This window comes from Mustela erminea, chromosome 19 (genome assembly GCF_009829155.1).
Source record: "Mustela erminea isolate mMusErm1 chromosome 19, mMusErm1.Pri, whole genome shotgun sequence".
NCBI lineage: Eukaryota > Metazoa > Chordata > Mammalia > Carnivora > Mustelidae > Mustela > Mustela erminea.
Window position 1 is genome coordinate 4,173,010 of NC_045632.1, and position 261,760 is coordinate 4,434,769.

Sequence of the window (261,760 nt, forward strand, 5' to 3'; positions counted from 1 at the left end):
GCTTGAGTGACGTGGAGGGGGCGCCAGTCTCAGCCTCTGACCTTTTATCCCCAGAATAGAACTGGATGGTCTCGAAACTGGGGATTAGAGCGGAGGGCACCTATTGATTCGCTTTCCAGCGGGCCTGCAGGGTGCTCGCTCCAAGCCGGGCCTCCGCCGGCCTCCAGGCCTGTGAAGATGTAGCGGACATGGCCCACGGCCTCAGGGAGCGGCTGTCACTAAGCCCAGTGACAGTCCGACTTCAGGAAGTGGCCACCCACAGCAATTAAGGGCAAGCGAGCGAGGGGGTTGGGGAAGGGAAGCCCAAGGAGGTGCTGAGGGTCTCTACCGGTGGGGTTGGGAGGGAATCAGGACAGGGAGCCAGAGTTCAGATCGGGTGTGGGAGTGAGGGGGTGCCCACAGTGAGGAGTTCTAGGGACAGCGGGGCACAGTGTTGGGGCATGGGGAGAGGAGCCTGGCGGGCCCTGCGGGAGCAGCAACAGCTAAGAAGGTATCGAAGGCAGGTCCCTAGGATGTCCACTCACGGGGGCAGCACGGTGTAGGGCCTGGATGCGGGGTCAGGGCCAGAAGGGCAGTCCCGCTGCACGGGGTAGGGGCGCGGAAGGGAGAGGAGTGGCACGCGGGATTCTACAACAGAGAAAGGGAAATCAGGTTCCTCATGGGTACAGAAAGGGGGGAAAAGGAGGAGTCTGCAGTATCGGGATGAGAATCAGAGGCACGGGTTTGTACTGGTGGGTTTCGGTACAGAGAGAGGGACATAATAGTAAACACAGACGTCACGGGGTGCACGGGGGTGTCATCGAGCTAAGAGGACACCTCCAGCATCCGGGGCTTGACTTCTAAATACCATTCCCCAAGAAAAGGGCCCGAGTCCTGGGAGACTGGGATGCTCCCACGTCTGGAGCAGGAAGAGCAAGTCTAAGATGACCCTAAAACCTCTTGGGCAGTAAAGCAAGGACAGAGTTGTGGGGTCCCGGCAAAGGGACAGAGGTCAGCCGGAAGAAGCTCCCCGGCCATATCAGGGGCAATTTGAAAATCCAAATAAACAACAACAGGGCATACAGGGTAACACAGGAAACCAGGAATCCATACGGTCAGCAGTAAGAGTGCCAGGTGTGGTAATATTTATTTACATCGCACAAGGTACCCCTTACAATATGCTAATTGCAAAGGAGGGTCGCTTTATAGGGGGGGACACCGAGCAGACCGTATCTTCATCAAGTGATTCAAATGAACATCATCAGTAATGTGACAATTCGAAATTATATATTCAATTCATGCGCAATAATGAATGAGTGCTCCTGTCCCCTCCCCCGCTCTGCACACACTTCCCAGGACTCAGCTCTGAGCACCTTCTGCCCTTGATGGGTCTCGACAAGTTCTAGAAGCATTGCACCAAGGAAAGATGTTCTAGCTGCTGCCCCCAGCCCCTGGACCTCTCACCCCAGGGTCATCCCTTCACCATCTGCATTTCCAGCCATCGGCAGGATCTTGTCACTTCCAGACCTTCACTGCTTGTGGGATTAGGTTCCACACCCTCGAGGGGCCACATGAGGCTCCCCCCGAGAGGCACTCTGGGCACAAGGCCTCCTGCAGACCACCTGGACCGAATCCTGGCCCTCTGTCTCCTAGATAGAGGATGTAGGGAAACTAACTTCCATCCCTTTGCTTCAGTGCCCCCACCTGTCAAATGGGGGTATAAAAATTGTTGCAAGGGTCTTTGGTGAGTGAGGACGTCCCCGCCCAGCCCTGGCAGAGGGCCACCAGGCGGCCACGGCTGCTCGGGTGCGTGTGTTCATGGGGGTCTGCAGAGGTGTTGGGGGAGAAAGAGCATGCCCCCTGCCCTGCTTTCCTCAGGAAGACTGGGTTCTGTGCCTAAGGAACCACGGGGCTGGGGATCTATGGGTGACCAAAGCTCACGGCTCAGGCCCCAGAATCAGCAGTCCCCAGTCGGTGGGCCGCCGAGCTGGGGAGGGGGGTCTCACAGTCACTGCACTGACTGTCTCCCACAAGGATGGGGCCTGGAGCTGGACTGCTGGGTCAGAACCCCAGTGTGGGCCTGGATGCCCAATCCCTGCTCTGTGCCCCCCACCCCCCACTGCCTGCCTGGCAGGACCACTGCGGGTTACCGGAGTTAACATTCATGGTCAAGGCCACCGCTGTCTCCTAATAGCATGTAGCATGTCTCTGCTGTCTCCTAATAGCGTGTGGCTGCTTACAGGAAAATTCATGAAAATGAAATAAAACACACCATGGCTCAGTGGTCGGGTGCGGCTGGTGGCCGTCCTGCTTGGCCGTGTGGACATGGGATGTTTCCAGCGCCATGGAAACGTATGGGAAGGTGCTGGCACGGGGCCTGTCACACGCCACCCACGTGGGAGCTCCTGGGGCTGCACCCCAGAGCCCAGCACACACCCTGACACGGTGCTGGGTGTTCAATAATTATTTATTGAAGAAAATGATCGAATAAATCCCAGACCCCATTTAACCCATCTCCCTCACACACACACAACACACACACACACACACACACAGACGCGCACACGCACGCACACCTGTGACACTCCAGACCCCCCCGACCGCAACAGCAGGTCTGCCGAGCAAGAGGACATCTGCGTGTCTGCCCCTCTGCGCCCTCGGCCCCCAGCCCCTGGGCGGGCAGGAGCCTAGTAGAAATCTTCCGGGTCGGAGTCCAGGTCCGTGCCCTGCTGATTCTGAATCTGACTCTGCTTCCTGTACAGCGAGGCCACCTGCAGAGAGCGGGCGGTGGCGGAGGGGCTCAGAAGCCCCAGGGTTGCCCCCCAACCTCAGTTCCAGAACCCTCCACCGAGCAGCTGGTGTGGCTAGGTAAGCCCACCCCGGCTGAGGCCTCACCTGGGCGCTGGTGGTGGCCTCCTCTGGCTTCTTGTCTTCACGGACGCGGATAAACCGAGGGAAGCGAAGGGAGATGCCCTTCTCACCATCCACCTGGGGGAGGGCGCGAGGGTGGAGACGCTCCTGGGGTCCAGGCCACAGGCCGCTCCCGGCAGCAGGTCCCCAGCCCGGGTCTCCTACCCACGCCTGCCCTCTGGCCTCGGTTTCCTGATCCATACAACGGGGCCAAGCAACGGGTTGTCAAGACCGAATAAGGGAATAAAGCACTTGGAGCACAATGACAGCTTAAGAGCCAGCAGCTGGGACCTCGGCTGCCGTCCTATTGTCACCCAGGGGCAGGGCAGCAGAGACCCGGGGTAGGTTTGAGAACCAGACAGCACAGTTCGAATCCCAGCTCCCAGCTCAGGGGCTGTGTGACCCTGGCCCAGCGCCCTCGGCTCCGGGGCTCTTCGTGAGCATGGGAGGGTGTGAGGCAGGGTCCGGCCTGCGAGCAGGGCGCCTGCTTCGCTCGGAAGCTCCGTCTATGCTGCTCCTGCCACTTGTCACCGAGGGACCCTGACTGCCTAACAGGGAGCCTGAGCGAGAAATGTTAAGACAGAAATTTGATGTAAAAAGGCGAGTTCTGGGGCACCCTGGGGGGCTCAGTCGGCTGAGCGTCCAATGCTTGGTTTGGGCTCAGGTCACGATCTCAGCGTTGTGAGGTCGAGCCCTGCGCCAGCTCTGCGCTCGGCTGAGTCTGCTTGGGATTCTCGCCCTCTGCACCCCCTACCCCTGCACTCTCTCTCTAAAATAACTATATCTTGGGTGAAAAAACAAACCCGAGTTCTGCCTTTAAATTTTAAGTCCACTCCCAATCAGAGAAGTACACGCTAGCTAGATCCTGAAGTCTGAGGGGATTGAAAAGGAAACACATTTTGAACTCAAGCCTCCCCTAGCGCCGGGCCCACCGTGGAGCTGGCCTGGGGGGCGGAGCCACTGGTCAGGGAGATCAGCGTGGGGATTTAAAAACCTGGCAGCGTGAAAATGAATTACGGTCGGGAAAGATGGGCCCCAGCCAACGTCACTGCCCAGCAGGAAGTGTCCCAAGCTTTACATTCGGAAGAACTGTGTTTTCAAAAATGCTGAGGAGCCGAATGTGAGCTTATTGGTATTAAAGAAAATAACTTCAGTGTCTACTTTCTGCACCTGTGGAATTTCTTTCTTTCTCTTTCTTTTTTTTTTTTTTTACATTGAGACGTGGAGCCCGTTGTTGGGTGCCCCAAAAAATGTGAGCTCAAGCTCTCCTAGTTACTACAGCCCGGGCACAGGCGTGGGCTCCATCTCCCGTCTTGCTCCCCATCTCCCATCCAGAAGCTCGACCTCAGGTCCCTCCTGCTGCCTTCGGCCCGCGGGGCCCCGGCTACTTACCAGGCCCCGGGCAGCGGGGTAGATGGGGGACAGGGACAGGTCAGCACATTTCACCTCCCACACGGCGCTGGGGTCCAGCCAGTGGTCAGGGGCCACGGCGCCGTCCACCCGGACATAGGGGCGTGGGCTGGGCAGCACCAGGGCCTGCGGGCAACGGCAGTGGGTGTGAGGAGGACAGGGTCTCGGGTCTCCAAGTCAAGGCTGGGGGTTGGGGGTCGGGGAGACGGGTAAGGGGACAAAATGGGGCACGAGTACAGACGGTGACACAGGCATGTCTTAAGGGAAAAGCCTGGGCAGGGATGGGGGTAATGAACAAAAGAGCCAGAGAGACAGAGAGAAAACTGAAGACTGTCACAGAGACAGAGAGAGCACAGGAAAGGGAGTTGTACCCGCAAAATACCTGTGACCATGCCACCAACAGTCCCAATTACTAGGGGCTTCTCCAGTCCTGTTGGGGTTCACTCAGGGCAGACTCAGGGACCCCCGCGAGAGTGCTCCCCATGACTTATCCCCTCCCCTCAGGGCAGCAGAGGTTCCCTCACCCACACCCTGGGCTAGCAGTTGGCAGAGCTGGGACTTGAACCTGGACAAGTGGGGCTCCTGAGCCTGTTTCAGCACCTGCAGCCCCTATGAGGGTGAAGGGCCAGAGCCTTGCGCACACACAAGGCGACAGGGGGCGAGGCTGTGCCCCTCACCTGGAGCCTGTGGTGGTGCTCCTCCAGCTCCTCGTCACTGAAGCCGGTTCCGAGCTGCGGGGAGGACAGTGGCTCAGCCGTGCAGCCCGGGGCTCCTGCCGCCAAGGACCCAGCTCTGCACAGGGGAGGCCCCCACCCTACCCCGGCCAAGCCAGAACCCACAGAAACCACAGAGGAAGTGCCGGGGGTGGGGGTGCCTGGATGGGGATCCCCTCTCCCAGTGGCGGTCCCCTGCCCACCCGCAACCCATCACTTGGCACTTGCTGGAGAAGCCCTGGCTCCTTCCATTCGGTCCCGGGCTCGCCCGTAGCCCACCGGCCCCGGAGCAGGCTGTCTTCTCCGATCTCCACACTGCCGAAGATTTTCCCTCACCTACCCACGTTGTCCAACCTAACAAAAACTCGGCTGCCGGCAGACATGGCAAGATGCACGTCTCCAAACCACAGATAGGAAATGCCAACCGGAAAGCCCTCTGTGTGTCGAGAGCCTTCGGTGGTTTCTCTGGCACAGAGCTCTTCCAGAACACTGTCGTGGGTCGAGAGTGTGAGCCAGAGCCAGGCTTGTGCCCCGCGATACATCCGAACGGGTAAGGCCACCTCTGCCATGGCTCCCTGGGGCTAAGCACCTTGTGCGGTGCGGAGTCACTCGTGAGAGCCACGCTGGCCATGAGGGAACCGGCCAGCTGCGCGGAGCGAACCCATCTCTCGGAACACTCTTCTACAAGTGTTTGTGAAAAATCCTGGATCACCTCACTAACGCAGGGTCAGGGGCTGGTCGAGGGAGGCCCCTGATCGTCAGTTACAGGAAGGACTGGCCATGACAGAGGCCAGCCCAAGCCTCTATGATGGGCTCCCAGGGTGGAGGCCCCCGCGGGGAAAGACAGACTTCGCTCTCTGAGGAGAAAGCAACCACCCCAGCCACTTAGCCCTCTGAGATGTAGTCCCCACCCCACCCCAGGCTGGTCCTTTATTCTTTTTCCTCCCCAGTGAACTTTTGTTCAAAACAACCCCTTCCCCTGCCTCTTTCTGTTCCATAAAATAACATTCCTCTCCTTCATGGGACGAGCCCATGGTTTCACCACAGCTTGCACGTCCCCAACTGCAATTCTCTGCTATTTCTGAATAAACCCATTTTTGCTGGTAAAATAAAGGACCGTTTTATTTTTAAGTTTAACACATTCGAGTTGTGCTTCTAGAAGTCCTAAAGACAAGGGCAAACGGTCTAACATCTTTTATCACTATGTTACTTAAATGTATCTGATGACATTTAAAACACGGTATTTCTAGGACAAAAAGCAGGGGAAAATATTACTGTTATACAAAGATCATAGCTTTGTAAAGGTGTTAATAAGACAGTCCCTCAAATTTTATTAGTGGTTGGAGTGCCTGGGTGGCTCAGTTGGTTAAGCGTCAGCCTTTGGCTCAGGTCATGATTCCAGGGTCCTGGGATTGAGCCCCACATTGGGCTCTCTGCTCTGTGGGAAGCCTGCTTCTCCCTCTCTCACTCCCTGTGCTTGGGTTCTCTCTCTCTGTCAAATAAATAAAATCTTTAAAAACATCGGGGTGCCTGGGTGGCTCAGTCAGTTAAGCCTCTGCCTTCATTCAACTCGGGTCGTGATCTCGGGGTCCTGGGATCGAGCCCCGCATCGGGCTCTCAGCTCAGCGGGGAGCCTGCCTCCCCCCCCCCCCTCTGCCTGCCTCTCTGCCTAGTTGTGATCTCTGTCTGTCAAATAAATAAATAAAATTTAAAAAAAAAAAAAATCTTTAAAAACATTTTTTCTTACTAGTGGTTATTTCTAAGCATTGGAGTTGTGGGTAACAGTTTATGCTGTTTCCGTGGCAAAAGCCTCACGTTTGTTGGGTCAACAATGTGCGTAGCTTTAAACAAAAACCCAGACCACCGCATTTTCCAAGCTGCCCTGTGCGTGGGGGAGGGCCAAGGTGCAGAGTTCTGGCCCAAGCCACAAAAGCTGCTCACTGGCTGAGGCTGATACAGGGGACATATCCCTCTGCTCAGGGCCTTCCTCCTTCCTGCTGCCTAGAGCGTGCACGGCCATGACGGCTGGAGCTCCTGCAGCCACATTATGAAGATGAGGTTGGAAGCCCATGATCAAACCCCTGTGCAGGGGGAGAAGCCTGGGTCCCCAGTGACATCGGAGAGCCACCTGCCCCCCCCTTCAGACTTCTCCTTATGTGAGAGAAATGTAAGACCCTCGTCAGCTATCCTCACCCGCAGCTGAACTCGATTCTTGACGTAGCTTCCTTAAAACTTTCTCTATGACAGTGCATTTCTCTACGTGAAGCAAGTGTTACTTACAGGATCAGAAAAAGCACACAAAACCTAGAAAAAAAATAATCCTACACACGGCATGAGAGCCTCTTTGCCGCCCCCCCCCCCATCACTCCCCAGGCTGAGTGGACTCTACTTCCCTCCTGCCCCCCCGCACCTTGCATATTGCCTGGAGCTCCTCACTCTCCTCGTCGTAGGCAGCCAGCAGGAAGCCCCCATAGCGGCCGGCCCGCTTGCCTCGGCCCAGGTAGGCGCCGATCACCACGAGGTCCAGGGTGTCGCCCACGCCATCGAGGTAGTCCTTCTTCAGCTGGGAAGGTAAGGCAGGAGGTGAGGGGACGCTGCCAAGGGGTGGACCTCGCTGCTGGAGGCTCCGTGGTCGGTGGAGCCAGGGCTGGGGTGAGTCTAGGGAGAGCTCCCGCAGAGGCCGAGGACGGCCGCCGGGCTGAAACTGGCCGTGGGAGGAGCTTCTGGACTTCCAGAGCGGATGCAAAAGCGCCTGCCCAGACACCTGCTCTGCCCAGCACCCGCCCCCACCATCCGCCATTCACGGCCAGCCAGATATCTTGTGCAAAATGATAATCAGACCATGGGACTTCCTGCTTAAAACCTCACTGGTTTCTCAAAACCATTAAAGGGAAACCCAGAGTATTTTACAACAACCCCAAAGTGCTGTCTGATCTGAGAGCTGCTCTCCACCCCGAACTCACCTCACGCCTCAAAGGCCTCGTTCCCTGCTTGTTTTGACCTCAGGGCCTTTGCACTTTTTCCCTCCACCCTTCTCCTAGATACTCTGTCCCAGATTTCCAGGCAGCTGACCCTTTCCTGTCATCCGTGTCCTGACCCAAGCATCAGCTCTGGAGAGGATCAGACCAGACCCCATGACCAGAGCACTGCAAGATCCTCGCTGGCCCCTGACCTCGACTTGCTTTCTTCACGATGCTCATCGACCCCGATGTCATCTCGTCTACGGCCTGGCTGACTCCCTTCTTGCTGGCCCCACTCGACCCAGATGGCCCACGCAGAGAACAGAAACGTCACGTAGCTCCATGGAGCTCAGGTGGGGGCAGTGCTTAGAGGGGCGGCCTCAGGCTGGCTGGACTGAGAGGCAGGCAGGACCGAGACCCATGGGGTGAGGTGGGGGCTGGAACCCCATGTGGAAAGATCGCCAGATGTGGGAAGGGCAGCCGGGCCAGCTCACCTTGAGCCAGTTGTGTGACCTCTTGGCGATCTCGTAGGTGGCGTCGACATCCAGGGTTTTCACCATCAGCCCCTCGCAGGAGTCTGAGGGAGATAGGGACAAGGGGCCTTTGTGAAGCCGCGGCTCAGGACAGCCAGGCTGCAGAAGGCACGGGGGCTGGGGCGGGCGGGAGTGCGGGACGCACACGGCGGCCGGCCCCAGGCCCCCTCACCTTTCACAGACTGCTCCAAGAACTCGGCGATCTGCTCCGTGTCCTTGGTGTCCAGGGAAGTGGCGAAGACAAACTCGCCCTCCGCCTGCACAAAGTTCTCCCGGAGCAGCTGCCGGCGTCGGGAAAGTGGCTCGCGCACCAGGGACTGGGTTGGGGGCGGGGCGGGAAGAGAGAGACAAAGGGACATCACTGTGGATGAGAAGAAGCTGGGGCCTGGGAGAGACAGGACACCCGAGAGTCACCAGCCACTGCGCAGCTCCCGAGGGACCGGCCGGACAGGGAGGAACCATGCCGGCACCAGGATTTTGAGAAGGGAAAGGACCAATTTCAAGGGCAGGTCAAGAGCGGCGCGGGGACTGGAGACGGGAACAGACTCCTGTTATTAGGGCTACGGTTCCTCGTTCAACACCAGCTGAACAGAGCCAGAAGGAAGCCAACGACCACAGGGATGTAACCTCAATGTGTTTCTGAGAACGTGTTGCATTTTCATCCAGGGGTTGGCAGCCCTGTCCTACAAAGAACCAGACAGTAAATATTCTCGGGTTTGTGGGCTACTTGGCCTCTGTTGCAACCGCTCAACTGTGGGCTGTTGGGCAGAAGTCAGAGGACAGGAGCATCAAACCTTTACAGACAAAAAAGGCTGAGACAGATCGGGCCCGCGGGCCTTCATCTGCTGAGCTCTGAGACCAGATTCACTCGTGGCAGAACACTGTTTGCTTTATATGGTGAAACAGACTTGCCAACCTTCTGGAAGTTAATCTACTCTCTGTGACCTTATTAACTGCCCCCTTTCATGTTCTGTGCACTCCCCTGATTTCAGAACAGCCCTGCTGGAAACCAAGCAAACCGATTCCAAGCTGAATCTGGCAGGAAGCCTTGTTCTTACAAACCATCGGGCAGGCTGCGGGAAGAAGTCACCTAGCTCTCGCCCATCCAGCCCCAGGGGAGGCATGGCCCTCCTCCACCAGGCTGAGGTAGGATGCTTCCTGAGATGGGGAGCTCACTCCTTCTGTTCTCTTCCATTCCTGCAAGGGCATGGAACTTATCTCAACAGCCCAGACTCATCCGTTCTGCGTCCAGATTCACTCTGAGACTCTCCTAAGGGGAGACTCTGGTGATTGATCCCAGTAGTGATAAGGAAACGGAGGCCCCGAGAGGCTAGGTCACTGGCCTGTGGCTGCACACCCAGGAAGGGAGAGCTGGGATGTAAAAAGAGGTGGTCTGGCTTCTGATTCTTACCCCAGCCCCAGAGCAGTAGTTGGCAAACTTTCCAGTCTCGTGACACCCCCAACTCCAGACAGCTTGGGTATATGTGGGTTACATCTCTGGATATGTACCAGAGCAGCGACGGAGTACCCATGACGAAATCGCGTGTTTATACTGGCTACATGAAAAGTGAGAAATCTGGGCGTTTGTTAATTCATTTAAAATCAACGCCTCCCATATGTTAACCCAACAACAAATTTTTATGAAATGTGCCCGCGTTAGGGAAAATTAGTGGGAACAGGTGGCATTAGTTTATGTTTTTGCAAACTCTTCCATGTCTGGCTGTTAATGGAGCTGGGCTCTCATGTGTGCATGTGCACTCAGATGGTGGCCGCGCAGGGAAACTTGGCCTCGCCCAGCTGCAGAGCTGGGGAAGGTGGGTGGGGCCTCACAGACTCCCCTGAGAGGGTCCTGGAGATACCCTCAGGGGTCCTGGGGCCACACTTTGAGAACTGCTGCCTGAGTGTGGCCCCACAGACCTCTGGCTCCCAAGCTCACACACAGCCCCCACCTGCCCCCAGACCCACAGCCGGAACTCACCTGTCCATTGAGGTAGATGAGGTCGAAGGCATATAGACACACCTGCACTTGGATTTCTGCTGCGTCCACCTCCTGGGTTGGCACAGAGGGGAAAGCAGGGATGGGGGATGGAGACAGGGGCATGGTCGGTGTGCCTCCCACCATGCCCCAGGCGACAGCTGTCACCTACCACTCTCCCCTTCTCTCCAGCCAACAGGCCACACACCCATGAGGGTGACAATGCTCCCGGCTCCGGGCTCTGCATCGTGATGGCTCTCAGCTAATCCCAACAACTGCACTCCCCTTTGTCAAATATTTGCTCTCCCAGCCTCCCTTGTACATTAGCTACAAGCTAATGGTGTTGATGGGACAGAGTTCGGGCCATTGAGGGAAAAGAAGTTTGCGGGGCACAGACTATGGGGAGGCCTCCTGGAACTGATCTTTCACGATGAAACAGAGACATAGGAAGAGGGCTCTTCCCCCTTTGTACTTGGCATGCTGGGATGAGAACACAATGGCTGGAGCTGTGGCAGCCACCCTGTAAAAGGCAGCAAGAACCACATCCCAGTGGACACTCTGTTCTTCTGGGGTCGGGGCAGGGCTGGGAGGAAGAGGAGAAAGTGTGTGACTATGGCAGGCAGCAGAGGGGAATGGAGGCTACCTTGCGTTTGCGGGTGGTAAGCACTTGGAATGGCTGGATCTGCTTCTTTTCCCGGTCCCAAGCCACGGCTTCTGTGTCCAGGATGAAGGATGTGACTGATGGGAGTTTAATCTGAAAGGTGAAAAGAGAGAGCTGGGGCTACTAAGAGGTAGGGGATGAGGGCAAAAGACAGGCCCAGAAAAACAAATGTTCTTTTCCTTCCACAGCTCTCGAGATCCACCAATGAACTGATGCCAACTTAGAGACGCATGTATGGATACACACCCTCAATGCCCACAAGGAAGGGAAAAACAAACTTTTCTGAGACTTACTACGTGGTCCCATAAGCTGGAAACCCAGTGGCCTTTGTCAGTTCTCCGGGAACTTGTCCACTCCCCTCTGAAATCTCTAAGCCACCACCAGTCCCCCATCTTACTGAGCCCGGTCCAGCCAAGGCCACATCATGCTACCAGTCTCCCTGCTCCTGCATGGACCCTGTGTGTAACCCACTCTCCTCACAGCAGTCAGGGTGCTCTGAGCAAACCCCAAGTCTGATCGCAGTGCATCCCTGCTAAAAACCATCTCCAGCTCCCCAAAGCTGTGGGGGCTCTCCTGGGTCAGCCTCTGGCCCTCCCAGACTCTGCACCCCAGCAGGCCATCCTCTCTTGTTTTATGGACTGGCTAGGCCCCTCCAACCACAGGGCCTTTGCAAATGCTAATCATGCTAGAATGCCTGTCCTTACTCTTCATCTCCACTGGGAGGACTTCTTTTCCCTCAAAGGAACACTACTGCACAACTCCGGCAAACGCCCACCTTGGGGATGCGGCTGATGATGTCCGGGTACTTGCTGGTATTGTCTTCCTGATTCCTGCTGAAGATCTTCACCTCCCCGCCTTCCAGGACATGGATCTGAGGCAGTGGGAGAGGGGAGGGGGACTCAGAGCCTGGCCTATCCCAACTGGCCCTAGCCCTACCTTCACCGGCAGAAGGTTCCAGAAGCTCTGGAGGAGGAATCAGTGCAGAGACTGGAGGAAGTCATCTCCTCCATCCACATGGCGCCTCCCACCCGTTCATGGAAGCCCCTGCCATATCCTTCCGCATCCTCATTACCCACAGACCCCCCGCCCCCGACCCTGGAGGTTCCGGTGGTCTTGCTGTGTCTATGCGGATTTGCCTGAGTGTTAAACCATAAATATCTGAATGCACTGTGTTTTTATACAGAGCCTGGTCACAGTCCTTAAGCAGAACTACGAATATGTTGTTTTACTCGTACGACAGCTGCATGTGTGCTGGATACAGCATATGTGACTTAAAACACATATGTATTTTCAAGATCTCTGCTGCTACTATAAATCCTTTTGTTTCTTATTTTTTCAGTATCACAGTTTGAAGATCCATCTGTCTCGTTTGCTGCTTCTAAGGGCCTCAGAGCACCAAGTATCACCTGCCACATGCGCTCATCTGCCTCCATGATGAACACGGCAGCCCCAGCTCCCCGCCCGGACAGAAGAGCCACGAGAAGCATCCTTACAGACCCAAGCAAGGATGTCCCTGACTGCGGGGTGGGGACACCCTCGTACATAGCCAGCACACTGTGGGTTAAGGAGGGGCCTCCCACCACGGCTGGTACAGTGAACAACCCCACCCACAGGGCACGGGTGGGCAAAGCCAACATTGCTTCTATTCCCACTGCTGTGGCTTAGAGATCTGGACGATTTTGTCCAATCAAACTGACTTCCAGTAAGCCCTGGCAGTGGTTACTGACACAGCCACTATGTGAAGGTGGAAACCAAGGCCTGAGAAGTGTGAGGTCGCACGGGCAGTTTGTGGCAGGACACAGTCTGAGTTCAGGTCTGAGTCGCCCACAGGCCCCACTCCTGGGCACCTTCCCTCCTGCCACAGAGGTGCATCCGCCCCCCTACCTGTGCCCTCTGCCCATCATATTTGTACTCGCAGGTGAAAGCTGCCTCCTCGAAGCGTTTCAGGACCTCGCTGACTCCGCGGGTGGGGTGTGCCAGCATCGGTTTCAGGGGAACCCCTGGAAGGGCGGAGTGAGAGAGTAAGCTGGGGGAGGCGCCAGCAACGTGTGGGATGGGGGTGTGTGGGATGGGGGTGTGTGTGGCAGAGACAGCTGGCTGTGTCCCAGGGAGAACACGCCCTCACCTGGCCTCCCTGCAGGAAGGGAAGTCCTTGTGATTAGGATGCCGGTTAGGATGCATGGGGAGTGGTGAGTGCAAGGTCTGGGATATGCCCTCACCCCTCTTCTCTCTCTCCCTCTTCTATGATCTAGAAACCTGAGCCACCTCTGGTCACACACCTTAAGGTGAAAACCTTGAGACAATAAAGTGACGGAACAGAGGAAACTCAGTCCCCAGTGAGGGGAGAGGGGATCCCTGGAGCCCAGCCACGGTGTCCTCCCTGATCACCTGCCTTCCTCTGGACTCCTACGTGTGAGAAAAAGATTCTGTCTGGCCCAATCTACTGCCTTTTAGCGTAATAACTCTGTTCCAGCATTTAACCCCCACCCCGCCTCATCCGACTGGGACTCCAAACAGAAGACGGGTGGGTTTCAGCACAGGAAACAGGATTCAGTTTTGGAGGCAAGAGGAGGAATCTGCAGGTTCTTGGCGGGACAGAGGAAGCTATGCCAGGAGGAGGGTGCGGAGCGTGCAGGAGGGCAGGTCCTCCAACCCTGCCCCATGCCCTTTGCCCCCCACCCAGTGGCTTGGTACCTGGGCTCAGCTTGCAATGCTCTGGGAGGCGCTCCAGGCCATGCTCCAGCAGCACAGGGATGATCCGGTCCAGGTCGGGCACCTCACTGGGGCAGAGGCAAACATGAGCCGGCAGCTGTCTTTCCAGAACTCTGGCAGCCTGGAAACCCTGTGCTCTGGCTGCAAACTGTGCTTCTGCCAGTCTTTCCCCTCGTCCGGGGGTCTGCTCGCACCCGTCCCCAACTCCTCCACATCCCCGACTCTGGCTGTCTGTCACACTGCCCCACTCAGCACCACTGCACGTCGCTCCGTCTCCCCTGCTCTGGGCCTGCTGTCACCCCTCCCTGTCACCAGGAGACCAGGGGCCCTCTACCTGAGCTACACGTTAGAACCCCTCAAGGATGGATTCAGAAATTTCTCCAAGACCAGGCCCTGCCTCCCAAGAGTCTGACGGAGCTGGCTGGGGGCAGGCCAGGGAGCCCCAGTTTATAGATCCTCCCCGTAGGCAGAGTGGAGACCGCTGCCCTGGCCCTGGCCGGGATGGTGGGGGGTTGGCAGGTGCCCCAAGGGCATCTGCAGAAATGCTCCTGGGCCCTCCTGCCGCTGACATTCTCTCTGGGCACTCACCGCCTCGCTGTGGCCAAGCTCCCCACCCCCGCCCGGAGCTATCACTGTCACCCCATGGATGTCCTAACCCCTCATTCCGCGTTGGTCACTAACCCTGCTCTGGTTCTCTCAGCCTCTGGGCATGTGCGGTCTCACTGGGAGCTCTCAGATGTCTGCTGCACGTACCTGCGGCCAGCACCCCTCCATGCTCCCTGTTCCCATGTCCCTGGTCCTAATCACGGTCCCCTGCCTCATTCCCAGCACCAGTCTTGTCTGGATCACTACCCCTACTCTGTCACCTGCCCCACGATAGTCACTGTCACCTGCCACGTCACACGTGGCCCTCAGGGCTGAGCCTGCCGCCCCTCTGGCTCCCGCCACCCTCCCACTCTGCCCACAGCCCGGGATCTCACCAGAACGTCTGCTTCAGGATCATGCCCTGCTCCTCCAGCCACGTCTTTCGGGCCTCTGCTGTCCTGCCCTTCCCAGCATCCACAATGCCCGGGGGGAATTCTGAGAACAGACCACCAGCAGAGGCTTGGGGACCTGCTGACCCTCCGGCTACCCCGGGGGTTTTAGCAGGCAATGTCAGTGAAACAAGGAACAGAAACAAGGCTGCCAGGGAAGGAGCCTGGAGAGGAGCGGGGCCGCGTGGATTTCGGGGAAAGGAGGGTTACCCGGTTGACTCCGGTGCTGGGTGTGGAGAAAGACCACAGGGCCTCACCTTGGCCAGGGGGCGTGAGGCTCACGGCCTGGGCGAGGGCGGCCAGCACCGACTGCTCTGCTAGCCCGAGACGCAGCCGTCCGCTCAGGGCTCTGGGGAGACAGCAAAAGAGGGGGAGTGGGCTTGTGGCCACCCTCAATGTCTTGCTCTCCACTCCCTGTCCCTGCCTCCTCCCGTCTCCCCCACCTCAACTCTGTAACCCTCTCCTCGAAACCTGAACCACCTTCAGGGCCAGAAGGGACCCGAGAGATCATGCAGTCCCACTGAGCAGACGAGGAAACGGAGGCCAGCCCCTAACAGCCATGGCCGCCGGCATTCCCTAGGCAGAACCAGAGATCCCGTGGTGTCTTTGCCTTTCAGTGGGCCTCTGGGGAATTTCAGTGAGGCTCGGGGCAAGTGAGCCAGGACACAGTGGGCTGGGAAGCAGGACAGGGCCTCCCCGGAGGGGCCCAGAGCGTGCTACTCAACAGCCTGCACCCCCAACCCCCACAGGCCTGGCTCTGAGGCACTGCCCTTTAGCACGAGGCATACTGTCCCTGGGCCTTCGTCTCCCCGTCTGTAGACCCGGCTGAGGGTGACGAGGCCTGCCTGGCGGCACCTCGGGGAGGAACCACACCCGACTTGGGCCCCCGAGAAACGCTCTGTGATGGGGGCGACCCATGGTTTCATTTCCATCTGCATGGCCACCACCAGGCCCCCAATCCTGTACTGCTTCTGCTGAGGCCAGGCAGGCAACGCTCATCAACCCTGGCACTGCTTGGCCACGAGCCCCGGGCCTTGAGGAGGGGAGCTGCCCAGGGAAAGGGTCCCTGTGTTTCCAGTCCAGCCCCTCAGGGCCCAGTGTGAGGGCGGACGGGGTCGCAGTGGGATTACCACAGCTGGTCTTTCCCTCCCGCCGTGGCTCCCAGCCTCCCAGGACCACACCTACCTGGCGATGTATCGGGCTTCTGAGTGGCGGCAGGCGACAAATAGGCCTTTGATGACGTCCATCTTCTTGGCTGTGGACTGAAGGCCGGTGGAGCAGTCAGTGGCTGGGGCGAAGGGAGGGACCCACACCTCCTCCTGGCTGGCCCCCCAAAATAGGCCCTGGCTGTTTCCCCACTCCCACTTCCCATCATCCTGGGAGGTGCGAAGAAAGCCAGCTCCAGCCCGCCTCCCTCCGTCCCTCGAGCAAGCACAGACTATCTGGTGTGGGGTCACATGGCAGCTGCGGAGCAGGTGCCGGGATTGTGGCAGGAGTCCCCCGGCCCCACAAGCAGGCCCGAAGCGACCCAGCCCCAGAGAGCGTGACTGGAGGCCCCCTGGCCACATGTGTGCCTCCGGGTCGCCCAGGGAAAGGGCAGAGGGTCTGGGCGCGGAGGTCCAGCCTGCCCCACTCACAGCGCTGCCAGCCAGCCGGGCAATGTCTCGGAACTTGGTGAAGACTCCGGCGGCGGTGAGAGCGGGCGGGGGCAGCACGAGTCTCTGGGTGCTGCGGCTGCTCTCCGCCACCAGCCCCACGTCGCCCTTCTCGGCTGCCTCGGCCTTGACAGACTCCAGCTGCCGCCCTGGGGGTGGAGGGAACCCCCGGTAAGGGCGACGCATAGGGCCGCATGTGTGTCTCCGGTCCTCTCTGCTCACACCGGGCCTGGCCCCCGCTCGTGGTCTCCCCACATCTCCCCTTGGCCCTCCAGGCTCAGCCGTGTCCCTGGGCCCCGGCCTCGGTCCTAGTGCCCTCACCCCGCTCCCTCTGCAGCCCATCTTCCCAGCCACCCCCCGCCCCCCGGCCTGCCCCATGCCGCCCAGCCTCCCACACCTGGACCAGCGCCCCACGCTCCTCCCACTAGACCTGTCTGTCCCATCGGCCCTTCTCCCCACCTTCAGAGCTCCTGCCGTGTCTCTCACCTCCTCCTCACCTCTGCACCCTCCTCCTCGGAGCCCCCCTCCCCAATGCTGGAACTGCCACCACACCCCCTTTACCTGTGGCCTGGGCCACTGCCTTGAGGAGGACACCATCACCAACGCCAAGCTCCAGGCCCTGCTGGGGCGGCCCGAGGCGGTTGAGGCTGAGGTAGAGGATGGGGAGGAGGTCTGGAGGGGACAGGGCCACCACAGAACGCAGCAAGTTGCTCAGCGTCTCTACCATCCGGAGCCTGGGTGGGGGGAGGGGAGCAGAGGTGTGACCTCCTGGCATTCTGGTGTCAAAGCAGGGAGCAGGTAGAAAGGACCCCGGGAAAGAAGAAGAGGAGGAGCTCCAGTCCAGGTCCAGGTGGTACCACAGGTGCTGGGGACAAGGTGAGCCCATTCCATGCTTACGACCAAGATGGGGACAGCCATCCAGAGGAGCAGCAGCTGCTGGCGGTGGGGGGGGGGGCTTTTGAGATGTCAGACAGGGTGGGGGGACGGGGGTGCTTACTGAACACTCATGGCCCCGCCACAAGGGAGATACTGATATTACCCCCACTTTACAGAAGAAGCAGCTGAGGCCCAAAGAGATCATGTAACTCGGCCAAGGTCACAGAGCCAGTGAGAACCAGGCTGAGACGTGAGCTGAGGCCATCTACCCGAGGACCCGCGCTTCCCACCCCTGCGCTGGCTGCCGGCTCAAAGAGTAAAACCTTGTTTCTGCATGGCTGCGTTTGTGGCTGAGAAGGCCTCACTGGAAAGGGAAGCCAAGTCTCCCTTACAGAAGCAGCCCAGTGAACACACGGGGGAGGCACGAGAAAGAGAAACGCAAAGCAGTGCGGGGCAGACACCACACACATGACTTACGGGCAGACCAACGGCATGACCCAGACGGAGGGCCGCTGGAGCCTCAGGACAGGACCTTACTTGGAAAGAGGGGCTTAGCAGGTGTAACTGAGGTCAGGGTTAATAGGAGATCATCACAGATGGGTGGGCCCTCAATCCAGCAAAAGTGCCCGTATAAAACCCACAAGAAGACACACAGAGAAAAAGAGCCTGTGGAATCAGAGGCAGGGACTGGAGTGACGTTGGCCACAGGCACGGATGCCCGCAGCCACCATCAGCTGGGGGAGGCACGAGTCAGGTTTCCCCCGAGAGCCTCCAGCAAGAACCAGCCCTGCCCACCCCTTGATCTTGGCCTTCTGGCCTCCTGAAACTTGAGAGGACACGTATCTGTTGTTTCCGGTCCCCAAGCAACGGCGATCTGTTTCGCCAGCCCAGGGACACTCCTATGGATGCTAAAACCAGCGGTGCAGGTCTGAGAAGAAATGGGGTCGTTGCACAGGTGCAAAGGGAAGCCCCCAGGAAGCCTGCTCACTGCAAAGGGGAAGGCGGCAAGTGTGGAGCAGAGGTGCTGGCAGATGGCCCTGGAGCCGCGTAACCAGGAATCAGACTGGTGGCTGCAGGAGGACCTGCCGTGGGTAGGGGTCAGGGTCTGGGCAGGTCCTGGCCGGGCAAGGACAATGCAAAAGGGGAAAGTGGCAAAACCCAAGTGAAGTCTGGATGTCACCTCACAGTACGTGCTGACGCTAACGTCCTGGTCTTGGCCACGGCCCCATGCTGGCGGAAGGGGCTGGCGTCAGGGGCTGCTGGCGCAGGGTACAGGGGAACTGATGATTCTGTGTCTGCAGGTTTTCTCTAAGTTTCAAACTATTTCGAGAAGATTTAAAAAAAATTATAAAACCCTCCAACTGGGGCACATCTGGGGTTTGGACAGTCGCCCGCGGTTCTGAACGCAAGGAAACTGGACAGTGTCTCTGACCGCCGAACAGCCAGCTGTGCTACTCTTTGCTCCATGGATCTCGGTGAAACCTCGACACGGACGAGTTGCACGTGTCTCGTGAAGAGATCGAAGCTCAGAGAGGTCAGGCCACCGGCCCACGGTCACACGGCCAGGAGGCAGAGGAACGGGGCCCCCTCCCAGATCCATGTGCCCACCCCGGGCAGGGCTTGGGCTAACCAGGCCCTCCCGCTGCTGCAGTCCACAGCACTTGAGGCCCTTCCTGCACCCTCCATGCCCTGCAATTCCACTGTGGGGCTTCTGTCCCGGAGGACATTCCTCCCGTGTTCGCAGAGACACACGTGCACGAGAACAAAGTGCTGGGAACAGCCTAAATGCTCCGCTCATGTCTGAAAAGTGAAAGAGGAAGGAATCCCACAGAGCCAGATTAAAAGGGCTGAGACCTACTTAGACCAACATGGAAGGATCTTTTGGAAACAAGGCTGATGCGCAGGTAGGAACCAGAATGGCGGGGGAGGGACCTGATGACACTGACTAGACACCTGGGACTGAGAACCAGGGGGCCAGGGACTAGGGGCCTGGAGAAGGGGGAGGGCCGCAGCCGGGCAGCCCAGTGTGCCAGAGGCCCGACTAACACTCGCCGGGACTGGGGTTCCCCCTAGAATCCAGACCCGGACCTCCTCACACTGATGGCAAGACGGTCAGCGAGCCGAGGAGGCGGCTTCCCCACCCCGGAACCTGAGCTCACGTTAACGCCTCCTTCTGACCCACAGAAAGAGACAGAAGTGTGGCCCTCTGGGCCAGTGGCCCACGAGGCCCTGCAGCCACTCCAGGGGAGAGGGGGAGAGGGTGGGAGGGTGAAGCGGAAAGCGCAGAGGCAGAAGGGACCGAGCAGCGAGAGCCACTGCCCCACCTGCCCCACCGCCCCACCTGCCCCTGCCTGCCCAGGTGGGCCTGATGAGTTACCGAGCAGAAACTTCCTCAATCTTCTCAAAGGTCCGGGCCACAGCCAGGTAAGGAACCCTGGGGAAGGAAGAGAGACACAGGGTAGCGTGTATAACCCGTGCCATCCATCTGTCTGTCCACCTGCCTCCCTCCACCGTTGGGGCGGCTGTCTTTGTCCCCAGAATGGGAACTTGAGAGGTCTGACGGCTTCCTCCAATGGAGGCCTCTGGAGAGATGCACCAGGTGACAGGGAGAGGCAGAGGGACCGCTGGGGGTGGGGGGAGCCTCACTTCTGGCCTGGCTTCCAACACGCATCGTCGATGGGATGGTAGTTGTTCTTGGCAGGATTGTAGCTGGGGGGGTCCGGGGGTCTGTGGAGGCAACAGGGAGATTAGACACCTGGGTCAAAGAGAAGCCATTCCTCCAGCTAGTGTTTTCTGAGCACCTACTATGTGCCAGACACTGCTCAAGGCATGAGGGCACAGAAGGGAATGAAAACAAAGTCCGCGAATCTAGAGCTCACATTCTAGCCAGGGAGTCGGGGGATAAAACCCCAAAACATAGAAACAAATAATTTTAATATCAAAAAAATTTCCAAAACCACAATAAAACCACGCTGGGGGAAGGCAAGATGGCAGGTGCTGCTTCTGAGGAAAAGGCTGGAGGAGACATTTGGGCAGAATGACATGAGAAGTGAGCAGAGTGGGTATCAGGTTGAAGAGCACTCCCAGCAGGGGAAACCGCAAGTGCAAAGGCTCTGAGGCAGAGACGCACATGATGTATTTGAGAAACGGGAAAGGGGTTGGTGTGGATGAAATGGAGCAACACGATCTGCCTGGTTTCTGGGGGCCATTCTAAGAGGCCAGAAACCTCTTCGGGCCTCCCACCCAAGCCCTGCCTCACTCTCTCCCGATGGAACGGCAAGAAGAGCAGAAGGGTGCAGTCCCGAGATGTCTCCAAGTGCCAGGCACTATGCTCAGGGCACCTGCCTGTTAGCTCCCAGCTACACCAGGGACTCTTCTAACCCTGTTTCCCAGGCAAGTGCTTGAGGAGCTCACACACAGCTAGTAAGCAGCACGGCCCTGGAGACAGCATGCTGAACCTCTCGTTACCACGATCGCCCCTGGAAATGCCACATGCTGGCCCTGCCGGGGGCCCTGTGCTGCAGCCCCTGCAGTCTGACGCCTCTGGGCTCACATCCTTGTGCTGTCACTAAGCAGCCGTGTCACCCCAAGGGAGCAACCTCCTATCTCCGAGCCACACTGTCGCCCTCTGTCCAGCGCGGCTCCTGGGAGTCCCTACCACCATGTGCCATCAGGAGGGTGACAGAAGACACGATGGCGGGCGTTCCTCCTCCTTGGAGCACTCTGTGGGGAGCCTTTTTAAAACAACATGGACTCCCCAGCCTCAGGCCTGTAGCTATGCAGGGGAGGCCCAGGAGGATTGGAGAAGCCTCCGGAGGTTTTCAGGCTCTTGCGGCTGATCCCGACGCACAGACTGTGGGTGGCCGCGCTGGACCGGAAGTGTGCACGGCTGTGCACGGGGAGCTGGACACATTCAGCCTTTCCTAAGTGGTAGCCGTCCTGGTGAGCCTGCTGTTATTATGAGATACCAGAGTACTGTGGTTAAGGAATTCCACAGCGAGGGGGCGCCTGGGTGGCTCAATGGGTTGGGCATCTGCCTTCAGCTCAGGTCATGATCTCAGCATCCTAGGATAGAGTCCTGCGTCGGGCTCCCTGCTCAGTGGGGAGTCTGCTTCCTCCCCCTCTCTCCCCACTGCTTGTGCGTGCTCTCTCTTACCCAAATAAAATAATTAATTAATTAATTAATTAATTCCACAACCAGGAATCTCAAGGCGGGGGTGCACTCCTCCTTTGGGACATATGTGAGGCACTAATAGTAAATTCATAACAACAGTAGCAGCTTCAACTTGCTGAACTTGACCATGGCCAGACCCTAGTCAAATGTTTCGAACCCTCAGGAGCAAACTGGCCCAGAAAGGCTATGTCACTTCCCCGAGGTCACATGGCCGGTGAGGGCGGAGCTGGGCTTTCTAGCCACCCAGAGTACCATCCTGCTCCAACACCTCCCTCTTCCCATCTGTGAAGTGGGGAGACCGGCAGACTCTACACACAGTGGTGCCTGGGGGATTCCAAGTGTCAGGATACAGAAGGCACGCCGCCCGGTGGCCGGCCCACAGTTAAGAGCGGATCAAATGTGTGCTTTCTGTCACCAGTATGTCCCCATTTCTGAGGTGAGGAGCCTAGAGGTCCTGAAGGTGTGTCGGTCTCCTTTAGGCAGTCATCAGAGATGGACAAGTGATTGGGCTGGGAATGGGATAAGAGAAATCACCAAATCCCATGAAATAAAAAGCAAGACAGAAAGCTTTGCGCATAGCAGGATGCTGATTTTGTCAGAGAAACTTAGTCGTAGACATGTAAGCACAGGCACATACCCTGGAGGCAAGATGAGGCAGAAGCCAGGGAAAGCCCAGACCCAGGATTCAGGGGGACCCGAGTCCCAGGCCCACCCCTGCTCCACTGCCTCCCTGTGTGACCCGGGGAAGCCAACCTAACCCCTCGGGGTCAATTGTTCCAATGCCCATAAAATGGCTAAAATACCCTCTCCTCTACCTTCACAGGAGCAGGGCAGAATTGGAAGTAACATAGCCTAAAAGAAACCATCCCGTATGCAACGCACAATCAGTGTGTGAGAAAAGGAGCCGACCATTCGTAGAGTGACGTCACATGCTGACACAGCGCCTTTCAATCTCCCCAGTAAAGTCTCAACTGGGGCACAAAAATGACATTAAGAATGCCCAAAACACTGTCATTGTTATAATCAACCGTAATCACTAACAGTTCGAGCTGCAAGAATTTCAGATGCTCATTGGTCTCTTTGGTAAAAGAATCAAATCAGCATTATCTGGACCCACCACAGGCCTCCCCTTAGCGCCCCATCCTCCCCACTCGACAGCCGACACAGACTCACCCCTTGGCCTCCTCCTGTCTTGGAGTGCCAGGTCCCTCTTCTTTCCCTTCTTTCTTGGTTGCTGGTTTCCGGGGGGCTGGGAATGAAGTCAGGCAACTGTGGGTCCCCCTCCTGAGAGCCCCCACCAGCCAGTGAAGCCAGGAGTCGGGGGTCAGAACTTCCACGGGGCGGGGTGCGCTCTGGGGAAAGGCCCGCCTGCCTCCTCCCTGCGCGGCCGGGAGCCGAGGGGCGGCAGACACTCACCGAAGAAGCTGCTGACCGTCTTGGGAGCTCTGGGGGGCGGCTTGACTGGGTCCTCCTCCTGAGCCTCCTGCTTCCTGGCCACCTCAGGCTCCGAGGTGCTGTCCGGTGGGGAATCTGCCGCTAAAGCGAGAGACGTCGGTTGGGGATGCCAACTTTCACCCCGGGACTTCGCTGGTCACCCACAGCGTTCTGACTCCACAGACAGAAAACACCCGTGGTTCCGCCCTTTTCCTTTCTGTGCATAAGCGCTGAGCCCCTGGAGTCTGATGCCTTTCTGTCAGTAGTAAAAGAGTTCTCCCTAGCGTCCGGCCTGAGACCGGAGACTTTACGGACAATGGTTTAAAAAGAAATCCCAGCATGATCTCAGTGGGAAGAAAATGTTCCCACTTCTGCTGCAGTTGGCAGGAAATCGAGTACGGTCCGCATCCACAACCCCATGTGGCTGTGTTGCACACCGGAGGTTCCCAGGCACCCGGCTGGAGCTGGAACCTCAAAAACCCGCAGCTCCGCTGGGCTAACTTCATCAACTATCCCTCGGTTAGTAACGCTTAGTACCCGTGATTTCTCAAAGATACAAGTATTTTGTTGAGGGATGACTGGCTCTTCTTTCCCATGTGCATGGGGGGGGAGGCGTGGATTTTAGCCGTAAAAACAACGAATAAACAACGAATGCAGTAAAACCTCTGATTCCCTTAGAATTTGCATTTTAACAACACTTTTGAGTCTTACTTAAAATTAACTGGCCTCAGGGAGGCACCTGCGTGGCTTAGTCGGTTAAGTGTCTGCCTTCGGCTCAGGTCATGATCCCAGTGTCCTGGTCCTGGGATCGAGTCCCGCATAGGGCTCCCTGCTCAATGGAGAATCTGCTTCTTCCTCTGCCCCTCATCCAGATTGTGCTCTCTCTCTCTCTCAAATAAATAAAAATCTTTTAAAAAAGAAAATAAACTGGCCTTGTAAGATATCCAACCCAAAACCAGAGAGCCGGGGCCACCGGGGGACTGGAAACTCACAGGTCTCTGGGTGCTCAGGGGACGTCACGGGCTGCTCCCCTCCCTCTGCTTCTTTCTTTTGGGTCACTTCAGGCTCTGTGAGGCTTTCTGGTGGGGTCTCAGCTTTGGATAACAGAAAAGTCACATGGCAAAAAAAAGAATTATTCTGATCCCCAGGGACATTTCAGCTCCCGAGATGTCCCGCCCCCATTTGCTCCTGTGCCCATCAAGCATGTCTGTAAAGCGACGGGAGGGGTGAGCCCGCTCCTGCCCCGCCCCAGGCACGGCCGGGCGTCCACGGAATCCACACCCCGTGCATGAGCGCCCAGGCAGCCAGAGACGGACACAACCAGCCAGTGTCTTCTTACCAACGTCTAAAATTATTCACCGCAAGATACGACTGGGAAGAGTTCTAAATGTACATGATAACTTGATGTAGGTAAAAATGAAGTATGTTTTAAACTGGAAAAACCCCCAGACTTCTAGGACAATACACACTGTGTAAGCGAACTTGTGAAAAACCAAGCAGCTTCCTTGCCCTCCCATGGCCCCAGACACTGACGCTGGCTAAAAATGCACAATTCACAGTAATGGTGGATACGGACTAAAAGACGGGGGAGCCTAGCGAGGGGCTTTTAGTAAACAAACACTGGCATAAGTCAAGGCTGCACACGGGCCCCACGGGACCAGTGGTTGTTTCCTGTTCCAGGGGACACTGGGGACACCTGCTGGTGACGGCGGGAACTACTAGCTCGAGGTCTTCCAGATTTCAGCGTCCTTAGCCCCCATGGCCTTGCAGCTCCTGCCCTCACCTGTCCACAAGGCTGGGCTTCCTTCCCGTGGCTGCACAAAAACCAGTGTGAACGGGGAACGGGGGATTCCAAAGTTTGGGCAATTGTGCGGAGAGCAGGACACATCCTCAGTTAGAAACTCACTGTGATTCTTTTAAGGATGAAACAAAGAAGAGTACTTTCCTTTCACTGGACAAGTGCCTTTTTATCAAATGCCCAAGTTTCTAGAACATCAACAGTTGTCCGGACATAGCTACTTAATAAATGGCACCGTTGAGGTGCTGGCCCGAAGGGGCCATCATCAATTTACTTAGACACTAAGGGTGCTGTTGCAAGACTGGGGATCTCTGCCTCCTGGTCACGTTTCTAAGAACAAAGAAGTCGTGGAGAGGAAAACATTCTCCATCAACACAAACAGAAAAACAGGGTAAAAATGGGAAACCGCCTATGAATGAATCCTAAATTAAAGTGGCCCAAATGATTGCATTTCAAAACGCTCTCATAACCCAAATGCCTGTGTCGGTGTGTGGGCTTCTGATGGACACATCCGGATTCAGGGACACAGACATCAGACCGGGGATCCTCACAGCCTGGCCTCTGGGAGAGGCCCCCACCCTTCCAGATTCCCCACCAAGCACCTTCCAACTCTCTCTCTCTCTCTCTCGCTCCCCCTCCTCCTGGTGCCTCACCTTCTTCCTCCTTCTTCCTCTTGGCCTCTCTGTCCTCGTCCTTGGCCTGCTCCTCCAGGACATCCTGGATTGTCCGCTTAGGAAGCTGCTTCCGAGCTGGGAAGACAAAGGGCTCAGCATGATTGACCTTGTGGGCCCATCTACTCCCCAACCCCGTCCCAATGAGCTCAGGCCACTATGATGGGGCTCCCTGAGAAGGCTGCAGCACCCTCTCCCCTTCTGCCCCAGGCACACTTCATCCTTCAAGCTCTGCTGCTTCCTGGCTGTGTGACCCTGAGCAGGTTACTTAATCTCTGTGCCTCCATCTCCCGAGTGCACAGAATGGAAACAATCCCCAAGTGTAAGTGATGCTAGGACATATTCGGCCCAGCACGGAGCCGACTCTAGCAGCTGCCCTTAGGGCCTCATCAGCACCCCTGGGATCTGCCATCAGCGTGTGTCTCTGATGGCTCTTCCAGGGCCTCAGAAGTCCACATGCAGTAGGGAAGCAACAGGCCCTGACAGGGGCCCTTGCTTGTGATGGATGGGACCTGCACATAAACGCAGTAGCTGCCCTGAACATCCGTCTTCTGCTGTCCGTGTCCCCTTCCCCGAATCACTCACCATCGTGCTCTCTGCACCCCCCAAAGACACGCCGTGTGTCTGAAGGCTTGTTTTGGAGCTCCAGAGGGTGCTTCTAGAGGCCTCTAAGCAAGGTGCTCACGCATGGTGAGGAACTCACTGAGGCTACGGCTTTTTTATTGTCACCGGTCCCCTTGCCCCTGGCCTCCTGGACCTGGTAGCTCCCTTGCATGGTCACAGAAAGGTCTACTATCAGCTGCTGCTGGCACTGTCCACCCTTACTCAGAAAGCTGGCCACATTTCCCCACCGCCCCATTCCAGAAGCAAATCTTTTGCTGCTGTGCGACCTCACCTCTCTCCTGCTGACTTTCTAACTTCCCACACCTGACAATCCTGCATTCCCAGCATGGCTGAAGTCCTGCTGTTCCCAAACACAACTCTGGGCCCTGGCACTTGCTGTTTGGGGGCCCTCCACACCAGAGTGCAGAAGTCCTTTCCTCTTAAAAGAATTCCCTGACACCCCCTGCCCCCAGGAGCAACCTCAGGGTCAGCCCTGAGCTTCTGGCACGCCCTGAGCCACTTAGCTATTTCATGATGAGCCCCTCCCCCTGTTCTGCAGCCCTCCTGTGGCACCCCAGTAGCCCCAGGACGAAACCTAGGCTCCTGGCCTAGTGCGCGAGGCCCTCTGGGGGCCAGCCCCACCACACACTGTCCTCAAACTCACCCTGCTCCCCAAACTGTACTCGATCCCCCAGAAAGAGGCCAGCGTGTGCCACCCCGAGTGCCACGTGGCTCAGCTCTGCGGGCTGCCCATGGCTGCCCGGCTCCCCCACCAGCCCTGCCTCAGCCCGGTCAACACTACCCCACCTTCCATGGCTCAGCTCAGGTGTTATCCACTCTGTGCTCCTACAGTGCCAAGCCCCATTACCCCTTGAGACTCCTTTTCTTCTTTTTTGTAATCCCAAAAAACTTATTTTAAGTTTTTTATGCAAGTGTAATTCACGTACCATCTCTTAGTTTCAGCTGTGTTATGTATATATATTTTTTTAAATTTTAAGTAATCTCTCTACCCAACGTGGGGCTCGAACTCACAACCCCGAGATCAAAAGCTGTGAGCTCTTCTGACAGAGCCTTCCGGGCGCCCCCAGGTGTGTTGTTTCTCATACTAGCACCACCCCATGGAAATAGACGGTGAGCCACAGACCTGATCTTAAACTTGCCAGGAGCTATACTGAGAAAAGAAAAAAATCCAGATACGCTTTGTTTTAATAACACAGTTTATATAACCCAATGTATCCAAAAACACTATTAACTCCAACGTGTTGTGTTTTCAATGTTAAAATAACGAACGCTCTCTTTTCCGTGCTGTCTTCGAAGCCCAAGGTGCCGTCAGCACATCTCAACTGGGCGCTAAGTTTTTCTCAAAGACAGCGGATCTGTGTTTGGATTTCACAGAATTTAAAGCCGAAGAAGATTTATACACCCAAGTCCTTCTAAACGTGCCTGAGAGTCCTCGCTGACTCAATCCGGCATCCGCTTGCACACTTAAACTTAACGAAAATGCTGCAGCACTGAACATTGGGTCCCTCGGCCGCACCTGCCACACCTGTCACCGAGCATCACGTGAGGGTCTCTCACCGGTGCCTCCCCACCCTGTTCAAAACACTCCCGATCCCTCGGGGGGATCCCCCGGGGGACAGAGGTGCCATTCCTCAGGCTGGTTTTCCATGGACCTTCTCCAGTGTCCCCACTGGGGGTCCCCAACCTGCTGCGCTAAGCACCAACACATCAAGCCATCAGTGCCCTGAAGGGCCTTCTCAATGTCTACTTCCTTCTGCCGTTAACCCTCTTCCTTGTCCTTCAGGGCTCGGCTGGGCGAATCTCTCTTCTGCAAGTTTCCCTCTTCACTGTGCTCCCAGAGCGAGCCGTGCTGCCTCCCTCACGGCCGTACCTGTGGTCACAATAACCAACACATCCTGAGCACTCGCTATGGGCCGGGCCCAGGTCCAAGTAGTTTCCGCATATTTCCTCTTAATCTCTGCATGAGAAATGCTGTCATTGTTATCATCTTGTTTTACAGATAAAGTAATGAAGCTTTGCTTTGATTTCTAAGAAGGTAAGTCATTTACCCAGGGTCACACAGCCAGTGGATGACGAAGCCACGCTCTCAACCACAGCGCTAAGATCGGAGCTGTCACGAGGCTGGCTGCCTGGTGAAAAAATCCTTGCAGAAACAAAGACAGGCAAGGGAAGGGGGCAGGGGCCTGTGTGTCCTCACCAGTCCGCCGCTTCGGGATCCCTGCTGGGGAGATGTTCACAGGAGAGGTGCTGGAGAGGGGAGGGCTGCTCTCGGGCAATGTGACAGGGCTGGGAGGGGAGACTTGTGGAGAGCCCGGGGCAGGCTTCTGGAAAGCAAGAAAAAGCAATTCTTGAGTGAGGAGGGGAAAGAGTAGCTACCTCCTTGTCCTTTTCCAGTTGGGGGTAGAGAGTTCCCTGTCCTCGTTCAGGGCTCCTCTTAACCCGGGCCTTAGCCTCCTTACTCTCCTGTGAAATTTCAGGGCGCCAGATGTCCCCATCAAGGACAACAATAACAACTCTCTTTTTTTCTAAAGTAACAGAACTTTTGATTTTTAGCTAAACATATAATGGCCCAACTAAAAACCACATTTCACTGCCTCCCCTGCAGCTAGGTGCAGCCCAGAGTCTAAGAGCCACACTTCCCAGCCTCCCTTGCAGCTAGGCATGGCTGGAAGCCCGAGAACCACACTTCCCAGCCTCCCTTGCAGGTAGGCGTGGCCAGGAGCCTTCTACACAGTGCAATACAAGGGATAAGGGTGTACACTTCCCATGGAATGCCTTGCTCTTCTCACTAGCCGAAAATGGACACTTGCTTGGACAAGGTATTCTAGGATAAAAATAATGGTACAGAAGCAGCCTGCGTCTCTGACGCTGAGAGACTGCCATGCTAATCCTGGACTTTTTGTGCTCATTAGAAGGAGAAATAAATTCCTACCTTGTTTAAGCCCGTTATTTGTATGTTAGTTTCAATCCCTAACTCATCTTACAGGGCCCTCTGCCCGTTATTAAGTGACAGTCTCGCAGCTTCATGCCTACCCCGTCCACTCCCCCTCATGAGGCTGGGACTCTGCAAACCCCTTTCCTGTTCTGGCAGAAAGCTCCAGGGCAGGCAGCACCACAACAAGGCATGAGAGAGGCCTGCAACAGGCAGATCCGATTTACAGCATTTCCAACACTCACAGGGCCCAAGACGTGATGCCCCATGGATGCTGTCGCTTGCCGCCCAGCGCCTGTCACAAAGATCTAACCAGGCCCTCAGGCACCACCTGTAAACTCAGAGAGCCCAGCGGGCGCCAGCTGGCATCTGAAGGTCTCACTGCCAGGTCCACAGCTCCCAGGGTGGCAGCTGCCCCCAACAGCTGCCACCTCCATGACGCCTTCCAGTTCTCTTTCGCTCCTGCAGTGACCCGCTTGAGAACTGCATACCTAGTTGGTAATTCTTTGTCTTAAACTCTCTCTGCTCAAATCACTCATGTGGTTTCTCTCTATTTGCACCCTGATGGGTGGAGGCCCCAAAAGGATGTTGGGAAGGCTCAGGACCCAAAGCCACCTCTGTCCCTCTCCTGCTCAAAACTATTCCACACATCCCTAGAGGCCACGGGGAAAAGTCCAACCTCCTAAAGATGGCCCCTTCTTGTCCCTGGAACCCGTGAATATATTTGGTTACATGGCAAAGGGCAATTAAGGCTGCAGAGAGAATTAAGGTCACCAATCGGTTGCCCACTGGGCAACTTTGGAGCAAAAGAAGGAAGCAAGCCAAGGTCTCTGGAAAAGGTGAAAAACCCTCTGACAATAGGAGAGATGGGATGGGTCTCTGAGCCCTAATTCTGGCTCATGCATTGTTCTCAGATCCATAGGTGGACTCTTCCTGCTCAGAGTCACCCCGAACGGTAGGTGCTTCCGGGGGGCATATGGTACAGGTGAGGCGGCTGAAGACCGAGGGCCGGAGCCTGCCCCAGGCCACGGGGCGCAGGTGGAGCCGAACTGTGCAGACCAGGCCGTCCATCTGCTCCAGGGCACGGCCGCTCAACTCGTCCACCACCTGGGGCATGAGCAACTGAGCAGCTGGCCTACACTCCGCGTCAGAGGCTGCTGGGAACGATGGCTTCTTCCAGTCACGGTGGGCAGGCTTGTGGGGACCTACCTGGCCTTTGGAGGGCGTGAGGGCCTCGTCCTCCTCCTCCCCTTCACTGCCCAGGACCCGGGCCACCTTCCGCCCCGGCCTCTTCACTGGAGAATCGCTCTCAGGCACCTCTCCATTCCGCTCCTTCAGTGCCATCCTGGAAGGTGGGAAAATGGGGGTGCTCTGGCAGGCAAAGAGGGGGTCCTTCCCGAATGTTCCAGCCCTTCCACTAGGTCCCATTCCTCTCCTTCTCATTCAAGCATCCCATGAGCTTTTTCTAGGTGCTCCTTAGCATACATTCTTAATCGTCCATCCACAGCTTGAGACTATCCTTCCCAGCCTCCCCTGGAGGTGGGAACAGCCTTGTGATGGGTCCTGACCGAGACAATGGAAGGGATAGGACTGATGCATGCACCTTGCTCCTGAATGCCTGCCCACAGTTGTCTTACTCCCGGAACTTGGACTTGCCAACTCGCTTTGACAAGGCGGAGGCCCTGGATACAGCTGTGCCTGAAGCTGGATCTATGCCTTTCGATGTCCCAATTACTGAAGTCAAAAAATTCCCTTTAGGACTCCCAGACATTCTGAGCTGGGTTTGACACGCTTAGAGCCAAGGGAGTCCTGACTTACAAAGGAACAAATTCACCATGTCCTCATCCCATTACGTACTTTGGAGGCGGCTCCGTCTCTCTGACGCTGTTGGAGGTCTCCTTCTCTGGCTTTTTCACTTTGCCCTCATTCTTGGGGTAGAAAAATGACCTGGAGGAGCACAGAAGGAGGGGAAAATGGGAACGATAACTGCACGAAGAATCAGGTAAGTGCTTCCGATGTGCCAAAGCCTCTCTGCACTGGGGAGTCAGTGGAGACAAAGACAACAAGTCCCCACCCTCAAGGGGTTGACTCCGTAGAAGAGGTAGCTGTTAAATAACTAAACAGAAAAGGTCAGGAGGTGTGAAGTGTGCTGGAAAAAATCATTAAGGCAAGGTATTGTCCCTCCACTTGAGACTGGCCAGCCCGAGTGCTGGCTTCCAGAGAACTGAGCACTGACAAGGGACCACAGAAGGGTAAGGTGGAGAGGCCTCACCCACACTCTCCTGACCCGGGGATGTTCTGCATCCCTACTATGAGGGGATGAGAGGCTACCTTGCTTCACTGCCTTGAGCCCCCTCTAGTTATGAGAACAACATCAGACACATTGGGGGACCGTCTGCAGGTATCCTGACAAACAGAGTCCGAGAAACTGTCACCCGGAACCACCAGAGGGAACCGAGGGGGCACGATAACTAAACGTAACACAGTACTCCGAGCTGGGTCCTGGGAACAGAGAACAGCATTAGAAGGTACACTGGGGAGGTCGGAATAAAGTGTGGAGTGTGGTTAACAGGAACGCAACAATGCTGGTCCCTCACTGTGACCAATAGGCCACGAGACGTCAACGGTGGAAGCCGGGTGCCAGGTTCCAAGAATGGGCCCTATTATTGCTACAACTTTTCTGTACGTTTAAAACGGGTCCAAAATTAACACATAACTAGTGGTCAGTCAGTCAATCAACTGATCAAGCCCAGCCCAGCCCAGCCAGGGGCAAAAAAGCCATGGAAGGGCACCATGAGCCCAGGACAGACTATGCCCAGACTCGTCATCACATGAGAAAAACGCAGCCTGTGATCTGTGACCTCCCAGGTCTCAGCTGGGGCAAAGAGGGGGTGTCGGTGTCTGGTCTAGAATCCATCCCCTCCTTCTAGGAGCAGCCCCTCCACCATCCTATCTGGACACCCTCTCGAATTCCGAACCCCGAGGTCATTAATTCTGGAAGGTTTCAACTACACAAGCCATGTAACTCCCTGTCTGGTTTTCCTGAAGCCGGCTTGTAAGACAGGCTTTCCCACTCTGGACACCACTGATGTTTCAGGCCAGATCATTCTTCGTTGTGGGGGGTGTCAGCAGCAACTATGCCCAGCCCCTACGCTCATCACAAGGCCCCTTCTCCCCCTAGTTGTGACAACTAAGAACATCTCCAGACACAGCTGGCTGTCCCCTGGGCGGAGGGGGTCAAACACTGACTGTGAACCACTAGGTCAGTGTTTCTGAACCTTCAGCTAAAAAACTCTGGTTGCACCACCCATCCTCCCGATTCCATGCCCATGTTCTGCACTGCTCAGCTTCTGGAAATTCTGATTTGCAGACTAACTTGTGTTCTTCCAAGAAAAGGCGCAGAAACAGAGAAACAGAGATCTCAGCGCTTGTGAGACGGTGGGGCGGGGGCGTGGGTGGGTTCTCACCTGATACTTCGCTGCATGATGGGCCAGAATTCTCCCTTCCCCTCTCCTCCTCCTCTTCTCCAGCTGCTGCTCCTGAAACAGAAATCCAGATCCTTGGTGAGACTACTGGTTGAGCACAGATCAAAACACGTAACCCTCCTTCTTTCAGAGAGAAAAAGAAAGAAAAAAAAATCCATAAAATCAGAAACATGAGTTTCCTCACTGACAAGAAACTCCCATTTTGGGGGCGCCTGGGTGGCTCAGTGGGTTAAGCCTCTGCCTTCGGCTCAGGTCATGATCCCAGGGTCCTGGGATCGAGCCTCGCATCGGGCTCTCTGCTTAACGGGGAGCCTGCTTCCCCTCTCTCTCTGCCTGCCTCTCTGCCTACCTATGATCTCCGTCAAATAAATAAAATCTTAAAAAAAAAGAAAAGAAAAAAACCTCCCATTTTCATGACCAAACTGATTTGCTGCCGAGATTTATGAGTGAAGAGAAAGTCCTAAGTCAGAGCAAGATAAGAAGCCTCCCTGATCATATGAAGCCTGCTTCTCATCTAATAGGAAGGCACAATGAAGGCCTACAGGTATTTTTCTTTTCCAGTTTTGTTTGGGGTTTTTTGGGGGAGAAGTTAAGTTTTAAGATCAGCAAAAAACTGGGGCACCTGGGTGGCTCAGTTGGTTAAGCGTCTGCCTTTGGCTCAGGTCAAGATTCCAGGGTCCCGGAATGGAGCCCCGCTCAGTGGGGAACCTGCTTCTCCTTCTCTCTCTGCCACTGCTCCCCCGCTTGTGCGCGCACGCACACACACTCTCTCTCTGTAAAAATAAATAAATAAATCTTGTAAAAAAAAAAAAAAGATCAATAAAAAACTGTTTTTAGGTGATTACATAATATCCTCAAATAACTCTGAAACATGGCAGTCCATTAAATTATACCCACTGGTGTATACAGACCAGCTGCTGAGCAGTTTCTAAGGGATGTTCTTACCAGAAACGAGGAGCAAAAACATCACGGAGATCTCAGAGAGTTACGTACTGTACGATTCCATTTATGGAACGCTTTCCAAATGACAAAACTTAGGATGAAGAAGAGATCGGGGGTGATCAGAGCTTAGGGACAAAAGATGGGGGGGGTCAGCTATAATGGGGCAGCACAGCTAGAGCCTTTGTGGGGACAGAACTGTTCCGTATCCCGACTGCGGTGATGGTTACACAGATCTATACATGGGTTCAACTGTGCATGCGTGTGTGCACACACACACACAGCTTAACCAGCTCTGTGGTCTAGCTTAGGGCCCAGCTTCCTGGTTTTGATACTGGACTACGGTTATGTAAGATGTCACCACTGGGGAAAATAGGTGTGTACTATTTTTATAACTTCCGGTAAGTCTATGTAATCCTTTCAAAATAAAAAGTAAAAAAAAAAAAAAAAAAAAAGGTAGAATGAAGACATTCTCTATGTATGTCCTGCTACAGAAAGACGTTCTAGGTATTTTAAGTCACATTTTAAACAGTAATAATAAATAAAAAAAGGAGGCAGAACAGCGGACATAATAAGCTACTGATTTCATAAGACAGGAGAAAATAGAGACCAATCTATTCTTTGGTCCTGCTTTTGTTTGCCAAACAAAAACTCTGGAAGGATAATCAGGAAGCCAACAGAAGTGGTCAGGGGGGGCACATTAGGTGGCTGGGAGTAGGGGTGTGAACGAGACCAGTCACCGCATAGCTCTATCCCGATTTTATTTTAAACCCTGCATATTTCCTATCCATTCAATTAAAACAAACAGTAAATCCAGACCCACAGAACTGTTCAAATTTTATGATCCAACCTCCTACCCCCTTCCTCCAGGCTCCCTCTGGGGAGTGCCCTCCCTGACCCCCAGGAGCCAGTCCCTCCTGTCTAGATCTGAGCACTGGATTGATGTCTAGAAGCCTCCCCTGGGCACCTGCTAGAATAAACTCCATTTCCTGACCTCCTGGGGCAGTTAACTAGTACTTCTCACACATATTGTGCCGACGCTGTGACCTCCTGATGACGTCACAGTTCATCTTTTCAATCAGACTGGGAGCTCCAGAGCTAGGGGGCCAGGCTTATTTCCTCCCATCTCCTCCCAAAGTTATTTCCCAGACTTCAGACACCCTCCATAACTGCCTTTGAAATTTCAACAGAATCTATGTAAAACCTGGATATTTTTTTTTTCACTTAATATTTTTTCTGTAAAAAAAAAAAAAAACAACTTTATTAACTGGGGTGCTTCCTAGGAACCAGGTTTTATACGAATTAATTCCCACAAAATCTACAATTCGTTATTATCCTGATTTTATGAAGGAGGCAAAGGAAGCAGAGATCAAGTGATTTGCTCAAGGCCACACAGCCTAATGGGTTGTGAAGCCAGGATCTGAAGACAGGTGTCCAGCTCCCAAGTCCATGTCCTTAACCACTACCAATTCTTTTTTTTTTTTAAAGATTTTTATTTATTTATTTGACACAGAGAGAGAGATCACAAGTAGGCAGAGAGGCAGACAGAGAGAGAGGGGGAAGCAGGCTCCCTGCTGAGCAGAGAGCCTGATGTGGGGATCGATCCCAGGACCCTGAGATCGTGACCTGAGCAGAAGTGGAGGCTTAACTCACTTAACCCACTTAACCAACTAAGCCACCCAGGCACTCCAAACACTACCAATTCTTGAGGGTGATGAGGGCAGGGGTCCCCCTGTATTGGGACTGAAGGGGTGGTGGGTGGCCCTTAGATCTTGAGGCTACTGAGACACCCAGTGTAAAACGATCACGTTAACCAATACCTCCCAACAATCCAAGCAAACATCTTTCATTTTTCTCCCCATGTCGCCATCGAGAAGACAGGCACAGAAAGATACTTGGAATCACAGAGCTTGTAAGGGGCAAAGCGGGGGAGCTGGTACAGTAGCGACAGAGAGCTAAGATGGCAGCTAACATTCTTTTTTATTATTATTTTAAAGACTTTTTTTTATGATTTTATTTATTAGAGAGAGAGAGCATGAGCCGGGTGAGGAGCGGAGGGAGAAGCAGACTCCCTGCTGAGCAGAAGTCCAATGTGGGGCTCGATCCCAGGACTCTGGGATCATGACCTCACCTGAAGGCAGAAGCTTAACCCACTGAGCCGGCAGGCACCCCTTTCTAACTGTTGCTATGCCCCCAGGCCCAATCTTTAGCCCCCTCTCTGTCCCGTTTATATCTGCCCCCTTTAAGATCTTATCCAATCCGATGGCTTCAATGTACTCTGTCAGGGCCCCCAACCGTGTCACTCTGGCTGTCGCTAGCCCTTAAACTCAAGGGCACATCCTGCTGGCTTTCTGGCCAGCATCCTGCTGGCTTTCAGACATCTAGATGTCTGACCAACATTTCCAGCTCATTGGGACCAAAACCAAAGTCCAGTTTTCTGTCTCTCTCTCTCTCTCTCTCTCTCACACACACACACACACACACACACACACACATACACTATTACTTCTCCCATCTCTGCATTGGTAGCTTCTGTCATCCAATTGCTCTGGTCAAAAACCCTGGACTCTACTTCATGCCTATTTAACCATTAAAAATAAAACAAAAGAAAATACGACAATATTGGGAGCTGGTGAGGATGGGAACAATGGGAAGTCTCACACTTTTCTGGTGGGAATTCAACATGGTATGGGCACTTCTGGAGAAGCCTGGCAGTTTCTCAGACGGTGAAGCGTACGCTTACCATATGACCCAGCAACCCCACTCCGAGGGAGTTCCCCAGAGAACTCTTATGTGCACACAAACCCCTGTAAGCCAATGTTTATAGCCGTGGACCCGTTTATCGTCACCAAAAATGATCCAAATGTCCTCCCATGGAGAATGGACGAACCAACTATGGTACAGCATACAATGCTTTTACTTGCCGAACAGTATCCCACTATAGGATGAACTAAACTAAGCTAATTTACACTCCCATGGCAATAAAAAGGAGTGGTCGGGTGCACTGCAGGGAGGCAGAGGGACGGATGGCTGCAGGTGTACCTAGGGAAGGGAAACCCGAGAATCACTTTTTGGAGTGATGAAACTGCAGTATCTTGATGGTGATGGTGTTCACACAATTCTACACATTTCAAAATGGACAGAACTGTACAGTGAAAAGAGTAAGTTCACTTAATTTTTTTTACATTTAATTTTTTTTATTTAAAAAAACAAAAAACTGAGTGCGGCTTAGTTGGTTAAGCATCTACCTTCAGCTCAGGTCATGATCTCAGGGTCCTGGGATCGACTCTTGCGTTGGGCTCCCTGCTCAGTGGGGTGTCTGATTCTCCCTTTACCTCCCCCTACTTGTATGCTCTCTCTCAAATAAATAAATAAAATCTTTTAAAACACAAAACCAAAAACCCTTGGATTGTTGATTGACCTGATTCACCTCTTTTCTCAAACCCCAAATTCACTGACCCATGAATCCCAAGGACGCTGCCTCCCACTACTCAGCATCCCACTGCTCAGAGCGCAGGCTGGGCCGCCCCCACGCCCAGCCGGCTGAGCTAACCCTCACTCTCTTCCTTCCCTGCAGTTAGCACAAATTAGAATTGGTGTCACTCTCTAGAGTAGTGCTTCTAACACAATTTTCTGTGTGATCGAGACCTTCTGTACCTGTGGAGTCCAAGGAGGTCACTCTATCCATATGTGGCTTCAAGCATTTGAAATGCAGCTAGTGCCACAGGGGAGCCGAGATTTTCATCTGTTTCTAATGAGCTTAAATTTAAGTGGGGCTAGCTTCGACTCTGTTTAGCAGTGCGCGGCTAAAATGAGCAGTTCCATAAATATAAGGATTTTGTTCATTTTGTTCAGTGATATGGCCACAGGACTTAAAACAGTGCCTGGTATTGAATGCATTGGCCCACATGTATGCCTTTATTTAAAAATCAGGGTAACAGGGGTGCCTGGGGGGCAAAGTTGGTCAAGCTTCCAACTCTTGGTTTTGGCTCAGGTCATGATCTCAGGGTCGTGAGATCGAGCCCCGTGTCGGGCTCCCCACTGGGTGTGGAGCCTGCTTGGGACTCTTTCTCCCCTTCCCCCTCTGCTCCTCCCCTGTTCCAAATAAATAAGTAAATCTTTTTTTAAAAAATCAGGATAACAAAAACATCATTGCTAACAAGTTTAAGGTTCATAAGCAGGATCTTTCAAAACCTGCAGGCCATGTGACAAGGAGCATGATATCAAAGGGTTTTCACTTTTTTTTTCTCAAGAGAGAGAGAGAAAGCGCACAAGCAGGGGGAAAGGCAGCGGGAGAGGGAGGAGCAGACTCCCCAGTGAGCTGAGAGCCTGACATGGGGCTCGACCCCAGGACCCGGAGATCAAGACCTGAGCCAAAGGCAGATGTCCAACCATTTGAGCCACCCAGACACCCCCAAAGGGTCTTTAAACAGCTTGAGGATCAAAAGGCTTGTCTTTTTCTTCTTGTTAATAAAAGCTCACGTTTCCTAACCTGTCTGTTCCCCTGACCAACGTCCACCCATGGGAAGTATTTTACACCATTCCCCTAAGTATGCTACTCTCATCCCCCGAAGCTCAGAACAGCTCAGCATCCCCCAAAAGGCAATGAGGAAGTTGGGACAGGGGAAGGAAAGCGACAGGGCCACACAGCCAGCCTATGGTGGATACCAGAAACACAGAGAGCCAGTTCTAAGAACCACCTGGGATTACATGTAAAATATTCTAGCACACTCCCAGGCCTAGTGAATCAGAAGCGCTGGGAATAGAAGGGGGATCTGCAAGCTTAACAAGCTCCTAGGGATCCTAAGATAAGATGAAATTAGGAGGTTTTACTTAGACTCCACTGGCCTTTCCGTCATGCTTCCCTGAGGCTAACAGGTCAGAGATTCAAACAGGATGAAATGGGTTTGGAGAACTAGAAGCGATGTGTTCTTAATCCCATGTCCCGCTGTCTCTCAATGATTCCCTTCGGCTTTCAGAGGCCAGCCTTCCTTTCTACTTGCTCATCTCTTCTCCCAGCCAAGTGCACCCCGCCCCACCCCTTGCCTTACCTTACCTTTCAAGACTCCCCCTCACCTAAGAACATCAATATCCTTCTCTCTCCGCTCCCCAAGCTCCTCTGGCCCTCCCTCCACCCTTTAGGAGAACAATAAACCCAGACCTTTGAGTTACTCTCTCCAAGGCCCCCTCCCTTCCCAGGCCTTGGCCTTCCAACTGTGCGGTCCAACACTACCTCTGCTCCGCCCCCCTCATCAGGCATCCAAAAGCCAAACATCTCCCTATACAAAAGGGTCCCCACATTTCCAAAAGCATAAACCTGGACCAGACCTCTGACCTCTCTCTGCCCGACCTCTGTCCAGCTGGATCCTCCCCCGACACGGTCTAAAACCCACCCCACTTCTCCCCCATCCGTGAACCCTTTGCCGGCCACACCTCCTAGCGTCTGGCCCCGCCCACTAACAAACTTGGCCCCCACCCCTTTTCAGGAGGGCCAGTCTCCCCGACCACCCAATTTCCAATGGCCCCGCCCACGGGGTCTCCCCCCGGGGCCCCGCCCCTCGAGCTACGGTGACCACGCCCCCCGCAGTAGCCCCGCCTCCCAGGCCTCTATTCAAACCCCTCCGAGTCCTACAGACTCCGGCCCTCTCTACCCTCTACCTGGCCCTCTACCTCCGGCCGACCCCCCCCCCCCCAATGCCCTGCAGCGACCTGCTGCCGGCGCTCTCCCTTCCTCGCCGCGCTCTCGGCCGCCTGAGCGTACCCCACGCCGGCTCCTCGGCAGCCGACCGACCCGGCGGAGCCGCCGGTCCGGAGCGTACGACAGGCGCGCACCCCCCCAAGTTTCCCAGCCCCGCGTCGGCGGCCTCACCTGCCTCTCGCCGGCCCCGCGCTTCGCTGTCCTGCGCGTCACACCCGGAACCACTAGTCGCCCGACTGCAGCCCTCAATTCGCGCCACGGAATTCGCGCGCAGACTTTGGCGGGCGGGGGCGGTATAGGGGGCGGGGCCCGGGAGTCGTCAGCGCCGCCGCTGCCTCTCGGAGGACGCTGGGAGTTGTAGTCTCCCCGGCCGGAGGCTGCTAGGAAAGAGGTGAAGCAGGGTGAGCCCTCCCGCAGAGCACGATGGGAAACGGTCCGCGCCTTCCCTCCGTCTGGGTGGGCGGGCGTAGCTGTGGGGCCGAGAAGTGACTGGCGGGAAAAGACGGAGATTCAATGGAAGCCGCTGCGCGAGGCACGGCGGGAAGAGAGGCGGGAGGCCGCGCGGGGCATCCCGGGAGCAAGGGCCGGGCCTGGCCTCGGCGCGGAGCATTGTGGGAGGTGGACGCCGCTCCGGGGCGGGTAGGTGAGTGGGGAGGGGCGGGAAGGGTGCACATCTGGGGGAGGGGAGAGGCACAGCTGGGTGGGACAGCGGAGATGGGAGGGCCCGCAGCCAGAGGGGCTGGGAGGACTTGGGGAGGGGGAAGCGGGTTGGGAGGGGCTGCGCGAGGGGGGGGGGAGGCGCAGCTGGACATGGGGGAGCATCTGGGGTAATGAAGCCCATCTGAGGACGAGGGGCCGTGTCTAGGACCAGAATGCACACCTGGAGAGTACAAAAGCTGCAAATGGGAGGAGGGAGCTACAGCTGGACTGGGGGGCGCGTCTGAGCAGGAGGTGGGCACAAATATTGGTGACACTTCTGAAAATTGGCCACAAGTGAATGGGGCACACACCTGTGGGCGAAAAGTACATACTGGATGTGAGGAGGACATCTGGATATGGGAGCATCTCGGAGGCAGGGGCTACAGTTGAATGTGACGACCCATGGCGTCACATCTGGGATAACAGCCATATATCGGAGACACGTGCAGGGAGGAGGAAGCCACAGGTGCGTGAAGAATGTGACTGGGAATGAGGGTCCCTGAATGGATGTGGGAGCACATCTGGACATGGGATATCTTTAGAGGAGGGCAAAGAGGGATGTGAGTTACAGCCAAGTGTAGACACATCGAAGGGGGTGGTTTCCTATGAATGGGGCACGAGAGGTTATGGTCAAGTATAGGAGATCTATCCGGAGGGGGAAGGAGGTCTTGGCTGGAAGTTGAGAACACATTGGAGGTGTCCACCACTGCACTTAAGGGTTATGTTTTGGGAGAGGGACCCCAAATGTACCTAGGGGCACATCTACAGAGGAGGGTGCCAGAGCTGAAATTGGGGATCAGGATGATAAGCTCCAGCTGTCCCGGGAATAATGCGGAAATGGGAGAAAGCCGAAGATGGAGTATAGATTCATATCTAGATATTAATGCGGGTGCATCCCACCCTGGGCCCTGCCTGGAAAGAGGCACCAGCACCAAAGAGGCAGGCAGAAAATGGAGAAAGTGGGGTACGCCTGGTGGGGATGGGTCTGATATCCACATTCCCCCTCTCTTCCACTCAGGTGCCCCAGGATGGAGTCCCCACCCAGCACGGCTGGGCAGGAGGAGCAGGAGCTACGGGAGCGTGCCTTCTTCTCATGGGCCGAGTTCAGCCGCTTCTTCGACGCGTGGTGCCAGCAGCGGCTGGCGCTCTTCTTCGTCAAGAGTTCCATGCACCTGGCACGCTGCCGCTGGGCCAGCGCGCCCCCGCTCTACACGCTCATCGACGTGCTCAAGTACAGCTACGTGCGGCTCGTGTGCAAGGACGTGCGCGCGCCCAGCCGGCCCACCGTGGGGTGCGTGAGAGGAGCCGTGCCCTACTGGGTGCTGGGGGTGGGGATGGGAATCGAGGGGGAGGAGTAGGCAGAGAGCAACCCCCCCAGAGTTGGGGAGGGAGAGATGCCATCTAAAACAGCTAAGTACACCTTGCAGAGAAGGTAAGACAGGCCCAGAGAAAGGCAGACAGCCCGTAAGTTGGAAGGACAGAGGCACGTAGAGTGAGTGACAGGGTGGGCTCCAATTGCAGACTTACAGAAAGGCAGAGTGAGATGGACACAGTGAAGAAAACCAAAGGGGGGGGAGCAGAAAATTCCAGAAACACAGAGACATGGAGCCAGACACTCTAGCCAGAACCAGAAAAATGGGTGAGAGCCAGGTTTGGGACATATACAAAGAGGTCAGAGACAGAGCTGCAGAGTAACCCATGGGACAAAGAGAGGATGACCATCCGGTGATTCAGTGAATACAGGGCCGGTTCCCCGCGGGAGCCAGGGGTAATTCACTGGGGTGAGAAGGGGTTGAGCAGGATAGACAGATCCCCTGCCCTCCTAGCACTTTCAGACTGGACAGGAAGGCTGGTGTTAAAGGAACAAGCTGACAGATAACTTCCCTACAACTGTAATGCTACAGGGGCAAATGAAAAACCTGCGAGACAGCTAGGAGATACACCCAGCTGGCCAAGGATGTTTTAATCGTTCTCCCCAGTTTTAAAACCAGAGCACTCCCCATAAAAGTTTCAGTTTCTGGCTTTTCTTGAAACACGGGAAAAGGCTGAACCCACATTCTTGTGTGGCAGATGGCCACTGCAGTTAGAGGGGTAGGGGCCTTGGGTTTGCCCCAGACCCCACTGCTCCCTATTACCTCACACTTAGCCCTGCCACTTTCATGTTTCACCTTCCTGGTCCCGGTAGGTGCATGTGAGTTTCAGACCCTTGGTTGGAGAGCTATGGCCAAGAACGGAGCACTTAAAAGCAGGCTCTGCCTTCAGGCTGCTTGAGACCGGCCCCATTGCTCCCAAAGTGGGTGTCTTTGGGCAACAGATATCACATGTCTAAGTCGGGTTTCTCCTCTCTGGAACATCAGGCAGCTGGGTAGATGACAGCTGTTCTAGAAGTCAAGAGCACAGCCAGCCAGCAGCCTAACCTCAAACCCCAGGTCTGCTATGATTAGCCGATGACATCACCTGAGCAAGTGACATCACCTCTCTGGGTCTCAGTTTCCTGCCTTGGAAAACGGAGGAAGTGCCGGTACTGATCGATTCCAGGTTTGTGAGGATTAAATGAGCTGATAGATGCAGATCGCTCAGAAAAGTGAGCACCTTCGAGCAGCGATTTTCACCATAGTTACTGAAACACTTACTGAGAGGTTACCCTTCTTAGTACTTGGTACTCTTCTTGGTACCTTGCTCATCTAGAAACAGAGACTCAGAGGTCAGGAAGCAGAATGGGATCAAACACACATCATCATCACAGAGAAATCTAGAACATTAGAGCCTGTAAGCAGCTCAGGCCCCATCTGGAATCTCTCCTTGTTAACAGAACCCAATTCAAAGTAACAAACACTTATTGAGTGCCTACTGTGTTCATGCTCTTTGCTGGGCATTTGGAACCCAGAGCTTGGCCTCTGCCTTTGAGCAGCTGAGAACCTAATGGAAGGGAAAAAGACCAAAAGAAAAAAGAAAAAAAAATTGGAAATGAGGGCTCACAATTGTGGGAGAAAAGAAGTTAGAGAGTGGGAGGGAAGAGGACAAAAGAGGGGTGGTCAACCCAGCTCCACCTGAGAGCTTACGAGGTATTTCTGGAAGGCTTCCTGGAAGAGGTGATTAGGAAATGAAAACTTGAGGGATCCTCCTTGTTTATACATTTATGTATGTATGTATTTGACCTAGACATATGGCGCTTGCTATGTGCCAGCACTGTCCCCAGTGTTCTGCCAGGGAGGAAGCCAGGAGACAGGAGGGGCTGAAAGCAACAGGAGCTCTACGCATAGGATAGGTTCCTCCCAGGGCCCTGTCAGGGACAGACTGATGGAGAGAGACAGGAGGCCAGCGAGGAGGCAGGGGCTGCGATGTGAGAACCACACATCAGAGCTTTCTCCCTGGCCACTCCAGCCCCGTTGCCTAAACGTTGCCTGGCAACTTTCCCCAAATCGCCACCCCGTCTCTTCCCCCTCCAGCTCCAGCCCTCTGCTCTGCACACCACCACCACCCCCTCCCCAGCCTCCCTAAGCACTTCCCTCTCTAGAATACACACACCAGCCTTTGAGAACACAGAAAGCTTGACGACCTGAAAGATCAAGAAGAAACAGGTGCATGGAGGGCAAACGAGCTCATAGTGATGGTACTTTTAGAAGGAAAAAAAAAATGGGGGAAATAGCAGGTTCATTTTTATTAAGTACTTACACCGGCCCCTTGTCTAACTACTTTGCATAATGTAATCCTCTTCTGGACTCCTCTCAATGAGGAGGTACTATTCTTGTTAGCCCCAATTTCCGTATGAGCAAACAAGCACAGAGAGGTTAAAGTGATTTCCCAAGATAGCCCAGCTGCCGAGAGAGGGAAACCTGGATCAGGACCCACACGGTTTGACCACAAAGCCTGTGCTTTTAGTCCCCTCTCTCTTCCTTCCCCTACCCCTCATCTTTATTTCAATCATGGATCACGAGAGTCAAATGTGATCCTAGGTGCCATGCTGTTTGTCCATCTGAAGGCTTTGTTTCGAGCGCCTGCTGGGTGCATGGTGAATGTGTTTTAGATGGTGGGGGTTACAGGGGAAGGGCACCCCATTCAATGCACCCCATGCATTACAAATGGGCCTCCATCAGATCCTCATCCCAATGTGCCGTGAAATCTGCCCAAGCCTGGGGATGGTCAGAGAGGGCTTCCTGGAGGAGGTGACACTGGTTCAGAGTTGTGAAGGAGGAATAGGAGCTAACTAGGGGAAAAGAAGGGACAAGGATGTTTTATGAAGAAGGAGAGAACTGAGTAGGGTTGCTGGCAGTGGGAATAGGGAAATGTGGATGGTCTGATGAGTTTATAAGGCATGACAGGCAGAACTGGGTGCTGGGTGGCTTGACGTAATGAGCAGAGTGCCTGGGTGTCTGGGGTTCATACAGTGGGATTCTGTCATTCCTCATCATCTGTTTACTGAGCACTTCCCAGGGGCCAGGGGCTGCTCTCAGTGCTGGGACTATTGCAGTAGGCAAATCAAAGATTCCTGCCCACATGGAGTTCACACGTAGGGGTGGGTGGCATTCTTCATCCCGGCTGCATGTAGAGAAATTGCAAAAATAGCATTCTGAGGCCACAGTAGACGATTATGTGAGGTACAGGGACCTTGTGGGGACGTGCTATTCTCTGGCAAGATACACAGCTCCCTGGTGTTGTGACCTTCACTGAGTGGGGGCTTGTTCTAAGGGCTGAACTAAAAGAGGCCAGACCAGAGAGTTTCACAGGAGCCCGAGAGTTAAGCAGGGGAGGTGGGTCAGGTAGAGTCCCATGAATGGGCCACAGTTTGGGTAGCTCAAAAAGGGCTGCACGTCGGGAATGTCTTTTGGTTCTACCAATACCACGGGGGTGGCTCCACATTTGTATTTTATTTATAACGATTTGGTGGCTTAGACTTTTTTCTAATTTTACATTATTTTTGTTGCTTAAAATAAGGCAAGAAGTCCCAAGCTTTTTATGTAGATTTAAAAAGTCTAGCAGGCTCCCAGTTTTACTTTCCCTCACGCATGGAGCAGAAAAGGGGCGTGTCAGGTATCCCCTTCTGGTTTAACAAAGACAGTTCTTCAGTATTTATACTGGAGAGACCTGGGGTGGGTTCTGGGGAGGCTCAGCCTTCTCAGGGGCCACTTGGAAACAATTTCGGAGCACTTTAGGGTGTGCTACTGGCATTCACTGCCTGTGAGTCAGGCTTCTTCATTTCTTGCCAAGCCCTAGACAGTCTATGTTACAAGAGCTGACAAGCTGTGAGGACCTTGGGCCAAATCCATCCTGCAGCTGTGTTTTGTAAATAAAGTTTTATTGGAACACAGCCAGGCACATGCACTGACAGGCAATCTATGGCTGTTTTCACAGTATAGCAACAGTGTCTATTTACTGTCTGCCCTTTCGCAGAAAAAGTGTGCCAATCCCTGCTCTGTAAACATAAACCTCCTACCTAAAATGCCAGTATCATCCCTCATGGAGAAACACAAAACATCCTTTCAGAAAGCAGATGTCAATAATATGTGTTATTTACCAGGGAAATGCACCCTGATTTTCCTCCCTGTTCCTTTCATTTTTTAGAAGGCTGTTTGTAGCTCCCTGATTGATTTCAGCTAATGGGTAGGCCGTGCTCAGCAGCTTGACGGCCTCTGTCTTAGACAGACTCTTGCCCACACACAGATGGATAAGAGAGTTGGGGGTCATCGAAGCATTGTTTTTAAGAAGGGAGAACAGGAGACAGCATGCAGTTAGCAGAGGGGCACCTGGCTGTCTCCATCCGTGGAGCATGTGACTCAATTTTGGGGCTGTGAGTTCAAGCCCCATCTTGGCTATAGAGATGACTTAAATAAAATCTCTAAAAAAACACAACACAACAAAACAACAACAACAAAAACCCAACATACAGTTGGTGGAGTTGCCAGTGGCCTATCAGGCAGCAAAAGGAATGAAACAATGTTGAAAAGCTAATGAGTGAGAAAGCCCTGTTTCAAAAGTATATAGAGAGTGGGGTCGGTTTCCTATTGCTGTTGTAACAAAGTATCACAGACCTGGTGGCTTAAGGCAATGCGAATGTGTGATCTTAGAGCTCCGAGGGTCACCAGTCCAGCAGGGGTCTCACAGGGCTAAAATCGAGCTGTCTGCAAGGCTGGTTCATTCTGGAGACTCTACAGGAGAATCTTCTAGAAGTGCCCGCATTCCTTGGCTTCCTGCTGTTCTAGCAGAGAAACATCTCTCTTTCTCTCTCTCTCTCTCTCTCTGTCTCTTTGACTTGCCTCTCTGGCTTCTTGCTTCTGTCTTCCCTTTATAAGGACCCTTGGGGGTACACTGAGCCCAGCTGGATAATCCAAGATCATCTCCCCATCTCAGGACCCTTAATTTATTATTATTTTTATTTTTTCTATTTTTTAAAGATTTTATTTATTTATTTGACAGAGATCACAAGTAGGCAGAGATGCAGGAAGAGAGAGAGGGGAGGCAGGCTCCATGCTGAGCAGAGAGCCCAATGCGGGGCTTGATCCCAGGATCCGGAGATCATGACCCAAGCCAAAGACAGAGGCTTAACCCACTGGACCACCCAGGTGCTCTAGCACCCTTAATTTAATCCTACCTGCAAAGTCCCTTTTGCAGTGCACGGTAACATTCACACAGCTCCAGCAGCTAGGGCGTGAACATCTTTGAGGGGCTGTTTTGCCTACCGTACACCAGAAGAAGAAAGGATTCCTAGTAAACTTTTTAACAGCATTAACACACGTGAAGGAAAGCACATCCATCATATGTATGCAACTTGGTGCATTTCCCCCAAATAAAAATGTACATGTAACCAATACCCAGAGCAAGGGGATACACATAGCCAGTGCCAGGAAGCTCCCACATTAGCACTTAACCACTCAAGGGTGACCACTCTCCGGTCTCCCAACAGCAGAGGCTACCTTTGCCTCCTGTGGAACTTTCGATAAGCCTGACATGTGGTGGCTTATCACCTTTCATGTCCGGCATCTTTCACACAGTGGATCTGTGAGATCCGACCACGTTGCTGGGGACAGCAATGGCCTGTCCATTCTTACTGTAGGTTAGGGTTGTGTTTGAGGATGTATCCCTACTTATTTTCCCATCCTCCTCGTGGATATCGGTTTGTTTCCAATACTTGGCAGATACGAGCAGGGCTGCTGTGAATATTCTAGCACAATCTTTGGGCGCCCATCTTCAGGCATTGGTCTTGAGTGGAAGCACTAGGTCAGGGGGAGGCACGTGATCTGAGTTAGCAGAGACCGGCCCGTGGTGACAAGCGACTTATGTTGAAACTCCCATCGCCAAGAAGCTAAGTGCTAGGCTCTCTCCACATCCTGGTCTGTGCTCCCTGTTTATTTGGTTATTCCAGTGGTGGGTGGTGGCCTTTCCTGGGGCTTTTCTTTTCTTTACTTTTTTTTCCCTGGGCCTTTTCATTGGGATTTGCTCGATGGCTGATGAGTTTGAGCTCCTTTCCATGTATACGAACTTTTAAAACATGGGAACCCACCTTCCACTGTTTATGGGTCTCTAAAAACATACCCAGGAAAGGCTAGATAGCCCATTTGGGAAGTGGCTACTTTGGGGGACCAAGGAAGACTTTTGGGGGGCAGGGTTCTCGGAGACCCTCAACTGGCCATGCTGCTCTTGCTAAACGAGAAGTGGATACAGGAGTCTCTGAAGGGTTTTGTTTCTTACAGTTTTTCGAGGTAAATAAAATATTCCTTGGCTTTTGATAGAGATGGGGAGGTAGATGCAGAGCCACGGCCAATGTGGGTGCTGACAGTTAAGTGCTTTCCATACATCAACTCTTTCAATCCTCACAACTCCAGGACAAAGGTCTGGTGATGATGAGCTCCCTCACAACATAGGAGGAAACTGAGGCACAGAGGCTTGAAGGGACTTGCCCGAGGTCACGCAGCTGGCAGATTCAGAAGGCCCTCTCCTGGATGCTTGCCACAGTCCTTAATTTTAAGAAAATAAATAATTAAAGAGGATTGGGAGAGGAGGAGGAGGGCAGACGGTGATGTGATGGCGGCGGTGGTCGTTCCTCCCGCAGGCCTCCCCAGCCCGGCTGCCCGGCCTTCATCATCGTCAAGCTGAGCCCCCTGCGGGACCGCCTCGTGGTGACGGAGTGCCAGCTGACCCACTCGCACCCGGCCTGCCCGCTCGAGTTCGCCTACTACTTCCGCCCGGGCCACCTGCTGGCCAACGCCTGCCTTCCGGTGCGCACCACGAACAAGATCTCCAAGCAGTTCGTGGCGCCGGCCGACGTGCGCCGCCTGCTGTCCTACTGCAAGGGCCGCGACCATGGCGTCCTGGACGCCCTGCACGTGCTCGAGGGGCTCTTCCGCACCGACCCCGAGGCCAAGGTGGGGTCTCGGGAGAGGCAGGCGGGGGCGGGGGAAGAGCCACGTTGGTGCCTCGCGGGTCGGTTGGTCATTCATTCATTCATCCGCCCACTCATCCGTTCACTCCTTTTATCCATCCACCCCCGTCGCCCCCACATCCCTGTCATCATTTGCTAAGTGCTCACTGCGGCCTTGGGGAGACAGCAGCCTGCCAGACACCCATGGTCCCTGCCCACAGGGACCACCAGAGCTTCTGCCCCAGGGGAGGAGGGAAATGCTCTGGGATAGTCCCCCACGGTAGGGTAGCCCCTGGCCACATGGGGCCGTTGAACGCTTGCAAGGTGGCCAGTTAGACCTACGAGCTGAATTTTAAATTTTATTCTATTTTAACTCATTGAAATTTAAAAGAGCCTCTTCTGGCTATTGACTACCTTGCAGAGGAAGCTACTAGAATCACCTTGCTGTGGTAGTGGGGGAACCAACAAGAGACAAACACACCCAACCGTGATAAAATGTCAGGAAGGTTGGGCGAGGAAGAGGAGGTGACAGAAAGTGCCACTTTAAAAAAAAAAAAGAAAAAAACCGAACCACACGCATAGAAGGTGCACAGGTGAGAAGTGCATAGTTAGAGGAATGACCCCAACGTAGAAACAGCCTTTCCCCACCACCCCGATCAAGACTCAGAAGGGAGGGTCACCTTTGTCGCCTAAGGTGATGGAGTGAGGAGTAGTGTCAAAGAGAATAGGGTGAGGACATGGAGAGGGACAGTTAGTTGTAAGGGTGCTATTTTAATTTATTTTTTTTTAAAAGATTTTACTTATTTATTTGAGAGAGAGTGAGAGAGAGCACAAGTGGCGGGGAGAGGCCGGGAGAGAGGCAGAGGGAGAATAAGAAGCAAACTCTGCTGGGTGGGGAACCCAAAGCGGAGCTCGGTCCCAGGACCCCGGGATCATCACCTGAGCCGGAGGCAGATGCTCAACCAACTGAGCCACCCAGTCGCCCCTGTAAGGGTGCCATTGTGATTTGAGTGGTCAGGGAAGATATCTCTAAGGAAATGCTCATGAAGCAGAAGAGGCAGAATGGAGGCAGGGGACCCCCATTCTATTATCTTCAGAGGGATTGGAGTTCCAGGCAGAAGGAACAGCCAGTGCAAAGGTCCGGAGGCTGGGGCATTCCCGTGGTACCTCTATGAGGAATCTTTCTGATGCTTTCATCCAACTTCAAAGCCGGGGGCGGGGGAGGTGGGTGGGCATGTAGGAAGGGAGGGAGGGAGGGAGGGAGAAAGGGGGGGAAGCTAGGTTTTCCACCCTGGCTGTGCTTTTCTCTCATGTAAGGAAGAGGTCCCCACCTAGGGTCGTGAGGCAGTGACCCACTCTCCTGAATTGGGTCTAGAGCCCTCCCCCAACCACCATCTCATGCTCAGGACCCAGTCGTGATTCAAACCACCAACCCAAACCTAGCCCTCTGTCCACATCATCATATCACTGATAATTTTAGTTCATGTTTAGCAAGCACTGACTGTGTGCCAACACTATCTCAAGTGCTTTGCTTGTTATAATTCATTTAAATCATACCAAAGCATGTTGAGGAAGGAGTCCCCCATTCGATAGACAAGGAAACTGAAGCACAGAGAGGTCAAGGAATTGGCCCAGGGCCACACAGCTGCTTAATGATGGAGCTGAACTTCAGACCCACACAGTCTGGATCCAGGGCCATGTTCTTATCCGCTTGGCTATTCCCCAGTTTAGAAATGAGGTTTGGGCCCTTTCCCAGCAGGTCTAGCCTCCGGAGAGCTGAGGGTCCCACCGAAGTCAGTTTACTGCTCTGTAAATTGGGGAGTACATGTGTGTGATCCCCACACTGCTGGTCTTTGCTGAAGACCAGTTATCTGTTATCAGTTATCTCCTGTCCACCGTCAAATAAATAAGCCTTGGCTGTCCCTGCACACACCTATGTAGGGCTGCCCCTCCCCACTATGAGAAGCCGCTCACCAACAAACGAAAGCCTTTAAGGTCAAGGCATTGTCTTCTAAACTTCCAGTTAGGAGGCTGCCACAGAGTCCCAGCTAAACCAAGGTTGGCTCCTGGGTCCATCTTTCAGTCCACCTTAATCCTTTTAAAGGAAATGAGGAAGGAGTTCTGGAATACCAAGAGACAGAAAAGCCAGAGGATTATTCTTTTTTTTTAACACTTAAATATTGACTTCTTGAATATGTAACACATTCACATGCTTTTAAATTCAAAAGGTACAAAGGTTCAAAAAGTGAAAAGTCCCCTTGTCACCTCCTGTCCCCCAGGTCCCCTCCTCAGTGGCCACCAGAGCGTCCATTCTTCATGTATCTTCTGTCTCTATTCTGTGGCTCAGGGCTATCCAGGGGAACTTGCTATGATGATAGAAATGATCTGTGTCCCCTGGACTCATGGCTATCAGGCACTCAGAATGTGGCCAGTATGGTGGAGGAACTGGATATTTAATTTAATTTAATTTAATTGCATTTTAAATAGCCCTGTATGGCTAATGGCTTCACACTCAACAGCCCCACCGTATCAGTATACAGAGAAATTTGTGTCTGTCATTTTCATTTTATTTCCACTTGCTCCCCACCCCTGCAAGGTAGCATATTAGACTTTTTTTTTTTATCTTGTTTTAGGTGTTGGGGCTGGCCACATGTCAGCTGCTTTCATTTCTTCCTCTGGGGCTGGTCATCTTAAACTATCTTGCCTGGCGTGGTACAGGCCAGGCTGCCAGCTTCCAGGAGCCATGTGGGGGAAGAGGGCTGGGGAGCTGGCTCTGGGGCAGCAAGATGTAAGGACACCCTGTCCCTCATCACATGGACTTGTTGTTCCCAAGGCCAGCGGCCCCTTCTTTCTTTCTTTCTTTTTTTTTTTTTTAAGAAATATTTGTCTTTTTTCACAATTAAAAAAAAATATTATTATTATTATTTTTAAAGATTTTATTTATTTATTTGACAAACAGAGATCACAAGTAGGCAGAGAGGCAGGCAGAGAGAGAGAGAGGGAAGCAGGCTCCCCGCTGAGAAGAGGGCCCGATGTGGGGCTTGATCCCAGGACCCTGAGATCATGACCTGAGCTTTAACCCACTGAGCCACCTAGGCGTCCCTCTTTTTTTTTTTTTTAAGATTTTATTTATTTATTTGAGAGGGAGAGAGAGAGAGAGAGAGAGAGTGCACAGGAGCAGTGGTGAGGGGCAGAGGGAGAGAGAGAAACAGACCCTCTGCTTAGCAGGGAGCCTGATGAAGGACTCGATTCCAGAACCCTGAGATCATAACCTGAGCCCAAGGCAGAAGCTTTACCCACTGAGCCACCCCAGCGTCCCAGTCAGGGGTCCTTTCTGTTTTACCCTTTACACAGAATCAACTCCAGCCACCTTGGAGTGAGAGGGAACTTGACCTTGAGAGGTCTACTTTGAAAAGCTGAATGCCTGGGACCCCCTGAGTGGTGGTGACCCACTTGGTCCTGGGAGGGGTCCCACAAAACTAGCGTACCCAAAAGTCACCGCCACAGTTTATGGGCAAGACTGAGCAGCTGCCTCAATGAGGGAGGTGTTAAGACCTTTTATAATCTGCCCTGAGGCAGCGATGATAGGCTGCGGTGTTCAGTCATGTCTCCATTGTCTCGTTTGTGGCAGGCTCCAGGGTAATCAACAAGCCAACTGGATTTCTGGACAGAGATGGTTCTTGGCACAGAAATGTTGTACCTTCTGTCGTGGGTGCACTATGCCTCCTGAGAAAGAGGAATGTTGATCTGAGTGTGCCACCTTTATGAATAGTAAATGGTAAACTGGTAGAGTCACGGTGGGCGACAACTGGGCAATGTCTATTGAAATGAGCACGTTGGTCCCTCCCCCACTGCTGGGAATTCATGCTGCACAGGGTCCGGGTGACTTACAAGATAATCAGCTCTTTTCTGGGTCCTGGAGTACCAGCTAGAACCTGGTTTGATTTATTTTGTGAGGTGCTAAGAGCTTTCTGTACCTTCCAGCTGTGCCGTTCACTGGCCATGGGATATACAATGAGGTGCAACAGGTTACTTCTCCAAGCCTTAGTTTGTTTGTCCGCAGAATGGGGATAAGAATAGGTGCTACCTCGTAGAGTTGTCAAGGTGGTTGTGCGAGGATTAAGTGTGTGCGTGTGCATGTCTGTGTAAAAACAGACAAGTAGGAAGCCCTGTATGCGTCGCTTTTTAGGTATTACTTTTATTCCCTCAAGTTTTTCTTTGGGACAGTCTGAAGAATAGTACCGTTCCGATCACGTGAACACAGGGGTGTGGATGGAGTGCGTTCTGTGGCATGGTCCCCGAGATTCACATCTGTGGAATCCTCCATCTGTGCTGTGGCTGACGCATCCCAGTGCCACCGATCCGGGTGTCTGAGGCGAACCCTGCCCTCATGGGAGCCCTCACATCTGCCAGCCACACGCCCTTGAATCAGACCTGTGGGATCACCTTCGTGAATGCCAAAGGGGTATTGCGATCAGGAGTGCAGACTCTAGGCCCAAGCAGCCTCAGGTTCAAATCCCAGCCCTGCTGCTTATTACCTGCAGGTGTTCACCTCTCGGTTCAAGGTACTTCTGGTTGTGCGACTTCTTGGAGCTTCTGCCAGTCCAACAGGGCAGGACTCTGGCCTGCCTCCGTCCCTCCTCTCTCTTCAAGGCCAGGCGCAGCATCTGGGCCCACAAGAGGCTCTCAGTCAGTGCTGCTTAACGAACAAGTGGCTGGGCAAGAAAAGCTTCTGTGCCCTCTTTAGAATGAAAACCTGAGGTGAAATCGAAGTTTTCCCTTAAAGAACGGAGGTTGTCTTCTAACTCATCAAGGGCTTGCTGGCTCTGGAAAATCTCAAGGCACCTACGTTTTGCTGTATTTCCTTTCCCCACTTCTGATTCCCCAGAAGAAACAGACATGAACTCAACACTACAGAAAGGTGTCATTCTTTTTGTTATACTTAGGACAACTTTTATCTTGGCACTGATTTCTACACTAGGGCTGTCTGAAGGAACTTTCTGTGAGGTTCAAATGTCCTGTAGCTGTGGCATTCAGGAGAGCAGCTACTAGCCCCCTGTGGCTGGTAAGCCCTTGAAATAGGACTAGCACGGCCGGTGAAGGGTTGTCAAACATTAATTAATTTAAATGTAAACAGCTACATGGGGCTAAGGCAACCAGCTTGGACAGTGCAGTTCTAGATGGAGACCTTCACGAAGATATATTGCAAAGTAGTCATAGTATAAAAATTCATGATGGTTGAAAACAATCACAATGGGCCTGTAACTAATCCAGCGGTAGGTTTTCTAGGACTTTTCATACAATTTCATAAAAATTTGATAAAATTTAGAATTAGTGAATTCTAATATGAGTTAAGATACTGAATATAGGATTTTGGGGTTGGGAAAGCAATTTCCTTGTTCTTTTGGGACTCTACTAGATCTTGTTTTTTTTTTTAATTAGAGGATTTTTTTCCCTTTCCCTTGAAAGCTGAGAATGATGCAGTGCTTTTTCCCCCTTAAGATGTATTTATTTATTTTAGAAAGAGTGCAAAAGAGTGCAAGCAGGAGAGGGGGCAGAGAGAGGGGGAGAATCTCCAGCAGGCTCCCCACCGAGCAGAAAGACCTATGTGGGGCTTGAGCTGACAACCCCAAGATCATGACCCGAGGCAACAGAGCCATGTTCCTACCCAGGCAGTTCAGCAGATGGATCTAGAGTCTGGAGATACGGAACTGGGAGTTATCAGCTAAAAGATGAGGAAGGCAGTGTGACCTGATAAGATCACCTTGGCAGAGCCTGGAGACAGGAAAGAGGAGAAGAGAAGCCAGGATGGGCTCTTTGGCTCTGCAACTTTTAGAAGCAGATCAGGGATGGGAGAGGGCAAGCAAAGGAGACCACATGGGAGATGCCTGGGAAGAAGGAGGACAGCCAGGAGTCTCCAGGGTGACAGAAGCCCAGAGAGATCTGTGTTCCAGAAAGGGGGCAGGCTCCCGGTCCTCAGTGCTGCTGAGAGACAAGTAACATGGAAATCATAGTGGGATTAGATATGCACCAAGCCTGGACACAAATGATCTCGTTTTAGCCTCTCCATGACCATGGTGGACAGACATTACCTCAATTTTGCAGAAAAGAAAAGTGAGATTCAGCCCAGGATACCCACAGCTAGCAAGAGACAAAGTGGGGGGGGGAAAAAAGGAAAAGAAAAAGAAAAAAGGAAAAAAAAGAGAGAGAGAGACAAAGCAAAGATTTAAAAGCAGACTCTTTCCTGGGCTGTGGAGACGCGGCCAGTGATAGCGCTGCGCACTGACCCAAGCTCATTCAGGATGTATGGAGCTGCGGCCGTGAGCACCCCTGCAAGCACCAGGAATGCAAAACACAACATCCCTAACCTTGTGGCGCTTCCGTCTTAGGAAGGGCAAACCGATGATCAGCAAATCAGCAAATAAAGGCGTGACATGCGTCAGGGTGGTTAAATGCCATTGGCCAACAGTGGCTAGACAGAGCCACTTCCATTGCTTAGAAGTGATGGTTAGAGCAGACCTAGCTGAGGACATGATCTCTGAGCCGGGGTGACAATGGCAGTGACGACAAACGCTTGGAGAACGCTCGCTCTTGGTTGAACATTAACATATTTGTGCCAGGCAGTGTTCTCAATGATTTAATGCATTCCATCCTTCCAGTCACAGAAATACTCCTCTTCATTTTACAGATTGGGTGGAGGGGTGGGTCAGGGAAGTTACCCAAGGCCACACCGCCAGGGTCTCAGCCCCTGCAGTCTGGCTCTAGACCCTAAACGGGACCTGAACCTCTAGGCATGAAGGAATGAGTTTTCCATTCCCAGAAGGGAAAATTGGGGGAAGGAAGGGGGAAAGGAGGAAACTGAGGCTCAGAGAGGTTAAGCCACAAGGTTGGGACCGGGACTCAAACCTAAACGATCTGGCTTCAGAGTCTACCACCTGAGTGCTAGGCCAGTGGCTCTCCAACTAGAGAGCGCATGGTGATCCCCTGGAGGGCTTGTCAGAGCGCCGACTGTGGGGCCTTCAAGAGTTTTTGACAGGGCATGTCTGGGAAGGCCTGAGAATATGCATTTCTGTCAAGATCCCAGCAAGCGATGCTGCTGCTCCAAGGCCTCCACTTCGAATTTTACTTTAGTCGGCCTCTGAGTGCACGAAGGAATGAATACCCAGGTCCTAGTAGGTACACTGAGGCTCAGAGAGGCTGTCTTGTGTGCAGAAATCACAGAGCTCTTAGACGGCGGGGCCAGATCTCACACCGGGGCAATGGGCCTCCAGAGGTCGCATTTTTAACCATTCCCCGGCACTGCCTCCTACCGGTCGGAAGAATAAATGGCTGCACGCAGGGATGCAGGAATTCCCACTGCCCCTGAGGATGGTGCTGGGTGGGTGCCCGAGATCTGGGAACCGCCAGGCGAGCCTGGCATCCCCTGACCTCATTCCCTGCCTCCCCCGCCCCCGCCCGCAGGTGAAGCTGGTGTTCGTGGAGGACCAGGCGGTGGTGGAGACAGTGTTCTTCCTGACGTCACGCACGCGGGCGCTGCTGCGGCGCTTCCCCCGCATGCTCCTGGTGGACCGGCTGCCCGGTCTGCAGGGCGCGCTGGACCTGCTGGCCGTGCTCTGTGTGGACGCGGCGGGCCGCGCGCGCCAGGCCGCCTGCTGCGTGGCGCGTCCAGGCACGCCAAGCCTGCTGCGCTTCGCGCTGGCCTCGCTGCTGCAGAGCGCGCCCGACGTCAAGGGCCGCGTGCGCTGCCTAACCGCTGGGCCCGAGGTGGCGGCGCAGCTGCCTGCTGTGCGCCAGCTGCTGCCGGGCGCGCGCGTGCAGATTTGCCGCGCACAGGGCCTGGAGACGCTCTTCAGCAAGGCGCAAGAACTGGGCGGTGCCGGCTGCGAGGACCCGGGCTTGTGGCCGCGCCTGTGTCGCCTGGCCGGCGCGTCGTCGCCCGCCGCCTACGCCGAGGCGTTGGCCGAGCTGCGCGCACATGGCCCGGCCGCCTTCGTGGACTACTTCGAGCGCAACTGGGCCCCGCGGCGTGACATGTGGGTGCGCTTCCGAGCCTTCGAGGCTGCCCGGGACCTGGACGCGTGCGCTCTCGTGCGCGGCCACCGCCGGCGCCTGCTGCGCCGCCTGAGCCCCTCGCGCAGCGTGGCACAGTGCCTCCGCGACCTGGTGGCCATGCAGTGGGCCGACGCGGTTGGGGAGGCGCCTGATGGCCTGGACGGTGGGGGGCTGGGGCCAGAGGTCGAGCCGGGGAGGGGAGCCCAAGGGGCGGAGAGGAGAAAGGGCCTGGAGAGCGGGGACTGGGGAGGGGCCCCGAAAGAAGGAAGTATTTGGAGAGGTGGCCAGTTGGAGGAGGAGTGGCCCCGAGGTTTGGAGGCCAGAGAGCGGGGAGGGGATCAGTTAGAAAGCGAGATGGGGGGAGGGTTGCAGGTCCAAGACTGGAGAGAGGTCCAGTTGGAGACCCAGAAAGTGAGAGGCCTAGAAGGGAGTGTTTGGAGAGGGTCCCAGTGGGAGAATGAGCAGTGGAGAGGACCAGAGATCAGAGACTGGAGGGGGTTCTTGTTGGAAGAGGAGAAAGATAAGGGACCGGAAGGTTATGTCTGGAGAGGATCCCGGTTGGAGGACCATGGGCTGAGGGGATTGGAAGGCTACACCTGGAGGACGGCCCAGCTGGAGGATCGAAGGGTTAGGGTGTTGGAGACCACAGACCGGAGGGGGACCCAGTTGGATACCGAGAGGGCCAGGAGTCTTGAAGGGAGCACCTGGAGGGGGGCCCAGATGCACGATGAGAGGGCACATGGGCTAAAATCCAGAGATCGGAAGGGATCTCAGTTGGAACCCGAGAAGGGAAGGGGGTGGGAGGTCAGGAACTGGAGGGGGCGCCATTTGGAGAAGCCCAGGGAGTTGGTCCCTGAGAATGGAGACCAAAGGGGGCCCCAGTGGGGAGAGGAGAGGCAGAGAGGGCCGGATATTGGAGAAGAGAGAGGAGTGAGTTTGGGGGTCAAAAGAAGAAGGGACCTGGAGGATGTTGTTCTGGTCCAGCTGGGGGACACAAGGATGACAGGCCTGGAGAATGGGGAGGGAGCCCCATCTATGGGCCCCAAGAGCAGAGGAGGACAAGCGATGGAGTGTGGGGGCACAGGAGGGAGGTGTCGAGGGCTGGGGAACGGAGTGTGCGGCACCCCGTTGGGGACTGTGTTTGAGGGTGATCCAGAATGGGCAGGAACAAGGAGAGTCTACCTGGCCGCTGGGGAGAGCCTGCAGGAAGGCGGTGAAGAAGGCAGCCCGAGGGAACCGAAGAGGCCTTGCTGCCCCTCAGCAGAGGAAGAGGTGGACTGGGAGCCCCTGGCCAAGTTCCGAGCGGCGTGTGGGCCGGAGCTGGCAGAACTGGTGGCCGAAGAGCTGGCCTTTGCCAGGCAGCATGGTACCCGCGGTTTCCACTGGACTGGAGCTGGGTTTGCCCTTAAGGATGGCACCTCGGACTTCTTCCTAGACAGGGCTCTGACCCGCTGTAGCTGTTCCATCCATGCCGCGCGGCGTCTGCCTTGCCGCCACCTGTTCGCAGCACGCCTCCTCACAGGGGCAGCCTTATTCCACATGGACCTGCTCAGGGATTGCTGGGGGAGAGCTCCAGAACCCTGACCCACCAGGGTCCTGCCTGCCACCTTCCACTGCAAAGGTAGGAGGGCATTCTTCGATCCCAAAGATAATAGGGCTGAGGCCAAGGAGGCCAACCCAGTCCCTCTGGCCACCTCCTGTGTCATCCAGGGACCTCACCTTGGCCGTTTGTCTCTCTGGGTACAAGGGGAGGCTGACTGGTCTCTGAGGCCCTGGAGCCACAGTGTGGAAGACGGTGGTAGCCAAGATGGCTTCTGAGGGCTTCCCTCAGGAGAGGAAATGTGTGATGAGACAGGGGCAGGTTGGGGCAGAAGGAAGTAAGGGGACAAAGCTTGGGGAGGGGAAGACACCAGGACATGGGGAGAGCCCATGCAGGAGCAAATGTTCACTCCATAGAGTGCAGGGGTGAAGGAGAGAAGCAAGGGGGACTGTAGGAGGACAGATTGGGGGTCGGGGGGAGAGAAGCTAGCAGGGAGACAAGCAGGACAAGAGGAGAGGCAGAAATGGGGAAAAGCAGAGGGAGGCAAGGGAGAAGGAGGCCAGGGTGGAGGACAGAGGGGAAAAAAAAATCAAAAAGGACACACAGAAAGAAAAGGTATGGGAGATGGGGAGAGAAGGAATAAGAGGGGAGTGATTTGAGAGTCTCCAAAGCCCAGAGGCTTGGATCCCCTTGACCTTCTGGTTGGTCATTCCCAGAAGAGACTGAATGAGAGGGGTGTCTGGTGGGATGGGCTGGAGGTTCTCCAGTGGGAGAGGGGACAGTCTGGACTATTGTGCTTCAAGATTGGAATAAAACGTATTATTTTGATTTCTGCACTGAGTTCCTGGCTTCTCAGGGAAAGAGGGGAGAGAACTTGAGGTATTCTAACATTCCTTCTTCCATTCTATCAACAAGACCTCCTGGGGCCAGATGGAATGGAGGGGCCAAAAATGAATCCAACCTCCAGCTCCCGCCAACAGCTCAGCGCTCTTCCTGCCTCATTTGGACCAGTACACCAGGGTGACAACCTGCCAGCATATGTGAATTTTGACAAATGGCTAGTCTGGGCCAGTCTCAGCCACTGTGCCAAGGAATGGTCTAAGAATGGGCATGTGACCCAATCCCGGCCAATGGGTCTGCTCAGGGTGCTTCTAAACATTCTCTCAATCCTAAGAAGCCCCAGAATGTGAATGGTCAGACCTAGACCTGCTTGGGAGCATCTTGATGGAGCGTGAGAATGAAGCCAGTGCTGAAGGTGGCAGAGCTAAGAGGTGCCCTCTATGATCACACAAACACCCCTGAAGGTGGGCATGGTGGCCATTTTCCAGTTGTGGAAATTAAGTCCAAGAAATTCAGTGACTTGCCAGAGGACGCATAACAGAGAGTCCTCCCCAACCCAAACCTCCGCCCCTGCATTTGCTTTTCCTCCTCCCTCTCATCCCTCCTCCCTCCCTCTCTCTTTCAAGAGAGATTGAGAGTGTGCATTGCAGGGGGGTGCAGAGGGAGAGGGAGAGCATCTTAAGCAGGCTCCACGCCTAGTGTGGAGCCCTGCATAGGACTTGATCTCACTACCCTGAGATCATACCCTGAGCTAAAATTAAAGAGTTGGGTGCTTAACCACCTGAGCCACCCATGCATCCCATGAATGTCCCTACACTTCCAGTGGCTCTCAGTTAGCGAGTAGGGATGGGGTCATGCAGGACTGGCTCCCATTCCGCTCTCTCAGGACACCTGCTGAGCACCCCCTCCCACCCCCGCCAACCTTAGTGTCTTCATGTGGAAAATGGCAATAATACTAACTCAGCAAGGCTGGTCGGAGAATTTAAAATAATGTACTTATACTGTGTAGTGCATGCTAAGCCCATCAGTAATTTGCCGTTATTATATATCAGGCCTCCCGTTTTCTTTTTGAGAAACTAAAGATGTGGGCTGTCCGTTAGTGAGGTTGCATGGGGAGGGTCTCCCACTATTTGTCAGCCCGGATCAACATCTCTACAGACACCAGCCGGGCTTCCGGAAATGCGCCACGCATGCGTACTGGGGCAATCGGAAGCGCTTCTGCCCCGAGTTTCCCCCGTCAGTGGAGGTTCCTGTGAACCGCCCTGTACTTGGCGGGAAAGGGGGAAGACCGCAGCACTAAGTGAGGTGGAGGCAGCGATTGGGGGGTGGCGAAGTCTGGGGAGACACCGGTTGAATCTGAAAGGTACCAGGGGAGCCAGCGGTCGCGTCCGTCCCTTGTTGAACTGGGACTCCCTTTCTGCGTCACCCCTTCCGCGGGTAATGGTCTCACCCGGTCCCCGTTCCTGTATGCCATCCCGGGACACACCAAATTTCCAGCACAGGGGGGAAGGAGTGGGCCTGGATAGGGCAGGGACGTTTCGCCGGGACCATCGATCCGTGGGTAAATGCTGGGGTGGAGGGAGTGCGGGATAAAGGGGAGAGGCTTTCAGGAGACACTAGTTTGAAGGGTGGGGCGGGGCTTGGAAGACCTCTGTCGAGAAAAGCGGGGCCTCTGGATGGATGAGCGAGTTCACCGGGTGTGGACGCGGGAGGTGGCGGTGGGCGGGTTCATTGTGTGTCCCGTGAGGGGGATAGAATTGGTTGGGAGAGACCATTGTTTGTGTGGGGAGATTCGGGCAGTGTTTGGAGGTGACCTCGCCTGTACGAGCAGGGAGGGTCCGGAAGAGTGTGTGCGTCAGGAACTGGTTTGGACCATGCCTTGAAGCAGGAGCTGAATTCTGACCGAGGCTCTGAGGGCATATCCCATACGGAGAGAAGACGGGTGGTAGTGCTCCTTGGCGGAAAAGTTAAGGACCTGCTTAGAGAAGGAGAGGCTGCCATTGGAATGTAAAGCCCACAGGCAAATACATCAAGAATGATGTGGAGAGGGTGCACAGGCCCAGGGTGCTGGGGAGCCCCGGGGTGGCCGTCATTAGGAGAGGGGGCAAGATCAGCCCTGGGTGAAGAAAGCCTTCTGGGGCCGTGGCGGGGATGGACTAGAGTGGGGAAGACTGGAGGCGGGGAGGCCGGAGAGGAGATCCAGAGGGAGAGGAGAGCTGAACTGGGGCAGGGGTTGTGGGGACACAGGGGAGGATACAAGGCAGAAAGAAAAGGCAAGAGGGCTGGGGTATAGGGATGACAGGTAGGGGAGGGGTAGTGAGGAGGAGGAAGAGGAGGAAGACCTCCCTGGGGATCTGGTCTGGTACTGGTGAACCATGAGACTGTCCATGGATGAGGACCCCCGGAAGAGGAATGGGTTTGCAGGAGAACTCCGAGATCAGCGTATATGTCATGCGTGTGAGGGACCAGTGGGTCCTCCAGGAGGCTCTGGAGGGAGGTCCTGGTGCTGTCAGATGTGATTTGTCCTTGGTACTTGCTGATGGTTGAGCTAGCTGGCGAGAGGGAACTCAAATGAGGAAGAAACCATGCAGTTCCAGAGGCCATTCTGTGAAGGGCTTTGAAGGCCAGAATAAGGAGCTGGGCTTTCTCCTGTGGGAGCTGGGGAGCCATGGGAGGAATGTGAGCAGGAAAGGGGGAGGGACGGCACTGGAGGTTGGAGAGAGAGACTCCTCTAGAGCCACATGGGGGATGGGATGCACTGGAGGCAGGACACTGAGGTGGGGGCGGGGGGGGGGGTGGGAGGCGGCTGGGCAAGCACATGCATGAGGTGGGTTTAGCACTGTGGGGATGGAGAGAACAGTGCATATTTGGTGGTGGAGGCTGTGGGAATGTCTGTCACCACTCCCCCACCTGGAAAGTTCTTGGAAAGAGATGACCTGTCCCAACGGCTAGGGCAGGGATGACCTGGGAGAACCTCCAACCCCAGCTCTCAAGGCAGACCATCCAGGTTCAGATCCCAGATCTGCCACTCCTTCCTCGTGACGCTGGCCAAATTACTTAACCATTCTGTACCTCCTATTTGTCCTCTATCGAATGGGGGTAATAATCCCACTTCCTGAAGTAGGCTGCACTGAGCAGGGAAACCCCAGAACAGAGTAGTACCTTAAATACAAGAGAAATACCTTTTTCTCTCACTGAACAGTCTTACATAAGCTGTCCAGAGCAGATAAGTACCCAGGCTTCTTCTGTCTCGTCGTTCTGCCATGCTTGAGGCCCTTTTTCACATCTGCAGGAAGGTGGCCGCCATCTTGCCTTCCAGGTTTAAATGCCGTCACTATTGCTCACATCCTGTTGGCCAGAGCTTGGTCATACTACCCCAGTGGGATGAAGGAGGGTCTAGGACACACCGTCTTTATTCTAGGTAGAGTCTTGTGTCCCGTGAAAATATCAGGGTCACATGTTTTCCCTGTGCTGGGAGCACAAAGGTAAGTCACTGAGTTCAGTGGCCAAGGAGGTGTTAATCTCGTCTCCTTTGCAGGAACCCCCCAAATTCTTGTTCTTTCTCCTCATAAAGATATTAAGGGAGGGGAAAGCTGATGGTCATGAATTTCTCTCTGAAAAGGCAACGTCTTTCTTCCAGTCAGTTCTCCTGAAATTGGGAGGTGGAAAGGGTGTAGCAGAGATTCTGCTGAACTTGGGCTCTCGGGCCGGCCCCACCAGGACCAGGAGACCTGCCCTGACTGCTGGTGATTCTCTGACCTTACACTGGAGGTTGATGTTGGTTTTTTTTTTCTTCTCAACTCTGAGTCTTGATAGTTCTGAGAAAACAGCGCCCAGGTACATCCCGTTTTGCAGATGAGCTAAGCGTGGCTTGTGGAGGTTGGAACCATGTAAGGTGTTTTGAAATACATGTAGTTGAGCCAGAAGTGAATTCAGATCTTCAGAGACCAGGCCCATAATGCCATATTGGTAACATGAATCCTTATCGAGCCTCCAGAGGGTCTTTGAAGAGGTGGAATCCATCCATCCTAGAGACATCCTAAGGGACTGAGGTCCAAAGTGAGGACAGAGGTTATGGGGACTGCGGATGGGCACAGTGGGCTCTTGCATTCAGGGACAGAGGGAGGGAGGGAAGAGAGTGATAGATACAATAAGATATTCAATCAGTTTCATCCAGTGAATAAGACAGCTTTGCAATCAAGTTGACTTAGTATTAACCCAAGCTCTACTATGTACAGCTGTAACCTTAGACAAGTTACTTAGCCTCTTTGTATCTCAGTTTGGGAATTTGTTGAAGGGATATAACATGAGCACTAATGACATCAGCTCATTCAACCCTGGCAAGGTTGGTTTTCTTACCCCCATTGTATTGTACTGGGTTCAGAGAAGGGAACTAATATGTCCAAAGCCCACAGAGTTAGTGAGTAGAGTGTCATGCTTCTCACACAGGCATTGGGTAAACATTAAAAACTGTGGGGCACTGCTATGGGTGTTCTCCATGTTGTTGAGCTTGCTCTAGCATAATTAGGTAATGATGGATGCTTTAATAGAGGTACAGACACCAGAAGGAAGGGAGTACAGTCCTCTTCTGCTTGGACTACCTGTGATTTCTGACTTCTATTCTACATTCACTGTTGGTTGTTGTTTTTTTTTTTTTTTTTTGATTTGTTGGTTGGTTGGTTGCTTTTTTTTTTTTTTTTAAAGCCATATAGAGTGAAATGCACAGATCCTCAATGTCTAGTATGAGTTTTGACAAATATAATCACTTGTGTGACCAATACCCCAATCAGATACTGAACATGTACATCACCCTCTGTCATTTCCTCAGGACATAAGTTGAGAATGTAAGCGAGAGACTGCCTGAGAGAAGAGGGAGGAGTGGGAGAGAAAGAACCAATTCTGGCAAATTTCAGGGAGGCAGGTTTGGTGACAAAGTAAAGAATGAGTTTGTCATGTCCTTTGGGTTCCTCATTGTTCATTCAGGGAAGGCGGGATGCTGTTTTTCTATCTAGAACTCCCCTCCTCCCGCTGCGTTCCTGGACACACCCACATCCTTCAGCATCAGCATCATTGCTAGGGAAATTCAGGGGTCTTCGCTCTGCTCCTTTAGTCCATCATGTGTTAAGTATCCATTACAGGGTGCGACTACCTGGCATTATGATTGTGTGTGTGTCTGTTGCACCCACCAGGCTGTGCACTCCTGGAGGGACCATGCCTTACTTCTGCGCCCAGCGCGGGCCAGCCCATAGCAGGGGCCATGAAAGTTGTTGGCTGAAAAATCCCATCTCCACACTCATCACTGGTGCCGTTGTTTATTGCACACGACACATGTCCAGTGTTCTGCTAATGCCCTTCACGCATGCCGCATTTATTCCTCACAACAGCTACGTAAAACGACTGTGCTTGTCACCCATGTTCCCTGGAAACAGAAGCTTCAAGAGGCAGTGTCAGCCCAAATGAGGCAGCACCCCCCTGCCGTCAAATACAAGGCTGGAAGGGAGAATGAGAGAAAGAGGAATGGGGGCTGAGCTTTGTTTTTCCCCAGGGAGCAGTCAGTAGGATTCATTCTCTCTTTTATTATGCTAGCATTTATTGAGTGCCTATGATGTTCTGCAGGTTGAGATTCCAGTAACGAGTAAGACAAGGTATCACCTGTTATGAAATGTACATCTGGTGGGTGGAGACAGACAGATGCTTCCCACCTGGACTTCGTTAATGGATTATGTCCTGGTTGTCCACACAGCACACCTCCCCGGATTTCATTTCTGATGTCCACTCATGCCTCACCCTTGCCATACACGTCGTATACATCGGGAGAACCTGCTGTAGACTCCCCGCTGAGCAAGGAGCCCAATATAGGACACGATCCCAGGACCCTGAGATCCTGACCTGAGCCAAAGGCCGAGGCTTAACTGACTGAGCCACCTGGGGGCCCCTGGCAGGGTGTTTCTTGAGATAACTGTGTTTGTCTTGGACATGGATGCCTTGGCAAGCAAAGTTTAAGTCAGGCACTTGCACTATCCAAAGAAAAGCCACCTGTGAAGGGTGTACATGAAATCAAAGAAATGCAAATAAAAACCACAATAAAATATCACCTTACAACTGTTAGAATGGCTCTTATCAGAAAGAAAAGCAGGGGCTTCTGGGCGGCTCAGTCATTAAGCCTCTGCCTGCCTTCAGCTCAGGTCATGATCTCAGGGTCCTGAGATTGAGCCCCACATTGGGCTCTCTGGTCAGTGGGGAGCCTGCTTCCCCACCCCCACCCCGCTGCCTGCCTCTCTGTCTACTTGTGATCTCTGTTTGTCAAATAAATAAATAAATAAAATCTTATAAAAAAGAAAAGCAATAACAAGTGTTGAGGATGTGGGGAAAAAGAAACCCTCGTGCCCAGTTGGAGGGGTATAGTTGATAGTGAGTTGATAGTATGGAGCTCCCTCAAAATATCAAAAATAGGATGACCAGATTGTCCCCACTTCTGTGTATCTATCTGGAGGAAATGAAATCAGCCTCTCAAAGAGCTACCGGAGCCCCACATTCATTGACACATTATTCATAGTAATGAAGACATGGAAATAACCTCCTTTGAGAACAAAAATTCAACTAATTAGCTTTATTCAATGATCCATGCATCAGGCAGCATCCCTTCTAGTAGAGAGATGGGCTCAGAGGAGTGGTACAAAAATGGAAGATTTTTTAGACAGAAGGAGGCCAGGGCAAGAAATTTGCTAGCAAAAGAAAAGAAAGGGGCACCTAGGGGGCTCAGATGGTTACGTGTCTGACTCTTGATTTCAATTCAGGTCATGATCTCAGGGTCCTGGGATCCAGCCCCGGGTCAGGCTCTGCCCTCAGTGTGGAGTCTGCTTGAGATTCTCTCTCTCCCTCTCCTCTACACCCTACTTGTGCCTGCTCTCTTACTCCCTCTAAATAAATAAGTGAATACATGAAATCTTTAAAAAATATATAAATAAATAAATCAGTGTTATGCAATCAGAACGAGAGGAAATAATAGGAAAACAATTAAGTCTCAGAGAACTTAGGGACAACAACAAAAACCTAACATTCATACCATCAGAGTCCCTCAAGGAGAGGAGAAAGAAATGCAGGATTGAAAAAAATATACTTAGGGGTGCTGGGTAGCTCAGTCGATTAAGCATATGACTCTTGATTTCGGCTCAGGTCTTAATCTTAGAGTCATGAGTTCAAGCCAAACCCCATGATGAGTTCCACACAGGTTATGGAGCCTAGTTAAAAAAAAAAATTTTTTTTAATAGATATATCTATCTAACTATCTATATATATCTCCAAGACATGGAAGCAAATACACACGTGAGCACACACACACACACACACACACACACACACACATTTAGCATATATGTATATTTAACACATATCTTTAAAAATAATATTGGTAAATTTTCAAGTTTGCTGAAAAAACATAAACTTAAATTTCAGGAATTAAGTGAATTCCAAGTAGGACAGACCCAAAGAAATCCATACCCAGATGTGTCATAATCTAATTATTGAAAACTAAAGACAAAGAAAATGAATCTTGAAAACAGCCAGAGAAAAATGATACATTCCATATAGGGAAGCAATCTAAATGATGGCAGATTTCTCATTAGGAGCCATCAAAACCAGAAATAAATGGCTGAAGAGAAGAACTGCCATTATGTTCAGCAAAAATATCTTTCAGGAATGAAAGTAATATAAAGACATCTCTAGATGAAGGGAAATTAAGTGAATCCAAAGTCACGAGATCTGCTTTAAAAGAATTGTGGGTGTGCCTGGTTGGTTCAGTCAGTAGAGCCTGCAACTCTTGACTTCAGGGTCATGAGTTTGAGCCCCTTGTTGGGTGTAGAGATCACTGAAAAAATAAGCTTAAAAAAAGAATTGCCAAAAGAAGTTCAGTGAAATGTAGAGTATCAGGATTATAAGAAACACAATATAAATGGTAAATATCAGGGCACATATCATAGATGACACTCCTCATAGGTTTTTAAAACATGCTCAGCAATTGAAAGTTAGAAAACGTGGGACACCTAGGTGTGTGGGTTAAGCCTCTGCCTTCGGCTCGGGTCATGACCCCAGAGTCCTGGGATCGAGCCCCGCGTCAGGCTGTTTGCTTAGTGGGGAGTCTACTTCCTCCTCTCTCTCTGCCTGTCTCTCTGCCTACTTGTGATCTCTGTCAAATAAACAAATTTAAAAATCTTAAAAAAAAAGTTGGAAAACATGGGTACCATTTGGCTTAGTCCGTTAAGTGTCTGACTCTTGATTTCGGCTCAGGTCATGAATTCAGAATCAAGAGAGGGAGCCCTGCCTCAGGTTCTGTGCTCAGCATTGAGTCTGCCTGAGATTATCTCTCTCTGTCCCCTACTCCTCCTTCTACTCATGGTCTTTCTGTATCTCTCTCTAAAATAAATAAATAAAATCTTTTTTAAAAAGTAAAGTAAAAAAACATAGAGGCCATTCTTCTGATTGGGACCTTTATATATAGAGAGTAATATTGAAAACAACTGGGTCATAAAAGGTACCATGGCCAAAATGGTGCTAAGGTTTCTAGATTGCACTTTAATTCGCACACTATGGATATGAGGACCAACACATTCAGGAGGTATCTCTTCATCTCTAACACAATCACCAAGAAATACAAAACCACGTACCATAAAAAACACAATAGATAAATTAAGGTAGAATACTAAACACTCTTCAAGTAAGCCCTAAAAAAGCCTAGAAAGGAAAGATAGCCATGCGGCACGAAGGGAGTAGACAGAAAACAAATACGAAAGGGGCTGCCCTCAGCTAAATCCTAACCACACAAGAATTATGTTAAATGCAAATGGCCGAACATGTCGCTTTAAGAGCAGACGTTGTCAAAATGGGTTTTAAAAAAAAAAACCCAAAAGCCAACTGACCCAACTCTAGGCTGTCTTCCACAAACTCACTTCAAATACAAGGAAATAACTGGGCTCAAAGTCAGAGGATAGCAATACTTATGTCACTCAAACACTGGTCCAAAGGCAGCTGGGATGCATACAAAATGGCAGGGTCCAATGGCAGAACCCCAGTGGCAGGCTCTGCCTATTTCTGTGACATACCTGCCAGGAGGGCCTCCCTCACAACCACCGGACGCTCCTCCTTTTCCCCCACGCTGCTTCTGTGGACACCATTCATCCATACTCCGCCTCTGCGATCCACAGAGCTGTTCCATGAAGTTGTGTGACCCAGAATGTGCCCATTCCTGGTACCATCCTATATACCAGAGACCAAAGGTTTTCTGCCAATGTTGGCATTTGCTTCCACTCCTGAGCTCTATTTCCTCAAGGGACTTCATCATTCTAGTAGAAATAGCAACAGATAAAATGTTAAAGACACAGCATATTAAAAAAAAATGAAAGCTCATCAATGTCATGAACGTCCTCAACAGGGAGTGTTTCGTAAGCCTTCCTGGCTTCTGTTCTGAGCAGGTAACAGCTCAGATGTAATGTTCACTGGAGTTGCTTCTCTTGTGACTGAGGAGACTTGGTCTCCCTGGGCCCTGTCAATCATAACCACACCTGGCCTTGCCTTCCTCTGCCCAGATTTCCAAGAAATAGGTCAATGGGTGAAATAGGAATTTTTAAAATCTGACTTAAAAAATATTTAGTATGATTATTCCTACTCTCTTGAGATATTGTTAAGGGGAAGATATGAGGATACAGAAATAGGTATCTGCCTAGTTACACATCAGTCCTCAGTAAAACCTGTGTGGTGGCTGGGTGTCACCTGGACCTCTTTAGTCTTGGACACTGAACTCCACGATACATGTCTCTTTAACCATTTTCCTTCTTTTAAGATTGATTTAATTTACTTGAGAGAGAGTGAGAGTGGGAGGAGAGGCAGAGGGAGAGGATCTCAAGCAAACTCCAAGTGAGTGCAGTTGAAATCAAGAGTCAGATGCTTAAACAACTGAGCCACCCAAGCACCCGTTTATCCATTTTCAGTGCAGAACACGGGATTGTCTCTTCCTGAGTATTGGCCTGAGTCACTGTTGTAAACTCTGCTGGCTGAGGTAGGACATCAGGTAAGGATCTCTTTGCTGAAGGCTTCTGAAGAATATCTCCAGGGCCTGGGGCCCTTTCTTTTCCACCATCCTCAGCAGGGTCTCATTCTTCCTCTGCTGTGTCGGCAACTGCTGCACCAGCTCCTTTTCTTCCTCCGTGAAGACCTCACTGTCCTGAAGATCATCTAGTACTCCGCTCAGGTCCCCCAGCCTGGCCTGCAAGTGCCGCCGGTTCTCCTTCATAAAGATCTCAGCTGGACACAAGAAAGAGTTGCAGACTCAGTAAAGGACAGATCACTTAAGGCGTTCAGGACTTTTGCCCAACTTAATGTCATGTTTCTCTCTCTCTCTCTCTCTCTCTCACCCTCTCTCTCTCTTTCTCTTCCTTCCTTCCTTCCTTCCTTCCTTCCTTCCTTCCTTCCTTCCTTCCAGCTCCAGGGGTAAGAGAGATCCCAACATGGGACTTGAACCCATGACCCTGAGTCAAGAGCTGAACTGAGATCAAGAGTCAGACACTTAACTGACTGAGCCACCCGGGCACTCCTTAAAGACATATTCTGTATGGAGATGTTGCTCATTGTGTTCCGCATGTTGCCCAGATCTTACACACACACAGCCTATGCAGTCCTGTCCCAAAGGACTCAGGATATGCTGTCCATTCTCAGGGGTCTTTGAATTTAGGGAAACTCAAAGATCCCTCTTCTTCAATCCCCCTCCCCTCCAAGCTTTGAGCACCTCTTTGTTACTTTCTGGTTTTCACTGGAACCCTAGAGACAGCTCTATCTTGCTCTACATTAATCTATTCACCCTTCTAACAATCTTGAAGTTCATACATTGGTACGCATGATACCAGAGGTCCAGTTGCAGTAGACTAGCTCCCTACCCTTAAGAGTCTTCTGATAAACTGTGCAGAAAGGGATTTCGCTGGCTAAGTACAACACAGAAGGCACCAGAAGCACTGGAGAGAACATACTTCATGCTGACTCAGGGTGCAGTTTGGTGCCTGCATATAAAACCCCTGTGACCTTGGCCAAATAACATTGCTTTATTGTTCCTCAGCTCCTTCATTAAAGACATGATTGGGGTTTTGGGATTTTTTTTTTTTTTTTTGAGAGAGAGACTCCGACAGAAAGAGCACAAGCTGGGGGAGATGGGCAGAAGGAGAGAGAGAGAGAGAGTGAGTGAGAGAAATTTAAGCAGGATCCATGCCCAGCATGGAGCCTGATAGGGGACACAATATCTCAACCCTGAGATCATGACCTGAGCCAAAACCAAGAGCTGGATGCCTAAACTGAGCCACCCAGGCACCCCAAAGCATGACTTCTTTCTGTGTACAACTCATGCCTCTAGAACTTTTGTTCTAAACAACAGTGGCTCAGATCATTAATGTCATATGTGGCCAAGCCAAACAGCTTAATGTAATGATATGGTTTCTATGCAGTTTTGGTGTTTCTATTGAAAAGTCATTGGAAGTGTACATTCTGTGACTCCTTGATTTGAATGACTTCAGTTGCTCTTACAGAAATGTTCTTAGCTTAACCTGTTCTTTCTTCCTTGATTGTTTTTACCTCACCCATTTGTTTAGCAATTCTATTCAATCTTCCTAAATGGACATAAATTTCACTTTTTTTTTGTCTGTCCAGGATGTACTCTGAAACTTTTTCAACTCCCTCAAGGTAAGAGTCCTCTGTCTTATCCTCTCCTAAATCCCTCTAATTTTCCTTTGGAACACATCCATCACTGTATTTTGAAATCAGATTTGCTGTTTTCACCTGCTGGAATAGAAACCCCATGAGTGCGGGGTGTGTGTCTGTCTCAGGCTACGTTCCATACAGGACTGCTACTTCAAGGCCATTGCCATGTTTGCTCTGATGCTCCTTCATGATTCTCTGGGGAAGCCAGCCAAAGTGCACTGATAAGATTAGACAGAGCTGGTGAGTATAATGCACACATATAGGTACCCTGACTATTTAGCACGCTACAGGCATTCAGCAAAATGCATTTATCATCATGATTATTTTTATCACCATAATTCCAGCTCTTGCAAAATGCAATCATAGACTTTGAGGGGGATAACTAGACTTCCAAGCGAAGTCTTCACAGAAGAGTTAGTATCAGAGGAGGATTTCGAGGAGCAGGATTCTGGTATTGTAACAAGATGCCACCAGGCCAAAGGGAAAAGAGGGGGAGAGAGATGTCAGGCTTCACAGTGCATGCTGGCCAGAATGAAGATCTGACTCAAGACGTGGGCTGGCAGCAGCTTCTGAAGGGTGTTCTAGAGAGAGCACATGAGGGTGGGTTTCATCCTTCTGACACCAGGTAGCTCTCGCTCTAGAGCTTGTAGAAGAGGAAGGGTAGAGACGTCTTCTTGGTGCTACACACTCACCACCTACATAAATCCTTTCAATTTCCTTTGTGAAATCATCTTTACCTCATTCTTTTTTTTTTTCAGTCTGCTTACTTTTTTTTTATTTTAAAAGAAGATTTTATTTATTTGTCAGAGAGAGAGAGCACACAAGCAGAGGGAGAAGCAAGAGGAGAAGCAGGCTCCCCAGTGAGCAAGGAGCCTGATGTGGGACTCAATCCCAGGACTTTAGGAGCTTGACCTGAGGCAAAGGCAGGCACTTAACTGACTGAGCCACCCACCTATCCCATCTTTATCTCATTCTTAACCAAGATCTGTGGTTGGGTTTGAACTCAATTACAACTCTAGGTGTGGGGTCTGATTTTCTGTAGCTCATCTGCCTCTCTGGGCCCCCTGACAATAATACCAACGGCCAGGAAGTGGGTTTGTGCCATTTCAAGCCAGTGTGACACCTGAGGAGTAAGAGGGATCAGGGGATGTTCCCTTTCTCCTCCTGGATGATCTGTTTTGGGACAGGAGTCCTGTCACTTTTACTGTGTGGAGACTGACAAAGCCAACAACACAGAAGGCAGAATGCCGTCCTCTGAATCTTGACTCCTTTTATTTTATTTATTTTTAAAAGTTTCTTCTTATTATTTAATAATCTCTACTCCCAAGGTGGGGCTTGAACTCGCAACTACCCAAGATCAAGAGTCACATGTTCTTCTGACTGAGCCAGCCAGGCACCCCTTGACTCCTTACTTTGAATAATTTCTTTCTCTGCTACCTATCAACTCCAGTAACCTTAACCAATTCCCAGCTAATCCCTGTTCTCAACTTTCACAACAGCCTCCTAACCCGGCTCCCATTTCCTGTCCATTCCACACTGTTCAGAACAGTGAGTGCATTGCTACCCACCTTTCCTAAGTCCCCCTTTGCCTTCAGCCTAAGGACCGAAAGAGTTCAGCCATCACCCTTCTGCTTCCAACTTCTGTTTCTTGCCTGCCTCTGGTCTCATGTGTCCTCCGTCCATCTAAAGTTTCGTCTCCAGCCATATCAAACTACTTTCACGGAGACTTCCTCAGATGCAAGATATTTTCCCCAATAAGACGTGGTTGCATGCTCAGAGTCTGCTTATTAAACCCTCCCATGAATTCGCTCAGGTGGCTCAGACTCCTTCTTTGTGTCCGACAGCACTCAGTCTCTGTAACTGAAGAGAAGGTAGGATCCCTCACTGAGCCACCTCACACCCCTCAAAACCTCCTGAAATCAGACCCATCCCTCTGATGTTGGGTGTGGACACTGCACTCACCTGAGGGGGGAGAAGGGGAGGAAGCAGCATAAAAGTGGAGGTCCACTAGGAAAGAAGGGAAAGTTGGAGAATGAAATAAACCATTTACCTTTATTTAGCTTTTCTTCTCTTTTTTTTTAAGTTTTTTTTTTTTTAATCTCTACACCCAACATAGAAATCAAACTCACAATGTGTAGGTCAAGAGGCCCAGGTTTTTATGAATGAGCCAGCAAGGCACTTCTGTAGTTTCTCTAGTTTTTGATATGATACACGAAAATAATTTAATTCCATTTCCTACGTTAAGGATCCCATTGGAACATGGATATACTAATGGAACCCAAATAAGTAGAAGGTCACTCACTGCCTGGAAATGCATCAGAGGGAGGAGCTCTTTTTCCCCAATATTCTTTCTATTTCTATTTCTAAGCAAATATGTGAGGAAATGTGAAAGCTACAGTAAAATTATCATACTTCCCCACATATATTATCTAGGCAAATGTATTTTAGACACGAAATACCACCATTAAATGAGTACATTTGAACAATAATTGAGGAAATACTTTAAATGCTATAATACTGGGATTGTGATAGTGCAGAATTTATATGTTGAACACACATATAAGTTGGGGGAGATTTGCAGATTGGAGCCACCATTTGGGAAATAAGTAAACCGTGTTTACCATGACGCCTTCCACATGCTCTAACATTTTCTTTCTAGAAGCCCTGACGTGTTTAAAGTTTTGATAAATTTTGTGTCCCTTTTTCCTCAGCAGCTGCTTAGACTCTGTGTATGACAACAATTATGCACTTGGCCAGAAGATAGAGTTAAATCAACCTTCTGCTCCTTCTGATTCTTATACTTAGCATCTCCCATTTACTACCTGCTAGGTATGAGAGGGTCCAGTTCTCAACATGAAAGGCATCCCTACTATCCTAGGCACACATGATCACTGCCAACACTTGTTTCAACTCAGCATTGACTATCAACCAGCAGTAGATTTTTCTTCTTCTCTTGGTTGGGACCATAAACAGACCTTCTCCTCTGACATACTTCACTACAACCAAGGGGAGAGGTGCATGATTTTTTCCTCCCCCTCCCCGAATTTCAGCCTCATATTTTTACCTACCTGGCTTCACCAAAGTACGCCAGACCAAAGTCTTGTGTCTTTTCTCAGTTACTTCAAGTTCAATTGTTTCCTCTATCTTCCCAGCATAGACTTTAGAGAACACCTGGATTTCTCCAGGACTCCTGTAGGATAATTTCAATTCCTAGAGGAAAGACACCATTTGACTTAAAGCTTCAGGGGATAGGCCTGTGTGCCTGCAGTGAACTGGCCACTGAAATATTACCCATTTACTATACAGTCTCATGGCTGGTTGAGAAAAAAACAGATGGTCAATGGTCTTTGATCTTTTAAGTTTACAATTCTAGGAAATAGTATTATTCCATGGAAGGAAAGGTGGTCCTCAGCTTACCTTCCCTCTTATCAGAATATGGTTCAGGGAATAATCACCTGAACTACTGACCCTCTACTGGTCTTCTATGTTTTTTTCCAAAAGTACAAAATATTTTGAAACCCAAATTAAATTTGAGTTAGATTTGAATTCTACTGACCTCAGGTATTATTTCCAGGTGAGCTGAACCGGACACAATGTAACGGGAAGCAAAATTCAGGGGGTCCACGGGGGGTGAGGTCTGCAGACGCACCCCGTGAAACTTAGTTTCTTCTTCATCTATTGCCTGAGGAAGAAGCAAATCAGGGAGCAAAGCTTAAAGTAAATAAGTAAAAGTAATGGCACACAAGCTCTTGGTATATTGTATTAAGTAGCATGTATGATATGATTCAACCGATGTTAAGAGTTGTATATATATATTCATATGTTATATATATGGATATGCCCCTGTACATGAGGGGATTTATTTTTAGTTTTACTTATTATTATTATTATTAGTTTCAGAGGTAGAAGTCAGTGATTCATTAGTCGTATATAATTCCCAGTGCTCATCACAACACATGCCCTCCCCAATGGCCATCACCCTGTTACCCCAATCCCCCTATATTCAATGGGGAAAAGACAGTCTATTCAACCAGTTATGTTGGGAAAATTGGAGAGCCACATGCAGAAGAATGAAACTGGACCATTTCCTTACACCGGACACAAAAATACACTCAAAATATTTGAATGACCTAAATGTGAGACAGGAATCCACCAAAATCCTGGAGGAGGACACAGGCAGCAACCTCTGTGACCTCAGCAGCAGCAACATCTTGCTAGACATATGTCTCCAAATGTAAGGGAAGCAAGGGCAAAAATGAACTGTTGGGTCCGTGGCTCTGGGAGTGCAGGAGGAACAATAGAAATGACTGCTGGGGCTGCCGTCTTCCAGCCTCCTCCTCACCCCCCTTTCCTTAACCCTTGACTCTCCTGCCTAAAGGATGTATGCCCAGGTCACGTCTCCATAGGTAACCCGATACCTATGCAGGAAACAGAAGTATCAGGACCCCCCACCCCATACCCTCTGATCACCAAATACCCTACCATATATAGATGTGAGCCCATGCCCTACCTTGGCCCAATAAAAGACCCCTGCCAACTCTCTCCCAGTGCAACTTCCCCTACTGGGCTTCCCAGAGTCACAGAACCTCACGCGAGGGTTCCCACCTCTTCCGGGCGTGACTTTCCTGGCTCCCCTTCTCCTGAGCCCTGAAACTTCACCGGAGAGCGCCTTTAATAAATCTTGCCTTGTGCCCACCTTGCCTGGTGTTGTGTTTACCTTGCCTGCGAAACTTTACATGAACTATTGGGATTTCATCAAGATAAAAAGCTTTTGCACAGCAAGGGAAACAGTTGGCAAAACCAAAGACAACCTACAGAATGGGAGAAGCTATTTACAAATGTCTAATCAGATAAAGGGCTATTATCCAAAATCTATAAAGAACTTATCCAACTCAACACCCAAAGAAAAAATAATCCAATCAAGAAATGGGCAGAAGACCTGGAACAAACATTTCTGCCAAGAAAACATCCAAATGGCCAACAGACACATGAAAAAGTGCTCGTCATCCCTCGACATCAGGGAAATACAAATCAAAACCACAGTGAGATCCCACCTCACACCAGTCAGAATGGCTAAAATTAACAAGTCAGGAAACGACAGATGCTGGTGAGGATGTGGAGAAAGGGAAACCTCTTACACTGCTGCTTAAAATACAAGCTGGTGCAGCCACTCTGGCAAACAGTATGGAGGTTCCTCAAAAAGTTGAAAATAGAGCTACCCTACGACTCAGCAATTGCACTACTGGGTATTTACCCCAAGATACAGATGTAGTGATCCGAAGTGATCCTGCCCCTTTGGATCACTACATTTGTATCTTGGGGTAAATGCACCCCAATGTTTATAGCAGCAATGGCCACAATAGTTAAACTAAGGAAAGAGCCCAGATGTCCATTGACAGATGAAGGACATATATATCCAAATATATATTTATACACACACACACACACACGAATGCTACTTAGCCATCAAAAAATGAAATCTTGTCATTTGCAAAAACATGGATGGAATTAGAGGGTATTATGCTAAGGGAAATAAGTCAATCAGAGAAAGATGACTATCATATTATCTCACTGATAGGTAGAAATTAAGAAACCATATAAGATCATGGGGGAAGAGAGGAAAAGATGAAACAAGATGAAACCAGAGAGGGAGACAAACCCTTAGAGACTTTTAAAAAATATATTGTATTTATTTATTTGACAGAGATCACAAACAGGCAGAGAGGCAGACAGAGAGAGCAGGGGTGGTGGGTGTGGGAGGTTGCAGACTCCCCACTGAGCAGAAGCCCAATATGGGTCTCGATCCCAGAACACTGAGATTATGACCTGAGCCAAAGGCAGAGGCTTAACCCACTGAGTCACCCAGGAGCCCCCCTAAGGGACTCAAACAAACTGAGGGTTGCTGGAGGGGAGGAAAAGGTAGGAGATTGGGGTATTGGGTGATGGTCATTGGGGAAAGTAAGTGTTGTAATGGGTACTGGGTATTATATATATAAGACTGATAAATCACAGACCTGTACCCTTGAAAGAAATAATAAATTGTATGTTAATATAAAAAATAAAATAAAATAAATGAAAAGGTTTTTAAAAAGAAGAAGAGAAAAATGAAAACTGTAGGAGAAGGAAAGCATCTCTGTAATACGGTAGCTAGCCTTCATCTGGGGTGGCTGAAGGAAATGGGACGCCACGGTAAGAGAGACTGACAAAGAACATGAGAGAAGATCCGTCCAGGTGTGGTGTCCTCCTGGGAAAGGCAAGAGAGAAAGGGATCCTGGACATGTCTCAAACCCTGGCTTCATGCAAATAGAAGGTAGCCTTGTCCTCACAGGAGGGAGCCAAGGGGAGTAAGTCCAGCAGAGAATTAGATATACAAGTTGGTGACAGGAAAGTGAGGTCATTTCCACCTCATTGATTCTACTGAATCAATAAAGTAGGAGCAAGTGATTGTGTGAGATTCGGGGTCCAGGAAAGAAGGAGCAGCATGGGCCAGGCTGGGAACCAGGGAGTTTCCAGAACAAAAGGAAGAGCCACATATGACTTTCTTTGTTTTTTGTTTTTTGGTTTTTTTCTGCTGTTTTCTTTTCCTGTGTACCCCAGGAACAGTCATCTTTGGCATCCAGACTAAAATATTTTCTCTTGTATTTTAAATACCTGCAGTTACTCGCAAAGCTAATGACCAGCAGGCATGCACCTGTCTCTTCTTGAGCTCTAGGAGAATTCACCAATTTTAAGAAAGTCAAATAAATCTTCCCCAACAACCTCTCCACCAAGGCTGAAGGGAGAGAAGAGGTACTTAATCGAAGAAATCATGAGCTCTGTGGCGACAATGACCAGCGCCTCTGCTTCAGCAGTAACAGAGGAAAGGGTGAGGGGCTCCGAGTCTTTCACGAATGTGCTGGAGGGAATGTCCCTGCACAGGAGGAGGATGACTCTGGAGGGGTGTATGTGTACTGGGTGGGGGGGCAGGTGGGTAGCATATAAATTGGGCACTATTAACTTCAAAATCTACAATGAAATCTCTGCATGACTCCCTCTGCCAGTCTGTGTAAGTCTTGTCTCCCTTTATCCTTCTCCATAAAAGCCAGAAAAGGCAGCTCCATTTTTAGTAGAACTGAATTCCCATTGCAGATTCTTGCCTATGACTCAAGAGTCAGCACCTGCCGATCGACCACATGGAGGGGGAGTCATGCTTCTATCAATGAAAGCCATTGTCTTACATTTTCTATTTAATACAGAGACAGAAGGTCTAAGGTGATAAGCTGAAAATGTAACTCTCACTTCTCCAAAACCTGCCAGCCTTACCTTCGTTAGCAAGGCGTCACTGGGGATAAGGTACAGGTGAAATTTAGTATCTTTGGGGTGAAAGTGATAATAGAGCAGTGCCGTGGAAGTGATGGGGACCGAAACACCAGTCCCACTGGCGCATCTCAACAGGATCCCCATCAGAGAGAAGCTGGGGTTTTCCAGGACGGCATAGAAAGGCTCCACTCGGGCTGGCGCCTCTAGGATCATCCCTTCATCCTTAAAATGGGCAACGTGGAACCAAGACATATCGACCTCATTTGCTGAAAGACAACCGCAAAGGCCATCAGACAATGATCCCACCAGCCCCACGGCCCTCTCTCCCCTCCTTACCTGGCAGGGAGATGATGTGAGGGAGGTGGATTTCAGCGATGGCCCCCTGGGGCTCCACGGAGATATCAAACAGTGGGCCTGCCACCATCCACTGCTCCTCCTGCTGTAACTTCATGTGTACACTCCAAGAATCAAACGCTATCCTCACGGTCACCGCGGCTGTTACCAAGAATCCGAGGCGTGTCGCTGGCCACAGATAGAAGCCAGCCATGGGGAAGTGGATGCTGAAAGGAGCCAGAGTAATAGTCATGCTGGGAGAAGACCAGGACTTTGATTTAGAGAATAAAAGTACAGAGGAATGTGAAGTTTGGGGTGGATAGGGGTTCAAGACCCATCTGTGACTTTCACCACATTTGAAAACTCTGGGGAGTTAATGAAGCTCTCTGGCCACCAATTTCTCTGTATTCTACATAGGTAGAAAACACTGACTCAGTGCCTAGAATACAGAGAATATTGACAAAATTTCCGATGTCATAAGAGATAGATCACGTACCCTATCACGTAGGTGCATACGTGTAAATATCACACAGCATGTATTTCCTTTATATGAGAATTCTCTCGAAACAATCAACATCTTCAATTCTTACCTGTATTTGCTTGCACTCTTATCAATCAACTCCATATCCACCTTCCCTTCAGGTCCGAGAAACCGATAATTATGACAAGCTGGTTCAACCCCAGAACAAAGTTTAGGAGCCTGGAGGGGCACTAGTGTCTCCTCTTCCAAGAAAGTATCTTCTGAAAAATATACATTGCATGTGTCAGATGTGGATTGCTAGAAAAGGCATGATCTGAAGGTGTCCTGTGAATTGCACATGTCCTGTTGGGAACCCAGACATCAGGTATGAGGGGGAAGAAAAGGGGCGTTGTTCTTTGAATCCAGACAAAGGCACAAGAATGTTCTTGGTTACTACTGAAACTGCACCCCCCAATTTAAAAAGGTAACCAGGCTGCATGGCTTTGGTGGGGGGACAATATTCGCCTCAGGCAGGAACCACAGCAACTAAATTTCTACATGGTCCCAAGGCACAGCTAATACCTAATGTTGTCAGGGGAAATGCAAGTCCATAAAAGGAACAAGCACAAAAGCTGAAGGGGCAAAGGCACATCCCTTCACCCTGGTGTTACCCACAATCCAACCTGAGACACCCAGACCATACCCTGGCTCCCTGAGTGTTTCTGTCATCCAGCTGGGAGAGCCTTTCCCCTCACAACCTGGAGACCACAGGACATTTCCATCAGCCCACTACACAGCTCTGGCTTCACCCTATATTAGACAATTACCTGGTTCTAGTAACTGTGCAGATTCCTGGTTTTCTGATCCACTGCTGCCTGGGGCCCTTGAGTGTCAAAAATAAGGAAATGATTAGAAATCAGTTCACAAGGGGTGCCTGACCGGCTCAGTCAGTGGAGCACGTGACTCTTGATCTTAAGGACATGAGTTTGTGTCCCATGTTGGGTGTTGGAAGATTATTTAAAAATAAAATCTTTAAAAATAACAAATAAATCAATTCACTGAATGAGATGAAGGGGATGTGATTAATAACTAAGCTCTTTTTCCCAAACAATGGCCACTAGCCAGGAGGGGCCATTGAGACTTTCAATTAAATTAAATTCAACTAAATTAAGTTAAAATCCAGCTCCTCAGCTGTACTATCCACTTTTCAAGTGTTTAATACCTGCCTGTGGCAAATGGCTACCATATTGGCTGATGCAGAAGAGAACATTTCCATCATCACAGAAAGTTCTACTGGACAGTCCATTAGACTCTCAAAAACAAATGACTTGGACAAAGTGGTTTCTTAACCAGATATATGAAGAGTAGAACCAAGGGGATCTCTCAGATCAAATGTGGCTTGGCCATTCTATGTCTTCTCCTGTTAAACCAGCATCCAAAGTGGTCACACCTAACTTTTCTTGTTTAAGTTGCCCTGACTCGATGTGTGTCACTTCAGCTGGTGGTAGTGCAAAAAGCAGAAGCATCAGGGAACTGGGCTCCCATCTGGGTTTGGGAGATGACTGCTGGAATTTCTGAATCTGGTGGGCATCATGGCCAAGGAGATCTGAGGGACTATACCTGAGAGCAAGTTAGATGCACGCTACCCACCCCGAATCCTTTACCATGCAGTCTGTTCACTACCAACAGCGTGAACTGAGTGTATTTGCCCGAAGTTGCTAAATGCAGACAGCACTTAGAGAAGAATGTTCCAAAAGAGTTTGCAAAACTTACTGCAGAAAATTCACAGAAACAAGAAGCTGCACTTAGTGAGGGGCAAGGCAGAGGAGGGGAAGAGGAAGAGAAGAAAAGGCAGAAGAGATATGGAAGGAGTCAAACAAAACAAACAAAGAAGAAGGTATCACAAAAGTTTAGGATCGCCCAAATTCCTAGAGCGAGGAAGAAGCTGTAACAGGAGTCACAATGGCCTTGTGACTTTCAAAACTCATCTTAAAGAAGCAAAGAGAGTGGTGCTTGGGTGGCTCAGTCTGTTGAGCATCTGACTCAATGTTGGTTCAGGTCACGATCTCAGGGTTGTGAGCTGGAGCCCCGAGCTGGGTTCCACTCTCAGCTTGGAGTCTGTTTGAGATTCTCTCCCTCCGTCCCTCACCCTGGTCCTGCTCTCTCTCTCTCTCTCTCAAATAAATAAATGAGGGCACCTGGTTGGCTCAGTGGGTTAAGCCATTGCCTTCTGCTCGGGTCATGATCTCAGGGTCCTGGGATCGAGTCCCACATTGGACTCTCTGCTCAGCAGGGAGCCTGCTTCCCTCTCTTTCTCTCTCTCTCTGCCTGCCTCTCTGCCTACTTGTGATCTCTCTCTGTCAAATAAATAAATAAAATCTTTTAAAAAAAAAAGATAAATAAATAAATAAATAAATAAATAAATAAATGAAATAGGGGCATCTGGGTCAGTTACACATCTGCTTTTGGCTCAGATTATGATTTCTGGGTCCTGGGATCAAGCCCTCATCAAGCTCCCTGCTCTGTGGGAAGCCTGCTTCTCCATCTCATTCTCCCTCTGTGCTCTCTCTCTCTCTCAACTAAACAAAAATCTCTTTTTTTCAGCTAAATAAAAATCTTTAAAAAGAAGAAAAAGATGAGAAGAGGAAGAGGAGGAGGAGAAGGAAAAAGTGGCCAGATATAGTGTGGAGATTCCTCAAGAAATTAAAAATAGAGCTCCCCTATGACCCTGCAATTGCAGATATAGATAATGACAACATTGAAGACCTTGGAGAAGCAAAGAAGTGATTTTTGGAAAATTTGTCTATATTTAGTGATCAGAACTGAGAGTTGATAAGGCCAGAGAGACACAGGCCTTTTAAAAAAATATGTATTTATCTTACATTAAAACTAAACTACCCTCACCCTTGGCATTTGAACTGTTCTGGATGAGGATGCCCGTTTTTAAATTTATTTTGTTTGTTTGTGTTTTTTAACTGCCGGAGTCTAATAAACAGGGAAGGTCATTGTGCTCATGCATGAAATAGAATTTAGTCAAATAAACATTTGGGGCCATTTGGTAAAAAGAAATAAATCTAAAATTAAATACATACATACATACATACATACATAAATGGCTCTGACAGATATCCTATCGCTGTTGGAACAAAAACACTGAATTAGCAATTGACTCATGGGTAGAGTATTGCCCCTATAGCAATGGTTCCCAAACTCAACTGTACCTGGGAAGCTTTAACCATGCCCCAATACATGGGTCGCTGCCCAGACCAATGAAATCAGGGGACTAGAGATGGGACCTCAGCATCATTACTTTTAAAACTTCCCAAATAATTCTAATGTGTAGCCAAAGTTGATAATCATGATCCATAGGGAGAGCTAGCGGTTCATGAAGCTGGCACCTGGTTGGGACAAATCTGCCGTAAGGCAGGTGGTATTTTCTAGATGAGGACAACCAACTCTATCCAATCTCTGTCTTGGGGAGTTGTAAAGGTGAAACAAATCAAGACCAGGGGAATCACAGGGCAAGAGTCCTAGCTCCTAAGAAGGGGTGTGATGAAAGAGGACATTGAAGGGCATCTTGGTTCTTTCCACAGTTTGGCGACCATGACCATTGCTGCTATAAACATTGGGGTACAGATGGCCCTTCTTTTCACTACATCTGTATCTTTGGGGTAAATACCCAGTAGTGCAATTGCAGGGTCATAGGGAAGCTCTATTTTTAATTTCTTGAGGAATCTCCACACTGTGTTGCATTCCCACCAACACTGCAACTTGCATTCCCACCAACAGTGTAAGAGGGCTCCCCTTTCTCCACATCCTCTCCAATACATGTTGTTTCCTGTCTTGATAATTTTGGCCATTCTAACTGGTGTGAGGTGGTATCTCAACGTGGTTTTAATTTGAATCTCCCTGATGGCTAGTGATGATGAACATTTTTTCATGTGTCTGATAGCCATTTGTATGTCTTCATTGGAGAAGTGTCTGTTCATATCTTCTGCCCATTTTTTTTATATGATTGTCTGTTTTGTGTGTGTTGAGTTTCAGGAGTTCTTTATAGATCCTGGATATCAACCTTTTGTCTGTACTGTCATTTGCAAATATCTTCTCCCATTCTGTGGGTTGTCTCTTTGTTTTGTTGACTGTTTCCTTTGCTGTGCAGAAGGTTTTGATCCTGATGAAGTCCCAAAAGTTCAACTTCGCTTTTGTTTCCTTTGCCTTTGGAGACATATCTTGAAAGAAGTTGCTGTGGCTGATATCGAAGAGTGAAAAGAAGGGCCATCTGTACCCCAATGTTTATAGCAGCTATGGCCACGGTCACCAAACTGTGGAAGAACCAAGATGCCCTTCAACGGACGAATGGATAAGGAAGATGTGGTCCATATACACTATGGAGTATTATGCCTCCATCAGAAAGGATGAATACCCAACTTTTGTAGCAACATGGACAGGACTGGAAGAGATTATGCTGAGTGAAATCAGTCAAGCAGAGAGAGTCAATTATCATATGGTTTCACTTATTTGTGAAGCACAACAAATAGTATGGAGGACAAGGGAAGATGGAGAGGAGAAGGGGGTTGAGGGAAATTGGAAGGGGAGGTGAACCATGAGAGACTATGGACTCTGAAAAACAATCTGAGGGGTTTGAAGGGGCGGGGGGTGGGAGGTTGGGGGAACCAGGTGGTGGGTATTGGAGAGGGCACGGATTACATGGAGCACTGGGTGTGGTGCAAAAACAATGAATACTGTTATGTTGAAAAAATAAAAATTAAAAAAATAGAGGACAGAAGCACTGATTTCTGGGGGTACAGTAGTTATTGCATGATCAATGCCATGGGATCATGAAATGTCATCTATTTTCACTGATGTTTTCTTAGATTCTCTTGATTTCTTGCTCTATACGTATAATCCTTGATCCATGAATTCCTCATAAATTCCTTGATGTATCTGTTCATTTCAGCATGAAGGGGATTCACAGAGAAACTATACATAGACTAAGGCTAATAAAAATGCATATTCAGAGAAATGGAGTAAAAAGAAAGAATTTGTAGCTCTTTTCTCAAAAGGGTTTGGGCAAGTCATGGGAGAGAACCTTGACCTGCCCTCTTAAGTCTTGTGGTTTGTCTGAGGCTACAAAATCAGCCATGGTTTATGTCAGCCCCATGGAAAACACTGAGAGGAAATACACTGCTTTCTGTTCTCTCTCTCTCTCTCTTTTTTAAAGACTTTATTTATTTGACAGGCAGAGATCGCAAGTTGGCAGTGAGGCAGGCAGAGGGGGGTGGGGGGAAGCAGACTCCCTGCTGAGTAGAGAGCCCGATGTGGGGCTCGATCCCAAGACCCTGGAATCATGACCTGAGCCAAAGGCAGAGGCTTTAACCCACTGAGCCACCCAGGTGCCCTGCCTTCTGCTCTCTTACAGTGCTTTTGCACCCTTGGTTCCAGTGGGTGGCTGAGGCTGGGATTTAGGAGGTAGGAGGGAGCCACTGGTGAGCGGGAGCCAGCCCATCCCATGTCATGGGATCTGACTGTTACATTTACCAGGAACTCTGTGAGTAGATTGTTAAACATGGTTATTAAAAATTATATAAAATTTTCATTTAAATAGACCTATATTACAAGCAAAGGTAATAAATGCTGAAAACTTAGGACTTTCTAACTATTTTACTATCTCTTACTATACTCTGTGCTCTTTTGTTTTTAAGTCTAGTTATTCATTTTTTTGTAATCTCCACACCCAAGTCGGGCTTGAACTCAGGGTCCCAAGATCACAAGTTGCGTGCTCCACTGACTGAGTCAGCAAGACATTACCATACTCTGCTCTCTTGAAGTTATTTCCATCTATTTCACTCAGTGGTGCAAATACTCTGTAATGTTGGGCTACTGCACAACTATTTCCAATGTCCTGTTCAGGGACAGCATGTTGGTAGTTAGAAATCCACCATGATGTAAGTAGTCACCCACAGCAATTGGCAAATGCTACGAATAAAGGCTCCCCCCTCCCCCTGAACATTTTCCAGCACACCACTTCATGACCCCCTCCCCCGCCCCGTCCTTCCTCCTCATCAGCAGTTTCCCAGGCACTGAGCTGGTTCCTTGACTTCATTCTCAGCTCAGCCAACAACACAGTGATCTTTGCAATAGTTGCTGCCTTTCTGTGTGCAGCTTCTCAAGACGCCCTCCTGAAGGAAGAGGGGGTTGTCCTCCTTCAGAAATTTCTGGGTTTGTTGGTAAGACTGGATAAGCTCTTTCATTCTTCCCCTGATTCCTGTATCAATGGCCCAAATCCCCTGATTCTCTGTGCCCCTGTGATATCGAGGAAGGGAATCCAATACCACCATCATTCCCTTTACTTCGAAATCATTCCCCTTACTTGGAAACAGCTCCCTCCCAAGACAGAGACTCAGTAACAGCCCCGCGTGGTGTTGGCTCTCCTGCTATCACTTCTTCAGAATCTGAGGAAAGAGAAAGCCGGACGTCCTTGTCCCATGTCTCAAAACCAGTGTATGTTGATTCATCATAACATTCACTGGAAAACAGAAGGAACTTACGTTATGAATACAGCATGGCAGTCTGGTGACAGGACAATCTCTGCAGCATGACTTTATGTCATTAAAAGCCCTAGACCCCATGTTTTATCTTTAGGAAAACCTTCTCTCAAGCCCCCATGACTCCATCTCACCCTCTTTATAACTGATTCAGCTGTGTCTCTGTGTCCCGCTCCACATCGCTCTCTCCATCCCGGGGAAGCAGAACCCAGTCAATTCTCAAATTCTAGTACTTGTAAGGTTTTGTTTCATGATAGGCCACTTATCTAAGTGACCTTGTTGAGAATTGTAAGGAGAAGATTTCTAGTTTATATTCTGCCTTCATCCATCACTGTGTCCAAGAGAATGGGACTCTATTGTGATTAAAATTCCAGGACATCAGTGAGATTATGTATGTGTTGTAAGGACCCACGTAGTACTAATGCTCCTCTTCTACCTCCAGTCTCCATGTGGTGAGAGACACATGAGGATGCTAACAGGGAAGGAAACGATGGATATCAGGCTTGTTTTCTTCTTCCACTGGGGATCCTCATCCAGATATGGAACTGGAAAGCCCTAAGCTAGGTGATTTCTTCTTCATGCTTGAGAGCTGTTCTCTGGTCTCCTTTGGCTGCTGAGATCAAGACTGGGGTTAGGAGCCAGAGAGTGCCCTTTGGGCCAGCACCTGCACTGGCTAACATGATAGCCAGTAGTCACATGTGCCAATTTAAACTTAAATTTTGGGACACCTGGGGGATTCAGTTGGCTAAGCATCTACATTTGGCTCTGGTCATGATCTCAGTGCCTGGGATTGAGGCCCCCATCCGCCTCCTTGCTCAGTGCGAAGCCTGCTTCTCCCTCTGCCTGCCACATCCCCTGTTTGTGTGTGCGTTTCTCTCACAAATAAATAAAATATTTTTTAAAAACTAACTTAAATTTTAATTAAAATTGAAAATCAGATAGTCACTCGTTCAAGCGCCCAAACACCACAAATGACCAAATACTGTTTGTGGTACCACAAGTACCCAAACACCACAAATAGTTATGAAATATGCCTCTCATGGCAGGAATTCTATTGATGGCCTTGACCTTAATCATCTGCTCCAGCCAGCTGACTAGAGACTGGCACTGCAGTATCTGGCATTGGTTCAACCAAATAAAGGGGATCTTTGAGAAGGGGTGGATGGATGAAGTGACTGAGGAATTCTTGTGTTCAGCAGCAGCGTTTTCCAGCCTCTCAAATATCACCTTGAGACAGAGCCTGTATCTGAGTGAATAGTACTGGATCATGTACATTTCCTGATTTTGACAATGACTATTGTGATAAAAGATATTATCATTTGGGAAGCTGAGTGTACTTTTTGTTCCTATTATACTGTTCTTACTGTTTTTTACTGTTTTTGCTATTTCCCATGAGTCTTAAACTATCTCAAAAAAAAAGTTATAATGATGAAAAGGAAGAAATACACTGATTTTTCCACAAATAATCTAAATGTCTTTGCTTTTCATGAATCTCTATGAGACAGAGGGACAAGATCCGAAGTTTTTCACTTTTCCCCACTGAATATGGTGTCCCTTACCTATAACCTGAATGAAAATATTGGGCCCGAGAACGGTGCCTGAACATCCTCACATTTCCTGACATGTCCTTAGGCACTGGGGACGGCTCCTCTGTGCTTCCAAAGCAGCAGCACCTGCACAGCCTGGGAAGACACAAGGGAGTTTTAATTTGGTTGTGCGCAAGGAACTTGGTGATGGGACGGTCTCTTTGCTGTGGTGGAAAGGAAGTAGCTCAAATTGGATGTTCCATCTTCAGAGAGGCATTCTCTGATGTTCGCCCCGGGATCCACTTACATCACACTGTTAACCCTTCCTCTGTCCTGGCACAGCAGACAGTGATGGCATCTCGGGGGGCATGCCTCACCGGACTCTCAGCCCTTTAAGTCCATCACATCTATATGTAATACCTGCGAAGACTGGCTACAGACCCGTACATAACTTGTATAACGATACCACATACTAGTAATGTAGGTGGTGTGAGAAGTCCCTGACTCTCATGCCATCCTTCACTGGTCCTAAACAGGAAGGAACTTTTACAAAATTGCACAACACTGGATGAATATTAACAGCTCTATATTTAGTGTGAGTTGGTCGTGACTACAGAGACCAAAGAGACAAGAATCCACAGGCTGGGGGGCCTGGGTGGCTCAGTGGGTTAAAGCCTCTGCCTTTGACTCAGGTCATGATCTCAGGGTCCAGGAATAGAGCCCCTGCTCTATCTAGAGCCTGCTTCCCCCTCTCTCTCTGCCTGCCTCTCTGCCTATTTGTGATCTCTCTCTGTCAAATAAATAAATAAAATCTTAAAAAAAATCCACAGGCTGGCAAAGCCATTTCTTAGAACTTACACTCGGGACAAAATTGTGGCTTCACTCTCTGGATTAAGTATCCGTTTTCCAACTTTTAAATAAGGATATAACCCAAATCCTCGTGATGAGTAATCATAGAAGGGTAATATTACTTAGTACCCAAGCTAGAAAACATTGTGTTCCCAGAGAAAGTAACTCACTCCAGTGATCCTCCTTATTCCCTGGCCTGTGGGAATAGTAGCTGAATCTTTGGTCCGATTCATTTACTGCAAGTTCTAAGACAATGCAAAAATGTGCATGAATTGGTCACAGATGAGACATGAGACTCTGAAAGCATGTTGTTGGGGAGGAGCAGAAGGACTCATGGATGGAGCTTAGTGGGCTTGCCTGGTCGCCATGGGGTGGTCAAAAGCATGGCCATGGTGTCAGGGAAAGAGCTGAAGGAATATCCATAAACTTGCTTGTGCTCAGATATGAAGTTGTGTGGTCAGAGTCAAGGTCATATTACCCCATGATGGAGAGAAGAAGTCTAAGTAATACATCTGGGTGCCCAGGCAGGTTTTTCCCTTCTGGTTTGATGAGATGCATGAATAAGTAAAAAACAAGTAAGTGAAAACGTAAGCAGAGGGATGCCTGGGTGGCTCAGTAGGTTAAGCATCTACCTTTGGCACAGATCATGATCCCACGGTCCTGGAATTGAGCCCCACATCAGGCTCCCTGCTTGATGGGGAGTCTGCGTCTCCGTCTCCCTCTACCCGTCTGCCTGTCTTGTACTCTCTCTCTCTGTCATAAATAAAATCTTATTAAAAAATACAAGCAGAGCCTTTTCTTAAAAAAAAAAAAAAGGCCACAGTACTCCGTATTTCATGGAACAACAATGAGATACGGAGGAATCAAAGCCATCAAGAGCCCTCAAAGGATAGATACATACCTTCTCCATATCAGACAGCATCTCCAGGATCTGTCAGAGGACATCTGGATCTCTTCCTTAAATGTATCTTTTCCTGTTGATCAGCCGGTGGGTCTCTCTCTGCTATGTCTCTATTAATCCTAAGAAAATAAAAGACTATTGTATTCAGATAAGTTGGAAGAACTTGCAGATAAATATTAGCTGTTCTATCTCCACACCATAGCCCAAATTGCCTATTGTCCATTTAATAGAAATACATCAGTTGATTTGTTTCCATAATGCTAGGCGCTTGCAAGAGAGACCCACAGAAGATTATGAACTTTAAAAAGTTATTTTATTTTATTTTCTATGTAACCTTCTATGTGCACATACAAGAGATACAGAAATAACTCCCAGATCAGAGACGTGGTATCACCGAGAGGGCGGCAGAAGAGACCCAGCCTCCGTCCCCCTGGTGAAAATCAACAAATACCCAGGTATCCACAAACAAAAGCATCTCTGGAAGACATCTGGAATCCATAGAAGAATTTTGCAACAACACAGTGGGACCAAAAAACTGGAGAAAAAAAACACAAAAAAGAAGAACAGTTTCATTTTGCACACACCACCTTGCAACTTCTAACTTCTCTATGGAGATGACCTTGTTCCTTAAACCTCATGAACCAACCTCTGCTAGCTTCAGACTTGTCCTCTGCAGCCCCCACACCTCTCTCAGCCATCAGAGAATGGAGGAGAGTCAGGGCCTTGCTCTGGATGAGGCTTTGGCTCAAGGGAATGTTGGGGCTGCTTTGATCTTCCATCCAGACCATTAAACTTTCTCCACATCAGCCATAAGGGTGTTTCCCTTTCTTATTGTCCATGTGTTCCCCAGATTAGCACTTTTCATTTGCTTCAAGAACTTTCCCTGGCATTCACAACTTCGCCAACTGGCGCCAAGAGGCCCATCTTTTGGCCTGTCTCCACTCTCAACATTCTTTTCTCAGTAAGTATCATCATCTCCGGCTTTTGATTTAAAGTGAGAGACGTGTAACTCTAACTTCCTTTTTTTTTTTTTAAACACTTTATAGGTTATTCAGATATCCTTAATTTTGAACCTAACATCCCATTCCTGTCCCCAGATCCCATCCAGGAGACCGCATTACACGTGGTCATCCTGTCTTCTTGGGCTCCTCTTGACTGTGACAGTATTGTTTTTTCATTGTTTCAAGATTCATTGATATGCACCACACCCAGTGCTCCAAGCAATACGTGCCCCCCTTCATACCCACCACCAGGCTCACCCACCCTCCCACCCTCCTCCCCTCTAAAACCCTCAGTTGGGGGGCGCCTGGGTGGCTCAGTGGGTTAAAGCCTCTGCCTTCGGCTCAGGTCATGATCCCAGGGTCCTGGAATCGAGCCCCTGCATCTGGCTCTCTGCTCAGCAGGGAGCCTGCTTCCTCCCCTCTCTCTCTGCCTGCCTCTCTGCCTACTTGTAATCTCTGTCTGTCAAATAAAATAAATAAAATCTTTAAAAATAAATAAATTAATTAATTAAAAAATAAAAATAAAACCCTCAGTTGGTTTCTCAGACTCCCTTTCACTTGAACACTGAGAGGCCGTTGTCGGGATATTAATGAGCCCAATTTCAATATTGTTGTGTCTCGGGGGCTAGGGAGGCTCAAGGGGAGGGAGAGAGATGGGGAGAGGCAGGACAGTGGAGCAGTCAGAACACACACAACATGCGTTAAGTCCATGGTCATCTAAGGGCAAGGTTCATTACAATAGTAATGTAGGATTGCAGGGATGTTGTCTCCCGGAGTTGAAGAATAAATCTTGCAGATATAAAAGGGTGAACGGAGTGAAAGTTTTTTAAGTGAAGGTGAGACCAGAAAGGACAGGAAAAGCTCTCTAGAGTGAGGGGGTCCCAAATGGGTTTCCACTGAGGAACAACATAGTGGGACCACTTGACCACTGTCAAGACTGGTCTTTTATTGAAAACTTGACAAGGCAGCTCATGACCTTGAGATACTTGTGTTCGTTTGGTTTGATCAAGGACTATTGGCAACACCTTTAATGACTTCCTTTTTTTTTTTGAGGTTGAGTCATTTTTCGTGATCACACTGTAGCAACCAAAGAATATTACTTCCCTAACACCCCGGGGGCCAGGTGTTCTGGTCTATTCTGTTCTCTCTTGTTCACTCTGTCTTAGCACCTCTGCCTGCCAAGAATAGTTTCAGAGCCCAGCCAGGGATCGCCTACCTTCCCTGTCTATACCTTAACCCTTTCCTTTTCACTCATTCCTTTGGAATAGAATAGAATAGAATAGAATCCTTAACTGCCCTTAGGGGATAGGATGATGAGGGCTCTGGCTGCTTCCTGCCAAAATGGGGCAGTGGGCTGTATGCAGTTGGAATCTATCCAGGGTTTGGTCTAGGGGCCCACAGAATGGCTCTGGGGTTCTGGGAGTCATAACAGACAGCAGATGATCCACATATCACACATGCAAAAGAATAAGCATAAAAGAAATGTCAAGCTCAAGAGATCACATCTCCTAGGTAGGAGCCTCAGTTACCAATTCCATTGAACAGAACAGTGATATCTTGATGTTATTTAACTGATCACAAATGTCCCCTATTAAGAGTTATGTCCCCTGCAAGAGTTAAGCGCCATGCTGAAGCAACACATGCAAAGAAACGCCTCACATCCTAAATGGTGGAGTAATAGGAGATAATCAACAGTGGTCTGGCTTTCGAGAAGTCCCTCTCTGACCTCACGTAACTTTCAGTTAAGTGCATTTAGCACCTGGGAAGAATCATTTCGAGTCCTTCTGGGTAAACATGCCGTTTTGTTTATTTTATGTGGTAGTCCTACCAGAAGTCCTGGAGACCCACCAAAGAGGCAGCCAAAGCTATCGTGTCCATTACTCTGAAGTTTACATCAAGTTGCCTAGCTTAGGCACACACTACTTTTATTAAGATTTTATTTATTTATTTGACAGAGATCACAAGTAGGCAGAGCAGCAGGCAGAGAGGCGGAAGCAGGCTCCCCACTGAGCAGAGAGCCCTATGCGGGGCTCGATCCTAGGACCTGAGATCATGACGCGAGCTGAAGGCAGAGGCTCAACCCACGGAGCCACCCAGGCTCCCCACACGCAACTTTTAAAGACAATCAGAACTAGAATGAACATCCGCAAAGGTGGATTATTGAAATATAACTTCTCTCTATAATAACCCTCATTTGTAGAGATCGCCTAATCAAGAATAATTTGTTTGCGAAACAAGTCCAATTATAACAAAGGTTTTTTTTTTTTTTAAGATTTTATTTATTTATTTGACAGAGAGAGAGAGAAACAGAGAGAGAAGGAACACAAGCAGATGGAGTGGGAGAGGGAAAAGCTCCTTCTCACCGAGGAGCCCAGTGCAGGGCTCAATCCCAGGACCCTGGGATCATGACCTGGGCTGAAGGCAAACGCTTAATGACTGAGCCACCCAAGAGCCCAGGAGACCAGAATCTTATTGAACTTTCGCAAATGACTATAATTACCATGGAAGAAAGAATATTGAGAGACCTTTTGAATTTCAGAGGGTTCTGATAGAAAAGTAAACTCTTTCAATTTGTTTACAAACGTATATTTTATTACATTTCTGGAGTCATAGTTTTCTTAAGAGAAAGTATTTTTAATCTACAAGACCAAACATTAGAGAACCGGCAATGTTTTAAACAAGAGTCACAAAACTATAATCCTTTTCTTAGTTCATTTAGTCCCATGTTACTAATCCTTGTTCAGGTTACTTTTTTTTAAAGATTTTGTTTATGTATTTGGGATAGAGAGAGCAATGATGGGGGAGGGGCAGAGAGGGAGGAAGAGGCAGGCTCCCAGCTGAGCAAGGAGCCCATGAAGGACTCCATCCTATAAGCCTGGGATCATGACCTGAGCCAGAGGCAGACAATTAACCAACTGAGCCACCCAGGCACTCTGGACATAAAACATTTTAGTAATTACAGTGTTAAGTGATGACATAATTACCAAAACCTATTACAACTTTAGGAATTGTATATCATCTCCAGAATAGCTAGATTTATCCAGACAACATAACCCGAGGCTTATTACTTGTTTGCTGGTGTTTTCCAGGTAACTTCGGATACCAAATAAACAAGCCTAATTGGTCAAAAAGACTTTGTTTATGATTTAAACCTTGGGGAAGTTTGTTAAAAAAAAAAAACAAAAACTCAGCTATAAAGCACATACCTGAGTAGAATTACAGATCATTATAAAGCCCAAAACTTAATTACATATTTGACCAAAATGACCTAAGTTTCCAAAGGCAAATATGTAGGGTCATATAGCTGTGAGCAAAGTTAGCTCCTTTAATACTGAGAAGTTTTAAGTAATCAAAGACCGGAAAAGACAAAATAGAGAAACTGGTTTTCCTGGGCAGATAAAGAAAAAAACAAATTCATTTCCATTTTCAAGAGTAGACCAACAATTTACGAAAACTTAGTCTTCTGAACTGAGAGAAAGCAGAATTTCAATCTTCTACTAGTGTACCTTTAAAATCCATTCATTTTAGGATGCCTGGTGGCTCAGTCGGTTAAGGGACCACCTTTGGCTCAGGTCGTGATGCTGAGGTCCTGGGATTGAGTCCCTCATGGGATTCCCTGCTCAGTGGGTAGTCTGTCTTTTCCTCTGCCTCCTGCTCCCCCTGCTCATGCTCTCTGTCTCTGTCAAACAAATAAACCTTAGAAAATAAACAAACAAACAAAAAACTGCAACAGATATCATGAGCTCATCTGACCTTCAGTAAATCTTGGTAGAATAAAAATTTCACATATAATGCCGATAAGTTTCAAGACATGTTTAATTAAACCAGCACACTTAAATTAGTTTAAACACCAAATTATGTTCATCCTGAGTTCTCTTTTAGAAGCCGATCAGTTTGTTTCTCTTTGTCGATTTTTACCTGAGACACTGGTGGGGAAATCTGAAGTGAACGGTGTCCCGAAGGCCAGCGGCACACAGGATGGTGCAGAAACAGGAAGAGGAGGGGGGAGGAGGCAGAAGGCACAGAGTGCTGCCAGAAGGCAGAAAAAGAAAGTTCCCAGTCCTAAAACCTGTCAGCCCAGACAGATGAGCAGACGCAGAATGGTGTACATTTGTTTTTCCTCCAAAGTGGAATCAGGAGTCTATGTCAGGCAAGAGAAGACAGGGAATTTCCCTGAAAGAAAGGGAGTTTGGGCAGCTGTTGGGGAATAATCCCGAAAGTCCCCATCCTGGGGGAGAAAAACTAGAGACACTTGGTTCCAATTATAGCCATTAACCCGGAAACGAGGGAGAAGTTCCTACATATATTAGGAGGAACAGAGAGAGAGAGAGTCAGCACCCCACCCTGTGTTTCCTCCAGCAACCTAGGTTTATTCTGAGGAGGTCTACTTAGTTAATTACCATCCAGTATGTCAGGAGGGAGTTTATTAGCTGGAGACGTTGGGGCAAACACATTCTGCAAGAGGCCCTTAGGTCCGGGTCCTCTGGTAGAGCTAGGACCCTTTGCCTGTGTTCTCCCAAGGAGACCTAACTGATCGATCGCACTGGGACCATGCAGTGTTACAGTTCTGCTTCTCCCTCTCCCACTGCCCCCCCACTCATGCTCTCTCTCACTCACTCTGTCTCTCAAATGAATAAAATCTTTGAAAAGAAAAGTCATAAATTACCCTTGCCCCTGCTAGAACAATAATGAAAAGAGAGAAGCTCTGGAATGAAGACTCATAGTCATATGAACTCCTCTGCTTGAGCTCAACCTGGGTATACATAGATCTGGCCCTATTTAGGATCCTGAGAGCTTTGAAAACTGAGGAGCTGGGAGACTTCTGTCCAATCCATAGACACATACATATGGTAGATCTTAAGAGAACTGCAAAGTCTTTGAAAACTGTAAGATTAAAAAAAAAAATCCAGGGGCACCTGGCTGGCTCAGTCAGTGGAACATTTGAACCTTCCTTAAAAATGAAATATTTAGAAAAAAATCCACATTCTTCATTGCACATAAACAAGACCCAGTGTCTTGTAACCTCACATTCAAATGTCCAGAGCATAAACCAAATTTATTCAAAATATGAGGATGAGCCAAAAAAGTCTCCGCTTATACAGAAACTAAGAATCAATGGACATCAGATAATGAGATGACACAGATGTTGGCATTACCTAACAAAGACGTTACAGGAAATGCTCTAAAACTGTTCTAACAAGCAACTGCTAACACACTTGCATAATAGAAAGATATGTGCAAAAGAGAATATATGACATAGAAAACGTGAAAATAGAATGTAAGTGAAGAAATGGAAAATAGAGCAACCAAAGTCTAGAACTGAAAAATACAAAAACCAAAAATTAAAATTCAGAGAATGGACTCACTAGAAGAACACAGATAACAAAGAAAATGAACTTGAAAAATAAATCAGTAAGAGGTGGGGCTTCTGGATGTCTCAGTTGGGCATCTGACTCCTGATTCAGCTTAAGACATGACGTCAGGGTTGTGGAATCAAGCCCCACGTCAGGCTCTGCACTCAGCACAGAGTCTTCTTGAGATTCTCTCTCTCCCTCACCTCTACACCTCCTGCACTTGTGCTTGTTCTCTCTCTCTAAATAAATAAATAAATAAATAATTGAATAAATGAAATCTTTAAAAAATTTTAAAATATAAATAAATAAGTGTTATGCAATCAGAACAACAGGGAGAGGAAGTGATAGGAAAACAATTAAATCTGACAGAACTATGGGACAACAAAAATCTAACATTCATACCATCAGAGTCCCAGAGGAGAAGAGAAAGAAATGCAGGATTGAAAAAAAGGTAATTAGAGGCACCTGGGAACTCAGTATGTCTGTCTGTCTATCTATCTAAAGAAATAATATTTGTAAACTTTCAAGTTTTGTGAAAGAACATAAGGCTACAAATTTAAGAAATCTAATGAATTCCAAATAGGGCAAACCCAAAGTAATCCATACCCAGATATATCATAATCCAATTGTTGAAAACTGAAAACAGAGACAAATGATACCTTATGTCCAGGAAACAAGTTGAATGACTAGCTATTTCTCATTAGGAACAATGGAAACCAGATATAAATGGCTGAAAAAAAGAACTGCCACTATAGCCAGCAAAAATGTACTTCAGGAGTGAAAACAATACAAAGACACCTTCAGATGAACAAAAATTAAGTAAACCCATAGTCAGGAGATCTGCTTTAAAAGAATTGTTGGGGTGTCTGTTTTGTTCAGTCAGTAGAGTGTGCAAGTCTTGACTTCAGGGTCATGAGTTTGAGACCCAAGTTAGGTGTAGAAATCACTAAAAAAGGTAAACAAGCTTAAGGGGTGCCTGGGTGGCTCAGTGGGTTAAGCCTCTGCCTTCAGTTCAGGTCATGAACCCCGCATGGGTTCTCTGCTCTGCAGGGAGCCTGCTGCCCCCTCTCTCTCTGCCTGCCTCTCTCTTTACTTGTGATCTCTCTCTCTCTCTCTCTGTCAAATAAATAAATAAAATCTTGAAAAAGAAAAAGATAAATAAGTTTAAAAAAAAAAAAAAGAATCACCAGAGGAAGTTCAATGACATTTGGAATATCAGGATTACAGAACAAAATTACTCAACAAAAATGGTAAATATCTGGGCACATATCATAGATTATACTCTTCATGTGTTCTTAAAACATACGCATCAATTACAAGCAAAACAGGGGTACCTGTGTGGCTTAGTCTGTGAAGTGTCCAACTCTTGATTTAGGGTCAGGTCTTGATCTCAGAATCATGAGACGGAGCCCTGCCTCAGGCTCCATGCTCAGCACAGAGTCTGTCTGAATTCTCTCTCTCTCTCTCCCTCCCTCTGCCTTTCCCCCCTACTCATGCTCTGTTCATCTCTCTCTAAATAAATAAATAAAATCCTTAAAAAAAGAAAGTAAAAAAACATACATAACATTTTTATAATTGGAATCTTATTATACACAGAGGTAATATTGAAAACAACTGGGTCATAAAAGTTACCATGGCCAAAATGGTGCTAAGGTTTCTAGATTCAACTTTAATTCGCACACTATGGATATGAGGACCAACGCATTCAGGAGGTATCTCTTCATTTTTAACACAATCACTAAGAAATGCAAAACCACATACCATAAAAAACACAATAGATAAATTAAGGTAGAATACTAAACACTTTTCAAGTAAGCCCTAAAAAAGCCTAGAAAGGAAAGATAGCCATGCAGCTCGAAGGGAATAGACAGAAAACAAATACTAAAAGGGCTGCCCTAGGCTAAATCCTAACCACACAAGAATTATGTTAAATGCAAACGGCTTTAAGAGCAGACGTTGTCAAAATGGGTTTTAAAAAAAACAACCCAAAAGCCAACTGACCCAACTCTAGGCTGTCTTCCACAAACTCACTTCAAATACAAGGAAATAACTAGGCTCAAAGTCAGAGGATAGCATTACTTATGTCACGCAAACACTGGTCCAAAGGCAGCTGGGACGCATACAAAATGGCAGGGTCCAATGGCAGAACCCCAGTGGCAGGCTCTGCCTATTTCTGTGACATACCTGCCAGGAGGGCCTCCCTCACAACCACCGGATGCTCCTCCTTTTCCCCCACGCTGCTTCTGTGGACACCATTCATCCATACTCCGCCTCTGCGATCCACAGAGCTGTTCCATGAAGTTGTGTGACCCAGAATGTGCCCATTCCTGGTACCATCCTATATACCAGAGACCAAAGTTTTTCTGCCAATGTTGGCATTTGCTTCCACTCCTGAGCTCTATTTCCTCAAGGGACTTCATCATTCTAGTAGAAATAGCAACAGATAAAATGTTAAAGACACAGCATATTAAAAAAAAATGAAAGCTCATCAATGTCATGAACGTCCTCAACAGGGAGTGTTTCGTAAGCCTTCCTGGCTTCTGTTCTGAGCAGGTAACAGCTCAGATGTAATGTTCACTGGAATTGCTTCTCACGTGACTCAGGAGACTTGGTCTCCCTGGGCCCTGTCAATCATAACCACACCTGGTCTTGCCTTCCTCTGCCCATATTTCCAAGAAATGTGTCAATGAATGAAATGGGATTTTTTAAAAACTTGACTTTAAAAATATTTAGTATGAAATAAAAGGCTCAATCTCACGAAACAAACTGACAGTTGCTGGGGGTGGGGGTAGGGATAGGCTGGGTTATGGACACTGGGAAGGGAATGTGCTATGGTGAGTGCTGTGAAATGTGTAAGCCTGACGATTCACAGACCTGTACCCCTGGGGCAAATAATACATTAAATGTTAATTAAAAATAGTTTTAAAAATATTTAGTGTGAATATTCCTACTCTCTTGAGATATTGTTGAGGGGAAGATATGAGGATACAGAAATAGGTATCTGTCTAGTTACACATCAGTCCTCAGTAAAACCTGTGTGATGGCTGGGTGTCACCTGGACCTCTTTTGTCTTAGACACTGAACTCAATGATCACACGTCTGTTTATCCACTTTCCTTCTTGTTTTAAAAAGATTTATTTAATTTATTTATTTGAGAGAGAGAGAGAGTGGGAAGAGGGGCAGAGGAAGACAATTTCATACAGACTCTCCCTTAGTGTGGAGCTGAGAGCTGAGCTCACTCTCACGATCCCGAGATCACGAACTGAGCTGAAATCAAGAGTCAGACACTTAAATGATTGAGCCACCCAAGCACCCCTCTTTATCCATTATCCGTGGAGGACACAGGATTCTCTCTTCCTGAGTATTGACCTGAGTCAATGTTATAAACTCTGCTGGCTGAGGTAGGACATCAGGTAAGGATCTCTTTGCTGAAGGCTTCTGAAGAGTATCTCCAGGGCCTGGGGCCCTTTCTTCTCCACCATCCTCAGCAGGGTCTCATTTTTCCTCTGCTGTGTTGGCAACTGCTGCACCAGCTCCTTCTCTTCCTCGGTGAAGACTTCACTGTCCTGAAGATCATCTAGTACTCCGCTCAGGTCCCCCAGCCTGGCTCGCAGGTGCCGGTGGTTCTCCTTCATAAACATCTCAACTGGACACAAGAAAGAGTTGCAGATTCAGAAAGGGATAGCTCACTTATGGGGTTCAAGATGTATGCTCAATGTAAACACACACACACACACACACACATATTTTAATTTAAGTAGGCTCCAGGCCCAGCGTGGAGCCCCAAATGGGGCCTGAACTCGTGACCCTGAGTCAAGACCCAAACTGAGATCAAGAGTCACACACTTAACCAGCTGAGTCACCCAGCCACTGCTTAAAGGCATAATTCTGTGTGGAGATATTGCTCATTCTCTTTTGCATGTTGCCCAGATCTTACACACACATCCTCAGGATTTCCAGTCCATTCCCAGGGGTGTATGAATCTAGGGAAACTTGGTGATCCCTCTTCTGCAATTCCATTCCCTCTTCTCCAAGCTTTGAGCACCTCTCCTTCTTTATTTCTCATTTTCACTGGAATCCCACAGAAGGCCTATCTTTTTCCACATTCATCTATTCATCCTTCTAACATATTTCAAGTTCACACATAGGTACACATGATACCAGATGTCAAGGTGTAGTAGACTAGCTCTCCACCCTCAACGGTCTTCTGATAAACTGTGTAGAAAGAGATTTAACGGGTGAAGTACAACACAGAGGGGACAGAGAGCACTGGAGAGAAGAAGGTATTTCGCATCATGCCAACTCAGGGTTCATGCTGGTGACCACACATCATACCTGTGTGACCTTGGCTAAAACATATCGCTTTCGAATTCCTCAGTTTCTTCATTAAAGGCATGACTGTCTTTTTTTCTTTTTTCTTTTTGAGAGAGAGAGAGAGCACCAGTAAGGAGGAAAAGGCAGAGAGAGAGAGAGAGAGAGAAAGTCTAAAGCAGGCTCCACACCCAGTGTGGATCTGGACACAGGGATCAATCTCACAAACCTGAGATCATGATCTGAGCTGAGATCAAGAGTCAGACATTTAATCAATTCAGCCACCCAAAAGGGTGACCCAAAAGGGGGGTTGGTTTCTATATACAACTCATGCCTCTAGAACTTCTGTTCTTTAACACAGTGGTGAAGATCATTCATGTCTAGTCATCACAATTATAACCAAACACCTTCATTGAACGATGTGATTTCTGTGAAGTCTTGGTGCTTCTCCTGAAAAATTACTGGAAGTGTCCGTTCAGTGACTCCTCAATTTGAATGAATAAAGTTCCTCTCAAAAAGATTCTCAACTTAACCTATTCTTGCTGCCTCATTTGTTTAGCAATTTCTATTCCATCTTCTTCATTGGACATAAATTTCACTTTTGCCTCTCTCCAGAATACACTCTGAAACTTTTTCAACTCCCTCAAGGTTAGATCTGAGCCTCCCATTTCAACCTCCCTTATATCCCTCTAATTTTCCTTTGGAATGTGTATCACAACTGTATTTTGATAAGCCCTGCGAAATCAGCTTCACTGTTTTCACCTGCTGGAGTAGAAACCCCATGAGTGTGGGGGGTGTGTCTGTCTCAGGCTACGTTCCATACAGGACCACTACCATTGCCATGTTCACTCTGATGCTCCTCCATGCTTTTCTGTGGAAGCCAGCCAAAGTTCATTGACAGGACTAGACAGAAGCAGTGAGTATAATGCACACCTATATGTACCCAGAACATTTGCCACGCAACAGGCATTCCATAAGCTGCATTTGTCACCATGATCATTTTTATCACCATAATTCCATAGGAGAAAAATGCAACCGTAGCCCTTGGCTCAGAAAGGAGGGGATGACTAGACTTTCAAGCAAAGTCTTCACAGAAGAGTTAGTATCAGAGGAGGCTTTCGAGGAATAGGATTCTGGTATTAAATACAAGATGCCACCAGGCCAAAAGGCAAAGACGGGGAGAGAGATGTCAGGCTTCACAGTGCATGCTGGCCAGAATGATCTGACGCAGGACGTGGGCTGGCAGCCGCTTCTGAGGGTGTTCTAGAGAGAGCACACGAGGGTGGGTTTCATCCTTCTGACACCAGGTGGCAGGTAGCTCTCGCTCTAGAGCTTGTAGAAAAGGAAGGGTAGAGACGTCTTCTTGGTGCTACACACTCACCACCTACATAAACCCTTTCAATTTCCTTTGTGAAATCTTCTTTACGTCATTCTTAACTGTATCCGTGGTTGGGTTTGAACCCAACTGCAACTCCAGGCATGGGGTCTAATTTTCTGTAGCTCATCTGCCTCTCTGGGCCCCCTGACCATAACACCAGCTGGCCAGGAAGTGGGTTTGTGCCATATGAAGCCAGTGTGACACCTGAGGAGTAAGAGGGATCAGGGGATGTTCCCTTTCTCCTCTGGATGATCTGTTTTGGGACAGGAGTCCTGTCACTTTTACTGTGTGGAGACTGACAAAGCTGACAATGTGGAGGTCATAATGTAGTCCTCTGAATTCAGACTCTTATTATATCTTATTTATTTATTTTTAAAAGTTGTTGTTGTTGTTGTTGTTGTTATTACAGGATCTCTACTCCCAAGGTGGGGCTTGAACTCACAACTACCCAAGATCAAGAATCACATGTTCTTCCTACTGAGCCAGCCAGGTGCCCCTTGACTCCTTACTTTGCATAATTTCTTTCTCTGCTACATATCCTCTCCAGTAACTAACCATTTCCCAGCTAATCCCTGTTCTCAATTTTCACAACCTCCTAACCTGGCTCCCACTTCCTGTCCATTCCCCATCCACAGTCATCCACACTGTTCAGAACAGTGAGTGCGTTGCTACCCACCTTTCCTGAGTCCCCCTTTGCCCTCAGCCTAAGGACCAAAAGAGTTCAGCCATCACCCTTCTGCTTCCAACTTCTGTTTCTTGCCTGCCTCTGGTCTCAGGTGTACTAGTCCCTCTAGAGTTTCATCTCCAGCCATATCGAACTTCTTTCACTGAGACTTCCTCAGATGCAAGATATTTTCCCCAATAAGACGTGGTTGCATGCTCAGAGTCTGCTTATTAAACCCTCCCATAAATTCACTCAAGTGGCTCAGACTCCTTCTTTGTGTCTGACAGCACTCAGTCTCTGTAACTGAAGAGAAGGTAGGATCCCTCACTGAGCCACCTCACACCCCTCAAAACCTCCTGATGTTTGGTGTGGACGCTGCACTCACCTGAGAAGGGAGAAGGCGGTGATGCAGCACGACACTGGAGCTCCACTAGGAAAGAAGGAAAAGTTGGAAAATGAACCATTTACCTTATTTAGTTTTTCTTTTTTTAAAATTGTTGTTGTTGTTTCTTGTAATCTCTACACCCAACATGGTGCTCAGACTCCCAACTCTGAGATCAAGAGGCGCAGGCTCTTCTGACTGAGCCAGCCAGGTGCCCCTGCAGTTTCTCTAGTCTTCAGTGCAATGCAATAAAATAATTTGATTCCATTTCCTGGGTTAAGGATCCCACTGGAACATTGATATACCTAATGGAACCCAATTAAGTAGAAGGTCACCCACTGCCCACCAGGGAAATGCATCAGAGGAAGAAACAGTTTTTCCAATATTTTATTTCTATTTCTAAGCCAATATGTGAGGAAATGAGAAAGCTATGGTAACATTATCACACTATTCTACATAAATCATCCTCCAGGCAAATGTATTTTAGACACGAAATACCATCATAAAGTGAGTACATTTCAAAAATAAGTAATTATATTCTTTTAACCCTATAATACTGGGATTGTGATAGTGCAAAATTTATATGTTGAACACACATATAAGTTGGTGGGAGATTTGCCAATTGGAGCCTTATTTGGGAAAGTCACTAGAGTCTGTTTACCATGAAGCCTTCCACATGGTGTTACATGTTCTTCCTAAAAGCCCTGTTGTTCTTTCAACTTCTGATCAATTCTGTGCCCTTCCTTCAGCAGCTGATTAGTCTCTATGTATGAAAACTATAAAATTGCCCAGGACATAGAATTAAATTGACTTCTGCTCCATTGGTTCTTATGATTAGTATCTCTGTTCACTGCCTCCTACGTATGAGAGGGTCCAATTCTTGATAGCAACAGCCATCCCTATCCCAGGCAAACTTGACCAGTGTCTACACTTTTGTTTCAACTCAACATGGACTCTAAGCTGGCAGTAGATTTATTTTCTACTCTGCAGTGGGACCATAAACAGACCTTCTCCTCTGGCACACATCACTACAACCCAGAAAAGAGGTGCATAATTTTTTTTTATCCCCCCAAATTTAAACATCATATTTTTACCTACCTGGCTTCACCAAAGTGTGCCAGACCGAAGTCTTGCATGTTTGTTCGGTAACTTCAAATGTGATTGGTTCCTCCATCTTCCCAGCAAAGACTTTAGAGAATGACTGGGGTTCTCCAGGACTCCTGTAGGATAATTTCAACTCCTAGAAGAAGCACAACACTTGACTTAAAGTGTCAGGGGGTTGACGGTGGGGGTAGAAAGGCCTGTTTGCCTGCAGTGAACTGGTCACTGAAATATTAGCCATTTCCTATACAGTCTTGTGGCTGGATGAGGGAAAAACAAAAGGAGAATGGTCAACAATCTTTTCAAATTTACAATTTTAGGAATTAGTATTATTCCATGGAAGGAAAGGTAGCTGAGCTCCTATCAGGATATGGTTTGGAGAATAATCATCTGAGCTACTAACCCTCTCCTTTAAAAAAAAAAAAAAGTACAAAATTTTGAAACCTGAGTGAAATTTGAGTTACATCCAAATTCTACTGACCTTGGGCGTTATTTCCAGGTGGGCCAAACCAGACACAATATAAGAGGAACCAAAATGCAGAGGTTCCACAGGGGGGGAGGTCTGCAGACGCACACCGTGAAACTTAGTTTCTTCTTCATCTATTGCCTGAGGAAGAAGCAGCAGAGGCAAATCAGGAAGAAAAGCTAAAAGTAAACATGTGCTTCTGGACATGAGGGATTTTACTTTTTTAAGATTTTATTTTTAAGTAATCTCTGTACACAATGTGGGGAGCAAACTCACAACTCTGAGATCCACAGCTGCATGTTCCACCAACTGCCCCAGCTTGGTGCACGAGAGACGTGTATTAATAAAATTTTCCTGCTGGTTATCTCAGAGCTAGGGATTTCTTTCATTTTTGTTTGTTTGTTTGTTTGTTTGTTTGTTTTTTCCTTGGCGGGGCAGAATGGGCAGAGGAAGATGGAGAGAGTGTCTTCAGCAGGCTCCAAACTCAGCACAGAGCCCAACTCTGGGCTCCATCTCAAGACCCTGAGATCATGACCTGAGCCAAAATCAAAGGTCACACACTTAACCAACTGAGCTACCAATCGCTCCCCCCACAAAGGGTTTCTTTTTATTACAAATCTCTGTAGAGTTTGGTTTTTCTTTGTATAATGTGGCAGGGATAGCCTGAGTGTTCCTCAAATCCGGGGACAAAGAGGTTTCCTCCTTGTGCCTCGGCAGAGGACCATTGCTGTCTGCAGCTGCATCTATGAGGGACGAGGCTCCTGCTCCATGAGGTGACAGCCACCTGCCCACCAGCAAGCAATACAGCAGTGACGTCACCCCAGAGAGACCCAGAGGCAGAACAGAAAAGACCTCAGAGCTCTCTGAGGATCCACCCACGATACAGAATAGAACTCAAATAACAAAATAATAATAACATTCGACAAGTCTTAGCTACAGCTCAATACACACTTTCTGGAATTAACAAGCAAGAACTGCTGTCAAAAAACAATTACAGTAGATGCTTTCATCAGTCTAATTAGTAAATACTCTTGGTGGGTAGCGATCAGGTCGGGGCAGGAAGGGGAAAGAAGCTGGTGATGTCCACTCCTCCATCTGGGTGCAAAAATTAGGGAGCGATCCACTTATCTGCGTATTTGATTCACGTTAAAAGAAATCCATAGATCCATTTAAAGGAAGGGTGTCCAATGCTGAAACATGAGTTTCATGTGAGCATAAACGATGCTCAGTGGGTTAAGCGTCTGCCTTCAGCTCAGGTCATGATCCCAGCGTCCCGGATGGAGTCCTCCGTCCACCTCCTTGCTCAGCGGGGAGCCGGCTTCTCCTTCTGCCTGACACTCCCCCTTCTTGTGCTCTCTCTATCTCTCTCAGTCTCTCTTTCTCTCTCACTTTCTCTCTCTGGAAAATAAATAAAGACAGTCTTAAGAGAAAAAAAGAAAGAAAGAAAAAGAGAAAGAAAGAAAGCAAACAAACAGAAATAGAGTTCAAGTTCCAAGGCTATAAGTGGACGTATAGTTCTTGCTTCTCCAAATCTGCCAACCTTACCTTCATCACCAAGGAGTCACTGGGGATAAGGTACAGGTGAAATTTAATCTCTTTAGGGTAGAAGTGATAATAGAGCAGTGCCGTGGAAGTGATGGGGACCGAAATACCAATCGCACTGGCCAATCTCAGCAGGATTCCCATCAGAGAGAAGCTGGGGTTTTCCAGGACGGCATAGAAAGGCTCCACTCGGGCTGGCGCCTCTAGGATCATCCGTTCGTGCTTAAAATGGGCAACGTGGAACCAAGACATATCGACCTCATTTGCTGTAGGCCAATGAGAAAGGGCATCAGACAGTGTTCCCCACCATCCTCACAGCCCCCTCTCCTCTCCTTACCTGGCAGGGAGATGATGTGAGGGAGGTGGATTTCAGCGATGACCCCCTCGGGCTCCACAGAGATATCAAACAGTGGGCCTGCCACCATCCACTGCTCCTCAGGCTGTAACTTCAGTTCTGGATGCTGACTCCAAGAATCGAACGCTATCCTCACGGTCACTGCGGCTGTTACCAAGAATCCGAGGCGTGTCGCTGGCCACAGATAGAAGCCAGCCATGGGGAAGTGGACGCTGAAAGGAGACAGAGTGATAGTCATGCTGGGAGAAGACCAGGACTTTGATTTTTCTTTTTTAGATTTTATTTATGTATTTCAGAGTGAGTGAGTGAGAGAGCACGAGCTGGGGGAACAGCAGAGGGAGAGGGAGAAGCTGAGCAGGGAACCTAACCTGGGGCTCGATCCCAGGACCTCGGGTTCATGACCTTAGCCAAAGACGGACCGTAATCGACTGAGCCACCCAGGCTCCCCGGGTCTTTGATTAAAGAACAAAAGTGCAGAGGGATATGGTGTTTGTGGAGCAAAGTTCAAGACCCTTCTGTGGCTTTCACCATATTAGAAAACTCTGGCGATTTAATGACACTCTGAGGCCCCACTTTCTCTATATTCTACATGTGGTGAAATTAAAACACCAGCTCAGCGCATAGGATCAGAGAATCCTGACAAAATTTCCAATGTTGAAGGGGTGAATCGCATACCTTATCATGTAGGTGTGTACATGTAAGTATCACACAGCACATACTTCCTTTATGGGAGAATTGTATTGAAACAACCAACATCTTCAACTCTTACCTGTATCTGTTTGCACTCTCATCAATCAACTCAATATCCACATTTCCTTCAGGTCCCAGAAACTGATAACTATGACAAGCTGGTCCAACCCCAGAAAAGAGTTTAGGAGCCTCGAGGGGCACTAGGGTCTCCTCTTCCAAGCAAGTCTCTTCTGAAAAATACACATTGTACGTGTCAGATTGGATTTGTTGGAAAAGGCATGGCCTAAAGGCGTTCTGGATTTTGAATTACACATGTGCTGTTGGGAATCCAGATATCAGAGAGAAGAGTATGGAGGGAGAACAAGGGGCTTTGGTCTTGGAATCCAGACAAAGAAAGGCACAAGAATGTTCTTGGTCACTACTGAAACTGAACCCCCAAATTTAAGAAGGAAGAGAGGCTGGATGGCTTTGTTGGGGGGCAGTATTCACCTAGGGCAGGAACCACGGCAACTAAATTTCTACATGGTCCCAAGCAGCAGCTAACACCTGATGCTGGCAGGGGAACGCAAGTCCATAAAAGGAGCAAGCATGAAAGCTTAAGAAGGAAAGTCACATCTGTTCACGCTACTGTTCACCACCATCCAACCCAAGGCACTTCAGACCATCCTCTGGTTCCCCCAGCGTTTCCACCACCCAACTGGGAGAGTCTTCCAGCAGCACTTAGAGACCCTCTACGGATGTGCTCCCGGATACCATTCTTTCTGCTCAGACTCTGGGTGAGGATGATTTGCATAGAACAAATATCTGTACCCTGGATGATAGAAGTCTCTGAAATACTGTGCTCGCAGAAAACTGATTTATCAAGAATTAAAAATGATGGAATCTCATTTGCAGAGAGTAGGGATTTTGGATAGGAAAAAGGAAAAGTCTCAGACGGTTACCTAACCACTCTGAGACTTTTTTTCTCCCATGTCAGATAGACTAATGCTACCCGCACCTTATAGAACTGCTCTGAATCTTGGTACTAGCTGTGTGGCACCTCCAGAAAATAGCACACGGTGTCGGCCGTTCATGTGAACACAGATGAGCTTCCCCCAACCTCGTGGCAGGTAAGCACAGGAGCTGAGCTGAGCACCAGGACACAGCCAACACCAGTGCCCTGCTCTCCAGAATCTCAGGTGGCTTTCAAACTACTTCACACCAAGTGGGACACTTTCCAACCATGAGCACTTAGAAGTGGAGTGTGCAATGACAGGATCTAGGACAGTCGAGTCGGGTAAATTTTTCCAACCCAGTGAACATCGGCTGGTATAGTGCTGAATTTGAAGATGGAGCATGTAAGAAAGTCCTAATGCTGAAATGAGGTCATAAGAAAGAACTCTTAATCCAATAGGACTGGTGTCCTTGTGTCCTTATATGAAAAGGAAGAGACTCTAGATCTCTCTCTCTTTCTCTCTCTCTCTTTCTCTCTCTCTCTGGATACACAGAGGAAAGGCCATGTGGGGACCCAAGGGGAAGGTAACCATCTACAAGCCAGGACAAGAGCCTTCACCAGAGACTAAAAATGCTAGTACCTTGATCTGAGAATTCTAGCCCCCAGAACAATGAGAAAATTAACTTCTATTTTTTTTTTATTTCTTTTCAGCGTAACAGTATTCATTGTTTTTTGCACCACACCCAGTGCTCCATGCAATCCGTGCCCTCTCTAATACCCACCACTGAACCACTTCGTCTGGGGTATTTTGCTATGGCAGTCCTAGGACTCTCATACAGTAGGAATGTGTTCTATCCCAAAGCCAATCAGAGTACTAATGTCACAAAGGATCAAGATCATTAAGCACACATTGCTTATGTTTCGAAGTCTTGGCATGGATTAAGGTAAATGAAAACAAGCCCCTTTTAATTAACTCAAACACAATCCAATGCTGTCACACCTCACTTGGAAGATTTCTCTCCTCTAAGTTTGCTTTTTTTGTCTTGACATAGAGTCTAGATGATACACTCATAGAGTTCCCTTGGATAACAAAAAGAGAATGTGTTAATGTCCTTAATAGAGTGTTTGGAATATGGAATCCACTCCAGTCATGATATCCAAGATTATACCTGCTTCTTGTTCCCATTTATATTGTAAGGAGGATGGTGTTAGAGCTAAGAAAAATTTCTTTTGATTGTCACCACCCCAAAGACTTCAAAACTGTCTTCTACCAATAAAACCATAGGACATTTCCATCAGCCCACTACACACCCCTGGCTTCACCTCTATATTAGACAATTACCTGATTCTAGTATCTGTGCAGATTCCTGGTCTTCTGATCCACTGATGCCTGGGGCCCTTGAATGTCAAAAATAAGGAAATTATTAGAAATCAGCTCACAAGGGGTGACCAACTGGCTCAGTCAGTAGAGCATGTGGCTCTTGATCTTGGGGCATGAGTTTGAGCCCTATGTTGGGTGTGGAGATTACTTAAAAATAAAAAATCTTTTAAAAAATAACAAAAAATAAAATACAAAATAAAAATCTTTTTAAAAAAACTTTAAAAAAATAAATAATAAATCAATTCACCAAAGGAAATGAAGGGGATGTGATTAAAAACTAGAGCTCTTTTGCACAAACAATGGCCACTACCCAGGAGGGGCCATTTAAAATCTCAATTCAATTAAATTAAATTCAACTAAATTAAGTTAAAATCCAGCTCCTCAGCTGTACTATCCACTTTTCAAGTGCTTCATACCTACCTGTGGCAAATGGCTACCATATTGGCTGATGCAGAAGGGAACATTTCCATCATCCCAGAAAGTTCTACTGGACAGTCCATTAGACTTTCAAAAAGGAGATGACTTGGACAACGTGAGGTTTCTTAACCAGATTTCTGAAGAGTAGAACAGACCAAATGTGGCTTGACCATTCTATGTCTTCTCCTATTAGGTGGTGTCCAAAGTGGTCACACTTCACTTTTTTGTTTAAGTTGCCCTGACTGGGCGTGTGTCGCTTCAGCTGGTGGTGGTGCAAGGAGTAGAGGCAGCAGGGAACTGGGCTCCCATCTGGGTTTGGGAGATGACTGCTGGGATTTCTGAATCTGGTGGGCATCATGGCCAAGGAGATCAGGCAATACCTGAGGGCAAGTTAGATGCTCGCTACCCACCTTGAGTCCTTTACAGTGCAGTCTGTTCACTACCAACAGCATGCACTGAGTATATCTGCCCGAAGTTGTTAAATGCAGACAGTGCTTAGAAAAAATGTTCCAAATGAGTTTGCAAAGCTTACTGCAGAAGGTACAGAAACAAGAAGCGGGACTTAGTGAGGGTCAACGCACAGCAGGGAAAAGGGAGAGAAGAGCAGAAGAGAGGTGGAACGGGTCAAATAAAGTAAAAAAGGAAGACAATACCACAAAACGTTAGGATTGCCAATATCCCAGAGCAAAAAAGAAATATGTAAGAGGAATGCGTGGCATTGTGGATTTCAAAAGTGGCCTTAAAGAAGCTCAGAGAGGGTCGCCTGGATGATTCAGTTGGTTGTGCATCCAACTCCTGATCTCGGCTCAGGTCATGATCTCAGAATTGTGAGATCAAGCCCTGAGTTGGGCTCCTCTCTTGGCTGGACTCTGCTTGAGATTCTCTCTCTCCCTCTCCCTCCACCCTTCACCCTACTTGCTTCCACTCTCTCTGTCTTTCAAATATTAAATAAAAAATTTAAAAAAGAAACAGAGTTGGGGCACCTGGGTGGCTCGGTGGATTAAGGCCTCTGCCTTTGGCTCAGGTCATGATCCCAGGGTCCTGGGATTGAGACCCACATCAGGTTCTCAGCTGAGCAGAGAGCCTGCTTCCCCTCCCCCTCTGCCTCCCTCTCTGCCTATTTGTGATCTCTGTCTGTCATATAAATAAATAAAATCTAAGGAAAAAAGAAACAGAGTTTTTATTTTTTATTTTTTCTCAAAGAGTCTGTGGTGCCTCAGTAACAGGAGAGGATGAAATGATCATTCGGGGAGGCCATTACAGATGACATACTTGATGTCATTCAGGAAAAATGATCAGAGGTGGATGATGACAGCATTGAAGACCTTGGAAGAAGCAAAGAAATGACTTTTGAAAAATGTGTCTATATTTAAAGGTCGAAACCAAGAGGTGATGTGGCCAGAGGGAGAGAGGCTTTTTAAAAAAGATATACTTCTCCTACATTAAAACTGTAGATTACCCTCACCCTTGGCATATGCACTGTTCTGGATATGCCACTGCTTGGTTGTTTTTTGGTTTTTGTTTATTGTTTTTTAACTGCCAAAGTCTAATAAACAGGGGAGGCCACCAGGCTTATTCATGAAATAGAATTTAGTCAAATAAAGATTTAGGAACACTGGGTATAAATAAGTAAATAAATGGTTATGATAGATATCTATGACAATTGGAATAAAAACATTGAATTATCAATTGACTCATGGGTAGAATACTGCCCCATAGGAGCGGTCTCCAAATTCGACTGCACCTGGGAAGCTTTAAAGAAAAAAAAAAACCAATAAATGGGTCACAGCACAGACCAATCAAATCAGGAGGCAGAGGCGGGACCTCAGCATAATTACTTTTTTTTTTTTCTTAATCAGAGAAAGAGAGAGCCCACATGTGAGCACAAGTAGGGGGAGCAGCAGGCAGAGGGAGAAGGAGGCTTCCCACTGAAAAAGAAACCCAACACAGGACTCCAATCCAGGACTCCAAGATCTTGACCTGAGCCGAAGGCAGATGCTCAGCCAACTGAGCCACCCAGGCGCCCCAGCATAATTACTTTTAAAGCTTCCCAAATGATTGCAATACTCAGCCAATGTTGAAAATCATCAGATATAGGGTGAGCTAGTGATTCATGAAGGAAATGCCTGACTGCGAGAAATGTGCCTGAACATATTTTCTGCAGTCAAATGCTCTACCACTGAGCTATACTCCCTTTAGGTGATATTTTCTGGATGAGGACCACCAACTCTATCCGATCTCTGCCCTGGGGAGTTGGAAATGTGGAATGAATCAAGACCAGGGGGATCATGGGGCAACAGTCCCAGCTCCTAAGAAGGGGTGTGATGAAAGAGGACCGAAAGCATTGGTTTCTGGGGGTACAGTAGTTATTGCATGATTGATGCCATGGGATCATGAAATGTCTGATTTCACTGACATTTTCTTAGAGTCTCCTGATTTCTTGCTCTATACATGTAATCCTTGATCTACAGATTCTTTATATATTCCTTGATATCTCTATTCACTTCAACATGAAAAGGATTCACAGAGGAACTATACATAGACCAAGGCTAATAAAGACGCATATTTGGAGAAATGGAGTTAAAAAAAAGGATTTGTAGCTCTTTTCTCAAAAGGGTTTTGGGCAAGCCAGGGGAGAGAAACTTGGCCTGCCCTCCTAAGTCTTGGTGCTTTGTCTGAGGCTACAAAATCAGCCATGGGTTATGTCAGCTCCATGCAAAGCACTGAGAGGAAATACACTGCCTTCTGTTCTCTGCTTGTGCATGCTGGGTTCCAGTGGGTGGCTGAGGTCAGGTTTAGGAGCTGGGAGGAAGCCACCGGTGAGTGCGAGCCGGCTCATCCCAGATCATGGGATCTGACTGTTACTTTTCCAAGAATTTAGTGGGTAGAGTGTTAAACATGTTAACATAAAATTAAATTATATAAAATTTTCATTTAAATAGATCTATATTACAGAGATAATAAATGCTGAAAACTTGGGACTTTCTAATTATTTTACTACATCTTATGATACTCTGTGCTCTTTTGTTTTTAAGTCTAGTTATTTATTTTTTTGTAATCTCCACACCCAAGTTGGGTTTGAACTCAGGGTCGCAAGATCACAAGTTGCATGCACCACTGACTGAGTCAACAAGACACCACCATACTCTGCTCAACTGAAGTTATTTCCATCTATGGTAACTGAGTGCTGAAAATACTCTGTAGTTGGGCTACTGCACACCCATTTCCAACATCCTGTTCAGGGACAGCATGTTGGTAGTTTGAAATCCGCCTGATGGAAGTAGTCACCCCACAGAAATTGGCAAACACTACCACCAAAGGCTCTCCCCTTTCCCTGAACATTTTCCAGTGCCCCTTCCCAACCCCAGCCCATCCTTTCTCCTCATCAGCAGTCAGTTTCCCAGGCACTGAGTTGGTTACTTTCATTCTTTCCCAGCTCAGCCAATGACACAGTGATCTTTGCAATTGTTGCTGCCTTTCTGTGTACAGCTTCTCAAGATGCCTTTCTGAAGGAAGAGGTAGTTGGCCTCATTCAGAAATTCCTGGGTTTGTTGGTAAGAGTGGATAAGCTCATTCATCCTCCCCCTGATTCCTGTATCAATGACCCAAATCCCTGGATTCTCTTGTGCCCCTGTGATATTGAGGAATGGAATCCAAGACTACCATCAGCTTTCCCCGGGAAATCATTCTCCTTACTTGGAAACAGCTCCCTCCCAAGACAGAGGTTCAGCAGCAAGGATGCATGGTTTTGGCCCTGTTGTTATCATGTCTTCATAATCTGAGGAAGGACAAAGCTGGAGACGCTCATCCCATGTCACATAACAACTGTATAGTGATTCATCATAACATTCACTGGAAAACAGAGGGAACTCATGTTATGAATACAGCATGGCAGTCTGGTGACAGGACAATCTCTGCAGCATGACTTTATGTCATTAAAAGCCCTAGACCCCATGCTTCGTCTTCAGGGAAACCTTCTCTCAAGCCCCCATGACTCCATCTCACCCTCATTATAAAGGATTCAGCTGTGTCTCTGTGTCCCGCTCCACATTGCTCTCTCCAACCCAGGGAAGCAGAACTCACTCAATTCTCAAATCCTAGTACTTGTTGTAAGGTTTTGTTTCATGATAGGCCATTGACCTAAGTGACCTTGTTGAGAATTGTAAGGAGAAGATTCCTGGCCTACATTCTGCCTTCATCCATCGCTGTGTCCAAGAGAATGGGACTCTATTGTGATTAAAATTCCAGGACATCAGTGAGATTATGTATGTGTTGTAAGGACCCACGTAGCACTAATGCTCCTCTTCTACCTCCAGTCTCCATGTGGTGAGAGACACATGAGGATGCTAAGAGGGAGGGAAACGATGGATATCATGCTTGTTTTCTTCTTCCACTGGGGATCCTCATCCAGATATGGAACTGGAAAGCCCTAAGCTAGGTGCTTTCTTCTTCTCACTTGAGAGCTGGTCTCTGGTCTCCCTTGCCTGACTGAGACCAAGATTGGGGTTCGGAGACAGGGAGTATCTTTTGGGCCAACACCTGTACTGCGTAACATGATAGCCAGCAGTCACATGTGCCAATTTAAACTTAAATTTTGGGACACCTGGGAGGATCAGTTGGCTAAGCATCTACATCTGGCTCTGGTCATGATCCCAGTGCCCTGGGATTGAGTCCCCCATCCGCCTCCTTGCTCAGTGGGGAGTCTGCTTCTCCCTCTGCCTGCCATTTCCCCTGCTTGTGTGTGTATGTGTGTGTCTCTCTCTCGCAAATAAATAAAACATTTTTTAAAATAAAAAATGAACTTAAATTTTAAGTAGTTAAATTTGAAAATCAGATCTTTGCATGAGATCTGCTGCCTTTTTGTGTATAGCTCCTCGAGACGCCTTCCTGAAGGAAGAGGTAGTTGGCCTCATTCAGAAATTTCTGGGTTGGTTGTTAAGACTGGATAAGCTCATTCATTCTCCTGCTGATTCCTGTATCAATGACCCAGGTCCCCTGATTCTCTTGTGCCCCTGTGATATCAATGAACGGAATCTAATGCTATTATCAGCTTTCCCTGGGGAATTATTCCCCTTACTTGGAAAGAGCTCCCTCATAAGATCGAAGTCCAGCAGCCGGGACATATGGTGTTGGCTCTTCTGTTATCACCTCATATCCTAAGGAAGTAGAAGGCCTGAGGTCTGTCAGCTTTACCACAGTACGTAGAGTACTAGCACAACATTCACTGGAAAACAGAAGGGAACTTATGTTATGAATACAGCATGGCAGTCTGGTGACAGGACAGTCTCTGCAGCATGACTTTATGTTCATTAAAAGCCCTAGACCCCATGCTTCGTCTTCAGGGAAACCTTCTCTCAAGCCCCCATGACTCCATCTCACCCTCATTATAAAGGATTCAGCTGTGTCTCTGTGTCCCGCTCCACATTGCTCTCTCCAACCCAGGGAAGCAGAACTCACTCAATTATCAAATCCTAGTACTTGTTGTAAGGTTTTGTTTCATGATAGGCCATTGACCTAAGTGACCTTGTTGAGAATTGTAAGGAGAAGATTCCTGGCCTACATTCTGCCTTCATCCATCGCTGTGTCCAAGAGAATGGGACTCTATTGTGATTAAAATTCCAGGACATCAGTGAGATTATGTATGTGTTGTAAGGACCCACGTAGCACTAATGCTCCTCTTCTACCTCCAGTCTCCATGTGGTGAGAGACACATGAGGATGCTAAGAGGGAAGGAAACGATGGATATCATGCTTGTTTTCTTCTTTCACTGGGGATCCTCATCCAAATATGGACCAGGAAAGCCCTATGCTAGATCTTTTCCTCTTCACACTTGACAACTGGGTTCTTGTCTCCTTTTGCTGGCTGGGATCAAGGCTGGGGTTAGGAACAAGGGAATGTCCTTTGGGCCAAGACCTTCAGCATCTAATATGAGAGCCACTAGCCACTTGTGCCTATTTAAACTTAAATTTAAATAATTAAATTTGGAAATCAATTCCCCACTTGAATTAGTCCTATTTCAAGTGCTCAAACACCACAAATGGCCAACGGTTTCCATAGTAGACACGAATATAATATGAATATGAATACGGATATGAAGTATGTCTTCCATGGCAGGAATTCTATTGATGGCCTTGACCTTAATCATCTGCTCCAGCCAGCTGACTAGAGACTGGCACTGCCGTATCTGGCATTGGTTCTACCAAATAAAGGGGATCTTTGAGAAGGGGTGGATGGATGAAGCAACTGAGGAATTCTTGTGTTCAGCAGCAACATTTTCCAGCCTGTCAAATATTACCTTGAGACAGAGCCTGTATCTGAGTTAATAGTACTGAGTCAGTGTCAGTTTCCTAGTTTTGACAATGACCATTGTTATAAAAGTTATTATCATTAGAGGAAGCTTGGTTGAGTGTACATTTTTGCTCCTTCTGTACTATTTTCGTTACTTCCATCAGTCTTAAACTATCTCACAATAAAAAGTTATAATGACAAAAAAGAAAGGACAAACACACTGATTTTTATGCAAATCTCTGTGAGAAGATCCAAAATCTTCCCTTTTCCCCCACTGAATATAGTGTCCCTTACCTACTGTACCGTATAGAGGGTGAGTCCCAAAGAGTTTGGGAGACCATCTGACTTTGACTTGATGGGTGTGTGCTTCCAAACCAGCAGCACCCACACAGCCTGGGAAGACACAAGGGGAGTTGTGATTTCATTGTGTGCAATGAACTTGGTGGTGGGACGGTCTCTTCGCTGTGATGGAAAGGAAGTAGCACAAATTTTATGTTCCATCTTCAGAAAGGCATTCCCTGATGTCCACTCTGAGATCCACTTATTTCACAGTGTTAACCCTTCCTCTGTCCCTGCTCAGCAGACAGTGATGACATCTCAGGGGGCATGCGTCATTGGACTCTCAACCCTTTAAGTCCATCACATCTCTATGTAATACCTGCTAAGACTGACTACAGACTTGTATATAACTTGTTTAATGATACTACTTCTTCTAAAGTAAGCGGTAAGAAATTCCTTCTTCTTGTGCCATCCTTCACTGGTCCTAAAAAGGAGGGAACTTTTATAAAGTTGCACAACACTGGATGAATTATCCTTCTGCCAAAGGAATATCTGTTTAGTGTGAGTTTGTCGTGACTACGGAGACCAAAGAGACAAGAATCCACAGGCCGGCATCACCATTTCCTAGAACTTATACTCATATCAAAATTGTGGCTTCACTCTCTGGGCTAAGTATTGATTTTCTGACTTTTAAATAAGGATATAACACAGGGGCTTCTGGGTGGCTCAGTGGGTTAAGCCTCTGCCTTTGGCTCAGGCTATGATCCCAGGATCCTGGGATCGAGCCCCCCATTGGTCTGTCTGCTCAGTGGTGAGCCTGCTTCCTCCTCTCTGCCTACTGCTCTGCCTACTTGTGATCTCTGTCTGTCAAATAAATAAATAAAATCTTTAAAAATAAATAAATAAAATTTTAAAAATAAGGATATAACACAAATCCTTGTGATGAGTAATCATAGAAGGACAATATTACTTAGTACCCAAATTAGAAAACATTGTGATCCCAGAGAAAATAACCCACTTCAGTGATCCTCCTTATTCCCTGGCCTGTGGGGATTCTACACATGCCATAGTAGCTGAATCTTTGTCCAATTCATTTATTGCAAGTTCTAGGACAATGGAAAAATGTGTGAATTGGTCACAGATCAGACATGAAACTCTGAAAGCATGCTTCTGGGGAGGAGCAGGACTCATGGATGGAGCTTAGTGGGCTTGCCTGGTGCTATGGCGTGGTCAAAAGCATGGCCATGGCATCAGGGAAAGAGCTGGAGGAACATCCATAGACTTGTTTGTGGTCAAGTATGAAATTGTGTGGTCAGACCAAGGTAATATTACCCCACGAGGGAGAGAAGAAGTCTAAGTAGTACATCTGGGTGCCCAGGCAGGTTTTCCCCTTCTGGTTTGATGAGACAAGTGAATAAGTAAAACTGTAAGCAGAGGGGTGTCTGGGGGGCTCAGTCGTTAAGTCTCTGCCTTCAGCTCAGGTCATGATCCCAGGGTCCTGGGATTGAGCTCCACATCGGGCTCCTTGCTCAATGGGGAATCTTCTTTTCCTTCTCCCTCTACCCATCCACCCTGCTTATATTCTCTCTCTCTCTCTGTCATAAATAAAATCTTTTAAAGAAATGCAAGCAGAGCCTTTTCTTGGAAAAAAAAAAAAAAGCCAAGTACTCTATTATGTGGAACATCAATGAGATACGGAGGAATCAATTCATCAAGAGCCCTCAAAGGGTAGATACATACCTTCTCCATGTCAGAGAGCATCTTCTGGATCTCTCAGAGGACATCTCCTGGATCTCTTCCTTAAGGGTATCTTTTCTCATTGATCAGCTGGTGTGTTTATCTCTCAGCTACGTCTCTATTAATCCTGAGAAAAGAAAAGACTATTGTATTCAGAGAAGTTGGAAAAACTTGCAGATAAATATTAGCTGTTCTATCTCCATACCATAGCCCAAATTGCTTATTGTCCATTCAATAGAAATACATCAGTTGATTTGTTTCCAGTAATGCTAGGAGCATGCAAGAGAGACCCAGAAAAGATTATGAACTTTATTTACTTATTTATTAAAGATTTCATTTATTTATTTGACAGACAGAGATCACAAGTAGGCAGAGAGGCAGGCAGAGAAAGAGGAGGAAGCAGACTCCCCATGGAGCAGAGAGCCCGATGTGGGGCTTGATCCCAGGACCCTGGGATCATGACCTGAGCCGAAGGCAGAGGCTTTAACCCAGGTGCCCCAGATTATGAACTTTAAAAGTTATTTTATTTTATTTTCTGTGTTAACCCTCTACGTGCAAATATAAGAGATATAGAAGTAACTCCCAGATCAGAGAAGTAATATCACTAAGATGGCAGCAGCCTCCCATTCCCTTGATGAAGATCAGTAATTACACAGCTATCCATAAACAAAAACAACTCCGGAAGACATCTGGCATCTGCATAAGAATTTGCAGCAACACGGTGGGATAAAAAACTGGAGGAAAAAAAACACAGAGAATGGGAAGAAGGAACAGCTTCATTTTGCACACACCACCTTGCAACGTCTAGATTATGGAATCGGCTTTGTTCCTTAAACCTCACGAACCAACCTCTGCTAGCTTCAGACTTGTCCTCTGCAGCCCCCACACCTCTCTCAGCCATCAGAGAATGGAGGAGAGTCAGGGCCTTGCTCTGGATGAGGCTTTGGCTCAAGGGAATGTTGGGGCTGCTTTGATCTTCCATCCAGACCATTAAACTTTGTCTGCATCAGCAATAGGCTGTTTCTCTTCCTTATCGTCCATGTGTTGGATAACACTGAGGCCACTGACAAGGTATTAATTAGCCCAATTTCAACAGTGATGTGTCTCAGGGGCTAGGGAGGCCTGATGAGAGGGAGAGAGATGGGGAGAGGCAGGCCAGTGGGGCAGTGAGAACACACACAACATGTGATGATCAAGTTCACCATCCTATGAAAGCATGGTTCATTACGACAGTAGCGTCAAAGATGGCTCACTGCACGTCACCAGAACACACATCATGATAATGAAAGTTGGAAACATTGTGAGATGTACCAAAACGTGACACAGAGACACAGTGAGAAAATGCTAGTGCAAAAGTAGCAGTGGTAGCCCTGCTCCATGCTGGTGGCCCCAAACCTTCAGTCTATAAAAAAGGTAGTGTCTGCAAAGTCCTAGTGTTGCAGGATTTCTCTTGCCTGTGTGCCCCTGGTTCTTGGTCTCACCTCTCTGTGGTATGAGAAGGTGCGAATGAAAGGGTAGAACAGGTGAAGAGTGCCAGGCAATAAAGCAAAGTTTATGGAGCAAACAGGAAGGTTTTCTCGAGCAACAGTACAAAGCTCACAAGGATGGCGGGTATTTATGGGCTTGTTGACAGGCTGTTTTAACCTGACTAACCGTCCAAGCCTGTGTCACCCAGTCAGGTTTTTGCCCCGGAAGCATCTATCTATCAGGCAGTTAGTTGAGAAGGTGGGAAAGGATGAAGGGTTCCTTCCAGGGTGGTGTAAAATGCTTTTAAGAGAGATTTTCTCTTAGGGTGGGGCTTCTTGTCCCTGCCTACCTTTTTTTCAATAATCTTTCATTACAACAGCAAGAGATGTACCTGAATTAAAATTCTTGCGTATTAAATGATCCATTTTCTACAACATTGGAAATTTTTCTAAACATTACTTAAAAGTCCTTAAGTGGAATAAAATTCATCATTCCCTGACATATTAAAGCAAAAAACAACAGCACAATGGGCAGATGACATGGCTGAACAAGTCTGAAGGGGAAAACACAAAGTTCTGAAAAGATTTTAAGTTACTTTATTTAAGTTGTCTCTACACCCAACACGGGGCTCAAACTCACAATCCCAAGACCAAGTCATGTGCTCCTCCCACTGAGCCAGTCTGGTGCCCAAGAAAGGATTTTTGATTCATTATCAATTATGGAATTCCCCATGGAAGCCACCATGAGATAGCATTCTTGCCCACAAAAGTGATGAAAATAAGAAAATAGGACAAAACCAAGCATCAATGAAGATGTAAAGCAATAGAGACTCAAACTGGTAGTGGGTGGATTTTGGAGAAAACACAACCACTTTGGAGGATAATTTGGCTATATCTAGGGGAAAAAAAAGATTCAAACATTGAAATGCTTTGAATCAGCAACCCTGTTCTATGAGTCTCCTATGTACACCCAGAAATGCACAGAAAATGTTGACCGTGTTATTGCTTGCTGTGACAAAGAAAGTAGAAACTAGCTAAGTGTGAATTCTGCCTCTAGCCCAGGACATACATGATCCCAGGGTCCTTGATGGAGTCCTGTATTGGGTTCCTTGCTCCGTGGGGAGCCTGCTTCTCCCTCTGCCTGCCACTCCCCCCTGCTTGTGTGCTCTCTCTTTCTGACAAGTAAATAAATGAAATCTAAAAAAAAGAATGGATACAAGGACCATAATGCCATCACTACATTAACCTGATGGAGTAATTAACAGGCACTCATTAGGGCATCTGGTTGGCTCATTCATTAAAACACTCGACTCTTAATCTCAGGCAATGGGTCAAACCCTATGTTGGGCATGGGGTCTACTTAAAACAAAACAAAAAACTGAGGAATTAATTAGAACCACACGCCAAACATGGGTTGATACAAAAATAAAAACTTAAAAAGCAAACAAAGGGCACCTGGGTGGCTCAGTGGGTTGAAGCCTCTGCCTTCGGCTCAGGTCATGATCTCAGGGTCCTGGGATCGAGCCCCACGTCGGGCTCTCTGCTCTGCAGGGAGCCTGCTTCCTCCTCACTCTCTCTCTGCCTGCCTCTCTGCCTACTTGTGATCTCTGTCTGTCAAATAAATAAATAAAATCTTTAAAATTAAACAAACAAACAAAAATAATGCCAATTAAAAGCCAAATCACTAAAGAGATGTATTACAGCTTGATACTAAGCAAATAAAAATGTTCATATACATTTAGAAAACTATGAATAATGCAGGAAGATTAACGCCAGTTGCTGGACAGCAGTTAGAGCTGAGGGGCTAGACACCTTCCAGAGGGAGCTCCATGCCCAGCCTCAGTTTTATCTAAAGTGTCTTATCGTGCCTGTAATCTACTCTATTGAAAAGAAAGGTTTATCTTTTTTTTTTTAATTAATTTTTTATTTTTTATAAACATATATTTTTATCCCCAGGGGTACAGGTCTGTGAATCACCAGGTTTACACACTTCACAGCACTCACCAAAGCACATACCCTCCCCAATGTCCATAATCCCACCCCCTTCTCCCAAACCCCCTCCCCCCAGCAACCCTCAGTTTGTTTTGTGAGATTAAGAGTCACTTATGGTTTGTCTCATCCTATGAGGCTTATCTTTTAAAAGGAAGAAAGTCTATTACAAATTCTGCAAAAGTGAGTTTAATTTGGCTTTCTTCTGGCTCAGGTGCCAGCTGGCTGACTCAGATCCACCACAACCCACATGGCTGCTGGAGGTCATGAAAACCCACTTCCCCAGGGTTGCTGATTCCAAAAGGAGTTTGGAAATTGGCAGTCTGTAGCTAAGAGCTACTATCATTTGTCCCTCCCACCGCTAAGGTCACACCATCCGCTCTTTACCTGTAGTGCTTACCAGCTAAATCTCAGTTTCCCTGAAGTACAGAAAGGAGAAGGCAGGGCTGGTGGCTTGGAGATCTCCAGGCTGCTCTAGGTTCTATCTATCTGGGGAAGGAGTACCCCAAAGGGAAAAGTCCAAAGCCGAATCAGATGAGAAGTAGGGACCTCCCCTTAATAGAAGAAGCCCTGCCTCCTGTTACTTATACCCTAATGGCTTCCCTGAGAAGGGGGAGTATAATGAAGGATAGTTCCAAGAAAAGCAAGCAGAGACAAAGGGCCCCCACCCTAAGAGGAAATCACCATTAAAAGGACTTTACACACACACACACACACCCCAAAAGGAGCCTTCCACCCTTTCTCCAAGTGATCAACTACCTGATAGGTAAATGAGTGCATAGACAAAAATCTAACTGGGCGGTGAGAGGCTTGGAGGGTTAATCAGATTAAAACAGCCTGTCAACAAGTCCATAAAAAAACCGTAAACTCAGGAACTGCAGTGGCAATCCTCTCAGGTTCCTCGTTCTCTGGGAGTTTCGTACTACGCTCGATAAACTTTACTACCGCTCCATAAATTTTGCTTGGCTGCCCATCACTCTTCATCTGGTCTATCTTTTCATTCTTCCAAGCAGAGTGACCAAGCACTGCAGGCATTAAAGGAATGGAAATCCTGCAACAGTTACTGATACTCATTTTAATCTTATTTTTTTTAACATTTCAGTTTTGAGTGATCGCTACACTCAATGTAGGGCTCGAACTCACAACTCCGAGATCAAGAGTCGCACATTCTACTGACTGAGCCAGACAGATGCCCCACTAATGGCAATTTAAAATGTTTTTATAATAATAAATTTACATTAATGTTTATGTTGTTGATATTAATATTCTTGAATTGTGCATGGAATACTATAATTATGACAGGGAAACTTTATTTAAATTGAAATATATACAGGAGCCTGGCTGGCTCCGTCTGTAGAGCTTGTGGCTCTTTTTTTTTTAAGATTTTATTTATTTATTTGACAGACAGAGATCACAAATAGGCAGAGAGGCAGGCAGAGAGAGAGAAAGGAAAGCAGGCTCCCTGCTGAGCAGAGAGCCCGATGTGGGGCTCAATCATGACCTGAGCCAAAGGCAGAGGCTTTAACCCACTGAACCACTCAGGCGCCCCAAGCTTGTGACTCTTGATCTCTGGGTCATGAGTTAAAGCCCCATGCTGGGTGCAGATATTAATTAATTAAATAAATCAGTCTCTTTTTAAAAATTAAAATATATATAATATTTTGATATCATGGCTTGACTGACTTCGTCAAGCAGCCTGTTTTCTTATATGTAAAATGGCAATAAAAGCAATCCAAATTTCAGCATGGCTAGGATCTTGATGTCATTGTCCTAAGTAATGCTTCTCTCTCTCTCTTTTTTTGGTACATTTAGGTAATCGCTGTACCCAACATGGGGCTCAAACTCACAACCCTGAGATCAAGAGTCAGGGGCTCCATCAACTAAGCCAGCCAAGGACCCCAATGCCCATCTTTCTTTTCTCTCAAACTATGCACAGCTTCAGCAGCTTTAGTTTTGATTCCTTTTATGTGCTAGTAATGATAATACATTGATTATAACCATGTTTTCTTTGCAGATGAAAACTTTCTAACACACAAGTTATTTAAGTAGAATGCATTTATTGTAAAGTATATCTAGATCATCACCATATTTTTCTCAAGTGCCTACTTGCTTTATGACAACTTATTTTATGTTATTTATTTGTTTACTTAATTGAGAGAGAGAGAAGGAGAGAAAGAGAGAAAGGACATGAACAGGGAGAATGGCAGAGGGAAAGGGAGAGAAACAAGAAGACTCCTCGCTGAGCTCGGGGCCCAATTCAGGTCATGACTGCAGGACCCTGAGATCATGACCTGAGCAGAAGTCAGATGCTCAACCGACTGAGCCACCCAGGTTATTGCTTTATGGAAACTTTAAAGTTTATTTGAAAGTCATGTAATGGGTGCAATTCCACCTGGGGAAAGAACCTGAGAATCAGTGCAACAGCCCCTCTTCCAGAAGACCAGCAGGGACTTGTAGCTAATATCAAATTTACCAATCATAGAGAAATGTAAAACTCCAGCTCTTGGGGAAAGAAGTATATCTCGTTCATGTTTTTTTTCTATTATTCTTTAGTCCTTCAGTTTTATATTTTACTTTCCTTTTCAGCTATTTTCTTATTGTATCAGTTTTTTTTTATTTATTTATTTTCAGCATGACAGTATCATTATTTTTTCACCACACCCAGTGCTCCATGCAACCCATGCCCTCTATAATACCCACCACCTGTATCAGTTATTTTTTAAAGTTTCTTTAATTTTCATTTTTACACTTATGTTTTATATATTTTTTCCCTTTTTGCTTCCTTTCATTGTATTCAACTTCATATAACTATATATGTATATATACATATATATGTATATATACACATATATTAGTTTTTTTTTCTTTCCTATGTTCAGATTGAGTTTTTCCTAACAAACAGACCAAAATACACCCAGGATCTAGTTTATTTTTCTTCTCTGTTCAACTTCTTCTTTGATTTTATTCTCATTTTTTTTGTTGTTTCTTTCTTCTTCTGATTTGTGTAGTGTATATTTTTCTGGTGTCATTGTTGCTATTTTTGTATTTTCCCTCTCTTTCATCTGTTCTTCTGGACATAAGAGCAAGACAGAAGAATTCACCCCAAAAAAGAGAACAAGGGGCAGTACTCACTGCCAGGGATTTAAGAATATGGATATAAGTAGAATGTCTGAACTAGAATCCAAGACAATGATTATAAAGATACTAGCTGGGCTTAGAAAAAGCATAGAAGACACTAGAGAATCTCTCCCTTTCTGGAGAAATAAAAGAACTAGAATCTAATCAGGTAAAAATCAAAAAGGCTTCTACTGAGATTCAATAAAAAAGTGTGGGCATTAACTGCTAGGATAAATGAAGCAGAAGATAGAGTCAGTGATATAGAAGACAAAATGGTAGAGAATAAGGAGGCTGAGAAAAAGAGAGATAAACAACAGCTGGATCACAAGAGAGGATCTGAGAGATCAGTGAAACCATAAAGAAAAAATAAAATCAGAATAATTGGGGTCCCAGAGGAAGAGGAAAGGGTGGCAGAAAGTTTATTTGGAAAAATTATAACTGAGAACTTCCATAATCTGTGGAAGGAGACAGGCATTCAAGTCTAAGAGACACAGAGTACACCCCTCAAAAGCAATACAAATAGATCAACAGCTCGACGTACAATAGTGAAGCTTGCAAGATTCAGAGACTAAAAGAAAATCCTAAAAGCAGCTCAGGACAAGAGGTCCATAACCTACAAGGGTAGAAAGAAGGCTGGCAGAGGACCTGTCCACAGAGATCTGGCAGGCCAGAAAGAACTAGCATGATACATTCAAGGTGCTAAATGAGAAAAATATGCAGCCAAGATACTATATCCTGCAAGGCTATCTTTCAGAATAGAAGAAAGAAAGAGCTTCCAAGACAAAAAGAAACTAAAATAATTTGTGATCACTAACCAGCCCTGCAAGAAATATTAAAGGGGGTCCTTTCAGTGAAGAGAGAGCCCAAAAGTACCAAAGACCAGAAAGGAACACAGACAATATACGGGTATAGTGACTTGGCAGGAAGTAAAATGGCACTAAATTCACATCTTTCCATAGTTACACTGAATGTAAATGAGCTAAATCCTCCAATCAAAAGACACAGGGTATCAGATTGGATTAGAAAATAACCTTCAATACACTGTCTACAAGAGACTCATTTTAGACTCAAAGGCACCACCAGATTAAAAGCGAGGGGGTGGAGAACCATTTATCATGCTAATGGACATCAAAACAAAGCTGGAGTAACAACTCTTATATCCAAAAAATTATATATGTTTTTTAAGATTTTATTTATTTATTTGACAGAGAGAGATCACAAGTAGGCTGACAGAGAGAGAGGAGGAAGCAGGCTCCCTGCCAAGCAAAGAGTCTGATCCACAAACCAATCCCAGGACCCTAAGATCATGACCTGAGCCGAAGGGAGAGGTTTAACCCCCAAGTCACCCAGGTGTCCTATCCAATAAATTATATTTTAAACCAAAGACTGTAATAAGAGATGAAGATGGACACTAAATCATGATTTAAGGGTTTTAAAAGATCTAACAATTGTAGATATTTATGCCCCTAACTTGGGAACAGCCAATTATATCAACCAATCAATAACAAAATTTAAGAAACACATTGATACTCTTAAAATAATAGTAGGAGACTTTAACATGCAACTCACAACAATGGACAGATCATCTAAGCAGAAGATCAACAGGAAAAAAGGGCTTTGAATGACACACTAGACCAGATGGATTTCACAGATATATTCAGAGCATTTTATCCTAAAGCAACAGAATACACATTCTCTAGTGCACAGGAAATATTCTCCAGAATAGATCACATACTGGATTACAAATCAGGTCTCAACTAGTACCAAAAGATTGGGATTATTCCTCATATATTCTCAGACCACAGTGCTTTAAAACTTGAACTCAATCACAGGAGAAAAATTGGAAGAAACACAAATACATGGGGGTTAAAGAGCATCTCACCAAAGAATGAATGGGTCAACCAGGAAATTAAAGAAGAATTTTTAAAATTCATGGAAGCATATGAAAATGAAAACACAACTCTTCAAAATCTTTGGGATGCAGCACAGGCAGTCCTAACAGGGAAGCATATAGCAATACCAGCCTTTCTCAAGAAACAAGAAAAGTCTCAAACGCACAACCTCACCTTACACCTAAAGGGGCTGGAGAAAGAACAGAAAATAAAGCCTAAATCCAGCAGGGGAAGAGAATTAATAAAGATTAGAGCAGAAATCAATGAAATAGACACCAAAAGAACAGTAGAACCAATCAATGAAACTAGGAACTGATTCTCTGAAAGAATTAATGAGATGAAAAACCCCTGGCCAGACTTATCAAAAAGAAAGTGGAAATGACCCAAATAAATAAAATCATACATGAAAGAGGAGAGATCACAACAAACACTGAAGAAATACAAACCAGTGTAAGAACATATGAGCAACTATATGCCAACAAATTAGGCACTCTGGAAGAAAGGGATGCCTTCCTAGAAACTTATAAACTACCAAAACTGAAGCCAGAAGAAATTTTTTAAAAACTGAACAGAAGCTGTTTCAAAAAATAGAAATGAAAGGGAAACTTCTAAACTCTTTCTATGAGGCCAACATTACCTTGATACCAAAACCAGGTAAAGACCCCACCAAAAAGGAGAATTACAAACCAAGATCCCTGGCAAACATGGGCACAAAAACATCTCACCAAGATACTACCCAATAGGATCCAACAGTACATTAAAAGGATTCTTTACCAAGATCAAGTAAAACTTATCCCTGGGCTGCAAGGGGAGTTCGACATCCACAAATCAATCAGTGTGATACACTGCATTAATAAAAGAAGGACAAGAAGCATATGATCCTCTCAATTGATGCAGAAAAAGTATTTGGCAAAATACAGTATCCTTTCTTTTTTTTTTAAGATTTTATTTATTTATTTGACAGACAGAGATCACAAGTAGACAGAGAGGCAGGCAGAGAGAGAGAGAGGGAAGCAGGCTCCCCGCGGAGCAGAGAGCCCGATCCGGGGCTCGATCCCAGGACCCCGAGATCATGACCTGAGCCAAAGGCAGCGGCTTAACACACTGAGCCACCCAGGCGCCCCCAGTATCCTTTCTTGATTAAAACAATGCAGGGATAGAGGGAACATACCTCAATGTGATAAAAAGCCATATACAACAAGGCCATAGTGAATACCATTCTCAATGGGGAAAAACTGAGAACTTTTCCCCTAAGGTCTGGAACATGGCAGGGATGTTCACTATCATCATTGATGTTCAACATACTATTAGAATTCCTAGGCTCAGCAATCAGAAAACAAAAAGAAATAAAATGCATCCAAATCAGCAAAGAAGAAGTCAAACTTTCACTCTTTGCAGATGACATGATATTCTATGTGGAAAGCCCAAAAGACTCCACCAAAAAATGCTAGAACTGATTCAGGAATTCAGCAAAGTGGCAGGAAATAAAACTGATACATAGAAATCAGTTGCATTTCTATACACAAACAACGAGAAATTAAATTAAAGAGAAAGAGAAATTAAAGAGTAGATCCCATTTACAATTGCACCAAAAACTCTGAGATACCTAGGAACAAACCTAACCAAAGAGGTAAAGGATCTGTACTCTGAAAGCATTGAATACTTATGAAAGAAATTGAGGAAGACACAAAGAAATGGAAAAACATTCCATGCTCACAGATTGGTAGAAATGTCTATTCTATCCAGAGCAATCTACACATTCAAAACAATCCCTATCAAAATACCATCAACATTTTCCACAGAGCTGGAACAAATAATCTTCAAATTTGTATGGAACTAGAAAGACCCTGAATAGCCAAAGGAATATTGACAAAGAAAACCAAAGCTGGTGGCATCACAATTCTGTACTTCAAGCTCTATTACAAAGCTGTAATCATCCAGATGGGGTGGGACTGGCCCAAAAACAGACATATAGATCAATGGAACAGAATAGAGAACCCAGAAATGGACCCTCAACTCTACGGCCAACTAATCTTCAACAAACCAGGAAAGAAGGTCCAATGGAGAAAAGACAGTGTCTTCAACAAATGGTGTTGGGAAAATTGGACAGCTTCATGCAGAAGAATGAAACTGGACCACTTTCTTGCACAATGCACAAAAATAAACTCAAAATGGATGAGAGACCAAAATGTGAGACAAGAATCCATGAAAATCTTAGAGAACACAGGCAGCAATCTCTGTGACCTCATCCACATGAACTTCTTGCTAGGCATATCTTCGAAGCCAAGGGAAACAAAGGCAAAAATGAATGATTGGGACTCTATCAGGATCAAAAGCTTTTGCACAGCAAAGGAAACAGTCAACAAAACCAAAAGACAACCAACAGAATAGGAGAAGATATTTGCAAATGTCTTATCAGATAAAGGTCTAGTATCCAAAGTCTATAGAGAACTTATCAAACTCGACCCCCAAACAAGTAACCCAGTCAAAAAATGGGCAGAAGACATGAACATACATTTCTTCAAAGAAGACATAGAAATGAGCAACAGACACATGAAAAAATGCTCAACATCACTCTGCATCAGGGAAATACAAATCAAAACCACAATGAGATACCTCCTCAGACCTGTCAGAATGGCAAAAATGAATAGGTCAGGAAACAACAAGTGTTGGTGAGGAGGCAGAGAAAGGGGAATCCTCTTATACTCCTGGTGGGAATGCAAGCTGGTGTAGCCACTCTGAAAACAGTATGGAGGTTCCTCAAAAAGTTAAAAATAGAGCTACCCTATGATTGAGCAATTGCACTACTAGGTATCTATCTAAAAGATACAAATATAGTGATCCAAAGGGGTACCACACCCCCCAATATTTATAGCATCCATGTCCACAATAGCCAGACTGTAGAAGGAGCCTACATGTCCTTTGACAGATGAATGGACAAAGAAAAGGTGGTATATATATACAATGGAATATAACTCAGCCATCAAAAAAAATGAAATCTTGGGGCGCCTGGGGGGCTCAGTGGGTTAAGCCTCTGCTTTGGGCTCAGGTCATGATCTCCGGGTCCTGGGATTGAGCCCGGCACCCACCGGGTTCTCTGCTCAGTGGGGAGCCTGCTTCCCCCTCCCCCTCTGGCTGCCTCTCTGCCTACTTGTGATCTCTTGCTCTCTGTGTCAAATAGATAAATAAAATCTTTAAAAAAAAAAAAAGAAATCTTGCCATTTGCAATGATGTGGCTAGAACTAGAGGTATTATGCAAAGTGAAATAAGCCAATCAGAGAAAGACAATTATCATATGATTTCACTCATATGTGGAATTTAGGAAACCAAACAGAGGATCGTTGTGGGAGGAAGGGAAAAATAAAATAAGACAAAACCAGAAAGGCAGAGAATCATAAGAGACTCTTGACTCCAGGAAACAAACTGAAGACTGCTGGAGGGGAGTTGCGGGGAGGATGGAGTAACTGGGTGTTGGACAATAACGAGGGCATGTGATGTTATGAGCACTGGGTGTTTTATAAGACTAAAGAATCACTGAACTCTACCTCTGAAACTAATAATATACTATATGTTAATTAATTGCACTTAAATTAAATTTTTAAAAAGAAAGAGTGTCGAATATAGAGTACCATCGTTAGGTTGGCCAGTGACAAGGGTGATGAAGGACGGACTGAGAATAGAGCAACATAGAGAGTAGAGCAACATTTCCTTTTATTCCAAGAAAATATTACATGTGTTTGTTGCTTTGTGCTTCCTGTTATTATTAGGAGTAAATAAAATGAAGCCTTTATTTTTCCCAATCTGACTTTCATTGTGCGTTAGTTAGACAGTATCATGTGTGTGCCACTACTGATATATTTTGATATGTTTCTACCATATATTTTCTGACTTCTATTTTGCTTTCTTATTTTAGGATTCTTTCTTAACTTTTCATGGTTTAAGTGTGGTATATATACACAATGGAATACTATGCAGCCATCAAAAGAAATGAAATCTTGCCATTTGCGACAACATGGATGGAACTAGAGCGTATCATGCTTAGCGAAATAAGTCAAGCAGAGAAAGACAACTATCATATGATCTCCCTGATATGAGGAAGTGGTGATGCAACATGGGGGCTTAAGTGGGTAGGAGAAGAATCAATGAAACAAGATGGGATGGGAGGGAGACAAACCATAAGTGACTCTTAATCTCACAAAACAAACTGAGGGTTGCTGGGGGGAGGGGGTTTGGGAGAAGGGGGTGGGATTATGGACATTGGGGAGGGTGTGTGCTTTGGTGAGTGCTGTGAAGTGTGTAAACCTGGTGATTCACAGACCTGTACCCCTGGGGATAAAAATATATGTTTATAAAAAATTAAAAATTAAAAAGTCTTTAAAAAAATGTTTTCTTGTTCCATTTTTTTCCTCTCTCTCTTTCCTGGTTTTGAAATAATCATTTTCTCTATTTTTTTATGATGACTTGAAAATTTTAGTGCACATTTTTTTAAAAAAAAAAGTTTCATTTTTTAAAAGTAAGCTCAACACCCAGTGTGTGGCTTGAACTCATGGCCCTGATATCCAGCATCACAGGCTGTACTGACTGAGCCAGCCACCAGTCCCAATACCCAATTTATATTATTTTATTTTATATATATTTTTAGATTATCTTTATTTTATTGGGGGGGATGAGGAGAGAGAGAGAGAATCTCAAGCAGACTCTGCACCTAGCGGGGAGCTCAGCCCAGGTCTCCATCCCACAACCCTGAGATCATGACCTAAGCTGAAATCCAGAGTCAGTAGCTTAACTGACTAAGGCACCTAGGTATGACTGTCATGTTTTAAGAAGAGAGACCTCCAGACCCTAGACCCCCACCTTCAACCCCAACAAAAAGCAGGACCCCAGGCCCATGGTGTCTCTCTTATAATGAGTATGTCTTGCTTTCACCCCCTAACTGAGCATGCCACAAGGCTGATACCTACTGTCCTTCAGACCTTTGCCTTCTCTACAGCCCACGTGCCCAGATTCCTCAGGACAACTCCCTCCGCCAATCAGTAGCTGCTCACCTGCGGTAAACAAGGACTTCAGAAAACCCTGGTTAATACAAGGTTCTGGTTCTTTGGGCAACAGCCCCAGCCCCGTGACTCTTAGGTATTCATTCTATTGTTTTATTTTTATTTTTTTGTTTTGTCAGAGGCATCACAAGTGGCTCTCAATCTTGTTGATGGAAGCTGACTCTGAGGAGACTTCACCTTGCTCAAGATTATCGATCCTGTCAGGTTACAAAATTTTCCGTTATGTATCTCTTGTTCACTCTCAACTGTTTTTATTCAGTGAACACGCTGTGTTTCCTTCGTGTCTATATCACCAAGGACTGTGGAAGTTCCTGCGAGGATGTATCCAGGCATGTATTGTGTAAGTTAAATTTCAAACTTAAAAATGTGCTTCTACTTCAAATTAGGATATAAAAAGTCACAAATTACCATTTCTCCCACTAGGACAATAATGCAGAGAGAGAAGCTCTGGAATGAGGACTCAGTCATATGAACTCCTCTGTGCAAGCTCAGCCTGGGTATACATGGATCTGGCCCTATTTAGGATCCTGAGAACTTTGAGAACTGAGGAGCTGGGGAGACTTCGGCCCAATCCATAGACAAATATATACAATAGACCTGAATAACACTCTAAAAGCTTTGAAATTATAAAATAGAAAAAAAGATGCAGGGACACCTGGCTGGCTCAGTTGGTGCACAATGTGACCTGTACCTAAAAAAATCTTTAGAAAAAAATCCACATTCTTCATTGCACATAAACAAGACCCAGTGTCTCATAACGTAACATTCAAATGCCCGGGATACAAACTAAATTTACTCAAAATATGAGGACGAGCCACAAAAGTCTCCACTCGCATGGAAAATAACAATCAATAGACATCAGATAATGAGATGACTCAGATTTTGGGATTACCTGACAAAGACGTTACAGGAAATGCTCTAAAACTGTTCTAACAAGCAACCACAAACACACTTGCACAATAGAAAAATATGTGCAAAATAGAACATATGATATGGAAAATGTAGAAATAGAATAGTGATGGAAAATGGAAAGTAGAGAGGGAAAAGAGATAGAAAATAGAGCAACCAAATTCTAGAACTGAAAAATACAAAAACTAAAAATTAAAATTCAGAGAATGGACTCACTAGAAGAACACAGATGACAGATGACAGAAAAAATGAACTTGAAATCAGTAAGTTTGGGGTTCCTGGATGGCTAGGTCAACTGGGCATCTGACTCTTGATTTCTACTCAGGTCATGATCTCAGGGTCGTGGGATCCCAAGTCAGGCTCAGCACTCAACATGGAATCTGTTTGAGATTTTCTCTCTCTCTCTCTCCCTCAATATCTCCCCAACTCATGCTCACTCTCTCTCTAAATAAATAAGTGAATAAAATAAATCTTTTTTTAATCAAATAAATCTTTAAAGAATTTTTTAAAAAGGAATCAAAATTTGTTATGCAATCAGAACAATGGGAAGAGGAAACAATAGGAAAATAATGAAATCTCAGAGAACTATGAGGCAACAACAAAAATCTAACATTCATACTATCAGAATCCCAGAAGGAGAAAAGAAAAAAAAATGCAGATTGAAAAAAATATACTTAGGGACACCTAGTTAACTCAGTCAGCTAAGTGTCTAACTCTTGATTTCAGCTGAGGTCTGTGTCTCAGTATCATGAGTTGAAGCCAAGCCCCATGTTGGGTTCCACATTGGGGAGGCGCATACTTCACACACAAAAAAATGTGTCCCTGCGTGTATGTATGTATGTATGTGTGTGTGTGTATATATATGTATATATACACATATATGTATATATATGTATATTTATATATGTTCAATATACATATTTAAAGAAATATTTGTGACCTTTCAAGTTTGGTGAAAAAATATAAGCCAACAAATTTAAGAAACTGAATGAATCTCAAAGAGCACAAATCTAAATAAATCCATACCCAGATCTACCATAATCCAATTGCTGAATACTAAACACAAAGAAAACAAATCTTGAAAACAGACAGAAAAATGATACATTACATGTAGGGAAACAATTTGAATGACTGCAGAGTCCACATGACGAACCACAGGAACAAGAAATAAATGGCTGAAAAAAAGAACTGTCTCTATAACCAGCAAAAATTTCTTTCAGGAATGAAAGTAACATAAAGACATCTTCAGATGAGGGAAAGTTAAGTGAATCCATAGTCAGGAGATCTGCATTAAAAAAAATTGTGGGCGTGCCTGATTGGTTCAGTCAGTAGAGCCTGCAAGTCTTGACTTCAGGGTTGAACGTTGCACCCCACTTTGGGTGTAGAAATTGCTAACAAAAATAAAGAAGTTTAAAAAAAAAGAATCACCAAAGGAAGTTCAATGAAATTAAGAATACGAGGATTTGTGAGATTAAAAGTCACTTATGGTTTGTCTCCCTCCCAATCCCATCTTGTTTCATTTATTCTTCTCCTACTCACTTAAGCCCCCATGTTGCATCACCACTTCCTCATATCAGGGATTGCTGGGGGGAGGGGGTTTGGGAGAAGGGGGTGGGATTATGGACATTGGGGAGGGTATGTGCTTTGGTGAGTGCTGTGAAGTGTGTAAACCTGGTGATTCACAGACCTGTACCCCTGGGGATAGAGTATTATGCCTCCATCAGAAAGGATGAATACCCAACTTTTGTAGCAACATGGACGGGACTGGAAGAGATTATGCTGAGTGAAATAAGTCAAGCAGAGAGAGTCAATTATCATATGGTTTCACTTATTTGTGGAGCATAACAAATAGCATGGAGGACATGGGGACTTAGAGTGGAGAAGGGAGTTGGGGGAAATTGGAAGGGGAGGTGAACCATGAGAGACTATGGACTCTGAAAAACAATCTGAGGGTTTTGAAGGGACGGGGGGTGGGAGGTTGGGGTACCAGGTGGTGGGTATTATAGAGGGCACGGATTGCATGGAGCACGGGGTGTGGTGCAAAAATAATGAATACTGTTATGCTGGAAATAAAAAAAAAGAATACGAGGATTACAGGAGGATCCACAAAAATGGTATATATCAGGGCACGTATCATCGATGATACTGCTTATGGGTCCTTAAAACATACTCAGCGATTGAAAGTGAAAATCAGGGACATCTGGAGGTCTCAGCTGATTAATCATCTGACTCTTGATTGCAGTTCAGGTCATGATCTCAGAGTGAAGAGACGGAGCCCTGCCTTGGACTCCATGCTCAGCACAGAGTCCGGCTGACATTCTCGCTCCCTCGTGCTCTCTCTCTGCTCTCCACACCCCCATGCTCTCTCTGTATCTCTCTTCAAAATAAACAAATAAAATCTTTCTTTAAAAGAGAGGGGAAAAACATTAAAACATTGTTCTGATTAAGACCTTATCATATACAGAGATAATATTGAAAACAACTGGGTCATAGAGTGTACCACGGTCAAAATGGTGCTAAGGTTTCTAGATTCCACTTTAATTCGCACACTATGGATATGAGGACCAATGCATTCTGGATGTATCTTTCCATCTCTAACACAATCACTAAAAAACACACAACCACATAGCCAAAGAAAACAAAATAGATAAATTAAGGTGGAATACTAAAAACTCTTTAAATAAGCCCTTAAAAAGCCAAAAAGGAAAGATGGGTATGCAAACCAAGAGAGAATAAACAGAAAACAAATACTAAAATGGCTGACTTGGGCTAACTCCTAACCTTTCAAGAATTCTGTTAAACGTAAATAGCTGAACATACCACTTACCAGATTTTCAAAATGAGTTAAAAAAACAAAAGCCGGGGCACCTGGGTGGCTCAGTGGGTTAAGCTTCTGCCTTCGGCTCAGGTCATGATCTCAGGGTCCTGGGATTGAGCCCCGCACCGGGTTCTCTGCTCAGTGGGGAGCCTGCTTCCTCTTCTCTCTCTCCCTCTGTCTGCCTCTCTGCTTACTTGTGATCTCTGTCTGTCAAATAAATAAATAAATAAATAAATAAATAAATAAATAAATAACAAAAGCCAACTGACCCAACTCTAGGCTGTCTTCCACAAACTCACTTCAAATACAAGGAAATAACTGGGCTCAAAGTCAGAGGATAGCAACACTTATGTCACGCAAACACTGGTCCAAAGGCAGCTGGGACGCATATAAAATGGCAGGGTCCAATGGCAGAACCCCAGTGGCAGGCTCTGCCTATTTCTGTGACATACCTGCCAGGAGGGCCTCCCTCACAACCACCGGACGCTCCTCCTTTTCCCCCACGCTGCTTCTGTGGACACCATTCATCCATACTCCGCCTCTGCGATCCACAGAGCTGTTCCATGAAGTTGTGTGACCCAGAATGTGCCCATTCCTGGTACCATCCTATATACCAGAGACCAAAGGTTTTCTGCCAACTTTGGCATTTGCTTCCACTCCTGAGCTCTATTCCCTCAAGGGACTTCATCATCCTAGTAGAAATAGCAACGGATAAAATGTTAAAGACACAGTGTATTTTTTTAAAAAATCAAAATTTGTGAATGTCATGAATGCCCTCAACAGGGAGTTTTGTAAGCCTTTCTAGATTTCACTGTGAGCAGGTAACAGCTCAGATGTAATGTTCACTGGAATTGTTTCTCATGTGACTCAGGAGACTTGGTCTCCCTGGGCCCTGTCAATCATAACCATACCTGGCCTTGCCTTCCTCTGCCCAGATTTCCAAGAAATAGGTCAATGGGTGAACTGGGAATTTTTTTAAAATCCGGCTTAAAAAAAATATTTAGTATGATTATTCCTACTCTCTTGAGATTTTGTAGAGGGGAAGATATGAGGATACAGAAATAGATATCTGTGTAGTTACACATCAGTCCTCAATAAAACCTGTGTGATGGCTGGGTTTTACTAACCACTTTTGTCTTGAACACTGAACTCAATGATCACATATCCATTTATCCATTTTCGTTCTTTTTTTCTTTAAGATTGATTTAATTTATTTGAGAGAGAGAGTGGGAGGAGAAGCAGAGGGAAAGGATCTCAAGCAAACTCCGAGCTGAGTGCAGAGCCCAACATAAGGCTCAATCTCATGACCCTAAGTTGAAATCAAGAATCAGACGTTTAAACAACTGAACCACCCAAGCACGCCTGTTTATCCATTTTCAGTGCAGAACACCGGATTGTCTCTTCCTGAGTATTGGCCTGAGTCACTGTTGTAAACTCTGCTGGCTGAGGTAGGACATCAGGTAAGGATCTCTTTGCTGAAGGCTTCTGAAGAATATCTCCAGGGCCTGGGGCCCTTTCTTCTCCACCATCCTCAGCAGGGTCTCATTCTTCCTCTGCCGTGTTGGCAACTGCTGCACCAGCTCCTTCTCTTCCTCGGTGAAGACCCCACTGTCCTGAAGATCATCTAGTACTCCACTCAGGTCCCCCAGCCTGGCCTGCAAGTGCCGGTGGTTCTTCTTCATAAAGGCCTCAGCTGGACACAAGAAAGAGTTGCAGACTCAGAAAAGGACAGATCATTTAAGGCGTTCAGGACCTATGTCCAGCTTAATATCATCTATCTATTTCTCTTTATTTCTTTCTTAGGCTCCAGAGCCAATATAGATCTCAACATGGGGCTTGAACCCATGACCCTGAGTCAAGAGCTGAACTGAGATCAAGAGTCAGACACTGAACTGACTGAGCCACCCAGGCACTCCTTAAAGACATATTCTGTGTGGAGATGTTGCTCATTGTGTTTTGCATGTTGCCCAGATCTTACACACACACAGCCTATGCAGTCCTGTCCCAAGGGACCCAAGATATGCAGTCTGTTCTCAGGGTCTATGAATTTAGGGAAACTCAATGATCCCTCTTCTTCAATCCAATCCCCTCCTTCCTAAACTTTGAGCACCTCCTCTTCTTTACTTTCTGGTTTTCACTGGAACCCTAAAGACAGCTCTATCTTGTTCTACATTCATCTATTCATCCTTCTAACAATCTTGAAGTTCATACATTGGTACGCATGATACCAGGGGTCTAGGTGCAGTAGACTAGCTCCCTACTCTCAAGAGCCTTCCGATAAACTAGTAGAAAGAGATTTAGCTGGCTAAGTACAACACAGAAGGACCAGAAGCACTGGAGAGAAGGTATTTCTTGCTGACTCAGGGTACTGTTTGGTGCCTGCATATAATTCCTGTGTGACCTTGGCAGATTGGCTTTTGGATTTTTTTTTTTTTTTTTTTTTGAGAGAGGGACAGAATGAGCATGAGCTGCGGGAAAAAGGCAGAGGGAGAGAGAGAGAGATTTAAGCAGGATCCATGCCCAGTGCAGAGTCTGATGTGGGGCTCACAACCCTGAGATCATGACCTGAGCCAAAATCAAGAGCTGGATGCTTGGTGGGGAGGAGCAAGATGGTTGAGGAGTAGGAGACTAAATATCATCAGGTCCCAGGAGTTCAGCTAGATAGTTACCAAAACACCTACAAACTCAAAAGGAGATCAAAGAGGAGAGAAGCAGCAATTCTAGGAACAGAAAATCGACCACTTTCTAGAAGGTAGGACATGTGGAGAAGTGAATCTGAAGCGATGAGAAGAGACCGGGGGTGGGGTTGGGGGTGCTGATTCCCTGCAAGCAGTAGAGCAGCAGAGCATGAAATTGGAACTTTTAGAAGTCTGCTCCACTGAGGGTCATCACCCCAGAGGCTAAATGGGGGGTGGAGCCCTCAAAGGGATGGTGTGGTCTAGGACCCACAGAGTCACAGAAAGACCAGGGTTATCTGAATGTGACAGAGTCCACAGTATCAGAGCAGGGAAGTTGCAACAGAGATGGAGCTGAGGAGGGACTTTCAGCTTGGGGTTACCTTAAACCATGATCCACAGCACAGTTGGACCACTGCTCTTCAAGCAGGGACCCCATAAGTGGCAGATCTGGGGACACCCCTCCTTCTTCCTCTGGGAGGAGTAACATGGGGCATGGCAGGAATCTGCTGGTTTTGGAGACTCCAAACGGGGCCAGGCGCCCAAGATAGAAATGCTCGGTCACAAGACAGGTGAGCTCAGAGTGCAGCCAGAGGCCAGGGAGACGGGAGTGATTGACTGCTTTTCTCCGAGGGTGCACTGAGTGGGACCCGAGCTCTCGGCTCCTCTGGCGGGAGACTGGGAGGCTGCCATTTTCATTCCCGTCCTCCAAAGCAGTATAGAAAGCATTCAGGGAACAAAACTCCAAGCGCGAACCTTAGCAGATTGCTTAGCCTGGCCACTGCCACAGGCGGTGCAATGCCACCTCTGGCAAAGACATTTGAGAATCATGGCAACAGGCCCCTCCCTTAGAAGATCAGCAAGAACATCCAGCCAAAACCAAATTCACTGATGACTGAGAACTGAGAAATGACACATGGAGATCACTGAGCTAGGGGAAAACAACACATAGAATTCATGACTTTTTTTCCCGTGATTCTTTAGTCTTTCAAGGTTACATTTTTTAAATTACAATTTTTTAAATTTTTCCTCTTTCCTATTTTAATGCTTTTTAACTATTTTATCTTATCAATACCTTTTCAAAAATCTTTTTAAATTTTCATTGTTATAGTCATGTTCTATTCCTTCATTGTATTTACCCTTATTTTTAGTATACATATAGGTTTTTCTTTCTTTAAAATTTTGGGATACAGTTTCTTCTAATAGATCAAAATATAACCTACATATAGTAAATGGCTTTTTTTTTATAGCAGCAAAGTCCACAATAGCCAAATTATGGAAAGAACCCAGATGTCCATCAACGGATGAATGGATAAAGAAGATGTGGTTCATACATACAATGGAATACTATGTAGTCATCAAAAAGCCCCAAATCTTGCCATTTGCAACGATGTGGATAGAACTAGAGGGTATTGTGTTAAGCGAAATAAGTCAGTCAGAGAAAGACAATTATCATATGATCTCTCTGATATGAGGAATTTTAGAGGCAAGATGGAGGGTTATGGGGGCCAGAGAGCGGAAAAAAATGTAACAAGATGGGACTGGGAGGAAGACAAACCATAAGAGACTCTTAATCTCAGGAAACAAACTGAGGGTTTCTGGGAGGTCGGGGGAGAGATAGAGTGGCTGGGTCATGGCTGTTGGGGAGGGTATGTGCTATGATGAATGTTGCGAATTGTGTAAGACTGATGATTCACAGACCTGTACCCAAAAGCAAATAACATACTACATGTTAATTTTTTTAAAAAATCGTATGCTTAACCCCACTGAGTCACCCAGGTGCCCAAAAACATGATTGCTTTCTATGTACAACTCATGCATCTAGAACTTTTGTTCTAAACACAGTAGCTCAGATCATCAATGCCATATGCCGCCATAAACAAATAGCTTAATTTAATGATGTAATTTCTGTGAAGTCTTGGTGTTTCTATTGAAAAGTCATTGGAAGGGCGTCTGGATGGCTCAGTCATTGGGTGTCTGCCTTCAGTTCAGGTCATGATCCCAGCCTCCTGGGATCGGGCCTGGCATTGGGCTCCCTGCTCAGCAGGAAGCCTGCTTCCCCTCTCCCACTCCCCCTGCTTGTGTTCCTTCTCTCTCTGTCTCTCTGTCTCTCTCTTTCTCTGTGTCAAATAAATAAAATCTTAAAAAAAAAAAAGTCAAGTTATTGGAGGTGCTCATTCCGTGACTCCTCAATTTGAATGAATAAAGTTCCTCTCACAGAAAGATGCTCAACTTAACCTATTCTTGCTGCCTCAACTGTTCTCACCCCGCCCATTTCTTTAGCAGTTTCTATTAAATCTTCTTCAACGGACATAAACTTCACTTTTGTCCTCTCTCCATGGTGTACACAGAAACTTTTCAACTCCCTCAAGTTTAGATCTGAACTACCCATCTTATCCTCTCATAATTCCCTCTAATTTTCCTTTGGAAAATTAGTTGTATCACAACTGTATTTTGATAAGCACTGGGAAATCAGCTTCACTGTTTTCACCTGCTGGAATAGAAACCCCATGAGTGTGGGGGGTGTGTCTGTCTCAGGCTACGTTCCATACAGGACCGCTACCACTGCCATGTTCACTCTGATGCTCCTCCATGCTTTTCTGCGGAAGCCAGCCAGAGTGCATTGACAGGACTAGACAGAAGTGATGAGTATAAGCACACATATACGTACCCTGAATATTTGCCACGCAACAGACATTTAATAAGCTGCATTTGTCTCCATGATCATTTTTATCACCATAATTCCATAGGAGAAAAATGCAACCGTAGCCCTTGGCTCAGAAAGGAGGGGATGACCAGACTTTCAAGCAAAGTCTTCACAGAAGAGTTAGTATCAGAGGAGGCTTTCGAGGAATAGGATTCTGGTATTAAATACAAGATGCCACCAGGCCAAAGGGCAAAGAGGGGGAGAGAGATGTCAGGCTTCACAGTGCATACTGGCCAGAATGAAGATCTGACTCAAGACGTGGGCTGGAAGCAGCTTCTGAAGGGTGTTCTAGAGAGAGCACATGAGGGTGGGTTTCATCCTTCTGACACCAGGTAGCTCTCGCTCTAGAGCTTGTAGAAGAAGAAGGGTAGAGACGTGTTCTTGGTGCTACACACTCACCACCCCTACAAAAACCCTTTCAATTTCCTTTGTGAAATCATCTTTACGTCATTCTTAACTGTATCTGTGGTTGGGTTTGAACCCAACTGCAACTCCAGGCGTGGGGTCTAATTTTCTGTAGCTCATCTGCCTCTCTGGGCCCCCTGACCATAACACCAGCTGGCCAAGAAGTGGATTTGTGCCATTTCAAGCCAGTGTGACACCTGAGGAGTAAGAGGAATCAGGGGATGTTCCCTTTCTCCTCCTGGATGATCTGTTTTGGGACAGGAGGCCTGTCACTTTTACTGTGTGGAGACTAATAATCAAAGCCAACAGCACAGAAGGCAGAATTCAGTCCTCTGAATCTTGACTGTTGTTTTATTTTTCTTTTATTTTCAAAAGGCTTTATTTCTTTATTTATTTTTAGTAATCTCTACTCCAAGTCATGGCTTGAACGCACAACTACACAATATTAGGAGTCACATGTTCTTCTGACTGAGCCAGCCAGGTACCCCTTGGCTCCTTACTTTGAATAATTTCTTTCTCTGCTACCTATCAACTCCAGTAACCTTAACCAATTCCCAGCTAATCCCTGTTCTCAATTTTCACAACAGCCTCCTAACCCGGCTCCCACTTCCTGTCCATTCCACACCCACAGCCATCCACACTGTTCAGAACAGTGAGTGCATTGCTACCCACCTTTCCTAAGTCCCCCTTTGCCTTCAGCCTAAGGACCAAAAGAGTTCAGCCATCACCCTTCTGCTTCCAACTTCTGTTTCTTGCCTGCCTCTGGTCTCATGTGTCCTCCGTCCATCTAAAGTTTCGTCTCCAGCCATATCAAACTACTTTCACGGAGACTTCCTCAGATGCAAGATATTTTCCCCAATAAGAAGTGGTTGCATGCTCAGAGTCTGCTTATTAAACCCTCCCATAAATTCGCTCAGGTGGCTCAGACTCCTTCTTTATGTCTGACAGCACTCAGTCTCTGTAACTGAAGAGAAGGTAGGATCCCTCACTGAGCCACTTCACACCCCTCAAAACCTCCTGATGTTTGGTGTGGACACTGCACTCACCTGAGAGGGGAGAAGGCGGTGATGCAGCACAAAACTGGAGCTCCACTAGGAAAGAAGGAAAAGTTGGAAAATGAACCATTTACCTTATTTAGTTTTTCTTTTTCTTTTTTTTAGGTATTGTTGTTTCTTGTAATCTCTACACCCAACATGGTGCTCAGACTCCCAACTCTGAGATCAAGAGGCACAGGCTTTTCTGACTGAGCCAGCCAGATGCCCCTCTGGTCTTTGATGCAATGCTTTAAAATAGTTTGATTCCATTTCCTGGGTTAAGGATCCCATTGGAACATTGATATACCTAATGGAACCCAATTAAGTAGAAGGTCACTCACTGCCCACCCAGGAAATAAATCAGAGGAAGTAACAGTTTTTCAAATATTCTATTTCTATTTCTAAGCCAATATGTGAGGAAACGTGAAAGCTTTGATAACATTATCACACTGTTCTACATAAATCATCCTCCAGGCAAATGTATTTTAGACACGAAATACCATCATGAAGCGAGTAGGTTTTGACAATAAGTGATGATGTTCTTTATTTTTTTTAATATTTTATTTATTTATTTGACAGAGAGAGAGAGATCGCAAGTAGGCAGAGAGGCAAGCAGAGAGAGAGGAGGAAGCAGGAGGAGAGAGGAGGAAGTAGGCTCTCTGCTCAGCAGAGAGCCTGATGTGGGACTCGATCCCAGGACCCTGAGATCATGACCTGAGCCGAAGGCAGAGGCTTAACCCACTGAGCCACCCAGGCGCCCCAGTAATGATGTTCTTTAAACCCTATAATACTGGGATTGTGATGGTGCAAAATTTATACGTTGAACACACATATAAGTTGGTGGGAGATTTGCCGATTGGAGCCACCATTTGGGAAAGTCACTAGAGTCTGTTTACCATGAAGCCTTCCACATGGTCTTTCTAAAAGCCCTGCTGTTCTTTGAAGTTCTGATCAATTCTGCATCCTTCCTTCAGCAGCTGATTATCTCTATGTATGAAAACAACTATAAAATTGCCCAAGACATAGAATTAAATTGACTTTCTGTTCCTTCTGATTCTTATAATTAGCATTTCCTGTTCACTGCCTCCTACGTATGAGAGCATCCAGTTGTTGATAGCAACAACCATCCCTATCCCAGGCAAACTTGACGAGTGTCTACACTTTTGTTTCAACTCAACATGGACTCTAAGCTGGCAGTAGATTTATTTTCTTCTCTGGGATGGGACCATAAAAAGACCTCTCCTCTGACACACTTCACTACAACACAGAAAAGAGGTGCATAATTTGTTTTTCCCCCCAAATTTAAACTTCATATTTTTACCTACCTGGCTTCACCAAAGTGCGCCAGACCAAAGTCTTGTGTCTTTTGTCCGTAACTTCAAGTATGATTGGTTCCTCCATCTTCCCAGCAAAGACTTTAGAGAACACCTGGATTTCCCCAGGACTCCTGTAGGATAATTTCAACTCCTAGAAGAAGCACAGCACTTGAATTAAACTATCATGGCATTGAGGGCGGGAGTAGAAAGGCTTGTTTGCCTGCAGTGAACTGGTCACTGAAATATTAGCCATTTCCTATACAGTATTGTGGCTGGTTGAGGGGAGACCAAAGGAGAATGGTCAACAATCTTTTAAATTTACAATTTTAGAAATTAGTATTATTCCATGGAAAGAAAGGTAGCCGAGCTCCTATCAGGATATGGTTCAGAGAATAATCACGTGAGCTACTAACCCTCCCCTGGTCTTCCTTTAAAAAAAAAAAAAAAATACAAAATATTTTGAAACCCTGGTGAAATTTGAGTTACATTCAAATTCTACTGACCTCAGGCATTATTTCCAGGTGAGCTGAACCGGACACAATATAACGGGAACCAAAATTCAGGGGTTCCACGGGGGGTGAGGTCTGTAGACGCACACCGTGAAACTTAGTTTCTTCTTCATCTATTGCCTGAGGAAGAAGCAGCAGAAGCAAATCAGGGAGCAAAGCTAAAAGTAAACATATGCTTCTAGACATGAGGGATTTTATTTTTTTTAAGATTGACGAATACCCAACTTTTGTAGCAACATGGACGGGACTGGAAGAGATTATGCTGAGTGAAATAAGTCAAGCAGAGAGAGTCAATTATCATGTGGTTTCACTTATTTGTGGAGCATAACAAATAGCATGGAGGACATGGGGAGTTAGAGACAAGAAGGGAGTTGGGGTAAATTGGAACGGGAGGTGAACCATGAGAGACTATGGACTCTGAAAAACAATCTGATGGTTTTGAAGGGGCCGGGGGTGGGAGGTCGGGGTACCAGGTGGTGGGTTTTATAGAGGGCATGGATTGCATGGAGCACTGGGTGTGGTGCAAAAATAATGAATACTGTTATGCTGAAAATAAAAAATAAATTTAAAAAAAGATTTTATTTTTAAGTAATCTCTGTACACAATGTGGGGAGCAAACTCACAACTCTGAGATCCACAGCTGCATGTTCCTCCAACTGCCCCAGCTTGGTGCACGAGAGACGTGTATTAATAAAATTTTCCTGCTGGTTATCTCAGAGCTAGGGATTTCTTTCATTTTTGTTTGTTTGTTTGTTTGTTTGTTTGTTTTTTCCTTGGCGGGGCAGAATGGGCAGAGGAAGATGGAGAGAGTGTCTTCAGCAGGCTCCAAACTCAGCACAGAGCCCAACTCTGGGCTCCATCTCAAGACCCTGAGATCATGACCTGAGCCAAAATCAAAGGTCACACACTTAACCAACTGAGCTACCAATCGCTCCCCCCACAAAGGGTTTCTTTTTATTACAAATCTCTGTAGAGTTTGATTTTTCTTTGTATAATGTGGCAGGGATCGCCTGAGTGTTCCTCAAATCCGGGGACAAAGAGGTTTCCTCCTTGTGCCTCGACAGAGGACCATTGCTGTCTGCAGCTGCATCTATGAGGGACGAGGCTCCTGCTCCATGAGGTGACAGCCACCTGCCCACCAGCAAGCAATACAGCAGTGACGTCACCCCAGAGAGACCCAGAGGCAGAACAGAAAAGACCTCAGAGCTCTCTGAGGATCCACCCACGATACAGAATAGAACTCAAATAACAAAATAATAATAACATTCGACAAGTCTTAGCTACAGCTCAATACACACTTTCTGGAATTAACAAGCAAGAATTGCTGTCAAAAAACAATTACAGTAGATGCTTTCATCAGTCTAATTAGTAAATACTCTTGGTGGGTAGCGATCAGGTCGGGGCAGGAAGGGGAAAGAAGCTGGTGATGTCCACTCCTCCATCTGGGTGCAAAAATTAGGGAGCGATCCACTTATCTGCGTATTTGATTCACGTTAAAAGAAATCCATAGATCCATTTAAAGGAAGGGTGTCCAATGCTGAAACATGAGTTTCATGTGAGCATAAACGATGCTCAGTGGGTTAAGCGTCTGCCTTCAGCTCAGGTCATGATCCCAGGGTCCCGGATGGAGTCCTCCTTCTGCCTGACACTCCCCCTTCTTGTGCTCTCTCTATCTCTCTCAGTCTCTCTTTCTCTCTCACTTTCTCTCTCCTGCAAATAAACAAAATCTTAAAAGAGAAAGAAAGAAAGAAAGAAAATAAAAGGAACAGAAGCACAAGGTCCAAGGTTGTAAGCGGATGGGTAATTCTCACTTCTCCAAATCTGCCAACCTTACCTTCGTTAGCAAGGAGTCACTGGGGATAAGGTACAGGTGAAATTTAGTATCTTCAGGGTAGAAGTGATAATAGAGCAGTGCCGTGGAAGTGATGGGGACTGAAACACGAGCCCCACTAGCCAATCTCAGCAGGATTCCCATCAGAGAGAAGCTGGGGTTTTCCAGGACAGCATAGAAAGACTCCACTCGGGCTGGTGGCTCTAGGACCATACCTTCATCCTTAAAATGGGCAACGTGGAACCAAGACATATCGACCTCATTTGCTGTAGGACAATGAAAAAGGGCATCAGACAAGTTCCCCACCAGCCCCACAGTCCCCTCTCCCTTCCTTACCTGGCAGGGAGATGATGTGAGGGAGGTGGATTTCAGCGATGACCCCCTCGGGCTCCACAGAGATATCAAACAGTGGGCCTGCCACCATCCACTGCTCCTCCTGCTGTAACTTCATGTGTACACTCCAAGAATCCAACGCTATCCTCACGGTCACCGCGGCTGTTACCAAGAATCCGAGGCGTGTCGCTGGCCACAGATAGAAGCCAGCCATGGGGAAGTGGACGCTGAAAGGAGCCAGAGTAATAGTCATGCTGGGAGAAGACCAGGACTTTGATTTTTCTTTTTTAGATTTTATTTATGCATTTCAGAGAGAGTGAGTGAGAGAGCATGAGCTGGGGGAGAAGCAGAGGGAGAGGGAGAAGCTGAGCAGGGAGCCTGAATTGGAGCTCGACCCAGGACCTCTGGATCATGACCTTAGCCAAAGACGGACCGTAATCGACTGAGCCACCCAGGCTCCCTGGGTCTCTAATTAAAAAACGAAGGTGCAGAGGGATGTGATGTTGTGGTGGAGCAAAGTCCAAGACCCCTCTGTGGCTTTCACCACATTAGAACACTCTGGCAAGTTAAAGACGCTCTGAGGCCCCACTTTCTCTATATTCTACATGCGGTGAAATTAAAACACCAGCTCAGCGCATAGGATCAGAGAATCCTGACAAAATTTCCAATGTTGAAGGGGTGAATCGCATACCTTATCATGTAGGTGTGTACATGTAAGTATCACACAGCACATACTTCCTTTATGGGAGAATTGTATTGAAACAACCAACATCTTCAACTCTTACCTGTATCTGTTTGCACTCTCATCAATCAACTCAATATCCACATTTCCTTCAGGTCCCAGAAACTGATAACTATGACAAGCTGGTCCAACCCCAGAAAAGAGTTTAGGAGCCTCGAGGGGCACTAGGGTCTCCTCTTCCAAGCAAGTCTCTTCTGAAAAATACACATTGTACATGTCAGATTGGATTTGCTGGAAAAGGCATGGCCTAAAGGCGTTCTGGATTTTTAATTACACATGTGCTGTTGGGAATCCAGATATCAGAGAGAAGAGTATGGAGGGAGAACAAGGGGCTTTGGTCTTGGAATCCAGACAAAGAAAGGCACAAGAATGTTCTTGGTCACTACTGAAACTGAACCCCCAAATTTAAGAAGGAAGTGAGGCTGGATGGCTTTGTTGGGGGGCAGTATTCACCTAGGGCAGGAACCACGGCAACTAAATTTCTACATGGTCCCAAGCAGCAGCTAACACCTGATGCTGGCAGGGGAACGCAAGTCCATAAAAGGAGCAAGCATGAAAGCTTAAGAAGGAAAGTCACATCTGTTCACGCTACTGTTCACCACCATCCAACCCAAGGCACTTCAGACCATCCTCTGGTTCCCCCAGCGTTTCCACCACCCAACTGGGAGAGTCTTCCAGCAGCACTTAGAGACCCTCTACGGATGTGCTCCCGGATACCATTCTTTCTGCTCAGACTCTGGGTGAGGATGATTTGCATAGAACAAATATCTGTACCCTGGATGATAGAAGTCTCTGAAATACTGTGCTCGGAGAAAATTGGTTTATCAAGAATTAAAAATGATGGAATCTCATTTGCAGAGAGTAGGGATTTTGGATAGGAAAAAGGAAAAGTCTCAGACGGTTACCTAACCACTCTGAGACTTTTTTTCTCCCATGTCAGATAGACTAATGCTACCCGCACCTTATAGAACTGCTCTGAATCTTGGTACTAGCTGTGTGGCACCTCCAGAAAATAGCACACGGTGTCGGCCGTTCATGTGAACACAGATGAGCTTCCCCCAACCTCGTGGCAGGTAAGCACAGGAGCTGAGCTGAGCACCAGGACACAGCCAACACCAGTGCCCTGCTCTCCAGAATCTCAGGTGGCTTTCAAACTACTTCACACCAAGTGGGACACTTTCCAACCATGAGCACTTAGAAGTGAAGTGTGCAATGACAGGATCTAGGACAGTCGAGTCGGGTAAATTTTTCCAACCCAGTGAACATCGGCTGGGATAGTGCTGAATTTGAAGATGGAGCATGTAAGAAAGTCCTAATGATGAAATGAGGTCATAAGAAAGAACTCTTAATCCAATAGGACTGGTGTCCTTGTGTCCTTATATGAAAAGGAAGAGACACTAGTTCTTTCTCTCTCTCTCTCTGGATACACAGAGGAAAGGCCATGTGGGGACCCAGGGAGAACGTGACCACCTACAAGCCAGGAGAAGAGCCTGGAGAAGAGTCTCATCAGAGACCAAATCTCCCAGCACCTTGATCTGAGACTTCTGGCCTCTAGAATGATGACAAAATTAACTTCTTTTATTTAAGTCCCTTCATCTGGGGTATCTTGTTATGGCAGCCCTAGGACACTCATAGAGTAGGAATGTCTCCCAGCCCAAAGCCTGTCAAAGTACAAATGTCACAAAGGATCAAGATCCTTAAGCACACATTGCTTATGTTTTGAAGTCTTAGCATGGATTAGGGTAAAAGAAAACAAGCCCCTTTTAATTAACCCAAACACAATCCTATGCTGTCACACCTCACCTGGAAGATTTCTCTCCTCTAAGTTTGCTTTATTTGTCTTGACACAGAGTCTAGACGATGCATTCACAGAGTTCCTTAGATAACAAAAAGGGAATATGTAAAATGTCCCTAATAGAGTGTTTAGAATATGGAATCTATTCCAGACATTTTATCCACGATGACAAGTGCTTCGTATTCCCATTTAAGTTGTAGGGAGGATGGTGTTAGAGCTAAGGAAAAATTGCTTTTGATTGTTACTACCCCCAAAGACTTCAAACTGTCTTCTCCCCATAAAAACACAGGACATTTCCATCAGCTCACTACACACCCCTGGCTTCATCTCTATATTAGACAATTACCTGATTCTTGTGTCTGTGAAGATTCCTGGTCTGCTGATTTGCTACTCCCTGGGACCCTTGCATTTCAAAAATAAAGAAAATATTAGAAATCAGTTCAGAAGGGAGACTGACTGGCTCAGTCATTAAAATATGTGGCTCTTGATCTTGGGGTCATGGGTTTGAGCCCCATTTTGGGTGTGGAAATTACTTAAAAATAAAATCTCAAAAAAGTAATCAGTTCACCAAAGTAAATAAATAAATAAGTAAAGGGGATGTAATTACAAGCTAGAGGCCACTAGCCAGGAAGGGCCATTTAAACATTCAATTACCTTCTTCTCAATGAGGTTACCACCAGAGCACGGGTTTCATGAAAACCACCACTCCACCTAAACCAAAACGGGAAAGGAAAGGATTCACATCAACATCATCATCATTGGACACATAGATTCAGGCAAGTCTATCACTACTGGTCATCTGATCTATAAATGTGATGGAATCGACAAAAGAACTATCGAAAAATTTGAGAAGGAGGCTGCTGAAATGGGAAAGGGCTCCTTCAAGTATGCCTGGTTCTGAAAACTGAAAGCTGAACTTGAATGTGGTATCACCATTGATATCTCCCTGTGGAAATTCAAGACCAGCAAGTATTATGTGACCACCGCTGATGCTCCAGGACACAGAGACTTTATCAAAAACGTGACTACAGGCACATCTCAGGCTGACTGTGCTGTCTTGATTGTTTCTGGTGGTGTTGGTGAATTTGAAGCAGGTATTTCCAGGAATGGGCAGACCCGTGAGCATGGCTTAAACATCCTTAAACAAACACCTTCTGGCTTAAACACTGGGTGTAAAACAACTAATTGTTGGTGTTAACAAAATGGATTCCACTGAGCTACTCTACAGCCAGAAGAGATACGAGGAAATCCATAAGGAAGTCAGCAACTACACATTAAGAAAATTGGCTACAACCCCAACACAGTAGCATTTGCACCAGTTTCTGGTTGGAATGGTGACAACATGCTGGAGTCAAGTGCTAACACGCCATGGTTCAAGGGTTGGAAAGTCACCCATAAATATGGGAACGCCAGTGGAAACATGTTGCCTGAAGCTCTAGATTGCATTCTGCCACCAACTTGTCCAACTGACAAGCCCTTGCATCTGCCTCTCCAGGACGTCTATAAAATTGATGGTGTTGGTACTGTGCCTGTAGGCCAAGTGGTGACTGGTGTTCTTAAACCTGGCATGGTGGCCACCTTTGCTCCAGTCAATGTTACAACTAAAGTCAAGTTTGTTGAAATGCATCATGAAGCTTTGAGTGAGGCTCTTCCTGAGGACAATGTGAGCTTCAATGTCAAGAATGTATCTGTCAAAGATGTTCGTCGTGGCAGTGTGGCTGGAGACAGCAAAAATGACCCACTCATGGAATCAGCTGGCTTCCTGGCCAGGTGATTATCCTGAACCATCCAGGCCCATCAGTGCTGGATTTGCACCTGTGCTGGACTGTCACACAGCTCACACTGCTTGCAAGCTTGCTGAGCTGAAGGAGAAGATAGATCATCATTCTGGAAAAAAGCTGGAAGATGGTCCCAAGTTCTTGAAATCTGGTGATACTGCCATTGTTGATATGTTCTTGGCAAACCTGTGCATGTTGAGAGCTTCTCTGATTATCCTCCTCTGGGCTGTTTTGCTGTTCATGCATGAGACCAATGGTTGTTGTGAGTGTCATCAAAGCAGTGGACAAGAAGGCAGCCGGAGCGGGCAAGGTCACCCAGTCTGCCCAGAAAGCTCAGAAAGCTAAATGAAGGGGCACCTGGGTGACCCAGGTGTTAAGCATCTGCCCTTGGCTCAGGTCATGATCCCAGAGTCCTGGGATCAAGCCCCGCATCAAGCTCCCTGCTCTGCAGAAAGCCTGCTTCTCCCTCGTTGACTCCCCCTGCTTGTGTTCCCTCTCTTGATGTGTCTCTCTTTGTCAAATAAACAAATAAAGATCTTTTTTAAAAAAAAGAAAGGTAGGGGCATCTGGGTGGCTCAGTGGGTTAAAGCCTCTGCGTTCAGCTCAGGTCATCCCAGGGTCCTGGGATCGAGTCCCACATCGGGCTCTCTGCTCAGCAGGGAGCCTGCCTCCTCCTCTCTCTCTGCCTGCCTCTCTGCTTATTTGTGATCATTGTCTGTCAAATAAATAAATAAATAAAACATTATAAATAAATAAATAAATAACAGAAAGAAAGCTAAATGAATATTATCTCCAATACCAGCCTCCCCCGTCTTAATCAGTGGTGGAAGAAATGTCTCAGAACTGTTTGTGTCAGTTGGCCATTTAAGTTTAATGGTAGAAGACTGGTTAATGATAGCAATGCACTGTCAAATCTTCAGAAGGAAAGGAGAATGTTTTTTGGACCATTTGTTTTTTTGTCTGTGTGGCAGCTGTAAGTTACTAGTGGTTTTTTAAAGATTTTATTCATTTATTTGACAGACAGAGATCACAAGTAGGCAGAGGCAGGCAGAGAGAAAGGGGGAAGCAGGCTCCCTGCTGAGCAGGGAGCCCAATGCAGGGCTCGATCCCAGGACCCTGAGATCATGACCTGAGCCAAAGGTGGCAGCATAACCCACTGAGCCACCCACATGCCCTAAATATGTTTTTTTTTTTTTTTAACCGTCTTTCCTTTTGGCCATACCAAGACAGAAGTCCAGGAGGGATATGCAGTGTTGGCTCTCCTGTTAACAGTTCTTCAGATTCTGAAGAAGGACAAACCTGGGAGCTGTTGTTTGACGTCTTAAAGGTACTGCTTAGAGATTCTTCACAATATCCACTGGAAAACAGAAGGGAAGTTGTGTTAGAAATACAGCGTGGTGGCAGTCTGGTGACAGGACAGTCTCTGTAGCATGACTTTATGTCATTAAAAGGCCTAGACCCCATGTTTCATCTTAGGAAAACCTTCTCTCAAGCCCCCATGACTCCATCTCACCCTCATTATAGTGGATTCAGCTGTGTCTCTATGTCCCACTCCACATCGCTCTCTCCATCCCGGGGAAGCAGAACTCAGTCGATTCTCAACACCTAGAACCTGCTGTAAGGTATTGTTTCCTAATAGATTATTGACCTAGAAGACCTTGTTGAGAATTTTGGGGAAAAGAGAAGATTCCTAGCTTATATTCTGCCCTCACCCTTCATTGGTTCCCAAGAAAATGGGACCCTATTGTGATTGAAATTCCAGGACATCAGTGAGATTATGTATGTGCTGTAAGGACCCACGTAGTACTAAGGCTCTTCTCTGCCTCCCGCCTCCACGTGGTAAGGGACCCATGAGGATGCTAAGAGGGAAGGAAATTATAGATATCAGTCTTGTTTTCTTCTTCCACTGGGGATCCTCATCCAGATATGGAACTGGAAAGCCCTAAGCTAGGTAATTTCTTCTTCACGCTTGAGAGCTGGTCTCTGGTCTCCCTGGGCTGGCTGGGATCAAGATTGAGGTTAGGAGCCAGAGAGTGTCCTTTGGGCCAACACCTGCACTGTGTAACATGATAGCTACTAGCCCCACGAACCTATTTAAATTTACTTTTTAAGTAATTAAATTCAGAAATCAGCTCCTCACTTGAACTAGCCCTATCGCAAGCACCCAAACATGACAAATGGCCAGTTTCCATATTAAACGCCCTGGACATGAAATATATCTATCATGGCAAGAATGTTATTGATAGCTCTGACCTTGATCACCTACTATAGTCCAGCTGACTAGACACCGCATTGAGTATCTCCCACCGGCTCAAACAAATGAAGTGGGTCTTTGAGAAAGGGTGGGTAGACAAAGCAAGACTGAGGAATTCTTGTGTTCAGCAGCAGCATTTTCCAGCCCGACAAATACCTTGATCAAAATCTGTATCAGAGGGCGCCTGGGTGGCTCAGTGGGTTAAGCCGCTGCCTTCGGCTCAGGTCATGATCTCAGGGTCCTGGGATCGAGTCCCGCATGGGGTTCTCTGCTCCGCGGGGAGCCTGCTTCCTCCTCTCTCTCTCTCTGCCTGCCTCTCTGCCTACTTGTGATCTCTCTGTGTCAAATGAATAAATAAAATCTTTAAAAAAAAAAAATCTGTATCAGAGTGAATAGTACTGAGTCAAATCAATTTCCTGACCCTGACAACGACTACTAATGTAAAAGTTGTTACCAACAGGGGACGCTGGGTTGAATGTACATTTTTGTCACTTCTGTATTTTTTTGCTACTTCCCATGAGTCTTAAACTATCTCAAAATAAAAAGTTATAATGATAAAAAAGAAAAAAGAAATATGCTGGTTTTATGCAAATAATCTAAACGTCTTTGCTTTTCATGAGTCTCTTTGAGACAGAGGGACAAGAGAGAGAAGAACAAGATCCAAAATCTTCCATTTTTCCCTACTGATTATCTGTCCCTTACCTGTCAGAGCGTGGAAAGGGCAGGCTAAGAAGAGACAAAGGGAGCACGGCCTTCCGTCCCCGACCTGACTTGTAGTTGAGCTCTCGGGCTGGTTCCTCTTTGCTTCCAAAGCAGCACCACCCGCACAGCCTGGGAAGACACAAGGGATTTGTAATTTGATTGTGCACAAAGAACTTGGTTGTGGGACAGTCTCTTTGCTGTGATGGAGAGGACGTAGCACAAATTGGATGTTCCATCTTCAGAGAGGCATTCTCTGATGTTCGCCCCGGGATCCACTTACATCACAATGTTAACCCTTCCTCTGTCCCTGCGCAGCAGACAGTGATGTCATCTCGGGAGGCATGCCTCACCGGACTCTCAGCCCTTTAAGTCCATCACATCTATATGTAATACCTGCGAAGACTGGCTACAGACCCGTACATAACTTGTATAACAATATCACGTACTAGTAACGTAGGGGGTGTGAGAAGTCCCTGACTCTCGTGCTAACCTTCACTCGTCCTAAACAGGAGGGAACTTTTATAAAGTTACATGACACTGGATGAACTATACTTCCCCCAAAGCAACAGCTCTTTAGTGTGAGTTGGTCGTGACTACAGAGACCAAAGAGATAAGAATCCACAATCTGGCAAAGCCATTTCCTCAAACTTACACTCGGGGCAAAATTGTGGCTTCATTCTCTGTGTTAAGTATTAGTTTTCCAACTTTTGAATAAGGATATAACACAAATCCTTGTAGTGATTAATCATAGAAAGGTAATATTACTTAGTACCCAAACTGGAAAACATTGTGTTCCTGGAGAAAGTAACTCACTCCAGTGATCCTCCTTATTCCCTGGCCTGTGGGAATACTACACACGCCATAGTAGCTGAATCTTTGGTCCACTTCATTTATTGCAAGTTCTAAGACAACACAACGTGCATGAATTGGTCACAGATGAGACATGAGCCTCTGAAAGCATGTTGATGGGGAGGAGCAGAAGGACTCATGGATGGAGCTTAGTGGGCTTGCCTGGTGCCATGGGGTAGTCAAAAGCATGGCCATGGTGTCAGAGAAAGAGCTGGAGGAACATCCATAGACTTGCATGTGCTCAGGTATGAAGTTGTGTGGTCAGAGTCAAGGTCATATTACCCCACAATGGAGAGAAGAAGTCTAAGTAATACATCTAGGTGCCCAGGAAGGTGTTTCCCTTCTGGAATGATGAGATTGTATGAATAAGTAAAACTGTAAGCAGAGCCTTTATTTAAAGGAAAAATAAATAATAAAGGCCACAGAACTCAGAATTTTCTGCAGCAATAATGAGATATAGAGGAATCAAAGCCATCAGGAGCCCTCAAAGGGTAGATACATACCTTCTCCATGTCAGACAGCATCTCCGGGATCTGTCAGAAGACATCTTCTGGATCTCTTCCTTAAATGTATCTTTTCCCATTTTTCAGCTGGCGTGTTTATCTCCCTGCTACATTAACCCTGAGAAAAGAAAAGAAAATTGTATCCAAGTAAGTTGGAAGAACTTGCAGATAAATGTTAGCCATTATATCTCCACACGATAACCAAAATTGTTTATTGTCCATTCAATAGGAATACATCAGTTAAAGTGTTTCCAGTAATGGTAGGCACTTGGGAGAGAGACCCAGAAAAGATTATGAAGTTGAAAACACGTTTTATTTTATATAAAACTCTGTATGTGCAAATATAAGAGATACAGAAACAACTCCCAGATCAGAGACATGGTATCACCAAGATGGTGCTGGAGAAGACCCAGCCTCCGTCCCCCTGATGGAAATCACAAATACGCAGCTATCCAAAAACAAAGCCAGCTCTGGGAGACATCTGGAATCCACAGAAGAATTTGCAGCAACACAATGGGACAAAAAACTGGAGGAAAAAAACACATAAAATGAGAAGGAAGAAGAGTTTCATTTTGCACACACCACCTTGCATCGTTGTTATGGAGAGGGCTTTGTTTCGTAAACCTCACGAACCAACCTCTGCTAGCTTCAGACTTGTCCTATGCAGCCCCCACACCTCTCTCAGCCAACAGAAAATGGAGGAGAGTCAGGGCCTTGCTCTGGATGAGGCTTTGGCTCAAGGGAATGTTGGGGCTGCTTTGATCTTCCATCCAGGCCATTAAACTTTCTCCACATAGCAATAAGGGTGTTTCTCTTTCTTATTGTCCATATGTTCCCCAGAATAGCACTTTTCATTTCCTTCAAGAACTTTCCATTGAATGCACAACTTAGATAACCAGAGCAGGAGGCCTGGCTTTGGGCTATGCCAGCTTTCTTCATGCCTTCCCCAGTATCCTCACTTCTAGCTTTCAATTTAAAGTAAAAGACGTAAGTGACTCTTCCTTTCACTTGAACAGAGAGGCCATTGTTGGAGTATTAATGAGCCCAATTTCGACATTGTTGTGCCTCAAACACTAGGGTTATCCAAAAAGAGGGAGAGAGATGGGGAGAGGCAGGCCAGTGGAGCAGTCAGGACACACACAACATGGTCACAACATGACCATTAAGTTCATGGTCTTTTAAGGGCAAGGTTCATTACAACAGCAATGTTGCAGGATTGCAGGGTTCTTGTCTCCCAGAGTCAAAGAATGATGCTCATGCACCCAAAAGGGTTAAGTGAAGGAAAAGTTCATTAAGTGAGAAGGTGAGAACAGAAAGGGAAGGAAAAGCTCTCTAGAGTGAGAGACCCAAAGGGTTGCCACTCAGGATTTTTAGGGCAGGTTTTTTGTTGGAAACTTGACTAGGAGGTTTGTGGCCTTTTTGGTTAAGTTCATTTGGCATCTGGGAAGAATAATTTAGAGTCCTGCTGGGTAAACATTCTGTTTTGCTTATTTTCTGTGGTAGTCCTACTGGAAGTCCTGGGAATCCCACCAAAGAAGCAGCCAAAACTATTGTGTCAATTTTTCTGAAGTTTACCTCAAGTTGTCTAGCTTAGGCAAACAACTTTTAAAGACAATCAGAACTAGATTTAGCATGTGTAAAAGTGGGATATTGAAACATAATTTCCTCTATAATAACCCTCGTTTTTTTTTTAGAGATAGCCAAATCAAGACCAATTTGTTGACAAAACAAGTCCAATTTTAACAAGCTTGTTTTAATTATTTACATAAGTTCAGCAAGAAGAGAAATTGGCCATACAGAGCTTTTTTTTTTTATAATTTTTTTTTAAGATTTTATTTATTTATCAGAGAGAGAAGGGGAGAGAGCGGGCACAGGCAGACAGATTGGCAGGCAGAGGCAGAGGGAGAAGCAGGATCCCCGCTGAGGAAGGAGCCCGATGTGGGACTCGATCCCAGGACGCTGGGATCATGACCTGAGCCGAAGGCAGCTGCTTAACCAACTGAGCCACCCAGGCGTCCCGGCCATACAGAGCTTTTAAAATTTGCATTGCTGGAAGTTTTTCCAAGGAATCTCTAGTTTGAAGTCTTAGTAGCCTCTCGAGGCCAGAAGCCAAGCCAAGCGCTTACCACCAGGCATTTCAGCAATACCTGCAGATTTGGGTGGATTCCTCTTCATGAGGTCCCCAAAGTATCCTGAGGTTCCTGCACCTGCCAGGAAGTAACATTCTTTACTCACCTGGGGAGGCTGCTGGGAACCTGTAAGCAAGGTATCAGGCCAACATTTCCAAGGGGCTTTATGGCTCCACATTTCATAAAGTCAACCTCAGTTCCTTAAAGCTCTCTAGTCCAATCTGAGTCTGTCTGTGTCTTTCTCAAATACAACATTCCAGTCAAAGCCTTGGCAAAATAACCCATGTTTCCAATGATGTCCTATTCCTAGGAGACCAGATTCTTACCGAACTTATGCAAATAACTATGATTGCCATGGAAGAAAGAATACTTATTGAGACCTTTTGAATTTTAGAGGGTTCAAGTAGAGAGAAAAGTTAACTCCTTCAGTTTGTTGACAAACGCATACATTTCTGGAGTCATGGTTTTCTTAAGAGAAAGTTTTTTTTTAATCTGGAAGACTAAACATTAGAGAACCTGCAATGTTTTAAACAAGAGTCACAAAACTATAATCATTTTCTTAGTTCATTTAGTCCCATGTTACTAATTCCTGTTCAGTTTTTTTTTAAGATTTTAGTTATTTGTTTGACACACACACAGAGAGAGAGAGAGAGAGAGAGCACAAGCAGAGGGAGCATCGGGCAGAGGGGGAGAGAGAAACAGACTCCCCGCTGAGCAGGGAGCCCTGACCCAGGGCTCCATCCCAGGATTCTGGGATCATGACCCAAGATGAAAGCAGATTCTTAACAGACTGAGCCACCCAGGCACCCCCAGTTTATTTTTTTTTAAGATTTTATTATTTATTTGAGATGGAGAGAGCAATGATGGGGGAGGGGCAGAGGTGGAGGAAGAGGCAGGCTCCCCATGAGCAAGGAGCCCATGAAGGTCTCCATCTCATAACCCTGGGATCATGGCCTGAGCCAGAGATAGACACTTAACCAACAGAGCCACCCAGGCGCCCTGGACATATAACATTTTTTTTACTAAAGATTTTATTTACTTATTTGACAGACAGAGATCACAAGTAGCAGAGAGGCAGGCAGAGAGAGGAGGAAACAGGCTCCCTGCTGAGCAGAGACCCCCCCCCAAATGCAGGGCTCGATCCCAGGACCCTGGGACCATGACCTGAGCCAAAGGCAGAGGCTTAACCCACTGAGCCACCCAGGCTCCGAAAGTTAGCTTGTTTAATATAGAAGTTTTAACTAAGTAATCAAAAACATGAAAAGAAAAAATAGAGAAACTGATTTTCCTGGGCAGATAAAGAAAAAACAACTTTGTTTACATTTTCTCATCAAGAGTAGACCAACAATTTAGGAAAACTTCATCTTTTGAAGAGAGAGAAAGCAGAATTTCAATCTTCTCCCAATGCACCTTTAAAATCCACTTATTTCAGGACATCTGGGTGGCTCAGCCTGCTTCTCCCTCTACCTGCTGCTCCCCCTGCTCGTGCTCTCTTTCCCTCTGACAAATAAATAAAATCTAAAAAAATAAAATAAAATAAAATCCATTCATTTCAATCTAACTACATCCTACTACATACGAATTTTTTCTTCCAGGACGCCTGGGTGGCTCAGTAAGTTAAGTGTCTGCCTTCAGCTCAGACCATGACCCCCGATTCGATCCCATTGAGTCCCGCATTGAATCCCACATCAGGCTCCCTGCTGGGCAAAGAGCTTGCTTCTCCCTCTGCCTGCTGCTCCCCCTGCTTATGCTCTCTCTGGGTCAAATAAATAAATAAAATCTTTAAAAACAAAACAAAACCGTGAGCCCATTTGACCTTCGGTAAATCTTGGTAGAATAAAAGTTTCACATTTAACGTTGAAAACTTTCAAGCCGTATTTATTTTAGTTAAACCAACACACTTACATTACTTAAAACACCAAATTATATTCCACCTGAATTCTTTTTTAGAAGCCCATCAGTTTATTTTGTCGATTTTTTTAAACAACATTTCCCTCAAAGTTACATTTTTCTAAGCTCTTCAAATATTCCCCCTAATTTTTTAAAGACTTTATTTATTTATTTGGCAGAGAGAGAGATCACAAGTAGGCAGAGAGATAAGGGGAAGCAGGCTCCCCGCTGAGCAGAGAGCCCGATGCAGGGCTCGATCCCAGGACCCTGAGATCATGACCAGAGCTGAAGGCAGAGGCTTAACCTACTGAGCCACCCAGGCGTCCCTATTTTGTTGATTTTTACCTGAGATGCTGGTGGGGAAATCTGAAGTGAACGGTGCCCCGAAGGCCAGTTGCACGCATGACGGTACAGAAACAGGAAGAGGAGGGGAGAGGAGGCAGAAGACACAGATTCTGCCAGAAGGCAGAAAAAGAAGGTTTCCGGTCCTAAAACCTGTCAGCCCAGACAGATGAGCAGACGCAGAATTGTGGACATTCGTTTCTCCTCCAAAGTGGAATCAGGAGTCCGTGTCAGGCCAGAGAAGACAGGGAATGGCCCAAAACAGAGGGAGTTTCAGCAGCTGCTTAGGAGTGTTCCGTAAAGCCCTAAGCTAGACTAACCAGAGGCAGCGGGTTCCAGTGGGAGTCACTGCGCTGGAAACGAGGGTGAAGCCAGTGTAGATATTAAGAGAGAGAGAGAGAGTCGGCGTCCCCTTTGCTTGGGCGGGCCTGGGTTTATTCTGAGGAGGTCTATTGGCTCATGATCGCCCAGCATGTCAGGAGGGAGTTTATTGGTGGAACTCATTCGGGCAAACACATTTTTTTTTAAGATTTTTTAAATTTATTTGACAGAGAGAGAGCAGGAGAGCACAGAAAGGGGGAGTGGGAGAAGCAGCGCCCCCCCCCCTGCCCCCATGCCCTGCAATGAGCAGGAACCCTGGGATCCTGCGAGAGACCCTTAGCTCAGGGTCCTGGGGTAAAGCGATGAAGGTACCCCAGGTCCATGTGCCTGTGTCCCGATAGATCCTGCTGGGGCCATGCAGTGTTACAGGAACTCTGGCCTTTCACAAATTTTGCAGTCCGAATGGTTTCCCGTGGGTTAAAAGGCACCCCAAGGGAGAGCCCTTGGGAACTGGAGAAGAGAAGGTCCATTACCAAAAAAATCCTTTTGTGACCCCCGAGAAGTTATGTTAGAAGTTCCCAGTGTCAAAGCGACCGAGGCATCCCCTGAACACAATCACGCCACCGTTAAAGGCCCCATAGGAGGCATGCTAGTGTCGCCCGCCCCAACCCACTCCCAGCTTCCCCACTGCTTCCTCTCCCTGCTCACGCTCTCTCTCTCTTGCCCGCTGTCTCTCTGCCTCTCCAATAAGTAAATAAAATCTTTTTAAAAAGAAAAGAAAAGAAAAAACACGAGTGTCCACACAAAAAAGATTTTATTTTTTTAAATTTATTTATTTACGTAATCTCTACACCCAACATGGGGCTCAAACTCACAACTGCGAGACCAACTCACATGTTTCTCTGACTGAGCCAGCTGGGTGCCCCCAGAAAAGATTGATTCATTAGTGATCATGGAAAGGCCCATGAAACCACCATGAGATAACATTCTCACCCACGTTAGCGATGAAAAGAAGAAAACAGGACAAAACCAAGGGTCAATGAAGACGTAAAGCAATAGAGACTCAAACTGGTAGTGAGCAGATTTTGGAGAAAACACAACCACTTTGGAAGATAATTTGGCTACATCTAGGGAAAAAAAAAGATTCAAGCATTGAATTGGTTTGAATCAGCAATCCCATTCCCAGGATCTCATATGTGCAACCCGGAAACGCACAGAAAAAGTTATTGGTTGTGTTATTGCCCGCTGTTGGGAAGAAGCTGGTTAACCAGCTAAATGTCTATCATCCAAAGAATGGCTAGATCATTCCTAATGCCATCACTGCATTAACCTGATAGAGCAATTAACAGGAAATAACTAGGGCTCGAGGCTAGCTCAGTCGTAGAGCCCTCAACTCTTAATCTCACGTCGTCTCAAGTCCCACAGTGAACAGGAAGTCTACTTAAAACAAAACAAAATTGAAAGAACAAAAAACCACACCCACACCACACCCCTGGAATTAATTCGAAATTAAGGCCAGTTTCTCGTGAGCGGTTAGAGCTGAGGGGCTAGACGCCTTCCAGAGGGAGCTCCACGCCCAGCCTTGGTTTTATTTAAAGTATCCTATCGTGCCTGTAGTCTACTCTGCTGAAAAGAAAGATTTGTGTGAGCCTATTATAAACTCTGCAAAACTGAGCTTGATTTTGCTTGCTTCTGCCTGGGATGCCGGCTCTGGCTGGCTCTGATCTAACCACAATGACCTTGGCTTCCGGAGGTCCCGAAAACCCACTTCCCTTGTGTTGCTGGTTTCAAACTGAGCTTAGAAGTAGGCAGTCATGATTGTCTGTTTTGTGTGAGTTCAGTTTGAGGAGTTCTTTATAGATCCTGGATATCAGCCTCTTGTCTGTACTGTCATTTGCAAATATCTTCTCCCATTCCGTGGGTTGCCTCTTTGTTTTGTTGACTGTTTCCTTTGCTGTGCAGAAACTTTTGATCTTGATGAAGTCCCAAAAGTTCATTTTCGCTTTTGTTTCCTTTGCCTTTGGAGACATATCTTGAAAGAAGTTGCTGTGGCTGATATCGAAGAGGTTACTGCCTATGTTCTCCTCTAGGATTTTGATATATTCCTGTCTCACGTTGAGGTCTTTTATCCATTTCGAGTTTATCTTTGTGTACGGTATAAGAGAATGGTCGAGTTTCATTCTTCTACATATAGCTGTCCAATTTTCCCAGCACCACTTATTGAAGAAACTGTCTTTTTCCATGGTGTATTTTTTCCTGCTTTGTCGAAGATTATTTGACCATAGAGTTGAGGGTCCATATCTGGGCTCTCTACTCTGTTCCACTGGTCTATGTGTCTGTTTTTATGCCAGTACCATGCTGTCTTGGTGATCCCAGCTTTGTAGTAAAGCTTGAAATCAGGCAACGTGATGCCCCCAGTTTTGTTTTTCTTTTTCAACATTTCCTTAGCAATTCGGGGTCTCTTCTGATTCCATAAAAGTTTTAGGATTGTTTGCTCCAGCTCTTTGAAAAATACGGTGGAATTTTGATCAGAATGGCATTAAAAGTATAGATTGCTCTAGGCAGTACAGACATCTTAACAATGTTTATTCTTCCAATCCAAGAGCATGGAATGGTCTTCCATCTTTTTGTGTCTTCTTTGATTTCTTTCATGAGTATTCTGTAGTTCCTCAAGTACAATTCCTTTACCTCTTTGATTAGGTTTATTCCCAGGTATCTTATGGTTCTTGGTGCTATAGTAAATGGAATTGATTCTCTAATTTTCCTTTCTGTGTTTTCATTGTTAATGTATAAGAAAGCAACTGATTTCTGTACCTTGATTTTGTATCCTGCCACATTACTGAATTGCTGTATGAGTTCTAGTAGTTTGAGGGTGGAGTCTTTTGGGTTTTCCATATAAAGTATCATGTCATCTGCAAAGAGAGAGAGTTTGACTTCTTCATTGCCAATTTGGATACTTTTATTTCTCTTTGTTGTCTGATTGCTATTGCTAGGACTTCTAATACTATGTTGAACAAGAGTGGTGAGGGTGGGCATCCTTGTCGTGTTCCTGATCTCAACTCAACACACACAAAACAGATAATCATGTCAAAAAATGGGCAGAAGACATAAACAGACACTTCTCCAATGAAGACATACAAATGGCTGTCAGACACATGAGAAAATGTTCATCATCACTAGCCATCAGGGAGATTCAAATCAAAACCACATTGAGATACCACCTTACGCCAGTTAGAATGGCCAAAAGTAAAAGACAGGAAACAACATGTGTTGGATAGGATGTGGAGAAAGGGGAACCCTCTTACACTGTTGGTGGGAATGAAAGTTGGTGCAGCCACTTTGGAGAACAGTGTGGAGATTTCTTAAGAAATTAAAAATAGAGCTTCCCTATGACCCTGCAATTGCACTACTGGGTATTTATGCCAAAGATACAGATATAGTGAAAAGAAAGGCCATCTGTACCCCAATGTTCATAGCAGCAATGGCCACGGTCGCCAAACTCTGGAAAGAACCAAGATGCCCTTCAACTGATGAATGGATAAGGAAGATATGGTCCATATACACTATGGAGTATTATGCCTCCATCAGAAAACATGAAGACCCAACTTTTGTATCAACATGGATGGGACTGGAAGAGATTATGCTGAGTGAAATAAGTCAAGCAGAGAAAGTCAATTTTCATATGGTTTCACTTATTTGTGTAGCATAAGAAATAACACGGGGGACATGGGGAGATGGAGAGGAGAAGGGAGTTGAGGGAAATTGGAAGAGGAGATGAACCATGAGAGACTATGGACTCTGAAAAAACAATCTGAGGGTTTTGAAGGGGCAGGGAGTGGGAAGTTGGATGAGCCTGGTGGTGGGTATTATGGAGGGCACGTGTTGCATGGAGCACTGGGTGTGGTGCATAAACAATGAATTCTGGTACACTGAAAAGAAATAAAAAAAAAAAAAAAGAGGCTGGCAGTCAGCGGGAAGCAATCCACAGCTGATAGACACTCTGGTTTGTCCCTCCCTCCCCCAAGGCCACACCTCCTGCTCTCTTCCTGCAGTGCTTACCAGCTAAACCTCAGTCTCCCCAGGGTGCAGAATGGAGAAGGCAGGTCTGTTGGCTCCAACATCCCCAGGCTGCTCTAAATTCTGTTACTTTGGAGAAGGAGGACCCCAAAGGGAAGGGACGGAGGCTGAATCAGGTGAGAAGTAACAAACCTCCCCTTGTTAAATGAAGAAATCCTGCCTCCTGTTACTTATAACCTAATGCTCTCCCAGGGAGACGTGCGGTTACTGTCTTTCTATTTTATTTTATCTTGTAAGACTTTATTTTTAAGCAGTTGCTACTCCCAACGTGGGGCACGAACTCACAACCCAGAGATCAAGAGTTACCTGCTCTAGGGGCTGAGCCAGACAGACCCCCCACTGATACTCAAAGGCAAATGTTTCTATAATAATGATTTTTACATTAATGTTTATGCTGGTGATATTCATAATTTTGAATTGTGCATGTAATACTATAATTATGACAGGGAAACTCTATTTTTTTCTTTTTTTAAAGATTTTATTTATTTATTTGACAGACAGAGATCACAAGTAGGCAGAGAGGCAGGCAGAGAAAGGGCGGGGGGAGCAGGCTCCCCGCTGAGCAGAGAGCCCGATTCGTGGCTCGATCCCAGGACCCTGGGATCATGACCTGAGCCGAAGGCAGAGGCTTTAACCCACTGAGACACCCAGGCACCCCTAGGGAAACTCTTATTTAAATTTAAATATATAGGGACATCTGGCTGGCTCAGTCCCTAGAGCTTGAGACTCTAGATGTCAGGATCAAGAGTTCGAGCCCCATGTTGGGTGCAGAGATTGCGTAAATAAATAAATAAATCTTGTTTAAAACATTGAAAAATATATATAGGATTTTGATACTATGGCTTGACTAACTTTGTCAAGCAAAGTGTTCTTATATGTAAAGTGGAGATAAAATTTCAGTGTTGGCTAGGATCTGGATTTCATTGTTTTATTAATACTCGCTTTTTAAAAAATGTATGTTTATGTAATCTGGTACCTGGCATGGGGGATCGAACACACAACCCTGTGATCCAAGCGTCAAGGGCGTGATGGCTCCACCAGCTAAGCCAACCAGGCACCCTCATGCCCGTCTCACTTTTCTCTCGAACTACACAGCCTCAGCAGCTTTGGCCTCAATTTCTTTATGTGCCGATAATGATACTATGTCGATTATCACCCTGTCTTGCTTACAGATGAAAACTGCAAGTCAATAACGCATTTTATTGTAAGCGGTGTTTAGATTATCATCATATTTTCTCAAGGGCCAATTTGGTGTATGACATCTTTAAAGTGTAGTTAAAAGGCATGTAGAATATAGGTAGTATCAGTCACTTAAGTGTTTGCATTTGGCTCAGGTCATGATCTGATCCCAGGGTTCGGGGATCCAGCCCCGTGTTGGGCTCCCTGCTCAGCGGGGTGCCTGCTTCTCCCTCTCCCTCTGCCTGCTTCTCCCTCTCCCCTGCCCCATCCCCTCGATCAATACAATCTTTTTTAGAATTAAAAATAAATTTTAAGGGGCACCTGGGTGGCTCAGTGGTTGAGTGTCTGCCTTTGGCTCGGGTCATGATCCCAGGGTTCTGGGATCGAGCCCCGCATCAGGCGCTCTGCTCCATGGGAAGCCTGCTTCTCCCTCACCCACTCCCCCTGCTGTGTTCCCTCTCTCACTGTGTCTCTCTCTGTCAAATAAATAAATAAAAATATTTTTAAAAAATAATAAATTTTAGAATAGAAGAATAGGGGCATCTGTGTGCCTCAGTTGTTAGGCGTCTGCTTTCCCATTGGGTCATGATCCCAGGATCATGGGATCCATCCTGCTTAGGGCTCCCTTCTTGTCAGGAAACCTGCTTCTGACCCTCCCACTCCCCCTGCTTGTGTTCCCTCTCTCGCTGTCTCTCTCTCTCTCTCTCTCTCTCTCTGCCAAATAAATAAAATCTTTAAAAATAAAATAGAATAAAAATGGAAGAATATAGGGTACCATTGTGAGGTTGGCCAGTGACAAGGGTGACGAAGGATTGCACAGAGAGCGGAACAAACAGGGCAGAATCGGTTCACTCTCCCAGGAGGGGAGAGGGGCCAGACATCCAGAGAAATATCAGACGAGTTCCCATCAGGCTGGGCCCTTTAAGGGGTTTGAGGGACGTGAGAGGGTTGCCTCTGAACCCACGGGAGGTCTTGGCGGACTGAGCAGGAGGTAGCTGGTGTTCGAGGGGCTCTGTCTGGGATGTGGGTTGTGGTCTTGCTAGAGAAGAAAGTGTTTTGGAGTTGGTACCTACTTTCCAACAATGTGGGGGCACTGAGACCACCAGAAACAGAGAGTTCAGGGTCAAGCGCAGACACTTGGGAGTTTTGCTTGTAAGTGTGGCTGGGGAGCAGCAAGGGCGGCGCTTTGAATAGATTCTGTTCAATGGTTATATTGGCTTCAGTGCAAAAGATCCCTAAATTTGCATGTTACAATTTTCCTTTTATTAAAAAAAAAAAAAAAGAAGAACATATGTTTGTCGCCTTGTGCTTTCTGTTTTCTGAGTAAACAAAATGAAACTTTTATTTTTCCCTATCTGACTTTCATTGTACATTAACTGGACAATATCATGTGTGTGTCACTACTGTGTCACTACTGATACATTTTGATTTGTTTCTACCATATATTTTATTTCTATTTTGCCTTATTTTAGAATTCTTTCTTTACCATTTCTTTTTTTAATTTTTTATTTATTTTAAAAATTTTTATGTATTTATTTGACAGAGAAAGAGATCCCAAGTAGGCAGAGAGGCAGGTAGAGAGAGAGAGAGAGAGAGGCAAAGCAGGCTCCCCACTGAGCAGACAGCCCAATGCGGGGCTGGATCCCCAAATCCTGAGATCATATGACCTGAGCCACCCGGGCACCCCAGTATGGGCAGGTTTAGACCACAAAAACTTGAAACTACCCAAAGGTCAATAAACTCTAGTACGCTACTCAGAATAAACAGTAATGAAGTTTTCAAACAGTCACGCATATGGCAAATCTCACATGCCTCCTACCCAGAGGGAAAAAACCCTGTCTCAAAAGCCTTTGCGTTGTGGTACTGCGTTTAGGACGCGTTTTCCCAAAACTGGGGAGAGAATAGAGGAGTGGTTGCCAGGACTTGGGACTGAAGCTGGCCACAAGGGGGCAGCCCAAGAAAACGTTTCCACTGCGTCAGAGTCTCTCTTACCTTCGGTCTGGCAGTGGCTTTGAAACTGCATTGTCAGAACTCAGAGTTGGAGCCTCAAAAACATGAATTTTATTAACTGTAAATTTCGTGGGTTTTTTTTTTTTTCATTTTATTTTTAAGTGATATCTACACCCAACGTGGGGCTTGAACTCGCAACCCAGATATCAAGAGTCCGCAGCTCCAGTGACAGCCAGGCGTCCCTAAATGTAAATTTTAAAGCAAACTTTAAAAATAGGAAGTCCAGAACTGTTGAAAATGGCATAATACAGCTGATTCATGGACTCTTGATTATTTTTATGATTATCTCAAATTCGAATTTGTCTTTTGGCCGTCTCCCAAAGGAGTCAAGAACTTAGTAACATAATCCTCTTAATTCAGTGGTTCCCGAGGTTGTCCCCACAAAGAAACCCCTGAACAGACCCATTAATCAGTCATTCCCCATACGTCCCTCCTCCGGCCCCAGGTAATCGCTAATCTGCTTTCCGTCTCTATAGTTTGCTTCTTCTGGACATTGATGACTGGTTTCTTTCCCTTAGCATAATGTTTTTGAGGTTCATACATGTGGAAGGACATAGCAATACTTCATTCCTTTTTCGGGCTGAATAATATTCCATTGTATCGATAAGCACATTGTGTTTACTCACTCATGGACCTTTGGGTTGTTTCTACCTTTTGGCTTTCTACCTTCATAGTCCTACTATTATTCATGTACAAGTTTTTCTATGAAGATCTGTTTTCCGTTCCCGTGGGTATGTACCTAAGAGTAGAATCGCTGAGTCATGGAAATTCTGTTTAATTTGGGTTTGGGGTGGCTTTTTAGATTTCCTTCCCCCCACCATAACTTATAGAGAGAGATGGGATGGGGAGGGGCAAAGGGAGAGGGGGAGAGAGAGAATTTTAAGCACGCTCCATGCCCAGGTAAGGGCTTTACGTGTCTGGATCCCAGGACCCTCAAGATCATGGCCTGAACTGAAATCATGAGTCAGATGCTTAACCAGCTGAACCACCCAGGTGCTCCATAGATTTCTTTTTTTTATTGTATTTATTTATTTGTTAGAGAGAGAGAGAGAGCACAAGCATGGGGAGCAGCAGGCAGAGGGAGAGGGAGAAGCAGACTCCCCACTGAGCGAGGGTACTGATGTAGGACTCGATCCCAAGACCCTGAGATCATGACCTGAGCCGAAGGCAGATGCTTAACCGACCAAGCCACCCACGTGTCCCCATAGACTTATTTTTTAAAGTAATGTCCACACTGAATGTGGGGCTTGAACTTACGACTCCCAAGATTAAGAGTTATGTGCTCTACCCACTAAGGCAGCCGGGTGCCTCCCCATTTAACTTTTTAAGGAAACCTGGGGAGTGAGTTTCTCGGGATCTTAGGAATTTTTCAAAGGTGACACCAATGCGAGGGCAAGGTTTGGAATCACTGCCCTAGGACACGCATTCTGATCAGATTTTAACATGCAGCCCTCCTAATTAAGCACACATTTGGTAGAGGAGATCTCCACATTATCCCGCAGGGCATTTGAGAAATATGCTTTGGTGTTTCTTACGGTAGGATTCACCATTTGGAGAACGTCAGTGGGATCCCAAACTGGGGTGATAATATCCAAGATTGTGGGTGGTTTTCAAATGTCTAAGTCACCCACAGGACGTATCAGAGAGTTGTGTTAGCGATCCGCATAGTGAGGTTCAGATTTTGGAAAAGGTAGAAAAAATGATCATCTTCAGTGACTTCATTTACGAATGATACATTTCTTCACATGACTGCCAAGGTCCCTGCTCGGTGGCCAACACATCCTTCCCAGCAGAGCAGCGTCAGATGTTAATTCCCCGGGACTGGTTTGCAGGAGGCAGGGAGGGGGAGGTGATGTGTTCGTCCTGACCTTGCACATCTGGGAATCATGGTGTCCTCCCACGTGGCCTGAACTCTTGTAGCTGGAGTTCGGCTACAGGTACAGTAGGACCACATGAAGGGGTCTTGGCCCATGCCTAGAAAGCCTCCCACCCTCTGTGAACTGCTCAAATACTGATGTCCCAAGAACTACTTTTTTCTGGGAACTGGCTTTCCATTTCACATCTGGGAAATAACCACTCAGAATATTATCCTCCAGGAGTGCCTGGCTGGCTCTGTCGGTGGAGCACGTGACTCTTGATCTCAGGGTTGTAAGTTCAAGCCCCACGTTGGGTACACAGAGTACTATAAAATGTTGTTTTTGTTTTTGTTTTTGTTTTTGTTTGAGAAGGAGGAGAAGAAGGAGAACAAGAAGAACAAGAATGTTGTCCTCTGATTCCAGGCAAGGGCCATAATCTGAACCCTGAAGATGATGAGCATTTGGAAGCAAGGATGAAGGAAATGCCTGTTTCACTCAAAAATATCATTAGAATCAGTGAGACAGGTAACATACTCTACCATCTTCTTTTTTTAAAATTATCTTTAGAAAGGTATTTGAGGGAGAGAAAGCACAAGCTGGGGGAGCGGCAGAGGGAGAGTGAGAAGCAGGCTCCCCGCTGGGCAGGGAAACTGGGCTCAGGACTCTGAACCGAGCCCAAGCAAGAAAATGTGCCTGGTGACCAGGGCCCAATTTAGGAGTTCTAGATCATTCCATTTTATTGCAGTGCTTCTTGCCAGAAAATATTATTCACGTCTTATCCAAATAACTGGATTTTTACCATCAAAAAAAAATTCCTTTGTTCTTGAGTATATGTTTGCCTCCGAGTTTCCATTATAAAACAGTGTTCTTTGACCTCATATCAGTAGTATGGCAGATTTGTCTATCAGTGAATTTCTGGGAATTTATACTTTGGAGAGTAAGAACTTCAGAGAGGGAATTACCAATTTATTCGAGTGATTGGAGAGCAAAAAGTTGAGTGCTGAGACAGATTGGATCTTTCAACAATTTTGCTACAGTCACCCCTATGGCTGCATTTGGCCATGGTGTTGGGACTGGGATCATGAGGGAAATCCCAGCTAATTCTTTTTTTTTTTTTTGAGGATCTAGCGTCAGATCCGATTCTAGAAACATCACGTGTGGAGGTAAAATCTAACTAAGAAGTAGATGTCATCTTTTGTGATGAGTTAAGAAAATCAGAGAATTGAAAAAAGCAAAAAAAAAAAAAAAAGAGAGAGAGAGAGAGCCTCTGTCACCATCACATAATCAAAAACAGGAGCCAAGATTATATCTAGAATAGTGCAGTCCAATAGAATTTTCTACAGTGATGAAGATGTGCCCCATCCATGCTGTACAGTGCAGAAGCCACAAGCCAGCTGTTACTAGCGAGCACTTGAAATATGACTCGTGTAACTGAGAAACTTGAATTTAAATTCAAGTTTAAACTTGCGCCTGGGTGGCTGAGTGTTAGAGCGTCTGCCTTCCACTCAGGTCGTGTCCTGGAATCCAGCCCTTCATGGGGCTCCCTGCTCAGTGGGGAGCCTGCTTCTCCCTCACCTACTCCCCTTGCTTGTGTTCTCTGTGTGTGTCAAATAAATAAAATCTTCTTAAAAAAAAGAAAAAGAAAGAAAACGCTGTTGGAGCAGCTGCCTTCCCCCAGAGTTTGTGTAGAGAGAATCACCCGTGAGAATTTTTCAAATGCACATTTACTTTCCTTGGCATTTTAGCTATTCCCCTGTCTCTGTTGGTGTTTTCTTCTGTGAAAACAGATAAATGCTTTGTGCATTGGGAAGATACACACATCCAGATCCATCATGGACTTGACCTGACCCATCGTGGGAATCATCCACAGGAAGACAAATTTGCCTTTGCTTTCTGATGCGGCCCCAATTTTCTCTCTCCACTGTGTGATCCACAGGTCCTCGCTTTTTTCCCACTCACGTTCCTGGCTCGCTTTTGTCGATCCTGCATTTCTCAGTCTTTATGTAAATGTAATTAAAGCATTTAATAGAAATGTCTTTGGAGCTCATTACCATGTTACGGTAGCCAGAATAATGGCCCTCCAGACATGCCCATGCCCTGATCCCCAAAACCTGTGGATTTGTCCCCACGCATGGCAAAAGGGATGTGTGGCCAAAATGATTAAAATGAAGACTTTGAGATGGAAGGTTATCCTGCATTTTCCAAGTGGATCCGTGGGATCACCAGGGTCTGTGTAAATTGGAGAGGGAAGCAGGAGTGTTGGTCACAGACGTCGCGGTGAAAGCAATGGTGGGAAGATTCACTTTCAAGATGGAGGAAAGGGCCATAACCAGGGAATCCAAGCAGCCTCTCAGTTTAGGGAAAGGCGAGGAAAGGAAACGGATTCTCCTTGGGTGAAAGTTCCAACCCTCTGAACACGGGGTTGGTTCCCCTGGCAACCATCCGCACCCTTCTGGGCTTTCTGGCAGTTGCCTCATTAGCATAACAAAAACACATTTATCAGCCTTATGGGAAATTCCAAGGATTTTTAGAAGCTCTGTGCCCCACAGGATAGAAGGCTGCTGTAGATCAGTTCAATATGATTTCAAATACCACTTGTTTATGACAAAAATGAAATTGTCCCCCACCCCACCATTTTTGTAAGCTCCAGGCCCAACGTGGGACTTGAACTCGTGACCCTGAGACAAGAGTCAATGTGCTGTACCAACTGAGCCAGCCAGGGGTCCTCCAAAATGAAATTGTTCTTAAGAGTAAAATCGTCTTGGGGGGCCTGAGTGGCTCAGTTGGTTCAGTGACTGCCTTAGGTTCAGGTCCTGATCCCAGGTCCTGGGATCCAGCCCTGCGTAGGGCTCCCTGCTTAGTGGGTGGGGAGCCTGTTTCTCCCTCTCCCTTTGCCTGCCACTCCCCTGCTTGTGCCCTCTCTCTCTGTATCAAATAAGTAAAATCTTTAAAAAAAAAAAAAAAAAGAAAGAAAGAAAGTCATTTTGCTCGAAGAGTGAAGGACAGGATGTGGTCAAGTCATCCGTTGTCACTGGGAAGTTCTCCGTAGCTTCGCTTCAGAGGAAACCCGCCAGGGGCTTTATCAATAAAAATGTAAAAACAACTGGTGACCGGGGACATTTAGATCAGTGGAAACTGTTGCATCTGGGCAAGGAGACTGTTTGCTCTAAGTAGCTAGCTAGGACTCTGAGGACCTTTGGAAGATTAGCTCCTGCCAAGGTCAAGGCAACTCGGTCCCCAACAGGTGGAAAGGGAACAGCGCCTCCCAAAGGCTGTCCGTGCAGGTGCTAGCAAGAGAGCGCTCTGGCGTCAGGGGACTTTGGCTTTTCTCCGGACAGCTGGGCGTCAGCTCACCAGAGTACAACGGGTATAAAAATACACCTCAATTGAACGACTTTATTCCCGTTCATCTCCCCTTGCCTGGAACTGGTGTGATTGATCTGCCATTGGTCTGGACTGTGGTATTTCTTTATTGGCTTCCTGGAGACATTAACCTATATGCTGTTGGCTTGCGAACTTACTAGGATTTCTCGCAGTGACCCTGTGTTAAATAAATTGCTGGCAAAGACTGAAAGACCCTCGCTCCGCACCCAAGAACCAGACACCACGTCTCCACTGGATGCAAGTCGCAAGAGGTGATTTATTGTTTACATAGGCGCCTGCAGACGCATCAGCCTCCTGTGGACTGAGCGTGCCGGGCTAAGTTGGGGAACAGATTATATAGGGCAGGGTTGGGGTGGCGGGAAGCAAGCTTACAGAAGCAGATGCATGGTTACAGGGATCTGATTGGTTATTTTAAATCAAGCATAGTCAGGCGTTGGGTTCAAGGCAAGGACACAGCCGTTTGTTCTGGCGGGCCTTGCCTCAGCACTCTGGAAAATCCCAGGTACACTCTATTCCTCATTTGTCTTCCCTTTTGACAGGCCGGTTGACCATAGACATCCTGGTATGTGTTGCCATCCGGCTATGGGGACAATAGGTTACTTAATCAAGCCTTCAGCAAGGGAAGAGGGGGTGCTGTGGGGACATCAGGTTACTTAAACAAGCCTTTAGCAAGGGGAGAGGGTCTTTCATTCCCCCCTTTTTCTTTATCATGGATAGAATCTTATATCCATTCGCTTTGTTCATGAAGTAAGTCAATTTGAGAGCCGGTCTGTTTAATTAGTTGATACTGCTGTGTCAGCACCATTGTCTGGATTACTGACAAGCGATCTTTCATGAACTGTACGAGTTTATTTAAGATACAAGGGCCGATTGAAAGAATTAGTAGAAGTATAATAAGGGGCCCTAAAATGGTGGACAGTAACGTGGTGAACCAAGGAGATCGATTAAACCAACTTTCAAACCAGCCCTGTTGGGATTCAAAATCTTTTTTTCTTTGGGCTAGTCTTTCTCTGAGTTTATCCGTGGTTTCTCTAACAATTCCAGTATGATCTGCATAAAAGCAGCATTCCACCTTGAGGGCTGCGCATAATCCTCCTTCTTTTAAGAACAATAGGTCTAGTCCCCTCCTATTTTGTAGAACCACCTCGGAGAGGGAGGTTAAGGATTTTTCTAAGGCAGTGATTGATTTTTCTATAGCTTCTGAATCAGCAGTCATGGCGGCCTGCAAATGCATAAGCTGGTTGCTTTGGAGTAGGGCAGAGGTTCCCGTTCCTATACCTGCCGCTATTCCCCCAATTCCTAGTAATATGGCTAATGTTAGGGTAAGGGGTTCCCTTCGATATCTGTTTTTACCCTCATAGAAGTTGAGGATAGTCTCCGAACTGTGGTAGGTGATTCTAGGCCATAATTGGACTAATACACAGTAATCTGCGGCGGCATTTAGGAGTTGGGCAGAAATACAGGGAGTCAAGCCGGTGTTACATGCCCAATAGGTTCCGTTGGGGGCTTCTAAATAGTAGTTACTGGGAGTGATGGTAGTTGTCATGTTGCATAGTGTCTGATGGGAGGTTGGTATTTTGCCTAAACATAGTCCTTGACCTGATACTTCAGGGAGAGTTAACTTGTGGCTAGGAGAAGAGGAACAGGTAGTGGGGGGGAAAGTATGATTGATGAAGTTAGCAGCTGTAGCTACACCTTCATAATAAGGGGGGCTTGACACTAGGCAGAGCCAACAATCCTTAGCAAGAATGGGATTAGAATAATTGAGGGCTTGGTACGCCCCTGTTACCAGGTTAAGGAGTCAATCTCCTGTACCAAGAGAAGGTCTGTCCGAAACCGATGGTATTGATGAGGAAGCATTGGTGGGGGGGGGGGGCTGTGCCAGGTGGGATGATGGTGATGGCGGGTATTAGGCGGGGGCCCTTGGGATGAGGGTTAGGCGCTCTCTGATCTGGCAGGACCGGATTAGGCCCTATGGCTTTAGAGGGGGATTCTATAGAGAGTTTTATAGTAAATATGAGTCCCTCATCATAATTTTCTTTATAGAGTCTAAGGCCCCAGCTATACCCTTTTGTCCAGTGGACTGCTTTCTTTCCAGACTCTGTGAAGGTAATCTTAAGGGGGTGACACCATGCATTTTTACGTGTTTTCCGTCGTTTTCTCGGTCCCAGAAATTTCCCACCTCATGGGAGTAGTTGGCTTTTACAGTGATAAAATCCCAATGCGAGATGGGTTTCCAATAGACATCACCTGTAGTTTCACATCCCAGGCCGCGCAGTAGAAGTCACCAGGGCCTCCACATTTATAGGTCCGTCCACTAGCAGCATTATTTCTTGGCGCGGGGCAGACATAAAAGGGGAGTGCACTAAGTTTGTAGCATCGTGGTCCGTTTCCACATCCCCGGTTAGGGGGCGACATTCCACTACTTGTAGGGGATGTCGGTGGATTATGGGGATCATCGTGTTGACCTATGTCCCAAGACCCCATAGCCGATTTACAGAGATCCGGATACAGGGTAGGCCACCATGTATTAGGGGTGTGTTGGGCCGTACTGGACCAGATAACTCTCCCCGTTTGGGAGAGAACCTGCCAGGTTAATTGCTTGGAGAGATGTGGACTAGTACCTTTTATAAGGGGAAAGGAGAGAGAATAAGCAAAAGAATAGAACTAATGGCGAACGAGTCTTATCTTTAGTGGGTTTGGGGAGCGTTGGACGGTCCATTCCGAGTTTTGATGATGTTCGGTCTGTCCGTCCGGGTGTGCCGCCTTCACATGGGAGGCATGGATCCAGGCTGCAATCCCGTCAACTTTTAGCGCCGTGGGCGTTGTTAGGAGCACCATATGAGGTCCTTTCCAGCGGGGTTCAAGGTTCGTGGCTCCATGCCTGCGGACCCAGACAGTGTCCCCGATTTTGTAGGGATGGGGTCGCGACGGGATGTTAAGTTCTTCCCGGTAGGCGGCTGCCAGGGGTTTCCAGACTTCTTGTTGCACCAGCTGCAAAGCTCGCAGATGGGCCTGTATGGAGGGGGCAGGGGAGTGAGTAGAGATATCTGCCTCAAGGAACGTGACAGCCGGAGGGGGAGCACCACAGAGGATTTCGAAAGGTGTCAGACCGTGCGGGCCAGGAGTGTTTCTGGCCCTATAGAGTGCTAAAGGCAGGAGCTGGACCCAGTCTTTAGAGCCAGTTTCAAGCAGTAATTTAGATAGAGCCTCCTTGATGGTTCTATTCATTCTCTCTACTTGTCCTGAACTTTGGGGTCTGTAAGCACAATGTAATTTCCAATCGATCCCCAAAAGCTTGGCCACCGACTGACTTACCTGGGAGACAAAGGCAGGCCCATTGTCTGACCCCAGTACCTCAGGCATTCCATACCTTGGGAAAATCTCCTCCAGTAACTTCTTAGCAACTATGTTGGCAGTCTCCTTCTTGGTGGGGAAGGCTTCTGCCCATCCTGAAAATGTGTCTAGAAAAACTAAGAGATATTTGTACCCATACATGCCAGGTTTGATCTCGGTAAAGTCAATTTCCCAATGTGTACCAGGGCATTGACCGCGTACTCGGACTCCTGGTCCGATACTAGTTTTTCCAGGATTGACTTGGGTACACGCTGTGCAATTTGCGGCCGCTTGTCGAAGGAAGAAGTTTCGTTTGGGGAAATAGTTTTCTAAGTTGGCCCTATCCATTAAAGATTTCATTTTGTTTGCACTTAGATGAGTCAGCCGATGGAGGTGATTTATTAGTTCCTTTGCCATTTTAATGGGCATGATGGCTTTTCCTTGATATTCCCATCGGTTTAGGGCCGGGTTGTAATTGGCCCCCAACCTCCGCATGATGTCTAAATTGGTTTCCTCATAATTCCAAACGGGGGCGTCATTGGTTTCCTCTGTCCCAGTGAGGATGGTAACAGTCAATAGTTGAGGCCCTAAAGCTGCCCGTCGGGCTGCTTCGTCGGCCAAGCGATTTCCTTTGGCCTCTGGGCTATTTCCTTTTTGATGGCCTGGGCAGTGCATTATGCTCAGCTTTTTGGGAAGAAATAAGGCCTTTAGTAGGGCCAATATTTCAGTTTTATTTTTAACTTCTTTTCCGTCAGAGGTCAGTAGTCCCCTCCTCCGATAAATTTCCCCATGAATATGGGCGGTGGCAAAGGCGTATCTGCTATCTGTGTAAACATTAAGTCTCTTACCTTCTGCCAGTTGGAGGGCCTGGGTTAAGGCGATTAGTTCGGCCCGCTGTGCTGAAGTGCCTCCTGGTAGTGCACTTGCCCACACAACTTGAGAGTCGGTCGCGATGGCGGCTCCTGCCCGTCTCTCTCCATCCTGCAGGTAGCTACTGCCATCCGCGTACCAGGTCAGGTGTCCAGGAGGAGGGACTGATAGTGAGGAAGGCGAGCATTAGACAGCCAGCGGTCTGGGGGTTGGCGAATTAAAGATTCCACTGTGTGTGGAGCCAGGATTGTTACAGGCTGTCCCAAAGTCAATTTGGTTGCATCCTTGATTAGGACCGCTCTGGCTGCTATCATTTTTAGGCATGGGGGCCATCCTGCTGCCACGGGGTCTAACTTCTTAGAGAGGTAGGCGATAGGGCATCTCCAAGGCCCTAGTCTTTGAGTTAGAAGCCCCTTAGCGAACCCTTGCTTTTCATCGACAAACAGGTCAAAGGGTTTAGTTATGTCTGGCAGGCCTAATGCTGGGGACTTGAGGAGCGCTTGTTTAATATGATCGAATGCCTGCTGTTGTTGTTCGGTCCAGACGAAAGGGGCATCCTGCTTGGTCAAGGGGTACAGGGGAGCCGCTATTTCTGCAAACCCAGGGATCCATAGTCTACAGAAGCCCGCCGTCCCTAGGAATTCCCGCAATTGCCTGTGGGTTTGGGGCGTTGGAATGCTGGATATAGTCTCTTTCCTGGCGGCCGTTAACCATCGCTGGCCGTTATGCAATTCATAACCCAGGTAGGTGACCTTAGTCTGGCAAATCTGGGCCTTTTTTGCGGATGCCCTATATCCCATTTGGCCAAGGGTTCGTAGGAGGTCCCCAGTACCTGTTTGACAGTCCTCCTCATTTGTTGCTGCCAGTAAGATGTCATTGACATATTGGAGTAAGATCAGGGAGGGATGCCTTACCCGGAAATCGGCCAGGTCCTGGTGAAGGGCCTCATCGAATAACGTAGGGCTGTTCTTAAATCCTTGTGGCAGACTTGTCCAGGTTAACTGACCTGAGATTCCCAATTCTGGGTCCTTCCACTCGAATGCAAAAATGGGTTGACTCTGGGGACTTAATCTCAAACAGAAGAAAGCGTCTTTTAGATCTAGGACGGTATACCAGGAGTGGGTCGGAGGCAAGGTGCTAAGTAGGTTATAAGGGTTAGGCACGGTAGGGTGGATGTCTTCTACTCGTTTATTGACCTCTCTTAGGTCCTGGACCGGCCGGTAGTCATTTGTACCAGGTTTCTTGACAGGTAGTAGAGGAGTATTGCAGGGAGACCGACATGAGGCCAAAATGCCCTGGTCTAATAGCCGCTGTATGTGCGGTCTAATGCCTTGATAAGCCTCGTTAGACATAGGATATTGTCTAACATTGACAGGGATGGCTGTTGCCTTCAATTGTATGTGAATGGGGGGCTGCTGGATAGCTAATCCCATTCCTCCTGTTTCCGCCCAGGCATTTGGGTAGGATGAGAGCCAGGATTTTATGTCCCCCTTAGGTTGGGGGGCTTTTTCATGCAGTCTATATTCTTCTTCTAATTGTAAAGTAAGTATATGCAAAGGAGTCCCATTGGGGCCGGTCACTGTGGGTCCCCTTGGTTCAAAATGGATCTGGGTTTTCAGTTTAGTCAATAGATCTCTCCCCAGGAGTGGGTAGGGACAGTCAGGCACGTGGAGGAACGAATGAGAAACTTTACCTGAGGCCAAATGTACTTTCCTTTCCGTGGTCCAATGGCATTGTTTCCCTCCGGTGGCCCCTTGAACCCATGCCGTCCGGTCACTTAATGGTCCTGGGGTTTTAGTTAAGACAGAATGTTGTGCCCCGGTATCTACCATAAAGGTGACTGGTTGCCCCCCGACAGTTAGGGTTATCCTGGGCTCAGGGGGGCGCTCCTGGCCCTGACATCCCTAGTCCTTATCCAGGGCCATTAATCTTGTGACCTGTCTGATATTTTCCTTGGGGTTACAGGGTCTTTTTGGGCAGTCTTTGACCCAATGTCCTCTTTCTTTGCAATAAGCACATTGGTCTCGATCCACCCGAGGCTTTCTCTTGTCTCCCTCCCTGCCTGGCTTTCCTGTTTCTGACCCTTGATTGCCTTGCACTACGGTGGCCAAGATTTTGCTAAGTTCCTTATTTCGCTTACGCTCCCGTCTGTCTTCCTTTTCTTCAGCCTCCTTTCTTAGCCTTTCTTCCTTTTCTTCCTGAGTTTCTCTCTTATTATAAATTTTTTCTGCCTCCTTTAACAAATCTTGCAACGAGAAATCTTGTAAATTCTCCAGTCGCTGTAACTTATTTCTAATGTCTGGCGCTGACTGCCAAATGAATGCCCATGGACACATTTCCTCTCTGTTCATGACTGTCAGGATTGAAGGGAGTATATCTACGATAAGCCTCCTTAAGTCTTTCTAGGAAAGCGGTTGGAGATTCTTCTGAGCCCTGAGTGACCTGTCTTACCTGAGCCAAATTGGTGGGGCGGCGCCCCGCATTATGGAGGCCTGCTATGAGTAACTGGCGATAAAGATTTAGGTGGGTCCTACCTTCAGCCGTGTTGAAATCCCAGTCAGGACGGGTCAAGGGAAAGGCGGCATCAATCACGTTCGGGAGTTGGGTAGGTCTTCCATCGTCTCCCAGAACATTTTTTCTGGCTTCCAGAAAAACTTTTTGTCTCTCCTCTGTAGTGAGAAGAGTCTGCAAGAGCTGCTGGCAATCATCCCAAGTGGGTTGATGCGTGATTAGAATGGACTCGATTAAAGCGGTCAAAGCTACGGGGTCCTGTGAGAAGGAAGGGTTATGGGACTTCCAGTTATATAAGTCTGAGGCCGAGAAGGGCCAGTATTGAAGTTGATTGCCTGCCCCCCCCCCCTTGGCGCAGGGGAAGGAGCTTGGAAGACCCCTCCTGTGCTGGTTCCTTGCGACTCCTAAGTCTTTCCGCCATTGGGGATGGTGAGGGGCGGCGTTCCTCTGGCAGGTTATCCGGTTCTTCCTCAGATTCTGAGGAATTTGGTGTTTGCGCTGGTGGAGGGGGAGACTGGTGGGGGGGGTCCTCAGTTAAGAGGTCTATTAATGGGGAGTCATCAGGAGGAAGAATCCTCTTTGGCTTAGGACTCCGGGAAGAGGCGGAATCACCTATTACAGGATATAAGTTGGAAGAAATAGGGGGTTTGGGAGGATCAGCATGACATAGGGGAACAGGGGCAGCAGAAGGTATTGGGGAAGGGATAGAGTCTGGAAGGGGCTTAGGCTTTGGATGAGCGAAAGGAGAGACCCAGGGAGGGGGGTCATCAATTAGACTTTCCCAGACTACTATGTAAGGAACTTGGTCCGGATGGCCCTGGGGTCCTTGACTGAAGATCCGCTCCTTGACCTGTAAGATAACAGTGATGTTAAAGGTCCCATCTCTGGGTCATCCAACATTGAAGGTGGGCCATTCAGAGGTACAGAGGGTCTGCCATTTTCTTCTTTTGATCTCCACTGACAGATTGTTAGCTCGGATCTGAACATCTCTCCAATGACCTAATGTGAGACTCAAGGGGGTAGTAATGGTCTGCCCCATTTTGTAGCCTTGGAAAGAAAGAAAAATTAATCACAGACACTTAAGACATTAATAGGACAATTTAGACATAGGAGACAAAAACAGATACCGCTGCGCGGCTTCGGTTCAAAACCGAAAGTACGGATTCGGACAGTCAGGAGGAACATAGAGGTTCTTCCGTGACTTACAGATGGCCCAAGATAAGGGACCTTTTTAGATCCCCCGAGGCGTCCCCCCCGGGTGGCAGGGGAGAAGTCTGAGTTCGTCAACTCCTTCTCAAGCTGCCCAAAATACAGAGCAACAACGTTGTTTAAAACATAAAAACAGACAAACAGAGAGACAAGGACACAGATGCTGGCCAGCTTACCTCCCGGTGGGGATCGGTTGGAGTCTTTCTTGGGTGGGAGTCCAATAGATCTCAGTGGGACCTCCAAATGAAAGACCCTCGCTCCGCACCCAAGAACCAGACACCACGTCTCCACTGGATGCAAGTCGCAAGAGGTGATTTATTGTTTACATAGGCGCCTGCGGACGCATCAGCCTCCTGTGGACTGAGCGTGCCGGGCTAAGTTGGGGAACAGATTATATAGGGCAGGGTTGGGGTGGCGGGAAGCAAGCTTACAGAAGCAGATGCGTGGTTACAGGGATCTGATTGGTTATTTTAAATCAAGCATAGTCAGGCGTTGGGTTCAAGGCAAGGACACAGCCGTTTGTTCTGGCGGGCCTTGCCTCAGCACTCTGGAAAATCCCAGGTACACTCTGTTCCTCATTTGTCTTCCCTTTTGACAGGCCGGTTGACCATAGACATCCTGGTATGTGTTGCCATCCGGCTATGGGGACAATAGGTTACTTAATCAAGCCTTCAGCAAGGGAAGAGGGGGTGCTGTGGGGACATCATGTTACTTAAACAAGCCTTTAGCAAGGGGAGAGGGGTCTTTCAAGACAAAGTCAATCTCCAGGCACTAGTTTGCCTCCCAAAACAAAACAAAGACCGCACGTATATTTCTTATATATTTTTTAAGATTTTTAATTAATTTTTTGAGAGAGAGCACGAAGAGAGTGAGAGGGAGAAGACGACTCCCCATGGAGCGGAGAACCCGATGTGGGGCTCGATCCTGGAATCCCAAGATCATGACCAGAGCTGAAGGCTGATGCTTAACCAACTGAGCCACCCAGGTGCCCCCCTCCCAACTCCTTGTTCAATAAAACTTAGCCCTCATGCATAAAGTAAGATCAATTAATGTAGATATGAAAAGACCCTGCTTTGGAATGTCAGGATAGAGGAGAAAATCCTTAACTGCCTTGGGGGAACTTCTGGCTTCTTTTATTCTGCATTTTATTTTCAAAGTGGATCACTTTCAAATCAAGGAGGCCCTAGGATGATACAAAGTCATTTTCCATTTCTTAAGTGTCATTAAGGAACGGAGTTACCGGATCTGTGGTGTTTGTGTTTTCTAGCACTGTCTTCCCACAATGAGAAGGAAAGACTTCTCTTCCCTCTTAAGTTTGATGTAGGAAAGACGTTAGGGTTCAAAGCCGAGGCCAAGAAAGAATTCTTGAGGTGTGTTTAGTGCAAAAAGGTGATTTTGTTAAAGCCCAGGGACAGATCCCTTGGGCAGAAGGAGCTGCACTGGGGACAGGAGTGGCCCATTATATACTGTCAAGCTGGGAGGGAGTTGGGGATAGTGTAAGTCTCTAAGGAATTTTGGAAGCAAGATTTCCAGGACCTTGATGAGGGCTACCTATTGTTGAGAAAAGGCCTTTTATTACCATCTAATAAAACCTTAGTCATGAGACCCTTCAGAAGTACATCAATGGGCCATGCGCTTGGGAGATATGAGCCAACGTGTATCTTGGGGGTAGAGATAAAGGAAGTTTCCAAAGGAATTTTTACATGTTAAAGTAGATTTTAAGGATCCTGGGGGTCAGGCTAAGATTGTCCTTTGCCCTTAGCAAAGTGTTAACATCAAGGTAGCTGAGTTTCTAGAGGAATGTCACTCTGCCTGTTTTAAGGACTTGTCAGGCTATAGGTAGTGGGGAAATTTAATATTTCTTTTGCTTTTCTTTCCCACATCAGGTTAAGCACCAGGGGCCTGCAAATTAAATAACAAAGGACAGATACATGGGAGAAAAGGCACACAGTTTTTATTAATAGTTTCATGCTTGGTAGTTCATTGGAAAAAAGTGAAACTCAAGCAGTAGAAAAGAGGGTTTGGACCTTAAGGGAGAAGACCTAGTGAGGGAGGGAACTAAGAAATGGTGGGGAGGGGGGGGCCACTAATGAAAGATACGGGCTCTTTTAGTAAAGTCAGTTTATGCAAATTGGTCTTTGTGTTGACTCCCCCACCTTCCACAATAAGAGTCCTTTTTCTGTCCCTAGTACAGAGCTGAGGGCGGGGCGGAGAGAGGGGGTCGGGTAAAGGTACCTTCCCCAAAGAGAAATTTATGGTTTGCTTTCAGTCACTTAAGGGAAGGAGAGAGAGCTCTTCTTACATCAACCCATTCTCGATTGCCTTCAGCTCAAAATAATCCTTACCCCAAAGTGACGTATTCTGGAGTGGCATTCCTTTTTCTCCCCCACCTTTTTGGAGATATTACTGACATATAATATTGGTAAGTTTAAGGTGTACAACGTAATTGATGCTGGGCAGTTGAGTTCAACGGTCAAGAAAGAATTCTGGCTCGATTGGTGGAGCGGGGACTCGAGCTCAGGGTTGTGAGTTCAAGCCCCATGATGGAGATAGAGATTACTTAAAAATAAAATCTTTAGGGTGCCTGGGTGGCTCAGTGGGTTAAGCCGCTGCCTTCGGCTCAGGTCATGATCTCAGGGTCCTGGGATCGAGTCCCACATCGGGCTCTCTGCTCAGCAGGGAGCCTGCTTCCTCCTCTCTCTCTCTCTGCCTACTTGTGATCTCTCTCTCTGTTGAATAAATAAATAAAATCTTTAAAAAATAAATAAATAAAATAAAATCTTTAAAAAAAAAAAAGGAAGAATTATTGAGATATTTTATGGTACAAAAAAGGTGCTTTTATTATAGCCTGGGGACAGGACCTGTGGGCAGAAACTGCACGTGGGGAACAGCTGGGTGGTTCAGTCAGTTAAGCAGTTAAGCGTCTGCCTTCAGCAGATCTCAGGGTCCTGGGATTGAGCCCCACATCGGACTCCTTGCTCAGCAGGAAGCCTGCTTCTCCCTCTGCCTGTTCTGCTGCTCTCCATGCTTCTGCCCTCTCTCTGACAAATAGAAAAATAAAATCTTAAAAAAGAAGGAAAGAAACTGCATGAGGGTGTTAAGGTGGAAATGATTATATATTCTTGAGTTGGGGGTAGGCAGGTAGAGGTCACATGAGTCTCTAAAGGGATTTCCCTTCATTAAAGAAGTCTTAGAGGGTCCTGGAGGCCTGGGGATTGTCAAGGTCAGGTTGTTTTCTGTCTCCAGCCAAGCATTTACATTAAGGCCGCCACAAGTCCCGTGAGGACTGTCCTCAACCTGCCTCAGATATTTATCAGTGGGATTTAATTTTATCTGCATTTCTCTATCCTTCATTCTCCTTATCATCATGATTTTATAGGGAAGGAAAGGCCTTCCAGCTGGACTAAGAATTAAATTTACATGAGACAGGGGCACCTGGGTGGCTCTGTTAGTTAAAGCCTCTGCCTTGGCTCAGGTCGTGATCTCAGGGTTCTGGGATCGAGCCCCAGATCGGGCTCTCTGCTCAGCAGGAAGCCTGCTTCCTCCTCTCTCTGCCTGCTTCTCTCCCTACTTGTGGTGTTTCTCTCTCTCTCTGTCAAATAAACAAATAAAATCTTTAAAAAGATAAATAAATAAAATAAACTATTTTTTTAAATCTTGGCTGTATTGGGGAGGGAGCTAAGGAGAGCCTCTTACCTTTAAAGGAATAAAAATTGTAGTGACGGCTGAATTCCCAATAAAAAGATCGGACCACAGAGAAAGTACAGAGTGATGTCTTGAAAGTGTGAAGGAGAAAGTTCCTACCCAGCATTCTATACCCAGTAAAAATATCCCTAAGAATAAGAAGGAAATGGACCATTTTGAGGCAAGAATTTTAGAGAATTTATCACCAGCTGCCTTACACTAAGGGGGAAAAAAAAGAAAAGAAAAAGAATGCAGATGGAAACAAAGATGCAGAAAGGACCAAAGACACAAAAAGAAGATTAAATATCAAGGGAAATTTAAATTAACGTTGGTCTTATAAAACAATAGGGATAACATCATGTAGGATTTAAAATGCAAACTGTTCCAAAACACATAACACAGTAGGCCTATAAATTGCAAGGGAGTAAGTGAATTTAAATTCTAAGGTCTTTACATTATCTTTGATGTAATAAAACTATAATTATATACTAGATATTTATGTCAAGAATGTGTTTTCTGGGGCACCTGGCTGGCTCAGTCAGTGGGGCATGTGACTCTTGATTTTGGGATTGTGAGTTCGAGCCCTAAGTGTTGGTTGTAGAGATTACTTAAAAATAAAATCCTTTAAAAAAAATGTATTTTGAGATCTCTAGCATAACTGAAAAAAAAATTTAAAGATTGAATAATTTAGAGAGGGATTATAAAATAATCCAAGATTTGGCAAGAAAGTAAAAAAAGGAACACAGGACATTAAGGAGAAAATATAAATTAAATTATAAAATGGCAGATTTAAATTCAGTTATATCAGTAACTACATTAAATATAAATGGATTGACTCCAATTCAAAGACAAAGTTTTTCAGATGGGATTTTTAAAATTCAGTTATTAAAAATAAAAATTCACTTACTACAGAGCTTATAGAAATGTGCTTTAAGTATAATGATACTGAAGAGTGGAAAGCAGAAGTCTTAAAATAAATTATAACATAAAAACACTAACTTAAAGGGGTGCCTGGGTGACTCAGTGGGTTAAAGCCTCTGCCTTCAGCTCAGGTCATGATCCCAGGGTCCTGGGATAGAGCTCCGCATCAGGCTCTGTGCTCAGCGGGAAGCCTGCTTCTCCCTCTCCCCGTCTCCCTGCTTGTGTTCCCTGTCTCTGTGTCTCTCTGTCAAATAATAAATAAAATCTTTTAAAAAAAGGAAATGCAATGCTTTCCCACATCTCCAAGACAATTAAAAAACAAAACAAGGGATGCCTGGGTGGCTCAGTTGGTTAAGCAGCTGCCTTCAGCTCAGGTCATGATCCCAGTGTCCTGGAATCGAGTCCCACATCGGGCTCCTTGCTCAGCAGGGCGCCTGCTTCTCCCTCTGCCTCTGCCTGCCATTCTGTCTGCCTGTGCTTGCTCTCTCCCCCTCTCTCTCTCTGATAAATAAATAAAATCTTAAAAAAAAAAAAAACCAAAAAAACACAAAACACTAACTTAAAAAAAACATTGTGTTTGTACACCCACTTTTTTTCTTGATTTCTTTTTAAAATTTTATTTATTCATTTGAGAAGGAGGACAAGCAAAGGGAGGGGCTGAGGGAGAAGGAAAAGCAGACTCCCCACTGAGCAGGGAGCCCAATCTGGAGCTCATTCCAGGACCTGGAGATCATGACCAGAGCCAAAGGCAGACGCTTAACCATCTGAGCCCCCCAGGTGCCCCTCTTAAGACTTTTTTTTTTTTTTAAAGCAATCTCTACACCCAACCTGAGGATCCAAATCACAGCCTCGAGATCAGGAGTCCCACGCTGTACAAACTGAACCAGCCAGATGCCCCTGGACACCCATGTTTATAGCATAATGCACAAAAGCCCAAAGGGGAAAACAACCCACATTCCATGAACGGATGAAGGGATAAACCAATGTGGTGTAATCTTACAGTGGAATATTATTCACCAATAAAAAAGAAGCAAAGCATGGATGCACACCACGACATGGATGAACCTTGAAAACATTAAATAAAATGGGGTGCCTGGTGGCTCAGTGCGTTAAGCCTCTGTCTTCAGCTCAGGTCAGGATCTCAGGGTCCTGGGATCGAGCCCCGGATCAGTCTCTCTGCTCAGCAGGGAAGCCTGCTTCCCCCCACTCCCTCTGCCTGCCCCTCCGCCTACTTGTGATCTCTGTCAAATAAATAAATGAAATCTTTTTAAAAAATTAAATTAAAAGCCAGACACAAAAGGACAAGTATTATATGATTCCAGTTCTAGGAGGTACTTAGAATTGTCAGAGTCATAGAGGCAGAACGCAAGTAGAGGTTATTAGCGGCTGGAGGGAAAAGGAAATGGGGACATGCACTAAAATTGTGCTAAGTTCAGACACCCCGGTGGCTCAGTCAGTTAAGAGTCTGCCTCCAGTTCCAGTCATGATTCCAGGGTCCTGGGATTGAGTCCGCATCTGGTTCCTTGCTCCTCGGGGAGCTTGCTTCTCCCTCTACCTATTGCTCCTCATGCTTGTGCCCGTGCTCTCTCTCTCTCTCAGGTATATTAAGAGAATAAAATATTTTTTAAAAATAAAAAGTAGGGGCACCTGGGTGACTCAGTGTGTTAAAGCCTCTGCCTTCAGCTCAGGTCGTGATCCCACGGTCCTGGGATCAAGCCCCGCATGGGGGGGGGGGGGGATCTCTCTCAGCAGGGAGCCTGCTTCCCTTCCTCTCTCTCTGCCTGCCTCTCTGCCTACTTGTGATCTCTATCTGTCAAATAAATAAATAAAATCTTTTAAAAAAAGAACAAACAAAAAAATAAGAATAAATAAAAATAAAAAGTAGGGGCGCCTGGGTGGCTCAGTGGGTTAAAGCCTCTGCCTTTGGCTCAGGTCATGATCCCAGGGTCCTGGGATCAAGCCCCATATTGGGCTCTCTGCTCCGCAGGGAGCCCGCTTCCTCCTCTCTCTCTCTGCCTGCCTCTCTGCCTACTTGTGATCTCTGTCTGTCAAATAAGTAAATAAAATCTTTTAAAAATAAAAATATAAGTTAAATAAAATAAAAAGTAAAATCAAATTGTGCTAAGTGACTGATGTCAGCCTTCCGTGACCCTCTCAAGTGACCTCAAGGAAGAATCAAAACCAGAAAAATAAACAACAGTTAAACAGAGGCATGCAAGCAACACTTTTAAACAATCAGATAAAAAACATAATGTATTAAGATGACCTCAGGGTCTTTCTTGTGTCTCAGTGGAAATCCGTAAACCTTAATTTTAACAACTGTAACAAGTTATACCTTGTGATGCTCAAGTACTTAGAGAAATGCTTACAAGCAGATACCCCTCTCCCTTCTGTAGATATAGTCTCCAGCAGCTAACAAGCTTTGGAGGACCTCTTCAAAGCAATCGGAAAGACTCCTTCCCAGGCTATGGTGAATAAAAGTCGGTTTTCTTGCAATTGGCAGGATTTAGTCTTTAATAGATACAGACGTTTCGTTTGGAAAGAGAAAAACGTTCTGCAGTCAGACAGTGGGGACGATTGCCCAACGGTTGGAATGGGTTTAATGCCACTGAACTAGACCCTTTAAATAGTGCAAGAGTTCATGTGTTGTGTATATTTATCACAACAGAAATTGATTGTAGTGTAGGTGGGGGTAGAGGGAGAGAGAGGAAGAGACAGAGCGCAGAGGATTCTTAGGACAGTGAAAATACTCAGTGTTAATTTACAGTGATGGATAGATGGACACATTTATCCAAATCCATAGAGTGTACACCGCGGAGAGTGAACCCCAAGGCAAACTATGGGCTTTGGCTGATTACTGTATGTAAGTTCATCTCTGGTTTTAAAAAAAAAAAAAAAAAAAAGGCATCCTGGAGAGTAATGTTGATAAGGAAAGAGACCATGTTTGGGGGCCGGGGAGATACGGGAAATCTCTGTACCGCCCAAGTTTTATTGTAAACCTAATACTGCTTTAAAAATAATGAAGCATTTTTTAAAAAACGAGTTTAGGGGGTACCCAGCTGGCTCAGTCAGCGGAGCACGTGGGCCTGCTGATCTCTCTTGATCTGGGCGGGGCGGGGGGGGGGGAGGGAGGTTTGTGAATTCGAGCCCCACCTTGGGCGTAGAGATTATTTTTTGAAAAACGAGTTTAGGTATATATTAGTATTAGACAATGAAAGCTTTAGAGTAGAATGGCATGACTAGAAATGAGACATTTAAGACAAATTTAATTGATTTAATGGACTTTTGGTGGCTCCCTGCCCTTCTTTCCTAGAGTCAGAGGAACGGGCTGGGCTGGCCTCAGTCTTTGGGGGAGGAGCGGAGGGCGAGGACGGGAGGGTGGAGGGGAGGTGACAGGGTGGCGGGGGGGGGGGGCATGTAAATCAGGTCTTGTCGGGGCCCATCCAGAATAAATTCTCCAATTGAGGTTAAACGCTTTATTCCACCGAAGGGTTTCGCAGCGCGCCTGAAGATCACGTGACTCCGGATCCAGGCGCTTTGACAGTAGCGAGGGGAGCTGGGTCGGGACCCTCGCCGGCTGAATTTTAGGCAGCTGTTTTCTTTCGCTGGAATTTGGGATCGGAGGTCGCTCCTGCTCCTCGCCGGAGGGTCGCTGGTTCAATCCCAGTAACGGTCAGAATAGTATTTTCGGAGGACTGTTCGCGCAAACCTTGCAGTTATCCGTCAGCCCGCGCTCGCCGGGTGGGGAAGGTTGCAAAAGGAAAAGAGGGAAACCAGGGACCCTTCCACCACACTGTCCTTTTCCAGCTCTGAGAAGTCCTCTTTTCGCTGGGAAGTGGTTCTCATTTCCGGGCGCCCCCAAGGACCAGAAGTGGCTGGGGAGAAAGTTTTGCGGGACCCCGGGGTGGGGAGGGGGAGTCCCAGAGCCCGGCAGGGGTGCAGGTCCCAGGATCCCCTTCCTGTGGCTCCTCCTCCCTCCGCCCCCACCCAATCCCTCAAACCATCCATTTTGAGGAGGGGGTCCGGAAGCAGGTACAAAGGGCCTGGGCAGGACGAGTCTCTGTCGTCGATCCTTCCGGGGGGGGGGGGGCGTCGTTTTGTTTTATTTGTTTCTTTAGTTATTTTTACAGTCCCACGCCTCCGGTCCTCAGCCCTGCAACCTTCTGCCTCGCACAGGGAACGAGCCCTTAGGCTGCGCTGCCCGCAGGCCGGTCCTGAAGCCGGTGTTGTTGAGATGGTGAGTGTGCGCGGTTCTCGCGGAGTCCACACTGCTGGGGGAACCGGGTCGGGTTCCGGGGAGTAGGGAGCCGTTGTCCGGGGAAGCCTGATTCTTTCCGTCCCAGAGGAGAGAGGAGGCCGAGAGTGGCCCGCGCGTCGAGCCCTAAATGCGCCTTTCTCCTTGCCTCAGGGGGCACTCCTCGCCGGAGCTGGGGGACACCCGCCTGCGACGGAGGTGGGGCTGCAGCGGGGCGGGGGGCGGGGCGGGGTTGCTGTTTGGATCCAGGTAAGTCTTGGAGTCTGTTGTGATTAGGGCGAGCAGAAAAATTCTGGGCACAATCAGATCGAGGGGATGGCCATTGGGGTTCTCTTCTGGGGAAAGGGTTGCCGGATTTGAGTAGGGTCCGGAAGCACGTTCTTCCTTTTTGAGGAACTGAGGTCTCTGTTTGAAAGACCCTAGAGGACCCGCACCCAAGGACGCACTCACAGACCACTGGATGCAATAAGCAAGAGGATTTTATTCGGGCATGCTCGGACTCCCAGGGACACTTGACCACGAAATCCGCGAGGGATGGGTCAGTGTCTGAGAGCCCCGATCTGTTTCGGGAGTGACTTAATATAGAATTTTACAGCCCATTACATCAGAGCCCTCACTTTTCTAGCCAGTAATTTAAAAGCATTACAGCAAGGCCTACACACAGGTAGCCAATCCTTTAAAACCAACCATACATTCTGGCCAGTCACCGTTCAGGTAGTGTACAGTAGAGGGTACGTGTTGAATTGCACGTTTCTAACCTTTATCTGCATACGTGCTGAACCGCACTCTCCAGCTAGCGCACGTGCTGAACGGCACGTCTCCGGCCTCGGTGCGGGAGACAACCCTTATCAATTTTACTTAGTAGGAGGGAAAATCTTAACAGGGTAAGGGTATAACTTTATTTGATTACACAGCGAGCGAGGGTTTAAGCAATTTTTCATTTCTTAGCAAAGCATTAGAAGCATTTTTATACAGAAGCCAGAAACAGCTGGGTTAAACACAGATTTTTGCTATTCGTTAACCTGTTATGCTGCTTGCTGACTCCCTTATCTATGGTCAGCTGGCCACAGTTTCTTAGTTAGCATAAGCTGGTTATAAAAAGAATGTGAACTTATAGGCTATACTATAGTTCTGACCTGGGGTCCTTCAGGTTAAGGGCATTTATAAAAGGCCAAGGTGAAAGGAGTTCAGGGGAGTGGTCGGGATCAAACCCCCTGGTCTCAACAAGTTGCCTGTTTGTCCTTCACCGACTCCAGGAAGGTCTGTTCCCAGGGAAGCTCCGGGCAGCGGTGGGAACGTGTTTCATCGTCCCGATGTGGGTGTTTTCCTTCTACCTGCTTACCTGAGCCCACCCAGAACTATGAATTCTCTTTTGGTTTTGTTTTTTGCTTTTCCCACTGCTCCAAACCCCAAGGTGTCTGAGATCACCAGGGACTCACCCGGAGCCCCAGTTATATGGGTTTGTTGCAAGGACAGAGAGACAGAGATCCACCCCAGAGAGGAACCTTGCAAATGAAGGGATGGAGGCATTCATTCCTTACAGGATTGAGAGGTGCGGGGCGGGGAGGGGGCGGGAGGAAGGGAGGGGGTTGGAATTCAGGGTAAGTGTAACTGCATGCTGGCTTAGATAGGCTCAGGCTGAACTGAGTGCAAAGGAATGATCTGGACCGGACTGTCCCTTGGAAACTACAAGGTCACATAGAGGTGGAATGTTGTGTCCCAAACCCCTTATCTGAAGGTCTGCCCAGAGTTGCACTTGGAGGCTGCCTCCCAGTCCAGGTGACTCAGGACTCCCCCCAGGCAGGAGTGGGATGTACTTTTCTTACTGATAGGATGTCAAACAGCAGCATTTTTGAGGGCTGTGATTTTTAGGGAACAAAGTTTATCGGTGAGTTAGCAAACAAGTAAGGGGGCGGGGGGAGAGCCCTTTTGACTTTGCTGCTGGTTTCCTCCGGGTCTGATCTCTTCACCTGATGACTGGTAGGGCGGGTTTGCAGCCTTGCATTCACGGTGATGGGGCTGCCTGTAATCGCCAGCTTGGCCCGACACTTAGTAACTTTGTCATACTGAGGGTCGTGTTTCTGTTTGTTTTGTGAAAACCTGAGTTCGGGTGAACCCCAGAGTAGTGAATGTGAGGGGATCTTGGGGACCCCACATAAATGTTTGACATTTTGAAGCCTAGGTAGGATGGATGTCTGTTTCTTAAGAAATGGATTCGGTATATATTTTTTAAAGATTGACTTTCTTTATTTGTGGGAGAGATTGAGAAAGAGACAGAGAGAGCACAAGCAGAGGGAGCGACAGAGGCAGAGGGAGAAGCAGGCTCCCCCCACCCAGCTGGGAGTCCTGATGTGGAGCTTGATCCACGACCCCAGAATCAGTGTATTTAAGAAGATGTGGGTACTCTGACACCTGGTACATTGCTTGCACCCCTAGGGAATTTTGAAATATGAAAGCCATTAATTGAATCTCTCCAGTAGAAGGAATTTTTATTTTAGTTGGAAAAGATGACTTCAAGGTTTAAAAAAAAAAAAAAAGCCAACCTCATCAATTGTATTGTAAATTATTTAATTGTAGGTTGTGTTTTGCTTGATAATGTATTTCTGGAATATGTAATAATAGATCAATGTGTTTAAAAAATTGCAGGTTGGTTGGGGTCGACCTTGAAGGCTTCCTCCATCTGCCCTGGTTCGCTCTATTCGAGGCTCCTGGCTGTGCAGAAGCAGCCACTTTTGTAGATCCTTGCCTGTCTTTTCAAGGTTCCTTTAAAAAGGCTCAGGTGACCGAATGTCATATGGGGGTCTTCGGAGACAGACAAGGGTATTTGATTCTATAAAAACATTACTGCTCGTGTTTCTCTTTTAAAAGATATTTATTTATTTATTTATTTATTTGACAGAGGGAGAGAGAGAGATCACAAGTAGGCAGAGAGACAGGCAGAGGGAGAAGCAGGCTCCCCGCCGAGCAGAGAGCCCGATGTGGGCCGGATCCCAGGACTCTGCGACCATGACCCAAGCCGAAGGCAGAGGCTCAACCCACTGGGCCCACCCAGGTGCCCTTGTGGCCACATTTTAAAAGATTCCTCATGCTTTAGAGATAGGAAATGCACGTATTTAAGGATGCAATGCTATGATAGCTGGAGTTTTGTTGACAATAATGCGATAGGAGAAGGGCAGTGAAGGGGGATGGGTGGAAACAGGTAGATGGTGGGTGAGGGCTTGTTTGCATTTCCTTTTCCCTGTATTATGCGTGTTCACACTTTCCATGATTTAACAGCAAATGGTTAGACAGATCTTTTGTACTGCTAAGCTTTTTTCCCCTTCTATTTAAAGATTTTAAGCCATCTCTACACCCAAGGTGGAGCTCCAACCCCCAACCCCAAGATCAAGAGTCACACATTCCACTGACTGAACCACCCAGGTGCCCCCTCATGGTACCTCTTTCACAACCGCCTTCTTTCCAAATCTTGTCCCATTCACAGGTCCTGGGGGTTAAGACATTGGCATATCTTGGGAGGGGACGCATTTCAGCTCATAACAGTGCTCCCCAAATGGGTGTGTTGTTCTAGGACCCTGTGACCTTCACAGACGTGGCCGTGAACTTCACCAGGGAGGAGTGGGCCCTCCTGGACTCCAGGCAGAGAATTCTCTATAGAGACGTGATGTTGGAAAACTGCAGGAACCTGGCCTCTCTGGGTGAGCATCCTACCCTCCCAGACGTGTTCATGGCCAGGACAAATGCGAGTCAGACCCCCTCCTGGGTTCCCAGAGCTGTGCTGAGAAATGGGGTGGGACTTGCTGAATAACCAAGATGGGGCCACCGCCCCCCCCCGGGGTGGACTAGAGTTCACCCCATGAGACAGGAAATCTGTCCGTTGCATTGCATTTTTATTCTCTTCCTGATTAACAGCCCTCGGGAGGTCCTTAGGTGGGTGAACATGGAGAACAGAGCATTTCGTGAGGAAAACAGAGGGACCACTTTGTTGCTCCCTACTCACACTTACTTAGCTCCAGAACCCCTGCAGACCACAATGTGCATCCCTGTTTCATGGAAAATCCTGGCCCTGCTCTCTTGAGCCATGCACTGCCCCGTTTCCCGTGACCGGGCATCTCAACTAGGCAAACAGAGTCTGGTCTCCCAATTGGAGCAAGAAGCTGGTCTGGGAATGGTGCGGGGGAATTTTACCTTGTGCACCTGCCTGCTGGGAAGACATGAATCCTTACAAGGAAGGATTTTACAATGTGGAAATGTTGATGAAGAATCCATTTCATCCATGTGCAAAACAGCTGTGGCTCCTCAGAAAGTTAAATGTAGAATTACTGTATGACCCAGTAATTCCATTCCTTAGTATCTGCCCAAGGGGTTGAAAGCAGATGTTCCAGCAGATACAGGTGTGTTCATAGCAACACTCCCCACAGCAGCCACAATGTGAGAATCAACCAACTGTCCATCAACAGATGAATGGACAAATGAAATATGGTAAACACGTTGCAATATGGACGAACCTCAAATGCAGCATCATGTTAAGTGAAAAAAGGCAGACACGAAAGACAATGTATTACCTGATTTCATCTATATGAAATATTTAGCATAGGCAAATCTATAGAAACAGAAAGCCAGTTCGTGGTTACCAAGGGCTGGAGGGAAGAACAGGGAATGGCCGCTTCATGGTCTTGTAGTTCTCTTTCCTTTGGGGGTGATGGAGATGTCCTGGAACTGAGTAGAGGTGCTCTTTGCACCACATGGCCAATGTCCGTGATGCCACTCTAGGGTACACTTTTAAATGGTTACTTCTATGTTAAGTGAATTTCATTGCAATTTTTTTTTAATTTTTAAGATTTTATTTACTTATTTGAGAGAGAGACAGTGCACAAGCTGGGGAGAGGCAGAGAGAGAGGGAGAAACAGACTCCCCGCTGAGCAGGGAGCCCAATGTGGGGCGTGATCTCAGGACCTGGGATCATGACCTGAGGTGAAGGCAGATGCTTCATCGACTGAGCCACCCAGGGGCCCCACCCCTTCATCTTTAAAATTACACATGGGCTTTGTCTTGGTCTGTTAGGGCTGCTATGACAGAACACCACGGCTTGGGTGACTTACACACAGACATTGTTCCCACATTCTGGAGGCTGGAAAGTTCCAGGTCAAGGAGCCAGCAGGTTCATTACCAGTGAGGTCTCTCTCCCCGGTTTGCAGATGGCCACCTTCTCATTGTGTCCTCACATGGTGGAGAGACAGTGAGTTCCGTTCCCCGGCTCTTGTAAGGACGCTAGTCCCATCAGGGAGGCCCCCACTGTCCTAGCTCATCTCAACCCCATTACTCCCAGAGGCCCCACCTACAAATACCATCCCATGGGGGGTAGTTAGGGCTTCAACATAGGGTTTTGTAGGAGACACAAATTCAGTCCATGACAGACTCTTTGTTCCATTCTTGCCCACATGGCATTCCTGACTATGCTCTTAATCCCCACAGAACCCATCATCACTAAGGTCAAGCTCCTGATGCGGCCCAAATCCCTGATGTCTTTCTGCTTCACTTGCTTGGTCTTTCTTCCCTTTCACATCCCCCTCACATATGCTGAGTGAATGTTTGAAAAGAAACCCACACGGGCGTTTGCCTGTTTTAGCATCTCCAACCCACCTTAACGGTCAACAAAGAACTTAACTTTTGTGTCCCTTTATTTCAGATTTGCTAACACAACATCAGACAAAAAACTCAACCCCTCAGCCGGACATTCTTGCTAAAAAGACACCTGTTGAAGCAAAGAGAGTATGCACCGTGAGCCATGCTTCCCGGCCGTCCCTATTGGGAGAAGACTGGAAATGCCACAAAACAGACGAACCACTCACACAAAGGGAGCAAAAGTTGAAGCGAGTTGCCACTGTACACGAAAAAGATGAGTCTCCGGTTAGAATCCATGACTCTCATGATATAAGGGACGACTCTCTGCCTCGCTCATGGAGAGATTCTACAGGAAACCGTATCCAGAAACATGGCTCAAACGTTCTGAAACAAAATCCTGCCCTAACCAGTCATCAAAAGATCTACAGAAACAACAAAAATGATACAGTCTTGCAGCTTGTTGAGACGACCCCATCAGTAGGACATCAGATGGAGCCAGAGTCCAAAATATGGACTGACCGTCAGAACAATGTGCTTCAGACCCATAATAATATCTGCAGGGGGGTGGACTTCCATGAATGGGATCCATTTGGTAAAACCTTTGAGGAAGACATTTCCCTTAGGTTATGCAAGACTCCCATGAAAGAGAAGACTTACGAGTCTAATCCATGTGAAATCACCTTCCAAAATAGCTCGACCCATGATGTGCAGAGGCAACCCGATATGGCAGAGGCAAATCATGAGAAGAATCAAGGTGCGAAAACCTCTGTCCACATTGCAAATTCTGACTCACACAGGAAGACTAAGACCAGAGAGGGGAGATATATATGTCAAGATTGTAGGAAAAGTTACGTGTATCTGTCATTCCTTAGGAAACACATGGAAATTCACACCGGAGAGAAACCTTATGAATGCAAGACCTGTGGGAAAGCCTTTAGATATACCTTACACCTTGACAAACACTTAACAAAGCACATTAGGAAGAAGCCCTATAAATGTGAGGAATGTGGGAAAGACTTCACCAATTCTCACAGATTTAAAAGCCATCTGAAAACTCACCGTTGAGGGATGCCTGGTCAGCTCAATGGGGAGAGCTTGCGACTCTTGCTCTCGGGGTTGTGAGTCTGAGCCCCACGTCGGGCGTAGAGATTGTTTAAATAAATAAATGAGCTTTAAAAATAAATAGATAAAAATAAAAATTCACAGTTGAGGGGTCCTGTGAATGAAAGGAATGTGAGAAAAGCTTCATTAATTTTCTCAAAAGACCAAGCACATAAGGACATGTTAAGGGAACTCAAGTCTTCCCTGAAGGATGAAAATGTGAGAATTCACACATTTACATATTCACATCTTGTGAAGGTAAAGTCTAGAAAGATTTTATACCTTCCTGCTTTATGACTTCTTCATTTTTTATTAACTAGTAATATTTTTTAAGTAGACTCCATACCCAGCATGGAGCCCAACATGGGGCTTGAACTCCCGATCCTGAGATCAAGACCTGAGCTGAGATCTAGAGTCCCCTGCTTAATAGACTGAGCCACCCAGGCACCCGCTTCTTTCATCTTCAGTAGACATTTGTTCTCACATTGGAGAGAAATGCCATGAATCTAAGGAATGTGGAAAAGCCTTCAACATTGTCTCAACATAATCCCAACGTAATCCCTGTAAGAACTCACACTGCAGAGTAAGAAATGTGGGAAAGACCCCTTTGAAACTTACTCCTTAAGTTACAGCCAGAGAGGTACTGTGATTGTAATAGACAGAAGAAAGCCTTCTGTAAGATAAGTACATAGTTGGAGAGAAACACAGTAAATGTTAAGATTGCTGCTATTATATCATCTCATCCTTCAACTGGGGCCAAAATTTGTGATTCTCCAGTTTTTCTTCTCTAATAAAATCCTAGAAGATGATGAAAATCCCCCTATGCGCCCTTGCAACTCTGCCATGTGAATTTCAGTATGTAGCAGATTTGTTAGAATTTATATCCAGATGGTCTCTCCAACATGAACATCTGTTTAAACCTCATTTAATTCCAATTGTGGTGTAGTGTGCTCCATGATAAGGCTTTTTTTTTGGTCAGTTGGATTTTACTGGTCATGATTTGACGGCTTTATGGTCAGAGGATGTGGTCTTTATGATGTTGATGATGTGAGACACATCTGATGATCGTTTCAATCTCTTGGAGCTAATTCTGTCAATTACCTGACCATATTATTTTTTCTCATCCTCTTTACTAAGGGTGCATAGACTTGTTTTTCCAGAGTTAGCACTGTTGAAGGTTTTTTTTAATTTTTATTTTTAAGATTTTATTTATTTATTTATTTGAAAGAGATCATAAGTAGGCAGAGAGGCAGGCAGAGAGAGAAGGAAGCAGGCTCCCCGCTGAGCAGAGAGCCTGATGGGGGCTTGATCCCAGCACCCTGGGATCATGACCTGAGCTGAAGGCAGAGGCTTTAACCCACTGAGCCACCAGGTGCCCCTGTTGAGGGTTTTTAAATGCATTTTCTACTTTTTCTCATAACTGATGGTAGGTAGAGCTTACATCTTTGACAGAATTCATTAGCTTGGATGCCTAGAAAGCTGTTGGAAAGAGGAGAGTGTTTGTCATCTTTTTCTCTTAACTAAGTTCCCTTTGCTCTCTTTCCCAGTTACTCTCTGGAAGTTGGATGAAGTTCACTGAATTAGCACAAGCAACTTTAGGATCATAGGGATAAAGGTTATAGCCTCAATAACACAACACACAAAACACAAGAACCCCCACTCCCCTGTAGCATGTTTTTGGGTGTCTGTGGCTGCAACAGGCTTCATTTCTAAACTTATTATGTGAGGTGATCCCCTAGTTAGAGTAAGAAGCATTTTATAACTCCAGAGTTAAATGATAAAACTAGTGAAGGGCCGGTGTTTTTAAAACTGCTTCTTGTGTATTTCAAACCACTGATTTTCATTGGTGTTGGGTGGGATCAGGGTCCAGTACATGTCTGATTGGTCAAGCTCCTTGAGTGTTTTACATTCTCTCACAAATAAAATTTTTGACTCTTCATCCGTCTTTTACTGAGCAAGCTTGTCATATAACATCCCACTAGAGAAGTAGATTATCAAAGTCTTCACAGCTTTATCAGTTCTTGTTTAATGTATTTGTAGACAATGTTATTAGATGCATAGGAGTTTAGTCATTTTCTTTATTACGTGAGTTTTCTGTTTAATCTATGTTTGTTTGTCATCACCACTCCACGAATAAATGTTCATCATCTTCCTTTCATAACTGAGGAAACTGAAGCACAGAAGTTAAGGGAACCTTCTGATGTAAACAGCTTCTTTTGAGGTTCAAAGCAAGCCAAACAAAGTTTTCATTGTCAAGGTCAGGGTTTAGTGCCTGTGTTAGTTTCCTGTTGCTGCTGTTACAAGTTGTCACAAATACAGTGGCTTTAAACAACCTGAATTTATCATCTCACATTTCCGGCAGGCAGAAGTCCAAAGTGGGCCTTACTGGGTTAAAATCAATGTGTCCATGGTGCTATCTTCTTTCCTGGAAGCTCTAGGGAAAATTTATAGTCTTGCCTTCTCCAGCTTTTAGAGGCCACCTGCGTTCCTTGACTCATGGCCCTTTCCCCTCCTTCAAAACCAGCAACAGTGGATGAATTCTCACATCACGTTCCTCTGACTCTTAGGCTTCTGTTAGAGTCCTTCCTCTTCTATTTATAAGGACCTTTTGACTACATCAGATCCATCCAAACAGCCCAAGATCATCTCCCATCTCAGGCTCAGCTGATTAGCAACTTTAATTCCATCTGTGACCTTAATTCCCCTTTGCTAATAGGATAACATAGTCACAGGCTCTGGACATTAGAACATACATATTGTTGGGGGCCATTCTTCTGTCTACTACAGTACATATATGAAATATCAAGCTTATTAATGGGCCAAGAGAAAACCTTCAGAACTAAGTTATTCTGGCTTTTGAGACCGTGCTGTTGTTAATCAGATATATCTTCTTGAGCATCTCCTTTAGGCTGAGGACTGAGAGCCTAAGAGCATTTTAGGCTTCACAGGCAACACGTAAACAAATGGATGTGAAATTTATTTATAGACATTGAAATCTGAATTTCACATAATTTCACATATCACGAAATCTTCTTTTGGTTACTTTTTTCCCCAACCATTTAAAAATATAAAACCATTCTTAATTTAGAGGCCTGATCTGTGCCACCGGCTGTACTTTGCTGGGCTCTGGTCTAAAGGAAAGAACAAAACAAGCTTTTATCTCATGTTTTCTTGGGAATAAGACAGAGCTATATAGAGGCATGGCTTTTTATATACTGATTTTTCTTTTAATTTTTTTAAATTGGGAAATATGGCTCCCCAAAAGTATATGAAAATGTAAACATACAGTTAAAAGTCAATAAAAAGGGCTCCTGGATGGCTCAGTTGGTTAGGCAACTGCCTTCGCCTCGGGTCATAGTCCCGGAGTCCTGGGATTGAGTCCCACTTCAGGCTCTCTTTTCGGCAGGGAGTCTGCTTCTCCCTCTGACCTCTCCCCTCTCAAGCTTCCTCTCCCTCATTCTCTCTCAAATTAATAAATAAAATCTAAAAAAAAAAAAAAAAGTCAAGAAAGGGATCAGCACATACCATCCACGTCCATCACAATTTATTAAATGCCCTATAATATAGGTCTGTACCTACAGGTGTTACTTGCAAGCCCCAAGTGGATACCAATTTATTGTCCATATAAGTATATATTCCCTTGTTCATCTTTATGTTACTGCCTTTGTATAAGTCCCCGAATACATTTTCTGACTTTTATACTACACACAATGACAGCACAGTGAATATGTCTTTGTGTTCTGCTTTTTTCAGAGAAAGATTTTTTTTTAATATTTTATTTATTTATTTGACAGAGAGACACAGCGAGAGAGGGAACACAAGCAAGGGAAGTAGAAGAGAGAGAAGCAGGCTTCCCACCGAGTAGGGAGCCCCATGGGGGGCCCATCCCAGGATCCCAGGATCCCAGGATCACGACCTGAACCAAAGGCAGACGCTTAAAAACTCAGCCACCCGGGTGCCCCCAGAGAAAGAAAGATTAGCTCAGATGGTTGGTTCTTTTATTTTCACTGTCCCGTGGGTTATTTTTTAGTTAAATTCATCAAAGAGACCTTTGTTCATGTATCTCATTGTAAATATTATAAACATTGTTGCTAAAACCAATTTTGATAAGTCTCTGAATGGGTTTCTCTTGCAATAGAACTACTGGGTTGTACAATCTGCTTAAGTTCAACAGAAAAGTGTTTTAGGGAGCACCAGGGGGCTCAGTCTGTTCGGTGTAGGACTCTTGATCCAGCTCAGGTCTTGCTTTCAGGGTCATGAGTTCAAGCCCAGCATTGGGCTCCAGGCTTGGCGTGGAGACTACTTTAAAAAAAAAAAAAAAAAGCATTTTAGACTGGACAGTATTGTATGATTCCTTTATATGGAATTTCCAGAAGAAGCCTATCTAGAGACAAGAGGGCAGATCAGTGGTTGCCTGGGGTTATAGATAGCACAGGAACTTCACTGCAGGCAGCCAAGACAGAACCTTTGGGGATGGTGGAAATTATCTAACACTGGACGGTGGTGACAATTGCACGACTCTGTAAGTTTGTGAAAAATCACTGAATATTCACAGTGGATGACTTTTCCAGCCGGTAAATTATGCCCGAATGAACCCCTGAAGGCAGGAAAGGGGGAAGGAGGGTAAAAGACATCACAGGTCTTGGGTGTCCACAGCTGCCTGACGCCCAAAAGCTCTGCTAAGTTCAGCTTTGGAGGTTTGGGGAGGAGCTGGGGGTCAGGGGACCCAGCCTGTGGGTGAGAGGGCTGTCGTGCTTGGCCTGCTTTGTGCAGCCCCACCATCTGCCTTTTCAACTCACTGTTCTGTCCACGAATGTGGGTGCATTTAGGCCCCCTCCCCATCCGCCCAGGCCATGACCAGGGAGCGCCTTGTAGAGAAAAAGGACTCTGCCTGGGAGTCAGGATCCCTGGACTCCACTCCAAGGAGTGGCAGGCAGGGAAGGATGAATGAGGCTTTGGGATTCCTTCCAACGCCCCATGCCTTCCTACAGGTGCAACATAGGAATTTGTAACAGTTGGTTTTAAAAACATGCCAAGCCCCTTCTAAGTGCTTTACAAATATTAACTACTTTCATACCCACGACAACGCTGTGCCATGGGCACTATTTTCCGTTCCATAGCAGAGAAAACAGGCACAGAGAGGCTAAGCAAGCTGCCCAAGGTCACACAGCCATCTAGGGGGCCCGATGGGATTCCACCCCCGGCTATCCAGCACCACACCGGTCTCTAAGCACTAGGTGGGGAGGCGTCCCCTACTGGCGGGGTCGTGACTGTGGGTTCTCGTCTGTCCTCCCCTCCAGGACACAAACTCTGGGAGCGGTGACTTGTCCCGCGCACAGCGGGAGGTATGGATGATCATTGCAGAACGAAGGGAGATGTAGGACTCATGGTGGCCGCATCCTTTCCTGACCCCCCGAGCCCTCCTGCCGCTCTCTGCTCGGGGAGCTGGACTCCTGGCCAGGGTCTCCAGCCCTGGCAAACTGGACCCTCGGGGCGATGCGAGACCAAGTGGAAACCCGGGCCTGGACGGTAGGAAGGAGCAGAACCCGCTCTCGGCGGGGGGCGCGCGCCACCTGGCGGCCGAGTCCCGCCAGCACAGCGCCGCGAGGAGACCGGGAAGGTTTGCTCCGGGCGAGGTGGGATCGCGTCTGAAAGGGAGATGCTCTCGAGAGTGCATCCGGCGGGGGTCTGGAAATCAGTGCGAGGCTGGGGCCCGTCTCCCTGTGGCGTCCAGACTTTTCTGACCGTGATGCACAGTAAGAAATCATTCCACATTAACATAGCTTCAGGAAATAACCGTATGATTTTTTTATAAAAAGATTTTATTTATTTGACAGACAGAGATAGGGAGAGAGGCAGAAAGCTCAGCCCCTGCTGAGCAGAAAGCCCGATGCGGGGCTCGATCCCAGGATCCTGGGATCCTGACCCGAGCTGAAGGCAGAGGCTTTAACCCACTGAGCCACCCAGGCGCCCCGTCTTCAGGTCTAGTTTTTTTTCCGCTGACAAAAGATTACAGTGGAGAAAGGGCTAAGCATCCAGACCGCCCCCTAGCGGTATTAGTCCACCACCTTGTGCGGTCGCCAGTTCACACTGGGCTCAGAGGTGAAGACACCTGTCCAAGGCTACCCAGGCTGCTGCCTCGCTGACTTCCTGCGTGTAGACTCTACAAATACAAGTAAGCTTTCTCATCAGATCAGAAAGTCTATAGCTTTTTCCTCTTTTCCCATATGTATTATGGGAAATTAAAATCCCATTACTCTGATGGATTAATTATTTTACAAATAAAACTAGTGAGCCCACGTGGAATAAATGGTACCCGGACCACAAGTACGAACTAACATCCGGAATGGCTGAGCGTGGAAGGTGGCGACCCCTGCCGGTTGCCCAGACACACACAGGCTCACCGGGAAGCTTAATTCTGAAACAGGAATTTTCTTTTAAAAGTCTGAAAGGTACACCAAAATACTCTACAAATATTTGAATTAAGAGAGAACATAATTTGTTACTCTTCCTCATATTCTCATTTACTTTTTCTTAAAAAATGGGCTCCATGACCAGTGTGGGGCTTGAACTCACCACCCTGAGATTAACACTGGCATGCTCTTCCGAAGGAGCCAGCCAAGCACCCCCTTAGTCTTTTAAATTTTACTAAACCGTTTATTGATTCAAAAAGGAAGTAATATCCTTCCTAGATTCGTATGACAAACATACTCCCTTACCGTTAAAATGTTTGTGCTTCAATTAGAAATTTCTTCATAAATTTCGTACCTAAAATTCTGCACCAAGAATTCGCCACTTGAGCAATAAAAGAATGAAGGGTACCACCGGCCTCTTAGTCTTGCGGTGAAAATATACCTTAATGCTTCTGTGCACTGATAGAATTTCACCAGTAGAGAACACACAACTTGTCATTCCGGATTGCCCGTATTGAAAGTGCACACGCAAAAGTTAGAAAGTCCGATTAAAATGTTTTGCTCCTGTAACTGACCCTGCGATATGTGTATGTGTGTGTGTGTGTGTGTGTGTGTGTGTGTGTGTAACTTATGTGATTGCAACATCACTAAACACCCACAAGTTCAGGGCTATTGCACTGAAATAGGTAAGTGGTAATTCATGTTTCCAGAGGCAAGGTCAAAGCCAATATTAATTGGCACATTTTGGACAGTTACTGAAGCCAAGGCCAAACTCAGATGCACCCCAACATTATCCCCTGCCTCCCCACCCATGTGGAGGGCATTAGAGCTTCCATGTAAAGCGGGAATCCACACCTTCTTTTCTAGCTCCGGACCGAGGTCCGAGAAAACTCCCTGCAGCAAAAAGTTCCTTAAAACCTCTGTGATCTAGCAAAGGAGCGAAAATGGGACAGCGCTAGACCTCACTGGCTTGAACCTTAAAAAAAAAATAAATCTAGACGGGGATTTAAATAAATAAAGACGGGGATTAACATACGCTAATTCAGGAAAACCCCACTTTTGCTAAAGCTTTTCGTGTACCAACTCATTTCTTCGCACAACAAGCCTTTGAGGCCTGTGCTACCATCAACCTGTTTTAAGGAGAGTGAGGCACAGAGTATTACCTTCCTTGATTGGGAGGGTGTTGATGGATTATCTGTCTGGATTTGGTCCGATTAAATTTAAACAGGGAATTCAGCAGGACAGGTCTCCATGGAGAAGAGTGACCCACAGTGTTCTAATCCCCCTCCCTCTCAAACCACCCCACAGCAGGAAGAGGATAGTCTGCTTTATCTCTATGACCCTAGTGTTAGGGAGGTCCTCAAATATTCTTTTCCCTCTCTCCTCCCAGGCAACAGACAGACTGTACTTCCCACCATCCCTCCTCTTTGAAGTTACACATCGTCCACACCTGCTTGGGCCAAAAGATGCGAGCACAAGTGACATGTTTCGTATCTAGGCAGAAGCTGTAAGTCACTGAGGCTTTGCCACTTCCTCTTCCCAGTGCCTTAGAACCAGCAACGCTCCAGAGAGATGCTGTTCCCTTGGCCTGGGTCACAAGAAGGATGTGGGGCAGAGCCCTGAGGTGACCCACAAAAGACCAGTAACACTGGCAAGTAATAAGCCATTGCTGCACGAGGCCACTGAGATCCTGGGCTTGTTTGTTACTACCGCATAACCCAGCCTATCCTGACTGATACATCCTAGTCTTCATTAGAGCCTGAAATGTGACAGTCTCCAAAAAGGGGGTGGGAGGGGCAGGAGGGAGCCTGAGTGGCTCAGTCGGTTGAGCGTCTGACTCTCCATTTCGGCTCAGATCGTGGTCTCGTGGGTCGTGCGATCCAGCCCTGCGTCCGGCTCCCCGTGCAGTGGGGAGTCTGTTTGAAGATTCTCTGTCCCTCCCCCAACTCACGCTCTTTCTCTGTCTCTCTAAAATGAATAAATGAATATTAAATGAGTGCATGAATGAATGAATGAATGAATGGGAATAGGGAAAAGGTCATAAACTTCCGGGCCGGAGGTAGAGGAAACTGCCATGTCTCAAGCTTGCTCCCACACGCACTTGTAACCAGGCTGGAGTCAAAGTCAGGCTCTGACCTTTATTTCCTACAGTCACAGCTCACTCTGACCCTCCAGTTCTTGCCCCGATGCTTAGTACCCGGGGCTCCCAGGGAGGGTGAGGAAGGAGGAGCTACAAAGATAGGGACATGAGGTACAAGGAGAGCCTGGCAGACAGACAGGAGCAGGGATTAGAGGTGCGGGAGCAGAAACAGGAGGGGGGGTGCAGGGGAGGACAGCTGGGGAGGTTAGGGCAGAGCTGGGGAGAGGCGAACCCAGGACAGAGATACTCTTAACAGGAAGCTGGGAGAACTGGAAATTGGGAGACAGGAAGGGAAAGGCGGGATGGGAACCGAAAGGGGCCAGGAGACAGAGCTGAGGTCTCAGGTGGTGAGGCGTGGACAGACACAGACGGAGACACAGTGCTGGGCAGGTGCAGAAAGCCGTGGGGCAAGAGAGACATGGAGAGTCATGAGGAAATCTCGAGACAGGGAGGTCGAGCCCCGGGGCTGGGGGTGGGGGGGGGCGCCCTAATCTTTGCTGGTGGTGGAGCCGCGGTGGGTGCTGGAAGTGTGGCGGGGGCTGGAGACTTGGCCTCTGCTGGACCCGAGGCCTCCACTCAATTCCGACCCCATGCTTCTGCTCTCCACGCCCGCGTGGCTCTCGTGGACACCGCTGGACACCCCGTACCCGGTGGACCCCAGGTAGTTACTAGAGCTGGAGGTCCTGAAGGTCACATGGCCCCCCGTGGAGCCCCGGCTGGAGAGCGGAACCCCCATGGCGCTGGTGGAACCAAAGGTCACGTGGCCTACACTGGAGCTGGGTTCACCAAAGGTGACCCGGCCGACATTGGAGCCGGTGGCACGGCCCCCACTGGACGCCAGGACGCCACTAGTCCTCTGGCTCAGGATGGAGCTGGGCATGATGCTGGGGCTCTTGGCGATCCCCACGGGTGAGCCCGAGGAGACCCGCTGGGTGCCCGAGAGGCTGGGTACGCTGGGCGCGCTCTCGACCTTCCGCACCGCGTCCGCCAGCTCCTTCAGCTGCTGCTCCCGCGCCAGCTCCCGCGCCTCCAGCTGTGGGGGAGGCGAGTCAGCGTCCCCGGAAGGAGGCTGAGGTCCGGCCCCGAGCCCGGCAGGCCCCCATCCTCACCAGCTTTGTCACTTGGTTCCGCAGCTCTTCCTTGCTCATCGGGGCGTCCTCTTTGGCCTCAAAGCCTGGGGTGTCCTCCCTAAAGTGGGGGGAAGGCGGGAAGGGAGGACACTCGTAGCCACAAAAGGCTGAGAGCTCCTCATTGCTATGGACGGAGACCGTTAGCCGCGCTCTGGCCGGCACAGCGGCCTTTGGCCTTTCTGGTCTACCTGGGGCCAGCTCAGTCCTCTGGAGCCCCAACTCCTTCAGGTGCCTCTAGAGCACCCACACTCACCCTCTGGTACCCAAGAGCCACCTCCCCAAACCCTCCACCTCATTCTTTGTCCCCTCGGCCCCCATGGAACCGAATTCCGCTGCCCTCCTTCCTGCCCCGTGCCTCACTGGTTGTCAGGGAGCTGGGGCACGGCCATCCTCTTCGGGAGGTCCTCAGGGCTCTGGCCCAGAACCAGGAGGGCGGTGCTAACCAAGCTGGGGGTGCTGTAGTTCTAGAAGGTGGATAAACCCGCGGTCAGCTCATCCCCAAGGCCCCAGCTTCCAATATTTGGGCTCCCTGCCCACCCCCCCAACCCCCGGGACCTCCCGCCTCTCCACCTGAAAATCTAAGTAGGCCTGCACGGACAGGAGCTCGACCAGCCGCTTCTCGATGAGGCCCAGGAAGAGGCCAATGTCCCGGTCTCGCATGTGGGTCTTAACCCCCAGGAGGTCTTCGATGACGGTGTTGTCACACTTGGCCCTGGTGAAGAGCTGCTGGAGGTCTGAGGTTGTGTGGGGAGGGGACAGGCTGTCACAGACCTGCTAGCCCCTGGGGCCTGGCCACGGGGCTCAGAACCACAGAAGGCAGAAATCGAGGGAGGTCAGTGGAAAAGCTGACAAAAGCACTGCCAGCTCTCTAGGCCGCCTTCTTCTTTTTGTTTCTTATTTCACTTTGTTCAGTTAGTCTCAAAGGCCTCCTTCACACAGCTCCATTAGAAACACCCCACTTCCATCCCACCCAGCGACCCCAGAGAGGCACTCCTGTGGGTGCTCTACGGGAGAGGTCGGAGGCCAGCCACACACCACCAAGGCTGCCTCCTTTGTTTTTTTTCAATACTGGCCCCCACTTGCACCCGGCTGATTAGCTATGGCCCTTGGCTGGCCCACCGGCCACTGCCATGACCCACCCTTGGCTCTACTTGTACCTAGTTGGCCCACTTGTACCTAGTCACTCTTTCAGGCGAACTGGCTATTGTTAATGACATTAGAAAGCACCCGTGACCTTGACACAGATCTGCAGCCCACGGCACTGCGTTCCCCCCACTTGTCCCCAGAGCTGCCTCCCCCTAAGCTCCCGACTCCTATGTAGTTTCCCCCTGGGGTCCCTCCCTGAGCATCCCCCCACTACAATGCTCACGCTGGGCTCAAGGGCATCCCCAAACCCACTTCTTCTCCCAAGTACCCCTCCCAGGCCAGACCCTGTGCAACCCCCTCAATCACTGCCCATCTGTCTGATACCGCTGGGTCCCATCCCTCCTCTCCATTTTCCTCCTCTTCCAACACCCCTGTCCATGGCCTCTCCTGCTCACAGCCCTCCCATGGCTCCCCAGTGTCCCAGCCCAGCACCTCTTCAGAATCTGCCATCCTCCCCCTCCCACTCCCACCCTTGCTCCCCTTCTCCACACAAAGAGCCTACACTCCTACACGTATCTCCAGGCCTTGCCCCCACCTGCTGGGACCACCCCCGAACCGAACTTTTCAGTGAAATCCTCATCCTTCAGAATCAGCCTTGGGCGTCTGGGTGGCTCAGTGGGTTAAGCCTCTGCCTTCCACTCAGGTTATGATCCCAGGGTCCTGGGATCGAGTCCCGCTTTGGGCTCTTTGCTCAGCAGGGAGCCTACTTCCCCCTCTCTCTCAGCCTGCCTCTCTGCCTACTTATGATGTCTCTGTCTCTGTCTCTCTCTCTGTGTCAAATAAATAAATAAATAATCTTTAAAAAAAAAAATCAGCCTCAAGCATCACCACTTCCAGGAAGCCCACAGCCACCCCGGCAGAGCCCACTTCAGCCAGCAGCAGGTGATGCGACGGCTCAGGGCGCCCACATTCACGAGGGTCCCACCTTGGGCTTGGGGCTCTGCTCTCTTGTTTAACAAAGGGCCCTACCTTTTCACTCTGTCCAGGGGCCCAGCCAATCCCAGCAGCCTTGAGGCTCCCACACTGCTGTCCTAGGCCCTGGGATGGTAGTGAGTGCCCAGCTGCCCTGCTGGTGTCCCTCCCAGCCCTGCCCTCGGGGGCCCTTCTCACTATGCACCAGGCTCCCTGCAGCCCTTACAGTCATGGTCAGGACAGAGAAAAAGAGGCTCTTCCGGTAGGAGAGCCCCTACTGTGACCACAGGCTGACCTCCGCCCCCACCTTCTCAACTTCCCAGCGGGGAACCCACCCACTTCTCCCGACCACCCCCCCAAGCTGTCATCTGCCATCTCATTGCCAGGGGGCTTCGGCCCTGGAAACCACACACAAGCTTCCCAAATGATGGAGCTGGCTGCAAACCCAGGGCAGCCCGACTCTGGAAGGACGGCAGGATGGACGGCAGGAAGCAATCTGGGATGGACAGACAAGCCAGCACACAGAGACGCTGTGGAACACCTCCCCCGAGGCGGGCTGCGGGCTGGGCCCTCTGGGGAGGCTCATCGCATCCTCCCAGAGGAAAAAGCTGGGCCAGGCGCTCACCGGCCTTGAGCTTCTCCAGCCGCCCCCGCACGTCCTGGAAGTTGGCCTCCACGCCGAGGGCCTCCGCGTGCACCTCGTCCACGCGCTGCTCCAAGTCCTTCCTCTCCTGCTCTTGCTGCGCGCGCACGAGATCCTCGCTGGCGCGCGTGCTCGCCAAGGCCTTCTGCATCTGCGGGGCAGGGCAGGTGCCCATTGCCAGGGGGGCCGCTCCCGCAGGAGCGGAGGAGATGGGGGAGGAGGAGCGGAGGGTGGAGGGGGCCTTCACTCACCTCGTTGATCTCCTCCTGCAGATGCTCCAGCTGCGAGTTCTGCTCGTTGATGAAGGTGAACTCGGCGAAGTTGCGCTCCTCCACTGGAGAGAGGCGGGTCGGGAGGGACGCACAGGACAGGGAGAGAGAGATGTTGAGAAAGACGACACAGACACTAGCACGCAGAGACAAAGAGAGACGGAGGTCCAGGAAACCAGAGGGGACACAGAGGAAACCGGAGCAAGTGAGAGTAAGAGAAATAGACGGCGGCAAAATCAAGAAAGACCCAGAAACACTAAGAGGCGCAGAGGCACAGAGGAAGAGAGGAGAGGGAGAGAAAACAGCAGAGGGAGGGAGAGAGCCCAGGACCCGGGAGAAGACAGCAACAAGCGCCCGGAGGGAGAAACACAGAGGCTGAGGGAAGATGTGGAGAGAGACCAGGAGGCCCGGAATGGGGAGGGAGGGAGGGGGGAGACAGACGCACCCAGAAACAAACGGACCTAAAGACGGAGGGGACTGAGAGATGCAGGCCAGAGGGAGACGCACACAGAAGGAAGGGCTCAGAAGGCCCGAGACGGGGAGGGAGAGAGACTGGGGAGAGGGCTAGAGGGGCAGAGGCGGGGCGGGCGGAGAAGGGCGAGGAGGGCGCGCCTGACGCCCCGAGTCTCCAGCGCAGGTGCCGGAGTCCCCAGGGCCCAAGCGGAGGCCCTCGGTGACCGTGACGGAGCTCAGCCCCTGCGCCTGATCGGTGGGGGCGGGCGGGGGGGCGCGGGGGTCCTGCACCGGGCCCCCCCCCCCCCGCCGCGGCCCGCACTCACTCTCCAGGTACTTCTCCACCAGCAGGTCCGGGTCGCTCTCCCCCGTCAGCTGGGACAGTTTGTTCATGGCGTCCTCGCAGCGCATCACCAGCTTCTCCTGGGAGGTCTTCCGGAGGCCCTCGGCCACCTCCCGGGCTGGAGGGAGGGAGGGGCGCTGAGACCCGCACCCGCGGCGGCCAGGGGCGCGCAGCGGGTCTGGGGGGTTGCTGAGCTAAGGCCGCGCGCGCCCCGCCCGCTCCGCCCAGTGGAGATCCCGAGCCCTTGGGGCGCGCGGCCGGGGCCTCACCGCGCTTCTCGCGCTTCTCCATGACCGCGGGGTCCGGCAGCCGATCGCTGTTCTTGAGCTTGAGGAAGCGGTGCAGCTGCTCCAGGTGCGCGATCTGCCGCTGCAGGGTCTGCACCTCCGCGTCTTTCTGGGCCACCTCCTTCTCCGCCCTCTCCCGCAGCAGGTCCATCTTGCTCTTGGCCTCCTCTCTGCCGGTGGGGGTGGGGGGTGGGGGGGGCAGTGAGCCCGGGGTCAGCCTGGGATCAGTCCCAGGGCGCGGGCAGAATCAGGTTGCAGTTTCCCGGAGGTCACAAAAGGCAGAAAACTTTCTGGGTTCCCAGAGGGGTATCAGGTTGCAGGCGGGAAGAGGCGGAGAGGTGGAATCGGGGGGGGGGGGTCTGGGGGGTGTGCTGGGCCATGGAAGGGACTGATGGGACACTGCTGCAGTGCACTGCGGGCCAACGGTGGGCCCGGGAACAGGAGGCTGGACAGCGAGGAGGGCACCATCAGAGGTCATACTCGGCTGGGAGCGGGGTGGACCTAGGGCAGAAGGTATGGTGCTGGAGTTTGGGGGTCATGTGGTTGGAAATATAAGAAGCCTGGACCATTCGGGGCCTCATGTTGGGCAGGTGGATGACATCACCAGCGCAGTTGGGGTATGGGGACACTCTAGAAGCTTCAGTCACTGAGCCCCTTCTGACCTGCCCGTGGGAAAATGTGGCCTTTAAGCTTTTGAACACAGGGCGGCTCCCTGTAAATCCTGAGGGTCCCAAACCTACTTCCCAGGACACAGGATCACAGTCAGAGGGTCATTTTGTTGGGAGCACAGCCGGCCAGTGTCCTCATGTCCCTGCCCATGGACCATTCTAGTTCCCACCCTCACACCCTTGCCTCCATCCAGAGCTCCAGCTTCTTGTTCCGGTCAAATTCCTTTATAAGACCTACGCACATCAGCCCATCCTCCTCGATGGGACGCCTCCCCTGGTGGCCACCAGCCTTGTTTCCAGTGACCCCTCCAGGTGCTGGTGGCCGTCCTTCAGGGATTAGGACTCACAGTTCTTTCTGTGCCCTGGGCTCCATGCCAAACCGAGGGGCAGGGAAGAGGGGCCCCGACTTCCTGAAAGCCAGGCCGTGCGGTCATTACCGTCATGTCACAGTGGAAGAAACAGGCTCAGAGAGGGGATGCGACCTGCTCTGGTCATCCAACAAGGAGGCCCAGGAGACGCTGCCTGGCCCTGCCTTCTGGCTGAGACCACCCTGCGCTGGTACCCAGCAGCACCCCTCACCCCTGCCCCATCGGCTGGAAGAGCAGTGGTCGAGGCTCTCACCACGCAGACAGGCCACCATGGGTGGCACTTGGCAGAAGAGAGGCGCCAGCCCACTCAGATTCTCTCTCTCTGAAGCCGAGTTGGGAAGGGCTAAGAACGGAAGAGCAGGGAGCTGCCACTAGAAGGACGTGCGGAGAGAAGCCAGAGAAGGTCACGTTCTGAAGGTCAAGTTCGGATGAAGCCAAAGCCGAGCATGAGCAGAAGCCACCAGATGGAGTCGGGGCTCTGACAGGGTCGCGGTGGACCAAAGACAAGAAACTGCAGCATCAGCCATAAGAAGGAAGGAAGGAAGGACTGATCCGGGCTACAACATGGGTGACCTCTGAAAGCGTTATGTTCAGTGAAGGAAGCCGGACACCAAGTTATATGCTGCACAGTCCCGCTGCCCCGAGATGCCTGGAACCAGGAAGTTGGTAGGCACAGGAAGGAAACCAGTGGTTTCCAGGGAACTGGGGAAGACAGAGTGACTGCCTATTGGGTACCAGCTTCCTTTTGGGGTGATGAGAGCGTTTTGGACCCAGATAGAAGCGAGTGTCCTAGAGGCCACTGAACTGTACATTTTAACATGGTGAATTTTGTTATGTGCATCTTAGCAAAAAAGGAAGGAAGGAAAGGAAGGGAGGGAGGGAGTGAAAGAGAAAGATAGGAAGGGAGGGGGGGCGGGGAGGGAAGGAAGACGCCCAAAGAAGTGGGTCCACACAGCCAACAAGTGTTGCCCGAGGACCTGGGATGTCAGTGGAGGGGGGAAAGGGGCACCTTATAAAAAATAACAGGTTGTGACAGTGTGTTCCTGGAGTTCTGACCCCTCCCACCAAAGCCTTAGGGCAAGGTTCATAGTGCATGAGCTCCCTGGAGGCCTGGGGGCACTGGGGGCGGGGTGGGGGGGTGCCCTACCTGACGGTGTAGGCAGCCGCCGAGGAGACCATTAGGGAGCTGACCATGTGTCGCAGAAGCTCGATTTCCTGCGAGAGAACAAAACCAATGTCCTTGCTACAGCCTCCTCCCTGTAGGGCTCTCCCTTCAGCCCCGCAGCTCTCCTGCCATCCAGGTGTGTGGACCTTCCCCATTAACAGCCGCCAGGTGGGGGCGGGGATCCTAAGAGGTACCAAGTACATGGGCAGGGAAACTGACAGCTGGGATGCTGGCTCGGAGGGCTTCTCCCAGCAAAACCCTAAGAGCACCACCTAACTTTGTGGTCCGCTTCAGAAATGTGCTTGAATTTCGCAGTGGTGACCACATGAACCTGATTTCTAGTTCCAAAGAAATGTCTTTGCAGTATTATGGGTAAAAAATGTTCTTTTCAGGAGAAAGAAGGGAGGAAATTATATATATATTTGAACACACATGTGATGTGTGTATGTGTGTATAGATAGATATCCAATATACGTATATGCAAATAAAACATGTACACGCACAGTCGTTCACGTACACACATATATGAACATACGAGCACACACACACACACACACACACACACACACACACAAAGAGGGATCGAAGTGGAAGAGATGGAAAAGAAATGGTGTTTCTCTTGAATATCTTTTGGAATAGTTTTGTCTTGGGAAATCCTCTTAAAGTCTCATGTATTCAGGGGCACCTGGGGGGCTCAGTCGTTTTGCATCTGCCTTCTGCTCAGGTCATGATCCCAAGGTCCTGGGATTGAGTCCTCCATAAGGCTCCTTGCTCAGGAGGGAGCCTGCTTCTCCCTCTCCCTCTGCCTGCCACTGCCCCTGCTTGTGCTTGCTCTCTCTCAAATAAATAAATAAATCTTTAAAAAAAGAAAAAAAAAACCAGGGGCACATCAAAAGCACATAGAAGCCAACTTTAAGGGCCCTACTGGCTCCCACTGACTTGTCTCCCTGATCTGGGACGAGTTGAACATCACCACGCATGATGACTTCCATGCAGTAAAGGAAGAACCCACAGATGCTTACCGATAACACACAAATACCCAGAGGAGGAAGAGAAGCTCTTCCTTACGTATGCTCTCTTACACACATAGGAGGAACAAGAGAGGTGGGGAAAAAAAGATCCCCATTCGGCATGACAGTGATAATCATCGGGCAAGAATCATTATCAGAGTCCCCAGCAACGGAGTGGAAATGTGTCGGGGAGCAAGATATCTTCATGGTCTCTGAGAATCTCCACTTACTCCTCACAAAGGGAAAACTCACTGGAGAACCACGGCTGACCCAGGGATCAACGTGGACCTCGATCACAGGGATAAATGGCCATCTCGTGCCTCCTACTTAATGAGCCCCCAGGACACAACATCACCTCTGTGCTATTCCCCCCAAAACGCACCACACGAATCTCATCGTGAAGAAAGATTGGACAGACCCGTCGAGGGACTTTGTATGACACAACGGGCTTCCAAAATGTCAAAGCCGTGACCACAAAGCGGGGCTGAGGGATGGTTCCAGAACAGAGCCGTGGACAGCCAAATGCAGTGTGGGACCCTGGCTGGGAGCCTGGAGCAGGAAAATCAAATTAGCTGTAAGGGACGTCATCGGGACCATTGGAGAACTTTAAACAGGGACTACGTAGAATTGTAATAACATTGAAGTTCCTGACTTGGATAAGTGCCCTGTGTTTCTGCAAGAAAACGGTCTTATTCTTAGGACCAAAACACGCTGAAGTTCTTAGGGGCATAGTGTCTGCAGTGTGCTCTCCATAGTTCAGCAATGGTGATAACAAATCCTTTTTGGTAAAAATAATAATGAGAGAGAGAGAGAATACGGCAAATGATCAGTCTTGGTGAAGGCTGGAGTTCTCTGTACTATCCTTCCAGGGAAGCGAAGGTGGAAGAAAAAGGGAAGGGACACCAACGGTTACGGAGATGCCCACAGAATGTAAACGGTCTTGCTTGCTCATTGACTGTCCTGGCCGATGATATTCAAAATGACATCTCTGGCTTCTGCAAGTCTGAAGGAGGCTGCTTTTTTTTTTTTTTTTTTTTTTGTTAGAGGCGTCCCAGAACCTTCTCGAGGTCTCCATTCCCCCTGGACCACATCAAACCTAGGACTCCACCGATTCTGCACTTGAGGCCACCGTGCTGGAGTTGGCAAGGTGACCCTTGCAACCTCTCCTCTCCCCCGGCTGGGCTGAGGGGTCCCGGGTTTTAGGGCCACTGACCTTCTGCAGCTTGCGGTCCACGTTCAGATAGCGGTTACGCTCAACGCGCAGGAGGTCCAGCTCCTCCCGCAGCGCCGCGTTGCGCACCAGCTGGTTGTCAAAGCGACACGTGACCTGGTGGGGAGTTGGGGTGTACAGAAGTCTGAGGCCTGGTCTACCTCCCTCTTCCATGCTCTGACAAGTGTCAGAGCCTGTTCCTACTTTGGAGACACTGAAAGCGCTGCCCAGCCACCCTAAGGACCTCGGCACCACTCTCCTTTCCTTGCGAACCCTCCATCCACCCAGGACCGGGTCTCCTGATCCTTCTCTGGGAGCCCCGTGTTTCAGGCCCACCTCCCTCCTGGAATCTGGTCCATCGTTCCTGGAACTTGAATTCCATGGAACTCGCCCCTGCTCAGTTAACCCCCAACACCCAGAGATCGGGTCTGGAAAGAGCCAAGAGGCTGACTCTCACCCTGTCCAACTGGTCTTCTAGAATCTTGATCCTTTGCCGGATCTTGACTTTCTGATCCAGGATGACCCCCGGGGCCCTGACTTCCTTACCTAGGACAAAGATCCGGATCTCCCACTCCTGGATCTGGAGGAAAGAGGATGCCTACTTGTTGGCTGAATGTGGAGAGACTGAGGTGCCAAGAAAGGGTGAGGGGCTGAGTGTAGCTGTCCCCTCCCATCCTTGTGGCCCCAGGCATCTGTCCTACCCTTCTGCTAATGATGCCCAACCTTCCCTGTGGTTCTGGCTTCCAGTCACAACAAGGCACCCAGCCAGCCACATGACCTAGGTCCCGACAATCACAGTGCTTGCCCTAGAGAGGGACAGGTTGCCTGACCCAAGCTGAGCCAGCCTCAATCCCTTCCCGGTATATTGGGGGAAATGAGCTAGATGCGTGGGGCTCTGAGACTTCCACGATCATACTCCCCACCACACGGGGGGTCCTGGGAGGAGGAAGCCAGTAGACAAAGTGGAGACAAGAGACTGAGAGATGGTGAGAATGAGCTCCAACGCCATTAGAATGCCTGGGTCTGGTTACGGGTGAAACCTCTCTGAAGCTGTCCTCGTTTCTGTGTTCATCATTACGTATCTGGGGCCAGGCATCTCTCTAGTTAAATTGGAAGCTCCACGAGAGCAGACTTTTGTTTTCAACAAAAACCTACAAAGTAGGTGCTCAATAAAACATGCAGATCGAATGAATACATGAACTGCTGAAGACTGTGTTTTCCACATGGGTGGCTCAGTTGGTTACGTGTCTGACTCTTGATCTCAGCTCAAGTCCTGATCTCAAGGTCATTAAGTTCAAGCTCCATATTGGGCTCTACGCCCAACTTAAAAAAAAAAAAAAACTGGGCTTCCCAATTTGTGTGCTTTTAGGGGTTGGTTTATGTCCTGTCCACAGCCCACACTCCCACCACTGAAGATTCTTCTGTTTAAGTGCGAATCTCCAATACCCCAAAAGAGTGGGTCTTTGCAGAGATAATCCAGTTAAGATGATGTCCTTAGGAGGGACCCTGGTCCAATATGACCAGTGTCCTTACACAAAGGGGAGATTTGGACAGACATGCACACAGGGAGAATGCCACCCAGCCAACACATCCAGCCTCCAGAACAGTAGGACAATATATTCCTGTCATTTCAGCCACCCAGAGTTTGTGGTACTTAGTAACGGCATCCCCTAGAAAACTAACACATGCCCCCCACCACCCCACAGCATCACTGCCAACTCAAAGTCTGCACCACGAGGATGTTTAAGTCTGGAGGGAGACAACCAACATGGTCAGACACCACATGAGCTACGGCTCAAGGCAGTTCACAGGTTCAACACAAGGCAGTTCACAGGTTCAACACAAGGTAGTGCTATGTCCCTTTCAATGAGTCACATCTTTGTGAACAAGCATTTTTTAGCTGTTGCTGTGATAAAAAACCAAATACCCAAAAATGTGACCAGTGGGAGAAAGTGCCCAAGCGTACAAAGAATCTCTATTACTTTTTCCAGTTGCATGTGAAACTGAATTATCCCAGTAAAATTTTCAGTTACAAAAAGAAGAAATAAATAAAAGAGAATACTGTCCAGAAATCAGCACGGAGTAAGAGTGGTCAGTCCGATCTGACTCCAAGACCCAGAGGCACAAACATCCCACAGGCAAGTAATTATGGCTTTGGAGAATGAAATACAGGGTTTTTTTGTGTGTTTTTTTCTACTTATATATTCTCTTTTTTTCAAATGGTCTCTAGGTTGTTAGAATGAAAACACTGGTTTATTTAAAGTAGATCTGTTAGCAGAACAAGACTGGACCCCAGGACAGCTCTTGAAAGCTAGCTGATTGTTCCATTTTTAGGAATTACATGAGTTAAACTGTTGGCAGCTTGGAAGTAACCACTGTATTCATTTTCCTCCTTCTGCAAAACAAATTATCCCAAGCTTGGTGGCTGAAAACAACACCCATCTATGATCTCGAAGTTTCCATGGGTCAGGGGTCCCGCACAGTTCAGCTGGATCCTCTCCACAGAGGGCTGTGGTCTCATCTGGGACTCACTGCGCGGTCCCCTGCCAGGTGGCTCTCTCCGTGGGATGGCCTCTTGCACCTTCAAGGCTGGCCAGAGAACACCTGTTTGATCTACGCAGGGCCAGTCTAATAGAGCACACCTAATGAAGGGAATGTCGTTCCCTCCCTTCAGTCCTCTCCCCAGTGTACTGTATTTTGTTGGCCAGAAGCAAGTCACAGGTTCTACCCCCACTGAAGGGGCGGGTAGTACACAGTGGGTGTGGGAGGTCACCTTGGGATATATTCACTACAGCCAAGAGGAGAATACAGGTTTCCCCATTCTCTGAAACTACAGCATTCCTATGAGACCCTTCATAAGCCAAACTAGCAGAAAGTGAAGAAGGAATTACCATTAGTTTTTATGGAAACAATGTATAGCATTCCCCTGGCCCCAAAATAACCCCTCTTAGGCTTTTCTGATACCTTAGGACAACCCTTGCTGACAGATGCAGAAAATAAACTGGGATAAAACACAGATGCTCAGAGACGGTGCAAAAACTAGCAGCTGGAGGCTGACACGCTGAGTGTGGTCCCCAGGAAGGAGCTTGGGGCGGGGGGTGGGGGGGTGGCACACTCACTGCCTTCCTTCTGGAAGCTCCAGGCAATTTCTAGAAGCTGGATTCCTTGATTTATGCATTCCTTAGCTTGTGGCCACTCCAACCTCGGCTTCTCTTCCTCACATCTACCGTCTCCATCTTCTCTTATTCTGACATTCCTACCTCGCCCCTAAGGACACTTGCGATGACATGGGGTCCACCTGGACAATCCAGGGTAACCCCCCGATCTCAAAATCCTTATTCACATCTGCAGAGTCTCTTTTGCCATGTAAAGTAACATACTCACGGGTTCCTGAGATTATAGTGTGGACATCTTGTGTGGGGGTGGGGACCATTATTCAGTCTACCATATTTCCTCTAGCGGAATTCTTTTTTTTTTTAAACTTTATAGTTTATCACCCATATATGCACCCCTAAGCAAAAGTTTAGTTTGGCCTGATTTTATATTTTATGTCAGTGAGATTATGCTTCCTGTATGTTTTATGCCTTGCTTCCTTCCTCGTGGCTGTGTGTGATTCATTCATTTTTCATCACTGTATACTATTTCATGATACAAATGCACCACAATTTATTTATTCATTCAAATCCTGTTGGACATTTGGGTTACTTCCGGTTTGGAGTGGCTAGAGTGAGTAATGTTTCTTTCAACATTCCTTCACGTGAATCCTGGTTCTGCGGCACGTGCTCAGAAGTGTACTTGTTGGGCAGGAGGGAGCTTTAACAACAGATCTAAACCTGTTTTCTCTTAGAAGGTGACTTTGGCTTACTTTCTTCTGAAACGGTTTCCATGGAAACACACTGGGTTAAGGTAAATATGGAATGCCAGTTCTGTTCCCAGGCAACAGTGTTTATTATAAAAATGACCCCTGATTGGTCAACTACTTTGGACTAGAAGGACTGCAAGCTGGGCTCATAGATCTCAAGGGCCAATATGACCAGCACGAAACAGAAACCTGGTTTCTCTTCGAGTTCCTCTTTTTTAAAGTAGGCTCCATGCCCAACGAGGGGCTTGAACTCATGACCCTGAAATCAAGAGCTGAGATCAACATCCAGATGCTCAACTGACTGAGAGACCCAGGCGCCCCTGCAGGGTATTTCCTGAGTGTGCTCCTTGTGGGGGCTTCGACTTAGACCCTATCCTCATGGCAGCAGTGCCTAGATGTTCAAGGAAGGTGTGCTTGATGCTCTCATGCCAAGATGCTGCTGTTTCCTGCCCTCCATCACCCTACAAAGTGAACCTGGTACCAAGTTCTGTAGCCAGAGCATCCTGTGAGCGTGAATGTCAGGTGGAACCCAAAACTGCTTCTGGTGACCATGCTGAGTGGGGGCGGCCCCGAATCACAGTGTAGGTCTATCAGTAAATGTAACTGATAATGGGGGGATCCTTTCAAAATACATGTGACAATTTATATACCCCTGACAACAGTTCATTGGGTGTTCCCACTTGCTGCTTCTCTCCCCAACACTTGGTATTTTGGGACACTCATTTTTGCAAATTTGGTGAGTGTTTAATGGAATCTCACTGTGATTTTCATTTGCCCCTCTCTGATTACTATTGAGTGGTGAGTAATTCCTACATTTATTGGACAAATGAATTTCTTATTTTGTGATGTGTCAGCTCAAATCCTCTATTTTTAAAAACTCGGCTGACTCAGGCATGTGGATGGCTCAGTCAGTTAAGCATTTGTCTTTAGCTCAGGTCATGATCCCAGGGTCTGGGGTCAAGTCCCGCATGAGGCTCACTGCTTTGAAGGGAATCTGCTTCTCTCTCTGCCCCTCCCCCACTCATTTCTCTCTCTCCTTCTAATAAATAAATAAGATCTTTTAAAAAATACAAGCAAAGGGGCGCCTGGGTGGCTCAGTGGTTTGGGCTGCTGCCTTCGGCTCGGGTCATGATCTCAGGGTCCTGGGATCGAGCCCCGCATCGGGCTCTCTGCTCCGCAGGAAGCCTGCTTCCCTCTCTCTCTCTCTTTCTCTCTGCCTGCCTCTCTGCCTACTTGTGATCTCTGTCTGTGAAATAAATAAATAAAATCTTAAAAAAAAAAAAACAAGCAAAATAAATACAATTGAGCTGACTCTTCAATAATTTGTAGGAGTTCCTTGTATGTTCTTGCTACTAGTCCTTTGTCAGCTATACATGTTGCAAGTAACTTTCCATTCCATGACTTTGCACACTATGTTTCTTTTAACAGAAGTTATTAACCTTGAAGTCATAGGAAGCAACAATCTGTTCCTTTAGAAGTAGAGATTTCTATAACTTATTTAAGAAATCCTTCCGCACCTCCACACATTCAGATCTCTGATCCATCTGGAATTAATTTGGGGGTACAAGGCGAGGGAAGGGTCTGGTTTCATCTTACAGTATGAATATCTAATTTTCACAGCACCCTTATCCTCCTTTTCCATTTCTTGAAGTCATATGTGCTTTGGTCATATGCTTTGGTCTCTTTCAGGACTCTCTTCTGTCCCATTGATCCATGTGATTAACCCTGCATCAATTGTAAGAATTTTATAATAAATCTTGATAAATGATACAGCAAATCCTTTCACATTGTTCTTCTTTTAAGTCAGTCTAAGTCATCTTTTCCATTGTACTTCCATATAAACCTTAGAATCTGCTTGTCAGTTCCATCCATTTAAAAAAAAAAAAAAAACTTTCAGGGACACCTGGGTGGCTCAGTGGGTTAAAGCCTCTATCTTCGACTCAGGTCATGATCTCAGGGTCCTGGGCTCTCTGCTCAGCGGGGAGCCTACATCCTCCCCCAACGGCCTGCCTCTCTGCCTGCTTGTGGTCTCTCTCTGTCAAATAAATAAACAAAATCCTTTAAAAAAAAAACTTTTAGTACTTTGGTTTCGATTACATTGAATTTATACATCAATTTGGAGATCTGACTTTTTATGACACTAACTCTTCAAGTCCTTGTGTAGGTCTCTACACTTATTAAGCTCCTCTTTACCAGCCCTCAATAAAATATTACAACTTACTCCATAGAGGTCTTGCACACTTGTTAAATTTCTTCACAGGTACTTCTTCTGGTTATTATAAATGCATATTTTCTTTTATTTTGTTAACAGTTATTGCTAATACAGAGCAATACTAACTTTGCATATTAATTCTGTACCTGGCCACATTGTTAAAAGACCTTATTAATTACAATAAGTTGTTGTTAGATTCTTCTGGCTCTCCCATGTACACAAATACATCATCTACAAACAATGACAATTTCATTTCTTCCTCTCCAATGCTTACATTGTTTTTTCCCTTTTCCTGGCCGTACTGCACCAGACAGGACCTCCAGCACAATGTTACATACAAGTGGTGCTAGCTGACATTTTTATATTGTTACTGATCTCAAAGATAATCTTTGTCATGTTTTGTTATCAAACATGGTATTTTCTGTATATGTTTTATAGTTGCCCTTCACCAAATTCAGGAAATGTCCTTTTATTCCTAGCTTCCTTTTTTTTCCTTAAGATTTTATTTATTTATTTATTTATTTATGTATTTATTTATTTGACAGAGAGAGAGACAGAGCACAAGCAAGCACAAATGGGGAGAGGCAGGCAGAGGAAGAGGGAGAAGCAGGCTCTCCGCAGATCAGGGAGCCCCATGCGGGGTTCCATCTCAGGACTCCAGGATCATGACCCAAGCTGAAGGCAGACCCTCAACTGACTGAGCCACCCAGGCACCCCTTATTCCTGGTTTCCTAAGAGTTTTTAGCATGAATGGAGGCTGAATGTTATTAAACACTTTTTTATTTCTACATAGACCAGTGCTATAAACAGGTGTAAGTCCAAGGACCGTCCGTCATCAGTCTCTGATGTGATGGGCTCAGAAAATGAGAGCAAGCATTGAAGCAAGCATCAGAAATGGCACAAGCCTTCTAAAAGCAGCAGTCAGTAGTAGATTGGAAATTTTAAACATTGGTCCATTAACACACATAGTTTGTGAAAATCTAAGTTGTCTACTTTTTTTTTTTTTTTTTTGCCAGAAAATGTCTGTTCTCTCTCATTCAGAGATAATATTTCCATTGGGTACCTGTTTTTCTATTTTCTTAAAGATTTTATTTATTTATTTGAGAGCAAGAGAGAGCACAAACAGCGGGAGGGTCAGAGGGAGAATCAGACTCCCCGCTGAGCAGGAAGGCTGACCTGGGACTCGATCCTAGGATCCTGAGATCATGACCTGAGCTGAAGGCAGATGCTTAACCTATAGAGCCACCCAGGTGTCCCTGGGTATAAAATTCTGACTCTGATGAGTTTCCGTGAAAGACTGAGGAAAACCAATCCCAGCAGCCAACCCCCACAAAGCCACTGCACCACCATGAAACAGCCAGAAGTTTGGCATGTGTGAATCAGAATTCAGCTTCCAAAAGGAATCTTGGGGAGCTTGTGAGAGCAGAGCAAACAAACTGATTGAAAGTCAAATGGAAGAAAACTCCGTGGTAGGGGCACCTGGGTGCACAGTTGGTTAAGCGACCGACTCTTGGTTTCAGTTCAGGTCGTGATCTCACGTCAGCCCCACGTCAGGCTCCCCACTCGGCATGGAGTCTGCTTGAGTTTCTCTCTCCTTCTCCCTTTGCTTCCCCCACTCACTCACTCACTCTAAAAAATCAATCAATCAATCAATCTCTTAAAAAAAAAAAAAAAACCAACTATATGGTAGACAGAATGATGCCCTCCTACCCGGCCAATATGTCCACATATCTTAAGCCCAGAAACTTGTGAATAGACGGAACCAAATGGCAGAAAGGACCTTGCAAATGTGATAAAGTTAAGGATTTTTGAGATGATTTACCTGAATGACCTGGGTGGGCCCAGGATAAACACAAAGGTCCTTACGAGTGGAAGGAGGGGGCAGGAAAGTCTGAATCAGAGAAGGAAGAGGGGGGAGTCACGCACATGAGAAGGACGACTGCCCGCAGCGGGCCTTGCAGACAAAGCAAGGAGCTGCAAACCAAGCCATGCAAGAAACTTCTAGAAGCCGGAGAAGTCAGAAAACACATTCTCCTCCTAAGACTTCAGAAGAGGTACAGCCCTGCTTACACCAGACTTTGGTCCAAGGAAGCCCGTTTTGGACTCCTGTCCTCTGCTGCTGGAACATAATTCATTCGTAAGATTTTATTTATTTATTTGAGAGAGAGAAAGAGCATGTGCTTGAGCAGGGGGTTGGGAGAGAGAGAGGGAAAGGATTTCCAGCAGACTCCATGCTGAGCGCAGACCCTGACCCACGGCTTACTCTCCTCGATCCCAAGACCCTGAGATCACCATCTGAACAGTAATCAAGAGTCAGGCGCTTAACTGACTGTGGCCCCCAGGCGCCCCTAGTTTGTATTATATTTTAAGCCACCAAGTGTGTAGTAATTTGTTACAACAAAAATAGGAAATGATACAGACCACCAATGTAAGTAACCTTCAAAGTCTTGTTTGTAACCCAACATGCGCAAGAAATCCTTTGGTCTAGGCAAGTGACTCTTAACCAAGACTAGAATAGAAAATCGCAGAATGCATCCCACCTAGGAAACATCAGTATTACCTGGTGAAACTTCTCTTTGAGATCTACGTGTGTGTTTATATCCACATGTGTGCGAGCTGCCTCTCCAGAGGTCATGGTCATAAAAACCTGAAGGGACACTGACCTACAGAAGTCGCATTGTTGCCAAGGTCAAGACCTGGAAACAGGTGGGACTGAAAACCTATTGTAGACTCCGTTGTATTACCAGCATCCTCCTTTTGCCCATGAAGAAAGTAGGGCCCAGAGAGGTAAAGTCTTGCCCTCGGTCACACAGCTCTGACAGGACAGGGCCGGGATTCTAATGCAGGCTTTGCTGACTCCAGGGGGTGAACCTTTCGCCTTTAACCACACCAGCCCCCTGTTTGGGATGTGGGGGACTGTGCTAAGCAGGAAGCACCCAGATTCCCACTACAGGCTGAATGTAACCCTCCTACGTGGCTGCTTTCCATGAGCCCATTTCTCAGACGAGGAATTTAAGGCTCAAAGCAGTTCCTTCCCAGCCCCTATGTGGGATCCCCGGAGTCTGGTCTCAGAACCCACCTGCTTGTCCAGGGTTCTGGTCTGCTCCTGGAGTTCCTTGACCTCGGCCTGCACTTGGACCCGGCACTTGAGCAGCCGGCCCATGTTCTCCAGCCTCTCACTGTCCCGCAGCCGCTTGACCTGGCTCTGGGCCACGCTGATCTGCACCTGAAGTTTATCCCGCAACCCTTCCAGGCGCTGGATCTCCTCACTGCCCAGGCAGGGAGGGCGGAGCAAGCCAGCAAGGGGCGGAGCTCAGAATCACTGAAGGCCAGAGGCAGGGCTGGCCCTTCCCCCCTCTTGGAGCCGGGAGTGGAAGCCCCAACCCTCTCCCAGTAGAGCCCCCTCCCTAGCTCCAGGACCAGGCAGTGGGCTCACAGCTGCTTGTTGATGCGCTGGTGGACTTCCTTGCTGTAGGCCTGCCTCTCCCCCTCCATCACTTTGCATTGCCGCTGTAGTCTGCTCAGCTCCCAGTCTGCTGAGGGCCGGACCAGCCAGGGGGCTCAGGAGGCATCCAGGAGGCCCCAGCCCCTTCCTTTCCAGGACCTAGAAAATTCTGGCTCCCCCAGGGTCTCCACAAACTGCAGCAGAAGTGCACACCCAGGCCCGGCCAGCCCTCTGGCACTGCACCTCGGCTCCCATCCCCCTTCCCACTCCAGTACCCCAAGCTGACTTCAGGATTCTTCCCATCACTCCTGCCCCAGGTTTGGTACACATTCCCTTCCCCACTAGAGGGCGCTCCTGGTGGACTTCTTGGTCCTTGGGGACTTGCCACATAGGATCTGGAACTTGGGAAAGTTGAAGATAGGTGCCAAGAATTGGGGACAGCATTTTAGTTCCCTCCGTCCCCTCCAGCCCCCATCACCTGGCAGTCCTCCTGCCCATCCTCCTGCTTCCTCACTTTCAGCCTGGGCCCTAGGCTCAGGCTTTCTCCTGTCCCACCTGGACCATTGCCCCAACCTCTGCACCAACCTCCAGGCCTCCCTTCACAGCCCCAACGGGTCTTTCTACACCCAGAACTGACACCGACCCTCCCCTGCTCACAGGGCTCCCTAGGAGCTCCAGGGCCTCCAGGATAATTTCCTAATTCCTCAGCCTGGTGTTCGAGGCCCCATACGATCTGACCCTACCCACCTCTTGAGTCTGGTCCAGCAGCTTCCCACCTCCCACGGCCCAGGGGCTCTCAACCAGCCATTCTGTCCCGCACAGAGAGTTTGCAATGTCTGGAGACATTTTTGATTGTCACGATGTGGGGACGGGGCAGGGGAAGGTGCTTGTGGCAAGTGATGGCTAGAGGTCAAGGACGATGCTAACCATCCCACAATTCCCCAGGACAGTCCCATGACTAAGAATGATCTGATCCCAAGTGCCACCAGTGTGGAGGCTGAGAAACCCTGTTCTAGCACATGCTGTTGTCTCTGCTGAAACAGTCTTCCCTGCCTGCTCCCATTGGGAATTCCTGGGAAGAGTTCCAAGCCCCACTCCAACTTCTCCTGCAGGAAGTCTTCCCAGACTGTGCCACTGCCCAGGCTCGGCCTAGCCCCTCTGCCTGCTCCACCTCCATTCCCACGGCTAGAAGGTCTCCCCGTCCTTCGTGTGCTGCAGTACAGTACCTGGAACTTGGGGAACGGAGGAAAGAATGACGGGGGGGGGGGGGGGCGGGGAGCAAGACTGTATGAATTACCCATTCCTTCCAGGAAGGCCTCGCTTCCATCCTCCGAGCGGGTGCTCCCTAAAGTTTGTCCCAAAGGCATCTTGGCCAAGCGGGTGGGGCTCCTGCAGGGGTGACACAGGACCCCTTCAGACATCAAGCAGGAGAGGGCCAGAAGGAAGGTGGGGACCAAGCGCGAGGGACTAGGAATTGGAAGGTGACCCCAGAACCAGCTGCCATCTTTGAGTCTCGGTGCCTCCAATGTGTTGGAGGGGCTCACCTCTCAGGCCTCTCTCCACGCCCCTCCCGACCTCCCACCTCTCCCATTTTTTGACTTGTGTTTCAACTCTAAGTCTGGCGCGGGGGACAGGCCGCCTAGGCTCGCGGTATCTCTGAGGCGTGGCTGTTTGTGGAAGGAGACACGGACAGGGAAAACCTCCGCCCGCTGAGAGGAGCGAGGCCCAGTCCCTACCTGCTGGAGTGCCTGCCCTGTCCTTGGTGCTCCGAGTTCACTGTTGTGGCCTGGTTACTGGGGAGATAAAGGGCCAATGAGGCCTGAGGGTGGGACCAAGGACTCGAGGAGAAGCCGTGGGATGGGAGACTGGGGAGGGGGGACCTCTGGGGAGGAGGAGCCATGGAAGAGGAGGCTGGGGAGGAGGGACCGCTGGGAGGAGGAGCCGTGGGAGGGGAGGCTGGGGAAGAGGGGTCAGGACAGCCAGAGGACCTGAGAAGACTTTGGGGGGCGGGGGGGTACGGATGAACTGGAAGAGGCGGAAAGCCCTGCGAGGGGCGGAAAGCCCTGCGAGGGGCGGGGCTGGGAAAACTTGAGGGGGCGGAGCTGTGAGCCTTGCAAGGGGCGGAGGAGGGCAGGTCCTGTGAGGGGAGGGACCGGGCGTGCCCTGAGGGGCGGGGCTGGCCGGGCCACGAGGGGCGGGGCTTCAGCTCCCGAGGGCCGGGAGACCTGTAAGGGGCCGGGCTCGGGTGGGAGGAGCACTGTACCTGCGGAAGGCGGGGCTGAGGGGGACTAGAGAAGGACCCCGGAACAGTATCCGTAAAGGGCGGGGCTGGGACCCAGAATGGGAGGTGACTATGGGGTGGGACTATGGGGGGTGCTGCCGAGGGGAGGGGGCACCGGTACCTGCCCACGCCGCAGCTTCACAGACCTACGAGGGGCGTGGTTAGAAGGACACCTGAGGGGCCTGGTGGGGAGATGCTGGAAGGTCTGGAAGGAGCTAACGGGGATCGGTGGGCGGGGGGGGCTCTGTGAGGGGCGGGCTGTGTGTTTTCGGGAGGGAGAGGAAGGAGCTGAAAGACCCTATGGAGCCAGGGTTGGGAGAGAAACGTCTGGAAGGCTTTGGAGCTGGCCGAGGTCCTTCGGGACGAGGCCCGAGAGATGTTATTTCGACCACGTTATTTCGAAGACTCTCATTAGGAAGACCGTGCCGACACCGGGAATTGTGAGGGGGAGGAGTGCTCACCACCAACTCAGGTCCCTGCAGTGACCCACTACGCATGCGCGGCCAACGGCCTCCTGCGAAGCCGCCAAAATCCTCTCGTCTGCTGGGTCCGCGCACTGAGAGGCGGAAGTGGGCGGGGCCGCGAGCTCCTCGTACCGCCCCCGTCTGGCCACGCCCCCTCGCCCTGCTGGGCGCGCCTTCTGGGCTGCAGGCGGCTACCCACGTGGGCCTCCCCCGAGCTGGCGGGCAGTGGGCGCCGCTCCCTGCAGGCTGGGTGTGCCTGAAGCCTGCGGTTTCCTGTGGGAGGAAACCTCCCGCGGGCGCTCAGCTCGGCTTTTAGCTCTGGAGGCCCAGGAAGGGGAGATTCCGTTACCGCCCTCCAGCTCCCTGATTCTCCCCCTTCCACAGGTTCCTAGCTTAAGGGACCTCCTCCCACGCCCCGACCCTACATTCCCAGGGTACCTAAATCTGGGCTGATTCCACTCAGGGAATTTGATTTAGAGTACTAGCCGCCTGCTTTCCACCTCCCTCACTCACATTTCCATCTCCCCAGCCCCTGGTTTCCAGATTCCTAATGGGGCCAGGTCTTGTCCCTTTGCCTACACTACCATGAAGAGCACATGACACCCCCCCCCCCAGCCTCTAATTTTTCCCTCAGTGACCCAGACTTCCTAACTTCCTTGGGTTCTGAATTCAGAACCCCAGTCTCTGTCCCCAGGGACCCTAATTCTGCACTCCTAACTTTAGCCTTGATGTCCAGTGGACCCAAGAATTTTCCCCTACCCCAAATCCTAGAGACTATGAACTAGAGTCCCCCAGTACTAAATCCACTCAGGGCCCCAATGCTGGGTATAACAATCACATACTATGTGCTGCACACTCTTAGAACCACCCTATGACAGATTTACTATGACTATCCTTATTTTACAGATAAACTGAGGCATAGAGAGGTTATTAGTAACTTGTCCAAAATCACAGAGAATGAGCACAGTAGCTTGGATTTGAATCCAGCCCATGTGCTTCTGTAGACTGCTGTCCTGGTCCGCAGCTTCTGGGTCCCCTGAGTACCTGCCTAGTCACTGAACTGCCCATCCCTCACCCATTCAGGGAGCTGAGAGGACCAACCACACTCCTGTCCCCTAGCTCTGGCCCCATTGAAATAACCAGACATCCAATAGTCTAGTTTCCTTCCCTTGCAAGAACCTAGGATTTCAGTCCTACAGCTCCCAATTCCCTATCAGGACCCCAGACACCTGATCCCCTGCCCCTCACTTTTTCTTTTTTAAGATTTTATTTATTTATTTGACAGAAAGAGACATAGCAAGAGAGGGAACACAGGCAGGGAGAGTGGGAGGGAGAAGCAGGTTTCCCAGGGAATGTGAGACTCAGTCCCAGGACCCTGGGATCACGACCTGAGCTGAAGGCAGACCAGACGCTTAACGACTGAGCCACCCAAGCACCCCTGCCCCTCACTTTTTACCAGTACCCACATCCTCCAAGAGACCCAAGTATATAGTAATCACATCCCACCCTGATTCAATAATTCAACAATAAGTAATAATTACAGTGAACATTAAGTCCCTGGTACTACATTTCTGTTTAAAACCCTCCAAGGGTTTCTCACTGCCCTTAGAATAAAAGCCATGCTCCTCCCCTAGTCTTCAAGGGCCCTCTTTAATTTCCCTTCCTACCACTCCCTCCAGCTCCCCCCAATTCCAGCCACACTGGTCCTTCTGTCTGCTCTCCAAACAACCTGAGCTTGTTCTTTCGAACTCCAGCCTCTCATTTCCCCTTCCTCCAGCCCTGAAATGACTCCTGTCCTCAGGTCTCCACTCAGATGTCACCACCCCACAGAGCCCTTGTCTGATCACCTTGTTTAAAGTAGCTCCCTGCCGCTACTTCCTTCTCACCTCCACTCTGTTTTATTTCCTGCAAAGCACTTAGCACTGCCTCTGAAATTTCTCCACTGCATTGGTAGGTTTTCTCTTTAGGGTCCACCAGCCCCTACTAGGAAAGTAGGCTCCATTTTAACAGCAGGCATCACAACTGTTTTCTCTATTATGACCTCCCGGTTCATAATAGATGTTCAATAAATGTTTGATGAAGAAAGGAACGAATGTGTGGCTGGGTTATAGTGTACCGGCATTACCTTATTCATTTCGAGTCAGTATCTGAATTAAGATTACCGCTATTAGTATATTGTCAATATTATCATTTTTTAAGAGATTGTATCTATTTATTTGACAGACAGAGACACAGTGAGAGAGGGAACACATACAGGGGGAGTGGGAAAGGGAGAAGCAGACTTCCCGCTGAGCAGGGAGCCCGATGCGGGGCTTGATTCCAGGACCCTGGATCATGACCTGAGCCAAAGGTAGATACTTAACGACTGAGCCACCCAGGTGCCCCTATTGTCAGTATTTTTAGTATTACAGTATCCATGTATGTTGCAGACGAGGAAAACGGGGCTCAGAGAGTTGAAATAATCAGTCAAGACTGCCCCCCCGCCCCACCGGGCAGGAAATAGTGGCCCTGGCATCAACTTCCATTCCCTGTCCCCTTCCAGAATTTTACATGTTACCATTTTCCATCCCCTGACCCCCATTGTGGGGCGAACTCCCTCCCAGATCTCAACCCACCTCCACGCAGTGGGAATCTGGCCCTTTCTCCTAAACCCCCATTCCTCGAAGTACCCAGTCCTAAGTTCCATCAGGGAAAGCAGACTCCGGCCGGCCAGCTGGGGACAGGACCCAGTCTGGAGTCCTGAAAATCGGGCCCTCCCTCTCCTCGATGCTTGCCCCACCCTGGCGCTGCTCCACTCCCTGGACTCCAAGGACTTCTCATCTCAACGCTGGGAGTGAGCCCCAGAAGATGCCTGTCTGGGGGCAGTGGGTGGTGGCACAGAGAATGAGAAACCCAAGCGCCTAGTCCCTCCCTCTGACTACAGACCTCAGCTGGGTGCGGTGCGAGTGGGTATAAAAGGGTCAGTATTTATTGGGAGGAGCAGAGAGAAAACCAGGAGAGTGAGAAGAGAGAGAAAGGAGGCATAGGCAGTGAGGACTGGAGAGAGAAAGAAGGAAGAAAGGAGAGAAAGAGATCCTGATTGAAGGGGAGAAGGAGGAAGAGAGCCAGAGGGGAGAGCGAGCGAGCGAGCGAGGGAGGAAGGCGGTGAGAGAGGCGGGGGCCTCGAGAGGGTGGAAGGAGGGAGGAGAAGGGCGGGGCGCGGAGGGCCCAGCAAGGGACGAGACTCCAGCTCTGACTTTTTCTGCCGCTCTCGGTAAGTTTTCAGTCCGTTATTCGGACTGGGATTTCTTTATTTACTTGGGAGTGCACTAGTTTGGGAAGGATACCCCCAGGCAGGGAGAGACGCCCTGCTCTCAGACCCCATGGAAATCCTTGTCATTTAAGAAGTGATCTCTTAGCACTTGGGGTGGAGATTCGGGAAGGGGTGGGGCCCGGCAAGGATTCGGGGTTCTCAGCAGAGCCCTCCACTGGTAAACTTCCTTTAGTTTTTCCCCATAGCTGTCCAATCTCTCCTGAGGACCCTTGCCAGAGAACACCCCACATCTGGGGGACGTCTAGGCACCCCCTTTCTGGACACTGATGGGTTCATTTTGTCAAGCCTCCTACTGCCAACCCAGGCCTCCCATCCCCAGCATGGATCTCACCCATTTTTCTTACAAGATGGGGTGGGGTGGGGTGGAGACCTCATGGGCATAGTCAGGGACTGGGGTTTCCCTGTTTCTTGGAGGCAGGGGGTGGGATGAGTCACTGGGTGGTGACTCATTGGGTCCCCCTCCTCCCTACCCCAGGAGAGGAGGGGGGTGACTCAAGGATGCCGCCTGTCTCTGGGGGGAAGCCCCCAGCTTCTGATGAATCTAGAGGGGTGTCTGCTTGAATTTTCACATCCTGGCTCATATGTGCCCAGGATCAGGACTTTGAGGAGACGGGAGGCCACACTGCTCATCCTACTCCCTCCTGGACCCAAGAGTCCATCCCTGGCTTGGTCCAACCTCTGGAGAATTCAGGAGTCCATGCCCCCAGCCTCCTCCCCACTCAGACCCTGGAGTCCCGGCCCCCAGCCCTCTTCTTCATCACCCCCGGGGAGTCTGGACTCAGACCCCTTCTCCACCAGGATTGGAGCATCTCACCAGCACTTGTGCCAGCCTCTTGAAACAACCATCTCCTGACACCCCCCAGCCCAGGCTTCCACTGCAGCCATGTCTCTCCTCCTGCTGGTGGTCTCTGCCCTTCATATCCTCATTCTCATCCTGCTTTTCGTGGCCACTTTGGACAAGGTAAGCCTACTCCAGCCGGCAGGCATTTTCTCCTGCAGACTCCCACCACACCCCTCTTCTAAAGTCCCTCGGGCCCCACCCCTTTTCTCTAGCATCTTCCCTTCAGAGGTCTGCCTCTGAGGCCTCTACCGTGCCCTTTCCCCTGACTGCTCCCACCCCTTCTTACTAAATCCATGCCTTCTCCAGTCCAATGCCTTCCCAGCCCTACCCACAATTTCCCTGATGCCACCCACTGTCCTCTCCTAACGCTGCCCCTGTTTCTCTGTCCATCCCAGTCCTGGTGGACCCTCCCAGGGAAGGAGTCCCTGAATCTTTGGTATGACTGCACGTGGAACAATGACAACAAAACGTGGGCCTGCAGTAACGTCAGCGAGAATGGTGAGGGGGTTGCGGACCAATCTGCAAAGGGAGGGGTCACCCCAGGTCTCTTCCCGGGACCAAGAACTAGGACCCCTTCAAAGTTTGAGTGGACAGCTCTGGGTCTCAATGCTGAGTGAGTGGGGCTGATTATGACACTCTTATCTGCATGGTAGGGAGCAATATGCTCTTGTTCTAGAGAGAATGGACTAACCCCCTCCCTCCTTTATGATTCAGAAAGAGGGGAGGGCACATGCTATAGGTTTAAGGAATGAGGGAAGAAAGCTCCCAAGATTCTGTGAAGGTAGGATTATGTTTTCAAAATTCTAAGGAAATGGGACTGGTGTTTGTAATGGATGTCTGGGACCAATTTGTCCAAGTTCCAAGGCATTGAAGCTGGAACCACATTAGGGTTCTAAAGGGGTGGGGCTAAATCCTTCCAGGGTCCTGAACAAGGTGGGTTGGGGGTATGGTGCTGTTGCATCTGAGTGATAAAGGAGGAGAGCTGTATCCTTCTAAACTTCCAAGAGAAAGAAAATGAAAGATTAAATGCTTTTCCACTAAGAGTGAAGCAAGAACTTCTGTTCTCACCAGTTCTATTCAGTGTTATACTGGAGTTAGCCAATGCAACTGGGCAAGAAAAAGAAATAAAAGGTATAAAGAGGGGAGAGGAAAAAGCAACAATGTCTCTCTCTTCCCAGTGGACATGTTCATGTAGAAAAATCCTAAAGAATCTTGAAAAAAGCTTCTAAAACTGATAAGGGAACTCAGCAAAGTAATAGGAATCAAGGTCAATATAAGTGATATTCACAAGTATCCAAACCTGTATGGCTGTGAACGGGGTAGGGCAGTGAACGATGCGCCAGCTGGTGGAGCTGGGACTCTGGACATACTGTGACTTCACCTCTATCTCCTCCTTACTGCAGGCTGGCTGAAGGCAGTTCAGGTCCTCATGGTGCTTTCCCTCATCCTCTGCTGCCTGTCCTTCATCCTGTTCATGTTCCAACTCTACACCATGCGGCGAGGAGGGCTTTTCTATGCCACTGGCCTCTGCCAGCTTTGCACCAGTGAGTACGGACCCCAGGGAATTGAAGGGAAGTGACAGGGGACTATCTGGGTGCTGCGGGCCCTGAGAATGGACATCAGGTCAAAGAAAACAATTATCAACAGCCCAAGGACCACCTTGGACTGTCCACCTTGGACAACAGCCCAAGGACCTGCCTTGTCAGGCTACCTCTCTGCCTGGGGACTTTTGGGAGTTGTACTTTTCACTGATTCCGTGTTTTGTGGTATGCATCTCTGAGTCATGTGGAAGCCGACACTTAGAGCTTCAAGGAGCCAGGGCTGGAAAAGGTGGTGTGAGCGAATACTTTAGATCCCAAGGATGGGAGGGAGACAGTTGGCTAAGTAATACTCCAGGAGAGAACTCTGAATCATAATAGCAGTGATTTTGTACAGCGAGCTTCTGTTTCTGGTGGACCTACCGCGTATCAGACACTTCAAGTTCATACACTTTAAAATTTTTTGCCTTCAGGAGCAGAGAGCTAAGTGATCATAGTCATTTTCTAGAATATTCTCTTAGGTTCCTATAAAGTATAAAGTCCCTCTCGTTTTAATTTACTATTTTCGAGCTTGGCTCACAGAAAGGCACTAAAAAATGTTCCTCAAAGGGATGGGTGGATGGATGGATGAATGGGTGGATGAATATTATCTCCCATTTTATGGATGAGTAAAGGGCACCCAGCCAGATCAGCTAAATTGCCCAAGGACCATATGCGGTAGCCTCGTTGCAAGGCTCTGAAGGAGCGAACCACAACTCCCAGAAGGCACCGGCGCTGAGCCCTGGCTCTCCAGCGGCTTCTTTGCCCCGTGGGTTATTGGGAAATGCAGTCTTCTTGCGGGTACTGCGTGACACCTGGTTCTGGTCTCCCCGCAGGTGTGGCGGTCTTTACCGGAGCCCTGATCTACGCCATTCACGCTGAGGAGATCTTGGCGGAGCGCCCGCCGGGGGGCAGCTTTGGTTACTGCTTCGCCCTCGCTTGGGTGGCCTTCCCCCTTGCCCTGGCCAGTGGCGTCATCTACATCCACCTGCGGAAGCGGGAGTGAGGGCCCCCGCGTCGCCCTGACGCCACTGCTGGTGCCGGGCCCTCTGTCTCATCCCCGAAGCCCCCGCCCCCGGCCTCCTCCAGAAAATAAAACCGTTTAACCGCTTGCTCCGCCTTTGCCTCCTTCCTTCCTCCCTGCCTCCTCCAGGGACCCAGGCTGCTAAGGCCTGGTCTTTCCTGAACCTGGGACAGCACCTCCAGCAGCAGCCTTCAGAAAGTCCAGCTTCAGGCCCCCAGGCCCTTCTAAACCAGGACACAGGAAGCAGGGGTCCCAGCGGCATTCCCCCTTACCTGTGGCCCTGCACCCTCCCGTCTCAGGATTCCTGCAGAGTCTAGACCTCTAGGCACTTGCGGGGAAGAACCAGGCATGTGGGTTTCCTGTCCTCTTTTTCCATGTACAAGGGTTTCTTTCTCTCAACCAGGCAGGGTATGTGTTGTTCTAGATTGTTGGTCTCCACCCCCCGCCCCCCGACCTCTGGGAAGACTTTTCTGTTTCCCGCTTGGAACTCAGACACCTTCCCTCCTTAGAACCCAACCCTCTTCTTTCCCCTCCCCTGCCCAATTCTGCCGCTAGTCCATATGACATCTTAGTAAAAATAAGATGGTATCCACCACCCCACCTCTCCAGGCTGACCTAGCCGGACCAGGACACACGTGGGGTATGGGGAGATGGCTGGATTTTACATTCAACCATGCCCTGGCTGTGTGCCATTGTGCAGTGAACACTTTGCACAACCGCACATGGCTCTCCTTTCTTCCCTGTTCATAAGATCCAGTCTTTGGGGAACCAGGGCCTCTCCTCAGGAACCAAATCTTCTCTCAGATCCTCTTCTGTTACCCACAGCCAGTCTATCTCACCAACTGCGAACCCAGTCTCTTCCTAGGACTACAGCCTTCTCTGCCTAGGTCCCACCCACATGCATCCCCCCCAAGATCGAGTCTCTTCTTTCCAAGATTCTGATGCTTTCCTTCTCTTCAACCCCTGCAGCTATCCCACGCATCCACAGCTATTAAACATGATTTATTCCTTTGAGAGAGGGGACAGGGCAGAAGTTGACAGACCAATAAATATTGCACAGGCCACTGGTGGAAGAAAGATCCAGACCGAGGTAGTTTCTGCAGAAAGGGTGAGGAACCTGGGCAGGAAAGGCACCTGAGATTGTTGGGGCCTGAGTGGAAATGAGTCTTGGGAGTGAGGACGGTCTCTGGTTCCTCCTGACCCCCAGTCTTCTGCCTGAAACAAGGCTCTCAAACCCCTTTAGCCTGGACCAGCTGAGCGGCAGCAGACCGGAGAGCCTGCCTGAGGAGCAGCGGCAATTGACGAAAAGATCGGGTTTCCTTTAGAAGTTCTGATTGGTCGCTTCTAGCGGCGACAACTGACAGTGCCCAGCAGCTGTCATTGGCAGTTGGCCAGAGAGCTGGGCTAACCGGCTCCCATTGGCGGTGGCCTGGGGCTCCGCCTTGGTGAACGTGTTGGGCGTTTTGCCCGGAGCGGGCTAAAAAGACGATGATCTATGGCCTCGGGAGGCACAGTTTTAACCACGGTGCCTGGTGGTTTGTACCACCGAACAGCTGTGATTGGCGGACACTCCTTCTCAGCCCAGCCTTGTTTGGATGTTCACGGCGGGGTGGGACTAAGGGATGGCCTAGAAGCAGAGCCAAAAAGCTTTGACTGGATGTTCAGGCGGGGTGCCTAGCAACTGCAGGCTGTCACAACTGCTAGCTTTGTTTAAGAGTGCAGTGTAACGGAAGTGATTGCCTGTAGGCGAGTGAAAGTTAGGGAGGGGCAAATCGGAGTAGCTTTGATTGACAGCTTATCGTGGGGGCAGGGCTTAGTGCCTCCCCAGGTGGCCGAGCGGGGCTGGGCGGAGGTTTCTCTCAGGGCTGGTCACTCCTGGGTGCCGGCTGTGGGGTTTCGGAGATGACTGTGGACAACAGGTCCAGTTTGGGGAAACCCGGGGGTGGGAACATCCCGATGCTGGGGGTGAGGGCCTGCAGGTGGGCCAGGGCCCGAGTTCCGTTGAAGGCCACGTCACAGCCTGACTGGGCCAAGAGCCAGTGCTCTACCTCGGACTGGAGCCACTGGGAGGTCTCTGCGGGGAGAGAAGCAGGTGTTGTTAGGAGGAGGTAACTGGGACCTAGAAGGACCAGAAGGGACAGCAGGGAGGGCACAGGGCAAGGAACATGCGGGGTCTGGGTTTGGGAGAAGCCCAGGGATAGGCTTGAGGTTAGCAAGTAAGTGGGACAAGGCCTTGAGGGGGTTGGGGGGGGGGGTGCTGTCCAGCTCTGGATCTGTCATCTAGGGACAAGTCAGGGAGGGTCCTGTTGGAAAGGAGACAACCTGAGGCTCACATTGGGAGGGGACAAGAGACCCTCCTTTGGAAGGAGCGCTAGGGAAGTTGGGACCAAAGGAGGGCGAGCCACTCCAGAAGTCCGATGATCCAAGACCCTTATTCGGGATAAGGTCAGAATAGGGAGGTCACTCCAGCAGGGACCAGGCCCATCAAGATCCGAAGCTGGCTTCGGGGGCTGGGAGTGGGAGTCCCATCTGCTGAGGGGCCGTCTTGACCCCGTGGGGACAGGATGGAGTCAGTTCCAGGTGGGGCCAGGTCACTACTGGGCCGCAATGGGATGGGGGCAGAGCAGCAAAGGCCGGGGGCGGGGCAAGGGGCGGACCTCAGGGCAGGGCCACCCACCAGGGCCAGGTCCCAGGCTTACCCTCCGGCTGGCCGCGCGCGCCCTGGGGCAGCCGGGCCAGGAAGCTGTGGGCCAGCAGAGCCTCCTTGGCATGTTCGTCCTGCGCGCGCAGGGCCAGGGCGCTGAGCAGCTCCGAGTTGTTGGAAGTGCTGCGGTAGTAGAGCATGTGGGCCAGCTCCAGCGCCTGCACGCTGCGCCGCTGTCCGAACATCTGCGGGCAGGACCACACCGCGGGGTCAGCCGGGCTGCCGGGGGGGCTGGGGGTGGGGGGGCGCGGGAGGGGCCGGGACCCCGCGCCCCTACCCATACCACCCCCCCAGTCACTAAGTGCTGGGATGGTCCTTTCTGCAGCCTCAGCCAGGCGACCGGGGGTGGGAGAGGCGAGAGGAGGGAGGGCGGAAGGTGCTGGGACCCCACGCCCCCACCTATACACTCCCCCTCCAGTCACTGAGCGCTGGGAGGGTCCTTCCCGCCTTCTGGCGCGCTCTCCCGGGACTTCCTGGGTTCAGGTCCCCAGGAGCAGTGCCCAGGTGTTTGTATTTCTAACACACACACACTCCCGACGCCGCCGCTTCACGGGTTTGCCTATCTGAGGCACGTATTAATAGATTTGTTCAAGGATTTCCGGGCGATTAGAGCTTTAGCCTTGGAACTCTCTGTGACGATGATTTTTTTTTAAAGTCCTTATCTTTTAGACACCTACTCAAGTATTTCCAACGATATGTTTAGGATTGACTCCAAAATAACCCAGCGGTGGGTGCGCAGGGGGTCCTTAGGTGAAAACCGAATGACTGTGGATAATTATGCACGCCGGATGCCGACGACTCGGGAGCTCATCACGCGGTTCTATTCCCGCATTTGCTTGAAATTTACCGTAATAGAAAGTTTCAGAGGTTAAATTGTCAAGAGAAGTGTTAACGGGAAATAAATACTCCAAGCTTCTTTGAGGGAAGGAGAATGGGGTAGAATGCGGGGAGGGGCAAGTTTGGGGTCCCTACTAAGGAGCAGCCCCCTTCCCCACCTTTGCCCCTCCTTGGCTGGACCCCTTTCCCCAAACTTGGCATCCCTAAGGAGGGAAAGGAGAGCCCACAGGTGCCCTCCAGGGCTCACACTAAAACTTCCACTCTGATTGCCCCATTCATCCACAAAATGAGTTCAAGCCCACTGGGTCCCCAAGCCGGCGGGGGCAGGGGGGGAGAGTCCCAACTCTGTCCTCTACCCTCTGTGAGCCCTTGGCTGAGACCTAAGTCCTTTGTAGGGGGCACTGTCAGTCAAATGAGGTTCCAGAAGTTTATGAGACACCTGGCACTGCGCCAGACCCATAACAAGAATTTTGACATTAACTACTATGGAGTATTCAACCACACTCCAGGCTAGGTGCCGTCTTTTAAAGGCACGTACTGTCTGCCGCCCATCTTACACGGGGACCCAAGGTGAAATGCCTCTGAAGTCCTCAGAGTCGTGGAAATGGCTCAAATGACCAGCCCAGGACCAATGACAAGGCTGTGCGCAACCCTGCTCTCCCTTGTCACAAGCCCCGCTCAGGCAGTGTCTGTCCCTGTGTGGGAATGAATGGCCATCTCAGCCGGGGGGGTGGGGGTGGGGGGGTGGGGGGGTTGAGAACTGCGTGTGTTAGGGACCCTCCAGGATGAACCATACCCTGGGTTTGCTGTCTTTCTGCCGAGCTTATGCCGCTGAATTCCCAGGCCCGTCATGCTCTGTGGCATGGAGATGACACCAGACCTCTCTCCCTGGAGAGGACAGAGCAGCTGCCACCCGGGTGTTCCCTTTAATCCTCACCGTGGCCCCTCACCACCCCCCAGCCTACCAGTTCCCCCTCTCTTGTGCTCCAGATCTGGGGTGGCCTTGCCATCTGCCCAGTCCCAGGCCAGACCCCTGGCAGCATCCTCGTTCCCTCCTTGGCAGACTGTCGGTCCCTAGCCCTGTCCTCCTGCCTTGATTCTCTCAGCCCTATCCCCTCTGCAAACTGCCTTGTGCGTGGCCTCCTCCCACCTGCTCCTGCCCTTTCCAGTTTGTCTCCTCAGGGCCTCAGAGCTGACCCTGCTCCTTCCCCGCTCACATCCCTGCCCTGGCTCCCCAGTGCCCTCAGAGAGTCCATGCTCCCTGGCCTGATGCTAAGGCCCTGCATGGCCCAGCCCCTGAAGATTTCTCCTGCTCTCAATGCGTCTCCTGTTGATGAGCCAATTCAGCCCAAACATTATCCTGAGCTGCCCTCTCTCTCAGGCCTCCAGGCCTCAGAACAAGCCAAGTCACCCCTGGTCTGTTCTTAGAAAACATTCACTGCCTCATCCTCAAGGTTCAGGGTGGACATTGTGTCCCACAGAGGAGCAACAGTGTCATCGGGCTCCTGCAGTGATCACTGTGACCTCTGTCAGGCATGCTAGCAGTCTGTCCATGCGTCTGTACCCACACTAGGAAGGGTTCCTGAAGCCTCCAAGCAGAGGGTAAAGGGTGAGCGGGGGATGGCCAGCCCAATGGGGTGAAAGGACATCTCAGTCCTTGGTCCTCGGTTGGGAACAGCATTGCAAAGGGGAGAAGAGTGCAGCGAAGCTGTAGAGCGCGGAACAGGAGGGGGTGTGAGCACTATGTTTTGGGGGAGCTGAAGCATACGACTGTGCTGGGTGAGGCTGGGGAAATAGGGTTTCTGGGGCCAGGCTATGAGCAAGGAGCAGGGCCAGCTCTGGGGCCCCTGGGGATGGGCTGGAGAGCTGGGACGGGACCGACTGGGGAGGCTGGGAAGACCTGCGTTGTGGCCAAGACAGAGGGAACAAGATGGGTGCAGAATAGGGGCAGTGAGGCCAGGCTGGGGACTGACAAACAGGGGGGTAGGGCAAGGGCCATCTCCAGGGGTCTAGCAAGTAACTGGGGGGACAGGGCCCTCTACAGATGAGAACCACAACCAGAAGTGGGTGTGGGGAGCTGCTGCTGGAGGGGAGGGCAATGTGCCCACATGGGGCTGTTCTGGAGTTGGCCTGCTCCAGGCTGAGCATGGAGCCCCGATCTAAGAGATGACAGAGGGCTGCCTGTGCAAACCACAGAAACGGATGAGCTTTTTTTTGGTTTGGCAGGGGAAGCGGGTGGCAGGGGAAGAAAGAGGGACGTGCACAAGGCCGCAAAATCAGCTCCCAGGCATCTGATCTGAGACCAGTCCTTAGAAGGGTGTTTGGGGGAAAAGGATCCTGGGCACAGGGGATGAGGTGTCCGTGGGAAGGGTGTAGGGACATCCAGGAGTTTGCACCAGAGACAGATACCTGGGAGACACTGACACACAGGAGGGGACAAGAGTGTGCAGCTGAGGGAGGCTCAGAGGGCCCACATTTAAGGACTGGAGTTTAGCCCAGAGCATGGGAAAACATTCAATGGGGATGCACTAATTAACTAGGGAACTGGGTTTTAACATGGACCCTGCAGAGCCCGAGAGGCTCCACAGCCCCCTGGAGCCTCAGGGAGGTGGGATGCACGGTGCACCTAGGGCTGAGCCTCTGGGTCCCCTTCCAGACCAGTGGACACCCCTCACCAGCCTCCCTGCCGCTGGGCTCACAGCCCCACCCCCTCTGTGGTGGCTCCACTCCCTCTGGGCTCGAAACTCTGTTGTGGCACTGTGGCACTTTATCCACGAGCTGCCCTGTGGATAAAGCCCGGGGTCCCTATTCTAGCATTCAAGGCCCCTGCCACCCTCTGGGGCCTCACTTCACCCTGTACCCTGGACTCCAGCCCTGTGAGAACCCTCAAGCTGTACTCGTTCAGTCCCTTCCCCACTGGGTTCAATCCTCCCTCTTGCAAAGCTTCCCTTAGATCCCACCTGACCCCTAGTCCTCAGCGGGAGTTGCTATCACCCCACAACCCCCTACACCCCACCCTGGCCCTTCACCCTCTCAGCCAGCCCAGCCTGGCTATTATCTGTAGGCTTTATTACCAGTCCTCCTAAGACCCCGCTGGGATGGCTATAAACAGCTTGAAAAGCAATGGACCAGCGAGTGAATAATCAAGTACAATGGATGCCATACACCAGTCCACACTCCTGGGGCCGGTGCCAGCCCTGGTGAGAATCGGTAAAAGGCAACCCCCCTGGGCCGACTCAGCCTCAGGTCAGCACGCATGGCGCAAGTCAGCTTTCAGCCCCCAGCCCTCCCCTCGGCCTCGAATCCTTGGATGGTGAACAACCTGCGCAACTGTATGAGGCAGCCATGCGTTCATATGTAGTGGAATCAGGAAGAGAGTGTGGTAAAAATAGTTTCCTTGGCCCCAGCCCCAAAGTTTCCAATCAGTCCGTTTGAGCTGGAGCTCAGGAGGCCACATTTATAAAACCGGTCCCCTGGTGATAATGCCACCCCGCCAGGATGAGGAAGCCCGGACTCAGAGAACAATAGCCCAGTTAGTAATAATAATCATCAGAACAGCAAACTTATATGGTACATTTTGTACTATATGTCAGGCTCTGTTCTCAGCATCACCTGTGTCTTCATTCATCCAATCCCCCAACAACCCTGAGAATCAGGATCTTGTCACCCCCACTCCCCAGATGCGGGAGCTGAAGCCCAGAGAGGTTAAGCAACCTGCTCAAGGTCCCATAGCTGGGAGATGGAAGAGCCAGATTCAAACTCAGTGTTGCTCAGGACAACTCTACAAGGCAGGTCTCACTCCTGTCTCCGTTTTCTAGGTGAGGAAACTGAAGCCCCGAGATGTTAAGAGGAAGGTTGCGTAGAGTACAGAGGATCCAGAAGGAAGAGATGGAGGGAATGTGGGAATGACAAAGTAAAGGAGGGAAGGAAGGAAGCAAAGCAGGGGGCAGGAATGCATGAAAGAAGCAGAAACACAGGGCGGCCCAGCTTCTGGAGCAGGGAGAGGCAGGGACCGCATAGGCACGCCAGTGGCCGGCCACTCACCTTGGATGCCCGCAGGCCCATGAAGATGGCAAAGAGGAGCAGCAGCAGGGAGGTGGCCATCTTGAGGTCCGTGAGCACCACCATGCCCACATTGACGAAGAATACCAGGCCCGAGACGAAAAGCGTTAGGTTGAGCAGCGCACGCTGCGTGGTGGACGTGCGGACCTTCAGCTCTGGGAGCAGCTGCTCTAGGCCCTCTAGGGGTGTGTCCTTGAAGCTCTTCAGCACCAGGTGCCCCCGCTTGGTACGGGCGGCCACCACCACCCGCTTGAAATACCTCCTGCCAGACAGAGCGGGGATGGGGGAGGCAGGGTGGTCAGATCACTCTGGGGGAGCACCCTCCGACCCCCTGCCCCGAACACCCAGGACACTCTCTAGCTCTGGAGTCACACACTCAGCATAAAGGCTGCTTAATGGGGACGGGAGGAAACTCAGAAAGACGACCAGTGTCCAACAACAGGGCATCAGTGAAAATAACACAATCCCCTGTCATTGGACACATAGATGGCTTCCAGCTTTAGGTACTTGGTGAATGGGGAACTGAATGCCGATCTTTTCATTAGTTCTTTTCCTTTCTTTCTTTTTTTTTTTTTAAGATTTTCTTTATTCATTTGAGACAGAGAGATACACAGAGAGAGAGAGAGCAGGAGAAAGGGGAGAGGCAGAGGGAGAGGGGGAAGCAGGCTCTCCGCTGAGTCAGGAGCCCTACTTGGGGCTCGATCCCAGGATCTGGAGATCATGACCTGGAGCCGAAGGCAGATGCTTAACCGACTGAGACACCCAGGTGCCCCTTGGTTATTTTTCAAACTCAAATCCTACTTTCCATTTCGGGTGTCTGCGAGGTGCCAGGGAGCGCTATTCAGCTCTGGAGAGGGAGCCAAATGAGTCGGTCTCCGCCTTTGTGGGGCTTCTAGTCCAATGTGAGAGACAGATAATTAAACACACAGTCTGCAAGTATAAATATCTCCTTGGAATAGATTCCTGGAAGTGGAATTACTAAGGGGTATATAGGGATAAGAGGGTTGGTTTTTTGTTTTTTGGGTTTTTTTGTGTTTTTTTTTTTTGTCTTTAGGTTTTTTGTTTTGGTTTGGTTTTTTGGATTCATGACCATATTTGATAAACTGACTTCCAGAAAGGCTGGGTAATTTACAGGCCCAAGAGATCTGCCTCTCCTCGTCCTGCTCTGTATTAGAGCAGTTTCTGTTTAAAATATAATGTTCACCAGAATCCTGGCTGCGCCATTTTTTAAAAAATGTGGCCTTCTCTTTCTGAGCCTCAGCCGTCCTCATTTGGAAAATGGGAGAAGTGTCCCTACCCTTCTTCTTCCCTGGGCACTGTAGTTCTTACTTTCCCTAGGGGAAAAAAGGACCGCATTTGGATGATCTCCCCACCCCTTTCTTGACTTCCCCTCCCAGGTCCCGATACCCAAATCCAGACACTGACCTGTCAGTCCCCTCTCGAGTCTAACCTTGCTCCCTTTCTCTGCAGCTGGGGAACAAGGGCCGCCTCACCTCTCTGCGGGGGGTGACCTGCTGAAGAAGCCACGTTTGGAGCCCACGCTGGACTTACGGGGCATCTGCCCAACTCGCTGGCCCAGGGCCCAGAACTGCATGTAGATATACTGATCCAAATTTATTGTCACCTGACAAGGGGGACAAAGGAAGCAGAGGCAGCTGAGCATGGGCAAGGGTGAGAGCATAGGCTACTAGAATTAGATGCCCCTTCCCTCAATGATTTCCGCTCCTCTCCCAGGCTTATCATCATCCGGGATGGGTCTAGACAGGATGGCCATGTACAGTTGCTCATGTTGTATACTGCACAAGGGCATACTATCTAAGATGGCATCATTTACCTCAAAGTCATTTTTATTACCACATTTCCGAGAATCTAAAATAACACTGATTTTAAGATACCCCATTTTTTTAATTGAATAAATATGACATGCAACACTGTAAGCTTAAGGTATACAGCATGTTACTTTGACACATTTATATATTGCAATAATTGTGAACTGGATATTCCACTATTTTATGAAGCAACTGAAGGAGAATTATATTGTCAGTTAAAACTATGCCACACTACCACTTATAAGTCATATCCCAATTTCAGACAAAATATGACTCTGGAAAAAAAAAAGTGTATCTTAAAAATCACTAAATGGGGGACTTTGGAATTTTACAATTTTTATTTTAATTTTGTTGACTTTAAGGATGAGCGTTTTGTATTACTTATTATTACAGCTTTCTGGAAGATGATGATAAAGGCTCTAGTCCTAGGAAGATCCATATATTATGATACTTTTCCAACAGATGGCAGTGCCGTGACTGGGAAAGAGGTACTGCATTCTAATTCACCAAAAATGCTGTGGGCTCACACCCTGTGTTCAGGGCAACTCCCAGCAGCCTCTGCCTCCCAAAGGCTCCATGCTGCCCCAAGGCTTCCTGGAAGTTCCGGGTCTCCCCTAGAAGACAGGCACCTGGACCTCATCCTGAGGGTGATGGACCACCAAAGCGTAGGCTAGGGTGTCCTCCGAGAGCGGGGAGAAGTTGGCCTGGGCCAGCAGGGGCTCCAGAGCCCGGAGCACCTCCTGCTCATTGGACAGACGCTGGGGGTCTGTCAGCGAAGGCTGGTCGAGGGTCTCCCTGTCGGGGTTGATGGGGTCATACAACGCCTGAGAAGAGAGTCAGAGAGAAGAAAAATGGGCTAGGGCACAGCATGAGGGATGGTTCCCGACCCACCCTTTAGGGGATGGGGTGCCCCAAGGCTTGTGCTGGGCTCTCTCCCCTTCTCTCTCCTCGCACTTACCTTCAGTAGCCTCATTACTCCCATCCCTTTAAACACCGCTCTGCGAATCTGTGTCTCTCCGGGCAACTTCACATCTCTAGCCCGGACCCGTCCTCCAAGTTTCCAGACCTGATACCCAGTTCCGGGACATGAGCATCTGTCCCCAGTAACAGAGGGGAAGAGGGATGCAAGGATGCAGAGGGAGAATATGTTTCCCAGTCTCTCCGGAGGCTAGATGTGGCCAGAAGGCAGGTCTCATCCAGGGACCGTGAACAGAAAGGCTGCAAAAGGTCCGACTTCCCCCTCACTTCTCGCTCCCCTACATCTCCACTCTTTTCCTTCAACTGCTGGCTGAAAACACGGCTTTGCCCCCGGCTTAGTTTTGACCACACAGATGAAGACAGCATTCTAAGGAATGCCACAGCAACACGAAGGAAGGACCCTGGGTCCTAGAATAATAACCTCATTTGGAACCCTGGCCCACTTGTCACCGGATAGTGAAGGGGGAGAGAAATAATCCCCCACTTCCTTTTTGTTTTTTTTTTTTGTTTTTTGTTTTCAAGATTTTATTTATTTGACAGAGAAAGAGTGAGAGAGGGAACAGAAGCAGCAGGAGTAGGAAAGGGAGAAGCAGGTTCCCACTGAGCAAGGAGCCCAATGCAGGACCCGATCCCAGGACCCCAGGATCATGACCTGAGCCAAAGGGAGACACTTAATGACTGGACCACCCAGGCGTCCCCTTCTACTTCCTTTAAGATTTTTTTTAACTTATTTATTTGAGAGAGAATGAGAGAGAGCACAAGGGCAGGGAGGGTCAGAGGGAGAAACAGACTCCCGGCTGAGCAGGCGGCTGAGCAGGGAGCCCGATGTGGGATTTGATCCCAACACTCCAGGATCATGACCTGAGCCAAAGGCAGTCGCTTAACCAACTGAGCCACCCAGGCATCCCTCTCTGCTTCCTTTAAACCACTGTGTCATGGGGTCTGCTTGTTACAGCAGCTAAGCCTTTATACTGACTAAAGCAAACTCTCCAGTTGACATCCCTTGTGGGATGTCAGTTGCCTCAAATGCAGCATGTCCAGCCACAGATCATGTCCTTCTACCCCCATCTTCCAATAAATTTGAGTTTCTTCTCCCAGACTTCTTCCTCTGGCAACCAGCCCTGGCCTCCACCCCAAGCATCAGACAGTCATAGTCAATGATCTCTTCCGTACCTCTCATTGGAAACGGCATCTCACAGCTAACCCAGCCAGAGGAGAGTGCCTCATTTCTTCCTTCCCCTCCACCAGCCTTCTCTCTAAAGGAAATAGTACTGGGATGCCTGGGTGGTTCAGTGGGTTAAGCTGCTGCCTTTGGCTCAGGTCATGATCCCAGGGTCCTGGGATTGAATCCCACATTGGGCTCCTTGCTCGGCAGGGATCCTGTCTCTCTCTGCCTCTGCCTTCCTCTCTGCCTGCGTGTGTGCTTTCTCTCTCTCTCTCTTTCTGACAAATAAATAAATAAATAAATAAAATCTTTTTAAATAAATAAATAAATAAAGGAAATAGTACTACCCGAATCTACAGACGCTCTGATCAGATGTTTCGGAGGCACCCTTGATCCCTTCCTTCTCTTCACCACCCTCTCCAACCCTTTAGCAAGTTCACAGTCTAGACCCTTGAGTTGCCCTTGAATCCATCTGCCCCCTCCCCCATCTCCATGGCCACCTTTTCCTCCTGCCCCAACAACTGCATTGGGCTTCTGTTCTTCCTGCTTCTTCGCTCACCACTTCCAAACTGCTCTCCTCAAAGAGCTTATTCAGACTAGAAACAGATCCCGCAACCTCTCCCCTCCAACCCCCCGCAGTGGCATAAATACCAGAACTTGTCCACCACCTCCAAGGTCCCCCACAAACTGGCCTCTGCTCTGCCCATTTCATTTTATATACCCACAACCCCCTCCTCCCCTCCCCACAAGAAAAGAAAAAACGCTGACTCAGTGAATGAATGCAGGAGGGAGTTTCTGGGTACCTAGGCTCTTTGCTGGTTTCAGGATGACTTGTGACTTGTCCCAGACTATATAGTGAACCTCATGGAGGGATCATTGGTCCAGAAGCCCAGTACTCTGTGTGCCTCAGGACAGGTAGCCCTAAGGAACAACTTGTCTAGGCCAGGTGTGATTTTGAATTAGTGGAAGGAAAGAGGTACTCCAAGTGGGAAGAACGCCTGGGCAGAAGTTTGGAGGCGGGGAGGCCCGGGGCCATGGAAACCACTGAGCAGGGGGACAGGACAGCTAGGACAGCTGAGCCTCAGCAAGTCCCCTTCCAAGTGAACTCCCATGGCTGGGGCGTGCTGCCCAAGGACAGGACTCTGGCCCAACGCTGGGGCCTGTGCCAGAAGCCCTTCAGGTCCCACAGGCCAAGTTCTCGGACTCACAGAGTGACCTTGAGAAATTCCACTGCCAGGACTGAGCCGCAGTTTGAGGGGGAGGGAAGCTCATAGCCAGAGGAGAGAGAAATCTGCATTCATCAAGCATCCGCTGAGAGCCAAATTCTCTTCTGGACTCCTCCCATCCATCTCCACCCACAGCTCCGGGCCAGAAACCTGGATGTCACAGGTGACCCCTGGATGTCACAGGTGACCCCTGCTACTCCCTTCCCCCACGCAATGAGCCCTGCTGGCTCTACCTCCAAAACAGATCACCACTTTGCACCACCCCCCTCGCCCTACCCCATCCACACCCCCATCTGCTCCTCCTGCCTGGAGGAGTCCAACAGCCTTCTCAATGGTCTCCCCACATCCCCTCACCCCACTCCCAACAATCTGCTTTCTACACAGCAGCCAAGATTCTATCAAACCATAACAACAACAGTAATAAATGATAGTGTACATTTATATAGAACTTTCTACACACCAGGGACTGCTTGAAGCAGGTTGTTCTCACCATGTGACAAGGTACTATTGTTACCTTCATTTACAGAGATGGGAACTGAGGCACAGAGAGGTTAAGTAACTGCACAAGGTCACAGCGAAGAAGTGTTATATCAGGAATTACACTTCTAACTACGTCGATCTCCTTCTAAAATCATTCCAAGGCTCCTACTGCCCTCAGAAAATACGATCATGCTCTGTACTGTGTCCTGCAAGGCCTCAGAGGACCTAACACCACAATCCCCCTTGGTGGCTCAACACCAGCCACACTGGTGTAAGTTCCTCCAGGCACAGGAACATTGTACATGCTGTTAAAAGACTCTCCCTGCCCCCCTCCCTGTCCACTACTTAAGTCCTATTCTTCTACAACATTCCAGTACCCTTATCACTCTCAAAGAGCCATTCTTCGCTCCTTAGGCTGAGCAGAGCTGCCCTGTGAGGTTGGGCAGATTGGGCACTGCACAAATGTGCCAGATCTAATGAGCACCATTTTAGATGCAGTAGACATATACATTTATCCTGTCACTCTTTCAGATGAAGAAAATAAAGAATGTAGAGTAACACCATCCAACAGAACTGCTGACAATGACAGAAACATCAAGATCTGCACCATCCAATAGCCTGGTCACAGGTGGCTACTGAGCCCTTGAAATGGGGTGAATACAATGGAAGAACGGAATTTCACAATTTTATTTAATTGCAATGATCTCAAATTTAAACACAGCCACATGTGGATAGCAACTACCATATTATGCAGCACCAGTCAAGAGAAAGGAGTGCATTTCACCAATTTGCACACGGACTTCGGTACAGAAACCAAGGTCAGCTTTGCTATCTGCGGCTATGAACCATGCCCAGTGAGTTCACTGTCTGAATTTAATCCACGCATCGAGGAGAGCACCTGACTTCCACCTGTCCTCACCACTCAAGTTCAGCTCCTTGAGGGCAAGGTACATGCATGAATTTGCTGCTGACGTTCCTGAGCCCCAATCAACGCTTGCCGGCAGACGTCCAAATGGGCCTCCTGACACCTGCACGTGGGCATCTGATGGGCTCCTCTCAAACCCACTGCCTCCCAAACTGGAGTCTTGAAACTCCTCAGACCTGCTTCTCCTTCCACCTTACCTGGCTCAGAAGAGGCCAAGTCCGTCCAACTCCTCTATTTCTCACACACTGAACCCACTGGCAAATCTTGGTGGCCCCACATTCAAAACAGATCCACAATCTGATCATTTCTCATCACCACCCCCTACCACCCCCCTCTCGCCCCAGGTCTGAGCTACCCTTTCACCCTGGGCTGTGGCAGTGGCCTGGGCACTGGTCCCCCTACACACATCCTCCAGACCCAACCCAGTCTGTTCCCCAGGCAGCCGCCAGAGGGCACCTGTTGTCATTGAAGCCAGCTCCCATCCCTCTGCTCAGAGCCCTCTGGTGGCTTCCACCTCACTCAGAATCAAAGCAAAGTGCTCACCAAGAAGCTCTGCAGAATCTGGGCCCCAGCCCCATCTCTGCTCTCATTTCTGGCCCTCTTCCCCAGATTCTTTGCTGTTCCTCCTGCACACTATGCACACTCCTGCCACAGGGCCTTTGTGCTTACCATTCCCACAGATCTCTTGGCTCACTCTTGCCTCCTTCAGGTCTCTGCTCAAATGTCATCCTTCAGTCAGGCCTTCCCTGACTATTCTACCTAAAATTGCAAAACATTCCTGCTTGCTTTTTCTTCTTAATTAGGTTACCAGATTTAGAAAAAAAAATTAAATTAAATTAAATTAAATGTAGTACACCAACTTAGATTTGATTTCCAGATCAACAATTAACAATTTTATATTTGAGGACTGTATTATATAGGACATAATTCTACTGCAAAAGAAAAAAGTTATTCATAGCTTATCTGAAATTCAAATTTAACTGGGTGGAGAGGGTTGAACTGTATCCTCCAAAAATTCACATTTCTTTGGAACCTCAAAATATGACCTCATTCAGAAATAGGGTCTTTGCCGGTCTAATTAGGTAAGAATCCCAGGATGAGATCATCCTGGATTAGGGAGGGCCTAAATCCAATGAGCATGTCCTTTATAAGAGACAGAAAAGGACAAGCGAAGTCACAAAGAAGGTGATGTGAAGACGGGAGACAGAGGTTGGACTGTTGTTGTCTACAAGCTGAGGAAGGCCAAGGATAGCAGCCTGGGTGGCTCAGCCGGTTGAGCATCAGACTCTTGGTTTCCACTTGGGTCGTGATCTGGGGGTCGTCAGTTCGACCCCCACATCAGACTCTAAGCTGAGAGTCGCACCTGCTTGGCTCTCTCTCTCCCTCTGTCCCTCCCCCTGCTTGCTTTCTCTCTCAAATAAATAAATAAATAAATCTTTAAAATATGTACATACATACCCACTGAATGAATTCAAGGATGAATAAGGGAAAGGAAGTGCAGAGAGAGGTCACCTGTCAAGGTCACTGTCGGGCTGATAAACAACATAGCCAGCTCTCTGCCTGCCCAGGGGCGGCTTCCTCAGGGGACTTAGGTCATCAGGAAAAGGTCCCCCATGGTGTCCACCTGTCTCTGTTCCCACCCTTCCCTTCCCCTCTTAGTGTCACAGTTTAAAATCTCCTGCCTCTTGGCACCTGGGTGGCTCAGTGGGATAAAGCCTCTGCCTTCAGCTCAGGTCATGAACCCAGGGTCCTGGGATGGAGCTCGGTGGGGAGCCTGCTCCCCCGCCCCCCGCCTGCTTCTCTGCCTACTTGTGATCTCAGTCTGTAAAATAAATAAAATCTTTAAAAAAAAAAAAAATCTCCTGCCGCAGTGGTAATATGCATCTTCATTTTACATGTGTTCTGTGTTTCCATATATTTAACTGTTTATAGAATAAGATAATTTTCTAAATAAGTTTAAAAAAAAAAACAAACAAACAAACCTGCCTCTCACGGACCCCAGGCTAGGGCTCAGAGGCAGCTAGACCTGGCTGCAGATCCTGGCTCGGCCAGGCCCTCCCAGAGCCTCCGTGTCTGCATCTGTAAATGGGGCTGATGGCAGCTGCCCCTCGATGCCATAGGAAGGGGTCCGTGAGCCTGACCAGGAGTGCGTGCTCAGTGGCAGGGGGCTGTTGTCACTGCCCCTCAAAGCACAGAGGGGACATGTCAGGGCAGTGTGCAGTAAGGGTGGGCTCAACACGCCTGGGTAGTCCAAACCCTGCACATTCCAGAGGACTGCCCCTGGCCTTGGCTCCTGGGTTACTTCTAAGGCCTTGGAAATGTTTGCTTGCTAAGAGGATCTGGGTTTCCCCGGGGCCTTGGGCCACAGCAGCCAGTCTATGCTAACTAACAGTGTGATTCATGGTAGGGGCCTTGGCTACGGAGGAGCAGTTTCATGGCCCTGGAGGGTGACTGAGTAGCTAAGGCCGGCCAAGCCAGCACTGACCAACCCTCAGTAACCATCCTGGATCCCAGCTGGGGCGTCTGGCTGGCTCGGTCACTGGAGCATGCAACTCTCGATCTCGGGGCTGGGGGTTCGAGCCTCACACTGGGTGTAGAAGTTACTTAAAAATAAAATCTTAAAAAAAAAAAAAATCCTGGACTCCAGGGCTCAGGTGAATTTCCCTGGCGGGCCAATGTACTCCATACACACTATCCCACCTTGCTGGTGAGAGAACTAATTGTCATCTTGTAAGACACTTCTGGGAGAGATGGCGTGGCCTCTTTGGAACCCCACCCCAGGGCCTTTTTCCTTTGCTGATTTTGTTCGCTATCCTTTTGTTGTAATAAACTATTACTGTGAGCCTAACAGCTTTTCTGAGCTCAGTGAGTCACACAGTGATTTTTCACTGAGGCCGATCACTGTCTCAGGGACCCCTCCCCACCGCCACCCCCCACCAGGATCCTGGGAGCGGAAGGGGGAGGATGTGAGAATGTGGCTTGCTGACATCACCCTTCCCTGGGGTTCCACTTCTCTGTCTAGCTGCTCTTTGGCTGTCCCCCTCACCGGGTCCAGTTCCCCTTCCTGATCTCAAGGCTGGCATGTCCCAGCCTTGTCCCTAATACCCCTATTGATCTCATCAGCAAAATCTAAATGCTCCCAGGGGATGCTGCTCAGCCCAGACCCCTCCCATGACCTCCGGAGCCCACATTTGGGTCCATCTTTCCATCTGGCTGTCTTATAGGCATCTCAGATTCCTAAGTGCAAAACGGAGCTCGCGTCATCCCTGCAGATCTGCCTCCCGCCCCCGCTCTGTCCTCCGCATCTTGGTAAATGGCAGCTCCATTCTTCCAAGGGAGCGGGCCCAAACGGCTGGAGGCCCCCCCTGACTTCTTCCTCTCCCTCACCGCCCGCCTGCCCAGCCAAACGCCGATGCCATCCCACCATTACCAGCATCTGACCACTTTTCCCCACTTCCACAGCTATTACCCTTGCTGGGACTGCCATTATCCCTTACCTGGACAAACATAATTGACTCTGAATAGATCTCCCTGCCTCCAATAGTCTGTTCCAGAAGGATCCCGTTAGCACCTAAATCAGCACATGTCCCTCCTCTGCTCAGAGCCCTCCCGTGGCTTCCAGATCACCTAAGGAAACAGTTTACCCCTAACCCTTCTCTGCCTTCATCTTCTGCCGGCTCTCCCTCCCTCACTGCCCCCCAGCCACAGGGCTCCCTGCCTTGTTCTCCCAACTCTCTGTGCCCCAGGACATTTGTATCTGCTTTTCTCTCTGCCTAGAATACTCCCCGCTGCCTGCCACCAGACATCTATAGGGCTCTCTTTCTGTGTCTCCACCCAGGTCTTCACTCAACTGTCACCTCCTCAGAGAAGGCTTCCCTGACCACCCTAGTCTAAAACAGGCCCTCATGTCATCCTTCCCTATCCCACTACTCTGCTTCATTGTTCTTCACAGCACTTATGGCTCTGGGCCATCCCATTTCATATTCATTCATTCATTCATTCATTGTCTCCCCAACCAGAATTTCAGTTCCACAGGGATGTGGCTTCATCTGTCTGCTCACTGATGCTTAGAGCAGGGCTGGGTTCCAAAGAGAGACTCAGAGGATTCTTACTGAATGAACAGATAAGCAAACAGGCACACACACCAAGGATGGTGCCAGGGGCCTGGTCCTCACCTGCAGCCGGGCCAGGATGTGGTGGTAGTGGAACAGGGTGCAGAAGTCCACGTGGGCTGCAAAATCGGCTAAAGCTGCCTTCTCCTTGGGGCTGGAGTGGAATTCCTATTACCTCAGGAGGCAAAACTTCTCGTTAGGTTTCTTTCCCCTTTCCTCTCGGGGTGGGATTTCTTTCTCTGGCAGTCCATATGATCTGGGTTTTAATTTAAAGATTTTTGGGGTAGGGGGAGCAGCCAATTTTACTGACCAAGAAACTGAGACAGTCCGGTGTAGTGGAAAACAGACAGCGGAAAGAGCTAGAAGGTCAAGTTCCCGCTTTGACACTCACTTGCTGACATTGACACAGTGATGGTGTACCAGCTGCAGCTCGCTGGTCTATCACCCTCCAGAGGCTGCACAGGGCTGGATGGAATTATATTTAACCCCCCATTTTTCAGAAGGAGAAACTGAAGCTCATTGGAAGTCACTCACTGAGGGCCACAGTGTTTGTATGAAAAGAAGCTGAGACTCTGATAGGGGCCTCTCTGACTCCAGAACACACATATTTAACCACTTCTTTATGCTTCCTACCTCCGTGCCCTAGATGAATGTCTTCACCTCCCTGAGCCTGTTCCCTCATCAGCAACAGAGGACCACACCCTCTTTTTGAGAGAGTGATGGTGAGAATGAGCTGCAATTCCATGTCCCTGTACACATAGTGTTTGTGTGTGTTGATACCTATGTGTGTGCTTGTGAATAAAGTCTAGCATTGACCTTAGTACATACAGAGGTATTCAATAAATAATTTTTAAATAAATGAATGATAATCCTCACTAATGACAAGTAGGATGATGGGACCTCAGTGCAGCAGGTGCCTAATGCCTCACGAGAGATCACAGTCCTTACTCTGCTTTGGAGTCAGGCCACTTTGGTTCTAACCTGGGCCACAACATCATCACCTTGATAAGTCACTTTCTCTCCTCACCTGTTTCAGTCACTTCAGTTATAAAATAGGGACCATGATAGTCTCTCTCTTACTGGGTTGTTCTGATGACTCAACAAGACGTGGAAAATGCTTAGCACTGTGCCATACAGTAAGAACTCAAACAGTGTGATAATTATGATGACGTTTTCGCTAGTATAATAATTATTATTACATGGTAGTAATAGTAATGATGAGGATGATTATTATACCCATTTTGCAGAGGGAAAACCCATGCCCCAGAGAGGGCTTGCTCAAGACCCTAGAACAAGCGAGAGTCCGGAATTGCTTCTACATCAGCACCTCACAGGTCTGTCCCTGAACGCCTACCCGGGAGAAGAAAGGGAACGGAACTACAACTCCCAGGAGGCACCAGGACAGCCCTCTATGGCACGAAGGGCTGTGCCACCGCGATGCCTGCCGGGAGCCGTAGTCCCCAGGCTCTCGGACCCGGGACGGGCGGTACCTGTGTCAGGAGGCGGAGCAGCTGCTCCTTGGAGAAAGGGATGAACCGCTCGCGGTACTGCTGGGCCCAGTCGCGGGGCTCCGTGGGGTTCCACATCTTGCGGTACTCCCCCATCTTGGCCGCCAGCGACGACAGGGCCCGGGGGGGCCCGAGGAGCGTAGGCAACAGGGACCATACTCGGACCCTGGATCCCCAGACCCCCCGGGTCACATGCAGCATGGCCAGACCCTTTCCCCGGAGCCTGAACAAGGGAAATGAACAGGGGTCAAAGGTCATCTAGAGGAACCGTACCCTCCCACCTCCAGGGGCCGTCCCTTCCCCAGGCAGGGCGCAGAGCCCAACTGCTCGTCTGGCAGCGCGTCTTGCCTGTGCCCTCCCACATTGCTCCTGTGGCCCCGAACTGCAGGCAGGGGTCAGAAGTCTTGAGTCCTGGGGCGTTTTAAGGGCCCAGAGACCCTATAGTGGTACAACGGGTTTCTGCGGGGTCTAGGCAGCAGGTGGATCTTAGGAGCATAGGAGATGCTCGGAAAGGCTACATAGGGGGTGTAGGGCGGCCCTCCCCCGGCCATGCAATCCTCCGCCCTCTCCCTCACCTTAGCCAACGCTCGACTGTCATTGAGCCTCCTGCGCATGTGTAGGAAGGCGTCCTGGGTCCCCCAGTTTCTGCTTCAGCCTGCAGTAAGACGCATGCGCAAAGCCTGGGTCATCTAAAGCCGTCCATCTTTCCCCTAACGCCCTGTCTCAACTGCGCTTGCGCAATCTGCCGGCCTTTCTTCTCTCGCCCTGTTTGAGTGCGGCGCATGCGCAGCGGAAGTGTCTCCTTGGCGGCGTGCTTCAAAGGGAAGGGGGCGGAGCGGGCGCGAGACTCGGAGGAGGACTGGGGCCGGGCTGGACTCCCGCGCGCCGCCAGCCAACGGCGGGCAGCCCAACGTCCGCCCAGGCCACGCCCCGACTCATGTCAGCTCCTGAGTAGGCGGGAAAAGGGCGGGGGCGGGACTTGGACGCAGCCAATCAGCTGTGGAGGAGCGAAAAGGCGGGAAAAAGCGGAACCAAAAGACTGAGGCGGCGCCAGAGACCAGGAGGGGAGGGTGGGCGGAAGGAAGAGACGGCCTTCAGGTGACGAAGACCGGGCCTCCAGCGTAGGGGTGGCCCTTTGTCAGGCAGCATCACCCCCAAGCCCAGCACCCCTATTCCAGGCCCTTAAAGGGAAGACTCCGATTCTAAGAAGGTAGCCTGGTGCCTGGGGCGTGACCTCGTAATTCTGAGGGGAGAGCTCCGTTCTGAGCCCATGTTCCCCACACATCTAAGGTCCAGCCTCCCCCCAACTGGAGGAAATGCACTCTTAGGAAGATGGACTTCGATTCTAAGGGGAGGCCCTTATCCTGAGAAAATAACCCCAAGTCACGAGGCCGGCCTAAAATACACCCTGAGATGCCTTGATTCTCCACTATGGGGGCTGTCACCCCAAACCTTGAAAGGGATTCCTCTGGCTCAGACCTCCCAAGGGTTCTGATCTATGTTCTGGTACCCCCTAATCTCTGGAAAATCCTACCCGTGGCTTCTCACCCAGAGAGTACAGTCCTTAGAATGAGCTCCCTGGCTCCTGGGTCAGAGATGTGATCCCAGTCTCAGGAGCTTTCTTACCCTTTACCCCATTTGTGGGACCCTCAGCCACCCTCTCGCCCTGCACTCCCACCTCTGGGACCTCCGGTGACCCCTTCACCCCCAAGCCCCAACCCCTTCAACCCTAGTAGACCCGTCACCCGACATAACCCCATTCTTGGGGGACCCCCTGAACCCTCTACCCCATGCCCCCATTCCTGGGACCCCTGGCAGCTCCTTCAGCCCACACCTCTGACTCTGACCTCCACATCCATCTTGTTTTGCAGCAGCCGAGCCCAGGGTGGGCCTGGAGCCCCTGGACGGCAGCGGCCAGCAGGCAGCACCCAGCATCCCTGCTCACGCCCCCCAGGACCCCAGAAGCAGAGCAGCCACCATGCACATCCCTGAAAGCCTCCAGGACCTGGCTGACAGTGAAGCCGTGCAGTTTCTAAAGAGGCCCAAGACGATCACCCGGATCATTGCAGGGGTGAGGCCCTCTTGGGGCCTGACTGCCCCATGGGTGACAGGAAACAGTGTGGAGGGTGTTGTGGGGGGGGGGGGAAGTGGCCAGATTGGGAGAACAAAATAAAAGGGAGCTCATAACAGAAGTCCCCTCTTACTGAGCATCTCACTCTAGGCCCTGCGCTACCCTGAGCGCTTATTAACTCTCAGAGGAAGACACAGCATTCCCAAGTACGTGCTATGAGCCCCATTTTTGTGTTGAGAAAACTGAGCATCGGAGAAAATTAAATCAGTGTTTATTTTTAAGGACATCATTGTTTAAAGGCTGCGCTCTCCAATGGGGTCTCCACAAGCCACGTGTGGCTATTGCAATGTAAACTAATTAAAATAAGAGTTCATTTCAAAAGGGGGTCACAGTGGCCACCTTTCAGATGCCCACCAGCCTCACATGGACAGTGCAGATCTAGAGCATTTCCGCCATGGTGGAAAGTTCCATTGGACAGTATTGGCTAAGGGCCCCCAGTAAGAGGCAGGGCTGGGATTCAGATACAAACTGGGGTCTGTCAAATGCCAGAGCCCTTTCAATTTGGCGCCCCTCAGACAAGGGGATAGGACAGGAGCAGGGGCAAGTTCCTCTGGGAAGGAAGAGGTGCACAGAGGGGAGACAACAGCGTGTCACTTAGGACTAAGATACCAGGCATGCGATAGCCACTGTGGACCAGTCACTGAGTGCCAAGCCAGGGCTTTATAGATGTTTTTGGATCGTTACCACGTTCCCAGACTCAAGACCCCCGGGCTCAAATCTTCATTCAGCACAGACTTGGCTGTGTGACCTGGAGCCAATCACTGTGCCTCTCTGGACCTCAGTTCCTAAAGGGGTTAGAGCTGTGACTCGGGGCTTTATGCTCGGCCAACTCCCCTGCTCTCCTTTGACAGAGCTGGAAACTGAGGCCCAGGTTGCTGATGAGACTTGACTGGGGTCCTGGGAACAGGTGGATCAAATCCAGGGTCCTCACCTGGAGCTTCTCCTTCCTACCCCTTCTGGAACCTCTGGATGGAGAAGGATCCAAAGGGCCTGGCTTAGAAGCCTTAGAATCCTGGCTTGGCCACGCGCTGCCCCCGTGGGGTGGCACACTCCTTGCTTTGCTGGGGCCACACCTGGTTGAATCAGCTCGAGTGCCGCCCTTGATCCCCAAAAGTGCCCCGTTTTTGGTGGATAACGTACCCAGTCGCTCTATATCTGTGACCTTGAGAAAGTGACTTGATTTCTCTGAGAAAAGGCTCCCCATGGCCTGCTGGTAGGAAAGACTGTTCTGCAAGTGAAACCAGTTTCTGTCCCTAAATGGAAAAGCACGGGCCTGGAAAGTCTGAATCCCTAAATAGAGATTATTATTAGGACAACTCATTTCTGTGAGCAACTCGAGGGATGGGTCTGGGGGGCTGAGGGTGACGGGGAGTCGCGTACATTGCCGTTCCTCCCCAGGGGACGAGGGGAATTAGGAATTCCACGTTCCGAGTCCGTCGTGGGCGTTAACTTCTGCTCCTCACCGTGACCCAATGGCATGGCCATCAACTACCCCTGTTCGACCCAAGGGGAAACTGAGGCTCATGGAGGTGGAGTGACTTAGCCAAGGTCATCACCCAGCTGGCGAGCTAGTCAAAGGATTCTCGCACCTCCCAAGCTTTGGAAGGAAAAGCGGGTGGCAAGGGAGGAGGCCCAGCTGGTGTGAACGGGCTTGGGGAAGGGGGAGGGAAGGGCCACGGGCTGTGCCAGACGTTTTGGTCACGGACTTTGCCCGCCGCCTCCATCCTCCCTCCCTCCCGCCCTCTCCTCCTTCCCCCCTGGCCTGGCTCCTCAGTAGGGAGTCTCTGGGCAGCTGGTCCTCTTGTCCTTCTCACTGCCGCCTGCCAGCTGGTGTCTTAACTGATGAATCTTTGCTCCTTCCCTGGGGATGGGCCAAGGAGGGCGTGGAAGGAAGTTGGACTCTGGCCTCAGAGGGCTTGGGTCCCTCTGGCCCAGCTGAGCCCCCTCCCTGAGTCTCCAGGGCCCGAGGCTCGCACCGCAGCCCAAGGTCTCCAGGGTCAGCGGATGAACAGACCCCAGGCTGGGAAGTCAGGAGGACCAGAGCCCAGTCCTTGCCCCTCCTTCGCTGACTGACCTTGAGAGGACATGTCCCCTCTCTGGCCAATCATGAGACCCATCATCAGGCCTAGGCCCCCTGCCCCTCTGCACAGCCCCAAGACAGCCTGGGAAACTGAGGCTGTAAGAGGTGAATGATTTGTCCAAGGCCACACAGCTGGCAGAGCCGGACGCGCCTGGCTCTTTCCACTCCACCTTAATGGCTTCCATTTATCACCTGTGAAACAGAAATCGACCACGTGGGGCTGGTGCGAGGGAGGTAGAGCAGGTAACATGGAGACGGGCTCGAGTGATCGATGGGCCTTCCAGTCCTCGACCTGGCTCCGTCCCCAAGCAGCTGACCGAGATGCTCCCCTTCTGTGGACTCCTCGCTCCGAAACCGGGAATGGATGTGAACAGCTTTGGATCGTGCAAAAGGGCCAGACGAAAGAGAGACTGGTTGTCATTGTTCTGTTACGGTTTTCATTCAGAGAGGGCAATTAAGGGGAAGGATAGAGGAGGATGGACACAAGCTGAGGAGTTAAAGGGCTGAACCTTTGCCTCCTCCACCCCCATATATATAAATAGATATATACATATATGTATATATCTATATCTATCTATCTATACAGGGTGGGAGCAGAGAAAGGTCCCAAGTACTCCAACACACATTGGCTGAGGTCCAAGCTGGTGGTGGGGATAGAGAGATGGGTCCCCTATCCAGGAGGAGTTCCAATTCCGGTGAATTCCTTCCCCTCACCTACTCCCCCACTCCCGCCCCCTATACCGCCACATCCAATCAATCTCCAAGTCCAATTTTACGTACTAAATATCACTGGCCTCCCCAGAGCTCTGACCTCAGCTCAGGCCTCCGCATTTCTGCCCGGAGCCTTCCCTCCAATCTCCTCTTTGGTCTTGGCTTCTCTCTCTGTGTGTTTCTTTCTCGTCTTGCCCCCAACCCCAATCTATCACCACCCTGGAGATCTTTCTCTGACTCCAGGGCTAAGTCTGATCCCGGCCACCCTCTGCTCGGAATACTTCCATGCCTGAAGTTAAATCCAAGCAAGAAATTTCACTTTCCATGCCTCCCAAGTCTACACCCTCCTATCTGGTGTTCAAGGCCTTTGAGGCTGTCGCTCCCGCCCACTTCTTCGGCCTCATCTCACTCTCAGTCCCTCCAGTGGGTTTCTCTCCAGTCCCTGAAGGAACCCCATTGGCAGCATCTGGCTTTTGCACACACAGTTTACACCACCCCCCATGCCCTTCCTCCCGGTATGCCCCCAAATCTCCTTATTCTTTAATGTGCAAATCACACCTCACCTTATTTCCTCCTAAATTAAACCCCCACAACTTCCATTCTGGCTCAAACCTTGATTTTCTCCCAGACCCCAGGTCCACAGCTTCCTCCTTGGCCTCCCAAATCTCCAGTCTCACTGTGTCCAGTCTGTTTTGGCTCAGATCTGCCCCTGCCCTCCCCTGATCACCACTCTGCTGTGGCTCCCTATTGCCCTCCAGACAACCTTTCTCACCCTGCCTCACTCCAGAAAGCCTCCCTGGAGCAACTCCCACCAACCACTACCCCCACCCAACCAGTTCCTTCCATAGCTGTTGTGGAACTTGCCCCACGGCACAGTGCTGGAGCTTAAACCTTTCCCTGAGTGGCACTGCTGGGAACCCCTGCCCTCCAGACAGCTGATTTCAGCTTCAGGCCTTAGAGCTGGGCCTTCAAGCTGGCTCTGGGGCTGGGCAGCTTCCATCCAAACCCAGCCTCCGGCACCTGCCAGCTGACCGGCTTGGGACAACTCCTTGGCCTCTCTGTGCCTTGGTTCCATTCTCTAAGGAAATGGGGCTGGCAGTACTACCCACATCCTCGGGTGGCTGGGGTCTTGACCTGAGCCCAAGGCAGACTCTTAACAACTGAGCACCTGACACCCCTCTCCCTGTACTTCCGTGTGTGTGTTTGGAATACTTCACAAATTTATTTGAACAAATTCAGAGGAACCAGGTGAGCGGGGAGGGAGGAGGAAGAAGTCACAGGCAGAAGGAAGGGCGGACAGGCAGAGGATACTCATGGGTAGCAAATGCTTCTGGAGCTCCTCACGTGTCCCAGGCTCTGCGCTAAGGCCCCCGGGTTTGGTGGCAGGTACCTGTTTGGGGTGGCAGAAGGGAAGCATGGGGGAGGTGGGAGATGGGGGCGAGAGTGGGGAGAGAAAGATGGGAGTTGGAGGAGCGAGACCAGTACAGACCACGGAGAAGGGAAGGGTGTGAAAGGACCTCCGTGGGAGCTTGTGGGCCAAGACTGGAAGCGGGGAGGCCAGGGAGGAGGCGGGGGTGAGGTTCCAGGGGGGAGGGCCTAGACCTGAACTAAGATGGAGGGAAGAGGGGTGAGGAGCAATAAAGACAGGCTTGGAGGCCCCGAGGACGTGACAAGGAGGGGAGCGAGGCCCACCGCTCCTCGACGGGGACCCAGGAGAACGTGCAGTTTCGGTGGTTGCTGAGCTCCACGTGGGCCGGCTGGGAACCCCCTCCTGCGCCCACAGGTCTTCTCCCTCATCGTCTTCTCCTCCCTGCTGACCGACGGCTACCAGAACAAGACCGAGTCTTCGACGCTCCACTGCATCCTGAACAGCAACAACGTGGCCTGCAGCTTCGCCGTGGGAGCCGGCCTCCTGGCCTTCCTCAGCTGCCTGACCTTCCTCGCCCTGGACGCCCACGAGAGCCGTGGCGGCAGCGCCCGCTTCAAGACGGCGTTCCAGCTGCTGGACTTCATCCTGGCTGGTGAGCGCCCCCCGCTCCACCCTGGGGCCCTGGGGACCCCTCCCTTCTCCACCCTGCCGGCCCACCGTCCTCCACACGTGACCTGAGGCCTCCCTCCTCCCTTTCTGGAAGCTCTTGTGCACCTGCTGTTTCCCCCCAGGGAATTATTACTCATCCTTTCGACTCAGTGTAAGGGTCACCTCTTCTGACCCCCAGGCTAATTCTAGAAGCCTCCCTCCTGCCCTGCTTTTGCCTCGCATTCACCTCCCTTCTTCACAGAACATTCCTTGAAAAGCCCCCCGGGGACCGGAGGTGGGGCTCCAGCACGGAGCCAGGCAGACCTGAGTTTGAAATCTCCACTCCTGTGGCTCGAGCTGCTCTGACCTTCAGTAGAAGCTGGGATGAAAATCCCCACGACGCAGGGCTTTTTCTGAGCATGAAATAAGAGAGAGGAGGCCTGGAGTAGCGTTGCCCTTTTCTGGGCACTTCCCACATGTCAGGCAAAGAGCCAGGGGCTCCACGTGCCTCATCCCATGCACAATGAAGACCCACCTGAGCAGGAAAGTCCCGCTCCTACCCCCATGTTGCAGAGGGGGAAACTGAGGCTGGAAGAGATCACGTAATTGGGCACAGGGCTGCTGAGTGGCAGTTCTGGCCTGCAAAGCACGGTCTCCCCTCCTGAGCCCTACCAAGTGCTCTAGATTGACTGGCACACAGGAAGGGCCAAATATATGAGTTCCTTTTCCTCAGGCCCTGGGGCTCCCTCTTCTTGGTCTGATCTCAACTGTCCCCACCTCCTCTTCCCCATCTGCAGGATCCCAGCGTCTCAGGCTGGGAAGGCCCTCAAAGGTAAATGAATCCAGAAATTTCTGTGAAGATGGTAATGTCCCATATGTGCATTCCCCAGTAGGGGAGCCGCTGGCCACATGGGGCCTCTGAGCACCTCAGGTGTGGCCAGTGCAACAGAGGAGCTGCATTTTTAAATCCAATTTTAATTGATTGAAACACAGCACGTGGCCAAGGGCTCTGGGCTCCAGGAGGGGACAGCCCAGCTTCTCCAGTGGGGTGATTTCTGGAGGGCTGGGAGGGAGAGGCCATCCAGCCAGACCCCAGCCAAACCCTTCCTGAGCCAGATTCCCCCCTGCCCCTCTTCTCTCCTGCAACCCCCCAGTCCTGTGGACAGGCATCTGGTTCGTGGGTTTCTGCTTCCTGGCTAACCAGTGGCAGCATTCTTCACCCAAAGGGTTCCTCCTGGGAAGAAGCAGCGCCAAGGCCGCCATCACCTTCGCTTTCTTCTCCATCCTCATCTGGGTGAGGATGCACCCCCCCGGAGGGCAGGGCTGGGGGGGCTAGAACTTTCTCACACTCACTCAGCTCCCCTGGGGGTGGGGGAGGGCTCCTCCTGGGGCCTCTGCTCGTCTTTCCTGTGACTGGGCAACTTGTAAAGAAGTTGCAGCTCAGATGAAGCTCAGCATTGTGTATCGTGCTGGGTGCCCTTGTGCAGTGAGCAGTGAGCACAACCATACCTTGCTCTCCCTCCTAAGCCGGTCCTCAACCCCGGTCCCTCTCCTCCCATGGCTAACCCAAGCCAGCCTCCGGCATGCCCTTTCCTGCCTACAGATATTCCAGGCCTACCTGGCCCTCCAGGACCTCCGGAATGACACTGCAGTCCCTTACAAGCGCTCCCTGGATGAGGGTGGTGTGGTGCTGACCACCCTCTCCCCACCCTCAGCTGCCAGCCCTGTTAACACGCCCACCGCTGGCCCCAACAACCTGAGTTATGCCAGTTCTGCCCTGTCCCCCTATCTAACCACCCCGAAGGCCCCCCGCCTCGCTATGATGACTGACAACTGAACATCCTCCTCCACATCAGTAAAGAGATACTCCTCCCTCCAGAAGGTTTCTGAAAACAGCCCTCGGTCCTTTTTGTGTCTGTTCCTCTCTGATCTTTTGAGTGGCCAGGGTGGGGAGAAATCCTATGAGGCCATTTCCGGGGTCTCTGCAGGGGGCCACATTTCCCATACTGCATCCCAGACTCTCCATCTTGGTACCCCTGGGATGATGGCACACCCCAGTGACAGGAAGGGGACATCCCTTTTGGTCCCTTCGATCCTCACTCTGACCAGAGGAAGGAGGTGCAAGGCGGTCCAATGCGTGGTCGGGCAAGTTCACATGCAGAGAGAGAAGTCTTCTGCCCGTGGAGAGAGCACTAGGGGGATCCAGAGCCAACACTGGAAGCAGCCCTTCCACTCACCCCAGTGACAAGGGACCCAACTCGAAACCAAGGAACAGGGGGCCATGAGTGCGTGAATGAGATCAGGGGAGATCCTTGTCTGTCAACATTTGCGAGACTGTCTTAGGGAAGAGGAAGGGATTTTATTCTAGAACCCAGAAGGTAACTGGGGACTCAGGCACAAGCCGAACAGGGACCCCAGTGAGTGAAGCACTCATTAAGGGAGTAGTAGGGACAGGGGCCGTGTCGTGGAGAGGAAACCTTCACTCAGCATCCACCATTCAGCTGCACGGGCCTGGGGTTTCTAGCACAGCACTGTCCAATTAGAATATAATCAAGCCAGGGGGCCTGGGGCAGGGACAGAATATTAAATGGTCAAGTAGCCACATTAGGAAAAGTAGGATGAAACAAGTGAAATTAGCTTTTGTAGATTTTATTTAACCCAATATATCCAAAATTTTATCATTATTTTCAACATGTCATCAGTAGAAAAATCAAGGTCTCCTACTTTCCTACAAAATTTCTGGAATCCACAGACAGCCCATTGATCTAGACCTGCCGCATTTCAGGCGCTAATGTTTGCAAGGAGCCAAAGGCTACTGTATCACACAGCAAAGCTCTAGAACCTTCTGGTCTCCCCCAAACAATCAGAAATCCATTTCTTTTTATGTGGAGTTCGCAGGCAATGACTAGCAAGAAAAACTATTAATGTTACACAGGCCAAACAAAACACCCACATGAGGGCCACTGGGACCCGCAGAGCGTTCATTTACCAACTGGACAAAGGGATGCGAGCCGAGAGTGGGGGCGTCCCATGCGGGTTCTATGGTCCCTTTTATTTTATTTCGTGCTCACTCCTGAAGGTAGGAAAACAAGTAGGACGTGGTCCCTGTGGGCATCTTGGGAAAACCGCAGCGGCTCCGCTGCGCGGGTCATGTTCCGAGGTTCGAAACAGGAGGTCTCTGAGCACTAGTCCTCGTTCTGCTGCTAGCTCGATCAGCTGGGATATAGCCCTTCATCTCTCCTGGCTAAGCTGGCTTGGCTGAAAAACTAAAGACTCGACCACATTTCGATTGATGGTGCTGAGATGGCACAGAGAAAGGGGCCACCTCCACATCCCAAATCATGGCCCAAGCAGCCATCCTCCTGCGTTTTTTTCCTCTCAGCCTTCTGGGTAAAATTCCTGTCAACAGAGGATGCCTTAGCTTACAAGGAAACAAAAACAGTTGAAAAACCACAGAGGTGGCGAAATGCACGGGCTGCAGCATCAGGAAGCTCAGGGACAAACACCACTTCTGCCACTTGCCCCTACGCCTTGATTTCCTCCTCCACAAAGTACTCCCCTTTAGGGGTGCTTTTGGGGGTCCGGCGGCCTCATCCATGCAACGCACCCTGCCTGGCACTTAGGGTCGGGAAACGCCAGCTTCCCGCCTGCTGAAGTGTCCAAGCCGTCTGACAGAACCGAGCATGGTCGGGAAGGTCTCGGCAGACATCTAGGGCGTCTGCCCGAACCAGGGGACAAAACTCCAAGAGCTTGACAAGGTCCAGGCAGGTAACGCAAGTGAAGGAAGTAAGAGGCCAGATGTGAAGCCAATCTGGAGGGAGCCAAAATATTTGGCTTTTCTTCTAAGTCCACCAC

At 48.7% G+C, this 261,760-nt stretch overlaps 10 protein-coding genes, 2 long non-coding RNA genes and 1 pseudogene across 38 annotated transcripts; 6 read left to right on the forward strand and 7 right to left on the reverse strand.

Annotated features, from left to right (window-relative positions):
* Positions 1-2,428: 2,428 nt before the first annotated feature.
* LIG1 (DNA ligase 1) lies at positions 2,429-39,614 on the reverse strand. Of its 3 annotated transcripts, none has more exons than XM_032324563.1 (28): positions 39,345-39,613; positions 32,519-32,590; positions 30,909-30,998; positions 30,261-30,396; positions 28,317-28,443; positions 25,478-25,573; positions 24,019-24,120; positions 23,009-23,128; positions 22,766-22,841; positions 20,065-20,145; positions 19,796-19,852; positions 17,104-17,276; positions 16,525-16,691; positions 16,073-16,149; positions 15,145-15,236; positions 14,834-14,933; positions 13,836-13,921; positions 13,026-13,141; positions 11,917-12,012; positions 11,124-11,234; positions 10,484-10,555; positions 8,678-8,822; positions 8,467-8,549; positions 7,423-7,575; positions 4,977-5,030; positions 4,282-4,425; positions 2,875-2,967; positions 2,429-2,750 (listed from the first exon to the last, which is right to left on the reverse strand). In XM_032324563.1, exons 2-28 carry the CDS (start codon positions 32,533-32,535, stop codon positions 2,667-2,669), a joined length of 2,748 nt encoding a protein of 915 aa, XP_032180454.1. In that variant the 5' UTR covers positions 32,536-32,590; positions 39,345-39,613; the 3' UTR covers positions 2,429-2,666. The 3 variants fall into 3 exon arrangements, with proteins under 3 accessions (XP_032180454.1, XP_032180455.1, XP_032180456.1); XM_032324564.1 differs by lacking the exon at positions 39,345-39,613 and adding an exon at positions 33,159-33,186; XM_032324565.1 differs by lacking the exon at positions 24,019-24,120 and having other exon boundaries at positions 39,345-39,614.
* A 1-nt stretch (position 39,615) lies between these two features.
* ZSWIM9 (zinc finger SWIM-type containing 9) lies at positions 39,616-58,648 on the forward strand. Of its 3 annotated transcripts, none has more exons than XM_032324562.1 (4): positions 39,616-39,816; positions 40,891-41,163; positions 47,920-48,232; positions 55,690-58,648. In XM_032324562.1, the coding sequence occupies exons 2-4, from the start codon at positions 40,901-40,903 to the stop codon at positions 57,862-57,864; spliced, it is 2,751 nt and encodes a 916-aa protein (XP_032180453.1). In that variant the 5' UTR covers positions 39,616-39,816; positions 40,891-40,900; the 3' UTR covers positions 57,865-58,648. The 3 variants fall into 3 exon arrangements, with proteins under 3 accessions (XP_032180453.1, XP_032180452.1, XP_032180451.1); XM_032324561.1 differs by having other exon boundaries at positions 39,617-39,812; XM_032324560.1 differs by lacking the exon at positions 39,616-39,816 and adding an exon at positions 39,830-40,338.
* A 996-nt stretch (positions 58,649-59,644) lies between these two features.
* On the forward strand, positions 59,645-71,192 carry LOC116579090. The gene is made up of 3 exons (XR_004281131.1): positions 59,645-60,221; positions 70,346-70,636; positions 71,155-71,192. It is a non-coding gene; the product is annotated as an uncharacterized LOC116579090 (long non-coding RNA).
* LOC116579086 (caspase recruitment domain-containing protein 8-like) lies at positions 68,560-93,389 on the reverse strand. 3 transcript variants are annotated; one of them, XM_032323971.1, is made up of 12 exons: positions 93,229-93,389; positions 88,310-88,428; positions 86,593-86,715; positions 84,859-85,014; positions 79,316-79,371; positions 78,619-78,769; positions 78,032-78,255; positions 77,699-77,961; positions 73,953-74,078; positions 73,465-73,606; positions 72,359-72,403; positions 68,560-68,956 (listed from the first exon to the last, which is right to left on the reverse strand). In XM_032323971.1, the coding sequence occupies exons 2-12, from the start codon at positions 88,351-88,353 to the stop codon at positions 68,685-68,687; spliced, it is 1,602 nt and encodes a 533-aa protein (XP_032179862.1). In that variant the 5' UTR covers positions 88,354-88,428; positions 93,229-93,389; the 3' UTR covers positions 68,560-68,684. The 3 variants fall into 3 exon arrangements, with proteins under 3 accessions (XP_032179862.1, XP_032179864.1, XP_032179863.1); XM_032323973.1 differs by lacking the exon at positions 93,229-93,389 and adding an exon at positions 92,817-92,846; XM_032323972.1 differs by lacking the exon at positions 93,229-93,389 and adding an exon at positions 88,956-89,245.
* A 4,412-nt stretch (positions 93,390-97,801) lies between these two features.
* LOC116579084 (caspase recruitment domain-containing protein 8-like) lies at positions 97,802-116,696 on the reverse strand. Its single transcript, XM_032323965.1, has 12 exons — positions 116,593-116,696; positions 114,868-114,966; positions 113,363-113,509; positions 111,982-112,137; positions 107,830-107,885; positions 105,633-105,783; positions 104,846-105,075; positions 104,512-104,774; positions 102,982-103,107; positions 102,498-102,639; positions 101,403-101,447; positions 97,802-98,310 (listed from the first exon to the last, which is right to left on the reverse strand). The coding sequence occupies exons 1-12, from the start codon at positions 116,670-116,672 to the stop codon at positions 98,045-98,047; spliced, it is 1,761 nt and encodes a 586-aa protein (XP_032179856.1). The 5' UTR covers positions 116,673-116,696; the 3' UTR covers positions 97,802-98,044.
* On the forward strand, positions 108,608-109,658 carry LOC116579093 (annotated as a pseudogene).
* On the reverse strand, positions 116,644-158,004 carry LOC116579085 (caspase recruitment domain-containing protein 8-like). 5 transcript variants are annotated; one of them, XM_032323968.1, is made up of 14 exons: positions 157,632-158,003; positions 155,415-155,474; positions 153,268-153,385; positions 151,916-152,044; positions 150,182-150,316; positions 147,836-147,892; positions 147,528-147,583; positions 145,430-145,580; positions 144,648-144,871; positions 144,315-144,577; positions 142,475-142,600; positions 141,981-142,122; positions 140,668-140,712; positions 135,117-135,527 (listed from the first exon to the last, which is right to left on the reverse strand). In XM_032323968.1, exons 3-14 carry the CDS (start codon positions 153,345-153,347, stop codon positions 135,256-135,258), a joined length of 1,680 nt encoding a protein of 559 aa, XP_032179859.1. In that variant the 5' UTR covers positions 153,348-153,385; positions 155,415-155,474; positions 157,632-158,003; the 3' UTR covers positions 135,117-135,255. The 5 variants fall into 5 exon arrangements, with proteins under 5 accessions (XP_032179861.1, XP_032179859.1, XP_032179858.1 ...); XM_032323967.1 differs by having other exon boundaries at positions 155,394-155,474; XM_032323970.1 differs by lacking the exons at positions 135,117-135,527; positions 155,415-155,474 and adding an exon at positions 116,644-116,716 and having other exon boundaries at positions 157,632-158,004.
* A 3,990-nt stretch (positions 158,005-161,994) lies between these two features.
* ZNF114 (zinc finger protein 114) lies at positions 161,995-197,795 on the forward strand. 9 transcript variants are annotated; one of them, XR_004281128.1, is made up of 6 exons: positions 161,995-162,142; positions 167,444-167,596; positions 186,477-187,223; positions 190,810-190,936; positions 192,928-194,222; positions 197,759-197,795. XR_004281128.1 is itself a non-coding variant. In XM_032323974.1 (6 exons), exons 4-6 carry the CDS (start codon positions 187,221-187,223, stop codon positions 193,926-193,928), a joined length of 1,131 nt encoding a protein of 376 aa, XP_032179865.1. In that variant the 5' UTR covers positions 161,995-162,142; positions 167,444-167,596; positions 186,477-186,736; positions 187,138-187,220; the 3' UTR covers positions 193,929-194,322. The 9 variants fall into 9 exon arrangements, 7 of the variants coding, with proteins under 7 accessions (XP_032179865.1, XP_032179867.1, XP_032179866.1 ...); XM_032323974.1 differs by lacking the exon at positions 197,759-197,795 and having other exon boundaries at positions 186,477-186,736; positions 187,138-187,223; positions 192,928-194,322; XM_032323976.1 differs by lacking the exon at positions 197,759-197,795 and having other exon boundaries at positions 186,477-186,736; positions 187,163-187,223; positions 192,928-194,322.
* On the reverse strand, positions 173,205-178,786 carry LOC116579089. Its single transcript, XR_004281130.1, has 2 exons — positions 178,558-178,786; positions 173,205-173,470 (listed from the first exon to the last, which is right to left on the reverse strand). It is a non-coding gene; the product is annotated as an uncharacterized LOC116579089 (long non-coding RNA).
* A 4,700-nt stretch (positions 197,796-202,495) lies between the features above and the next one.
* Positions 202,496-224,469, reverse strand: CCDC114 (coiled-coil domain containing 114). 7 transcript variants are annotated; one of them, XM_032325550.1, is made up of 16 exons: positions 224,383-224,469; positions 223,377-223,433; positions 222,938-223,029; positions 221,632-221,731; positions 221,275-221,464; positions 212,579-212,701; positions 212,125-212,238; positions 209,884-209,951; positions 207,683-207,870; positions 207,397-207,531; positions 206,600-206,682; positions 206,331-206,499; positions 204,218-204,381; positions 204,008-204,111; positions 203,627-203,705; positions 202,496-203,550 (listed from the first exon to the last, which is right to left on the reverse strand). In XM_032325550.1, the coding sequence occupies exons 3-16, from the start codon at positions 223,005-223,007 to the stop codon at positions 203,005-203,007; spliced, it is 2,133 nt and encodes a 710-aa protein (XP_032181441.1). In that variant the 5' UTR covers positions 223,008-223,029; positions 223,377-223,433; positions 224,383-224,469; the 3' UTR covers positions 202,496-203,004. The 7 variants fall into 7 exon arrangements, with proteins under 7 accessions (XP_032181441.1, XP_032181437.1, XP_032181440.1 ...); XM_032325546.1 differs by lacking the exon at positions 224,383-224,469 and adding an exon at positions 224,043-224,061; XM_032325549.1 differs by lacking the exon at positions 224,383-224,469 and adding an exon at positions 223,629-223,772.
* Positions 224,470-227,518: 3,049 nt separating this feature from the next.
* EMP3 (epithelial membrane protein 3) lies at positions 227,519-231,228 on the forward strand. Its single transcript, XM_032325827.1, has 5 exons — positions 227,519-227,638; positions 228,497-228,659; positions 228,935-229,037; positions 229,943-230,083; positions 230,953-231,228. Exons 2-5 carry the CDS (start codon positions 228,582-228,584, stop codon positions 231,120-231,122), a joined length of 492 nt encoding a protein of 163 aa, XP_032181718.1. The 5' UTR covers positions 227,519-227,638; positions 228,497-228,581; the 3' UTR covers positions 231,123-231,228.
* Positions 231,229-232,125: 897 nt separating this feature from the next.
* On the reverse strand, positions 232,126-251,778 carry TMEM143 (transmembrane protein 143). The gene is made up of 8 exons (XM_032325387.1): positions 251,542-251,778; positions 250,949-251,189; positions 249,522-249,626; positions 241,202-241,396; positions 240,237-240,367; positions 238,726-239,005; positions 233,840-234,029; positions 232,126-233,214 (listed from the first exon to the last, which is right to left on the reverse strand). The coding sequence occupies exons 1-8, from the start codon at positions 251,562-251,564 to the stop codon at positions 233,000-233,002; spliced, it is 1,380 nt and encodes a 459-aa protein (XP_032181278.1). The 5' UTR covers positions 251,565-251,778; the 3' UTR covers positions 232,126-232,999.
* An 85-nt stretch (positions 251,779-251,863) lies between these two features.
* SYNGR4 (synaptogyrin 4) lies at positions 251,864-259,796 on the forward strand. Of its 3 annotated transcripts, none has more exons than XM_032325388.1 (6): positions 251,864-252,176; positions 252,838-253,037; positions 257,672-257,909; positions 258,639-258,737; positions 259,060-259,199; positions 259,509-259,796. In XM_032325388.1, exons 2-6 carry the CDS (start codon positions 252,945-252,947, stop codon positions 259,740-259,742), a joined length of 804 nt encoding a protein of 267 aa, XP_032181279.1. In that variant the 5' UTR covers positions 251,864-252,176; positions 252,838-252,944; the 3' UTR covers positions 259,743-259,796. The 3 variants fall into 3 exon arrangements, with proteins under 3 accessions (XP_032181279.1, XP_032181280.1, XP_032181281.1); XM_032325389.1 differs by having other exon boundaries at positions 251,864-252,064; XM_032325390.1 differs by lacking the exon at positions 258,639-258,737 and having other exon boundaries at positions 251,882-252,176.
* Positions 259,797-261,760: the final 1,964 nt, after the last annotated feature.

Coding starts and splice junctions, on each gene's coding strand:
- LIG1 (XM_032324563.1), bottom strand. Junction 15,237..16,072: donor GAAGCCCGATACATCGCCAG/GTAGGTGTGGTC, acceptor CTGTCTCCCCAG/AGCCCTGAGCGGACGGCTGC. Junction 14,934..15,144: donor CCTCACGCCCCCTGGCCAAG/GTGAGGCCCTGT, acceptor GTCTGTTCTCAG/AATTCCCCCCGGGCATTGTG.
- ZSWIM9 (XM_032324560.1), top strand. CDS start 40,229: ATGGGAGCATCTCGGAGGCAGGGGCTACAGTTGAATGTGACGACCCAT. Junction 41,164..47,919: donor CCCAGCCGGCCCACCGTGGG/GTGCGTGAGAGG, acceptor TTCCTCCCGCAG/GCCTCCCCAGCCCGGCTGCC. Junction 48,233..55,689: donor GCACCGACCCCGAGGCCAAG/GTGGGGTCTCGG, acceptor CCCCGCCCGCAG/GTGAAGCTGGTGTTCGTGGA.
- LOC116579086 (XM_032323971.1), bottom strand. CDS start 88,353: ATGTCCTCTGACAGATCCTGGAGATGCTGTCTGATATGGAGAAG. Junction 85,015..86,592: donor TATTTTCATTCAGGTTATAG/GTAAGGGACACC, acceptor TCTGTTTTCCAG/TGAATGTTATGATGAATCAA. Junction 68,957..72,358: donor CTCCCCTTCTCCCCCCTCAG/GTGAGTGCAGTG, acceptor TCTTGTGTCCAG/CTGAGATCTTTATGAAGGAG.
- LOC116579084 (XM_032323965.1), bottom strand. CDS start 116,672: ATGAGAAAAGATACCCTTAAGGAAGAGATCCAGGAGATGTCCTCTGAG. Junction 107,886..111,981: donor TGGGAGGGAGCTGTTTCCAA/GTAAGGAGAATG, acceptor TTGACATTCAAG/GGCCCCAGGCATCAGTGGAT. Junction 104,775..104,845: donor TCACATCATCTCCCTGCCAG/GTAAGGAGAGGA, acceptor ATTGGCCTACAG/CAAATGAGGTCGATATGTCT.
- LOC116579085 (XM_032323966.1), bottom strand. CDS start 153,347: ATGGGAAAAGATACATTTAAGGAAGAGATCCAGAAGATGTCTTCTGAC. Junction 144,578..144,647: donor TCACATCATCTCCCTGCCAG/GTAAGGAAGGGA, acceptor ATTGTCCTACAG/CAAATGAGGTCGATATGTCT. Junction 140,713..141,980: donor GCGCACTTTGGTGAAGCCAG/GTAGGTAAAAAT, acceptor CTTCTTTCCTAG/TGGAGCTCCAGTTTTGTGCT.
- ZNF114 (XM_032323974.1), top strand. Junction 190,937..192,927: donor CAGGAACCTGGCCTCTCTGG/GTGAGCATCCTA, acceptor CCTTTATTTCAG/ATTTGCTAACACAACATCAG.
- CCDC114 (XM_032325543.1), bottom strand. CDS start 223,540: ATGGCTCCTCCTCCCCAGAGGTCCCCCCTCCCCAGTCTCCCATCCCAC. Junction 206,683..207,396: donor GGTGGAGAAGTACCTGGAGA/GTGAGTGCGGGC, acceptor GCCTCTCTCCAG/TGGAGGAGCGCAACTTCGCC. Junction 206,500..206,599: donor TGCAGGAGGAGATCAACGAG/GTGAGTGAAGGC, acceptor CCTGCCCCGCAG/ATGCAGAAGGCCTTGGCGAG.
- EMP3 (XM_032325827.1), top strand. CDS start 228,582: ATGTCTCTCCTCCTGCTGGTGGTCTCTGCCCTTCATATCCTCATTCTC. Junction 229,038..229,942: donor CAGTAACGTCAGCGAGAATG/GTGAGGGGGTTG, acceptor TCCTTACTGCAG/GCTGGCTGAAGGCAGTTCAG. Junction 230,084..230,952: donor CCTCTGCCAGCTTTGCACCA/GTGAGTACGGAC, acceptor GTCTCCCCGCAG/GTGTGGCGGTCTTTACCGGA.
- TMEM143 (XM_032325387.1), bottom strand. CDS start 251,564: ATGACAGTCGAGCGTTGGCTAAG. Junction 241,397..249,521: donor ACATCCTGGCCCGGCTGCAG/GTGAGGACCAGG, acceptor CTCTCTTCTCAG/GCGTTGTATGACCCCATCAA. Junction 233,215..233,839: donor CGCGCGCGGCCAGCCGGAGG/GTAAGCCTGGGA, acceptor CTCTCCCCGCAG/AGACCTCCCAGTGGCTCCAG.
- SYNGR4 (XM_032325388.1), top strand. CDS start 252,945: ATGCACATCCCTGAAAGCCTCCAGGACCTGGCTGACAGTGAAGCCGTG. Junction 257,910..258,638: donor GCTGGACTTCATCCTGGCTG/GTGAGCGCCCCC, acceptor CCTTTTCCTCAG/GCCCTGGGGCTCCCTCTTCT. Junction 258,738..259,059: donor GGCTGGGAAGGCCCTCAAAG/GTAAATGAATCC, acceptor GCAACCCCCCAG/TCCTGTGGACAGGCATCTGG.